Source organism: Alnus glutinosa, chromosome 5 (assembly GCF_958979055.1).
Source record: "Alnus glutinosa chromosome 5, dhAlnGlut1.1, whole genome shotgun sequence".
Lineage (NCBI taxonomy): Eukaryota > Viridiplantae > Streptophyta > Magnoliopsida > Fagales > Betulaceae > Alnus > Alnus glutinosa.
The window spans coordinates 17,873,332-18,161,689 of NC_084890.1; the positions used below are offsets into that span (position 1 = coordinate 17,873,332).

The window sequence follows — 288,358 nt, forward strand, 5'->3', positions numbered from 1 at the left end:
ATGTTATCTAATCTAGTATATATTAACTAAGTTATTATAATGTATTTATTCAATATATTAATACTTATGATAATGAATTAATGGTTAATGATTAAGTTGTATTATATTCACATTTTTTATATTATGCAAATCACAATGTCACTGTTGCACTTGAATACATTCATATATACATTAAGAAACTAAATATGGTATTAGTATGAATTTGTATACATTATACTATCACTTATTAATTAAGAGGGTTTCAACAATAACGGGCGAGCTTGTACATTGCTGAGCTCGAGTTCGGGTTGAGCTTAACCGAGTAGGACCTCGAGCCCGGTGGGCTCGCTTACAGCCCTAACAATACCTGTTTGTGGTACTGGCTAGTGGCTTCCCGAATATCTTTGCGTGCTTGGCATAATCTGGATCTTTCTTCACCTCCATGAGGACCTTGGTTATCGAGGCATTGAGGAGTGAAGTTGTGATCTCTAAACCTTTTAGATGGTTTAAAGTCAGTAGGATTTTCTTCCCAGTTGATCTTCTTCTTCTTCTTTTTGGGCATCTCAGAAGTTGATGCCCGAGATGGATTAGGACCAAGGATAGCTCAAAGTGTCTCCTCTTTGTTTATGAGCTCTTCAGCTTTGTCCATAAAACTCCTGAAGGGATCTTGGTAGTCTCCGAGCCAGTTCTACAATTAAGGGCCCTTCTGCCCTAATTCTGCGGTATAGGGCCACAAAGATGAATTCTTCCTAGGAACTCTCTACAGCTAGCTTCTCTTGATTGAATCTCATGATGTAGCTTTTCAATGACTCATCAGGGCCTTGAGTCAAGGACATCAAATATCCTGTGGGCTTTTTCTGTATCCTTCTCGCCATGAACTGCGTTAGGAAGGTCTTTCCGAGAACGTCAAAGTCGTTGATGGACTTTAGAGGAAGCTTCTTGAACCAATCCCTAGAATTGCCCAGCAGAGTGAGTGGGAAGGCTCGGCATGCTCTCTCCTCCAGTGTACCATGGAGATCTAGATAGGATCGGTAGTTCTCCAAATGCTTGATCGGATCTTCAACTTCGGTGAAAGTTGCAATGTTCGGGGACCTTGAACTTTTTCGGGAGATGAAACCAGCCACTTGGTCGGTAAACGGTGAGGCTGTTTTTTGCAAGAGGTTATCCACCAGGGAAGTCTTGCCTTTGTCATGTTGATGAATCCCCTCGGACATGAGATCATACCTCTGTTGCAGCTTGCCAACCATATCTCTTAGCTTTTCTTTCTTTCCCTTTCGGTGACAAACTTTCTCAGGATCATGATCTCGGTGAAGATCCTGGTCATTTGCCTCCAATTGACTATGATCAGGACCTTCTCAGTCTTCATTTTCTTCCTGGTGTCTGTCACTACAGCTACTATGCCCTTCCTTTTCTCCTTCGGGAATGCCATCGCGGACAATCATAGTTGTATGAGATTGTTCCGAGATGTGGAGTATTAAACCAGCGTTTTGTTGAGCTAGGGACTCCAGACTTATTGACATCTAAATGATTCGATCATTTTGAAGAGATATGGTTGCTTGGGGTCATTTGAAGTTCTTGCATCGTCTTGGACGTTTCTGGTTATCCTAGCATCTTCTGATCGTGTAGTCACCATTGCTATTTTTGAGCAAGAAACGATATGTCGCTTCCCACAGACGATGCCAAACTATTGGTATAGTTTTCAGTATGATGATGTGTCGTCTTGAAATGCGCTATCTCCGCCACCTACAAGATAAAAAGATTAAACACAGGAGCTTGTGGGGTGTGTGGACGGGTTCTCACTTCGATGCCTAAGTCAGATTATTGTAGACAAATTTTAGGGAATATGAGAGCACATGAATTCAGAGAGATTAGAGAGTTGTGATACCTGGGGTAGTGGTCTATTTATAGGCATGTAGTTCTGGTACATTGGTATGCTCTGATTAGAGTTCAATTAGGATTCTACTCCCATATTGTGTGGGATTAGATCTTATCCCTTGGGGAGTCTTGCTCAGGTAGGACTAGTCTTCAAGTGAATTCAAACAGGTCTCTTATCCCATATCGTGTGGGATAAGAAGTGTTAGTTTTTTATTGGCTGCATTCTGTTGACAAAATCACTTGTATGTAATGTTACTGTTTAACAGGGATGCCGTACATTTCAGAATCTTCAAAGTATTTAGAGTTTATTTCTTTAATACGAAAAAAGCCTTATTATGACAAGTTGCAGTTCACAAGCTTCAAAAGGGCTATTTTCGAAGTTTCAGGAAGATTCTGTGCAAATTCCAACTCAGAGAAGTCGGATTCCAAGTTTCCGTCCGGACACCCATCAGTGTTAAGAAGCCAAACAAATCAAGGTTGCATCCGTCTGGACGTCATGGCAACACGTCCGGACGCACTTCAGGGTTTGAAAAGAATTAGGTTTTCCTTCACAAACACGTATATGGGAAGACAATTGCATCCGTCCAGATGAGGTCCTTAATAAGGCAAGACGTGGAGAACAATAGCAACCGTCTGGATGTCAAGGCAACACTGTCCGGACACTGTCCTTATTATGGAAGTTACGTGCAGCAGAGTTGCAACCGTCTGGATGCTAGGGCAACACCGTCTGGACGCAGCCTTAATATGGAGAGCGTGAAGTGTGTTATGGAAAGGTGGTTGCACAGTGTCTGTCCAGACGACCTCAGTTTATGTCCGGACGCGGCCTAGAGAAATCCGATTCAAAGTTGATTTAGGTTTTCTTTAGCCTATAAATAGAGACCTCTAGGCATGTATTATTTACAGAATTCGGTATTGAATTCTTTATAGCTTAGAGAGGGTGTTTGAGGAGATATTGTAAAAATCCGCTAGCTCTTGTTGTTGTGCTAGTGTTTGAAGTCTATCTTAGGGAGGATCCCTAAGGTAAATGAATCCATATAAGACCTCTTCAAGTAGGTGACTTGGTTGAGAGGTGTTCACACTGGGTTATGTGTTAGAGTGCAAGATATGATCGTTGCATCGGGTATGTGAGTGTTACTGTGTTTGTATTATCTTTGTCTTTTGATAGTGGATTTCCTGGGTTTGGCTGCTCTGGAGTTGTTTTTCTCTTAATTGAGTTTCCACTTCGTTAACAAAATATGTATATTTTTTAATTCTCACTTTTGATATTTTGTTATACGTTGCAAACACACACGGTTAAATTAGAAGTAAATTTAATTTTCAAGAGGTTATCCTGGTATTTTTTGGATCTTATTCCATATCATGTGGGATAAGATATTATCCCAGAAAGTCCGGGATAGAGACCTTTTACGCTTTTCTAGGGATCAGATTTTACCATAATTCTCTGTGATAATTTCGGGATAAGGTTCCAGCATATTCCATCCATATCACCTTGTGATAGTCCTGAGAAATCCATTCTCGACACCATCTGGACATGGAGATTCCGTGTGTATTCTTCTTGTGTTCTCGGGACAGTGAAATCCCGAGATGTATCAACTGTATCTATCCCCGGTTCCGCAACCGGCGCGTATTCTCAAGATTCTTTAAGGAGTATCCGAGGTAATTATGACCAATCGGATCCCCATTGGCCTTTCTTCGGGTCGGATGGACCGACTAGGCCCATTGGCTCGATCATGGGCTCGTTTGGACTCTAAGAATAATAATTTTCCCAACATGGTTATTCATTTTCAAGTTCGAGCCTTCAGTCTCTTGGGAACTTAACCTAGTCCATGTAGAGAGGAGCATGAAGTATGAGCCCTGAGTTTATTTCTTAAGGGTGAGAACACAAAATAACCATGTTTGATGGACTTCTTAGTCATGAGAAAAAAAAAAAAAAAGCTAAAGAAAGTCCTTTATTCTTGCACTGTGGTCTCAAAGAGTTGAACCTAAGGTTCATCTCACGAAAGCTACGTAGCGAGATTCTATTAAATAAGTGATGTGACAAAGTTGTGAGTTTTTTTTCGGGATGATTGCACCGTTGGTCCCTGTGGTATGTCATAATTATTTTCACTCCCTATGGTTTAAAAAGTTTATGGGAGGTTCTTGTGGTAAGTAATAATTACGTTTTACTCCCTGAGTCGATTTTCCGTCCACTAGTTTGACGGAATCTGTTAACCATACACGTCAAACCTAGTAAAAAATTGACACTTGTCCATCTGAATAAAAAAAATAAAAAATTTATTAAAAAATAAATAAATAAACTTATTTTTTTAAAAAGAAAAAGAAAAGGAAAAAAAAAAAAATGGGGAGGGGTGGCTGCGCGCCACCCCCGGCGGCCTTTGGGGGTGGCGCGCGACTGGGGGTGGCCGCGCGCCACCCCTGTCGGCCTCTAGAGGTGGCACGCGACCACCCCCAACCACCCCGGCCCACACCTCCCCATTTGTTTTTTTAAAAAAATATGTTTATTTATTTATTTTTTTATAAATTATTTATTTTTTTATTCAGATGGACAATTGTCAATTTTTTACTGGGTCTGACGTGTATGGTTAACAGATTCTGTCAAACTGGTTGACGGAAAATCGACTTGAAGGAGTAAAACGTAATTATTACTTACCATAAGGACCTCTCATGAACTTTTAAACCATAGGGAGTAAAAAATAATTATGGCATACTACAAAGACCAATGATGCAATTATTTTTTTTTCTCCATGCATTGAGTTTTGTATCGAAAAGCATGTACAAAAGCAATATTAACTAATATTTTATTTTAAAAAATGTGACAATATATTGAATATAATAATTAAAAAATAACTCTCTCTTTATTTCAAGAGCCAAAAGGTACACAGAAATGATGTTCTCCGGCCAACAAAGGGATGCCATGCTGCATCCCATCCTACCAAAAAAACAAAAGGGTTAAGTACTTTTTTGTCCCCTGTAGTTTAATATTTTTATGTTTTACCCCCTCAGTTTTCATTTTCTTCATAGGTGGTACATGTGATATGGAAAAAGACGGAGATAGTATCTCCGTTCATTTTTCGTCCAAAACTAATGGATTTTCACGTTAGCGACATGTGACACCATTAAAATTGCGACACGTAGCTGCCATATATATTTTTTAATTTTTATTTATTTATTTTGAGGCTTTTTTTTTTTTTTTTTTTTTTTTTTTTTTTTTTACTTTTTAAAAAAGTAGGGGTGACTCAGTCACCCCTTTGGGCCACATGGGGTGGCCCAACTACCTCCATGGCCCTTGGGGGTGGTTCGGCTACCCGCAATAGCCAAAATGGGGGTGGCCGAAACCAACCCCATTTGGCTTGAGCCACCCCCATTTGACTTGGGGCAAACCACCCCCCAAGGGCCAAAACAATTTTTTATTTTTTCACTTCGGTCATTGGGGGTGGCCGAATAAATGGGGTGGTTCGGCCACCCCCATTTTGGCCCTTGGGACCACCCCTAATTTTTTTTTTTTTTTAAAGGCTCAAGATAAAAAAAAATATAGCAATTACGTGTCACAATTTTAATGGTGAGACGTGTCGCTGACGTGGAAATCCGCCAGTTTTGGATGGAAGTACAATTTTTGTCTTTTTTTATAGCACATGTACTACTTATGAAAAAAGAAAAACTGAGGGAATAAAAAATAAAGATTTTAAACCATAAGGAGTGTAAGGTATTTAACAAAAAAAAAAAAAAAAAAAAAAGAAAAAAAAAAAAAGAAAAAGAAAAAGAAAAAAGAAAAGAATAGGAAGAAGGGGTTGATCCCTGAAGTTTCAGTTATTCTTAATCATTGACACGGCAAGACCTGATTGGCTAAAGTCAGCCCAAGTCTCACGTATTCTCATTCTAATTTCCCCATCATCACCTTCTTTTGAAGAAACAGACAAAAAGTGAAACTTGACAGAAGCTTTTGTGTCTTTCTCCAGAGGAATCCCAAAGGGCAAAGAAGCTTCAACTCCCAGGAAACCCTGTCTGGCTCTCTGTCTTTCCAAGTGATTTCAATTCAGCTTCACTCTCAGCGACCTCGATTTGGACTCCGTGATGGAGGACGACTGCTGCGCCACGCAACTCATCGACGGCAACGGCGACTTCAACGTGCAAGGCCTGGAGAATTTCACGAAGAAGGTGAAGCTTGCCGAGTGCGGCCTCTCCTATGCCGTCGTCGCCATCATGGGCCCTCAAAGTAGCGGTACGTCTGTATTTCACTGCAGCTTTCTGGAACTTCGATATTCGCGCTTCTGCATTCTTTTTTCATTATTCAATGATATCCAATTCGCCGTTAAAGTTGGTTTTTTTTTTTTTTTTTTTTTTTTTTTTTTTTTTTTCTGGAGTTTATTTTGTTGTTTCTGTTCTTGTTTAGTAGAGTCTGAGCTTGTTGAATTACAAACTTGAGCTTAATGGGTTGCTCTCGCGTATTGTGTTTATGGGAGTATTGGTGATGTTATTTGCAATACTAATTTGAACCAGCTGTTTGCTTGGAGGGTATAGAGCCAATGCGTGGACGTTCTTGGCATATTTGGGATCTTTCCTGTTCCCATTGAACACTTTTCATGTATTAAGTTCCTCTTTTTTTCTTTTTTCTTTTCTCTCTTCTTCTTTTTCTTCTTCTTCTTTTTTTTTTTGATAAGAATAAAAGTTTTATTAAAAAAAAAGTGGAAGGCACTCCTAAGTACACATGAACTACCAAAGCAGCCTACGACAAGAAAAAAACCCAACAACCCTCAAAAACCCAAACCCTCAAACCCAAAACCATCAGAAGATCTCAACCCTACAACATGTGTGCCTTGCCTTTCCTACGTTGGGAGAACGTGCTAGAATCACCGAAGTTGATGGAGCTCACCAGATTCAACACTCCTCTCCTACCTTTGGTCTTTTGACGCGCTGCCTTAACTCCCTGATGGAAGTCCTCTTTAATGGCTTCCAAAATTGCCAATGACGGATCCATATCCTCATCACTATCCAACTCCCAATCCAAAGCCAATTCTGAAGGTAAAACACCCAAAGGGTAAGGAGAGTCTCCAACCTCTTCATCCCATACCTTGTCGCCCTATTCCCATGCAACCACCTCCCCAGACGGACTAAAACTTACTGGCCAAATTTGGGATTGGGTCAAACCATTCACCCTTAACTCCTCTCCCTTAATGGCTGTCAGAGAACTCGGAGTCGACACACCTTCCTTAACAACCGGAGTCGACGCAGACATGATCGACACTTTATGTGTGACAATCAGGCTTGGGTTGAGAAATCCCCGCCGAAGAAAACCCCTCACCGGAGAGGGAGACTTACCCTTATCCTGCACTGGAAGCACAATAGCTACCTTCTCGGCTGGATCACTCGGAATTAGAGATAGAAACCCCGGCCCTTGAGCTGGCCTCAAAGCTTCCATAGAATCAACAAAAAGAATCTTGTCTATATGCATTTCTCTGGCTTCTTTAGCCTTCTGGAAGTATTTCAGGAACGGCTTAGAGTTCGACAACACAAGAGAAGAGGAACATAACCTCTTTCCCAACTCAACCGCCCCTAAAAAAGATTGAGAGGAGGTGATGCAAGACTGAGATGAAGAAGATACTTGCAGAAGCAGCACGTCGGAGGACTGAAAATCTGAGCAAGCAATAGCTGAAGAATAGGCACCCGAAGAAAAAGATCCAACAACATTACTTATCGGTGTCGCCGCAGAAGAAAGTATCTTTGGAGACCCCGGGGGTGGAAGAAAACCTAGAATCAAAAGGATTTACCATCGAAGATGTCGACCCCAACTACAGAATAGCAGTCTCCCAACGCAGTCGCCCAAAGAAGACCCCTCAAAAAAACCCTAAGAATCCAAAATCGAGCATCCAACTGCTATTGGAGGCAAAGTAGAGGCAGAGGCAGGGTACCTAGAAAGTGCCGCACCAGGACCAGAGATCGCTGGCAACAACATACATGGAAGCGTCAAGGCTTGCACGGAATAGGAGGCGCACATAGAAGAAGAGTGCTCATCTTCTACCCCCCCCCCCCCCCCCCCCCCCCCCTTTTGCAAGTCCCTCGGAAATAGAGAGTGAAAAATAATATGGACTTCTAAATTTAACAGTGTGTGTGAACAGTGTGCAACAAAATATTAAATGCGGAATTTAAAGGAGACAAATATTTTGTTGACGAAGTGGAAACTCAATTAAGAGAAAATTCACTCCGGGGCAGCCAAACCCAGGATATCCACTATTCAGAAGACAAAGCTAGATACAAAGCAGTAACACTCGCATACCCCTGATGTAGTGGTCGTGCCTTGCTCTCTAACGTGTAACCCAACATGAACGCTTTCCAACCAGGTCTCCTACCTGAAGGGGTCTTCAATGGAATCCTTTACCTTAGGGCTAACCCCTAAGATAGACTTCACAGCTGATCAAATCACACACTTGGCAAGGCTTTAGAGGAAATATCACGTCTCTAAGCTGTAGAGAATTCACCACCGAATTCTATGTTGAAAGCATGCCCCAAGCCTCTTATTTATAGGCTTTGGAAACCCAAAATTGAGTTAAAAACGGATTTTGGGGCACGCACGTCCGGACAGGAGCTAGGGCCGTCCAGACGGGTCAAGTTTTTCTTGTCCGGAAAGTAATTCTGGAATTTTCTGAAGGGCCGTCCGGACGGGCAAATCTTTCCATCCGGACGGGTTCCGTCTGGATGCTTATAGTGGCCGTCCGGACGGTCAGTTGACAGCATTTTTTGTCAGCTTTCCAACGACGCCGATTTTGTCCCAATCCGATATTTGAGTAAGAAGTTATGATCAAAATACCGGAGGGCGTCCGGACGGCTTGACCGAGCGTCCGGACGGTCAACTGCAACCGCCTTTCCAAAATAGCACTGAAAGCTTCCATAACAAGGCCGCGTCCGGACGGTGTTGCCCTAGCGTCCGGACGGTTACACTTCGGCTGCACGAAATTACCATAATAAGGCTTGGAGCGTCCGGACCTTGAAGGCTAACGTTCGGACGGTTGAACTGGTGCACGCAATTTCCATATATGAAGCTTGATCGTCCGGGCGGTTGAACTTGGTATGCACGTTCTTGCCTTATAGATGACATCGTCCGGACGGGATCACACATCGTCCGGACGGTAGCAGTCGTCTTCCCATAACTGTGTCTTGAGGCAGAAACCCTAATACTTGTCAAACACTGAATGGCGTCCGGACGGTATAACCACGTCGTCTGGACGGATGCACTGAAACATTGAGATTTTCTCGAACTCTGAAGAGCGTCCGGACGATTTGCCATTACGTCCAGACGGATGCAATCTTGAACTGTTCGAAGCTTCTAGACACTGATGGGCGTCCGGACGAAAAGTTCTCGTCGTTCGGACGGATGTTGCTGACTGATGAGCATCCGGACGGAATTCCACGTCTTCCGGATGGCTGCCAGGGAACCGAAATAAATCCTTGAAAACTTCACAGAATCTTCTCGAAGAACATAGCTGAAGAGTAGACTCTGGATAAAGCAGCATCCCTGTGAAAGCAGCAACATTACATAAAAGTGATTTTGTCCAACAGAATGCAGCCAACACAAAAACTAACAGAGAGTTTAGCGGCCAACGACGTGGAGCTGGTGCCTTTGGAAGGAAATGACAACTCTTTAGCACCTGAAGACCTCTTAGAACTAGTCGGAGCAGACAACCTGCCACCGATATCGACCTTTGTCGTCACCTTTGGCCGTTGAAGACCCGAATAAGACCCAAAACCCGCTTTAGGATCCACAGGGCGTCCATGACCTGTAACCATAGCCCTCTTCTTAGCTTTGTGCTTCGCCAAAACCCGACCCAAGTGGAACCTTTTAAAACTGAAAATGGGTTTAAAACCCAGCCCAAAAGCACACGGATGGCCCAACAACAACTTGACCCAACACCTTCACTCGAATGTTCCACGTCTACAAATTCAAACAAGGCCAAGTGAGAACACGTGTTGAACCTGGAGTGTCTTGGATAGAGAGCATACGTTTTAAGTTCTTGACTTAGTCAATTATACTATGAGTAGTTACACTTCTGTGTATTTGCTATTTTTGGGAGATTTTGACGGAAATCACAAACTGTTGAATCTCTTGCAATTAGTTAGATGCCAATAGCATAGACCTCCCCCCAGCGCACAAAAAAGAGAAAAAAAAACAACCTTTATACTCTTTAGACCATCTGAGAGTTAATGCTGTAAAATGACATCATCAAATCAAAATCAATAAACCCATCAAACCCTCCTGTGGTAGCCTTTTCAGGCAATGGTGCTTGCTGTCGAAAAAGGCAGAAGGGATGAACATAATTATATCACTGTATGAGGATCAAATTTCCAGTGGAAGTTGGATTGATCTAGTTTGTAGAATTGGTTCAGAGGGGAAAGTCTTTGCTAGGCTCTGGTCCCATCTAATCACCAATCAATGCAATGAGGTTTTTGAAAAGTTTTGAAGAGGGATTGAGCTAACATAATTACAGTGATGAAGGACACATTGTTTGGCAGATTGATTCTAAATTAAACTAAAGGGTTGCCCATGTCAATTAGAAATGGAAACGGGGAGTTGAAGAATTAATACTTCTGCTTCTCTTTGAATTGGAGCTTTGGTTTTGAAAGCAATCAATGACTTCAATTGTCACAATGATGTGGGGGAGTATAAATTTAGATGATCTTTTGAGAGTGGTGCCAATGTAAAGATATAAATGGTTCATGTATTGGGGTGGAAATTTTATTAAGTTTTAGAGGGTGAAGAAACTGTAGAGGGAGATAAATGAGATATGAATGTTATTATAATATATAAAAATGTTTTTTATTTTTATTTTTATCCAAGGTTGGCTAGTTAGAAGAGGATGTATTTGTCCAAGGGTGGCTAGGTTACCTTTATTAAGAGTACCCTCGCCAATTTGCCTACGTACTTCATGTCTCTTTTCCCTCTCTCAACGAGTGTTGCTAAACCTATTGAAAAGCTGCAGCGTGATTTTTTGTGGGGTGGGCTAGGTGAAGAGTTCAAATATCTCTTGGTAAGTTGGTCAAATGTTTGCTCATCGATTTATGAGGGAGGGTTGGGTATTAGGAATTTGATGGTGTTCAATCGTACCCTCTCAGGTAAATGGTTGTGGCGCTAAGGGCTTGAGAGAGAGAGGCTTGGTGGAGAGTTGCGGTGGATTCTGAATATGGTAGTTCATGGGACAGGATGTCTTCTCTTGAGCCTGTTGGAGTGTTTGGGATGAGGTTATGAAAGAATATCAGGAAAGGATGGGAGAAATTTTGTGTCTTGCCGAATTTGAGGTGAGAGACAGATTTAGGATTATCTTTTGGCATGATCAGTGGTGTGGCGATGTGTCTCTAAAAGTAACATTTCCAACTTTATTTGGTATCATTCATGCAAAGGATGCCTTTGTTGCGACTAATTTGGAGTTTTTGGTGGTTCCAACTAGTGGAATGTGACCTTTGTTAGAGCGGCACATGATTGAGAGGTAGATGTCTTTGCTTCATTTCTCTAGTGTTGCCCTTAGCTAGAGTAAGAAGAGGAAGTGAAGATCAGCTGTGGTGTGTCCCCTCCAAAAGAGGATTGTTTAAGATCAAGTCCTTCTATAAAAAAAGATGAAAGCGTTCAATTCAGCTCGTTCCTCCCCCGGGCGCCATTGGTGGGGGCGCCATTACGGAGCAACCGAGGGAGAGGATAAGTCCAATGCGTATGAAGGGAAATGAGGGGAGATAGTTTTGCGATGGAACTGTCTTTGCCTTGGACTAAAGGTTGCCGCTTCCCTTGGAAGAGTGTTTGGCGGACTGAGGTTCCTTTGAGGGCGGCCTTTTTCGTGTAGTTGGCGGCTTTAGGTAAGATTTTTACCTTAGATAATCTCAGGAAGCGGCACGTTATCATGATGGACAAATGTTTCATGTGCAAAGGAAATGGGGAGTTCATGGATCACCTTCTTCTTGCGGTCCTAGTCGGGAGAAAGGCAAGAGGGCTTGTGCGGTTGTAATGAGCCTAGGTCTTTGCGGGCGTTGGGCTTTTGTAGTGGGGTTTTTGGGGGTTTTTCTATCTTCTGGTTTTGAGGGTGTTTTTTTTTTTGGTTTTTTGTTTTGTTTTGTTTTGTTTTTTTTTTTTTGTTTTCTTTCAGATTTGGTATCCTTTTTGTATACAGTCCCTGTATGCTTAGGGGCGCATAGCGCTTTTTAATGCTATTTATTTATTACCTATAAAAAAATATATCAATCACCTTCTTTTTCATTGTGACGTGACTTATGCCATTTGAAGTGCGTTTTTAAGTTGTTTTGGGTTGTTCTAGGTTATGCTTAGACGCGTAGTCGATTTGTATGCCTGTTGGTGGACCTCTAGCATTTTGCGGAGTGCTGCAGTGTGGAAGGTGGTGCCTACGCGCCTTTTTAGTGTATTTGGAGGTAAAAGAATAACATAAGCTTTAAGGACTGAGAGAGGACGTTAGAGGAGATTTTATCTTTATTCATCAAAACTTTGTTTATGTGGACAGTATAGAGATTTAGATTGTTTGTAATTCTGCATACTAAACATGTATGGCAGTAGTGATATTCATAGAAGACACATCTAGATAATCACTAGATGTGTTTTACATGAAACAAACTATCTATCTAATCGGAACGTCTAACTCTAGAGTCCTAGTAGATTACATTCACAACTAGTCTAGAGTTAATCTAAATAGAAGTCTAACTAGAAGAGTCTTTGTTTAACTCTAAAGCTTTATCAGAATCCTTATTCAAGTCTATAGCATTATCTTTAGCCGAATAGGATTCTGATCCAATACGCCCCCTCAAACTCGACGTGGGAGGATGCACATTGAGGTTGGACCGTAGAATCCCGAACCGGACAGCAGGAAGAGGCTTGGTGAGGACATTAGCCAGTTGATCTTTCCCAGAGATGAAGCAAACATCAAGAAGTTTCTTAGCAACCATATCTCTAACAAAATGATAATCAATCTCTATATGCTTTGTGCGTGCATGATAGACAGGATTAGACGTGAGATATGTGGCGCCAATGTTGTCACAATGTAAAACTGGTCGATGTGGAGAAGTAACACCAAGTTCAGTGAGTAAAGATTGAATCCATGCTAATTCGGCTGCTGCATTGGCCACTGCTTTGTACTCGAATTCAGTACTTGAGCGAGAAACGGTTGGTTGCTTCTTTGAGCTCCATGACAGAATATTCTTACCAAGTAAAACACAATAACTGGAGGTGGATCTTCTATCATCCGGACAACTTGCCCAATCTGAATCTAAGTAAGCTGTGAGTTGCTTGGAAGAATTCTTGTAGATGCAGAAATAATAGGAGATTGTAGACTTTAAGTAGCGCAAGATGTGCTTCACTGCCGACCAATGTGATTCCCTAGGATCTTGCATAAATTGAGAGACCTTATTGACGGCATATGCTATATCAAGTCGAGTAAGAGATAGATATTGAAGGGATCCCACTGTGCTTCGGTATAAGGTTGGATCTGTGATAGTTGAACCTTCAAATCTACTAAGTATGGTGGAGGCGGACAAAGGAGTAGAAATCGGCTTTGCAAGCAACATATTGGTCTTAGTGAGGAGATCATTGATGTTGTTGCCACGATTGTTCCTCGGATAGGAGGGGCTCTGTCGTTGAGCTGTCCTCACACTCATCATCAAATGGGAACCGTTGAACGAAAACATCGCCACATAGTTGAAACTGGTTTCTCTCTTCTTGCTACTGCCAGTGTTCCATTTACCTTTTGGGACACAGCCTTTGAAACAGCCACATATCTCATATTCCTTCCAAAGTAACAAAGAAAAAGTCCCCATATGAGTGTCTTTTTCACCTCACTCCAGATTACAAATACTTAAAAATATTTGGTTGTGAATGCTTGCCTTTCCTCCGCCCATATCAATCTTCCAAACTCTCCTTCCGATCCTCTTCCTGCGTGTTAATTGGCTATAGGTAGCAAAAATCACCTTGGTTGCAAATGTCTTCATATCCCATCCGGTAGAGTGTACATTGCAAGACATGTTGTCTTCAATGAAAACAGTTTTCCATTCTCAACTTCATCACCAAACAGAGTCTCTTCTTCTCCTCAAACACCTTCGTCTTTATCGATTCCTTGTGTTCCATCCTTACCCTCTCAATATTCTGCATCTTGTCCAAATACACCAAGTTTTACATCTCCAAATTCATCAACTTCTACATCTCCATCAGCAACTACCACTACTCCTCCTAATCTTCAACCCCTTGCTTCTTTTGACCCTTCCTCAAATTCTGAGTTAGCTTCTTTACCTGAACCACTGTCCGTCCTTCCAACTCGAGTCCATGGCATGACCACACGGTCTCAGAATCAGATTTACAAACCTTACACATTTACTGATGGACGAGTGAAGTATCCACCTCCTCAAGCTCTCATTGCTTCCATAGCTGCACATGAAGATGAACCCACTTGTTTTTCTCAAGCCAGCAAACATCCGGAATGGCGTACAGCAATGAACACTGAATTTGATGCTCTTCTCAAAAATGGAACATGGTCTCTTGTTCCCTTCTCCCCATCCATGAACATAGTTGGATCAAAATGGGTCTTCAAAATTAAAAGGAAGGCAAATGGGGACATCGAACGGTACAAGGCTCGTCTAGTAGCCAAAGGGTTTCACCAACAACCTGGGATTGACTATGCTGAAACATATAGCCCAGTTGTTAAACCGATCACCATTCGCACTGTGCTTTCCATAGCTGTTTCTGCAGGTTGGGAGATTCGGCAAGTTGATGTCAGTAATGCGTTCCTCCATGGTCTTCTTCAAGAGACGGTGTATATGGCTCAACCTCCTGGATTTCAGCATCCTCAATATCCAACAGCTGTGTGCAAACTTCGCAAAGCTATATATGGCTTAAAACAGGCCCCACGCGCATGGTTTTCTCGACTAAGTGCTCAGTTGATTGATCTGAAATTCACTAGTTCCAAATCGGATTCCTCCTTGTTCATTTACAAAGCTCACGGCATCACTATCTTTGTGCTTATATATGTTGATGACATTATAATTACAGGTTCACATTCAATGGCAATCACTCAGCTCATCAATGATCTTCACTCATCTTTTGCCTTGACTATCTATCTAATCTGAATGTCTAACTCTAGAGTCCTAGTAGATTACATTCACAACTAGTCTAGAGTTAATCTAAATAGAAGTCTAACTAGAAGAGTCTTTGTTTAACTCTAAAGCTTTATCAGAATCCTTATTCAAGTCTATAGCATTATCTTTAGCCGAATAGGATTCTGATCCAATAGACAGTTGCTTATGTGGTTCCTCTAACGATTAGTTATAATGATTTCATTGTTCTTTTTACTACTCCTAGTTAGGTTGTTCCTTCTGTATATTTCCTATGTACTTTGGGGCACCTTACACTTTTATTTATTTTTTGATAAGTGTAATATTACTAAAAGCGCAAGTGCAACCAAATACACAGGGAGTATACAAGAGAAGCGACGAAGAAGAAGAGGAAAAAAGAACAAGGAAATCATTAAAGCTAATTTCTAAGGGAGCTAAAAACACAGCTGTCCAAGAAGAAAGGGAATAAAAGAAGAAAGTTTTGAGCTCCTCTATCGTCGTTTCTTGGTCCTCGAAAGTTTTATAACCTCGTTCCCTCCATAAGCACCACAAAAAGCAAAAAGGAACCATCTTTCACACAACAGCACTCCGAGAGCGGTTGCCCGTCTACCAGCAAGCGAATAAATCAACCACCGGAAGAGGCATAACCCAAGACAAAACGAAGCGGCTGAAGATAGCATTTCCACTGGAAGAACATTTATTGATTACTTTTTTTTTTTAAAAAAATAGATGCTTTTTCTTTTTAGTTTTAATTCAATGCTATCAATAATCCAATGACATCAATGGTGATGGTGTGATTGTCAATTGAAGTGGAGGAAGGTGGAGGTGAGAGTAATTGAGGCTGAAGGTGCCAGTAACAAAGGGAAGTAGAAGATTAAGTGGATAGATGAGGAGAGGCTGGGCCTGATTTTTCCATTTCTCCTTTTTTATGATGTAAAATCTATCAGCAAAGAAAAGGGTGAAAACCAATTATTCGTCTATGTATCACTAGAGGGCGAAAGAATAAAGTGGCATCAGCTCATGTTATTGGGTGAATTATTTGGATTGGACCAGTTTGATGCCCAAAATGGAAAGGACATTCTTGTTTACCTTAGGGGTGGCAATATAATGGTGATTATGCATTTTAAATGGGTACTCCTGTAGTGTGGTTACTGCTTTTCAATGCTTTGTTTTGAGAAATACATGAATTAAGAATTAGCAAGTTGGGTTTCATCACTCTTGTTATCCCTTTCTCTCCCCCCTTCCCCCTTTCTTAGTGCGTCTCTCGAGTGTGATTTAATCTTATGAACTGAGCTAATGTTCTTTTTTCTTTTTCCTTTTTTCCCAACGCGCTCTGCTGAGCAGGGAAGAGCACCTTATTGAATCATCTTTTCCATACAAATTTCAGGGAGATGGACACATACAAGGGAAGGTTGGTTTTTTAATTGCTTCATATATGGTTAACCAGAAGACACTTTCTGTTGCTTCTCATGGCTTTTTGAATTCACCTCCATATGAGAAACAAGTAATATAGTTTTGTGTTATTGTAGGAGTCAAACAACCAAAGGCATTTGGATAGCTAAGTGTGTTGGCATTGAGCCTTGCACAATTGCCATGGATTTGGAGGGTACTGATGGGAGGGAAAGGGGCGAGGTAATGAGATTTTTATTAGAATTTCTGATTTTATTTAAGAAGAGACTATAGGAGAAATGAAGCATAGTTATTACCAAAAGGGAGGGCTGTTAACCTTTCATATACTTTATGTGGCAAAAGTTATGGTGTTTTGTGATAAGAGTGGTATAGTAGATGCCAGAATTTAATCCAATATGGCTCTACTCATTTTGAATGCAAGGAAAATAACCAATTGTCGGCACATTCACATGCTCATGCACACATATCCACAATTAAAAACCTGTACTTGACCCAATCTTCATATATTTTCGTATACTCTAATAAGTTTGTTGCTTTATTTTCAACTGTAAGTGGTACATTTGTGGCATGATGTGATACACCCCAATTGATATGAGACTCATGAGAAAATATAATGGTGGAATTTTATTATTTTTGGAAGTCTAGTGGTGTTAGAAATTAGAATTTGGGTCCTGATAAATGAACTTTTTGGTTTGGATGAGTCTTGAAGTATTTTTTTTCGTGCTTTTAGGGATTTAGTAGGTCTACTAGGCCTATATGTAGGCCTTTATGGGGGTGCAATGAGATTTACATCACCTCAATGTAAAACTCAAAAGCAAATTAGATGTGTCCTGAGCTGTGCTTCCCGTCTTCCCTTTTTCTTTGTTCCTTCTTTTTGAATTATTTTTTCACTTATCACTTTTCTTATTCATCTTCCCTGCTCTAAGTTTTGTGTACCTTGATCACAAATTTGTGATTCTTTTGCGCAATTTTCTTCTGTTAGCTCTTCTTTTTCACTTGTTAATGTTCGTTGAGAACCAAAATTTGAATATTATCAAGGAAATCTTTGTTTTCCTCTCCCCTCTTTATTTTATGTATTGTGCAGAAAAAATTATGGGGGAAGTTGAAGTGTAAAAGAATTGTAGAGTTAAAAATAACCATGTCATTCGAGAGTAATCATCAACAAAAATTACAAAATATAGAAATCCATTCAAAGTAGAAATGCGTGAAGGACCCCATATTTCTGTATGGACCACATCAAAAGACTTAGATTGACGACTATGACTACTTCTCGGGAAGGAACTACGATGATGTTTCCCTAACTGACATGCTTCACACTCTAAACTAGACACTTGGCTTAAAGTAGGAATTGCTGACTTGAGTTTGGCCTAGAACGGGTGACCCAAACGAAAATGCCATTGGAGAGGAGAAACTGTAACACTCAAGATCGATGAAATGAGAGAAAAGAAGCCATCAAGATTCAGACAATAAAGACCGTCCTTCTCATGCCCCAAACCAATAATCTTCAAGGTCATGAGATCCTGAAAGAGAAATGAATTTCACATTGTAAGGCCTTAGTTGATTGGCTATCATAAAGCAAATTAAAAGGAAAATCTGGAACATAGAGACTAGATGCTAAGGATAAAGAATTGGTAGGATGAAGAACACCTTTCCCAACAACAGGTCAAGAAGAACCATCAGCTAAACAATGTGGTGTTGAGCAGGAATCAAATCAGAAAAAAGAGATAATATACCAGATATATGTTTGTTAGCACAAGAGTCAATGACCCAAGACGGGGATGAATTGGCCACACATGCAACATTACTTGAATCAGCTAATGTAGCAGTGGAAGAAGGAAGTGTAGTATGCAGGCGCTAAACAAGTTTGCTAAGCTGAGTGGTGAGTGCATCACGGGAATCAAAACCATGAGATATATGTCTAGAAGAAGTAGAAGTAGATAGGAGGGAGCTGTGGGATGAGTTAGTTGGGTTGATGAGCTGGTGGGAGATGCCTTGGTGTATTGGGGGAGATTTTAATGTGGTTTGATTTCCAAGCGAGAGATCAGGTGTTTCTGGTTATTCTGTAGCAATGGAGGAGTTTTCATAATTCATATTCATGCAGAACCTGGAGGATCTTCCGCTTGAAGGTGGTCAGTTTACTTGGTTGAATAATCAAGAAAATCAAACATGGTCTAGAATTGATAGATTCTTAATTTCTCCGGAATGGGAAGAACATTTTCCAGAAGTGACACAGAGGAGATTGCCAAGACTTATGTCAGAGCAATTTCCTTTGCTGTTGGATTGTGGGGTGCCTAGAGGAGGGAGCAGGTATTTTAAATTTGAAAACATGTGGTTGGATGTCCTATGAGTTTTAGGGATTACCAAGTTACGTTTTGGCTAATAAGTTGAAAGCTTTGCAGGCAAATTTGAAGAAATGGAATGATGAAGTGTTCGGTGATGTAAGGAAGAAAAAGAATGAATTATTGGAGGGTATTCGAGAGCTGGATATAATAGAAGAGTGTTGTTGCTTAGTGAAGGAGGAAAGGGAAAGAGAAAGAAATATGTAGAGGGAGTTGGAGAAAACTCTCCTTTTTGAGGAAATGAACTAGAGACAGAAATCACGAGCTTTGTGTTTGAAGGAGGGGGTGCAAAAACACAATTTTTATTTATTTATTTATTTATTATTATTATTATTATTATTATTATTATTATTATTATTATTATTTTATTTCTTTATTTTTTCCACAGGTTGGCCAATTAACATCGCAAATTCAATCATGTGGACTCTTTGAATACAAATTGTGCATTGTCCAAGAATCCTATGGAGATAAAGGAGTAGCATATAGTACATTTTTACAATAATCTGTATTTTGAGTAGTGTTCTTGGAGGCCAATGGTGGATGGTCTATCTTTCCTATCCATTGATGCGGATGAGAGTACTTGGTTAGAAAGAGAGTTTGAGGAGAACGAGGTGTGAGATGTGGTAAGGGATTTGAATGGAGATAAGGCGCCGGGTCTGGACGGCTTAACAGTGGCTTTCTTTCAGAAGTGTTGGGGAATATTGAAAAAGGATCTTATTGCTGTGTTTGCAGAATTCCATAATAGAGGACAGTTTGAGAAGAGTCTTAATGCTACTTTTGTTTCTTTGACTCCAAAGAAGACGTGTTGTGGATGTGAAGGATTTTCGCCCTATTAGTTTGGTGGGTGGGTGGGTGGGTGGGTGGGTGGGGGGGGGAGGGGGTGGGTAATATTATTTCCAAGATTCTCATGAACAGGTTAAAGTCAGTTTTGGGCAAGATTTTTTTTTTTTTTTTGATAAGTAATAAAAATATATTAAAAAAAAGTATAAGGCGCCCCTAAGTACACATGTAGTATACACTGGAACAACTAAACCAGCCCAAAAAAAGGAAAGAAAACCAGCTAGACCCTAAAACCCAAGACCCACATGAGGCACTCAACACTACATCATGTGAGCCTTCCCTTTCCAACACAAAGAGGGTGCGCTTGCATCGCTGTAGTGAATGGAGTTTTTCAAGTTCAACAGTTCTCTCATACCTTTGGTCTTTTAGCGCGCAACCATAGTTTTTTGATGAAACTCCTCATCAATGCAATCCAGGATAGCCAAGGACGGATCCTCGCCCTCATCACCATCCAACGCCCAATCCAAGGGCATGTCGAGATGTAAAACACCCAAAGGGTAAGGGGATTCTCCATCCTCCCCATACCAAAACTCGTCGCCCTGATCCCACGCTATGCTCTCCCCATCCGGGCCAAAGCCTACCGGCCACTTTTGAGAATGGATCAAACCATTAAACCCGTAATCCTCATCCTTTTCAACGTTAGGAGAGCCGCAACCACCCAAAAGGGAAGGAGTTCCTTCTACCCCAACTTCCTTAGCAACAAGAGTCGATGACGATGCGACCGACACTTTAGGGGAGAGAATGGGTTGCACTGACCGATTGAGAAACCCCCTATGAAGGAGTCCCCTCGCCGGAGAAGATTGCTTAACAACAGTGTTCATGGAAACTGCCTTACTGGGATCCTCCACCTTAGAGCACTGCAAAGATTTGGTCTCACCGGCTGGCTTTATTACCGCCCCTACGAACCATTAACACCATCTCAACCTCACGGTCCAGAGACTTCAACACCTCTTCAGCCGTATCCACCAGCCAAACAGAGCATTGAACACCCAAAAGAACATACCCAACAAAATCTTTCCTCCTTTCCTCTATCTACCTTATCTTCTTGCACTGAAAAGAAGAATTTTTTCACTTCCACGGAGAGATGCCGCTCCATATCAGCACTGCATGGTAACTCCGCGTGCAACCCCGCTCCACTACCAGCTTGAGGCCAGCACCAATCTAGCTTAGAATTGAAGAGCCAAAACTAAACCAGAAACACAACCAAACAACATAGAGCTATGCGAAAACCCAGCGCTGTCCGAGCTTTAAAGTAGCGAGAGAGAACGGAACCCTAGTGGTATGTGCCTTCACGCGCCACTACTGGGGTGAGAGATGAGAATGAAAAAAGGAGAGGGTTTTTTTTTTTTTTTTTTTTTTTTTTAAATCAGCCAAAATCCAAATAGACAAAATGCAGACGGATAGTGGCAATCCTCCAAGTGTAGAGGGTGAACAAAGGAAGAGTAGTTCATGTACATAATTCCGTGCTTTTGCTAAATATCAACATTACAAAAGAATTTCAACGAATTTTATTCTCTCTTTCTCTCCCTGTCACGCTCTGTCCCTCTTTCTTTCTTGGAGAACCCTGGCCCAAGTTACATAACGGTGGCATTAAAATGGGAGCTTGCCAAATTATTCCTAGGATTAATGAGTTCATGTTTTATTGATAGCTTGGTCTAGGGTAGATGTTGAACCTATTTGACATAGATTGTTGTTTTTCTTCCATGGTGAAAGTTAGTTTTAGGAACCTTGAGGCATGCTGACAAATACTTGCATTAGTGGATTTGGAAGATATTGATCATAATTCCTTCTCTGATTTTGAGAAAACCCAACATTTGAGCTTTTGCTTCCTCAACTGATGATTGCTTTTTATTTCTTTGGTCATTATATCCTACATGGACCATTTGAAACTAAATCCCTACCATTATCTATTTGAAGCTTTCTCAACTGGAAATCTTTACATCTTCGGCATTGTATGGATGCTACGGTCCTAGGCTTAACACTTTCCTTTTTTTGCATTGACTGAATATGGATTGTCACGCGATATACTTCTTTTCATTAATTTAATTAACACTTGAGTCTAACTTATAAAAAAATAAAATAAAATAACACTATAGTCCCTTTGCACTTCAATTTTATTAAGAGAGCCCTTTTTATACGAATGGGCTGTAAAAATGATGTTTTACAGCTTCCAATAAGGAGTTGACACATCATCTAAGAACATTAAATACAATAGACATGAAAGCACCGAAACTTCTTTTTTTTTTTTTGATAAGTAAGAAAAGTTTTATTAGAAAAAGAGTAAGACGTCCCTAAGTACACAGGGAGATTACATAGGAACAACCAAAGCCAACCCACAAAAAGCACCCAACAAAACCCTAAAGCCCAAAAGGAGCACCTGAGAATAGCCCACAAAGGAGCCCAATAAACCCACAATGAGGAAAGCCCTAAAACCCGAAAACCTGAAAACCTCAAGGGCACAAAACCCTACTACATGATTGCCTTGCCTTTCCCGCGCCTTGAGGGAGCGCTAGCATCGCTGTAATTAATGGAACTTTTCAAATTCAAAAGCTCCCTCTTTCCTTTGGTCTTTTGACGTGCTATCATCTTGTCCCGATAGAAGTCATCTTCCATGGCATCAAGGATTGCCAAAGACTCCTCGTCATGAACCCCGTCCAACATCCAGTCTAAGGGCAACCCATCCCAAAAATCATCGTCCTTCTCCCAAACAACTAACTCTCCATTAAGATCAAACCCGACAGGCCATTCCTGAGATTGAGAAAAACCATTTCCCTTTACGAATGAAGGAATGATGCAACATCCCGGGGGGGAGTGAAGCCCTATCATCCCAACATCCTTGGCCTCCCGAGACGCGGTGAGGGCTATCGCAGCCGGGTGAGGGTTGAGGAACCCCTTTCGAAGGAAACCCTTCTTCACAGAACCCGTAGAATTCTTCACCGGAGGCACTGCATCTACTTCCTTTTTAGTAGAACAGATAGGCGTCTTCGAAGCATCCAGGGAATCTGCTAACGGCCCTTCATTCCACTTCATTGAGTGACCTTCCTTGAGATCCCTAGCCTTTCGATAATATCTCTAGAAAGGTTTAGTAGACTGTATCGTAGGGAGAGAAGACGAATCTTCTCACCCAACTTAGCCGCCCCTGAGAGTGAAGAAAAAGGGAAGAAAGGTTGAGTCAACCCAGCACCAACACCAACTGAGTTGCTAGACAGAAGGACAGAAGCATCGGGACTAGGCAGCGTGACGGATTCAGTCGTTGGAACGAGAGGCAGATGGCTCGACACACTCCCAGAAGATGACACCCTAGAGCCACCCGAGATTCTGTCAACGCAGTCTCCGATGAAATCTTCGTCGTACCCATACCCACATCTCCAGTTGGAGCAAGATTCCGACAGCTAGGCCCACCCTCAGAAGAAGACAACCCCAGAGTCAACCTAGAGTCTGTCGGCGATGTCGTCTTCGGCCAAAGAGAGAACCCCAGAACGACCGTCGACACCGGACCCGCATCCTCAGAAATTTCTGTCTGAAACGATGCTTTGGTTTTGATTTTCGGCAAGAAGCAACCCAATCGAAATCTTTTCCGTTTGAGGCCTGATCTTGACCCGGACCAGCAAATCGGCCCAGAAGATTCCCAAGAACCCGGCCCAAAGCCAATTTGAAGCTGAGGAGCATCCTAGTCCACGTACTCAAATTTGAATTCAAACGAGATGGACCTCATGCAGAGTAAACAGTATGCATCTTCTTCTTACCCAGCGGACGACGAGGTAAACCTTTGTCCAGCGGATCAAACGAAGAGCTCCCTGACCATACTGTAGGCTTGGACTTCTTCGACGACCCGTGCGGTTGCTCCTCCAGGTCAAAGCAATTCACTGCCAATCTCCCGTCTTCAACCACCCTACACCATGATACCAGAAATAGGTCCAACCCATGCAGTTCTTCATCCGAACCCCGCAACCCAACATGCGTGCCGTGAGAGACAACTTTCCCCCGAACCACTGCCGCATATGATGGAGAAGACCCGCCCAGCCGACCGGAAGAGACACCCCTTATTTGAGTCCCCTTCAAAGAAGACGCCTCAGAACCCATCAACCGATCCCTAGGACCGAGGAAATTGATCTTCCACAGTTCCCTTGCAACTCGAGTCCAGCCCCAACTTTCACGGCCTTTAGGGAGCCAAATAGCCCCTTTTCGACCACCCTCAGCAAAGACTTCCACCTCTAGTAATCGGCCGGACTTGTTCTCACCCCCTCGAACCATCAATAGTTTCACATCCTCCTGGAAGTTCTTGACAAATTCCTTCGTTGAAACCTTCAAGGCCTCCTCTACAGAAGCCAAAAGCCAAGCTGAACCTTGAAGACAAAAATATGAACCCGTAGAACCCCTTTGTCCTCTCCTCCAAGCGCAGTTCCGGCACTTCAGCCTTTGCTGAAAAGGAAAAACTTTTGGCTTCCACAGAGAAGCACCGCTCCATCTGATGCAAATCTGAAGAGCTAGAAGAGGAGACACCCTGGAACCATACCCACAAAACAAACCCTCGGTACAACCAACCAGAACCCAGCACCAAGCGAACTCGGAGAAGAACAAACAGAGACAACCTGATTGACGCACCTAGAAGAAACGAACCAAACGAGACTAGCGGGATGTGCCTACACGCGCCATCGCTAGCAGGGGAAGGAAGGAGCAGGAGAGAGATTTTGTAGTTGAGGGGGAAAAGTATAGTTTTTAACCAGTAAAACTTCTTCACCGCACCGAAACTTCTTAAAAAATAAAAAGCACTTTCTGGGACGAAGTGGTACCAATCTTGAACTCATGGCTACCCCAATACTATAAGGATTCGTCCCCAGAGGCTAAACCAGTTCTCCAGCTTCAAAGAACCAGATCCGTTTCTTTGACAACATCTTTTCATCCTCATCCTCCTGGTGAATTGACCAAGAAGGCAACCCAAGCCTTGCCATAAGCAAACTTTCAAACCCCACCAAAGCCCAAAAAAACAAACGCCATATCTCGCTCCCATAAAAAACCACCAAAAATCACGGTTGAAGAAGAAGAAAAGCTAAACCCAATTCGACGTTATCATCATCTTCAATTCGGAAGCTTTTTTCAAGCTCTATGTTGGATGACGAAGGATATGCTATGGGGAAGAATGATTCTGTGTTGCAGACTCGGGTGGTGGGTGGTGGCAGAGGATCAGATGGTGGAGATGGAGGTAATAATGGTGGGTCTAGGTCTTTTGAAGGTAATAATCATGGGAGTGATAACACCGATGCAGTGATGCTTTTTACCAGAAGATGATTGAAGGGGAGCGGAGCTAGAAGCGGAATTGAAGGGGAGCTAAAGATCGAAGAAGAGGAGAGAGAGAGAGAGAGAGAGAGAGAGAGAGAGAGAGAGAGAGATAGACAGACAGAGAGAGGGGCAAGATAGGTGTTTAATTTGTTTCAAAGGTTGGGTGTTTTGATGTTTATTGTATTTTTTTGGTTTTTGATGACTTGTCCACTTCTAATTGGTTGCTGTAAAATGAGGAATTTACCGCCCATCCTTATAGAAGGTATTCTCTTTTATTAATGGTATATGTTTCTGAATATTTTTGAAATTTTGAGGCCCACTCAAATTTCTCAATTCCTTTAATTGGTATCTGTGTGTGAGCAACAGGATACCTCAATGGGAATTTCTTCCGTTCTGGTGGTGTTTTTTTTTTAAATATTTTTTTGTTTGTTTTCTCTCACTTCCAGGATGATATTGCATTTGAGAAACAAAGTGCTCTATTTGCCTTGGCAGTTTCTGATATTGTGCTGATAAACATGTAAGTTTTTATGATTTAAGCATTTTTTTTAATATTTAATCAAACCCATGAGTCTTTAAAAAGGACTGCTTTTCGTGAAAACAGAGGCTGTTCAAAACAATGAGCCTTTGGTTTGGAATCTCTTATACAGATACATGGAACATAAATATGCTTATTTAGGATTTTATGTACACTTGTAATGAGGAATCGTGTTAGATTCCAACTGGAGATTGAATATCTTTACAGGTGGTGCCATGATATTGGTAGGGAGCATGCTGCCAACAAACCTCTTCTAAAAACAGTTTTTCAGGTACTGTATAGCCATGTTCTTTCCAGTCAACATTTCTTGGTTGGTGTATGACCTTCTGGTTACTGTACTATATGTAGGTCATGATGTGTTTGTTCACTCCCCATAAATCAACCCTGCTGTTTGTTATACGTGATAAAACAAAGGTCTGCACTAAGTAAACTTATTCTCTACATGTTTACAATTACTTTGGGTCTTTTATTCGAATGCACTATTTTTTTCATATTAATCTTTGTAGTCTTTATGGCTTTCCATGTAGACCCCACTTGAACATTTGGAGCTTGTTTTAAGGGAAGATATTCAGAAGGTTGTCTTTTATTTTTACAGTCAGATTTTTGCCCCGTTCTCTTTATTACTTTTTTTAGTATTTCTCAGAGGTTGTATATTCTGCAGATATGGGATGCAGTGCCTAAGCCCCAGGCCCATAAGAATACTCCTCTTAGTGAATTTTTTAATGTAGTATACTCTCTCTCTAATTGGTCAGTTGTTCACATTGTTTTGTTGGTAATTAATTTTATGTGTTGATTTACTTTCTTTGACATGAAGGTTGAGATCACTGCTTTTTCCAGTTATGAGGAGAAGGAGGAGAAGTTCAAAGAGGAGGTAATCTGTTTAATATAAGAAGAATCTAAAGAAGTTTGTTTTCATACTGTCCAGATTCATTTATAGATGTACACACACATGTATAATTTTCTCTATTCTTCTTCACTTGAAGGCCTCCTCTGCTGTTTTTCCAATTGTTTCTGGAAATTTTTTATTCTTTATCGTGTAAACCACGTTGTGCCTTGATTGTCTGAGCTACTTGTATGCTTCTCTTGTAGTACAGTGATGATTGTTTGGATTGTTTAATGAATTATCTTATTTCTGGAAGTTTAAATTCTTGCAATAAATGGAACTTAACTCCTTAACATCTAGGCCTCATTTGATCAGTCCTTAGAAAATTTCCATTCTTCTTGATTTTAGAGTGGAATATATAGGCTTACAGCTATATGTTCTGTCTTATACAGGTTGCTCAACTAAGGCAGCGATTTTTCCATTCTATTTCTCCTGGAGGGCTTGCTGGTGATAGGCGCGGTGTTGTCCCTGCTTCTGGATTTTCGTTCAGTGCGCAGCAGATATGGAAAGTTATAAAAGAGAACAAGGATCTGGATCTTCCTGCTCACAAGGTCTTATATTTTATTCTGACTCCCTCTTTGTTTTTTTTTTTTTTTGGAAGTGATTGTGTCTTCACATGCATTGATCTGTTTGTTTATCAGATAATGGTTGCCACTGTCCGGTGTGAAGAGATTGCCAATGAGAAGTTAAGTCGCTTGACCTCTGATAAGGTACACCTTTGTTCATCCTATTTTCCCGGAGTTGCTTCTAGATTAATTTGGAATTTTCTTTTTCCATATTAGTCATTATTGAATTTAATTCAGGCTTGGTTGGCACTGGAGGAAGCTGTTCAAGCAGCTCCAGTATCCGGTTTTGGGAAACAGCTCAGCTCAATTTTAGAAAAATATTTTTCAGAGTTAGTTCCATTCTGCTTATGTCTTTTATATATTCAAATCTTTAAATATGCCAATTTTCCTGGGAAATATTTTGTCCAACTCTGCATGATATCATGGAAGGTTTGTTCTCTTTTATTAAATGTTTTGAACAAGGTAAGTACTCCTCATCTCTCCTGTCTACTACCTGTGTACATGGGTTGCGCATCTCTGCTCTTTCTAATGAAATTGACTTACTTATAAAAAAAAGGTAAGTTCTCCCCATAGTCTTTGTTTCCACTGTATTTTAGTTAGTTTTGTTCCTGTAAGCTCATTGCACCCCTACATTTGGCAAATGGGAAGGTAATGTTACTTTAATTCATGGCTTCAGATAGTTATCCTATTCTATCTGAGCTCAAACACTGGTACCACTTACCATATAGGGGATTCTACAGTATCAGTTGGAAACTGTGAACTACATGCTCTGATTATCTAGTTCTCTATCCACCTCTTGCTTTATTATATGAATCTGAATGCATCCCTCTTCTGCCCATTGACCATCATTAATTTACCCCAATAAGATTCAGCCAGGCGCTCCTCAATCTGGGGTGGTTGTTCTATATATAGATCTAACTGTTGATTGTATAGTCTTGGACTATGTTCCTTTTTAGAATTGATTTGTGAGTTCTAACCTTGCTTGTGGACTCAATTCCTCTCCCCTCCCCCCCCCCCCCCCCCCCCCCCCACCCAACGACCCAAACAGATATGACATGGAGACAGCATACTTTGATGAAGGTGTACGAAATGCAAAACGACGGCAACTGAAGTCAAAAGCATTGGATGTAAGACCTCACTCTTTCTCAATTGTTATCTTAGTTTCAATTGTTACACACAGATTCATTTAATTTATTGCGTATTTTTTCTGGATAAATAATTTTATGACTTGTAATGGACTTTGCTGTATTAGATCTCTTGTAATGGGTTTTGGGCTGTGCTCGGCGATTCGAGTGTTGGTGCTCAATCTGGTTCTCGTTTCAAGCTTTTGGTGAGGTTCCCTGTGGTTGAGTTTTGGTGGTCCTGGGCTGTTGGTGCGTGGTACGGTTCTGGTAGTCTTCTCTGCTGTTCTGTTCAGACGGTGAATCAGTGGAAACGCTCACGTGATTTTGGTTCGGTGGGGTGAATTTCTGGTAGCGTGGATTTCTCATGAATTTCTGGAGTGGTCTTCTCTCGCGGTTCTGGAGTGGCAGACTGGTGTGGTCGTTGACGTCAATGACAATGACCTAGGAGTTGCTGCATTCTTGACAATTGTTGGTGCAAATTGCGTGATTGTGATATGCAGTGGTTCTTTTCGTTCTTCTTTGCGTAGATCTTGGTGGAAATTGCATTTTGTTTACTGCTACGGATGTCGCTTCTGGCGCTTTTGTTTCTGGTTCCTGTGCTTTGGTTTTAGAATCGGAATTTCTTTTGTTGCAGTGTGAGTGTTCTTCTCTCTGGTGGCTGTTGGCGGTGATCTAGTGTTATTCTGGTGTGGCGTGGTGCAGTGTGTTTTGTTGTGGCTATGTGTGTGTGGTGCTTTCTCCAGGAATTGTTTTTTTTTTTTCAAAAAAAAAAAGAAAAAAAAAAGAAAAAGAAAAAGAAAAGGTTTTGAAGGAGTATTTTGGGTGAATCATAGAATGGGTTTCCGGTGGGTGCTCTTCTCCTCTGTGTGGTCGGTTGCTTCTGATGCAGTCCCTTGCTGTGGTGTCATTCCACAGTGAGCGTGGAATCCTTGGTGGTGCGTTGGCGTGGACAAGTTCAGAATGAGTCCCTTTGGTGTGGTCGATTTTGTGTGAGCGGCCGATTCTGGGTAGTAGCCGATTCCTATCGATGATTCTGGGTATGATCCGGTTCTGATCGGTGATTCTACGTTTTCAGGTTCTGGGTAGTAGCTGATTCCAATTGGTGATTCTAGGTATGATCCGGTTCTTATCAGTGATTCCAGGTTTTCAGGGGGAGTAGTTCCCATTCAAGGTTTTCAGGGGGAGTGTTCCTGTTCAAGGTTTTCGTTGCTCTTGGTTGTTTAGGAGGAGTAGTCCCATTTAGAGAAAGAAAAAGAATCAAACTCAAGATTTCAGAATCTTCCATCTTGAGTTTGAGGGGAGATGTTAGAATATATGAAAAAATTATATTTGGTTGATATTGTAATATTCTCTATTTACGGTGAATTGTAATCAAATCATAGGGATTTGATTATCATATTAGTATTTACTCTAAACCCTATAAATAGGGATCTTTGTATTGTTAACGGGGAAGTTAATAAGCACAATGTAACTCTTTGGGCTTTACCCTGTGGATGTAGGTTATAGACCGAATTACGTAAATTATCCGTCTCTTTTCTCTCTTTTGCTTCCACTAATATTCAATTTATTATTTAGTCCAATTGGACAGTGTGGGATAGTCCGTTGAAGATCTCTTATTTGGATTTATTTAGTATTGCTCAGAGAAAAGATGCATGGGTGGTGGATTACATGCAAGTTCGAGAAGGGATTATCGGTGGAATGTAAGTTTTACTTGACCAGTTCAGAATTGGGAGGTGGAGGTGGTCGTATCTTTATTTGAGAGGTTGTATTCTTTCAAATTGAGACAACGAGAGGAGGATGTAGAGTTTGAAGTGAAGTCGTTTTATCAAGCGTTAACTAGCCAAAATTGATCATCTTTTCCTTGGAAGAGTATATGGAGAATAAAGGATCCTTTGCGGGTGGTGTTTTTTGTGTGGACAACAACATTAGGGAAAATATTGATGCTTGATAATTTGAGAAAGAAGAATGTTGTGGTGGTTAAGTGGTGTTGCATGTGCAAGAAGAGTGGGGAATTCATTGGTCATTTACTGATTCATTGTGAAGAGCAAGGAAATTATGGAGCTCCATCAGTGGGTTATGCCTAGAAGGGTGATTGACTTGTTGCTCAGTTGGAGAGGACTTGTTGGGTGTGGTACAACTATGGAAGTATGGAGGTTGGCTCCATTGTGTTTACTGGAGTGTCTTTGGCGAGAAAGGAATGCTTGGAGCTTTGAAGATGTAGAGACCTCAGTGATAGAGTTGTGGAAGATAATGTTCAACACTTTCTATACTTGGATATATATGCACATCATAGTTTGATTGTTTCTAGTTTTGTAGATTTTTTGAATTTGTCTTCTTCTTTTTCTTTAGATTAGGGGTTCTCTTGTATATTCCATGTGTACTAGAGTTGCGTCTCTTTGCGCTTTATTTATGATAATGAAATTACATATCAATTTTTTTTTAATCATTTTCTATCAGTTAAGCTCTTGGGATAATTGGTAATTTAATATAGTATCAAAACAAAGGTTCCAAGTTTGGACCTCAACTTTATATTGTAGATCCCATTTAAATATTTCACGTGTTGGGTTATACCTAACAAGGGAAAAGTCCTGGTCCACATGTAAGGGTGTGTTTAAGAATATTAACTAAATGATTAAATTCATCATTTTCTATCAGTTTAAGCTTTTGAAATAATTGGTGATTTAACAATCATAATATCTCACTTGTGTATATGAAGAATGATTGCCAATTTCTCAAATTCCAAAGCAACAAATAGACATATCCTTTGATGGACTATGGGATACCATTTTTTTTGCATTTCAAGAGGTTTATGGTTGTTGGGCTTTTATCAAATCAAGGTCTTGTTATATTGCCCATTTTGGTCTTAGAAATAATACTGTTCATATTCTGATATGGAATATAAGACTTTTTGTGCTTAAAGTTGAGTTATAGAGAAGTAGACCTATTGTTAGTTTGCAATTCTATGGTTATGTTTTATTCTTAATTGATTCTTGCTGCCTTATGACTTGTCCAGTTTGTTCACCCTGCTTTCACCACCTTGTTGGGACATCTGCGTTCTAAAGCTCTCGAGAGTTTTAAGAGTAGATTGGAGCAGTCACTGAACAAAGGAGAAGGGTTTGCTGCATCTGTTCGTACTTGTACTCATTCTTGTTTGCTCGAGTTTGACCAAGGATGTGCAGGTAGTAAAAAATGAAAATTTAATCAGTACAACATACACATACTTATGCAGAAATTATGTTTGTGTCAATGCTTATTCTAGATGGAATTAGGGTTGTACTCTCCCTGTTCTGGAACATTCTCTAGTTGCTTCGTACTATGTATTTGTGACATACTTTAAATTTGATGTGCAACATGTCAACATTAGAGAATTTTGAATAAGCACTGTGAAAGGTTGAATTGACAACTATGCTGTCTCTGTATATTTCTTTTTCTTAGCTACTATTGCTGTCTATGTAGTTTGTAGAAATTGGGTCTTATTTTGTGCAAAGGTATAGATGTATGATTTGGAATTTGCCTAAGTCTTTGTTTTTTACATTATTGTACAATTGGATGATACTAGCCTTTGTTAATGTCCCTTTGACTCATTTTTTTGGATTTTATTGATCTTTTGAACGTTAGATTGTAATGACCGAGGGAATCTTTGATATGCTTCCTTAAGTGTTCTCAACTTTTTTTTAATGCTTGAAGCACATGATTTTCTTTTTGATTTATATTTTCTTATACTCATCTTGTGATGGTTACTGTTGTTTGATATAGATTTTGGGTTTCTGCCTTTCTGGTGCATCTTTTTACATGATTATTTAGTGTTGCTGAAAGTTTTTGTTGAAACGCAGAGGAAGAGGAATAATTCTTATTGCATTATCACCTCATGCGATTACGTCGTTTAAATAGAGAAACCATAGAGAAACCCTACGAACTAATATGGAAAGAAAATAGACAATACATCAGAATAAATTAGAGAATAAAATCAGGACCCAATATGGAAAGGTCCGTTATTTTCAACACTCCCCCTCAAGCTGAGGCATAGATGTCTCGCATGCCTAGCTTGGATAAGGCTGAATGAAGAGTACCACTAGAAACACCCTTTGTCAACATATCCGCCAATTGTTTTCCAGTCTTCACATATGGTGTGCAGATGATACCTTCTCTGAGTTTTTGTTTAATGAAGTGTTGATTAATCTCAACATATTTGGTTCGGTCATGTTGGACTAGATTATGAGCAATACTGATGGCTGTCTTGTTGTCACAATACAGTCGCATTGAGTCCTTGGAGTCAAACCCAATCTCTGTCAAGAGTATTTTCAACCATAATATTTCACACACTCCTTGGGCCATAGCTCTAAAGTCCGCCTTTGCACTAAATCTGGCAACCCCAGATTGTTTCTTGCTCCACTATGTAACCAAATTACCTCCCATAAATGTACAATAACTTGATGTAGACCTTCGATTTGTAATCGAGCCAGCCCAATCTGCATCTATATAGACTTATATTTTCAAGTGATTATGTGGAGAAAAGAACAGTCCCTTACCCTATGAGGATTTTAAGTAGTGAACAATGCGATAAATAGCTTCCATGTGAGACTCTCTCGAGAATGCATGAATTGACTCGCCACACTAACAGCATATGCATTGTCTGAACGGGTATGGGATAGATAAATCAATCTCCCAACCAATTGCTGATATTTGCCCTTATCCACAAAGGGGCTATCGGCACATTCTCCCAGTTTAACATTTACCTCTACTGGATTGTGAGTAGCTTTACACTTGAGCATTCATGTTTCCTTAAGAAGATCGAGTATGTATTTTCGTTGAGAGATAAATATACCATGCTTTGACCTTGCTACCTCAATGCCCAGAAAGTACTTTAGAGTCCCCATGTCTTTTACTTCAAACTCATTTGCAAAGCGATGCTTTAAGTTTTGCATCTCCCCATCATCATTACCTGTCAAGACAATATCATCAACATACACAGTTAAAGCTGTTACCTTTCCTTGAGAGGAATGCTTGATGAAAAGTGTATGGTCAGCCTGACTCTGCTTGTAACCAAATCCCTGCGTAGCCTGGGAAAACCGCTCAAACCATACTCTTGGAGATTGTTTCAGACCATATAAAGCCTTCTTTAGTTTGCACATTTTTCTTGCTGAGGACGAATCTTCCAATCCTGAGGGAATTTCCATGTAAACTTCTTCTTCTAGGTCTCCATGCCGAAATGCATTTTTCACATCAAATTGATGTAAAGGCCAATCCAAGTTTGTAGCGATAGATAATAGAACCCTAATTGAGTTCATCTTTGCTACACGTGCAAATGTTTCCTTCTAATCAATCCCATAGGTCTGGGTAAAGCCTTTTGCAACAAGTTTGGGTTTGTAGCGTTCCACAAAACCATCGGCCTTATGCTTGATAGTGAACACCCACTTGTAGCCAACAACCTTCTTTCCATTAGGTAATTTGACCAAATCCCAAGTTTGGTTCTTGTGAAGAGCTTCCATCTCTTCATGCATCGCTGTCTTCCATTTTGGATCACTAAGTGCCTTTTGTAGATTTCTAGGAACAAACATAGAAGACAATTTGGATACAAAGGAACGATATGTGAAGAGAGATGTTGATAAGAAACAAAATCAGAAATTGGATGGTGTGTACATGACCAAACTCCTTTGCGTTGTGCAATGGGCAGACTTATATCATTGAAAACAGGTATTACAGAATTCATATCAAAAGTAGACGGAGTAGTACCTGAGCCCGAATCAGATGTTTGGCATGTAGCATCAGGAATGGTCTTAGCTTTCTGGCGTCTGGACTAAACTCTTAACTCTTCCACAGGTGGTGCAGATGGCTTATCAATAGGTTTAGATGGAGACTCATTAGTAACCTGTTGTTCTTGCTCCAGCTTTGACATAGGAGTAGGGATAGGTAACGGAGTCAAAAAATCCTCTTCATCAATCTGACTCTCCCCCGGAAGAGGAGTAGGGGCGGACGAGAAGTAGGATTGTTGCTTAAAGAAAGTGACATCCTTAGAGACAAAGTATTTTCTGGATGGAAGGTGATAACATTTGTACCCCTTTTGAGTGGGAGAGTAGCCAACAAAGACACATTTGAGTGATCGGGGGTCTAACTTACTCCTAGTAGGACCATGAATATGGACAAAGTAAATACAACCAAAAACTTTTGGATAAACACCTTTTGCAGTAGAGAGAGGTGGGGACAGTACCTCAAGGGGTGGAAATCTAGTACCCGAGAAGGCATCCTATTGATGAGATATGTAATAGTAAGTAAGGTGTCCCCCCAATAAGATTTGGAACATGCATGTCAAACATAAGGGAATGAGTTACTGCTAACAACTGCCGATTTTTCCGTTTAGCCACACCATTTTGCTGCGGAGTATCAACACACGTGGTTTGGTGGATAATGCCTTGTTCACGAAAATAGGCCTCGAGATTACCAGACATATATTTGCCCCCATTGTCAGAGTGAACAATTTTAATCGTGGCATTGAACTGAGTTTGAACTATCTTATAAAACATCTGAAACACAGAAAACACAGCACTTTTGTCCTTTAACAAGTAGACTCATGTGGTCCGGGAAAAATCAATAAAAGACACAAACTACCGATAACCAGATAAAGAAACCATGTGTGAAGGACCTCACATATCAGTATGAACAAGAACAAAATGTGCATCACTTTTATTGATACTAGGAGAAAAAGATACATGATGGTGTTTTGAAAGTTCACAAGTTTCACATTGAAACTTAGAAACATTATTATGCAAAAATAACATAGGAAACATGCGTTGCAAAATTAAAAACGAAGGATGCCCTAAACATTGATGCCAGAGCCAGATTTTAGCTACCGAGTCATTCGCCCGAGTTGTATGATAAGCCTATATGAGCCGACCATGTGTGTCGAGCTGAGAGTCCAGATAGTACAGGCCATCCTTCAAGCTACCACTACCAATCATCTTCCTCGTGGCTAGGTCTTGAAAAAAGCAATAGTAAGAATAAAAGATTACACGACAATTCAGCTCAATGGTAATACGTGCAATGGATAAAAGATTATCGGCAAGGTTAGGGACATGAAGAACAAAGGCCAAGGTCATAGAAGGGGTCATAGAAACAGATCCTTTACCCGATACTGGGGACAGAGAATCGTCAACTATTCTAACTTTGTCTCTGTCTGAACAAGGATTATATGATGAAGATACAGGAGACATACCAGTCATATGGTCAGAGGCACTGGAGTCAATGACCAACGGATCATTAGGTGGAGTAGTAGATGCATTTAGAGCAATGGCCAAATTACCTATAAGAGCGAAGGATGATGCTGCAGTTGTAGGTGTGTCCAATCGAGACATAAGTCGACGAAGTCCTTCTACCTCGTCTTTACTCAGTACCCCTATATCTGTAGTAGAGGAAGAACTATCAAGTGTGGGAGTGGCCATCTCACCTGCGGAAGTATGATGGGCTGGAGGTTTGAATCTTCCACCTATGCGACCCCCACAACCTTGGGTAGGACAGCCTTGAAGCTTTCTACAAGTCTCCCGAGTATGTCTTGACCTATTATAGTGGTCACAAAATAATTTATCTTTGTCATCCGAAGTCACATCTGCTGTTTTGTCCCTATCTAGAAATTTGGAACTGTTGCTCTAAGTGCGTTGAGATGCCCCCACTGGAGCGGATTAGGACTGTGAACTGGAATGAAGCATAGTGCTACGATGACTCTCCTCATTTTGAATGTAAGAAAACACCTATTGTAGTGATGGAAGAGGCTCCTTCCCAAAAATCTGAACCCGCGCTCGATCATACTCGGAATTCAATCCACCCAAGAACTCATAGATGCGTTCTTCTTCAATCATCTTCTTAATTTGAGCGGCATCAACAGCGCGCATAGGCTATAAATTCTGATAATGATCAACTCCTGCCACAAACTACAGAGTTTATGAAAATGAGCGGCTACTAGAGAATCACCTTGCGTGAGGCCATGGATCCGGCACTTCAAGTCATACTTCAGTGCAGCATTCCCCACTTTGGAATATGTCTGAACAATAGCATCCCAAACTTCTTTGGCCATATGGAGGAATAAGTACCCTGATTGATTTCTGGTTGCATTGAATGTAGTAACCATGACATAACTGTGGAATTTTCTGCTTCCCACTTATCATAAGCGGGATTATTGGGTTGTGGTTCTTGAATTCTGCCATTCAAGTATCCCATCTTCCCTTTGCTCTTAATAGATAAAAGAGTTGATTGTGACCGAGCAAGATAATTGAGCCCATCTAATTTGACAGTTGGGATTTGAAGAGTTGGATTTTCACCAAGGGAGGTCACCACCTGACTCTCTAACCTTTTCGTCTGATTTGTCTCCAACATTTTTGAATAAGACATCCTACCAACTATAGTGCTCCAACACAAACGGTGGACTCAAAAAAATTACAAGGAAAAAGAGAACTAGAAATTGAACCATAAAAATAGATTATTCATTCTGCAATCAAGTTTTTTTTTTTTTTTTTTTGCCTAAACTACAGGTCGTTTAGCAGGGTGAACGACAAACTTGGAACCCTTTTTGAACGACATGTCGTTTAGTCAAGCTGAGGCAGAATCATCTGGCCATCGCTGGAGCTCCACGCCCCGCTGCTCACGTCTGCCAATAGGCCTCAAAAACTCCAAGGTGAACCAGAACTTGCCGAACAGAACAAGGAAGGCGACCTTGTTTACAATCGATGCATCAAACACACTGAGTAGTGTTCGGGATGGATTGGTGTTCACCAAAAAACGCCGCCGTTCGTCGGAGGGACGGCCCAAAGAACGCTGTTAATACCTTCTGTGGGTTATGCGACCTAGATTATGGTGAGCCATATCTAGTTGCACAATCCCAAAGGGTAGGCGCAGCTTGACCGTGGTCTGGTAGAGAAGTATAGGAAACGAATGGAGAACCCAAGCACCCAGAAACTAACGAAACCCTAGGTTGGCTCTGATACCGTGTTGAAACATAGAGGAAGAAGAATAATTCTTATTGCATTATCACCTCATGCGATTACATCGTTTAAATAGAGAAACCATGGAGAAACCCTACGAACTAATATGGAAAGAAAATAGACAGTACAATCAAAATAAATCAGAGAATAAAATCAGGACCCAATATGGAAAGGTTCGTTATTTTCAACAGTTTTGGTATCTACTTTTCTTACATGTTTGCATGGTGTTGTGTAAAAGTTAAACCCTTGTTTAAAGGATGTTATGGGTCTTCTTGAACCTACCTCTTTTACTTGCCTTGAAAGAACATTATTTCCTCTGATTTAAGATTTTAACTGGATATCTTATATGTTTTCTATCAATTCCAGCTTTTTAATTGTTTGGCATGATTGATATTCAAATCCTTTGTGTATGTTAATCCATCGTACAGTCAATGCCTCCTATAGGTGACTTGCTATGTTCCACTTTCAGATGCTGCCATAAGACAGGCTAATTGGGATAATTCAAAAGTCTATGACAAACTTCACAGTGATATTGATGGGCATGCATCATCTGTTCGTAGTGCAGAGTTGTCGAAAATGATAGCCATTTATGAGGTATTGTTCTTGATTAATGCAATGAGTGAATACTGCTTTCTAGACCAGGTTGTTCTTCAAATCATGTCCATAATGATATTTTGAGCCAAATCACTAACACTCTATTTGGAACCAATTCACGATTGAATTGAATTTAATTCATTCTGATGAAAAATTGTCTATTGCTTCTCCGACAATGGCGTTAGTCTAGTCTTTCTTTTTTGGTATTCTGCGATGGGTGTATGGAGTTGGTTCTCTGTGGAAGCTAAGTATTTTGAGTTTTGGGTGGATAGAGTTTGAGTTGGTTGTGGGCTACCATGGAAGAGTTTCTTCTAGCAGTGCCCTTGATGGAGTTTCTAAAATCCTCCAGGGTGGGTTCTAAAGACTTTATCGTCCGAAGGTGTGTGAACAAGTTCGGACGATATTTGGCTGTCATGGAATACGGAGGTGGCGGTCAGAGGGGCTTTGTGGTTATTCTGGAAGGTAGAGGTGGTAGGGGATGGGTTGGTTTTGTGCTTGAGTTGCAGAAGGTTCTAGAAACCTTTCAGACTTCCATCGGTGATGGTCAAAACACTCTTCATTCTGGGGAACCCCTTGGTGGGTACTCTTTGTCTGTCCACAAGGTGAACCCTTTAGTGCCTTCGGTGTTGGTGGTGTGTGCGCCGACAGGGGAAGCTGTCAAGATGTCTTATGGTGTTGAGGTATTGGTTGGACCGAGGCAGTATACGGTGGGTTCCAATGCTCTTAGGAAGGGTTATACCTGTTGCTTTAGTGTCGCAGGCTCAAAAGGCCAACGACTGTGGTGTGCTTGGAGATGCGAGAAATCCCTAGTTTCACACTGGTACATTATGTGTTGCAGATAGTGGGAGTGAATCGAGGGGGGACAAGGACGTCAGTGGGGCTGTTCGTACTTTGAGAAAACAGCTGGAGTTTTTGAAGGGGGAAGGTGACATGGTAATTGAGGAGTTGGACGTGGCCAGTAGATAATTGGGCTGGTAAAAATTATTAGTTCGAAACAGGATGTGTTTCCAGCATTGGAGCCCAATCACAACGAGGGTCCAACCTTCTCAAACACCCTTTGGTGAAACACTAGGCACAAAACCATTATGGTTGGTCCAATTTAATTTGCCAGAAAAAAAAATAATGAGTAAAACGTGCATTTTGGCCCAGTTTTAAACCCGCGCTTAAGTGGATGGTGAAGGCAGGGGCTGGCCCTACTTCTTCTTCGGGCATGGGTTGGGGTGTGGGTGCAGGCCCTGAGTGTGCGTGCGTGAGATCCGCCAATCTTGTTGGATCTCTGACAGCCTCACCATCAAATTCTGATGATCATGGTGCTTATGTGGGAGATGTTCGGAAAGGAAATCAGAGCATCATTTGGGGGGAAAGAAAATCCTGACGATTGCCCTTTGTCTACCAGTGGCTTATTCGAACACCCAATCGAAGCCGATCTCTCTCGAACCTTCGGATATTGCTGGTAAGAGGCTGCGATGGTCCTTATCAGTCTTGGCCCTTCCCGATGTGGGTGTTTGTGGTGAAGTTTCTATTCCTGGAGGGATGCCTCGATTATTCTGGCATGTTGGTTCCAGCTACGACACTGTAGCCGACACTAAGCCCTCTAGAAATGGTGGTTTTGGCTGCTTTAGTGCCAGTTAAGTTCTCTGTACCTAATCTGGTCCCCATAGGTGAGGTGATGATGAAGCTCTTAATTCTTCAGATTGGGCAATTATTGTAAAAGTGGGGAAGCGGGTTTTCTTACCGGATTTCTTTCATTCTAAAATGTGACCCGCCTTTTCTGGATATGGATGATATGGATTTGTACAGTGGGAAGATCCCATTTTTTGTAAGCCTTTGTGCTCTTGCCCCCTGTTGTAAAGGAGAAACCTTATAGGCGGGTCCATATCATCCATATCCAGAAAAGGCGGGTCACATTTCAAGAATATTGAACCACGGCCCACATGACTCCCAACCACATCAAAGGATATAATTCCTTTCCCCTTATCAACAGGGGAAAGAACCCATTTTTTGAAAGCCTTTGTGATCTTGCCCCTTGTTGCCTCCAGTTCCAAATTTGTCAATAGATAAGAGAGAAGAAAGAATTGAAAAGATTGTCTTGTTATTTCGATTCCTTATGAAGCCTAAATTGCTATCTTGGAATGTGAGAGAGTTGAATGAGGGGGATAAGTGCCTTAGTGTTAGGAATTTGCTCAAAGAGTGGAAGAAATATGTTATTTGTGTTTGGGAAACTAAACTGGAGCATTTGTCTAGTAGCATTATGCGTAGTTTATTGGGATGCCAAAACATGGATTGGTGTTGTTTAGATTCTAAAGGGGATTTTGGTGGGATTTTGCTTATGGTATAAGAGGGTGGTGAAAAAAAATCAAAGTGTGTAGGGGGAGTTTATTGTTACTTGTTCTTTGAGAAATCTTGAAGATCACTTTTCTTTAGCTTTTGCGGGTATCTATTGCCTTAACTCCGATTGTATTAGAAAGTATTTATGGGATGAATTGGCTGGTTTGCTTTGTTTGTGGAGATTTTAATGTCACTCGTTTTCCTAGTGAGAGGTCGGGTGAAGCCCTTTTTTATCTAGCTATGGTGGAGTTCTCAGATGTTATTTTTGATCTATCCCTGTTGTAAGCTGTACTTTACGTGATCGAACAACCGGGATCCTCCCTCTTGGTTTAGAATTGACAAATTTCTCATCTCTCCTGAATGGGAAGCCCAATTTGCTGAATTGTCTCAGAAGAGGTTAGCAAGATTTTGCTCGGACCATTTCCCTATTTTTCTGGATTGCGGAGGCTTTCACAGAGGTAGAAGGTATTTCAAATTCAAGAATATTTGGTTAAAACCAAAGGGCTTTATAGTTAGGATGAAAGAAGGGTAATTCTAGAAGTCCCTCCAAAATGCGGTGGCTTTTAAAATCACCGTTTGATCAGAGTTCAATAATGATCAATCACATGCCCAATGATAATTTTAAAAGTCACATTATTATTGGAGGCAACAAGAGTCACACAAGTGGGACTTCTAGCATTACTCAGTAAAACAATCGTAGACATCTTACTACTTTCAACCTTCCCCAAGTTTTGTTTTGGCTCGCAAATTTAAGGCATTGAAAGCTGATTTAAACTCTGGAATGAGGTGTTTGGTAATGTAGAGAGATAGGAAAAGTTTTTTTTGGATGAATTGCGAGTTCTTGATGGTTGAGAAGAAGAGAGAGCTTTGTGTGTTGAGGAGAAGTTGAGGAAGGATAAAGCTGTCAGGTTACTCTTTTGGAGGAGGTGAGTTAGAGACAGAAATTGAGGGCATCGTGATGAAGAGAGGGTGAAAAGTGCATATAATTCTTTCATCAACTGGCCATTTGGTTGAGGTTGAGGCCATTTGGTTGCACAGAGCGTTTGGGGTGCAAGAGTCTTTAAGGTGGTGAAAGCTATGAACAATGATAAGGTGCCAAACCCTAATGGTTTTTCTATGTCGTTCCTCCAAGCTTGTTGGGATGTTTCTTAGAGAAGATATAATGAATGTTCTCCATGATTTTCACGCCATAGGCAAATTTGAAGAAGTCTTAATGCCACTTTTGTTACTCTTATTCTAAAGAAATCAGCAACTATTGATTTTAAGGACTTCCGACTTATTAGCCTAGTGGGTGGAGTTTACAAAATTGTTTCTAAAGTTCTAGCAAACTGGTTGCGAGTTCTTGATGATTTTAAGGACTTCCGACTTTTTGTGTTCTTGTTTTAAGTTGTTTTTGCCTTTAATTGAAGATTGTCACTTTTTCATTATTGAATGAAATGTCTGACTCATTAAAGTAGAAATTATTGAATGAAGAATATGAAGCGACTAATATATGATGTCTTATAAATGCTTTTATATTTGTCATGATGGAAGAAAAGATGGCATAGGATGACAAGGAAAATCAAGGGTTGCAAAATTAGAGTTAGTGTTTGTAACAAATTGGGTGCTGGTGAGATTGGTTGGACAAATTAAGGGTTTATAGATCTAGTTATCTTTGCTGGAACCAAAGAGCATACAATAAAAAAGCAAAGAATCACTACTAGCATCGCACTAAGCATATCCCAAGAGTTTTTCATTTAACCCAAAGCCTTCATGCACTACATGTGCTTGCATGCAGTATAGTTGGAATTAACGTCTGGTTGCCCTTTTGTGATGAGGTCTGTGAGTCGATGGTCTGTTGAGTCTAAGGACTTCGACTTGTCGGTGGTGGGAGGTTTTACTGGGATTCGGATACGAGAGAAATGCAAAGGAGTGACGAGGTCTATCCTTCTTCGTAGAGATGAGGCAGTCTGGCTGATTAAGTCGTTTGATGAGTTAGTTTCGGTTCAAGATTCTAGAGTCTTTTGGAATCAATCCGTTGCTGGCTTCCCACGTATTCTTGGACAACAATGCTCTAATAGGCATGGTTTTTTCCTGCTTATTGAAGAATATGAGGGCAGGAAGAAAAATGGTTCCATTTTAGTGCCGAAAGGGAGATACGGTGAGGGTTGGGAGCGGTTTGAGGTGGAGCTCCGCCTAGCCATCAGTCATCTTCAAGCGGATCAGTCCAGGGTCACAAAGCAGACTAGTGCACCGAAAGTTCCACTAGCTGGGACTAAAGCGGAGACAAGGAGGAGTTTTGCAGAGGTGTTAACTTCGGCTCTGCCAGTGAATGAAGAGCCGTTTGGTCCTTCCAGCCAGCCTTTAGCAAGAATTCCAAGGTGGTTGGAAGGTTCTAATGAAACAGGGAAGAAGGAACTTTATCAGGTGCAGGATCCGGTTAAGGATTTTCGTGCTCATGCAAAGGCTCCGGTGTTTCCGGCCCCTACTTCGTCGATGTCTCCTTCAACGGCGGCTCACGATAGCCTGACCAAAGAATTTTTTTCGGCGAAGGGCTTGAAGAAGAAACCAACTCCGGTGTCTTGCGCATCGGGAAAGTCGCAGGTCTCATTCCCAAGGAGAGAAGCTGTTGGGTCTGCCAACACGTCTTCCGCTGCATCACGCAAGGTCTTCTCTGGTGATAGGCTAGGTGTCCGTAGGCTAAGGGAGTCGTTGGCAGCTCTGCACGAGGAGATTGGTCTTTGTCTAACGGATCTTCTCTTGCTGGAGGAAGGACACCTGGATTTCAGTCAGAAGCAGTTTGCTTCTCACGCTGGTCCTAAGACCAAGCAGGCCTTTATGGGTTCTAAGGATACCCGGCCCATCTCCAAATCCTCTAAAGTGGCCCATACTTCTAAAGGTAAAGCCCCACTGGGTTTTCCCATCAAAAAGCCCAAGTTTATTGTTAAAGCTAAAGCTGGATCATGCCTAAGACCCATTCCGACCCCTTTGTTTTCTATGCATGCTGGAGCGTCAACTTCCGCAGCACATCAGGTACGTAAAGACAAGGATTCCGGCGTCTCTGCTCGTGGGTCTGGTTCAGATCATTCCAGTCGTGTTTTTCAACGTGTTTATCAACGCCGGAAGTCTGGAATTTTTAAGGCTGTTTGGACAAGAAAACAGGGACAAGTCCCTGTGGCGGGTCAGAGCGTGAGGTCTGAGAAACCAGAAAATTCCCTTCGGCTGAGTATGCCTGAGGTCGTGATGTGTGGTGAAGAAGGAGAAGATGCAGCAGTGGCTCTTCAGGTGGACGGTGGCTCTTTGAAGGGTTACAAAAATACTGAAGTAGGGGAGCAGGTTTCGGGAGTCTTGCCGGAGCTCCTGGTTACAGACTGTACTTGTAATGAGATGGTTGCTCCTGCTGTGGGTACAAGCTCAGTGACAAAGATGATGGACATTAACAATTTGCAGATGGTGATATGTGAACCTGTTTTAGTGGGAAATCAAGGGGAGAGCTGCCTTTGGGAAGATTCTGGTGTAACAGATGAGGGAGAAGCTCTTCTGGACAGTGGTACACAGGAGGTTAGAAGCGATCTCCTGTTAGAACTAGAAGAAAAAAATTCTAACGAGGAGGGGGCGAGTGGTGCACCGCTGGAAATCACACCTTTGGCAGCAAAAGGGGGAGAAAAGCACAGGATATCACCTAGATGGGTGGTGGAAAAAGTTATGAGATGTTATCAAGCTATCGGATTATCTTGCGAAGGATTTGAGGACAGAATGTTAGCTATGTTTGAGGAGATAGAAGCTGCTGGAGGAAGATCCTCGGCCAGTCCTAAGACTTTGTGTCCGTTGAACCAAGGGGCAAAAGGGAAGAGAGAACTAAACAGGTTGGCTTGGTCCTTGAATTATGAGAAGAAAGGGGTTCTATCGGCTAGAGGTCGCACTAAAGGTAGGGGTTCTTTATGCAGTTATGATGCCTAAATTACTTTCGTGGAATGTTAGAGGGCTTAATGAGATGAAAAAAAGAGTAGAAATTAGAGGGCTTCTAAGAGAATGGAGGGCGGATATTGTTTGTTTGGTGGAGACTAAGATGGCAATAATCTCAAGGGAGGTGGTGCGGAGTTTATGGGGGTGTAATTAGGTTGATTGGTGTTATTTGGGAGCCAATGGAGCATCGGGTGGGATCTTACTTATGTGGGATAGGAGAGTGGTGGAGAAATTGGAGGAATGTATAGGTAGATATACGGTTGCTTGTTCTTTCCGCAACATTGGTGATAATGTTTCTTGGGCTTTTGGGGGGGTTTATGGCCCAAATGATGACAGGGATAGGAGGGATTTATGGGTTGAGTTAGCTGGATTGATGAGTTGTTGGGAGTTGCCGTGGTGTATTGGGGGAGATTTTAATGTTGTTCGCTTTCCGAGTGAGAGGTCGGGCATTGCCAGTTTCTCAGTTGCTATGGAAGAATTTTCAGACTTCATCTTCATGCAGAACTTGGTGGATCTACCTCTTCAAGATGGCCAATTTACATGGTCAAATAACCACACATGGTCTAGAATTGATAGATTCTTAATTTCTGTGGAGTGGGAGGAACACTATCCCGAAGTAATCCAAAGGAGGCTTCCAAGACTTCTGTCCGATCACTTCCCTTTGTTTTTGGATTGTGGGGCACCAAGAGGAGGAAAAAGGTATTTTAAATTTGAGAACATGTGGCTGAATTATGAGGGTTTTGTTGAGCAAATCAAAAAGTGGTGGTTGTCTTATGAGTGTTCGGGTTCTCCAAGTCACATTTTGGCGTTTAAACTGAAGGCATTGAAGACAGACTTGAAGAAATGGAATGCTGAAGTGTTTGGTGATGTAGGGAAGAAGAAGAAAGAATTATTGGAGGGCATTTGTGAGCTGGATTCAGTTGATGAAGGCCGAGGTCTAGAGGAGGAAGAGAAGGTTCGCAAGATAGATATGTCTAGAGAGCTGGAGAAAACTCTTCTTTTTGAGGAAATAATATGGAGACAGAAATCCAAAGCTTTGTGGTTGAAGGAGGGGGACAAGAACACAAAATTTTTTCACAGGATGGCCAACTCGCGTCGCAAATTTAATCAAGTGGACTCTATAAGTATAGATGGTGAAATCTCCAAAAATCCAAGGGAGATTCAGGAGCATATAGTTCAATTTTACAAAAACTTGTATGTTGAGAATTGTTCTTGGCGGCCAAGGGTAGAGGGTCTTTCTTTTCTTTCAATTGATGAAGATGAGAGTAGCTGGCTAGAGAGAGGGTTTGAGGAGAAGGAGGTGTGGGATGTCATCAGAGATTTCAATGGAGATAAGGCTCCAGGCCCCGACGGTTTCTCTATGGCTTTTTTTTTCAGTAAGTGTTGGGATATCTTAAAGCATGACATTATGGCTGTTTTTGCTGATTTTCACTCTCGAGGCAAGTTTGAAAAGAGTTTCAATGCTACTTTTGTCTCTCTGATTCCAAAGAAGAATGATGCTGTGGATGTGAGTGACTTTCGGCCTATCAGTCTTATTGGGGGAATTTACAAGATTATTTCCAAAGTCCTTGCGAACAGGTTTAAATCAGTTTTGGGTAAGATTATTTCAAACACCCAAAATGCGTTCATTGGTGGTCGACAAATCTTGGATTCAGTGCTTATTGCTAATGAATGTGTGGATAGTCAAATCCGTTCAGGGGATTCTGGGTTGTTGTGTAAGTTGGATTTGGAAAAGGCCTATGATCATGTGAATTGGGACTTCTTACTTTACTTATTACAACGTTGTGGCTTTGGGGAGAAATGGATAGCTTGGATTCGTTTTTGTATCTCTACGGTGAGATTCTCCATCCTTGTCAATGGAACTCCGGCGGGTTTCTTTACTAGCTCTCGCGGGTTGCGACAAGGTGATCCTCTGTCGCCTTTATTATTTGTGGTGGTTATGGAGGCTTTGAGCCGGATGCTGGCTGCTGCGGTGGAGCAGGGTTCGATGACAGGCTTTACTTTGGGACATAGAGAGTCAGAGGCAATAGTAGTGAATCATTTATTGTTTGCTGATGATACGTTGATTTTTTGTGGAGCGCAAGAAGAACAAATTCGACATCTGAGGTGCATTTTTCTTTGTTTCAGTTTCGGGATTAAGGATCAATTTAGGAAAATCAGAAATTGTTCCTATTGGTGAGGTGGAGGATGTTGAAGGGTTGGCCCAACTTATGGGTTGTCGGGTTGGATCTTTGCCTATGATGTATTTGGGTATGCCTTTGGGTGCTTCTTACAAGTCCGTTCTTACTTGGAAAGGGGTGGTTGAGAAAATGGAAAGGAAGCTGGCTGGTTGGAAGCGTATGTATTTGTCAAAGGGCGGACGGTTGACTCTTATTAAGAGCACGCTGTCCAATCTCCCCACGTATCTCTTGTCACTGTTCCCTATTCCTTTGAGGGTGGCTAATCGTTTTGAAAAAATCCAGAGGGATTTCCTATGGGGTGGCATAGGGGATGAGGCCAAATTTCATTTAGTGAAATGGAACAGGATTTTTACTCCGTTGCATTCAGGTGGGTTGGGAGTTCACAACCTCACCCAGTTTAACCAAGCTCTTTTGGGTAAATGGTTGTGGAGATATGGTAAGGAGAGAGAGGCTTTATGGCGTTTGGTGATTGACGCCAAATTTGGGAGCCTAAAGGGTGGGTGGTGCTCTATTGAGGTGTCGGGTTCCTATGGAGTAGGGGTTTGGAAATATATCAGGAAAGGGTGGCAGAAGTTTTGCAATTATGTTCGGTTTGTGGTAGGGGATGGGTCATATATCAGTTTCTGGCATGATCGGTGGTGTGGGGAGAGATCTTTGAAGCTTTGTTTTCCAGTTCTGTATAGTCTTGTGAGGAACAAAGCGGCAATGGTGGTAGATAATATGGCTGTTCATAATGGCAATATTCATTGGAATGTTCTCTTTACGCGGCAATTCCAGGACTGGGAGTTGGAGATGGTGCTCTCTTTCTTCGAGCGGTTGTACTCCACTCCGATTCGACAAGGAGAGGGTGACAAGTTAGTTTGGAACCTCTCTACAAGGAGCTATTTCGAAGTAAGGTCATATTATGAAGCACTTAGTAGGAAAGAAGGTCCATCATTCCCGTGGAAGAATATTTGGTGTGCTAAGGCTCCGACAAGGGTGGCGTTCTTTGTATGGTCTGCAGCTTTAGGTAAAATTTTGACTCATGACAATCTGCGAAAGAGGAATATTGTGGTTATTGAGTGGTGTTGTATGTGTAAAAAGAAGGGGGAGTCTATTGATCATCTGTTACTTCATTGCGACACCGCCGTGAGCTTTGGAGTTTTATGTTTTCTTTATTTGGAATTGAATGGGTCATGCCACAATCGGTGCTGGGTTTGTTGACTACTTGGGGTGCTTCTCGAGGGCATGGCCTAGCAAAGAATGTTTGGCGTTTAGTTCCTCTGTGTTTTGTGGAGCATTTGGAGGGAGCGGAATGCGAGGCTTTTTGAAGATGTCGAGACTGTAATGGTAGTATTAAGGAAGCGTCTTCTTAACACGCTATATCTATGGATAGCACCCCATCTTTGCCACCTAGGTGTTTCTACTTTTGTGGACTTTCTTAATTTATTAGTTGTTCCTCCCGTTTAGGGGCTCTCTTGTATACTTCTTGTGTATTAGGGTTGCGCCCCTCTGCGCTTTTTATTGAATTTTAAATTACTTATCAAAAAAAAAAAAAAAAGAGGTAGGCTGATTCTAGAATTTTGTTCTTATAGCTAATGAATGCCTTGGAGCCAAGTGTGCATTGCAAATTGGATATTGAAAAGGCTTATGATCATGTTAATTGGGATTTTTTGTTGTATATGTTGAGGTGTAGTTTTGGGGAGAAATGACGTAATTGATTGCACATTGTATTTCTTTAGGGAGTTTTTTCTGTATTGGTGAATGGTACTTACTTTGAAGGAAATTTTTATTAGTTCTCTTGGCCTGAGACAGGGAGACCCTTTGTCTCCTTCTCTCTTTGTCATTGTTATAGAGGCATTGAGTAAAATGATTTATACTACAGTGAAGTTTTTAATTAGACTTTTCAGTGGGATCTAGGAATGTTGGAGCCTTGTTTGGCTGGTTTGAAGAGGAAGTACTTGTCTAAGGGCAAGAAGATTACCTTAATTAAGAGCACCTTATATAATTTACCCTCTTATTTCATGTCTCTTTTCCCCTCCGTACGGGTGTTGCCAATCGCATAGAGAAGTTACAATGGGATTTCTTGTGGAGTGGTATAGGTGAAGAGTTCAAATTTCACCTAGTAGACTGGTCCAAGGTTTGTTCTCTAATCTCTGAGGGGGTGTGGGTTGGGGGTTGGGAGTCCGAAAGTTACTTCTGTTCGATCGACCTCTCTTAGGGATGTGGTTATGGTGCTACATGCATGAGATAGAGAGGTTGTGGAGGGTGGTAGTGGATTCTAAGTATGCAGCTCGTGGGTTGGGTGGTGTTCTAATGATGTCCATGGGTTGTATGGGGTACGCCAATGGAAAAGTATCATGGGTGGGGTTTTCTAGTCATACTAGATTGAGGTGGGGAATGGCTTCAATATTAGATTTTGGCACGGTGTTATGTGAGGATCAATCCCTTAAGGTAACTTCCCCAAAGTAATGAAACCCGATAACAATGATGGTTAGAAACCCCAAGATCGTGTAGACAAGATTTGTTGAGCCTTGACCCGTCACCTAACTAGATGAGAAACCAAGACTACGAAGGATTGAAACGCCACACCAAGAAACTTAAGAATCTCTCAAGAATCAAGGTGATAAGTTTGGTTGTGTTACGAGCCTGTGTTTGGGATTGGGTTTGTGATCGGGTAAGGGGCTTGGCGATGGGCAGAGCCGCAGGGTCGGTTTTCCTAGGTCTACCTATGGTGGAATTGTGGAATGGATATGGGGTATTCGAGGTACCCCTACCTCCTACAAGTGAGAAGTTGTTTGTTGGTAAATTTCTGCATGCTTTATTCCTTCCTCAATAACCCCTATAAATAGGGTACAAAGAATTATAGAAAGAGTACAGAAATAACCTATTTTAGGGAAAGTATAATTCCCTTATTTGATATCCTAAAATTCTGATGCAAATCTACTACTAAATGGGAAATATAATCCCTTATTCTTAGGCTGCTAATGGGGGATTACCACCCCTTATTTCTAGGAACTTCCTAACCTGAAATTGTGCTCCCCAAGGACACGATTTCCCCCCTTACATTCCATACATGTCTCAGCCGCCACCAGGATTTACTGCTAGGGTTTTATTTCGTCTAGTATAGGTGCGTAACAGGTTGTTTGAACGCCACAAGATTAACTTGATAAGTTCAAAGAGTTCTTTTAAGAACGAAGAGGAACATAAGACCTCACAATAATAATAAGTTTTAGAAAACAATATCTACCTACAAAATTCGTAATGCCCATCTATATTCTTGGAACAACCCCCCAAGAATAGGAAAATTCATAACTACAGCTTTAAAAGCAACACAAACATTAACATAAACAAGTCCCCACATTTTTTAGGTCTCTTGGACTTTTAGAGGCAGCCAAAAATAACTAAATGACTAAATTCAATGTATTTAACATAACCAGCCAAGACAAAGTTCATTCCCCTATTTAATATCCTTGAAACTCAACAAGTTCACACCCTTTAATGGTCAAACCATGCTGGTCACGTTTTTGCATGCTAATTAGCCTCTTCAATTGCTTTGATGACATGGACTAAGGCTTGATTATTATTTGAGCCCATCTTGGTCTTTTTAGAATCAGCCCAATTCTCTTGGATTAGCTCATTTAGTGCTTCCTTGGAACGTTTGGCTCTAAGTCTTGTAATTGGGCCACTAGGAAGTGACAAAGAGTCTTGTGCAACTTCAGCTCCATTCCCACGTGTATGATCAGCATGTCCAGCTCCTTGGTTTGCATCATAGACTATCACTTTGTTTGGGATCAAGCTAATAGAAAAACCAAAATGTTGGAGAAACCTATCTCACTTCCAATCCAATCTATCATGCGCGTACAAAGCACATTGAGATAGACTATCACTTTGTTCGGAATCAAGTTGCAGATAAGTATCTCGAGCTTCGATTTATTTTTGGGAAAGATCAGCTTGCGGATGTACTAACAAAGCCTCTTCCCTCAAGCAGATTTCTTCAGCTTAGTTTCAACCTCAACTTCAAGTTGCCTACGTCGAGTTTGAGGGGGCGTATTAAACTAGATATATCTTTACCTTCTGATAAAGATAAATCTGTCCAGAATTAAAGGATTTGTTTTATCTTATTATGTTGGCTAGATTATCTCGGCAATCACCTAGTACAAGTTGTATAGCTTTAGGTTTATTCTTCTCTACTAGTGATAAGCTTGAGTCTTGTATAGTCCTACTAAAGGACTAACTCTATTGTTATTATAAATATAACATCACTGCCATACGGTTTAGGTAGGCAGATTATCAAAATAACTCTAAATCCTATAGTTATTGCCAGCTTGAACAGTGTGATTTCCAAGCAATGCCCGCGCCTCCTTCCTTCGAAAACCTTCAACACCTTTCAATGTTTGCATCCCTGAATTGCCCGTAATACGCCTGCTCTTTTTTTTTTTTTTTCTAAGTAATTTCAAATTCATCAATAAAGCGCAGAGGGACGCAACCCTAATACACGGGAAGTATACAAGAGCGCCCCTAAAAGGGAGGAACAGGTAATAAATTTAGAAAGTCTACAAAAGTAAAAACACCTAGGTGGCAAAGACTGGACGCTAACCAAAGAAATAATGTCTTAAGCACACGCTTCCTTAACACTACCATTACAGTCTCTACATCTTCAAAAAGCCTTGCATTCTGCTCCCGCCAAACGCTCCACAAAACACAGTGAGGAACTAACCGCCAAGCTTTTTTAGCTAGGTCATGCCCAAAAGACGCACCCCAAGTAGTCAACAAATCCAGCACCGTTTGTGGCATGACCCACTCAACTCCAAATAAAGAAAACATAAAGCTCCAAAGCTCACGGGCGGTGTCGCAATGAAGTAACAGATGATCAATAGCCTCCCCCTTCTTTTTACCCATTCAACACCACTCAATAACCACAATATTCCTCTTTCGCAGATTGTTATGGGTCAGTATTTTTCCTAAAGCTACAGACCATACAAAGAACGCCACCCTTGTCGGAGCCTTAGCACACCATATATTCTTCCACGGAAATGAAGGGCCTTCTTTCCTACTAAGCACTTCATAATAGGACCTTACTTCAAATAAGCCCCTTGTAGAGGGATTCCAAACTAACCTGTCACCCTCTCCTTGTCGAATCGAAGTGGAGTACAACCGCTCGAAGAAGGAAAGCACCATCTCCATCTCCCAGTCCTGGAGTTGCCGCGTAAAGAGAACATTCCAATGAATATTTCCATTATGAGCTGCCAAGTTATCCACCACCATTGCAGCTTTGTTCCTCACAATACTATACAGAACTGGATAACAGTGCTTCAAAGAAAGTTGGTGCATCTGGAGGGAACGGAATGATCGCTGCTTTGAAGATTGTGAGACGGGTTTGTCTAATCTGAAGAGAAAGATGTTGCAAGTGTTGTATATGTGGAGGGATAGAATTAAGACTATACATGATTGTTCCTATTTTGATTTCTTAGACAGTTGTTCTCTTTCCCCTGTTCCTTAGGGGTTCCTTGTATACATCCTGTGTACTTTGGGTTGCGCCCCTTTGCGCCTTTTCAATAAATTTTACTTATCAAAAAAAAAAACAGTGCTTCAAAGATCTCTATTTCCTGAATATATCCCTTCCCTAAAAGAACATCCACATATGAATGCTGTCCTTGCTCCACCGATCGCGGCATTGCCGGATTAGCACCAAACGCCTCGCCATTCCTACTCCTGACAGCACCTTTCTGCTCAAAATACTTTACCACCTTCCTCATCGGTGAAACACAATTGCCCCACCCACTACTGTCTCGGCCCTCCGAGATGATGATGAAGCTACGCTGCCCTTCTGCTCCATTCTGAAAGCTCCAAGAACCTTCCATGATTATTCGCTCATCTCTGCGCAACGAACGCTATGCAACCGACTCAGAGAGTCCTATAGAACTCTCTCTCCTTTAATCAACTCCTCCACCGTAGTCAACAACCATACCATGCTTGGCTTGCCCAGGATCACCACTCAATAATATCCCAATACTTTGCTTTTACATAAAAATATCCCAAATAACCCATCGCTAGTCAACAAGAAGACAAACTACCAACTCAGGGATGATATCATTGGGACATGCCCTCACATGCTGGCTGCCATCGGACACAAACTTACCTTTTAAGCCGATGCACACATTAATATCATAGCTTAAATGCACATAAGGTAGCTATTGCAGCCCATTCATAGTTTCCAATAGTTGCTAAAATGCTGATTCTTTTTCTGTTTTGTTTTTGCAGAAACAACTTAACCTGGCACTGACGGAGCCAGTAGAATCCTTGCTTGAAGCTGGTCAGAAAGACACCTGGGCTTCAATAAGAAAACTTCTTAAACATGAGACTGAGGTTGCTGTAGCAAAGCTTTCAACTACCATTGCTGGTTTTGAGTTGGACCAAGCAACAGTTGACAAAATGGTGCAAAATTTGAGGGACTATACAAGAAACTTTGTGAAGAAAAAGGCAAGAGAAGAAGCTGGAAAAGTTTTGATCCGTATGAAGGATAGGTAGGGACTAGCAAACTAAGTAGTGGGAAGTTTTTTCTTTTTTTTTTTTTAAAAAAGAAAAAAATATCTTTAGCATTTTTAGTGGCTTATTTCTTTGCTTAACAAATTTTTTATTTTTTATTTTTTAAAATCTTAGCATTTTTAGTGGCTTATTTCTTTGCTTAACATTTTTTTAAAATAAAAAATAATTTTTTTTTTTTAGCATTTTTAGTGGCTTATTTATTTGCTTAACAAATTTCAGGTTCTCGTCCGTATTCAATCATGACAATGACTCAATTCCCAGGGTTTGGACTGGGAAGGAAGATATTAGAGCTATTACAAAGGATGCACGCTCTGCGGTAATCTGCAAAGGACTTTTATTGATGGAGTTTAAGATGAATTACGAGTTTATGCTTAAATGGATTCATCTATGGTCTTACTGTTGCAGTCTCTAAAGCTTTTATCTGTTATGGCTGCCATACGCTTGAATGAGAAGCCTGATAAGATTGAAGATACACTTTTTACCTCTCTCATGGATGGTGCTGTTGCTCTGCCATCTTCTCAAGATAGGAGCATCAGAGCTCCTACAGACCCTCTTGCCTCAAGCACATGGGAGGAGGTACTATTTAGTGGGTACTGGTAGGGTCATAGCAGAATGTTCTTATCACCAAACAGATTTCTTATTGAGGAGCAACTATAATATAGGTTTCCCCAAAGGATACGTTAATTACACCAGTGCAGTGCAAGTCTTTGTGGAGACAGTTCAGAGCAGAGACGGAGTATACAATCACTCAAGCTATTTCAGCGCAGGTGGATTCCTATGCATTCTATTCCTATTCCTCTTCTATAGTTTATTGTTTATTGCTTTTTTTTTCTTTGGTAATTTGATGGTATCTGAAATTATTAGCTGGTGGTGTTGCATAAGAAATGGATAACTTTCTTTATTAATTTGGGAAGTTCCCGTCTCTATCATGAATTGACCCTTAATTTTATGTGCTGATTCAGACTTGGAAGCTTTAAATTTTAATGTACGCAAAGTAAGGTTTTGTAGCATATAAAGTTGTTTCATGACGTACTTTAATTTGTTTATGTAATATTGAGTTTCTGCCACAAGTTTGAGCTGTGGTTTCTTTTTTTTGGTAAGTGCAGATTTTATAAATAACAGCGTAAGGTGACCCTAGTACACACAGAGTATACGAGAAACAAACACCTCAACACCGACCCGCCCCAGACAACATCCCATAAAACAAACCAACCCCTAAACTCTTAAAGCTCTCATCCCACAAGCATATCCTTCCGAAAATGCTCCTCATCAAGGGCTGAGAGGAAAGCCACAGTCTTATCCTCTTTCCTCTTGGACCCGAATCCCGCCATGAAGCATAACAGAGACCACTCCAAAGGAGAGAAAGATTGGATACCACCCGTAGACTCAACCACCGAAGGAGACATGGGACGACGCAAATTCACCGCAATCTGCCAGGACAGGAGAGGATGAGCTCGACTTGAGAAACCCCCGCCTGAGAAAGCCCACATCATCGTGTTCTCCTTGACCCACAACCAACTTCTGCTTCCTCATGTCCTTGCATTTGCGCCAGTAATTAGAGTCTTAGGCGTGGAGTATGTCAATGGACAGCACAGCTGTCCATAATTGTTTATTATTTCTTTCCTTATTCTTTCCTTATTTCTCCATCTCTTATTTTGTATAGTTGGCATATATATATTTGACCGATTATGGTTTGTATGTATAGGACTAGAATCATGCGGGACTTTATTTTTTCCATGTATAGCATTCATCCACAGTCTTTATAATAGACAGAACTCAAGGCTAAATTCAGCCATTCACACAATATTTTGTCATGGTATCAGAGCCCAATTACTAAAATTTTTTCGCTTCCTGATTTTTTTTCGGTTCTCGGCTTCTCGGTGGTTTCTCGGTTTCTCGGTAGTTTCTTGGTTTCTTGGTGGCTTCTCAGTTTCTCGGTGGTTCTCTGCCTCAGTCTCTCGAAACCGTTTTCTGAAGCTTGGGTTGGTGGTTTCGGCAGTCTCTGTGTGATTCTCGGTGGTTTTCTCGGCACTTCTCTGGGCAACAGTGTGGGTTGTCCCTCTCAGTGGAGTTCTCGGCAGAATCTCTCTTCTTGGCAGAGTCTCTTTTTTTTTCTTCCCTATGGATTCAGCTCCTGTGTGTGTTAAGTTTACTGGCACCAATTATGCTACCTGGGCATTTCAGTTTGAGTTCTTTCTCAAGGGCAAGGCGCTTTGGGGTCATATTGATGGCACGGATGTTGACTCATCGTCAACTTCTGAAAAATCCAAGGCTGACGGGTCTTCTCCGTCCTGGGCTGTGCTTGATGCCCGTATCATGTCCTGGCTTCTTGGTTCAGTGGAGCCTCATATTGTCACTCACTTGCGGCCTCATCGCTCTGCTCATGCCATGTGGGCTTATTTGAAGCAGGTTTATCATCAAGTTAATGATGCTCGTCGTTTTCAGTTGGAACATGAAATTGCCATGTTTCAGCATAATAGCCTTTCCATCCAAGATTATTACTCGGGGTTTTTGACTCTTTGGCACGAATATGCGGCCTTGGTTACTGCGGACGTTCCTACTGCCGCTCTTTCTGCTATTCAAACTCTTCACGCCACTACAAAGCGTGATTAGTTTCTTATGAAACTTCGCCCAGAATATGAACCTGTTCGCTCCTCTTTACTGAATCGCTCTCCGGTTCCCTCTCTTGATGTTTGTTTTGGTGAGTTACTTCGTGGAGAACAACGTCTTAGTACTCAAGTTATTTTGGAGCAATCTCATGGCAGTTCTGGGGCTGCCACTGTGGCCTTTTCTGCCCAAGGCCGTGGACCGCCTATGCATTCTCGTCCGTTGCAGTGTTTTTGCTGCAAGCAGTCTGGACATATTGCTGTTAATTGTCCTAAGAAATTCTGCTCTTATTGCAAGAAGAAGGGTCACATTATCAAGGAATGTCGTATTCGTCCCTCGAATCGTCCAGCCCAGGCATTTCAGACTTCAGTTCTTGCCACGCCTACTGCTGCCCCTGCTGCACCTCCTGCACCGGATTTTTGCACTCCAGAAATGGTACAACAGATTCTGATCTCTGCCTTATCTGCAATGGGGTTTCAAGGTAAACATTCCCCTAAACTCTGGTATGTGGACTCGGCCGCTTCTAATCACATGACTCCTACTCACACCGCTTTGCGCCGTGTTCGGCCCTATGCTGGTAACTCTGTTATTCAGACTGCCAATGGCAGTTCTCTGCCAATAGCTGCTGCCGGAGATGCCTCTTCTACACTCACTGATGTGTTTCTTGCTCCTCAGCTTTCCACAAATCTTATTTCGGTTGGCCAATTAGTTGAAAACAATTGTGATGTTAAATTTTCTGGTGATGGTTGTGTTGTGCAGGACCAGGTAACGGGGGAGCAGATCGCGAAGGGACCTAAAGTGGGGCGTTTGTTTCCACTATTTTTACCTTTTCCAGTTTCGTCTCCAGTTTCTTCTATTAAGTCTTTTGCTTGTAATAATGTTTCCGATCTTAGTATGGTGTGGCATCTTGGGCCATCCCAATACTCAGATTTTATCTCATGTATTGAATTCTGGTTTGCTTGGTAATAAAAACAGTTCTTCTTTCTCTCTTGAGTGTGCTTCTTGCAAACTTGGTAAAAGCAAAATTCTTCCCTTTCCTTTGCATGCTAGTCGGGCATCTCACTGCTTTGAACTTATCCATAGTGATGTTTGGGGTCCTTCTCCAGTGAGTTCACATGAAAAATTTAAATACTATGTGACGTTCATTGATGATCATAGCAGATTTACTTGGGTCTATTTTCTTCGCTCTAAATCCGAGGTCTTTCGTATTTTTACTGAATTCTTTGCATATGTTGCCAATCAATTTTCTTCTTCTATTAAAACATTACGCACCGATTCTGGTGGTGAATATTTGTCTACCGAGTTTCAGGCTTTCTTGGCGTCTAAGGGTATTCTTCATCAACGTTCATGTCCCTCTACTCCTCAACAAAATGGAGTAGCCGAACGTAAAAATCGTCATCTTCTTGATGTGGTACGTACTCTCTTGTTAGAATCTTCTGTTCCGTCCATGTTTTGGGTCGAGGCTATGAAAACTGCTACTCACTTGATTAACCGTTTACCTTCTCAAGTTTTACATATGGAGTCTCCCTATTTCTGCTTATTTGCTAAGCAACCTAGTTATGATAACCTTCGTACTTTTGGTTGTGTCTGCTTTGTTCATTTATCTCCTCATGAGCGACATAAATTGTCTGCTCAATCTGTCCGTTGTGCTTTCTTGGGATATAATGTGTGTCAAAAGGGATTTGTTTGCTATGATCCTATCTTACGTCGTACTCGTATTTCTAGGAATGTTATTTTCTTTGAAAACCAACATTTCTTTCCTGTGTCCTCTCTGTCCTCGTCCTCTACTGTGGTTCTTCCCTCCTTTGAGGAGTGGCTCTCAGATCTTCCTCCTATCAGTTCCCGATTTAAACCAGGTATTGTGTATACAAGACGCTCCCGCCCACAGCCTCTTCCGGTCGCTCACCCGGTATCTGATCCTACCGCGCTCCAGATTCAGTCCGTGGCAACATCTCCTGAGCCTTTGGTTCGTCGCTCTTCTCGAGTGTCTGTACCTCCGGATAGGTATGGTTTTTCTTCTTCCAGTGCTGACAGTTCTATTTCAGCCCTTACTGCTACATTGGCTACTTTTGATATTCCCAACTGTTACTCACATGCTGCCCAGCATGATTTTTGGCGACAGGCTATGCAGGAAGAGATTGCTGCTCTAGAATTGAGCCCTGTCCTCCTACTGTTGTGCCCCTGGGATGCAAATGGGTTTACTCGGTCAAAGTTCGATCTGATGGAAGTTTGGACCGTTACAAGGCTCGGCTTGTTGCTCTTGGAAATAATCAGGAGTATGGTGTCAATTATGAAGAGACTTTTGCTCCGGTGGCTAAAATGACAACTGTTCGTACGGTTCTTGCCCTTGCTGCTTCTAATGATTGGCCCCTACATCAAATGGATGTTAAGAATGCTTTTCTCCATGGGGATCTGAAAGAATGTATTTACATGAAGCCACCTCCAGGCTTGTTTTCATCGCCGACTTCACATGTGTGTAAGCTTCGTCGCTCCCTTTATGGTCTCAAACAGGCTCCGAGGGCCTGGTTTGATAAATTTCGCACCACTTTATTGCAATTTTCATTCAAGCAGAGCAAGTATGACACCTCTTTGTTTCTTCGGAAATCGGACATGGGTATTGTTCTTCTCTTGGTCTATGTTGATGATATTGTGATCACTGGTTCCGATTCTATTTTACTTGACCAGCTCAAAACTCATCTCTCGGGGTCCTTTCATATGAAAGATCTTGGGTCTCTCACATATTTTCTTGGTCTTGAGGTGCATCGTGGTCCCTCCGGCATTTCCCTCAATCAACATAAGTATGCTAGTGACTTGGTGGCTACAGCTGGTCTTCAAGAGGCTTCTTCTGTTGATACTCCCATGGAATTAAATGTCAAGCTTCGCAAAGAGGAGGGTGACTTACTTGCTGATCCCAGCCTATACCGGCAGTTGGTGGGAAGCCTCGTTTATCTCACCATTACTAGACCGGACATTTCCTTTGCTGTTCAGCAAGTCAGCCAGTTTCTTCAGGCTCCTCGTCATCTACATTTGACTGCTGTCCGAAGAATTATACGCTATGTTCGCGGTACTTCTGCCCGTGGCTTATTCTTTCCTGCCAGCAATTCTACCCGTCTTGCCGCTTATGGTGATGCTGATTGGGCTGGTTGTGCGGATACTCGTCGTTCTATCACTGGTTGGTGTGTGTTCTTAGGTGATGCCTTGATCTCCTGGAAAAGTAAAAAGCAAGACAGAGTCTTTAAGTCATCTACGGGATCTGAGTACCATGCTATGTCTCTTGCTTGCTCAGAAATTATTTGGCTTCGTGGTTTGCTTGCTGAATTAGATTTTATTGAGACCGAGCCTACACCTCTACATGCCGATAATACCAGTGCGATTCAGATCACGGCCAATCCTGTCTATCATGAGCGCACCAAGCATATTGAAGTGGACTGTCACTCTATCCGGGAAGCTTTTGAAGCTAGGATTATCACTCTTCCACATATTTCCACTGATCTCCAAATTGCGGATATTTTCACCAAGGCGCTCACCCGTCATCGACATTGCTTCCTAAGTGGCAAATTGATGCTTGTTGATCACCCTGCATCAATTTGAGGGGGGCTGTCAATGGACAGCACAGCTGTCCATAATTGTTTATTATTTCTTTCCTTATTCTTTCCTTATTTCTCCACCTCTTATTTTGTATAGTTGGCATATATATATTTGACCGATTATGGTTTGTACGTATAGGACTAGAATCATGCGGGACTTTATTTTTTCCATGTATAGCATTCATGCACAGTCTTTATAATAGACAAAACTCAAGGCTAAATTCAGCCATTCACACAATATTTTGTCAGAGTATTCCAAGGATAATATTGGAGGAACCCTACCTCCCAGCGAACCCACCTCAGGCAGGAGTGGTTTCTATGAAACAAACCCAAGCTATTTTGGATATTTGAACTATGGGATTTTGAGCTGAGGAGCTGCACAGCTGTAAAATTAATTGGGACCTAGTAGGAATGATACCATATACAGCTGAAGTGATCAGACCTGATTTACTGGCCATAATGCTTGTCTAATCCACCACAAAGTGTACGAACAGCAATAGTTAACCCCAAGAAACTCAAACTAGAACAGTGCAAACGGCAAATCACCACAACAACTAGGTGAAAGACCCACGAACTGTGCTGAAATAGGCCAGTTAACCACACCACCGAGCGAAAAAAAAACCCACTGATAATGCTGAAATAAGCCAAAAATACAAGAAACTGCCCAATCTGAAGCAAAAACAACCCAAAAATTGTGAAAATCAACAAAACTGTCTGAAATACATCTGTATTGACCAAAAAATACTCAAAAAAGATATGAACTGACTTAAATAGACAGAAAACTGACTTGAACCGGCTGAAACTTCCCGAAACATGACTTCTACCAGCTGAAACATGTTGGAGATCACCGAAACCAGCTGAAAACGAGTTGTCGCTGGCCAAAATGTGTCAGAGATCACTGAAACCGACCGAAATGAGTTGCTGCAAGCCGAAATGTTCTAGAGATCACCGAAACCGGCCAATGTTCTAGAGATCACCAAAACCGGCCGAAAAAAGTTGCTGGCAGCCCACTGGTCCGACAGAAGATGGGTTGACTCAACTGGTGTCGGGTCAATCCGATAACCCGCTTTGATGATGGGCTGGGCTGATCCGAATGAATAAGAAGCAGGCCTGGGATGAATAGTGTGTACTGGACTTGGCCCAAATCATGACCAAAGCTAAAGGGACTTTGGACTAGACACTAGGCTAAATGGCACCAAATCAAAATCTGGCCCAACTCACCCAAATGTTGGGAATATTGCATAAACGGCAGATGCGCAGCAGAAAAAAAGATCTCAAACCGAGATCAAACTTTACGAAGAACATATGAAGAACTATACTACTTTAATACGAACGTGAAGAATAGGATTACTTGTTATATGGTCACTCCTTAGCTATAGGGCACAAACTTTTTCTTCTTGCTCCTCTGAAAATCGTGATCTATCTCATGGATCTAGAGACCTTTAGATCTTCTCACCAATTACTAAATATAACCAAGAGTTTGTGCTCTCAACTTGCTCCTCACAATACTTTTTCTAATTCTTGAGAATACTTTAAGAATATATATATATATATATAAGTATAGTATATTTTCGAAAAAGCGCAAAAGGCGCAGCCCAAAGTACACAGGATGTATACATGATTCCCTTAATCCAAAGAGAAAGAACACCAATCTAAAAAAAGCAGAAAAAGAACAATTAGACATAGAATGTAGCGTCACTCTCCATGTAAACAAGGTTCGTACCACCAACTTCTTCAAATTAAGCGGACTAGTCTCACAATCTTCAAAACTGCGTGCATTCTGTCAAACTCAGAGTTCAGAGAGGAAGAGAGAACACGAATGAAGAAGATGATTCTATTATGAGAAGTAAAGTTAATTACAAAGAAAGAAAAGATTACATATATATAGACTGAGAACTACAGTTAACTAAAGCTAACTAAAGTTGAGTTAATACAACAGAAAAAGAACTAATATAACAGAGTAAACGTCTAACTATATACAAAGAAAAACTATTCTTTTTATCTCTAATACTCCCCCTCAAGATGGATGGCAAAGATCACGAACAGACATCGTGGACAACAAAGTAGTAAAAACATTACAACCAAGGGGTTTAGTTAGAAGGTCGGCAAGCTGGTGTTGAGAAGACACATGAAAAGGTTTGATGAGGCCGAGTTGTATCTTTTCCCGAATGAGATGGCAGTCAATTTCTCTGTGTTTAGTTCGCTCATGATAGATCGGATTCTCGGCTATGTGAATGGTTGCTTGACTATCAAAGTACAAAGAAGCTGCTTGTGGATGGGGAATAAGAAAATCCTGAAGTAAAGAGAAAAGCCATAAAATTTCACAGCAAACCGAGGCCATGGACCTATACTCGGCCTCTGCAGAAGATCTGTAGACAGTCTGCTATTTCTTGGATTTCCAAGAAATAAGTGAATCACCAATGAACACACAATAACCAGTGATCGATCTCCTTGTATCCACACAACCGGCCCAATCAGAATCACAAAAGGCTTTGAGGTGTAATTCTGATTTGGCAGGGAAAAAGAGACCTTGAGCAGGAGCAAATTTGATGTATCTCAGAACCCTATGAGCAGCATCAAGATGAGGTTGGCGTGGTTTATCCATAAATTGACTGAGAGTTTGCATAGAATATGCAAGGTCGGGTCGAGTGATTGTCAAATAAAGTAAACGACCAACCAGTCTTCGGTAAGATGTAGGATCCGAGAGTAAATCACCAACATCCCTAGACAATTTTAAGTTTTGCTCCATGGGAAACTGAACAGGTTTTGAAGCTAATAAACCGGAATCTGCCAAAATCTCCTGAGCATACTTTCGTTGACATACAGAAATTCCACAAGATGATCTAGCAATCTCCAAGCCAAGAAAAAACTTCAAAGGACCCAAGTCTTTGAGCTTAAAAAGCTCATTCAGCAGTGAAATAAAAGAACTAACAGCATGAGAGTCATTACTTGCTATGGCAACATCATCAACATAAACAAGTAAAGCAAGAAATGAAGAACCTTGAAGTCGAGTGAAAAGAGAATAATCAGCTTTGGACTGTACAAATCCAAGATCAATAAGGGTGGATGAAAACTTGGAGAACCATTGTCTCGAGGCTTGCTTCAAGCCATATAGAGACTTAGTGAGCCGACACACTTTGGACTCCCCCTTAGTGCCAAAACCCGGAGGCATCTTCATATAAACTTCTTCATGCAAATCTCCATGCAGAAATGCATTATTAACATCCAATTGATGAATAACCCAGTTCTTGGCAGCAGCAAGAGCTAAAAGACACCTAACAGTGGTCATTTTAGCTACCGGAGAAAAGGTATCATGGTAATCTAAACCCTCACACTGAGTATATCCTTTGCTACTAACCGAGCTTTATACCTCTCTATGCTACCATCTGCCTTATGTTTTATCTTGTAAACCCACTTGCAACCGATTGAGTGTTTATTAAGTGGAAGATCACAAACAACCCATGTATGATTTGCCTCTAGAGCTGAAATCTCAGCAGACATAGCATCACGCCAGTGACTAAACTTAACAGCCTCGTGATAAAATGTAGGTTCAGATTGAGCAGAAATAGAAAAACAAAAGTGTTTATAAGCAGGAGAAAGTTTATCATATGAAAGATAACTAGATAAGGAGTAAGGGATACCTGAATTTGATGCTGTGGAGGAAGGCAGAGATGGGAAAGAAGAAGCCAGTTGACAATGATATTGCTGCAGATACCTAGGTTGAGTCTTAATTCGAGTAGATCGACGAAGAGGAGATGAAGGCATAATAGGTGATGAAGAAGAAACAAGAGATGTAGAATGTTGTAGAGCAGAATGTTGTGGTGTAGAATGTTGTAGAGCAGAATGTTGTGGTGTAGAATGTTGTATAGTAGAGTGTTGTGGTGTAGAAGGATGAGATGTGGAAGGCGTAAGCGAGGAAGGAACCGAATGTGTGGTAGAAATAGGTAAAGAAACCGGAAAGTCAAGTATAGGTATAGGCAAAGAAATTGTGGAATGCTGTGAAGGCTGAGTGGTAAAACAACCATCAGATGAAGAATGTATGAGATTTAAAGCAAAGAGAAAAAGGTGTCCATGAAAAACAGCATCCGAGAAACGACAATGGATTTTGTATGTAAATTGAAAAACTTGTAACCTTTGATGCCAAATGGGTAACCAATGAATACACAGGGAATGGCTCGAGAATCAATCTTTGTTCTATTTCGAGACAAAGTAAAAATATAAGCAAGGCAACCAAATATTATGAGATGGGAATAAGATGGAGAAGTGGAAAAAAGTAATTCACGAGGTGACTTATTTGATAGAAGGGGGGTAGGTATACGGTTTATAAGATATCCAGCGGACAAAATGCATTCTCCCCAAAAAGAAATAGGAACCTGAGATTGAAACTTTAATGCTCTAGCAACATTAAGTAAATGTTGGTGTTTTCTCTCCACAACAGCATTTTGCTGTGGAGTTTCAACACAAGACAATTGGTGAATGGTTCCATTAGAAGAAAAACAATCATGCATCTTGAATTCAAAACCATTATCAGAACGCAAACACTTAATTTTGAGATTGAATTGTGTTTGTACAAGGCTAAAAAAAGATTTAATAAGAGAACGAGTTTGAGACTTGCTTTTCATGAGATGCACCAAGTAAACCGGGTATAATCATCCACAATAGAGAGAGAAAATTGAGCCATTTATTGATGGAGTAGCCATTGGCCCCCAAATGTCACAATGGACAATTTCAAAAGGCATACAAGTATGAGTAGTGTGTACAGGAAAAGGAATTCTATGTTGCTTAGCCAAAGGGCAAACAGAACAAATGTCTTTATTAATACAGGAAATTTCAGGGAAACTATGATGTAAAGACTGCATTCGTGATGCAGAAGGGTGACCTAATATCATGAGAAGAGGTCTTTATTGTGCTATTACAACTAGAAATTGAAAGAGCTAAAGGAGGTGAAACCTTCGGTTGCTGCATAAGATAGAATAGACCACCTTCTTCCTTACCCACTCCAATCGTCCTCCAAGGACACAAATTCTGTATGAAACAAAATCCAGCAAGAAAGATGAGACAAGCTTTCAAGAACTTAATGATTTTACTTGCTGAAATGAGATTAAACGAAAAAGAAGGTGCACAAAGAACTTCAGTCAATATAAGATTGTCTGAAATAAACACTGTCCCAATGTGTGTAACAGGGACGATAGATCCATTTGGTAATTTGACAAAAGAAGATACAACTGCGGTAATTGTAGTAAACAATGAAGGGAAATTGATCATGTGATCAGTTACCCCTGTGTCAATAATCCAGGGAGTGGATTTGGAATGAAAAGATGGAGTAAAATTCTGCTGTTGAAGAAGGGACAGAAGCTGCTGGCACTGATCAGGCGTGATGGTGAGCTGAGGTACAGCTTGTTGAGGTGGATTCTGCTGAGGAACAGAGTTCAAATCAACCTCTTGCACATGATTTGCAGAATGAATAGGAGCAGAATTCCGAAGATTCTTCGTGAACTTGAACCCCGGTGGAAAACCGTGTAGGCGATAACATTTGTCGGCAATGTGACCTAGCACGCCACAATGAGCACAAATGGGCTTATCCTTGCGATAAGGCTGTTTGGTGAAACGAGCCGGTGGTCCAGTAGATTTCGTCATAAGAGCAGTGGACTCCTGATTGAGGATGTGAGACTTGACCGAAATCTCTTGTTGCTTCTCTTCTTGAATAACTAAAGAGAAGACTTTGTTAACTGATGGTAAAGGCTCCAAAAGTAAAATCTGACCACAGATGGCAGCAAAGGATTCGTTGAGCCCCATCAGGTATTGATAAACATATTCCTGATGATAGTGAGCAGCGACCACTTGCATTCCACCACAAGAACAGGGAGGAATAGGCCTATAATTGCTAAGCTCATCCCACAGAGACTTAAGCAATGTGAAGTAAGAACTCACAGAAGAGTTTCCTTGTGAAAGAACAGAAATTGATTTCTGTAATTGAAAAACCCTAGGACCATTTTTCTGAGAAAAACGTTCCTTGAGATCAAGCCACATACCGTGACAAGAGTCGATATAGATGATACTGGCCGCAATCTCCTTCGAGACCGAATTGAGGATCCAAGACAGAATCATATTGTTGCAGCGCACCCAAGCGTGATGTTCGGCACTAGCATCAATCGAAGGTTGAGGAAGACTTCCATCAACAAAAGTCAATTTGTTCTTGGCCGTAAGAGCCATTATCATAGAGCGGCTCCAAGTATTGTAGTTTTCGCCGGTGAGCGATTGAGTAACAAGAATCGCTCCTGGACTTTCATTTTGAGGTAAGTAAAAAGGACTCAATGGATTAGTGAAAACAGATGGTAAAATGGTGAATTGAAGAGGAGGATTATCAGTAGGAGGAATCTGGGAGGAAGAGGAAGAATCATCATGCACCATTGTTGTATGCTCTGATACCATGTCAAACTCAGAGTTCAGAGAGGAAGAGAGAACACGAATGAAGAAGATGATTCTATTATGAGAAGTAAAGTTAATTACAAAGAAAGAAAAGATTACATATATATAGACTGAGAACTGCAGTTAACTAAAGCTAACTAAAGTCGAGTTAATACAACAGAAAAATAACTAATATAACAGAGTAACCGTCTAACTATATACAAAGAAAAACTATTCTTTTTATCTCTAATACATTCCATTCCTTCCATAGACACCACATCAAACACAAGGAAGCCATTCTCCAAATCGGCACAAACAGCTGATTGCCCCCTCTAACTCCCCAATATCTCTATCACTGATCGAGGCATAACCCACACAACACCAAACAGTTGCAATAATGTGCTCCACAACTTTGTAGCAACCATACAGTGCAGGAACAAATGATCAATAGATTCTCCACAAGTCTTACACATATAGCACCACTCCATCACAATAATATTTCTGTTGCGTAAATTATTCAAAGTCAAAATTTTTCCTAAAGTAGCCGTCCACACAAACAAAGCTACTCTGGGAGGAACCTTAACTTTTCAAATACTCTTCCAAGGAAAAGAAAAATGTATAGGAAAAGATAATACATTATAATAAGACTTCACTTTAAATGATTTTCTTCTCGAAGGAATCCAACAAATTTTATCATCTCCTTTGTACCTTACTTTAACAAAATACAACAATTCAAAAAATCTAGAGACCACTTCCACCTCCCAATCATGTACAAGTCAAGTAAACAAAATATTCCATAGAATGGTACCATTTTGTCTCTGCATATGCTCCTCCACCCATGCATCCTTACCACATGCAATAGTAAACAGCTCTGGAAAAAGAATTTTCAAAAGTAAATTCCCACACCACACATCATGCCAAAACAAGACTTTAGAACCATCTCCGACATCATATCACACATGAGTTGCAAAAGCATCCCAACCCCTCCTAATACATTTCCACACTCCCACTCCAAATGGTCCCCCAACCTCCTTAGAACACCAACCACCCCTCATACTACCATATTTAATATCCACCACCTTTCTCCAAAGAGCATCCCTTTCCATAGCAAACTGCCTTAGCCACTTACCCAGCAAAGCTCTATTAAACTGAATCATGTTTCTCACCCCTAACCCCCTCGAAATCTTCGGTAAACAAGTTGTAGACTAATTAACCAGGTGGAATTTAAACTCATTTCCAATACCGTCGCAAAGGAAATTCTCTAAAGTTTTTTGAAACGATTAGTCACTCCCATTGGAATAGGGAAGAAGGACAAAAAATATGTTGGCAAATTTTAAAGAGTACTATTGATCAATGTTAACCTCCCACCCTTTGATAAATACCTCCTCTTCCACCCCGCCAAGCTATTTTCCATCTTCTCAATAATGCTAGTCCAAATATTAGCTTCCTTATACTTGGCACCTAAAGGAAGAACCAAATACTTTATAGGAAGCGAAGCCACACTGCACCCAAGAATGCTAGCCAACTCCGTCACATCTCCTATAGTACCTACAGGAACAATCTCAAACTTAGACAAGTTGATTTTCAAGCCCAAAACCGCTTCAAAACATAGCAGTAAGCATCTCAAATTTCGAAATTGTTCAACATTAGGCTCACAAAAGAAAGATCAAGGTATCATCTACAAAGAACAAATGGGACACAATCATAGTCTCCTGATATCTCGAGCCCACGGAGAACCCAGAGAGTCACCCACTTTCCATCGTCGCAAACATCCAACTTAAAGCCTCTATAACCAACACAAACAGTAAAAGAGACAAAGGATCCCCTTGTCGTAAACCACATGAACTACTAAAAAGCCTCGAAGGTGACCAATTAATGATGATAGGAAAATGGACAGTTGAGATACAATGAGTAATCCAACATCACCATCTCTTCCCAAAACCACATCTCTCCAACAAATAAAGCAAAAACTCCCAATTTACATGGTCATAGGCTCTCTCCAAATCTAATTTACAAATAACACCTGGCTCCAGAGCAAAGCCAGCTATCCAAGCATTCATTAGCCACCAATACAGAATCCAGGATTTGTCTCCCCTTGATAAGTGCAGTTTGAGAATGTAAAACAATCTTCCCCAACACTGACTTCAGTTTGCAAGAACCTTCGAAATGATTTTGTAGATTCCACCTATTAAACTTATAGGTCAAAAATCCTTGATTTCCATTGCTCCGACTTTCTTTGGAATAAGCGGGACAAAAGTAGCGTTTAGACTCTTCATGAATTTTTCATTGTTGTGAAATTCCTTGAGAACCACGATTATATCAAACCTTTAAAACCTCCCAACACTTTTGGAAAAATGCCATGGTAAAGCCATTAGGACTTGGGGCCTTATCGCCTTTGAAATTCCACACTACTTCCCAAACTTCACATTCCTCGAACTCTCTTTCCATCCATATTCTTTCCCCATCATCAATGAAAAAAAAAAAGAAAAAAGAAAGATAAATCATCCGCCCTTGGTCTCCATCAATATTGCTCAAAATACAACTTTTTATAGAAATTCACAATGTGATCCTGAATAACTTTTGACTCATCAGTTAGATGGTCATCCACTACTAGTCATTCGATCGAATTATGTCTCCTGTGCAAATTTGCCAAACGATGGAAGAACTTCGTATTATTATCACCCTCTTTTAACCACAAGATTTTTGTCTCCAACTAACTTCTTCAAGATAAATACTCCGCTCTAAACTTCTAGAATATTCTTCTTTATTAATATTTTCATCTTCAAATAACGGTCTCTCCCCTTCTATGGATTGGGTATCCGAACCCTGAAAATGGAGCTGGACGGATGGACTGATGTCGTAATTATAGCGAAGGACATCCTCGTGCCACGCGACGAGGATGGCCTCTTCCCGATCCTCAAGCGAATGGAGTGAAACGGCTCCAGCAGGGACCTACCTGCCCACTGTCCTGGACTAAGCACCGGTTGCGATTTCAGATCTGCTTTCAAGGGCCATTTCGCAAGGAGAGAAACTTGAAGAAAGAAGAAGACTGAAAGCAAAGGGAGAAGAATGAAAAAAGAAGGGGTAAAGGAGTAATTTATACAAGGGCAACGGTGAGCAGATTGGAGGCCGCACATGCCGGAAGCCGAAACAATGACTGTCGAATCCCCAGCCCGAAAACCGAAGCGACGGGTCTTGAAACGTCACTCAGCACGTGTGATGGGAAGGTGATACGGCTCATATTTATGGGCACCATACCGAAGTTCGGCGTGCCTCATTATTGTGGCGTCTCGAACCTTGGATTGTGGGATTCGAGGTGTCCTTCGTCATTACTGACTTTGATAAAGCGCGAAACGACAAGTTTAAAATTTGGATTTCTCGATGTTTGGCCCTTACCCCGGATCGATGGGTCAGATTTGAAATCCCAAAGACTGGTCTTGGGAAGCCCATTCTCAAAATTATATCTCGACAAATCATGATCGGAATATTTATGATCCAGGGAGTCCCCGGGTCCTAATTTTTAACTCTGCCCAGAAGTTAATAATATAAAAATCTTTTTACCCACAGAACGTGATCCCCGGAACAACTTGATACAGTAATCTCGAAACTCCCGACCTCATAACCTTGGACTAGAGTCATGAACAGTGTCTGGGGGCCGAGGTTTGTCGAGTTATTGCTGGCGCGTCTAATTATAGATCCAAAGACAGTGTGAATAAGCCCTTCTGTCCAACTCGAGGGGTTTGTTTGGGAGACTAATTGCACAATGTAAAGACAGAAGATTGCAACAGTAAATATTTTATTAAACGGTAATATAAACGACAAGAAATTCAATGGCTACAACCAGGACTCGAAAACAACCTAATACATGACTAGAGTCTAGAAGCAAAAAACTTGGAAAGTTGTCGGGTTGGCATAATAGGCAGGAGGAACTCTGGAAGTTGGGGACTCTAAGGCCTAGCATACCCAAGGAAGCCTGTTGGCACATTCCCACTCGGAAAAGTAGGGCACAGCAACTCTAGCTTCATCGGAATGTAGCCCCGGGAGGCCTGCATCCGCCGTAGAACTGATTCCTATGCCTTCCACCGATAGGTTCCACACCACCGAAGCCCCACCAGGAACCTCCCCGCCGAGTAGACATGGTGCCAGCCAGAGTTGAATGGCGCTGCCTGACGCCGTAAAGGCTCTGCATCGCTTCCAAGAACCAAAAGGAATCGGAGAACGTAAAGCCAGAGATTATATGTCTTGATGCCTTTAAAGCCGAAGATTACACATCCCAATCTTTCCTCCAGAACGGAGTGACAGAAGATAGGCGCTCCGAGGCCAGGAACATGGGAACTCGCTCCCCAATGACTCAAAGTATGAGGATCATCAATGCTAGGAACCGCATCCGAAAAGAGAATCCCATGAGTGGCAGCGAAAGATGCAGGATTTACGCCAGCATTGTAAGTCATGAAACTTTGGCATTTTCTCAATCCCTAAGCGAAGGTTTGCTCAAGGAACGCTTCAGGAATGGTTAAGAGATTACAAAGGAGAAGGGGTATTGTAGGAGGCTAGCATTAAATGTGCTCACACATTGCGAAGCAATAAATGCATCGGGCGCCGTGAACACCCGAAGATCAAGGAGACCAACATAAGTGAATCGGCCAGTACTTGTCACGTCATCTGAAAAGGCACCCCTCATTAAATTGACGCTCCGGATTTTGTGGCCCGAGATTTGAAACAACTCCTACTTTGAACGCCATAAAGAAGACTATGGATAATGAGAGAGAATTTGGACCCCCTAAGTTGTGAACTCTGCATTTAATTCTCTTCATCTTGAGTCTAAGATAAGATAATTGGAGGGTAGCTGTTGGGGAATAATCATCCCCAAAGCCCAAGTGGGCCCATGAGCGAGTTGGGCTTAACCAGGCCCACTGGTTATACGGCTTACCCGACTAAATACTACCCGGTGTACCGGGCCACACTCGGACAGCGAACCGACCCTTCGGACGGAGAGACGCATCCAGGTGCCTAAGCTAATCTCAACCTCTAGGATTAGTGAAGCTGTACCGAGGACATATCGATATAGAAGAAGGTAAGATACACTTACCACCGATAGGAATGAGGAGCCCAAGACAAAGGACTTCCCACATTTATTGAAGTATCTAGCATTTATTAGTATCTTCAGCATTTATTGACTGGTATACTCAGAATGTGAAATTGGGTTAAATACCTGACAAGCCGTCGAGGTCAGGCGGCTTGCCTGCACCGAAAACATCATACCGGGTGTCTCAACAATCAATCAAGTTACTGTTTACATCATTGCCCATGCTGAATGCATTAATACGATGATTTGAGCATATCTTTACACACAAGTGAAGAAAGAGTAGAACTATAAATAAGAGAAAAAACAGGTATACCTAACTCTAATCACATTTACTCACTCTCATCAATACCCTCACTAACTTAACCATTGAAGGAGGCTTCGCTGGCCAACCCCCAGCGCGTCTTTGTTGTTTTTCAAGTTCCTGTTCAGTGGACCAACCTGGAGTTAACATATCACCAAACCAAAAATTATACCAACAAGCTTACTCCTTCAAATGACGCAATCCACAATTCTCTCCCTCTCCCAACAAAGCCACTTCGTTGTTGTTTGGACCTTGTATTGGGCCTGCAATAAGCACAACCTCATCCCTCACTAGGCCCAATTTGATCAGACCCAGCCACCTCGCAGCTACCTCTCTAATCGATATCAGCATTTTCTTCAAATTTTCCAGCAATAAGTTGCCTTCCACAAAACCGCTTTGCGTGAAATCCGCGCCAACATTTGTAGAAAATAAAGAACGAAAAGAGAAAGAAATTCTTATTGCTTGTAATAGTTTCATACGATTGCATAGGTTTAAATAGAAGAAATAGACTAATATGGAAAGAAATAAAGACAATATTACAATCAAAATAAATAAAGAAGAATCATAGTATGTCAGTAGTTTCCATCTTCAACAACATTAACCAGGTGATCTCCATCCACCAATTTTGTCTCCTTTTCCGCTCTTGCCAAAATCGACAGTGCTTGATCTCTGGGTGCTCCCGAATTGCCCCTGCTCAACGTACCTTTTTCCTGATCATGACCCTGCCTTATTAGCACTGCCGCAAACGTTCAGCCTCCATGGTTTGCCGGCTTCATCACCATCGTCTGGGCAGTTTGTATCTTCCCACCTTTATTCTCCCCATCATCTGTCTTAGTAAAAAATTTCTCTAACTTCCTCAATTGCGCAAGACAATTAGCCCATCCACTACCTTCTCTTCCCTTCGATATAATCACAAAGGTTCGACGACCACCATTACCAAATTCCAACAACACCAAAAATCTTCCATGGGTGTTACCTCGTCATTGCAGAATATGCACCGTAGAACCCACTCGAATTGTCCCGCAAAAATCACGCATCTCCCCACCTTGCCTCAATTCCTCCATCGACCTCCTAAACCATCCTACGCTCAACTTCCTCAAGAACACTGCTCTAAAAATACCTCTACTATGCTATTCTATGCCATCCCCTATACAAAACTCATAACGAAGCTCAAAAGATGTAGCTTCTACGTAGAAAAATCCCACATGACCCATCAGAATTTTGATAATAGACCTACACGACACTCCTCACGAGCCGCCCCTATCCTCATGTGCTACTCACGAGAAAGGGTATTGAGTAAACAAAAGTCTTCTTATCAAACAATATAGATTCATCTCTATCAGAATGAGCTAACAAATGAAAGCCAAAGTTGCCAAAACTTATGGTAATGCTCAAATATGAGCTAAAAGTGTATGCAAAAGAAATACTTCAAGAATATTAAGCTCTTTGCATACTAAGAGAAAAGCAGTTCTAACCCACATGGGACTATGAGAAGCAGTTCTAATCCATGTGGAACTAGAAGCAAAGTCCTAACACCACTAGGACTTGGGGGCATGTGGTTAGGGGAAAATTGTACCCTACCCACACCCCCATTGTAAATCACGACCAGGACTCTTCTTGGGCTTTGGTTTTATCATCTAGCCCAGACTCTTCTTTATGCATCTCTATGGATTAATTCTCTCTAGCCGAAATAAAAGCATGTACCTAGTTAACTTTCATTAGCTTGTTGAGGGATCCAAAGGGAAAAATAAAATTAGCTTAATTGGCCTGTGACCCAATTTTCTCTGTAATTGTCACCAGACTCCTATTTAATTACATTTAATTACACAACAGAAATGTAATGCACTCTAGTATTTATTTTTTTATTAATACAATTAATCCCTTAGACATTCTTAGTAGTGACATTTGATTCCTCCATGAAATTTTTCGTAGTTTTATTAAAGCCCATGACACTGTCACTTTAGTTCTCTATCTCTTTATCTTTGAGTAATTGATTTTATTTATTATTTTCGTACTTGTGAAAACCTTTTCACAATGTAAATCAGTATTTTGGTATCCCTTACCAAAATGTTTTGGCTAAGTATTGAGAATAATTCAATCCATAAAATCTATCTTAAGGCAAAATTTCTTATCCTTTGAATAAAAGACGTGCATTCCTTCTTGAGAAAATATGTCCTCACAATGCTACAAGTGATCACTCAACACACCTAGAATTTTGACCGCAGTAAAGGTCTCACTTCTAATGCATCAAAGTGACCTCCATTTTACATATGAGTTCCCGATCCTCTCAAAATTTAGAATCAATATCAAAAAAACTCTCGGGAGTTACAGTTATTCATATTGACAATATTTTTAAGGAAAAACAACTCCCATGGTCTGTTCAATGCATTATACCTATACATCAACCCAAAGTGTCCAACTTCACTTGACCAAAATAAATCACCATGATTGATGTGTAACAGTCTTTACAAATAGAATGTTCAATTCCATTATTGATTGCGAACAAGAAAAGATTTAAGACTGCAAGGTTTATGGCCTAAGACCATGTGTGATAACCCTGTTACTCACACCATAAATCATATTTAACGTAATCAAAGGACCATTCACATGCATAATATAAATAACATAATAAGCATGTGAAAGGATGATATACGATATGCTCAATCAAATAGATCAATGAATAATAGCTTTATTCATTACAAACTAGAATGTCATTTATAAAACATTGGGATTTAGGATAGGAATAGGAATATCCATGTCCTGAATAAGGAATAGCGTATACTTGTCACCAAACACGGGTCTTCTTCCAAAAGTCATTGGGATTTCGCCGACAATGCCCAAATCTCGTCGATGGCCACCACTACAGTAACAGCAAAAGCAACAAAGGCGAACAACACCATGAACCAACCACCTTGTCACCGAGATGAATCGCGACTAGCACATATAACACCAGCCACCACTCTTCTGTCTAGAGTGATAACACCTACGACTATGGGGCTGGCAACGATGAAGATGAAATCACACTTATGATGGCATCGACTCCATTTGCCCCCAACCATGGGCATTAAGCCCAAAATAAAAATCAGAGTTTGGTCTTCTTTACACAATCACAAAACTAGAGACGGCCAACCAGACAGAAAGAGGGAAGGAAAAAGGAAGACAGAAGAAAGGGAGAGACGGAATGAGGAAAACCAAGAGGGATTGTTTACCATGTAAATTAGTTTGCATGAGAAAATATGGAGAAAAAGAGAAGGTTCATTCTCTGATACGTAGCCTACCTCACACATTTTATATATATGTTGAAAAATATGCCAAACTAACAAAATACCCATGTACGCCAAACGGACCAAAATACCCATATAAAAAAATCCCAACAAACTCTTCTAACAAAACTAAAAGTTTTATTGGGAGTTGATGGTATGTAGTTCTTGCTCATATGATGTGAAAATACCCCTCATTTAATTTTCTTCATGTGATTCCTACTTTTTTCCCCCTTTGTCTGCAGTTGCTCATGATATTAAAGAATCACTAATGTATTCTTATCACATTATCTCAGCAACGATCCAGCACACTAATGAATGATACTTTTTTTTTCCAGGCGGCTCATAGGCAAAGTAACAATTGGTTACCTCCTCCATGGGCAATACTGGCGATGGTTGTCCTTGGTTTTAATGAATTTATGCTCCTTTTAAGGTAATTTTAGCTAGGCATGGTCTTAACTCATATAATTAATTATGCGTTTGATGTTCTTACCATCTTGGTTTTTCACACTTATTGTGTTCATTGACACTTGTTCTCAAATGAAACAGGAATCCTCTTTACCTCATGGTTTTATTTATTGTCTTTTTACTATCGAAAGCCTTATGGGTACAGATGGATATGGTCGGAGCGTTTCAAAATGGCACTGTGAGTATAAAAGGAAAATTACTCTTTATATATCACTTTTCTCTTTATTTAAACGTAAATTACACTTTGGTTGTAACAAAATAACACTGGACTTGTTAGTTCATGTTTACAAAATAGAACTTTTGCCCAAAAACTTTATTATGAGCAAATGCAATTTGTTTTCTATTTCTTTTTAAATGGTACCATTTCCAATATCAACACAGTACAAGTATTAAGCTATTGTGTCTGTGAGAATCACCCTGGTAATTTTTCCCTTTGTTTTAAAAATCCAATTTTGTACCATGTAGTTGGCATGGGGTAGTATGTAGTATTTTGAGATAAAATCAACAATAGATAGAAATGTAAGCCTCTTTGAGTGCACTTTAGGTAAGAGGCTTTGCTTAAATTGAGCACGTCCTTTGTTCTGATTAAATGGTAAATTTTTTATTTTTCTTTGCTCTGTTAGCAGCTGGCTGGTCTACTTTCCATTTCATCGAGGTTTCTTCCCACTGTCATGAACCTTCTAAGACGACTTGCTGAAGAAGCTCAAGGGATTCCAACACCTGAGGCACCAAGACCATCCTATTCTGGTGCTTCTCAGAATTTCAGGAATAAAATTCCTCAGCCAAATCCCTGAGTCATCTGTATCATCTAATATTTCATCTTCTGATGGTGGTGTGGAATACTCGAGCCCTAACTTGATGCACAGGCGAACTACAAACATTCAGGAAGCAGAACTTTCTTCACGAAAACACATTCGTATATGTATGTTGTATATCTGAATAGGACATCTTCCTTTTTATTTAATTTATTTTGTCCTTTTCTTTGTTGAAAAAAAAAAAAAAGTAAGACCGGGGGGGGGGGAGGTAGAGGGAAAGTGTCTGTGTATATATATAAAATGTGCTATTTGAGACTGAAAATAAATGGTATTCCTTTTTCTCTTTTTTTTTTTTTTTTTTTTTTTGGAGACTGAAAATATGTACTGAAAATAAATATCCAGTACTGAAAATTAGTACCGGATAAATGGCAATTAATCTAGTACTTATTAGCGTGATTTTTTTTTTTTTTTTTTGACATGTTCACACAAGACGGGGGATTCGAACTAGTGACCTCTTCTTTATGAGGCGTGGTCTCTAGTCGATTGAACTATCTATTGGGGATACTTATTAGCGTGAATTGGAAGGATGAACAGGAGCAATTTGTGGCCCGTTTTCCCCATTTGGTTGGAAGGAAGCACAAATTATCCGGTTCACAACAACTGAAATAACCTCGTTTCTAATCATGGTGACTTTTTTATTTTATTTTTTCCTAATTGAATAAGGAAAATAGACCAAATGGTTACAAAGGAGAATCTTTTTTACTTCTGATAAAAAAGGAAAAAGTGGGTGATCCTATTAATGAAAAAAGGGTGGGCTTCCAATAGTAGACTCAAACCAAACTAAAACAGTGATGAAATAAATAAGAAAGGTAGAAAATTGATCAAACAAATGATTCGATCTTTTTAATGGGCTGCACAAGGCAATTAGAAAAGCTAAAGGAGAACGTATTAGGACGAGCCAATTTGAACCCTCACTTGGAAACCGCAACATTCACCAAAAGATGGTTAAATCAATAAAAGCGCTGTTAGAGTTCGAAATTAAGACTTCAGGAAAGAGAGGTACTAACACAAATCTAAATATAGTAGTCTCCCTCCCTAAGAGGAAACAATAACCCAAGTAACATAACAAAACACAAGCAAATAAACAACAATAAAAGCTCGAAAAAGAGCAACTCCAGTGACTAGCGGCAGAGAGGACCAGAGACCTAGTGCAGACGCGTGAGTGCCACAGACCGACTCGTGGGAGCCACGCTCTAGCAAGTGGACGTTGGAAGAAGACACGGCCGTTGGCATTGGGTAGCTGAAACGCCAATGAGTGCAGTGAAGAGACGCATAGAAGGCAGGGATTATTGAAGGAACGTAGATCTAACTTTTAAAAAACTAGATCTAAGAACTTTGACAAAACCGGCCACCAACGTAGGGAGGACGGCAATGAGCATGAACGGCGCGGTAGAAAAGCCAAAACACTAAGGTTGCAATTCCGAGCGGGATAAGTTGTACAAGACGACAGATAAATCCTCATCAAAAGTGAGGAGGACTAGAGAAACCTCTATTTAAACAGAAACAAAAGCGATAAAAAACATAAAGGAAAGAAAAGGAGTCATTCCCTCCTCCCTGAGCCAGCTGAAGCAAGATGAGGCACAAGAAAAAATGAGAGCTTTTTGTTTCGCCGACTCTCACAGAGAGCTTTCAGCCCAAATGAATAAGGCAGTGCTCATAATCATGATGACTTAAAGCAGCCGGTAGACAATATAACAACAAAACCTAAAAATAAATAAATAAAATAAATAAATAATAATAAAAAAAAAACAACAAAACCAGCGACTTCACAAGGCTGGGGTACTTGCGAAGTGAAACCACCTTTTTTTTTTCTTCGATTTTATATAACAAGAAAATCAAAAAGTTGGTTGTATGTGTATGAGTTTTCTTAAAACAGTCTGTCATTGGGTTTCTACTTCCTGAAAAGAAGATCAAGATCACTCAGACAAGAAAGAGTACAAGGGAGAATGCTTTAAGGGAGTTTCTCCTTTTTGTAACCGACGAAGAATATACAAGTAAAGGGAGTTTCTACATCTCAGCTGTGAATGCAATTGAATAAAGCGAGGTCGTTTCATAATAATATATCCACAACAACAATCATGCCAAATAAGAAATCTCTCTCCACCGGCTTCTCTGCTCCAACAACTGCCTCTCACCCCAAGCCATTGCTAAAAGCAGTTGCTTGTATTCTTTTTAGTTTCGCTAGTTAATATGACGCTTCTTTTAAAGAGAACTTACCCAACTCTGCGAAACAAACTTAGAGTTCTGTCAATATCATATAACTTTCTCTTAGGCAAAATTGGAAATAACATCCAGGGACGTGAAACAGATATCACAGAGGCATGCAGGATGGTGCACTACCAATCAGCATATAGTATTCACAGAGGATTTCTTACAGGAGCTTCCGTGCAAGTATTTTCTTACATAAGCCTGCCTAAACAACTCCCTGTTGGGGGAGGCTTTTATTATTATTATTATTAGCAATCTGGATTTAGCATACAATGTGCCCGAGCAAATCCTGCTCACATCTGTACTTTGTTGTAAAGACACGCTCAAATCTTGTAATTGTGCAAGGGGACATATATTAGGTTTAACTTCAATAAATTTATGTCCAAAAGGAGTTGTATATCGCTAAGATTTTACCCAGACATACCCCCTACTGAATTCTGTTTTCCATCTCCTACTACTCCAATCGGCCGTGTATCAAGGCAAACACAATTTCAACATTGAAATTTACATTTCAGACATCAGCAAGCAAGCATTCTGTGATTCGAGCAAGCTCTCCAGTACTAACAAAGAAAGCTTAATAACCCCACAGCATTTTTTACAAACACGCTTAACAATGAAAAAGGACAACAATAAAGTTGTGATGGATAGGGTACACTAAAAAAATCACAGCTTAAGATAGAACCAAATGACATACTTTCAGCCTCAACACCTGCTTGAGATAAGGACATCGCAGTTGTCACTCTTGCAGACAAAAATAAACAGCTCAGATGAATGACCCAGGTCACAGCAAAATTTACTCAACTCTCATGACCATCTCTTTTTTGATAAGTATCTCTCATGACCATCTCTTTGCGCGTAGTTTTGAGATTGTCAGATCTGCACCTCCAAATCCATCCATTATAGCTTTTGCTGAAGGGAACTCAGCTCTTGTAGTCAAACTATAAGAAAAACAATTAAAAGAATAAGTAACAGAGCAGCAGAAGTTGTAACATTTTCAGAGCATTGGAACTACATTGATTGGAGTGGCAAGTACTGCAGCAGTGGGAATGGCAGCAAGGTTTGACAAAAATGTTATTTCATGTTTCAAAACCCTATCGGACTCTTTCCTAGTGGTTGACATGGCACTAACAGACATCACTTTATTGGATGGAAAACACACGGAATAACCTGTTTCAAATCTAAGACAAAGCTAACCAATTAAATCAACTTTTAAGAACTCAGGGAGTGATTGTTGTTAGGGGTTTATGCCCTACAAGCCAAATCCTTCTGCATGACATTTTAGTTTCTTAAATAAAGTTGATTATTTGCTGAATTATTTCAAGAACATTGGGTATATTATTGAATACATGTGCATATCATTTTGTATATACATGTAGTCCTTGAATTATATTGAATATGTTTTAAAGTGTATTAATGAGATTATCACATAGAAGATCTTCATAACCCATGTAACTTATAAACTATTGTTCATAGTCAGTAATAGAATTGGGCATTCCATTTATTTTTATAAGTAAGAAAAATTTATAGAAAAAAAGTGTAAGGCGCCCCTAAGAACACAAATAGTATATACAGGAGAACCAAAGTTAACCCACGAAAACCAAACATAAACCATAGAAACTAAACCCTAGAAACCGAAAGAACACCCAAAAATCAATCCATAAAAGAACCCAACCAAAAGCACCCACAAAAGAAACCAAACACAACCACCTAGAAACCAAAAGAACACCCTGAGATATAACCCACAAAATCCACCAAGGCATACAACCCTACAACATGTGGGCCTTGCCTTTCCTACACCTAGAAGAAGCTTTAACGTCGCCATAATTGACGGAACTTTGCAGATTCCTAAGCTCCCTCTTTCTTTTGGATTTCTGGCACTTGATCATCTCGCCCAAGATAGCTCTGAACTTCGACCCTCATCCATCACCCACTCCACGGGCAGCCTCTCCAAAAACGCCTTCTCCCAAACATCTATCTCCCTATTGCGGTCACAATCGACAGTCAAAGCCTGGGTCTGAGAGAAGCCATTTCCGACCTCCCGAGACAAAGCACTCTGACGAGAGTTGAGAAATACCTTCTTAAGAAAGTCTTTCTTCACTGGAGGCTCTGCAACCTTCTTCAATGGAAGCTCTACAGCTGTCTTCGAGGCTTCTAGGGAATCTGAGAGAAACCCATCGTTCCACTTCACAGAATGGCCTTCCTTAAGCTCCCTAACCCTCCGGTAATAATGCCAAAAGGGTTTGGAATTAAGCAGCAAGGGATCTTCTCCCCCAACTCGAAAGCCCCTAAAAGGGGAGGAGGAGCGAAAGCGAGCTCTGTACCACACAAGCTACCGGAAAAACCAGAGCTCACAAACAGACTAGCCGGAGCTGGAGGAGCAACCAGTGACATTGTAGGCGGCAACTCTGGATCCGGCAAGGGGGGAGAGATGAAAGTGGGAGTCGGCTTGACTCAAGGAAAGGCTGATGCAGAGACTTCAAAAGGCAAGACGACCCACCCCCAGAATAAGTCTCCGGCAACAACTCCGGCTAGATGCTCGATTGACTATCGACTGAAGTAAAAGCTGAGGCCGTCTTCAAATGGCTAAACGACCCACCCCCATGAGGAGGCAGACCCAAAAACACCCCAGAAGAAGTCATTGGCATCCTCTCCAGCAGGATTCTCACTGGACGGGAGACTTTGGCCTTCAGCATGAGATGGCCCAAATGAAGACCTGAGCGTTTCCAGCGCAGCCCAGACCCAGCAAACCGACCAAGAAGATTCCTTAAAGCCCAGCCCATGACCAAGTTGAAACCAAAGACCAACTTACTCCACATGCGCAAGTTCGAAATTTTGAATTTCAAATTCGGACATGTGAGAGGCTTCTTACCCAACGGACTATGAGGCTGATCTTTGTCCAGCAAATCAAGTGGAGGAGACTCCAAAGAGGAGCAATCCACCGCCAATCTCTGATCTTCCTCTACAAACCTCACCACCGGAATGAGGTCAAGAGCATACGCTCTACCAACGAATCCCTCAAACTGGAACGACGACCCCCATGAAAGGCATCTCCTTCACGGCAGTGACCAAACCCGACCTCAACACCTCCGCAAAAGAAGGCCCCGTCCACTTTGGAGCCAAACCCAAAATCGACCCTTCTACCTTCCCATCCAGACAAGGAATTCTACAACCTTTCTCAGCTCGTCGGAGAATTTGTGCCATCCCCACCCTCCACGGCCCTTAGGGACTAAAATGAACCCTTTTTGACCACCCATCCCGAAAGTTGCCACCTCTAAGAAGCAGCCAGCTTTGTTCCCACCCCTCCGCGTAATCAAGACTTTCGACCCTTCCCAGAAAGTCTTGACAAAATCTTGCTCTTCCGGTACACCCAATAGCACTTCCAAAGTCGACACAAGCCACTCGGAGCACTAGATACTCATGAAGACCTCGTCGAAAAAAAGTTCTCTTCTCCACCACCCTCAGCATCAACACCCCATCCACAACCGAGAAGGCAAAAGCCTTCGACTCCACTAAAAATCTCTTATCCATCTCACGACAGACCCGAGACCCAGACGGCCAAGCCAAAGGATTCACATCGCCTGAAGAAAAATCCACCCAACTAGAGAAACACCGGCTTACGCCCTTACGTGAAGCACAACCCAAGGAACCGGTGAAACGAATCTCGAACCCTGAAACAACAAGCGAGAGGCTATAAGAGAACGAAGAGGCCGACAGGAGACGAACCCCTAACTTGACGAGCTATCACGCGCCGACGCTAGGGCAGAGAGAGAGAGAGAGAGAGAGTGTCTTAGCATCAACCATCTGAAGGGAATTTGGGCATTCCATTGATAAGACTATAACACATCAATCATAATAATCTATCTTGATCATGTGAAGTGGAAACTTCTGATTAATGTGTTGGTGCAGTTACAATGCACTAAATGGACCGTGTGTGTTGTTATTCTATTATAACTACTATCAATATGAATAACTTGAATTCACGATTACTTATAGTATTGACTCTCAATCCTAAGAGGAATTGTGAACTCAAATATGAAGTGAAGGTTACTTTGATACATTAAGGAGTGAGATCTTTCACGGTCAAAATCTCAATGTGGGTGATCACATGTAGTATAGTGAGAATACTACTCCTCAAGAAGGAATATTCTTAGTCTCTGGCTGGAGCATTTTAGTAAAAGTTACTAAAATCAAATGTACTAAGTGAAATGTGATTTCATAAGTACAAGAATAATCAAGAGATTAAATTGGGTACTCAAAGATTAAGAGATAGTGAATTAAATTGACAGTTTATTTATAACTTTAATTCAACTTTGGATTATTTTATGGAGGGGTCAAATGTAATTATAAGAAGTCATTGGGAGTATTAAATATTCAAAATAAATACTAGAGTGTAATTACAATTATTTAGTGAAATTAATTGTAAAATTGCCTCTGGAAAGGATTAGGAGACAAAATGGAGAGTGGGGCTTCTGTGAAATGTGTGGTGGCTGAGAAGTGTGCTCACTTTGATTGTTCTTCGAAGCTGCTTGAGCATTTTCATGAAGGACTCCTGCTGCAAGATAAGACCAGAGACGGTGAGGGGGAATTAGAGAGCTATGAGCCGTTAGTTATTGCTCCACTGGCAGTGGAAGATGCAGACAGGCAGAGAGTATCACCTAGATGGGTGGTGGAAAGAATTAAGAGGTTTTATCCAATCATTGGGCTTTCTTGTGGTCACTTTGAGGACAGATTGTTGGCTTTGTTTGAGGAAATTGAAGTGGCTAGAGACCTCTCTTTGGCAGATTCCAAGACTAAGATTACGCCTGCTCCAGGGGTGAAAGGGAAGAGGGAATTAAATAGGCTGACTTGGTCTGTTAATTATGAGAAGAAAGGGGTTCAGTCTGATAGAGGTAGGCATAAGGGTAGGGGCACATCTCGATATTATGACGCCTAAAATTTTGTCGTGGAATGTTAGAGGGCTTAATGCGATCGAGAAAAGATTGGAGATTAGAGGGCTTCTAAAAGTTTGGAAGGCGGATATTGTATGCTTGGTGGAGACGAAGATGGCAGTCATTTCTAGAGAGGTGGTGCAAAGTCTATGGGGCTGCATTCACGTTGATTGGTGTTTTTTGGGTGCCAACGGAGCGTCGGGTGGGATTTTGCTAATGTGGGATAGAAGGGTGGTGGAGAAAGTGGAGGAGTGTATAGGTAGATACTCTATTACTTGTTCTTTGCGCAACACTGGTGATAACGTTATTTGGGCGTTTGGGGGTGTTTATGGTCCGAATGATGACAGGGAGAGGAGGGTGTTGTGGGATGAGTTAGCTGGATTGATGAGTTGGTGGGAGATGCCTTGGTGTATTGGGGGGGATTTTAATGTGGTTCGCTTTCCTAGTGAGAGATCTAGTGGTGCTGGCTTCTTTGCAGCTATGGAAGAGTTCTCAGACTTCATTTTCTTGCATAATCTGGTGGACTTACCCCTTGATGATGGCCAGTTTACTTGGTCTAATGGTCAGGAAGATCTTATTTGGTCTCGAATAGATAGATTCTTAATTTCTTCGGAGTGGGAGGAACGCTTTCCTGATGTGTCTCAGAGGAGATTGACAAGGCTTTTCTCCGATCATTTTCCCTTGTTATTGGATTGTGCGAGTAATAGAGGAGGAAAAAAGGTATTTTAAGTTTGAAAACATGTGGCTGAAATACGAGGGTTTTGTTGAGCAGGTTCAAAAGTGGTGGATGTCTTATGATTTTTCTGGTTTGCCAAGCTTCGTTTTGGCCAATAAATTGAAGGCTTTGAAAGCTGATTTGAGGAAATGGAATGAAGAAGTGTTTGGTGATTTAGGGAAGAAGAAGAAAGAATTATTGGAGGGTATTCGAGAGCTGGATTTAATCGAAGAATGCCGATGTCTTGAGGAGGATGAAAAAATTCGTAGGGTGGATATGGCGAGAGAGATGGAGAAGACCCTTCTTTTTGAGGAAATGAGCTGGAGGCAAAAGTCTAGAGCTTTGTGGTTAAAGGAGGGGGATAAGAATACAAAATTTTTTCACAGGGTGGCCAACTCACATCGCAAATTCAATCAAGTGGATTCTTTGAATATTAACGGTATAATTTCAAGAAATCCTGCGGAGATTAAGGAGCATTTAGTTAACTTTTACAACAAGTTGTATTCAGAGAACTCTTCCTGGCGGCCTAGGGTGGAGGGCCTATCTTTTTTATCCATTGATGAGGAGGAGAGCACCTGGCTCGAAAGAGCTTTTGAGGAGAAGGAGGTGTGGGATGTTATCAAGGAATTGAATGGAGATAAGGCGCCGGGCCCTGTCGGATTCACTGCGGCTTTCTTCCAAAAGTGTTGGGGTTTTTTAAAAACTGACATTATGGATGTTTTTGCAGAATTTCATGCTCGAGGCAAGCTTGAAAAGAGTCTGAATGCTACTTTTGTCACTTTGATTCCCAAGAAGACTGGTGCCATGGATGTGAGAGATTTTCGACCTATTAGCTTGGTTGGGGGGATTTACAAGATTGTTTCAAAGGTTCTTGCAAACAGATTTAAGTCCGTTGTGGGCAAGATTATCTCCAACACTCAGAATACGTTTATTGGTGGTCGACAAATATTAGACTCTGTGCTTATTGCAAATGAATGTGTGGATAGTCATATTCGATCGGGGGAACCTGGACTTCTGTGTAAGCTGGATTTGGAGAAGGCTTATGATCATGTGAACTGAGACTTCTTGCTTTATTTGTTGCAGAGATGTGGTTTGGGGGAAAAATGGAGGAAGTGGATGCGTTTTTGTATTTCTACGGTGAGATTTTCTATTCTTGTAAATGGAACCCCAGCCGGTTTTTTTAGTAGCTCTCGTGGGTTGCGACAAGGAGATCCTCTTTCTCCTCTATTGTTTGTGGTGGTTATGGAGGCTTTGAGTCGGATGTTGACTGCCGCTTTGGATCAGGGTAATTTGACTGGGTTCTCAGTGGGCTCCAGGGACTCCGAGGCCGTAGTTGTGAATCACCTGCTGTTTGCGGATGACACTTTGATCTTTTGTGGCGCTCAAGAAGAACAGATTCGACATCTGAGATGTATTTTCTTATGCTTTGAGGCAGTTTCTGACTTGAGAATTAATTTAGGAAAATCAGAAATTGTTCCTATTGGTGGAGTAGAGGATGTCGAAAGGATGGCTAATCTTCTTGGATATCGGGTTGCTTCTCTGCCTATGACTTATTTGGGTTTGCCGTTGGGTGCTTCTTACAAGTCCACCTCTATTTGGAATGGTGTTATTGAAAAAATGGAAAGGAGGTTGGCGGGTTGGAAGCGGATGTACTTGTCGAAGGGTGCTCGGTTGACTCTTATTAATAGTACGCTCTCCAACATCCCCATATATTATCTATCATTGTTTCCTATTCCTGTGAGGGTGGCTAATCGTCTTGATAAAATTCGAAAGGATTTTCTTTGGGGTGGCATTGGTGACGAGACCAAATTTCATCTAGTTAATTGGAACAAGATTTGCACACCTTTGCATACAGGTGGGTTGGGAGTTCACAATTTTATCCAGTTCAATCGAGCTCTCTTGGGTAAGTGGTTGTGGAGATATGGTAGGGAGAGAGAGGCTTTATGGCGTTTGGTGATTGATGCCAAGTTTGAGAGTTTAAAGGGGGGGTGGTGTTCGAAAGAGGCTTCGGGTTCATTTGGAGTAGGTGTATGGAAGCATATTAGGAGGGGGTGGGAGGAATTTCGTAATTTTGTTCGGTTTGAACTGGGGAATGGATCAAATATTAGATTTTGGCAAGATTGGTGGTGTGGGGATAGATCCTTGAAGCAATGCTTTCCAGCTCTTTTTAGTATAGCAAGGTATAAAGACGCGACGGTAGAAGATAATTTGGTGGTTCATAATGGTGCTATTCAGTGGAATGTTCTATTCACGCGACAAATTCAGGATTGGGAGTTGGATATGGTCCTTTCTTTCTTCGATCGTCTATACTCCAGTTTGGCTCGACATGGGGAGGGTGACAGGTTAGTGTGGAATCCCTCTAAAAAAGGTTTATTTGAGGTGAGATCCTTCTATAAAGAGCTTATTAGGAAAGATGGCCCTTTTGTCCCGTGTTTCCCTTGGAAGAATATTTGGTGTGTTAAGGCTCCAACTAGGGTGGCCTTCTTCGTTTGGTCAGCTGCTTTGGGCAAAATATTGACGCATGATAACTTACGTAAGAGGAAAGTGATAGTAATTGAGTGGTGTTGTTTATGTAAGAAGAGTGGGGAGTCTATTGATCACTTGTTGCTTCACTGCGAGGTCGCTCAGGCTCTTTGGAGCTATGTCCTTACTTTATTTGGGGTTGAGTGGGTTATGCCAGGTACGGTGTTGGAGTTGCTGAATAGTTGGGGAGCGGCGCTTGGGGGTGGTCATGCTATAGAGGCTTGGCGGTTAGCTCCTTTATGCTTGCTGTGGTGTATTTGGAGGGAGCAGAATGCTAGGCTGTTTGAAGATGTAGAGACATCCATGGTGGAGCTACGGAAGCGGTTGCTCAATACTTTATATTTTTGGATAGCGCCCCATCATTGTTTGAGCTCTTTTACTTATGTTGAATTTTTAAATTTATTCTCTGTTCGTCCCTGTTAGGGGTTCTCTTGTATACTTCCCGTGTATAAGGGTTGCGCCCCTTTGCGCTTTTTTATATTATTGCAATTACTTATCAAAAAAATAGTAACTTAAGACAAGTCATGAGATGACAAGTGTCCTATGCCTATTGGAGCTAGTTCTATTTTCCCTCTAGGTCCCTCCTCAAGCTAATTATTACCCTATAGGATTTAGAGTATTTGTTAATCTGCCTACCTAAACCATAGGGCAGTGTGCTTGTATATATAGAACAGAATCTGAGTATATCAGATCTAGATAATCACTAAGGTGATTTACATCAATAGGAATTGTAGCAGCATACATCTATCCTTATCCCATGTTTATAGAAACCTAGTTTGTTACAACACAACTAGTCTATCATTTATCTAAAGCAGAAGTTTCTTGATCTAACTCTAGCACTCTATCTTTATCATTAGTTGATAAGTCGTGTGATCCAATACGCATCTTCAAACTCGACGTGGGTAACTGAACATTGAGGTTGGATTTGAGTATGATGAAGCGTGCAACAGCCAGTGGCTTTGTGAGAATATCAGCCAGCTGGTCTTTTTGAAATGAAACGTACATCAAGAGTCTTTGCGGCAACCATGTCTCGTACAAAATAATAATCGATTTCTATATACTTTGTGCGAGCATGATAGAGTGGATTTGACGTGAGATATGTGACTCCAATGTTGTCACAATGCAAGATGGGTGGTCGCAGAGATGTTACACGAAGTTCACCGAGTAGAGTTTGAATCCATACTAGCTTGGCTGATGCATTTGCAATGGCTTTGTACTCGGATTCAGTGCTTGATCAAGATACCGTTGGTTGTTTCTTGAGCTCCAAGAGATTATGTTTTTACCAAGAAGAACACAATTGCCGGAAGTAGAACACTTGTTATCCAGACAGCTAGCCCAATCTGAATCCGAGAAGGCAGTGAGCTACTTGGAAGAGTTCTTGTAGATGCAGAATGTATTAGTAATTGTGGACTTCAAGTAGCGGAAGATGCACTTTACTGTAGACCAGTGAAAGTCCTGGGGGTCTTGCATGAATTGTGAGACCTTGTTGACCACAAATGCAATATCAGGGCGAGTACGGGATAAATATTGAAGAGATCCCACTGTGCTGCGATACAGAATCGTGTCTATAATGGTAGAACCTTCAAAACGACTAAGAGTGGTGAAAGCCGATGATCTAACTCTAGCACTCTAGATTTATCATTAGTTGATAAGTCGTGTGATCCAATACCCCATAATGGGCTTCAACTAATTACACAACAAATATCCCCTAGGCGGCCGTGTATATTGAGTGGAGGTTAGGGTTTTTCCAAATCCTGCTTCAACAAGGAGACATAAGCCTCTTTAAAGGGAGCTTGTGTAAGTATTAGAGACCACACTGTTGGTCTCTTATTCAGAGTTGAAGAAAAGGTTTAGAGGCCTCAAAAACCCTAAAAACGAGTATTCTTTGAGTTTGGCGACGAGAATTCAAATCAACCCTTGATTTGGTGGTAGCTGACTTTGTGCTTTGTGAGTACTCTTGTAAAGTTTTGTTTTACATAATATGACACTATGTTTTCATGATACTGTTCTTCTTTGGATGTTTTCCGCTGTAACTTTATTTTATATTCCTAACAATCGCAAAAGGTACGTTTACTCAGATTTATTATACATTTACCCTAATCTATTTACCATAGTTGTGTGATGATTACCTTTATTATTGTATTCGCTCCACATACCCTAATTGCCTTATAAATAGGATATTTTGTATTATAAAGAAATCAAGTCAATAACAGCAAAATATAGCCCTATCGGGCTCTTCCCTAGTGGTGAACGTAGGCCTGTAAGGTCGAACCACCCATAAATCTTTGTCTCTTCCTTCTGCTACTTTCTCATAATTTATATTTCCTAACAATTTTCTAGATTCAGCACATTAATACATCAAATGGTACACTTTATGGACCAACACTGACGCTAGTAAATGAAAATGGAATTGAAGCAACAATAGATCATTCAGTTATTCAAGTGGTTTGTTTGTTTTCTCTTTTGCTTTTTTTCATGTTCTGTTTCTGTTTACAAAATCGAGGGTACAAATAAATAGATGAGACATTCTCGTTCAGTTCGGTAATAATTAATGAATTGAGTTGGACTCAGGAACAGATGAAAAGCTTTTTGCAGCAGACAACTGCTTGACAATATCAAGGCTACAGATCTCCAACATGAACACACTACAGATAATGCGTCATTAAAAAAATAAAAAATAAAAATCTAGAACTCAAAAAGGGAGCTGTCCAGGAGAAGCTCATTGTCCTTGGATCTTCAAAGCATGTAAAATTCATTAACTCCTATATTGATCCATTCTTGATTTCCATTAGCACTATCCTTGCTGCTACTAACTCATGATGTAACTCTGAAAGACTAGAAATGGGCTCAAATTCTTTTCATGTGTACTAGATTCCAAATATATCAAATTTCCAATTGAGAGCTTATGAGTGAAAAATGAGTCATTAGACTAATTGATATTGGGAGCACCATCCTCAGCAAAATAACATTTAAGAGAACATAAAAATGTCCATAGAGGTAAGTGGTAACTCTAAGATTTAGAAACAAGCCTTTACCTGCTCCGTAGAACAATGCATGGCATGCCTATTTGCTCAGCTCCAGAGACTCCAGACTGGCTTCCTGCAATAAGGACACAACTTTGGAAAGGTACCCCTGCAAATTCTGCCCCAGCACGCAATGCAGCTACAGTCTTGCCTAAGCTGGATAATTCTCCACATATCAGATGAAAACTGTGTATGACTCAAATAACTATTATGCAGATGCACTCAAGAATAATATGCGTAAAAATATGGCAGTAATTATGGGAACCGTGCACCAAACTGTTGTACAGTCTGGGTTTCAATTTTTAAGTGATAAATGGTTGGTCTGACTATAATTTCTAAAGAAAAAAGAGAAGAACTCTATATAGAATTATAGCTATATGTATCTGTGTTTTTTTATGAGCACTTTTAACGAAGGTAACCCTTCCATCCTAATACATCATCTTTCATCGAGCCAAACGGTGCTCTACCTTCTCAATAATACCATCTCAAATAGATTTTGCCTTAAATGAAGATCCCAGTGGAAGACATAAGTACTTCATAGGCAAAGAAGGGACCTTGCCACCTAGAATACTAGCCAGACCTTCAACATTATTGACATTGCCAATGGAGACCAACTCTGATTTAATCTTCAAACTTGAGACCGTTTCAAAGCATAAGAACAAACAACGCAAGTCACAAAGGTGATATGGGTTTTCCCCGTAGAATATCGAAGTGTCGCTCGCAAACAAAATGTGGGAAATGTTAATGGCACCGACATTCCTAGACTCTGTTGAAAATAACGGATCTTTCCATATAGGGTCCTGATTTTATTCTTTGATTTATTCTGATTGTATTGGCTAGTTTCTTTCCATATTAGTTCGTAGGGTTTCTCTATGGTTTCTCTATTTAAAACTTGTAATCGCATGAGGTGTATATACAATAAAAATTATTCTTCTTCCTCTATGTTTCAACATGGTATCAGAACCAACCTAGGGTTTCGTTCGTTTCTGGGTGCTTGGGTTCTCCATTCGTTTCCTATACACCTCTACCGGACCATGGTCTTGCCGCGCCTACCGTTTGGCATTATGCAACTAGATGTAGCTCACCATAATCTAGGTTGCATAACTCACAGAAGGTATTATCGGCGTTCTTTGGGTTGTCCATCCGACGAACGGTGGCGGTTTTTGGTGAACACCGATCCATCCTGAACACTACTCAGTGTGTTTGATGGATCGATCGTAAACAAGGTGGCCTTCCTTGTTTTGTTCGGCAAGTTCTGGTTCACTCTGGAGTTTTTGAGGCCTACCAGCAGACGTGAGCGGCAGCGCAAGGAGCTCCCACAACGGCAAGACGATTCTGTCTCGGCTTGACTAAACGACACGTCGTTTGTAACAAAACGACATGTCATTCAGAAAGGGTTCCAGGTTTGTCATTCACTCTGCTAAACGACCTGTAGTTTAAGCAAAAACAAAAAAACTGATTGCAAAATGAAGAATCTATTTTTATGGTTCAATTTCTAGTTCTCTTTTCCTTGTAATTTTTTTTTGAGACTGGGTGTGTTGGAGCACTATAGTTGGTAGATGTCTGACTCAAAAATGTCGAAGACAAATCAGACGAAAGGGGTAGAGCGTCAGGTGGTGACCTCCCTTGGTGAAAATCCAACTCTTCAAATCCCAACGGTCAAATTGAATGGGCTCAATTATCTTGCTTGGTCACAATCAGCTCTTTTATCTGCTAAGAGCAAAGGGAAGATGGGATACTTAAATGGCAGAATTCAAGAACCACAGCTCAATGATCCCGATTATGATAAGTGGGAAGCAGAAAATTCCACAATTAGGTCATGGTTACTACATTCAATGCAACCAAAAATCAGTCAGTGGTACTTATTCCTCCATACAGCCAAAGAAGTTTGGGATGCTACTACTTAGACATATTCCAAAGTGGGGAATGCCGCACTGAAGTATGACTTGAAACGCCGAATCCATGGCCTCACGCAATGTGATTCCCTAGTTGCCACTTATTTTCATAAACTCCGTAATCTGTGGCAGGAGTTAGATCATCATTAGAATTTACAGCCTATGTGCGCTATTGATGCTGCTCAAATTAAGAAGATGATTGAAGAAGAACGCATCTATGAGTTCTTGGGTGGATTGAATTCCGAGTATGATCCTGTACGGATTCAGATTTTTGGGAAGGAGACTCTTCCATCACTACAAGAGGTGTTTTGTTACATTCAAAATGAGCAGAGTTGTCGTAGCACTATGCTTCATTCCAATTCACAGTCTCAATCCACTCTTGTGGGGGCATCTCAACACACCTCGAGCAACAGTTCCAGATTTCGAGATGGGACTTCGGATGACAAAGATAAATTTTGCAACGCATGTTTCCTGCGTTATTTTTGCGTAAAAATGTTTCTAAGTTTTAATGTGAAACATGTGAACTTTCGTGTTTCTTTTTCTCCTAGTATCAATAAAAGTGATGCACCGTTTGTTCTTGTTTATACTGATGTGTGGGGTCCTTCATGAGTGGTTTCTTTATCTGGTTATCGGTGGTTTGTGTCTTTTATTGATGATTTTTCCCAAACCACATGGGTCTACTTGTTAAAGGAAAAAAGTGATGTGTTTTCTGTGTTTCAGATGTTTTATAAGATGGTTCAGACTCAGTTCAATACCACGATTAAAATTGTTCACTCTGACAATGGGGGCAAATATATGTTTGGTAATCTCGAGGCCTACTTTCGCGAACAATTATCCACCAAACCACGTGAGTTGATACTCTGCAGGAAAATAGTGTGGCTGAACAGAAAAATCGGCACTTGTTAGAGGTAACCCGTTCCCTTATGTTTGACACCGTGTTTCCAAATCTTATTGGGGGGACGCCTTACTCACTACTACATATCTCATCAATAGGATGCATTCTCGGGTACTAGATTTCAAAACACCCCTCAAGGTGTTGTCCCCACCTCTCTCTACTGCAAAAGGTGTTTCTCCAAAAGTTTTTGGTTGCGTTTGCTTTGTCCATATTCATGGTCCTACTAGGAGAGTGAAGCTGATCATACACTTTTCATCAAGCATTCCTTTCAAGGAAAGGTAACAGCTTTAATTGTGTATGTTGATGATATTATCTTGACAGGCAATGATGATGGGGAGATGCAGAACTTAAAACATTGCCTTGCAAATGAGTTTGATTGGGGACTCTGGAGTACTTTCTAGGCATTGAGGTAGCAAGGTCAAAGCATGGTATACTTATCTCCCAACGAAAATACATACTCGATCTTCTTAAGAAAACAGGAATGCTTGGGTGTAAAGCTACTGACAATCCAGTAGAGGTAAATGTTAAACTGAGAGAATGTGGCGAAAACCCCTTGGTGGATAAAGGCAAATATCAGCGATTGGTTGGGCGATTGATTTATCTATCACATACCCGTCTAGACATTACATATGCTGTTAGTGTGGTGAGTCAATTCATGCATTCTCCGAGAGAGCCTCACATAGAAGCTGTTTATCGCATTCTTCGCTACTTAAAATCCTCACCGAGTAAGGGACTGTTGTTTTCTCCACATGATCACTTGAAAATAGAAGCCTATACAGATGCAGATTCGGGTGACTCGATTACAGATCGAAGGTCTACATCAGGTTATTGCACACTTGTGGGAGGTAATTTGGTTAAATGGCGGAGTAAGAAATAGTCCATGGTTGCCAGATCAAGTGCAAAGGCAGAATTTAGAGCTATGACTCAAGGAGTGTGTGAAACATTATGGTTGAAAATACTATTGACAGAGCTTGGGTTTGACTCCAAGCACTCAATACGACTATTGTGACAACAAGGCAGCCATCAATATTGCTCATAATCCAATCCAACATAACCGAATCAAACATGTTGAGATTGATCGTGTTACGGACCTATGTTAGGAGGCCCAAACGAGTACAGCAACATGATGAAACCCTAACTGTTGCACACTCTAAACCTAATCCAAGTGGCGGCTGAGGTATTTTAGGAAAGAAGTAAGGCACAAGTCTGTGCGTGGGGAGCAAGACTTGTGGGAGGGAAAGTCCTATAAATAAGGAATTATGTATTCCAATAATTAAGGGATTGATAGCAGGATTTTTAGGGAGAGAAATAAGGGAAGGATTCCTAAAAATAAGGCATTAGCCAAAACAGTATTGATATTGTATTCTATAAGTAGTGATTCTGAATAAGAAGAAGACATACTGAAATTTATCAAAAAATCACAACTCTTGTAGTTGAAATTGGGAGGCAGAGGTACCTCGAATACCTCATATCCATTCACCATCTTTCACCTTCCACCATAGGGAAACTCAGGAAATCAAATCCTGCAGCTTTACCCATCCACAAACCCATCACACGATCCCAAACCCAGGCCTATAACAACTTGGTATCAGAGCTAAGTTCCGAAGAGATGGAGCAAAGGATTGAGCGAGTGGAGAAGGAGATAGGAGCCATGGACGTTCGGATGCAGAAGGAGATGGAGATGATGCTCGGTACTCAGAAACATATGGAGGAGATGTTGAGTGCATTGCTCTCCAAAAGTCAGAGTCCTCGAGAGGAAGAGCAGACCAATGCGGCGAGTTCATCCAGGGGCCGAGCGGGCAAGGATTCCAATCGGGCTGAATCTGGAAGTTCCTTCCCGAAGGTTGCAAAGCTGAATTTCCCCAAATATGACGGCACCGAAGACCCAACCAGTTGGGTGTGCCGCGCAGAACAGTTTTTTGAATTTCAAAATACTGCTGAAGAAGACAGGGTAAGTCTGGCGGCTTACCACCTTGAGGGCGAAGCGCAACTCTGGTACCAGCTCTTCAAGGAAACAGAGGAAGCGGCCTCATGGGAAAGTTTGAAGGACGGCCTGCATGTGAGGTACGGACCGACCCAGTTCGAAGATTTCTTTGGGGATCTTACAAAACTACGCCAAACCGGGACGGTGCGAGAATATCAAGGGCAGTACGAACGCTTGTTGAGCAGGGCGGGTCGACTTTCGGTCGCACAACAAGTAGGGGGATTTATAAGCGGCCTCAAGGAGAGCATTAGGCCGGAGGTCCAAGCTTCCCGACCAACCAGCCTGACCGCGGCAGTTGGGCTTGCCAGGCTGTATGAAGGACGGCTGATGTCTCAACGAAGGAGTCCCCAACTCTTCGAACCACGGAGGAGTGCTGGTCAGCCGAGTGTACCACCCTTACACAGCAGCCCAAGTAGCGAAAACCTTCTTTGAGGTAATTTTCCACTTACATGGCATTCCCTCTTCAATTGTTTGTGATCGAGACCCGGTATTCACCGGAATTTTTTGGAAGGAACTCTTTCGCCTCCATGGGACCAAACTCAATTTCAGTTCCGCTTATCACCCCCAAACGGATGGTCAAACGGAGGTTGTGAACCGCACCATTGAAATGTACTTACGGTGCTTCACCAGTTCTTCACCTAAACTATGGGCCAAGTGGCTGCCGTGGGTGGAATTTTGCTACAACACCAGCTTCCAGTCAGCTACTAAGCGGACTCCCTTCGAGATCGTTTACGGTCGACCACCGCCATCCTTGCTACCTTATGTTCCGGGAACAACCAAGTCCGCCGCTGTTGAGGACACCCTGAAGACCCGAGATGAAGTTCTTAAGGAGGTACGTCAACACTTGCTTGCAGCCCAGAATCGAATGAAGCAAGTCTATGATAAAGATCATACGGAACGCATTTTTTCGGAGGGAGAATGGGTTTACTTGAGGCTCCAAGGGTACCGGCAGCATTCTGTACAGAAGAGGCAGCACCAGAAACTAGCTCCTAAGTTCTATGGACCCTACAGAATCATCAAGAAAATAGGCCCTGTGGCGTACCAACTAGCCTTGCCTCCAAAGGCTAAAATTCATAACGTTTTTCATGTATCGGTCCTAAAAAAATGGGTGGGTGTTGGCGTACCAGTTCAGGAGGATCTTCCCATTCTTTCTCAAGATAGCAGGCTGACCCCTCAAGCCATTCTCGATCAACGAGTTCAGCAGGGCAGTACTGAAGTGTTAGTGCATTGGAAGGAGTTATCACCTGCAGATGCCACATGGGAGCCTCTCACCGACTTCCAGCTGCGTTTTCCCACCTTTACCCTTGAGGACAAGGGTCATTCTAAGGGCGGAGGAGTGTTACGGACCTATGTTAGGAGGCCCAAACGAGTACAGCAACATGATGAAACCCTAACTGTTGCACACTCTAAACCTAATCCAAGTGGCGGCTGAGGTATTTTAGGAAAGAAGTAAGGCACAAGTCTGTGCGTGGGGAGCAAGACTTGTGGGAGGGAAAGTCCTATAAATAAGGAATTATGTATTCCAATAATTAAGGGATTGATAGCAGGATTTTTAGGGAGAGAAATAAGGGAAGGATTCCTAAAAATAAGGCATTAGCCAAAACAGTATTGATATTGTATTCTATAAGTAGTGATTCTGAATAAGAAGAAGACATGCTGAAATTTATCAAAAAATCACAACTCTTGTAGTTGAAATTGGGAGGCAGAGGTACCTCGAATACCTCATATCCATTCACCATCTTTCACTTTCCACCATAGGGAAACTCAGGAAATCAAATCCTGCAGCTTTACCCATCCACAAACCCATCACACGATCCCAAACCCAGGCCTATAACAAATCGCCACTTCATTAGAGCACTAGTAGCAGATGCCCTATAATTTTCTATTCCCTAAAATTGGGAAAATTTGAAAAAAGTTCCAAAAAAACAAGCCACAGCAGTTGCTCTATTTTAGGGCTCCATGCTTGGGTAGCTACAGTGCTACCCAATACATTGGGTAGCACTGTAGCTACCCAATAGATTATTTTAATAAAATAAAAAATCTCTCTCTCCTCTCTCCTCTCTTGTTGCCCACTCTCTGCTTCTTCTTTCTTTTGCAACTCAACGCCAGCAACACCCGATGCCTTCAATGAATTCGCCACTCATTCTAGTAAAATGAAGAAAGACAAGAAATAACCATACAATTTGAATCCAATTTTCTTTTCTCAACAACCAAACAATCACTATAAGAACAAAATAGACCTAAACAGATTAAAATTAAACACACAGATTTCATTCACAAAGCAAAGCGAATCAGTCTCTCCTCCGAGTCCAATCCTCCAGCCGCCACAGAGCGCCGTGAAACGTCGTTGTCGTCGTCAATCTCCGAGTCGTCCTCGTCCGGGAACACCACCAAACTCCACAACTCAAAAACCCCCAAAATACCACTCGAAATCAACAAATAAAGAACAAGAAAGCAACAAAACCAAGAAATCAATGGAGACGAGAGAGATTCAGAGACAGAGATGAGAGAGAGAGAAGACTCAGATGAGAAAGAGAGAGACGGAGAAGACGTAGATGAGAGAGAGAGAAAGAGAGACGAAAGAGAAGAAAGAATGCGGAAAAGAGAGATCAGGTTGAGAGAGAGAGAGAGAGAGAGAGAGGGAGAGAGAAGAGCTAGAAGATGCAGTGCGGCAGAGACAAATGAAGAGAAAGAAGAAAGAAGAAAGGAGAAAGACGGAGAAGAGAGAGAGGACAAACCGTTTTTTGGAATTAAAAAAAAATATTAAAAGTCAAAAAATATTATTTTAATGATATAAGGAAGATTAAGGGAATCTGTTGTGGGGTGTTTTTGTATAGGGAAAAAAAAAGTGGTTTGGTTCCCGAAATTTTTCCTAAATTAGGGAAAATGGTTGGGTGTCTGATGCTAGTGCTCTTAAAGAAAAACTCAGAGAAGGTATCATCTGCACACCATATGTGAAGACTAGAGAACAATTGGTGCATATGTTGACAAAGGGTGTTTCTAGTGGTACTCTTCATTCAGCCTTATCCAAGCAGGGCATGCGAGACATCTATGCCTCAGCTTGAGGGGGAGTATTGAAAATAACAAATCTTTCCATATTGGATCCTGATTTTATTCTCTGATTTATTCTGATTGTATTGGCTATTTTCTTTCCATATTAGTTCGTAGGGTTTCTCTATGGTTTCTCTCTTTAAAACGATATAATCGCGTGAAGTGTATATGCATTAAGAATTATTCTTCTTCCCCTAAGTTTCAACAGACTCCACCAAGAAGCCTGATACAAGACCCTCGTTCATTGTAGCAGAAATCATTTTACTTAGCGCTTCCATAACAATTACAAACACTAGGGGAGACAAAAGGTCTCGCTGTCCCAAGGAACCGGAACTACTAAAAACACTAGTCAAAGTGTTGTTCACCAATACAGAAAAGCAGGCCAAAGAAATACAATTTGCTAACCAATTACACCATTTCTCCCTAAAACCACATCTCCTCAGTATGTATAGCAAAAAACTCCCAATTGACATGATCATAAGCCTTTTCAATATCCAACTTGCAAAGCATACCTGGCACCATGGATCTAATCCTACTATCCAACATGTAGCTTTCAAACATTCCTCTAGTGTGAAAATCATGGAAAACATTTTTTTTTGATAAGTAATTTAAATTTCAATAAAAAGCGCAGAGGGGCGCAACCCTAATACACGGGAAGTATACAAGAGAGCCCCTAAACAGGAGGAACAACTAATAAATTAAGAAAGTCTACAAAAGTAGAAACACCTAGGTGGCAAAGGTGGGGAGCTATCCATAGATATAGCATGTTAAGAAGACGCTTCCTTAAAACTCCCATTACAGTCTCGACATCTTCAAAAAGCCTCGCATTCCGCTCCCTCCAAATGCTCCACAAAACACAGTGAGGAACTAAACGCCAAACATTTTTTGCTAGGCCATGCCCTTGAAAAGCACCCCAAGTAGTCAACAAACCCATCACCGATTGTGGCATGACCCATTCAACTCCAAATAAAGAAAACATAAAACTCCAAAGCTCACGGGCGGTGTCGCAATGAAGTAACAGATGATCAATAGACTCCCCCTTCTTTTTACACATACAACACCACTCAATAACCACAATATTCCTCTTTCGTAGATTGTCATGAGTCAAAATTTTTCCTAAAGCTGCAGTCCATACAAAGAACGCCACCCTTGTCGGAGCCTTAGCACACCGGACCTTCTTTCCGACTAAGTGCTTCATAATATGACCTCACTTCAAAATAGCTCCTTGTAGAGAGGTTCCAAACTAACTTGTCACCCTCTCCTTGTCGAATCGGAGTGGAGTACAACCGCTCGAAGAAAGAGAGCACCATCTCCAACTCCCAGTCTTGTAATTGCCGCGTAAAGAGAACATTCCAATGAATATTGCCATTATGAACAGCCATATTATCTACCACCATAGCCGCTTTGTTCCTCACAAGACTATACAGAACTGGAAAACAAAGCTTCAAAGAAATCTCCCCACACCACCGATCATGCCAAAAACTGATATATGATCCATCCCCTACCACAAACCAAACATAATTGCAAAACTTCTCCTACCCTTTCCTAATATATTTCCAAACCCCTACTCCATAGGAACCCGACACCTCAATAGAGCACCACCCACCCTTTAGGCTCCCAAATTTGGCGTCAATCACCAACCGCCATAGAGCCTCTCTCTCCCTACCATATCTCCACAACCATTTACCTAAAAGAGCTTGGTTAAACAAGGAAAGGTTGTGAACTCCCAACCCACCTGAATGCAACGGAGTACAAATCCTGTTCCATTTCACTAAATGAAATTTGGCCTCATCCCCTATGCCACCCCATAGGAAATCCCTCTGGATTTTTTCAAGACGATTAGCCACCCTCAAAGGAATAGGGAACAGCGACAAGAGATACGTGGGGATATTGGACAGCGTGCTCTTAATAAGAGTCAACCGACCGCCCTTTAACAAATACATACGCTTCCAACCAGCCAGTTTCCTTACCATTTTCTCAATCACCCCTTTCCAAGTAAGAACGGACTTGTAAGAGGCACCCAAAGGCATACCCAAATATGTCATAGGCAGCGATCCAACCCTACAACCCATAAGTTGGGCCAACCCTTCAACATCCTCCACCTCACCAATAGGAACAATTTCTGACTTTCCTAAATTAATCCTTAATCCCGAAACTGCCTCAAAACAAAGAAAAATGCACCTCAGATGTCGAATTTGTTCTTCTTGCGCTCCACAAAAAATCAACGTATCATCAGCAAACAATAAATGATTCACTACTATTGCCTCTGTCTCACTATGTCCCACAATAAAGCCTGTCATCGAACCCTGCTCCATCGCAGCAGCCAGCATCCGACTCAAAGCCTCCATAACCACCACAAATAATAAAGGCGACAGAGGATCACCTTGTCGCAACCCGCGAGAGCTAGTAAAGAAACCCGTCGGAGTTCCATTGACAAGGATGGAGAATCTCACCGTAGAGATACAAAAACGAATCCAACAATCTTGGAAGAATGCCATATCACATAGCACATCCTTAGAAATGGACCAACAATGAGAAAGAAACAAAAATCCTGATTTTTCCAAAGGTGCCAGCTCATAAAGAGTGCAGAAAGGCTACTACTAATGGTTTTCTAAGCACCATAGTTGAAGTCTAACATGTTAGGATTGATGTTAGGGTTATGCCCTAAAAGTCAATTTGAATTCTATTTTATTTAAATAAAAGTTGTTTTGTCTTTTAGATTCAAGATGATTAGGCATATATTATTCATGAGATGAATTAAGTCCTCAAGTTATATTGTATATGATTTAGCTGTATTATGTGTAACTAATGCACAAAAGATCTAAATCACAAGTTCCTTATAACTTGTAAATTTGAGTTCATAATCTGTGATAAAATTGGACACTTTATCTACGAAGTCTATAACATATTAAGTCATGATAATGGAAGTGGAGACTTCTCATTAATATGTTGATGCATTTGGAATGAATGCATTGAACTGGACCACCATGAAGAAGTGTTCTCTTAATCATGAGAGAATTGTGGGCTCAAATATGATATGTTGGTCACTTTAATTTACCAACAAGTGAGATTGTGTTTGGTTAATACCTTGATACTTTGGGTGATTGCATTGAGTACGTGGGAACATTTGCATAGTTCCATCAATTATGGTGATGCGAACTATCCCTCTAGGCGTAGGAAAGGCAAGGCACACATGTTGTAGGTTTGTTGTGCCTTGACGGGTAGTGGGTTTTCTTGTTCTTAGTTGGGTTCTTTTGTAGCTTGTTTTTGGTTCTTTTGTGTTCTGGAGCCTTGGTGTTGTGGGTTTTTGCGGGTTAGCGTCGGTTGTTCCTGTGTATACTTCCTGTGTACTTAGGGGCGCCTTACGCTTTCTTTAATAAAGTTCTTCTTACTTACAAAAAAAAATTTATTTCCAAGATCGCATCAATAGTCTTATTATTTTTTTTAAAAAAAAAATATAGGTAATAAAAGAAATCGCTTTAAAAAAGCGTGAAGGCACCCCTAATATCCGTAGTCTAATTAAGAGACATAGTTATCCCTTTGAGATAAATTTAATGGAATTACTTATCTAAGTTTAAGCCTAGTATTTTAGTAACTGGTTACTAAAATTAACACTCTAAAGAGTATGATTTTTTAGTTAAAGTATTATGGATAATCATGTGAATTAAAATCAAGGGCTAAAGGATTAAAGATGTAGATTATAAGGTGACAATAAATTAAAATACCTTATTCTTCTATAGATATCTTGTGGGGGGGTTATTTGCAAGTATTGGCAGAAAATGAAGTTCTTTTGTAAATAAATAAAATCTAGAGTGCAATTATAATTTTATAGTGGTTTAAATTGTAATTATAATTGCAAATATTGGTAGAAACTTGAAGCCTATTGGAGAGTGAAAAAGAAAAGAGAGCCCACACTCTCTTGGCCGTGCATCACATATTGGGCATAAGGAAGAAGGCAGGAGGTTTTAAGAACAATCTTCATCAAAATTTTCATTCTTGTTTCAAGTTTCACAAAGAAAAGGTTAGTCTTTTATGATACTTCATGAATTCTTTGATTTATGATAAAGAAGAGTTAAGATTCACGGGAAATTCCACAAAAACGTTTTTGGTTTGTGAAAACCTGGTCCCAACATAACAATTATGTGAGCGGTAAGCAGAATGCAAAATCCAACTCCTCAGAGAATATTGAAATACAACTTCCAAGTCTTATGTAACCAAAATCAAAGATAAAAGTTGGGTCCTAATTTTCTTTTGGTGTTCTTTCTTTCCTAACTCTATACATTATGCAACAATAAAAACTAGCAGACAAGAACAGCCTGGGGCAAACATTAAGAAACAAAAAATAAATGAATAAAGAAATAACAGAAAATGACTAACCTTTCAGATGAGCTAGTATCAATCTCAACACTCAACTTCAGCATGGAAGCAACCTCCTCTGCTATTTTTTGTTTCTCAGCTGAAGCTGGCTCAGAAAGCAACAAAAATGCCCTTTACCACCCCCACCTTCCGCACTTGAAGTATATCATTGAACAAACGCATGACAACCAACTCAGAATTAAGAACTTACCTGCCTTTATTGCTTCCTTGGCAAGTTGCTCATCTAATCCCAAAGATAATCCTTTCTGAGTGACAAGTTGGCCATAGGAACTCTGTTTGACTTCCTCATTCCCAATGATATTTACTTTTGAAATTCTTTCATGGCCAAGCTTTTCAATAATCGATCTAACAAACAGATAAAAGAAAATATTAGCTTGCTCCTATTCTGTCCCTAGAAGCAGAAAACCTGCTGAAACTCAAAAGTAGCAATGCACAAAGATCAAGAATATTGAAGACCAAGAGTTCATTCAAAACAGAAGGAATTCCTGTGCACTTCTCTATGTTACAAATATCTTCTCTTTTTTGTTTCATTTCTTTTCTTTTCTTTTCCTTTTTTAGTGAATAATGGTGAGCAACATGGAACAGATATTCACTACATCAATTAAACTCGCAATAAAGATTAAGGGGAATGTGACTATCAGACTACCCAGCTTCAACCAACATCAGTCAAGCCTGAGTTAAATTGAGCTTCTTATGAGCTGATCCTAAGCCTAGAGCCAAGCCCATTCTCTAAATGATACCGTAACTCTAACCAATTCACCTTTTCCAAAACAAAGGAAAGATGCTAGGAAAGTTAAAAATAAAAAAAATTGGTTATTGCTAATGGCTATTATTTGATGTGCATAGGGTCCAATAATGAAATCAACAACAATCGTTACATTGACAACATGAAAAAGCATGCATTGAATACTTTGACCATAGACATGACATAAAGATTATGTTACATAGGTGGTTTGAATTTGGCCAGATATTATCATATCCAATCCCAATTACACTAGGGTTAAGTAGATATAAATACTTTATTTAGTTTGTGAGAGAGACAGAACATATAGAGTGAGGCTTTGATTACATTGAAAACTAGGGTTTGCAAGCTTCTTACCAGCATTATACTCCATCTTTTGTTAACAGAATTTTCTTCCTTATTATCTCTACCTGGGGACATAAGCCTTTCTGCCACGCTACGTAAATATTGTCTCCTGTTTGCAATTGATTTATTTTGAGCTTAGGTTTGCTTCGATTAAGATATTGTGTGGCACCTACTATTCCGTCTGCAAAGTATGAGGTAGAGAAATTCGATGGAAAAAATGATTTCAATCTTTGTTATTACAAGATATGTGCAATAAGACAAGGTTACTATTAGATTACACCATAATACTAGAATAATATTAGAATATCCTAGGCATGATGCACTAGAAAAAGTAAACATTTCGCTCTCTGACCTAGGAGCGGCGCGTGAGAGCGCGTTACGTTGGGGGCTTGCTTAGGTTCGTCTTTCAGATTTCCGGTTGCTGTGCGGGATTATTTCTTGAGCGTTAGGTGCTCGTGGGTCGCGATAGTAGTTCACGAAGGGGCGTCTACAGGTGGGTTGGCTCCTGTCCGTCGAATATGTGATCGTCCTCTGAGTCAGCCGCTTGGGTTCCGGCTGTTTGCTGAGATGGAGATTAGTTTTACCGTGGAGTCGAAGACATTTGTCTTCTCGATTCTGGATGGGGCGTCGAAGATGAGAGTGGGGGAGAAGAGAAAAAGTTTCTCCGGCGTAATTTTCATCAGTCCTTCGTGCTCTGAGTGGTTGGCTTCGACGTTGGAGTCACTTGTGGGTGTTCCGGAAGATCAAGCTTTCATCAAATCTTTCAGGGAAGGTTCGAGAGTTCTGATCGCTCGGAGAGGGTGTAACCAAGCCAGCCGTTTCTTAGAAGCAGCTTCTTTCGGGATGGGTGGTCGGAAAGGGTTTATCCTGATTCCTGAGGGACATAGAGGGTGGGGATGGATCAAATTCTCCGAAGAGCTGAGGAAGTCCGCCGCTCTTTTCTCTGCTTCTGTGGGCGGGGAGAATGGGACCTTGCATGAACTGGCGGAGAATAAGGGGAAGGGAGTTGAGGTTTGGCCGGGTTTGGTTCCCTTTTCGAAGGGGCCCTCCTTTGTGGAGGTGTTGAAGGCAGGCTCGGTCGGTGTCGTGAAGAAGGGGCCTATCATGGGGGGTAATTCTTCCGGGAGTAAGGTCGCGCCAGTGGTTCACTGTGAGCCTGATCTTCTTCCGGCGGCGAGGGTGCTAGATGCAGATCTGAGGACGGCGGTGGACTGTTCTACTTTGGAGCCGTTCGATCCTTTGGGTAAGGACCAGCATCGCCGTCCACTGGGTAAGTCTATTCGTCCACGTGCGAGTTTGAAATTTGAAATCTCTAAGTTGCGCACGTGGAGTAAGCGGGTCATAGGGTCCAACATGGCTTTGGGCCGGGCTGTTAACAAGCTTCTGGGTCGTCTTGCAAGGAATGGACTGTGTCGGAATGGTTTGCGCTTGGGATGCCTCATGCCGAAACCTAGTTCTTCACGGTCGTCGTTGCCGGAGACGACTTCGGTGGATTCTTCTGGGCTGTGCAATGGCGTTTCGTCGGAGATGGTGGCTCCCAGTGGGGACCTTTTGAGCGGAGACTGTTCTGAGCCGGCCACTGCGTTCGTCTTTCCACTGCCGAGTGCGGATTTGCCGTCGCCGGCGACCGCTGTTCCTCCGGCGTCGTCTGGGTCTTTGAGTGGTGAAAAATCCTCTGGTTTTCATCCCCTCTCAGGAGCCAATGAGCTGGGGAAGAAGCTTTGATCTCCCTCTTCACCCTTCTTGCTAAGCTGTCCTTTTAAGTATTACTACAGGAGGGCTAGGGAGATCAGGGCAGGGCAGAAAGTGGTATGGAATGATGGGTTGTTAGATGATTCTTTGGTAGCCTCAAAGCATTCCGCAGATCCTATTCCTTTTAAGGAAACGGGTGGAGAGTCTCGTGCGAAAAAGAAGAACCAGACCACAGCTAATCAGGGGCTTTTTAAGAAGGGTTTCCTCAATTTACCCCCGATTGCTTCTGTCCCTCATGTTTTGCCGTGTGAGGTGAAGGACGTTGGGGCGGTTGGTCTCTCCTCTCCTTTGAGTGGATGCATCGTTCCATGTTCCATTGAAGGAAATGGTATTTCTCAATCTCAGAGGTGGCCCATCGAGTCTGATCATAACGGGGAGATTGTAGTTTGGGAGGAGGAGGAAGAAGATTATTGGGATGGCTTGCCTTTGGATTGGGCACTAGAAGGGGCTTTTGGGGAGGAGGCCTTGGCAATTAGGGATTCCATGGAAGAAGAGTTTCAGCGGGAGAAAATGATTGCGCGCCAAAAGACTAAAGGAAAAAGGGAACTTCTTAATTTGCAGAGTTCCATCAACTATGGTGACGCGAACTATCCCTCTAGGCGTAGGATAGCCGGTCGGAGGATTTGTCAGGGTTCGAACATGGGTTCGGAGTTGGTTTCGGTCCCGGATCCCGTTCTTGTCACCGATTCTTCTCATTTTCCTCTCCCAGTTTCTTCTTTGGCTTCCTCAGAGGCTGGTCGGAAGCATTCTGTTTTTGAGGACTTAGGGAGTGGGTCGGAGAATTCTGCCGTGGGTCCTCAAGTTTCCATTGAGATGGGCTCGTCGGAAGGGAGGAAGCCAAAGCCGGTGGTGGGTCAAGGAAAACAACTCCAGCCTTTATCTCCTATGGAGTTGTCTATGGCATGCTCTTTGTTTTTCGGGGAAAAAGATGAAAAATCTATGGCTGTACTCTCTGCCCTTGACGAGGAACATACGCGATGGGATATGATTGAAGATTGTGAGCTTTAGGGGCTTAGGGGTTTAGGGGATTAGGGTTGGGTGGTTTCGTGGACTGTTTTTAATGGGGGCTGTTTCTATTTTGGGTTTTGGGGCTCTCGAGGGTTTTGGGTGGTGTTGGGTTATGGGGTTTTTGAGGGTCTTGTTGGGTTCTGCTTTATGGGCTAGCTGGGCTCTTCCTTTGTATACTCCCTGTGTACTAAGGGGCGCCTTACGCTTTTTTTAATGAAATTTCTACTTACTTATCAAAAAAAAAAAAAAAAAAAATGATACAATAATATTCTAGGCAGGGTTTTCTACAATTTTCAACTACTACAAACACTATAGCAACCTTCTGCAAGCTTCCTTTCTTTTCTTTTTCTCTTTCACCATCCCTATAGTTACATAAATATATATTTCAACTCGGTATTAGAGTAGTCAATCAAAGCCTAGTAGACATAGAAACAGTTGGGTAGCATTAACTGTAGCATTTGAGAATACCAGATGTAATTTGACATTGGCATTTGTGTTCTGACATCATCACAAGATGATCGTTAGTCGACGAAACTGGGATGGTACGACTTGCCTTCTTACCCTGAGAACAAGGGTAGTTTTTGTTGAATTGTTGGAAGCCCATTGATGAGACTTTTATATTTTTTGAAGAATTTGCCATAAAAATTGGCTTTATTCTGCAATTCGGGTCTTGTTTTGACCCTATTACAGCCAAAGAGGAGGCTATGTGAGTTTTGTACATGGGCTGTTTTGTTTTGCACAATAATCATCCATTATTGGGCAGTCGGCTGATTGGATTTGTGTTTGGCAGTGTCAGCTGACTGGATTTGTGTTTGACCAGTTTTTGCTTTTTTTAGTCTCATGTGATTTGGTACTGTGGGTGTGTTGTAATGTCATGGTGATCAGTTCTTTGGGATTTTGGTTTGAATTTCAGCTGTTTCTTTTGTTAGGAAAGCTTAGTCGCATGTGATTTGGTACTGTGGGTGTGTTGTAATGTGCTGGTGATCAGTTTTTTGGGATTTTGGTTTGAATTTCAGCTGTTTCTTTTGTTAGGAAAGCTTCTTTAGCCAAATAAGCATGTCAGCAATGAGTACTTGGTTTACTGCAATGAAGAAAGTGTGAGTCATAGTGGACCATTAGGGTGATATTGAAATGTTTTGTTAATGACCATACAAAATTTTCAAACTGACAGTGAATGAGTTCTGGATTCAGGATGCATATATCACGTCTCAAATAGAGATTGGTTCATCAGGTACTCAGTACGTGGTGGTCGTGTCTTAATAGGAATAGCAGTGCCTACAAGAGTTTTAGAATTAGTTCAGTGCGAATCGAGATGCATGGTAGTAGTGTTAGGATCTCGACTAATGTTATTATGTTAAACATTTTCCAGGCTTAATGAGATTTCTTTGAATACTCTTTGACTAAGAGAGGTACAGGTACATGTTGAAGGTGTGAATCAAGATACATGGTAGTAGTGATAGGATCTTGACTAATGTTCAACATGTTCCACGCTTAACAGTATTTCTTTGGATATTCTTTGACTACAAGAGGTACAGGTATTCTGTTCAAGGTGGAGTCTTGAAGGTTAAAAATGTTGTGATGGTTGTGATAAAGTATTAAAAAGTTGAGAACCTTTATTTGCTACAAAGTGCAGTAACAATTACTGCATCTTTTGTCATATCTTCTACATACTAGCTCTGACATATACAGTTGAGTCGTTTGAATCAAGAAGTGATGTTGGAATTAAGCAAAAGGATGCAGTCAAAACATAGGCAAGTTTTAGTTTTGTGAACATAAGTGTTTAGAAAGTAATGCAAAGTCAAGTTCAGTATTTTCGTTCCAAGAACCAAAGAAAACTCAAACTATATTCATTCTGATTTATGAACTCCTTTTCATGTTCCCTCTAAAGTTGGTACGTGTATTTGTTGACCTTCATTGATGATTTTCAAGGAATGTTTGGCATTTTATGGGTCCCCTGTGATTGCCTCTTCTTCCATTGTAAGTGCTCCCTTTGGGTTCTCAGACTTGGATTCATAGGGATTCTCTGAGGGGTTTTCTCCGACTCCTGAGTTCTCTGAAGTTGGGTCAAATTTCAGGGTCTCTTCTTTGGGGGTGACTACGTTGGGAGAAAGGCTTCGCTTTTCTCTTCCGGTTATGTCGGAGAATGGGGCTCCCATCTACCCGTCCGAATCCAAATCGGTTTTGAGATATCATCGGAGATTGAAGGCAAAAAATGCTAAGATGGATACCTTTCTGTTTCATGAGGCTCATATAGCTCTCATTGCTCCGGTGACGCCGTTTTTGGGTGCTTCTTCTCAAGCCTTAGGAGGGATCGTAGTCTAGTCTTTGCCGAAGCTAGGTGGGGGAGCGGGTAAGTCTCCTCCGCTAGCTTTCTTCAGCGAAGCTTCCTTCTCCCGAGTGTTCCCTCCCCTTTGAGTGGTTGTGCTTCTCCAATCGCTGAAAATGAGGTGAACTTCAGGTCAAATGGCTTGATCCAATCTCAGCAGTGGCCGGTAGGTTTTGGCCCGTCTGGGGAGATTGTTGTATGGGATCAGGGGGATGAGGTTTGGGTTGGGGAGGGAGGAGACTCACCTTACTCCTTGGGTGTCTGTCATCCCAACATGTCCATGGATTGGGTGTCGGATGGGGTTGGAGATGAAGATCCATCCTTTGCGATTTTGGATGCCATTGAAGAGGATTTCCATCGAGTTAAAAAGGGTTCTCTTAAGATCAAAGGGAAGAGAGAGGTGTTGAATTTGAGAAGCTCCATTGACTACGGCGATGCAAGCGTGCCCTCTAGGCAAAGGAAAGGAAAGGCTCAGATGCTGGAGCGTTGAGTGTTCTTTGTGGGTTTTGGCTTTTAGGGCTTTGGTTTGTGGGCTTTTTTTTTTGGGTTTGAGGGCTTTTGGTTGTTGAAGGTTTGTTGGGTTTCTTTCTTTTTGTAGGCTGTTTCGTTTTTCGCTTTCTAGTTAGGTGCTTCCTCTTGTATACTTTCGGTGTACTTAGAGGCGCCTTACACTTTTAGTAAGACCAGTTTATTACTTATCAAAAAAAAAAAAATTCAAAGCATAAAAAATTTTAATAAGTGGAAGGCCTTGATTAAGAAGCAAACAGGAAAGAAAATCAAGTGCCCCAAAAAGGTCCTATCATTTTGTAAATGTAAATGTAATGATTTCTATAGAAATTAGGGGATTATGAGTTACTGCACAGTCTAAAAAACATCAGAACAAATTGGGATTGCAGAATGCAGGAACATGACACTTTTTGAGAGACTAAGTGTTTGTTGTCAAATACTCCACTATTTAGGGATTTCTGAACAAGAGTAGTTAATATGGCCATCAACCACAATTAAGTGTAAGACTCCCAAAGTGGTTTAATTAGATAACCCAATTGATTATTCTCATCTAAAAATATTTAGTTGCATTGTATGCATGTGTAGATGATGGTAAAATTGACCCAAGAGCTAAAAAGTTCATTTTTGTTTGTTATGTATTTTAGGGCAAAGGATACAGGTTGTGGTATTATGATCCTAAATCACCTATATTTATTATCATTAAGGATGTTACATTTGATGAGTATGTTGAAGATATGCAGCTGATCTGATTCTAATATGATTTCTTAGATTTGATTTCCATATAGTTCCAATTTATTGTATTTTCCATATTATACTGTATTTGCTTCTCTTTGTTGATGCATGTAATTGTATCAGTAAGATCATCAAGGGAAAATAAAAGCATTTCTTCCCCTACTTCTCCATTTTTTCTTCTCTTTCAATTCCAATTTTCCTTCTCCATTTTCCTCTCTTTCTATTCCAACTTGGTACCAGAGCAATAAAATCCTAGCCCCTATCCAGAAAAACATAGAGGAATGCTAGGTTGTACATTTGTTGACGTCAGCCGTATGGATGATGATGTCAGAATAGGGCCAAATCCTTGAGCCGCTTTGTGAAGTGCGATAGAGGCTCCTGCATAGTCATTTGAGTGTTTCTTCCCTAGGGCATTCCGTCAAGTGTAACAGGCAAAGTGGTAGAGGAGACCCACGTTCTGTCAAATGCGGCTGGCAAGCGGTGGAGGAGATCCATGGATGAGACATGAGATTTGGGTTGTTTTGGTTGAATCAATTGATCAAGATAGTGTTTTCTTGGTTATTTGACTAGTTCTGGTGTTTTATATGGGTGGTTTCTGAAGGAAAAATAAAAAAATAAAAAAATTCAGTGATGGCAATGCATTCTCGGGTGGCTGTAGGTGGTTGGTTCTGGTCTAGGAGAAAAACAACAGGTCGTTTAGGGTTGAATGGAAACAAGAAGTCATATCGCATTATTCAAGAAAACGTGTCATTCACTATTGAGAAAATGAAAAAAACGACAGGTATGGTCCCTAAACTACAAGTTGTTTAGCAATAGCAAAGAAAAAAAAATAGAGATGTTGCTTTGCATTTGATTTTTTTACTTGAATTCTAGTTTCTTGTTTTATTGCTCTTTAATCTGTTTTGAGCCCGAGTGTTGTGTATTGGAGCTATTTCGTTGAATGTCTGAACTCAAGATGTCGCCAACAAGTCAGACCTCAAAACTCACAAAATGGGGATAGAAAGTCATGTTGGCACCCATAGTGAAAATCCAACTCTCTATACACAAGGCTCAAGATGTCAGGAGACTTGTTGGAGATTTTGTTGCCATCCTACAATAGGTCAAGGGGGTCGTTCAAGAGGTGGAACTATCGTACAATAAGCCAATCATACTTCTATCGTAGAGAAGATTTTTTCCACACCAGATTCTATTTCTACTTCTGCTGATACTAGTGTTTTCAGCAAGGAAGAGGTAGACACGCTTTGTCGGCTTATGTCTTGACCGGAAGCATTTGTTGGTGTTTTTAGCAAGGAAGAGGTAGACACACTTCGTCGGCCTATGTCTCGACTGGAAGCATTTTGTTGGCGTTTTTAGTAGGGAAGAGATAGACATACTTCGTTGGATTATTTCTCGACTGGAAACATTTGCTACTGCATCCTCCTTCTTTGCCCTTACATGTAATTTGGTTATGGCTTTGAATGCATCTGCTACTCCACTAATGATTCTTGGATCATTTACTCAGAGGCCTCCTAACATATGATTGGAATATCTTGCTTGTGTTCTTCTTATCATAGAATAGCCAATGGTTCTTTATAAGGAATTAATAAGTTAACGGAGCATCTTGTGAACAATCGAGTTTGCTCGAAAAGTAAATGACATATTCAAATAAAATTAAATGCACAGAGCTTGACCATTCAATATTCAGCTCGATTACCGCCCTAGAAGCGATGCAGAAAGAGATGAGTGCTCTACACAAGAATATCACATGGGAGATAGTCGAGTTGCTATTGGGAAAAATAAATAAATAAAAATAAAAAATAAAGGAAAAGAGAAAGAAAGAAGGTGATTGGATGCAAATGGGTGTTTACAAGGAAGCATAAGGCTGATGGGTAAGGGGAAAGATATAAAGTGCGATTTGTGGCAAAAAGCTTTACTCAAACTTATGGGATACACTATGAGGAGACATTTCTCCAGTAGCAAAGATGTATTTTATCTAAGTTCTACTTTCTTTGGCAGCGAACTTAAATGGGCTAGTTCAGCAACTTGATGTGAAGAAAGCATTCCTTCATAGAGATCTAGAGGAAGAAGTATACAACGAACTTCCTCCAACCCTCAATTTTCTTCAGCTAAGGGTAAAGTGTGAAAATTGAAGAAAGCCCTATATGGACTAAAACAATCTTTGAGGGCATGGTTTGAGAGATTTGGCCATAAACAAAGTTAGGCGGATCACACATTGCTCATGAAACATTCGTCACAGGGACAGGTAACTGCTTTAATTGTTTATGTAGAAGATATCATGTTAACTGAAATGATAATGAGGAAATACAAAGGTTGAAGAAATAGATGGCAGTAAATTTGAGATAAAAGACTTAGGCCATTTAAAATAATTTTTTGGGTATTGAAGTAGCAAGATCGAGACATGGTAACTTTCTCTCCCAGCGGAAAAATGTTTTCGATTTGCTCAAAGAAACAAGGATGCTCGTTTGTAAGGTTGTTGACAATCCAGTAGAGTAGAATAAAAAGTTAAAAGAATGTGGTCAGAGTCCTCTAGTAGATAAAGGCAGGTACCAATGATTGGTTGGCTGGCAGGTTAATATATTTGTCACTCTTCCAGACATTACTTATGCAGTTAGTGTAGTGAGTCAATTTATGCATTCACTCCGAGAGTCTCATATGGAAGCAATTGACAGAATACTCCAATATTTGAAATCTTCACCAGAGAAAGTAGTGTTGTTTGCCCAACATGATCATGTGAATGAAGAAGCTTATACAAATGCAAATTGTGTTGGGCAAGTCACAGATAGAAGATCTACTTCGGGATATTGCACTCTTATGGGAGGAAATCTAGTTATCTAGTGTAGTAAGAAACAATCAGTGGTTGTCAAATCTAATGGAAAAGTTGAATTCTAAGACATGGCCCATAGGAGGATATGTGAGATATTACGGCTAAAGATTCTGCTGAAAGAACTTGTATATGATTGTAAGGAGCCTATGAGATTATATTGCAGCAACAAGGCCACGATAATATTGCTCATAATCCAATTCAACAAAATCAAACTAAACACATTGAAATTGATATACATCTTACCAAGGAAAAGTTGTGTGCAGGCTTGATTTGTACACCTTATGTGAAGACAGGAGCTACTTGCGTATATTTTGACGAATTGAGTGTCCAATAGTGTTCTTCATTCAGCCTTGTGCAAGTTGGGCATGTGGGTTGTATTGAATTGAATATGTGACTAATCTGATTCTTATATGATTTCCCAAATTTGATTTCCATATATTTCCCATTTATTGTATTTCTCATATTAGATTGTATTGCTCGTCTAACTCTTTATAAACACATTTAATTGTATCAGTAAGATCATCAAGGGAAAATAAGATTGTTTCTTCCCCTACTTCCTTGTCTATTTTTTCTTCTCTTTCAATTTCAACTTTCCTTCTCCATTTCTCTCTCTTTCAATTCCAACTAAGAATACTATTTGTTAATCTTGCCTCTGAACTAAAATCTTGGCTGCAAGGTATGCATTCACTATAATATGAGTTCTCTTTTCAGAGTTGCAGTGCTACATCCCTAGAGGAAATAATTGACATGCTAATGCGTTCATTGCACATCCCGGAGGAGTTGAAACTGTCTAAGAAGTTTTTAAGAATATTCACAGTAGGAATACTCATATCTTAGTCATTATTTCAGTACGATCTTCCCTTAATTTTTTGATGCAGAATAAATTCGGTAACTAATAGAGCATACCCGGCAATTTTATCCCCGCTTTTACTGTATGCTGTTAGTATGGCTACAGGTATTCCTTCCTGATACGCGTCATCTATAAAACTGCAATTAGAGACAGCACATAAAGGTTTAAATATTTCATTGACAAAAATGAAATAAGATTACATGAGCAAGAAAAAATAAATTGGTGATAACTGAAAATGAAAACAAGAATTGCTATCAATTCGTTAACTGTCCACTCACTAATTGCCCTGGAATAGCCTTTTTTCCTTTCCTTTCTTTTCTTTTCTTTTATTTTTTCCAGTTCAGCAGACTGACCTAGCAACTCAAATTGGGTATACTGCATCAAACATTGATTATGATAACAAATTTTCTGTTGACAGTTTGCAGTCAAGTTGTACTCCATATCTGTCAAAACTGAAGACAGATATCTAATTATGCTGCTTAACTTGTGTATTTAAATGATACACCAGAGCAAGTAATGAATGCAACATGTGGAACTGGTACCCTCTCACCAAATTTAGTTAGCAAGTTCAATTAATTTCCTTTTATTGAAAGACTACATTGTGGTCAAAGAACACTTCCCTAACCAGGATAAATAACTTTATGCTAAAAATATAGTCAATGGTCCTTAGACCTGTAAAAGTTCATGGGTCTTACTCACTTTCAAAATATGCCTTAAAAGAGGAGGGGTGTCCATGGCTTATAAAGTTTCCAGGTCAAGGAAATCTAAGCGATGTGGGACACTTTAACACGCCCCCTCACACGTGGCAATTAATTGCCAAACACGTGTTCAACAATGGGAAAGAAAGGCCCATCATCACAAAAAATCTGCTTTGATACCATGTAAAAGTTCATGGGCCTTACTCACTCTCAAAAGACGCCTTGAGAAATGAGGGGTGTCTATGACTTATAAGTTCTCAAATCAAGGAAATCTTAGCGATGTGGGACACTTTAACAATGTTGAAGATGGAAACTACCGACATACTATGATTCTCCCTTATTTATTTTGATTGTAATATTGTCTTTATTTCTTTCCATATTAGTTTGTAGGTTTCTTCTATTTAAACCTATACAATTGTATGAAATGAACACAAGCACTAGGAATTTCTTTCTCTCTTGTTCGTTCTTTATTTTCTACTCAGTATCAAAGCCGAATTAGGGTTCCTTCGTTTTTTGGGTTCTTCGTTTGTTTTCTCTGCCCGCGGTCGTGCAACGTCTTTGTGATTGTGCAACTAGATGTGGCTCATCATAATCTAGGACGCACCATCCCCAAAAGGTACCATCAGCGTTCTCTGAGCTATTCCTCCGACGAACGGTGGCGATTTGGTGAGCACTCGATCCATCACCAACACTAATCACTGTGCTTGATGGATCGATTGTGAACAAGGTGATCTTCCCTGGCATGCTTGGGGCGGTTTTTGATTCGAATCTGGAGGTTTTTGAGGCTTACCGGAATACGTGAGCGGCGGCCCGTGGACCTCTGGCGACGGCAAGACGGTTCTGTTCTGCATGACTAAACGACACGTCGTTTAGTGACTGTTGAAAACAACATGTCGTTCAAAAGGGGTTTATAGGTCTATTGTTCAACCCTATTGCCAACAACTTGCAGTTTAGAACTAAAGCAAACCACAGGTATGAACTAAACGACCTGCAGGTTAGTAAAAAAAAAAAAAAGTCAGATGCTGATTTCAGAATAATCAGTACTTTTTATGGTTCAATTTTAGTATTCTCTTTTACTTGTAATATTTTTTGAGCCCACCGGTTATGTTGGAGCAATTTATTTGGTTGGACGTCTGATTTAAAAATGTCGGAGACAAATCAGACAAAAGGGGTAGAGAATCAGGTGACCTCCCATGGTGAAAATCCAACTCTACAAATCATAACTGTCAAATTGGATGGGCTCAATTATCTTACTTGGTTACAATCTGCTCTTTTGTCTATTAAGAGCAGAGGGAAGATGGAAGACCTGAATGACAGAATTCAAGAACCAAAGCCCAATGATCCTACTTATGATAAATGGGAAACAAAAAAATTCTACCGTTATGTCATGGTTGCTGCATTCAATGCAACCGAAAATCAGTAAGGGGTACTTATTTCTTTGTACGGCAAAAGAGGTTTGGAATGCTGCTGCTCAAACATATTCCAAAGTGGGGAACGCTGCATTGAAATATGACTTGAAGTGACGGATTCATGGACCCAAGGTATTGGCTAGTAGCCATTTATTTTCATAAGATCCATAGTTTGTGGTAGGAATTAGATCATTATCAGAATTTGCAACCTGTATCTGCGGCTGATGCCGTTAAAATTAAGAAGATGATTGGAGAGGAACGCGCTTATGAGTTCTTGGGTGGATTGAATTCCGAGTATGATCCTGTGCGGGTTCAGATTTTTAGAAAGGAACCTCTTCCATCACTACAAGAGGGTTTTTCATACATTCAAAATGAGGAGAATCATCGTAGCACCATGATTCATTCCAGTTCACAGACCCAATCTGCTCTTGTGGGTACATCTCAACGCACTTTGAGAGATAATTGCGGAGTTTGAGATAGTGGCAGAATAGCTTCGACCTCAGATGACAAAGACAAATTATTCTGTGACCACTGCAATAGGTCGCGACATACTCGAGAGACTTGCTGGAGACTTCATGGCCGTCCTACCCGAGGTCGTGGGGTCGCACAGGTGAAGTAATCAGGCCTCAAGCCCATCATACTTCCATAGTTGAGATGGCTATTCCCACACTTGATACTCATCCCTCTCCTACTAATATGAGGGGACTAAGTAAAGACAAGGTAGAAGCACTCCGTCGACTTATGTCTCGATTGGACACACTTACTACTGCCTCCTCCGCTCTTTACAAGTAATTGAGCCACTACTCTGAATGCATCTGCTACTCCCTCTGATGATCTGTGGGTCATTGACTTTGGTGCCTCTGATCATATGATTGGTATGTCTCCTTCATTTTCGTCATATAATCCTTGTTCAGGTGGAGATAAAGTTAGAATAGCTGATGGTTCTCTGTCACATGTGTTGGGTAAAGGATTTGTTTCTGTCACCCCCTCTATGACCTTGGCCTCTGTCCTTCATGTCCCTAATCTTGCTGCTAATCTATTATCCATTGCACGTATCATATATATATATATATAAAGGCTGAGTTTTGCCTAAGTGAGAGCCTAAACTCTGCCACGTGGCATGAACCGATGATTGTAAAAAACTGAACCGGTGTTTAATGTGCTGTGTTTTGATAAAAAATAAAAATAAAAGCTGTCAAACCCAAACGTTTTCTTCTCTCCCTTCTCTCTCCAAACCCAAACGTTTTCTTCCCCACCGTCCCTCCCTTCTCTCTCTTAACTTTCACGGACGTTCTGTCTCCCTCTCCGCTCTTTCTTCTTTCTTCTTTCCCTTCTTTCTCTTCTCTTTCTTCTTCTCCGCTATTCTCTTTTCATTCTTCCTCCGTTTTCGTTTTCTCTCTCTAACACACATTCTCTCTCTGTTTTTGGTATTTGTATTTCTCAGTTTTTTCTTTTTGGCTTTGCTGCAGAATTGAAAGTGGGTCATTTTTCACGTTGATTTGGGGGCTTTCGGTACACATATTCTTCTCTTCTCTCTCCGATTACGGTTTTTTTTCCCTTTTCTCTCACTCTCAGTCGAACATCAGGGAAGATTTCTGTCGTCACTTTTGCTTTGGTTGTTTTCTTGCAATTCTACTTGAACGATGTATGTTTGATGAAATAACTAAATATATTTTAGGAGAAATTACTTCAATCTTAATATGGGTCATTTATTCTCTTTCAATTTTCAGTTTTTTTTTTTTTCCCAACCCATTTTCAACTTGAACTCTTTGTGTGTGATGCAAGGTTTTTATCAATCATGAATCCAGGAAGACTTTTTTGTGGCCTTCGACTTTATCTTTCTAAATGTGATTTAAATGCAGGGGGTGCAAGATGCAAAGAAGGCAAAGCTATATTCAAGGATTGGAAAGGAAGTCGTTTCTGCGTAAGTTACTCCATTTTTAGTTTACTTTTTCTTGAATTCACAGTCTGAAAGTAAATTAAGAAAAGGTCTAGAACATTGCTCCTTCCAATTACCTACTAGCAGAAGTTTCTTTACAGTGGGTTCTGCTTGGTAGCATTCTCTGTTTTTGAGGGATATTAGCGTGAAACTGCCATGAAGTTTTTTTGCTACCCTATTTTTGTTTAGGTTTTTTCATGACCGTTGTCTTTACTTTGATGTACAGAGAAAGCCAAAGAACTTTATGTGCCAAAGGAAATTCTTGACCGCAATATTAAGAAAGGTTCTAAGAAGGGATAAGATGCGTACATTGAGAAAATCTACGAGGTTGGTATATACATTATCTATCATTTTTATCTCAGGGATGCTATAATGTTCAAATTGTTTAGAGTTAGTTAGTCAAGGATTGACACGTCAATTATTTACTTCATATTGATACATTTGGATGACTTTATTTGGGTCTTGAAAAAGGCTTCTTTATTATTTCCAGGTTTTTCTTGATTTTTCTATTTTCTAAAAAAAATTCTTGATATATTTGTTTGTTTTCTGTTTTCCTTGCATGAATTCTGAATCAGAGCGACAACAAAATTTGGATAGTGAATATGATAGCAGTATGTTCAACTTGGCACAGTTATGTATGATTGAGGGATAATTATATACTTTTAACATGAGTGCCATTTATATATATAAGTAAAAACAAATCAATTAGTCTATTAAATTTTTGGTCAAGAACTAAGTGTCGTAACCCTCACGTGTTTGCTATTAGTTAGTTTCTGGCTTTATTGATGCGGATTTGTGTGTTAAAAAATTGATGATGACGGGATTCAGGGCTTTGAAAATGAAGTGGCAAGGGCTTTTATTATTGCTTCGGCTTTATTCCACTGGTATACATGGATTGTATTTACTCTTGACAAAATTGCGGTTAGGATTTTGATTGTTCCTAATTTGCTCTTCTTTATAGTGTTTGTTATGAAAAAACTTCTTCATAAAAAATGTGATATGGGCCAGTGAATGATTTGTTGGATAGTTGCGTTTGAGGGTTGCTGATTTTCTGAGTTTGCCGGGGATAAATTTACTAAAAATATTTCTGCAGCGTCTACATTTTTTTGGTTAGTTCTTACAAAAATAATAGTAATAATAATAATAATTGACATGAGACACCATAGAGTTCTATAAAAAATAAAAAATAAAAACACGAATGGTGATTTGTAGTAGATCAAGAGAACCAAGTAAATCTAAGATAACTGTCATTTGTTTGAAACCACTTTATGTTGTTTGATTTCAAATATGTCAAAAATTAAGGAAAGGAATGTGTATAATGTGCTGTGAGAACTTTTTAGTTTCTACATTATGAATTGGCGTTGTTTAAGTATTGATGTGAGAGATATGCTTCGTATTGCCCAAGTGGTTTAAAATTGTGTCTACTGCTTCAGATTGTAGTTTCTTTTCCTACAAAGAATATTTTCTCAGGTTAATGATTGTGTATTGCTGGGTTTGTTGTGAGATATTAATTTTGTTTGTAAATTTTGATCTTTTTCATTTGGTTTCTTTGTATGATTTTTAATACGTTTGGGCATTCTATCTGTTTGATGAAATATGAATAAAATATGGCTTCCAAGTCTAGGGGAGATCTCCTATAATGGCTATAAGTTCAATGAGTTTGTTTTTAAAAGACATTAGCTATTTAGCTTATATAAGCCAATATGACTTGCATATTTCTGAAATGACTGTGAGAAAAACACTTCACTTCTCAGCATGGTGTCAGGGCATTGGAGGAAGAGCAGGTAGGCTTTGTTTTGCATCTTATGGCCACAATCACGCTCTTATGAAATTAGGTTGATCTTATATGAATTTTTTCACTCACCATGCAAAAACCGTGGTTTCATGCAATAGAATGAGTTCACTGCAACAATTTGTTTCATACCCATTTAATGCATAGCAATGCTAGAAATCATAATGTTAGGGCTCTTACTGATGTATTTTTGGCAATTCTGCTTCTTCATGGGTATAGCTCCAGCATTTTGCTGATAAATTGTTCATTTAATTGCAATTCATTGATGTTGGAACCATAAAAAAAATACCTTGACATATTAAATTACTTCACATATTTATGATTAATGTTGCTAAACGTTAAATTTGTGCATTTAGTGTAGATAGCCTTGAAGTTCAAGAGTTGTTTATATCCCAATTTATTAACCATTCATATTTTTTTTTAATCAGTCTATTGTATTTGTATACATATATGCTTTTGTTCGTAATTTTCTTTGGCTCAAACCTCTACTTTGAACTGCCCCAATTTGGTGGAATTTTTTTTTTTTTTTTTTGATAAGTAATTTAAATATCAATAAAAAGCGCAGAGGGGCGCAACCCTAATACACGGGAAGTATACAAGAGAGCCCCTAAACAGGAGGAACAACTAATAAATTAAGAAAGTCTACAAAAGTAGAAACACCTAGGTGGCAAAGGTGGGGAGCTATCCATAGATATAGCGTGTTAAGAAGACGCTTCCTTAAAACTACCATTACAGTCTCAACATCTTCAAAAATCCTCGCATTCCGCTCCCTCCAAATGCTCCACAAAACACAGTGAGGAACTAAACGCCAAACATTTTTTGCTAGGCCATGCCCTTGAAAAGCACCCCAAGTAGTCAACAAACCCATCACCGATTGTGGCATGACCCATTCAACTCCAAATAAAGAAAACATAAAACTCCAAAGCTCACGGGCGGTGTCGCAATGAAGTAACAGATGATCAATAGACTCCCCCTTCTTTTTACACATACAACACCACTCAATAACCACAATATTCCTCTTTCGTAGATTGTCATGAGTCAAAATTTTTCCTAAAGCTGCAGTCCATACAAAGAACGCCACCCTTGTCGGAGCCTTAGCACACCATATCTTCTTCCACGGGAATGATGGACCTTCTTTCCGACTAAGTGCTTCATAATATGAAGTTTTGGCATCTCTCTCTTCTTCCTCTCTCTCTCTCCTCTCTGACCTAGTGACGGCACGTGAGAGCGCATCCAGTTATGGGTTCGATTTCTGTTCCGTGCTCTCACATTCTCTATCTCTTAGCCTCCTGCTTGGTCCTCTAGCTTTGTATTTCGGTCATCTGTTTCGTTGGGTGGTTCTTTTTTCGGTGATGTAGTTTTTTTGGGTTAGTCGTCATAGTCCCGGGGGTGTTGTAGATGGATAAGATTTTCTTAGTGGTGTCGAAGTCTTTCACCTTCTCGGTTATGGGTGGGGCGTCGACGTTGAGGGTGGAGGAGAAGAGGAAAAATTTCCTGGGTTTGGTCTTTTTGAATGCTCAGAGCTCCGAGTGGCTTGCATCGACATTGGAAGTGTTGTTGGGTCTCCCGGCAAAGCAAGATTTTGTTAAGTCATTCAGAGAAGGTTCGAAGGTCCTAATTGCTCGGAGAGGTGAGAATAAAGCTAGGCGCTATTTAGAGGCGACAACGTTCGGGTTGGGTGGTCAGAAAGGGTCCATTGTTATCCACGAGGGTCGTGGAGGGTGGGGATGGCTTAAATTCTCCAACGAGCTGAGAAAGGTTGTAGATTTTTTCTCAGTCTCGATGGGTAGCGGGTTCAGCTCCTCATATTCATCGGAGAAAAAGGCTGTAAAGGTTGTTCGGCCGACTCTGGGCTTGGCTCCAAAGTGGACGAGGCCTTCTTTTGCGGAGGTTTTGAGGTCGGATTTGACCACTGTTGCGAAGACGATGACCATAGTGGGTGATGGTCGGTCCTGGTTAAGGGTTTCGTTGGCGACACCATGCGAGCTTGATCTTCTTCCGGCGGTGTGGCATGCAGAGGCAGTTCCGAGATCAGCGGTGGATTGCTTTTCATTGGAGTCTCACCCGCTTGATCTGTTGGATAAAGACCAAATTGTACGTCCGCAGGGTAAATACTCTTGTTTTTTGAATTTTGAAAATTCGAGATTGCGGACGTGGCGTAAGTTGGGTCCTGGTTTTTATTTGGCATTGGGCCGGGCTGTGAGGAGAGTTTTGATCCTTTTCACGTGGCCCGACTCAAGCGGAAACCTGAAGTTTCCTGTCCGCCGCCATCCTCGCCGGAGACGACAACGAAGGTGTCCTCTGGGTTGGTTCTGAATCGGCTTCCTCCTGGGGGTTTGGAGGTTACAGCGTTGGGAGCTAAAGAGGGCGCGAGTCCAGCTTCATCGGCTTTTGTTGGGGTTTCCTCTAGGCCGGAGCCCTCATCGGCGGCAGATTCAGGGACAGTTCAGGAACGGAGTCTTCTTCCAGGGGTGAGTCGAGCAAGTCCCAGGTGTTTCCGGCGGTTTCTAGCCGAACTCCAGCCTCTAATCTATTCGGTTTCCCCCCTTCTCTTGCACCGGATCTGGGTTTTCCAGCGGATCCTGCTTCTTTTTCTTTTAAGTTCTCTCCATTGGGGAAGCTTCAGATTTTGCCCCTCCGTCTCTCGCTAGAGCAGCTATTTTAGGTGAGAAGCTGCGTTCTCCCCTCCCTGTGGTGGCTTCTAAGCCTTTTCAGTGTTACTACAGGAGGGCAAAAAAATTGAGGAAAGGACATTCTATGAAGTGGAATGATGGGCTACTTTCTGACTCTCTGGAAGCCGTGAAGATGTCAATTGGCTACGTTGATAAGAGGGTACAAGTGCAGAGCCCAATTGGCTACGTTGATAAGAGGGTTACAGGTGCAAAGCCGCCAGCTGAGAAGGTGGCTAAGCCTCCTGCAATGAAGAAGTCAGTGACGCCAGTAAATCAGGGCCTTTTTAGGAAGGGGTTTCTCAACCTTCCCCCGATTTCAGTCCCTCTCATGGCGCTTCAGGAGGTCAACAATGGCGGGGTGGTAGGTCCTTCTTCCCCTTCGAGTGGTTGTTTTGATGGTTTCTCCCAATCTCGGAATTGGCCAGTTGGTTTTGATCATAACGGGGAGATTGTGGTGTGGGAGGGGGATGAAGATGATTATTGGGATGGTTTGCCCTTAGATTGGGCAATGGATGGGGATTTTGGCGAGGAGGCTTTGGCTATTCAGGATGCCATGGAAGAGGAGTTCTAGTTTTTTGCGCGCCAGAAGTCTAAAGGGAAAAGGGAGCTTCTAAATTTGCATAGTTCCATCAACTATGGTGACACGAACTACCCCTCTAGGCGTAGGAAAGGCAAGGCACACATGTAGGTTTGTTGTGCCTTGACGGGTAGTGGGTAGTCTTGTTCTTAGTTGGGTTCTTTTGTAGCTTGTTTTGGTTCTTTTGTGTTCTGGGGCCTTGGTGTTGTGGTTTTTTTGGGTTAGCTTTGGTTGTTCCTGTGTATACTTCCTGTGTACTTAGGGGCATCTTACGCTTTCTTTAATAAAGTTCTTCTTACTTATCAAAAAAAAAAAAAAAAGTTTTGGCATCTCTCTCACGCCCACTCATATTTTCTAATGTAATTTTACTTGTGACAAAATAAACTGTTGAATTTGAAATTTGGTGCTTTAGAAGTTGGTGATTGTGTTTATGCAAGCATATTGCACTTGAAGCTTTCAGATTTGTCAGCATATGATGTTAAGATAATTCATTCATTAATCAAAATCCTTAGGTTGTACATTGCTACTTTTGGTTTCACTTACTTTTGGTTGAACAGATGGAGGGTAGTCTTGCAAAGAGCTCTACTCAAAAAGTTTGAAGCTATCAATTATGGATTTAGTTTCTTCTTCTACTTCCATAAGTGAAGAAAGTGATTCACATTGTATGGCTGTAATTTATCTCTTTTAATATGAATCTGGCGGAGCTGCATGCTTGACTTGCTATCTTTCTTTCCTATTTTTTTTTTTTAAAAAAAAAAAAATTTTATTTTTTACTATTCTTTCTCAAGACGTGTTTTTCAATTTTTTTTGGAAATTAAATTATAATAAAAAACAAACCGCACATAGTGCGGGTTATAGTTGAGTTGAATTGTCGAGTAATTTTTTACTCTTACTATTACTTCTTTCAGGACCTAGTCACGGGGAAGATGATTGGCAGTGGCAGCTTGAAGGATGGCCAGTACTATCTGGACTCTCAGCCCAACACACAAGGTCAGCTCATACAAGCTTATCATACGGTTCGGGCGGATGACTCCGCAGATAAAATCTGGCTCTGGCATCAACGCTTAGGGCACCCTTTATTTTTAATTTTGCAACGCAAGTTTCCTGCGTAATTTTTGCATAATAATGTTTCTAAGTTTCAATGTGAAACTTGTGAACTTTCAAAACACCATCATATAGCTTTTTTCTCCTAGTATCAATAAAAGTGAAGCCCATTTTGTTCTCGTTCATTCTGATGTGTGGGGCCCTTCCTGAGTGGTCTCTTTATCTGGTTATCGGTGGTTTGTCTTTTATTGATGATTTTTCTCGGACCACATGGGTTTACTTGTTAAAGGACAAAAGTGATGTGTTTTCTGTGTTTCAGATATTTTACGAAATGGTTCAGACTCAGTTTTAATACAAAGATTAAAATTATTCATTCTGACAATGGAGGTGAATATATGTCTGGTAATCTCGAGACGTATTTTCAAGAGCAAGGTTAATACACCAAACAACGTGTCGATACTCTACAGCAAAATGGTGTTGTCGAACGGAAAGATCGGCATCTTTTAGAGGTAACTCGTTCCCTTATACTTGACACGCATATTCCCAAATCTTAATGGGGGGACGACTTACTCATTACTACATATCTCATCAATAGGATGTATTCTCGAGTATTAAATTTCAAAACACCCCTCGAGGTGTTGTCACCACCTTTCTCTACTTCAAACAGTGTTTCTCCGAAAGTTTTTGGGTTGTGTTTGCTTTGTCAATGTTCATGGTCCTACTAAGAGTAAGTTAGACCCTCGAGCCCTCAAATGTGTCTTTGTGGGCTATTCTCCTAATCAGATGGGGAACAAATGTTATCGCCCCCCATCGAGAAAACACTTTGTCTCTATGGATGTCCCTTTCTTTAAACCATAATCATACTTCTCTTCATCACAAACTCCTCTTCAGGAGGAGAGTAAAATTGAAGAGGATTTTTTGACTCCATTACCTGTCCCTACTCCCCTGCTGGAGCCGAAGCGACAACAGCTTACTAATGAGTCTCCTACTGAACCTACTGATAAGCCACTTGTGCCGCCTATGGAAAAGTTGAGAGTTTACTCTAGACGCAAGAAAAACAAGACTATTCCTGATGCTACATGCCAAACATGTCAAACATTTGATCCTGGCTCAAGTAATACTACTTTCACTTCTGATATGAATTATGTAATACCTGTTGTCAATGATACGAGTCTGTCCATTACATAGATCAAAGGTGTTAGGTCATGTACACACCATCCAGTTTCTACTTTTGTTTCTTATCAACACATTTCCTCATCATATCATTCCTTTGTTTCCAAATTGTCTTCTGTGTCTATCCCTAGAAATATACAGGAGGCACTTAGTGATCCAAAATAGAAGACAGCGATGCAAGAAGAGATGGAAGCTCTTCACATAAACAAGACGTTGGATTTGGTTAAATTGCGTAATGAAAAGAAGGTTGTTGGCTGCAAATGGGTGTTCACTATCAAGCATAAAGCCGATGGTTATGTGGAACGATACAAAGCCAGACTTGTTGCAAAAGGCTTTACTCAAACCTATGGGATTGATTATGAGGAAACATTTGCTCCAGTAGCAAAGATGAACTCAATTAGGGTTCTACTATCTATAGCTACAAACTTGGATTGGCCTCTACATCAATTTGATGTGAAAAATGCATTTTTTCATGGAGATCTAGAAGAAGAAGTATACTTGAAAATTCCCCCAGAATTGGAAGATTCATCCTCAATGGGAAAATATACTGTCAAATAACAAGTTTATCCTGGTAGCACACATGGAAAAAGTTCTAATTTTTATCTATGGAGATAAGTGCAATTGGCTATTCTTCAAGAGAGAAGATCTGATACAGTGTTTGCGAATAGAACTGATATGGACATGGGCATATTGTTTAAGCCCTCAACTAAAGTTTAAATTGTCTTGCTCAAAAACACAGAAAATGTCATACTTCTCTAGAAACACTCTTGGAGTTCCTCCATACCATTAGTTGCTAGATCAAGGCCAAAAAGTCCCAACAGGTGGGTAATTTACCAATTTGATTAAGTATAAAATTTAACAAAGAAATGTGATATGAACTTGACAACATAGTGTATCAAATAAAACTGAGGATTTTCTTTTAATAATGAAAGATTATATCATAAATATACATGTGAAATTTCTTTTATCATTTTCCGTGTTCATAAACAATATAAAATAAGCTTTATATTATCTAAATCAAGGGAGTTCTACCAAAATCGTTCTATTTTACTATTTTATTTTATTTTATTTTTATAAGTAATCTTTTCTTCCCAAAGGGAGGAGGAATGAGAGATTCAAACTAGTGATCTCTCTTCATGAGGCATGGTCTATAGCCAATTAAACTACCCCTTGAAGACATTTTATAGACTATATTATAGGCATCTGAAAATGGAAGTCATCTGAAATGAAACTAATAATAAAATTTAGAAACAAAATTGAAGACTATATTTTTTTGATAGGTAAGTGCACTTTATAAAAAAGCGTGAGGCGCTCCTAAGTGCTCGAACTAGTGATCTCCCTTCATGAGACATGGTCCATAGTCAATTAAGCCACCCCTTAGGGACATTTTACAGACTATATTATAGGTATTCGAAAATGGAATTTATCTGATGCTCCGTTTGTTTCGACGTAAAATGTTTTGTCATAAAATATTTTTAACGAAATCATAAAAAAATGATTTCCCTGAAAATATTTTTAGGCGTTTGGCTCGTAAAAAAAATCACCAACAGCAAAAAGCCACCAGTAACAAAATTTTAGCGATGGTGGCCGAAATCCAGCAGCACTAGCCAGATTTCGTCACCGGCCAGCCGGATTCAGGCCAAATTTGCCGGTATCTGGCTATTGTTGCCGGATTCTGGCGACTGGATCTCAAAATCCAGAGACTTTCGACAGCATATTCGGGCTATCAACAAACTTCAATGCTCGGTAGTAGCGGATTCCCACAAGCGTACGTGCAAAAATGAAGAGTTTAAATTCTGAAAACGATTTACAATTTTTAAAATCGTAAATCGTTTTCCAAAAATTAAAGAGGCTTTTTTCGGTCAAACCAAAAATGATTTCCATTGACCATCATTTTCGATTGTTCCAAACACCAGAAAATATTTTACGCCCAAACAAACGAAGCATGAAATGAAACTAATAATTAAATTTAGAAACAAAATTGAGGACTATGTTTTTTTGATAGGTAATAAAGCACACTTTATAAAAAAGCGTGAGGCGCCACTAAGTGCACCGGAAGTATACACAAGGACAAAATTGAGGACTATAGTTAATTTATCAATGTTAGTGATATTAGCTTTTCATACAACCTGCCAACCTAGAGAAGAAGACCTGCATGCTTCATGTGGAGCTAATAACTTTTTTTTTATAAGTAACCGAAATATCATTAAAAGCGAAAAGCGCTACTCAAGTATACAAGGAGTATACAAAATAAAACACTTCAGTAAAGGGGAGAAAACAACAAGAAATTTATGAAAACTAAGCTCCCAAGGAGCTACAAAAGCAGTTGTCCAAGTAAATAGAGTAAAAAAGAAGAAAGACTCAAGCTCTGCTGATGATCTCTCACAGTCCTTAAGACTTCTATCATTTCTTTCCCTTTAAAGACACCACTAGAGACCGGAAAGCACCATCTTCCACAGAACAGCACTTCGAGTTTTCCACCAACAAGAAAATAAGTCAGCAACACTATTAGGCATCACACAAGATAGCCCAAAATGACTGAAAAAGGCATTTTATAAGACGCAAACGACCTCACAATGGAGGAGAAGATGATCCACGAGCTCGCCGTCCCTTTTGCACATACAACACTTATCAATTATAAGAACATGCCACTTTTTGAGATTGTCCATAGTAAGGATCTTCCCTAAAACCACCGACCAATCAAAGAAGGCCACCCCCAAGGGAACCTTTCTCTTCCAAATACTTTTCCAAGAGAAAGGAGAGACATTGTTACCAACAAGGACATTATAGTAGGAGCTAACGTCGAACAACCCTTTTTTGGAGGGGGACCACCAAAGATTGTCTACACTATTCTGTCTCACTCTGACCGAGTGCAACAAATTGAAGAACGAGGCAAAAAATCCACCTCTCAATCATGTGCCGCTTTAGTAAAGCTTACATTCCATTGAAGTGAGTCACCAGAATACTCCAAGAGAGCCGCTACTAAAGCATCCTGAACACAGACAATACCATATAAGTCTAGAAAAGCTTCTATAGAGGCCTTGTCCCCACACCACTGGTCATGCCAAAATCTAACATTGACGCCATCTCCCACATCAAAGGGTATGACTAGAATAAATCTCCCAACCCCTTCTAATATTCTTCCAAATCCCTACCCATACGAACCAACTAGCTCGTTAGAACACCATCCATCCCATAAGCTGCCAAATTTGGCGTCCACCACGCCTCTCTCTCAAGCCCATAGCGCCAAAGCCATATCCCAGAAGGGCACGGTTGAATTTCAATAAATTTTGAATGTTCGACCCTCCCTCAGAGATTAGAGAGCAAACCTTAGACTAGCTGAGTAAGTGAAATTTGAACTCTTCACCAATACCACCCCATAAGAAATCACGTTAAAGCTCCTCTATGTGATTTGCAACTTGCAGGGAGAGGGAAGAGGGACAAGAAATAAGTAGACAAATTGGAGATTGTGCTCTTTATAAGAATAACCTTACCACCCTTAGACAAGTACATACTCCACTTAGCCAAACAACGTTCTATTTTTTCAATAACTCTGTCACAAACAGAGTTGGCCTTAAAGGAGGCCCCCAACGGAAGACCAAGATATTTCAAAGACAAGGAAGAACCCTGCAACCCAAAATGTCAATCAATCCATCCACATTCTCAACAATACCCACAAGGTTCATTTTTTACTTGGCCAAGCTGAACTTCAGTCCAGAGGCAGCTTCAAAGCATAAAAATAAAGCTTGAAGGTCGCAAAGGTGGTCAAGCTTAGCCCCACAAAAAACCAAAGTATTATCCGCAAACAATAGGTGTGAAATGTTAACCACACCTAAGCGTATAAAGCATTTTTTTTTTTATAAGTAAGTGCAAATTTATTAAAAAACAGCTTAAGGCGCCCTTCGAACACACGGAGTATACAAGAAGCAAAAATCTCACCACCGACCCTACAAAAACAGCCCACAAAACAACTCAATCGTAAGCTCCTAAAGCTCACACCCCTCAATCTTATCCCACCTCCCATGTTCCTCATCAAGGGCAGATAGGAAAGCCACAGATTTATCCTCTTCCCCCTTGTCCTTAGACCCTATCGAAGACCAAAACAAGGACCACTCCATAGGAGAAATAGCCTGGGAACCACCCCTAGAGTTGAGAGGACTAGCTCTACTAGAACAACCCCCTCCAGAGAAACCACGATCTGTCGGAGGAAGAGAGGACGAGCTCGAGCTCAAGCTTGATTTAAGAAACCCCCGCCTAAGAAAGCCCACATCTTCGAGTTCCCCTTGACCCACCGCCGACTTCAGCTTCCTCCCTTTATGCTTGTATTGAATCAATGGCTTCGATGTGGGCTCTTTCAAGGGAGAGAAAGGAAAAACCCTCCCTACCGGCGAGCCCACCTCATAACCCGCACCCGGCGCAGCCGCCTCAGAAGAAACCAGATGAAAATCCCCCACCGAAGCCAGCCCAATCTCTGCCAACGGACCAGCACAGTCTTCAGTCTAAACTGGACAGAGCAAAAGTCTTCTCCGTGAGCAACTTCTGGGTGAAATTGGGAGGGAGACGCACTTTGCTCTTTGCTAACCCGCATTGCTTAGTCTTCTTAGTGAAGGCAAACATCTCAACCTCCTGGAACCAGTCCGCATGCGAGCATAGGAGGACCAAACCCCAAAGGGTCTAAACTTCCCCAAACATCTAAATAACCAGCCCAAACCCAAAAAGCCCAATTTCGGTTTCATCCCAAAAGAAATCCTACCCAAATGCGTTGGACGCCTGCACCTCGATTTATAAGAGTGGAGACATATCTACACCGTTTGTGAAGTTTCGTATAAAGCATTCTACTCAACTAGGTGGAAAGCCTGAGAGAAAAGCTTGAAAGAAAACCCCCATTCACATAGCTAGAAAGCATTCTACTCAACTAAATAGGAATAATCATATGTTGAGGGGTGTTGAGCTACTGATGCACAAGTTGTTGTTTCAAGGCATTTTTCCTTCAGATCTTTGTTTGAGTTCTATATTGCATGGACAAAATATGGACATATATATGAAGAATCAATTGATCCAACTAATAAGTCAAATGTATCATAAATCAACTGTATCAATCTATTCCAAAGTTCCAATTTGGTAACTAATAAAGGCCTTTAATCTTGGACAAGTGGCTAATTGATGGAGAACAGAAGCAAGTCATCAGGTGCATATATGTAGGAAAGAAAGAAAAGGATGAGACAACTCACTCTTCAACTCCAGGCCGTAAAGGTAAACTTTTTGACATCACAAATTCATCGAATGCACTTTTCTGCCAAAAATATCCAATTGTTATGTAGCTTATTTCAAAAAATAATGAGCATCTTCATTCTCATTCGGGGAAGTTAAGCATGAATGATCCAACAAGAATTTGGAAGGTCAACCAAGTTAGCTGAAACTGAAAATGGTTTGATGACACGCTTAAACAATCTAAACAAGAATTTTAATGTGAAGGCAAAGAGCAGTTTTCCAAACAATAATTTTAATGTAAAGGCAGAGAGAAGGTTTGGATTGAGAATGACCCAACATTGAAGATATATTCAGAAGAAATCAACAGCATGCAGATCACAAGGAATAAAATAATTGGCAGGTCAAGTTCTATTATTTTCTTTTTGTTGTTGTTGTTTTTTCATTTTATTTTTGTGAATTCTCTTCTCTCTCTACCCAAGCATCAGATATGCTTTTTTATGGTATTCTTCTATTTATAAAAATCTAAGAAATGAACTTTAAAGAATTATAGGAGAAGTTTGGCAGAATTTACTTGATAACTAAAGTCAAATATAAGCTAAATAACTCAGATATGAGCTAGTAGTAAGCAAAAGTGGAATCAATAATTACTTTTGAGGATATCACAAAATTTAATTCAAAGGTGTAAGCTTTCAGTGGAAATTTGAGAGGCCTCAATTTCTAATTTGATACTAAAGCATTTTGAAGTTCTTAAGCATCTAATATTTCATCCAGCATTATTTAGAAAAACAATTTTTACAGCATTTTAATGACCACTCAAATTTAAGATATTCAAGGTGCTTGTAGAGTATAAAATATATAATTCAGAGCATCTACCCTAACTTAAGATGGTTATTGTCTAGTTGAAACAAAAAAGGAGAGCTCAAAAGCTCAGCTGAAGGAAGTCCTATAACCCACCCTACTTATAAATCCTCTAAGCAACTACGTCTAGATTGATCTATATAATCAAATTAATGATGTCTAAGATTTCTCCACATCAATCCTGTAATCTCTGTTTTCTAATGCAACTCTAAAAACGATGAAATCTATTAAATGATCACCATTCTAGGATTGGAACTTGAAGTCACAAGCCAACCAGTAAAGGTAAAACTTAACTAAATCTAGGTAATATGACTATTTTATTTATGGCATCTAAGAAAACCTTTTCTCGCAGCACACTTTTTATGAATGATCCCTTCTCATTTGTCGGCAATGAAGTAGGCCAAGCAATCTGCAAAAAGGCAAGAGGAAATAGAGAAGACTGATTAAATGATGAAATGCAGGCATGTGTAGAGAGCTACCAATAAGCTTTTCATTTTTCAAAAGTCACAAAATTAAATAAAATAAAATAAATAAATAAATAAAGAACAGAACTCACCTGGTTAAAGTAAAGATTTAGCATCCTTTCCTCATCACCAGAACACTTCCTGGAACATAATCACATAATATTTTACAACAAACTTAGATATCAACTAATGAAGAGATCTCCCAATCCTTAAACAAATTTTAAAAGAAATTTCATGTGGCCATCAAAAACTAATGTGAAGATGCAAAACTTGACTCACACTCTGAGGAAAGGTTATTTCACCCAATAAATTGGCATGTTGTATAGGCCCAGTGACATTGGTGAAGAATATATGGACGTACATACACCAAAATCAAAGATTTAAACTGAGACCCAGAGATGCAAACTAGCATTAAAACACTGCAAGTCAATTCCTTGTACAAGACTCAACTAGTAAAATTTCCTGTTCCAAAATTATTATAGTCCATATAATGATTATATCCAATAAGAACAACCCATTTTACAGAAACACATAGTGAAATGAAATTCATACCTCACAAGGTCCAAATAGACAGGTTCTCTCCAGTTTGCACAGTCAAGCCCAAGCTTTTGAAATGCTGACACCGTCAAAATGAAAAGAAGGAAAGGAAAATGAAGATTAAAGTCACAAAACATATATTTTCAACTAGCTATGAAATGTGGTTACTAGAATATCCAATTAGAACATTTTCTGCAGTACTATATAATTACTGCATTTACCGCACCTACGTTGAAGGCTTGGCGGTTACCCACACGATAAGCATCCATAAGAACCCTGATAGGAAGAAAATAGATTTACATTAAAGTTCCAAATAAAACCAATATCTATAATTCGCATTTTAACATAAATAAATAATTTATTTATTTTTATAAGTAATCGAAATATCATTAAAAGCATAAGGCGCTTTCATGTACACAGGAAGTATACAAGAGAAGCCACCTAGCTAGAATGAGCAAAAAGAACAAGGAATTCATGAAAACTAATCACTAAAGGAGAAAGATAAGCAGTTGTCTAAAGGTACAAAGTGTTTAAGAAAAAAGATTTCAACAACTCCAAAGACCTCTCGCGGTCCTCAAAACACCTAACATTCTTCTCCCACCATAGACACCACAAAAGGCAAAAAAGCATCATCTTCCAAACAACGGCACTCCGAGTGTTGCCGGTAGTCCACCAACAAGCAAACAAATCAACAACTCGTCTCGGCATAACCCAAGACAACCCGAAACATTTGAAGAAGACATTCCAAATGGCACAGGCAACCACACAATGAAGAAGAAAGTGATTCGCAGACTCTCCATTGTTTTTGTACATAACACACCAGTTCATCATGATGACGTGCCGCTTTCAGAGATTGTCAATGGTAAGGACCCTACACAAACAGCCCACAAAACAACACAACCCTAAGCTCCTAAAGCTCACACCTCTCAATCTTATCCCACCTCCTATGTTCCTCATCAAGGGCAGATAGGAAAGCCACAGTTTTATCCTCTTCCCCCTTGTCCCCGAACCCTATCGAAGACCAAAACAAGGACCATTCCATAGGAGAAATAGCCTGGGAACCACCCGTAGAGGTGAGAGAACTAGCTCTACTAGAACAACCCCCTCCAGAGAAACCACGATCTACCGGAGAAAGAGAGGACGAGCTCGATTTAAGAAACTCCCGCCTGAGAAAGCCTACATCTTTGAGTTCCCCTTGACCCACCGCCGACTTCGGCTTCCTCCCTTTACGCTTGTATTGAATCAATGGCTTCGAAGTGGGCTCTTTCAAGGGAGAGAAAGGAAGAACCCTCCCTTCCTAAGTGTAGATCTTTCCAGCTCACACTCAATTTATTTTCTTTTCTTTTCTTTCTATAGATAAACAAGCACCTTTTATAAATAAAAAAATAAAAAATAAATAATAATAATAATAATAAATAAAAAGAAGCTTGAGACGCCCCAAGTGCACCGAAAGTATACAAGGACACCACTAACAAATTAAATAAATAAATAAAACAAGAAAACAAATACAAAAACAAAGTAAAGAAAAGCAAACCCCAAGCCCCACCAAAGGAACCCTACACCCTCTTGCCTTTGCCACAGCTAGAACCCTCGTAATTGATAGAACTCTTCAAGTTCTTCAGTTCCCTTTTTCCTTTCAATTTAGAAGTACGGGCCGGTTTCGAAGAATCTCCCACCTCGGAGGGAGAAGAAACTACCCCCAGCTTAAACGAGGGAGGGGGATCACGAGACACACTCGTCAAGACCTGGGAAAAAGACCAGAAACCCTATGAAAAGAAAGAGGACAGTGGCTTCATCGACACCACCCTTGTGGACCACCACTGGGGGAGAATCACTCGAGACCCAATCTAAGGACGTGGCAGGGGAAAAATGTCCTTCCTCCTCCCAAAAATTGCCTTCCTCTCCATTCCACCACATCTCCACCAAAGGCAGACCCAATGTATTGATAGCCAAAGCCGAAGATGAACCAACTGAAACAGCAGAATACGACTCCAGCGAAGAACACCCATCGCTGACTGAACCCAAGAGCACAGGAGGAACCTGAGTAAAGGCCTCCAACGAAGAACTCATCCCCGACATGGCCTCGGTGAATGCTTTCGACCATCAACAACATGCTCAAACACATCACCTCCTACCAACGGCAGAACGCTAGCTGAAAAGCTAAAACCATCTCCCGCCAAAAGGCCTAAATCCTTCGTAATCTTAAGCTTGCGCAGGTAGAAAAACAAAGGCTTAGACAAGAGAATAGGGGACACAGAGACACTCGCACTCAATTTTTGCCTTCTTCAAATTCTAATCAGCGTCTAAGACCCTTTCTTCTTCAAGGACATCAAAAACATGTAACTCTTCTAGTAGGAGCTTCTTCTTTCGTGCTATATTGCTAAAAACCTACTCATTCCATCTCTTTAAATCAGCATTTAAGCCTTGAGCTTGCTAGCTAAAATGAAGCTTGGAGATCCTTCAAAAAGATAAAGAGTCCCACTACTGCTTCACCCTATCCACAAAACCCTCTGACTTTAGCCACATATTTTCAAATTTGAAGGGCCTACCACCCCCATTAAAATCACCACAATCAACGAGGATCAGGAAGTGATCTGAACAAAGTCTAGGAAGCCTCTTCTGAGATACGCTAGAAAACTTGGCTTCCCACTCCAGAGAGACTAAGAATCTGTCAATTTTGGACCATGAGAGAGGTCTCAACCAAGTGAAAGAACCGCCCACAAGAGGAAGGTCCACCAATCCCTGCTCAAAAATGAAATCAAAAAACTCCATCATAGCTCGGCTTAAAAAAGTTTCACTCGATCTCTCACTAGGGAATCTGGAAACGTTGAATTCAAACCCAATGCACCAAGGAAAATTCCACCAACTGAATAAGCCAGCCAACTCATCCCAAAAGAGCCTTCTATCCCTATCGACATTAGGGCCATAGACGCCCGCAAAAGCCCAAATGAAATGATCCTCAACATTTCTAAAAGTAACAGCTACAGAGAAAACCCCCACACACTCATCAATCTTCTCCACCACCCTCCTATCCCACATAATCAAAACACCACCTGAAGCCCCTCTGGAATCCAAACAACACCAATCCACATTATGGCAACCCCACAAACTGCGCACAACACTACGAGACACAACTTCAAGCTTGGTTTCTTGGAAACAAACAATGTCAACCTTCCACTCTCTGAGCAAGTTCCTCACCCTCAAATATTTGTCCCCATCATTCAACCCTCTCACATTCCAAGACAACGTTTTAGGCTTCATAAAAGAAACCGATAGCCCTCTTTCCTTCCTTTACCAAGATTAGAACACTCCCCTTTTGAATCATAATTAATGGAACACTCTAATCCTCTCAACTCCCTACTACCTTTATTACTTTCTTTTTTAGGGTAGAGGCTAATCCCTGCTTCCTACAATATTCTTCAACTTCAAAAGTTATTAGCATAGCCAGCAACTATCCCTCAAAGCCCCCACACACTCATCAATGTTCTCCACTGATAAGCATTGAATGTTGCACATTCAAGCTCCTTAACTTATATATGTTAATTCTTTAGCATTGTTATTTGTTTGATTTTATGTTGTTTTATTTTTTTCGGATTTTAAATAAACATGCAATTAATTCCATTGATTTTGGGCTTAAATCATACTTTGAGAAGACCTAGAAGATGTGGTTAAGTTTAATCAAATCAAGGGAAGGATTAAATCAGAATTTCTCCAATAAGAGTCAAAATCAGATTTGATTCAAATTTGGATTCTGCACGTCTCAGCATTTTGATCATAACTTTCTGCTCAGGTCTCGACTTGCAATGAAATTGGTGACATTGGAAAGATAATACAAAATTCAACAAATATATCTGAAATAGGTTTTTCCTATTTCGGATGTTTACTATGCCAAAATCGTCCAGCAATAAAAAATCACAAATCTAGACAAATTTGAAATCATTTTCCTACTTGGATTGAACTTTCAATCTCCTACTTGAACTAAGGGACTAAGTTCTGATTTTTCTAGAATTTCTAGGGCTTCTAGGCCTCTCCTAGTCTCTAAAAATAAATCCCAAAGCTTCAAGAGAATGTGTGCTTAGCTTTAGACAGATAATTCTTTTTTGAGGCTGGACAAGTTGAAGAGGAGAAGAACATGACAGGAGGCCATCCCAGCACCACGATGAGCGGCAAAATTCGTAATAGGGTGTTAATGTAGCCATTTCTAAGTAACAATGATTTAATTGTATTTTAATTTGGAATTTTCTATATGCATGATGGTTATATAATTGGGAGAATTGATCTTAATGTTCATATTCAATCATTATAAATTTCTTATCTTGTCTTAGAAAGTTTTTTATATTGATTAAACTCAATCCTTCATATTTTCTGTGATTATGTGAATGATTGTTATACAACAATTCTAATTGATATATGATCAAGAGGATTAGATAGGCCATGTCTAGGGAAGACGAATTGTACTACACCCTAGTTTACTCTAATTTTGGTAGACAGTTCGTACCAATCCACATTATGGCAACCCCACAAACTGCACACAACACTACGAAACACTACTTCAAGCTTGGTTTCTTCGAAACAAACAATGTCAACCTTCCACTCTCTGAGTAAGTTCCTTACCCTCAAACATTTGTCCCCATCATTCAATCCTCGCACATTCCAAGACAACATTTTAGGCTTCATAAAAGAAACTAATAGCCCTTTTTCCTTCCTTTACCATGACTAGAACACTCCCCTTTTGAATCATAATTAATGGAACACTCCAAATCCTCTCAACTCCCTACTACCTTTATTCCTATTTTTTGGGGGGTAGAAGCTAATCCCTGCTTCCTATGATATTCTTTAGCTTTAATAGCTCTTAGCATAGCGAAACTGCCTTCAAAGCCTTCGCAAGAAACCCCCACAAGCCAATAGAATCCCATAGCATTTTGCACCACCCAATCGAAACATTCAAATCCTGGGCCAACCAAATCCCCCAACACGGTAAGCGGATAAGAGCTTAGAGGGGACAAAGCTTCCACCCCTTTTAAGAACTCCACATCCACATTTCCCCCATCACACCTCAACTCCATTCCAGCCAAGGCCTTTACAGCATAGCCAGCATCCCAGAAACACCCCGAACACCCGAGGAAGAGCAAGGGGCGGCAGGCAAACCCCCACCTAGCGTTGGGTTGAAAGGGCACAGAGTGTCAAGGGGCTTGCAAACAGCCCTTGACTCAAGTTGTCTCACCGGACCTTGTCTCACGGGAGCTGCATGGAACACACTGGAAACATCTGCAGCAGGAGATGGAAGAAGAAAGCTCCATCCCCCACCCATCACAGGGACGTTGTCGCTCAAAGATAGCCAACTAATAAATAAATAACATACAAGTAGAATTATCTAGGTTATTGAAGACTAAAAATGTAGGAACGGAAGGAAGAGTTCAGGTCTCTACTAATCTTTCCACTTCACCACTTTTGAACACGTCTGGTGGAACATGATCACAGAATCAGGATTTTCTAAAATGACGATACTTGTCATTTCAACTATATACTTTAATGGGAATGTAATATAGATAACACAATCAGGAAAAAATGAAAAAACATTACAAAAATTCAGATATACCGTGAAGAACATAGAGATTACTTTATTAGTAAGCAAAAGACAAGAGTAATGAAAAGTTTTACAAATAAGATGACCCATCTAATCAAATGCATGCACGTAACACGAAACCTGGAAACATCATATGAGCACTAGAAAAAATGATAAATCAAAACGAATCAATAAAAGTCATCGCATACTAACATCAGAACAAAGTCAAAAATCATATATTCCCCCAGCATTCCTTTATTCTTTGGCTGGTGTTCAGAGATGCCCTCACTACCAAAGAAAGAATGTGCTTATGGGGATTTGCAGGTTCAAGCCTTTGCTTGTTTTGTCACAGTCGGCAAAAGAACAGAGATCATCTGTTCTTTAGCTGCAGTTTCAGTAGGCGCATATGGAGGAGTATTTTGAATGATTGTTTGACCCTCCTGTGGAATGGGAGCTAGTTGAGAGTTGGTGTGCAGCCAATATGCAGGGTCGTAGCCTTAAAACCAACTTATGCAGGCTTTGTTTGGGAGCAACAGTGTACCATCTTTGGAGGCATCGAAATGATTTGCTTCATGGTAACACTCCTAGATCAGAGGAAGGTTTAGTGGCCTAGATCAGATGGGAAGTGAGGTCGAAAATGTTGGCTAAGTACTCTGTTAAGAAGTTTGCTAATAGTATCACCCTTGTTCATAGATGAATTTGAAGCCTTTGCTGCGGTTGTAGTTTCGGTTTATTGTTTTTTTCTTGCTTTGGGCTGTAGCAGGAGTGCTGTTAGTTGTTTTGTTTGGAGTTTTAGTTCTCCTGTTTTTCTGCAGGTGTATTGTGCTCTGTTGAGCACTTTGTTCCAGTTTTCACTGGAGGGATTGTTCTTCTTGTGTTTGGTTTTATAAAAGATTTAATTCATCCAAAAAAAAAAAGTCAAAAATCATAATTTAAATAAATAAAGGACACCCATTTACTCAAATCCTTTGGGCGAAGACCCATTTAACCCACTGCATAATTGCAAAGAAATACTAGTTTAGAATCAAATATAACAAGAAGTAAAGGGAGCATCAAATACACAGGAAGATAGCATCAGATAAAACATGAAATACAATACGAATTGTACATCAAATTAAAGTAAATACACTACAGATAATATGCGTACCCTTCAACTTCAAGAAGAACAGCAAGTTTCTGAGATGCGTTCTGGTTGTCGGAGCTGGAAGGTGAGCTGAAAGCAATGAACCGATTGAAGTGCAAACATTTTCCGGGAGAAGTGGTGGAGTTTCTCGGGAAAATGGAGGAAAATGGAAGAACCAAATAAGGGTTTCTGGGCGTGTAAAAAGTGTCGTTCGAGTTATTGCGAGCGGTGCTTGAAGGGCGCAAGGTGTTAAGAATTGAACAAGAAGCAGTTTCCATAGCAGTTGGTTCAGTTTTTTGAGCGACTGCTGAGCACTTATACGCCGTACCGCTTATGTAATGGTTTTGCAGCTTTTAAATGACGCTTATAGTTTCCAAGTATCTTGCCAATACCACTAATATGAATTCTTGGAAAAACAATAAATAAATAAATAAATATATATATATCTATTGCTTCTCATAATAATCAGCCAGAGGCAAAGATTATTAATCGGGCCAGATCTCCCACTGAGATCTACCAGATCCAAAGAATTAGTCCGAAGGAAATGGGAAAAGTCCGTCAAAAGGTTCTTGACCTTCCTGGCGATATCCAAAATCTTATTTTCCATAATCCTTTATATACTGAATATTTTAATAGATGAATTCAGAGAATGATGATAATTGTCTTTATGGTTTGATCATTGGTGAAAGCTCTTTGGAGCTAAAACCGGTATTCTACCACCCCCTCTTTATAACAAATTTTTAGAATATTCAAAGCATCATCCATCTCCTTCTCCTTTCAATAAATTTCCCCCTGAACTTTATTTCTTCCTTCATTTCAGTATTTCTTGGATCATGTCTTGGGATTATAATTTCTTTTCCCCAGAAGATAATGTGTATACTCCCCAGTCTCCTGATGATAATATTAAATATATTGTTCGCACTATCTCCGTCAAATGGTGGGATCGATATATTTATGATGATATTATTACAAACGTTACCAAATTATGTACAAACCAGTTTCTAGCCTCAAATCAGTTTCTTTTAAAAAAAAGCATTAATCAAGCAAAAATAGCTTCATCCAATTTCAAGCAAGAACTCAGAAAGCATTTGTTGGAAAAGCTATCACAATTATCAGATGATGAAGAAGAAGATGAATCAGTACTACAAGGGTATTCTCAGGATCCTTATGCAAATCTAGAATGATGAAGCATGAATGAAAGTAGAGAATAAAAAGAATAATGAAGAATCACTGATCTCTGAAGTAGGTATGACAGACTTTATGAAGAAGCATTATGGTATGAAGACTTTGTAAAAATGCATTATGACAGACTTAATAATGACATGAAGACTTTTGAAGAAGCATTTATGAAGACTTTATCAATTATCAGCTTTACTGTATCAGCCGACGCAAAAGACAAAATAAAGACTTTGTGATATGAATCATTATCAGCTTTCCTGTATCCGCCGACGCAAGAGACAAATAATCAATGCTGCTCAGAAGACAAAATAATCAATGCTGCTTAGAAGACCCAAGAATTATTGCTGCCTTTACTGTTCAGAAGACATGCGGAATATTGAATTATTGATACTTTTACTGTTTAAAAAGATATGCGGAATATTGAATTATTAATACTTTTACTGTTTAAAAGATATGCGGAATATTTACTACTGTTCATATTTGTAGTTTTCCTTTTCTTTTAGCCTATAAAAGGCTTTGTATGATATGTTAGAAGGCAGAGGCCATTTGAGAGGTGATTTGAGAGAAAAACTTGAGTGCCTATCGTCCTTAGCCTTTCTATCTTGTATCCAGTTTTTTCTTTTCTTTTCTTTGTTTTCCTTTCTTTACTTGTATCTTGTATCTTCCAGCCTCTGCATCAAAGGCTTTTGAATCTTGTATCTACTTTGAATCAATATATCAAGTAAGAATGTTTATTACTCCGTCTTTATTTTCACTTAATGATTCTCCTTTATATTATGTTTTTGAATTATTTTATTAAATCATTATCTTAAATCATCTTTCATTATCTTCATTATTTCTCTGCATACTCATTACTATCACCTGGGTCAGTTTATGGTATCAGAGCCAAGGGTGAGTAGAGAGAGGGTTCAGAGCATGCGATAATACTTCGAGTTCTAGGTGGTCAGTCCGAACTGCTAGCGTTGGTTTAGCGTGAGTCCGTTGGTTAGCCCGGTTGCCATGAGAGCGTTTAGGGTGGTCCCGGCAGTGGTCCAGTTAGAGTTTGAAACTGATTGTTGAAAAACTTAGAGTCTTAAAGCAAATTATGGATTCGTTCTTTAGGAGCTCTTCCTCTAGATCTCATATACCTTCTTCTTTTGATAGTAGTGATAATGTCGTAAATAATGAAGAAATTTGTATTATGGATCATAATTAAATCTTCAAGAATGGAAGTTACCTTCTGTCCCTACAAAAAATATTTATAAACAATCAACTTTTCCAAATCTATCCTTTTTATCAGATTATACAATCAAAACTGTGGAACGAACAGTTTCTTTGAATAAGGAATATGAAACTATTAAATTATTTTCAAAAGATATTATTGAAAAGCATAAGAAATTTTTTTTTTTTATATACATATAGGATTAGTCCAAGTAGCTGTTTTTTTTTTTTTTTTTTTGAACAAAAATTCTCATACTCTTCATTGATCACCAAAGGAAAATACTTGACCCTCATCAAGGATCTAGGGAGAAATAGCTTCCCTAAGAACAATACTGGAGATACTAGTAGGAGTATCCTCCAGCAAACATAAATCACGCATAATACTAGCAGCCTCTTTAGCAAGACAATGTGCTGCATAATTGGACTCACGAAAAACAAAATTGAAACTACATGTATGTAAACTTTGCCGCTCAACCTGAATACTTTCGAGAATATGGCCAGCACGCGACAAATAAGGAGGATCTGAATTTAACTCTTCAATAACATTGGCTGCATCTCCTTCAAAAATAGCCTCTAAAAAACCAGCTTCTTTAGCAAATTGAACAGCCTCCAACGCAGCTAAAGATTCAACAGTCTTTGCATCTGCCTGTAAAATTTTTGTAAGACTCCGGGTTCCCAAGCAATTTCCCAAGTAGTCCCTGGCAATGATACCCAGACCAATCCATCCCTTTGTTTTATTAATAGCCGCGTCCCAGTTAATTTTTATGAAGCCATACGGGGGAGGACTCCATGTTGCTGTGTCTCTTCTTACACCAGGATTCATTTCAGATTGCACCAATGGCTTGTCCTTTACCAAGCTCTCCTTGTATTCCCGAATGAAGTTAATAGCAGTTGAGAAGACATCATCTGGGTGGGAAAAGGCTCCTTCAAAAACTAGATTATTTCTTCTGAACCAGATTCCACGGGCCACAACTACCAACAGCTCCAGAATTTCCTTGCTGTAACGTTGAATTCCATCTTCAAACTCCTCCTTGAAAGACACCCCTGAGACATAGCACTTCTGGAAAGGAGACATTTTGCTTCCCCAAACATCCTGGGCAGCTGGGCAGGTCCAGAGGGCATGAATTAAAGTCTCATCGTCTACTTCGCAGCATGGGCATTTTGCTTCTTCTATAATTTTTCGCCTGTATAGATTCATTCGAGTGGGCAAAATATTTTGGCAAGCTCTCCAAACAAACATTTTCACAGCCTGAGGCAGCTCCATTGCCCATAAAGTCTTCCACACATCCTGCCCTGTATTCCCGTTGGAACATTGAGTTGCTCTTCTTTCCTGTTCTTCTTTGCCCAGATGGTATGCACTCCGCACTGTAAAAACCCCGTTTGCAGTTCCACGCCAAATCAATCTATCTTCGGGGAGCAGAGGACTGAGTGGAATGTTAGCAATAACTTTTGCTTCTTCTTCAGAAAAGACTTCTTTAAGTAAGTCTTCGTTCCAGTTCTTGGAGGAATGATTAATTAAGGAGGTCACCATAGACTGACTATCAATGATTCGGGGAGGAGATTGGACCTTGTAAGTATATGGAGTTGGGAGCCACCGGTCCCCCCACACTTTAATATTACATCCATTTCCCACACGCCAAACTAGACCTTGAGACAACAATTCTCTTGAATTCCATATGCTTCTCCAAACAAAGGAAGGCCGAGAGCCTAGGGGAGCCTCCAAAAAACCGCTTCGAGGATGGTACTTTGCTCGGATGATTTGTGCTGAAAGAGAAAAAGGGTTTTGGATTAACCTCCACCCTTGCTTTGCTAGAAGTGCTTGGTTGAACAGCACCAAATCGCGAAATCCAAGACCTCCCACCGCTTTGGAGCGTCCCATTCTTTCCCAAGACATCCAATGAATTTTAGACCTATGCGCCATATGATTCCACCAAAAATTCTGCATCAAACTGTTAATCTCCTTACATAAAGTAATAGGAAGTTGAAAAACACACATGCTATATGTAGGAATCGCCTGAATCACAGCTTTTAACAACACTTCTTTGCCAGCTTGGGACAAGAATTTAACTTTCCAATTATTAGCTGTTAAACCATTTAACTAGGCAAGGATTGAATAATAGTGTATTATTATGTTTAAGAGATGGTAGACATTTAAGATTTAAAGACTCATTATTAGGATCAATAGAATCATCTTTATATGAAGGCCCTGTATATTTTAATTGTTACCCGAATTTTTCATTATCTTTATTCGACCCTACTCTTTTACATGCTTTAGAATTGAATGTTAAAACTGATGGTTATAGTATGATGAAAAATGCTTTACCCTTGAATATTGTATATAGAATTTATTATAAGCTTATGAAAACAACTTTAGAACTTCAAGCATTATTAGAAAATTCAAAAGGTCAAACTTTATTATTACAATGTAATACACAAAATTCTACAACTTGTATACCAAAACAAATTAGTTGGGATGATATAGTCTTACCGAATAAGTGGACTTTAGAAAATTTAGTTCCATTACCAAAAATAGAGAATAATGTTACAGATTTGGATTATATTACTCAAACAAAAGATGGTATTATAGAATTAAATTTCCAGCTTTATAGAAAATCATACTCAAAAGCTTCTGGCTCAAGAGTCCCAACTTCGTATAATGAAATAATAGATAAACCTGTTTCCCTTCTAGGTATAATTTAAGTCAATTAAAAACAAATCTACAAGGTATTAACAAAGGAAAATTTGTAGATACTCCTTTTTGTTCTGTAGCCTCAGCAGCCAGTATTAGTGAAATGAATAATCCTCTTAGAAATTATAATGAAATGAATAATCCAAACTCTCCAACTCAATCTCAAATGGAAGATCCACAAATTATGATGATAACTAGAAATTATGAAGATATTTGTGTTTTTTAATGAAAGCTCGAGTTAGAGATTATCCAATAGTATCTGAATATGAAAAAGGTGATTGGAATTATCCCCTAAAAATTTGGCAAAAGTTTGAAGAACTTATTCTAGGATGATACTATTAGAGTTATCCGGATTAAGGAACTCAATCCGTTGAGGAATTTTCTGATGAATTTCTGCTGGAGATTCTTCATACTCATTCACCTTAGCCTTTCCTTTCTCCCTTGGAGTAAGGTGCTTAGGATTTTGAATTCTTCTATGTGTCATTATTCTTGATATAAAGAACTTATAAATCTGCAAGGTTAAATACTTGCCATTGAAAGTGTTAGTTATAAAATTCAGACTTTCTAAAAATTTGTAGAATAACTTTATTCCAATAAATGAGACTATTATTCGAATATATTTTGAGAAGATTAAAACATCATTTGAAGAGAAACTGGTAAAAGAAATAGAATTAAAATAATTTGATTCATGATTTTCTCCATCTTTTATTTGTTTGGAAATAATATTAATTTCTTGGAATATGGAAATATTTTTTAACATGTTAATATCTTTAGCTATAGGAGGTAAAATAAATTTGAATAAAATTTTCTTTCCCATAATTTCAGTGCTAATTCCTTCTTCTGTTTTTATAAAAGGGTCAAGTAATGCTAAAAATAGAGTTCCTAATATTATCTTAGAGGTAATATTTTTTACTAAAATAAATGTAGTCTTAAAACATATTCCATTATTACAAACATGGGCATTAGATATTTTATACTCTATATTTAATCTTGCTCCACTAGCCTGATGCAATTTTTTAGTTGTCTTTTCATAATATTTTGTGGATATAATTCATTCTCGGATACAATTCATATCTGCTCCTGAATCTATTAAAGCAACAGTTGTTATTTGGAATTCATCATTAATTATTAATGTTACTTCAACACACCATTTTTGAAAAATTATCTTATCTATAAGATTAATGAATAAATTATTATCTTCAGAATTTTGTTTAGCTTTATTATTATCTTGAATTTCTTCGATTTTAATTTCACTATCATTCTGCAAGGTTTTATCTGTTTGTCGTGTTTCTGTTTTTAGTGTTATAATTTCTTGTACTAATTGTTCATTAGAAATATTAAAATTAAGTTTTAATTCTTTTATTTCTTGTTTTATATTACTTATTTCTAATTGTAAATCTTGTATTATAATATGACGTTTTTCTTTTTTAAATCTATTAGAAATATCAGTAAAATTATAATTTATGCCATTAGTAATAATTTTCTCCTTTTGACTAATTTGTGATAAACATTTTATTTTTATTTCTAGATCTTCAATTTGATCTATTAGTTCTAATATTATTCTTTCTTCTCTTGTTAAAGTATTTATTTCTTTTCTACAGGTACACATATTCTTATCTTTGCAGAAACAAAATCTTATTTCATTTTCTTCACTTGAATCAAAATATTCATCTTGGGATGTAGTATTGTTATCATCAATTTGTAATAATTCTTCAGATTCTGTATCAAATTCAGGTAATATATTTAAGAGTTTAGATTTTAATTTATCATCAATATTAAGTTCTTTAATTTTATCTTTTACTTTGCAATTATTTTTATAATGACCAGTTTGACCACATTTATAACATACAGGTTGTTTTTTATTATGCTTAAATTTATTTGGTTGAAAACTTTTAGAGTTTTTTTATTCATAATATTTCTTATAGAGTTTATATGATTTCATTTTCTTATTACTATATTTTTTATGCTTATGTTTAGTGGATGTTTATTGAGTTAAAACAAACATCAATAGATAAGATTTTGATGGAAAAAATTCTTAATTATATCTACGATATTATTTTGTTAAAGCAATCTATTTTTTTTTCATTGATTAATGAATAATATCCTATAATTATTATTAAGACTTTTGTAATTTTTTCTTATCAAAAAATATAATATCCTATAATTATTCAAAAAAAATTAGATAAACGAAAAAAAACAAATATCACTCTTGGATTTTGATTTGGAAGTCAATTTGGTTTTTACATTTTAATTTGAAAAGTTATCTCCTGATATGGGATTTATGTCCAACTAAATTATTTGTTCAAATTTTATCTTAAATTTAATACATTTAATCTTCTTCTTTTTTAGTTTGAACTCCATTAGTGTTTCGAAAAGATGAAATAGATCATTCTATTACTTTTCCTCCCAATTTATTAACTTTCGTCCATCCAATTCGATACACACCGTTTTGTGAAGTGACAAATCAAAATACACGTCGACATTTGCCCTCCAATCCAATCCTACGTGTCACCCTTGACACGTAAGTCCAAATGTGATGCCCCATATAAAAATTAATATTTTTATAAAAGATTAATCCATTCATACAACCATCAAAGAGATTTTTCATAATAGAATGCTTTTAAAATTCAATTATTTTTCCTACCACAAACGATCTCCATTATTCTTGCAACGTTCGATGCACCTTTAACAAACATTTGTCGTTCCTTCGCGAACGATCAAGAGAAACTCTAGCTAGCATAGACAGTCATCCTTATCCCTTTTGCGAACGATCGTAGTTCCCACTGAGAACGATCGTGGTCCCCCACCAGGAACGTTTGCGGTCCCCACCGCAAATGATCGTTAACGTATTGTACGATATGCTGGAAGGTACATCACATGCCTTCAACGTGTGCGCAAATCGTACCACAAACGATCATTTAACCCGAAGTTTTACACAAACATTCGTTACTTACCTCACTCCTCTCAACACCATTTTTACTGCATACACATATTCTATCATACTTCTTGATTAAAAGAAAGTTCCAAAGTGAAAAGATGAGTTCTGTTGATAATCCACCTTCATTTAAGGTAACCCTTGTTGCCTAACCATTTTTTCACAATTATTAATGTTCTATCCTTATTGGTTCATTATTTGTTTTACAATTTCAATTTCATGCAAGCTTTATTGATTTATTTCACTTTTTGAAAGAAAATGAACTTTTCAAAATATAAGCTTTGAACCACTCTTGATTTTCATAAATGGTCACAGTAATATGTTTTATAATGTCCTTATTACGCTATTCGAAGCTTTGTTTAAGAGCTAGCACGTTAAGTTTCGATTATCTTTAGATTTGAATGCAGTCTGGTAATGTCGAACGTTATCCAAGCCTTGCACAAACGTTCATTATTTGTTATACGAACGATTGTCCTTGTTGCCAAATGATTGAGGCATGCCAAAAATGCTGAATAGGGTTTGGTCATAGATTAAGGAGTGTTATTAATCTTAGGTGATGTTTCGCAGTAGCATGAGCCCAGGATGTCCCAGTTCATGATTGAGCAGACGAGGTAAGTAAATACTTATAAAACTGAATTCATAATAGATGTGATATTTCAGCTGACTGAGCATGATTTACATTTCTTAAATATGTTATAAGCCTATTAAATTTCCATAAGTATTTTATAACTGTTCTAAGATGAGTATTACTATTTTAATAATAAATGAGCCATATTATTGTATTGTAAGACATGGTACACCAGTACGTGAGGTAGAACAGCCATGGGCTTACTTTTATACGTTTGTTCGTTATGGTCAAATGTTTGTAATGTGTTATGATGAGCCTTGGATCTAATGGTTGTTTTGTGACCGGCGCACCATGCTTGAATGGGGGTCATGATTATGGCTTTACTAGAAGCGTGGGCTACCTAAGGTTGGACTTGGTTAGGCTGCTAGCATGTGATAGTATGCGTACATATCCAAGGTACCAGTGTTGTATTACAGGTCCCTAGGGAGAGAATCAACCTTATCAGGAAGAGGTTAATATCTTGGGTAGACCATATAAGATGAACTATGACATATATGTATACAAAATATATATATATATATATATATATATATATATATATATATATATATATATATATATATATATAAGTATAAACAAATACGTTAGCATGATTTTCTCCTGCATTAGAATTATGCCTCCGCAAAGAAACCATGACTTGTAATGAGAGCATAGTAACGGAGCCAATACTTGTCATTTTGGCAAAATACTCATGTTTATACTTCTACAATTAAAAGTTGATTTCAAGGCTTGTTTCATAGCCAGTCTTGTAATGATTTATTTACTAAGCCATAATCTTTCCCAGTGCTCTCCTTTGTCTTGAACCCCTCTGTATGTCGATAATTATCAGGTTGTCCTTATTTAGAGTCGAAAAGTTTACAAGGATGAAGACGTCAAGTAAACGGTATTGGGACCGGTGTCCAAAACTCCTTGCTCTTCCTCTTGAGGTGTCTTAGGACACTACTCCTTAGTAAGAGGAACTCCATGTCTAAAGGGAAGTAACCCTTTCTTGGAGTCTAGCATGCTAAACCTTGTTAAGACCTTATCTATGTATACAATTTGAGATAAGCCTATCATTCTATTACGGCGATCTCGCAGAAGCTTGATCCCTAGAATATAGGTTGCTTCTCCCAAGTCTTTCATATCAAATTGATTAGACAACCAGATTCTTACTGTTGATAATGTCCCTACATTGTTTCCAATGAGCAGGATGTCATCAACATACAACACTAAAAACATTATTGTTTTGTCTTGACACTTTTTGTACACACATTGTTCATCTAGGTTTTGTTCAAAACCAAACTGTTTGATTGTCTCATCAAACTAGATGTTCCATGATCGCGATGTTTGCTTAAGTCCATAAATGGACCTTTGCAACTTACACATCATATCCTCTTGGTTATTAGCTATGAACCCCTTTGGTTGCATCATATAGATGTCCTCGTCAAGATGCCCGTTTATGAAAAATAAAGAGACTTCTAATTTATACAAGTGTGTGTGAACAGTGTGCAACAAAATATTAAATGCAGAAATTAAATGAGAGAAGTATTTTGTTGACGAAGTGGAAACTCAATTAAGGAAAAACCACTCCGGGGCAGCCAAACCCAGGATATCCACTATTTAGAAGACAAAGCTAGTTACAAAGTAGTAGCACTCACATACCCCTGATGCAGTGGTCGTACCTTGAACTCTAATGTGTAACCCAATACGAACGCCTCCCAATCAGGTCTCCTACCTGAAGGGATATTCAATGGAATCCTTTACCTTAGGGCCAACCCCTAAGATAGACTTCAGTTTAAGCGCAGCAACAGCACACACAACAACGGCTTCAGAGAGATCAACTTAGCTCAATAGACTCACAATATAGTTCTCTAAGCACTAGTGGAATTCAATACCGAATTCTTGTTGTTCTCAAGCCTAGGGGCATCTATTTATAGGCTAACAGTTCAAATGAGCGTCTGGCTTGATAAAACTGGGCGTCGTCCAGACGGTGGACATAGGCCGTCCGGACGAACAACTGTGCGACCGAAATTTCGAAAATTTCGCTGAAGATCTTTCTTGTTTGAGAGCTGCGTTTGGACGATCGCACGTCCGCTGCAAGTAATTTCCATATAAAGGCTTCGCGCGTCCGAACCAGGAGGATGGTCGTTCGGACGGTTGATGAGATGCAAGCAATTTCCATATCTGATGCTCGCGCATCCAGACCATGCTGACTAACGTCCAGACGTCTGGATTTGAATTGCGATACTTGCCTTATGGATGAGCGCGTCTGGACGGGATTCCACGTCGTCCAGACGGTTTCAGCAATCTTCCTATATCTGTGTTTGGAAAGAAATCCTGAAGCTTGATCGAACACTGAGAGTCGTCCAGACGGGCTGCTGAATCCTCCAAACGGATGCAAGCTGGAGCAGTTCGAAGCTTCTTAACACAAAGGAAGGTCCGGACGGGGAATCCATGTCGTCCGGACGAATGATGCTTTAGTCTGATGTGCGTCCGGACGGTATGACACGTCGTCCAGACGGCTGGTAAGGAACAGAATTTTCTGACTTGCAAACTGTGCAGAATCGTCTGGAAACACTTCTGAATAGTAGAATCCCTGTTAAAAAGCATATTTACAAAGAAGTGATTTTGTCCAACAGAATGCGGCCAATTACAAACCAACAGTTTAAAAAGGCAGTCTTGACGTCCATCTGCCAAATTTCATAGTCAATGAGCGGCAATTGCCAAGAGTATTTGGCTAGATTTAAGCATGGCAATAGGTGAAAAGGTTTTCTCATAATCGATCCCTTCTTTTCAAGTGAAACCTTTAGCTACCAATCTTGCTTTGAAGATTTCAACCTTCCCATCCACCCCTCTCTTTCTCTTGTAAACCCATTTACAACAAATAGTTTAATGCCGTTAGCGCCTTTACAAGAGACCAGACATTGTTTGAATACATAGATTCCAACTCACTTTTCATAGCTTTGACTCAATGGTCTACATCCACATCATCAACCGCTTCGTTGTATGTAATTGGATCAGATTCAAATTTATCTTAAATAGCTATGTTAGCTACTCCTATGAATCTGTCAGGTACCCTAACAATCCTCTCACTATGACACGATATGATGTTACTTGGTGTCTCATCAATAGTAATCTATGGTGTGTCAGATACAATCCCCCCCATCTTTATGAAAATGTAGTTTTTCCTGCATCTACCATCTCATCTAGAACCACCTCACTCTTTCGTCTATTATTGTTTACATACTCATCCTCAAGAAATCTCACATTTGTGATAACAAATACCTTCATTTCTTTTGGACTATAAAACAAATAACCCCTTGTCCCTTTCGTATATCCAACAAACAAACATACTTTTGTCTTTGATTCCAACTTATCAGTCTTTCCTTTCAGCATATGTGATGGGCAGCCCTAAATGTGGATGTATCTCATACTGGGCTTTCGCCCTATCCACAGTTCAACAAGTATTTTGGAAACAGTTTTAGATGGAACTAAATTTAAAAAGTGTGTTGCTGTTTCTAAAGCATATCCTTAAACAGACATAGGTAGAGTAGCATAACTCATCATTGCTCTTACCATTTCTAAAAGAGTTCTATTCCTTTTCTCTGCTACACCATTTTGCTAGAGAGTCCTAGGTGTAGTTAACTAGGATAAAATCCTTGCTTCTGACAAATGGTCTATGAAGTCCCCGAGGATGTATCCACCACCTCGATCAGATTGAAGGGCGCTTCAATATGTTTACACAATTGTTTCTCGGCTTCAACCCGAAACTCTTTTAACCTTTCAAAAGCTTTAGACTTCCGACGCATTCGGTAAACATAACCATACCTTGAATAGTCATCAATAAACATGATGAAATATTCATAACCACTTCGTGTTGTGACACTCATAGGATCACATACATTAGTGTTCACTAACTCAAGCAAATCTTTGGCTCTATACCCTTTTGCTGAAAATGATTCTGTTGCTTATTTTACCCTGCAAACATGATTCGCAGACTCGGTAATCTTGGAAATCCATTGGGTTCAAAAACCCATCATTAACCAGTCTTTGAATCCTCTTTCAGTTAATGTGACCAAGACGTAGATGCCGAAGGTATGCTTCATTTGTAGAAGGAATCTTTCTTTTCAATGATAAAGCATGATGAGTTGGTTCTAACACAGAATTGTTAACAACATATGAATCAAGAGTAATAATATACAAACAATCTACAATGATACCAGAATAGATTAATAAATTACCCTTCCTTATTATCATTGTATCCCTCAACATAGAGGTATAACCACACTTACCCAAAAAAGTCACAGAAATCAAATTTCTGCGTACGCTGGATACATATAGACAATTTGTTAAGATTAAAACTCTTGATTCAAAATAAATTTCAACAATTCCAATGGAGTGGAGCGAAACCATCAACCCATCTCCAAGCGTTAAGTGCATCTCTGCTTCATTCAACTGTTTGGTTACCTGGAACCCTTACAACGAATTGCAGACACGATTAGTTGATCCTGAATCCACACACCAGGAATTAGTGGGATTGCAACTAAACATGTTTCAACTAACAAGGAAGATGTCTCACCTTGACCTATGGATGCAAGAAACTTAGTGCAGTTCCTCTTCCAGTGCCCTGGCTGATCACAGTACTAACAATTACTACCCCGCATGCCCTTTGTCCACTTTTCAGCTTTGTTAAACTTCTTGACAAACACTTTGCCAACTTGTTTAACTTGCTTCTTCTTCTTCTTACCTTTCGATTTAGAAGATAAAGCTTGTGCCATGTTTACAGACACCTTAGTCTTCAAGATGCTTTCCGCTGCGATTAACTCATTCATAAGTTCAAACAATGTGAAATCTTGTTTGTTCATTGTCACATTCTATAACACCCCATATTTTAAGATATTGAATATAATATTTAAAAATATGATTTCAGGCCTAATAATAGAAATGAAATAAATATGAATATTTATTGAATAAATATTTATCAATTTAGATATAAATATTTAAGAGATTAAGCATTTATTAGAGGTATATTTATAGGTCTAAGTTATTAAGTGGTTTAATAAACCTAAAATAAAAAAGAAAGCACGACATAATAAGTAGATTGATCGACTTAAAAATCGATTGATTGACCGCCTGTTCAAGTAGATCGATCGACTTAAAAATAGATCGATCTACCTATTGTTCAAATAGATGGATCGACTTACAAAAATAGATCTATCGACTTTCTGCATCAGATAGCAGATTCACGCAACGAACAGCTGTCCTCAGATTTTTATCAATTAATCATTACATTTGATGATTTACTGCATATCTCGACATCTTCCCAGCCTTTGGAACAATTTTGATCCAATTAATCATAATCTTTGATTTTGCTATATAAGGAAGGCCCCTCTACGTTCAATTCACACATCTTCTTCTCAAGAAACTCTCTCTCGGTCCTTCTTCATTTTCTGCAGCTTCTCTCTTCTCTCTGTTTCTCTGTAATTTCAAGGGGAAAAAGCTCTGCAGTAGAAATCTCATAATCCTTCATTTCTTTTGTTCATTTGACTGGTCCAGTTGAGAGAAATGGCTCTCTCTCTTCCTCTGTTTTGTCACGAAAAAATAGAGCATGAAGCTTTCAGTTTTTTTCTCTCCATCCAGCAACACTTTTCTGAGTTGCATCAAGGGACATTAGGAGCTCTCTTTCCTTTCCTTTGGTAAGATAATTCTCATCTCATCTCCCTATCTATCTCTCGGTTATTCCAGGAAAGAGGAAGGATTCTTCCTTCTTTCTTATATATATATAACTCTCACTATCTCTCGGGTTAGCACAAGAAAACAGGGAAGAAGGATCCTCTTCATCACAGTAGCTCTCACTCTCACTCACTGTCTCTCTTTCCCTCTCTCTTGGGTGCAACTCAAAAAGAACAAGAAAGAAGAAGGTAGATAGTAAAAAGGGAAATAAAAGAAAGAAGAAAAGAAGAAAAAGATAAAAAGAAAATATTATTTAAGTTTTTAAGTAAGCTTTGTTTTTAATGCTTGTGATGTTATAAAGTTATCTAACATTTTAAGCTGTGGTTTTAAACATGGTTTTCAGATTGGAGTAATTTAAATATAAAACACGCCGTTGTGATGCCCGTTTAAAAATGATGTTTTTACAAAAAAAGGCTATTGCATTGCCCAAATGTTTTAAAAGTAATATTAGGCATTATTAATACTTATACCATTATTCTGCTCAATTTTATATTATTTTATAACTGTGACAAATTAGTTATATTTATTGTTATGTTTATAAAGAGTATTAGGTTATGATGATTTAAAAGGGAAAATGACCATTTTAAATGTAAAATGGTGTTTTGGTCATTTAATAATAAATGCAGTTATAATGCCCATATAAAGTATGTGACATTATAATTAATCTATTTTATATTCCGTGGTAATTTCAAAGCAACATTAGAAATTAGGCTAAATGATTTATAAGTCATAAGTGAAAAGAAATGGTAAATAGGTACTTAGTATTTTATGCAGTCGTCTTTTTGTGGGTCAATCTTTTTAGTAGGAAAGAACTTTGAGTATTCCACTCACTGAGCATGATACTGAGTTCTTTAATATGATAATATATAGGTTTATTTGATGGTATGGAATTGTTTAGGCATAAGTGTAGGTAAGTGTTTCCTAGAATATTTACTAAGAATGCGGTTGTTCGATTAAGTGGTGATGTTAGTTAGTTTGTTTATGTTGTGATGTTAGTTTGCTTGGTTATACGGTGATATTAAGGATGTTGTGACATTAAATGGTACGTGATATAACTGACATTTCATATTATACTGTCATAAGATATGAAGTTATTAATAAGAAGGAAATGATGGTTAACGTCCACGGTATCAAAAGGAGGGTTAAAGTCCACGGTATCAAAAGGAGGGTTAAAGTCAATGGTATCAATAAATGAAGTGTTAAAAATACTATACATATGAATTCATCATATATCATGTTATAGTATTGTGTATTGTTAAATGTATCAATATGTCATTATATTATGGGATGCAATTGATTCACTGTTTTGATAGTATGGGATTGTCGTGTTAACCACAATCACATGCAAGTTTATGCAGGTCAGGACGAAGGACGGAGTCACTAGAATTTTTATGTTTAAGGATGAGACCTTTTATTATTATTAAGTTTCGCATGTGGCACATATAGTATATTTGATTGTATTGATTGTATTAGAACTAATGGTTTGTATTTTAATATAATGAGGTAATTCAGTCAGCTCTGACGTGTTATATTTCCTAAGTTTTTAAAGGAAAAATATATTTCATTGTCAATTATTTAACTCTTATTACGTCATAATGACGCGTAAAAATCGAAATTTTCACTTACACCTTTTTGTAAAAAGCGGGTCGTTACACATTCAATTTGAACTGATTATAGGAGTCATGTGAAGTCTCATTTTTTTTAATATACAAAACAGAATCATCACAGTAGCATGACGATTAGTCATTAAGCTAACATCAACCTAGTGCATCTCATAACATATGCATAATGTATTAGGGATAAACCTGTAGTAGCAGAACTAAATTCATTAACTCAAAAGTGTAAATACAACATCAGAGCCATACATTTGTCTATTTGTTTAAAGTTTAAGTCTAATATTATTTACATTAAGAATGGCTATACAAAATAAGTGTTACAGGCGACACAAGCCATATACAAAATGTCTATACAAAATATGGACTATCCATAGTCCGACCCACATACGACTAATGCGATGAGCTTCAGTCGTAGTATCCCAAATATAACGCCACTGGTTCCTCGTCGACGTAAGTGGTACCTGCAGCCACAACATCGGCATCTACACGGTCGTGGTAATAACCACATCGCATAGGTGGAAGTATCATGTCCACAAACTCAATATAAAACTCATTAAGTTTTCATAATGAGCTAACCCTTTTCTTTTCTACCTTGAGTTTACTATAATAGCTACTATTAATGGGAATCATTCTTTAAAAGTTTGGTAATTAATATGGTAAACACAAGCACTTTTTGTTGGAACTAGTGTCCAAAACTCCAATTGCATCAAGTTGCTTTTCTATAAATCGTATAATATTGAACATTGCACACACACACACACACACACACACACACACACACACACACACACATATATATATATATATATATATATATATATATATATATATATTATTGCTTTACATGTACAAATATGTTTGAGTATTTCATATGGTATACATGTAATCACCCTAAATTACATTGTATTTGACTAAGGTGTGAGTAAAAAGATAATCACACAGAAGATCATAGTCATAGGTTCTTGTAATTTATAAAAGATAGTTTGTAGTCGTAAATAGGACTATGAAATCCATCTAGACTATAACATGTCAACCTTAACAATCTATCTTGATTAGGAGAAGTAGGGATTCAGGTTGATATGTTGGTGTAAGTGCAAGGTAGTGCCATGCATCGAACAGTGACTACCAGAGTCATCATTCTTTCAACGCTGTGATTAAGAATGATGTACCTGCACAACAACTTATAACAGTTACTCTAAATCCCGAGAAGATTATGAACTCAAATGTGAAGTGTAGGTCACTTTGATGTACAAGAATGCAATCGAATCACTGGTCAAAACTTTTGTGCGTTGGGTGATCACATGTAACATTGTGGGAACACCTTATTCAAGAAGGAATCCAAATCCTTTGTCAGAAAGAACAAAGCGATAAGGAATATTTTCCTTGATGTAGATTTGATGAGGTTGATTATCCAAAAGCTCAACTCTGAGTGTTTTGGTGGAATTTACTGAAACTTACAAAAAGGATATATCATGTAATTAAATCAGGAGCATCAAGGAAAAGAGATAATGAACTAAGAAACAGAGTATTAACTTTGGTTCCACTACGGAATGATTCCATGGAGGGGTAATATGTAATAAATAAGTATGTTGCGAGGATTTATTCATTAATTTGAAAATACATATTAGAGTGCAGTCACATTTGTTTAGTGCAATCAATTGTGATTAAATAGAGTCAAGTGAAATACTCATAAACCTATTTAAAGCTAATTGTATTTTTTTTTCCTTTAGGTTCCTTTTTAAGCTAATGTAAATTGACAAGATATTATTAGTCTCAGTTATATATTTATTTATGTTAGATTGTTTTATTTAATTAAACATGGGCTAGAGGAATGAGATTCCTAAGTCGCTCATTACTTAGAGATGATTAAGCTTAGTAATTAATTTCTAAAGGCTTAAGCAATTGAATTGCTATGGGCTTAAAAATTAATTTCTATAGGCTTAAGCAGCTAAGAGCTGTGTGCTATTGGAATTAATTCCAAGGCTTAAGTAGAGATAAAGAAGCATTAGGTCTTAGGGATAAAACGCAAGCCCATGCTGAAAAATAAGAGCTAGGATTAAAATCCTAGTCTTAGATAGTAGGGATTGGAATTGTAGTTCTCATATGACTCCAATCTTATCTATGCTACAATTCTTTCTTATCTCCTAACTCTATCATAAGAGTAAATCCAAGTTTATAAATAGAGGGTTATAGTGAAGTATTATTTACTAATTCAGTGCTTCAAGTTGTGAGTCTACACCCACGGTCATATTCAGTCATTGAAAAGAATATCTGAAGGTTGAGTCAAAAACACGAAGAACAAGTTCTTCATCATTCAACATGAAGTCTCATATAACCAAGGAGTGGCGGTTTATTATTAAACATGTTCAAGTAAGTACTCTAAACATGTTTGTTTAAATTATCTAGCATTGTTTATCTTGAAGAAAATTTCTGGGATCGGTATTTCCCTCCGTCCAATTTGATTAATGCATGATCCCTAACAAGTCATAGTCAACTTCGAGAAAACCTAGTTTAGATTTTATACATGTTTTGTGTTTATCGGTTTTATTGATATATTGCTTGTGTTGAATTGATTCAACTGCTCCGAGGATTTTTGATTGATCGTTCTCGATCTTAAAACATGTTTTTGAACATGTAAGGATCTGATTTGAAATGTTTCAACTTAATAGGAGCAACTTTGGTATGTGTTTATTACTTATTCTGTACCAAACTGTGTTGTTATAATTTTACAACAATAGCTGCTGTAATTACAATTTTTTTAGGATGCTTTAGACAAGACCTAAAATTGTTTTGTGATTGTTTACTGCATGTAAAAATCGTGATTGACGCAATGATTTGAACGGATTCAAGTTTCGATAAGAATCGAAAGAGATATGATATGTTCTTCATTCGTCAACAGATTTGGAACTTTCTGAATTCAGCAGCAGCTGCTGTAATTTTTTATTTTTGAGGATGTTTTAAACAAGTTCTAAAATTATTTTGGGATTTTTTTCTGTATGAAAAAATTGTGATTGATGCAATGGTTGAAACGGATTCAAGTTTCAATGAGAATCAAAAGAGATATGATCCATTCTTCGTTCGTCAATGAATCTGAAATTTTTTGAATTTCAGCAGGAACTATTTGGTTCCAAATTTTTAAGCATGAATGGTGATTGCTTAAAAATTAAAGTAACAATTGATTTCACATGTAAAATGGTTGGTTAACATATTTCAAAAGTCGAAACGGTTGTAATGTCCCAAATATTAAATAACATTTTAAGAGTAAAATCTGGAGGATAATCGATTAGAATTAATTAGATGTCTAGAAAATGCTAGAGGACGCATAAAAGACACTTAGAATTTCTAGAATTTGAGTTTTTGATCTGGCGTCCAGACGCATGCTTGGTCCGTCTGGACGGCTGCCTCACGAATCTTGCGACATCAAATGTGTGTGCGTCTGGACGTTCACTCATCCCGTCCGGATGACCCTGGACTAAAATTCGAGACAAAATCTCTTTTGGTTTATTTTCTCCGGATTTCTTCCCTTCTTCCACGATTTTTTATCTAGTTTTTCACTCAAAATCGTCAATCGACAAAAATCCATCAGTCCAAACTCAAACCCGACTTCGGAAGAGTGATCTAGGGGGAGTAATAGTTTTGTCCTACTGAGACATTTAGAGGGAGTAATAGTTTTGCGGTTTTTCTTCTTATATATTTTATCCTTTGTCATTTTGTGACAAAAAGGGGGAGTATTTTTTGATTTGGACCAAGAATGTATTTTTAAATCGGTCAAGTGTTTTTGTCCCAGAATGGCCAAATGGAGAGTTTGTTGGTTTGTAATTGGCTGCATTATGTTGAACAAAATCACTTTCATGTAATGATGCTTTTATACAAGGGTTCAGTCATTTTCAGAAGTCTTCTTATTTAGTGTTATGGTTCTAGAAGATTTTGCACAGATTCCAAGTTGGAAAAATCGGATCCCTTGCATTTGTCTGGACGACGTGATATTCCGTTCGGACACTCAACCATCCAAGCATCATCCGTCCGGTCGACAAGAACTTTCTGTTTGGACCCTCCTCTGTGTTGAGAACCTTCGAATTGTTCCAGCTTGCATCCGTTCGGACTTCTCAGCAACACGTCCGGAAGATCTCAGTGTTCGACAGGTTGAAAGATTTCTTTCCAAAACACAGATATGGGAAGACAGCTGCAACCGTCCGGACAATGTGTGTTCCTGTCCGCACGCTATCCTTCATAAGGCAAGTCGTGCATACAAAATTCAACCGTCCAGACGTCAGTCTTCATAGTCCGGACGCTCAAGCTTCATATATGGAAATTGCATGCATCAGTTCAACCATCTGGACATTAGCCTTCAGGGTCCAGACGCTTAAAGCCTTGATATGGAAATTACGTGCAGCTAAAGTGCAACCGTTCGGACGCTAGGGCAATACCGTCCGGATGTGGCTCTATTCAAGAAAGAATTTCATGCGAATTTGGAAAGCCGATTGCATAGTTGTCTGTTCGGACGTCCTTAGCTACCGTCAGGACACCGCCTTGGTAATTCAAGTCAGAAGCGAATTTGGATTCCTGTAGCCTATAAATAAAGGCCCCTAGGCATGTTGTTTGTAAGAATTCGGTAGTGAATTCCGTAAAAGCTTAGAGAGTTTATTGTAAGAATTATTGTGCTGTAGCGTTCTCTCTTAAGCCGTTGCCAAGTGTTGTTGCTATGCTGAACTGAAGTCTATCTTAGGGGTTGGTCATAAGGTAAATGATTCCATTGAAAACTCCTTCAAGTAGGTGACTTGGTTGGGAAGCGTTCTTGTTGGGTTACACGTCAGAGTGCTAGATACGATTGCTGCAACGGGTAAATGAGTGTTACTGTCTATGTACTAGCTTTGTCTTCTGAATAGTGGATATCCTAGGTTTGGCTGCCCCGGAGTGGTTTTTTTCTTAATTGAGTTTCCACTTCGTCAACAAAATATCTGTCTATTTATTTTTCTACATTGTGATATTTTGTTGCATACTATTGCACACACTTGTTAAAATTAGAAGTTCTCTAATTTTCAGGTAGGAAAAGCATTTTGTTGTCCTGTTATACATATTGTAACTACTTGATCATGTTATCTCTAAGAATTTGGTTGAACTTTAATTCTGATTTTTATTTCATTGGTAAACTTAACATGATGAACACATGATCACTTGACTAGTGAATTAAGAAGTTTTGTTATTTTCTTTAGCAGCATGAGATATTACTTGTTTCAATTTGATTCTCACAAGCTCACTAGCATGTAGTCTGTGGGGTATGAAATCTGAAATCAAGTATGTCTGTTGTAAATATCTTGGATACAGTTGGCAACTTATTGGAGAAATGGCCTTAGCAATAAAAAAAAATAAAAATTAAATATTATAAAAAAAAAATAATTGAATTTTTCACTGAGTAATTGAGCCTCTTGCCTCATTAAGCATTGATTGTTCACGACAAAAAGGTGTGAAATTTGGATTGCTTGATAAAATGGGTAATTTTAATTTCTTACCCTTTTTTACTTGAGTTAGTAAGTCTTTAGGGTGTTTTACACCTAGTGCCTTAAACCCATCTAGTTTGGGTGTCATTTACCTAACACAACCTGAATATATAAAAAAATAATAAAAAAAATAGCATTAAAAGATTAAGAGCAATATCAAATTGTAGCAATTCTCATAATTATACAACCAACATACATAAACTAAAATTCTCCGAATTAAAATACAATCAAACCATTGTGCTTGGATAGGGCTACATCAATTCCTTATAAAGGTTTTTAGCCACTCATGACGCTGTTGCAATGGCCTCCTGCCATGATTACTTCTCTTCAACTCTTCAAGCATTCAACAAGTTTTTCCCTGGATTTGCTCTAGGTAGTAGTATCTTTCTTCAATGTTTAGAAGCTTATTTATAGAGATTAGGAGAGGCCAAAAAGCCCTAGGAATCCAAGAAAAATCGGAACTTAGTCTCTTAGTCCAAGTAAGAGATTGAAAATTCAATCTAAGTAGGAAAAATGATTCCAAATTCGTCTAGATTTGCGATCTTTTATTACGGGGTGATTTTGGCATAGTAAACGTCTGAATTAGAAAAAACCTATTTCTAACATATGTGTTGCATTTTGTATTGGATTTCCAACACTATTAATTTCATTATAATCTGATACTTTAGCAGAAAGTTATGATCAAAATATTGAGACGTGTGCAGAATCCAAATTTGAATCCAATCCGATTTTGACTCCAATTGGAGAAATTCCGATTTAATCTTTTCATTAATTTGATTAAACTTAACCACATTATATAGGTTTTCTATTATGATTGGTTAAGCTTAACCATATCTTCTATGTCTTCTCAAAGTGTGTTTTAAGCCTAAAATCAATGGAATTAATTGTATGTTTATCTAAAATCTGAAAACAATAAAACAACACAATCTAATTTTTCTAAAGTTATTTCAGGTTATGAGAATTTCCTAAAGGAGTTGTGATTTTTCACAAGACTTAAAACATGAGGATTCCAACTTAGTTGGAATCAGATGTTTTAAGATTCATACTTTAAGAAAGTTATGAACAAGGATTTGATTTATGTAACCTAATTTGATTAGGGTTACCATTTTGGATGAAAGGTTTAGGATTAACAATATTTTTCTTAATGGGAGTGGGAGATAAAACTCCAAGAACCTAAGAGATGACAAAGTTCCTTATGGAAGAAGGGTTCCTAATTTGATTAGGTCAACCATGTCGTATAAAATAGGGCTTCTATTTTGAAAAATAATTAGATTAAAGGTTCTATTAAATTAGAATGTCTATTTTCTAATACGATAAGGAACCTAATGTAGTTAAGATCGCTTATAAGATTGGAAAAGTAATCCAATTAGGAAAATCAAGTTACAAATGTAATATGATTATAATTATTTTAAAGAAAGCCCATAAGTTTAAAATATCAAGTGGGAGAAAGAATCAATACTGTTGATTCTTACAGTCTCCATCATAGGTCTATATGTAATGATGAAGTAAGGGCACCTCGCATTGGCCATGGGCTCTGCTCCCTTCGGATGGTGTCTTTACTTTACCGATTACAATGTTAGATTTCCTTTAGGGATAGAGGAGATGTGGTTATGTATTAAGAACGACCACACTTCCGTAGAGTTACTTGACAATCACATCAAATCTACTTGATGATATACACTTGACTAATTTAGGATATTAATCTTCCTTTGGAGTTATGTTATCTTAAAGTTAGAGACTAAAGGTGAGCGACAAGATGTCAAATCTATGGATGTTGATAATGAGTAAGTTGTCTTGCTTAATCAGGTACTTAGAGACATCTCGCCTTAGCCGTGGGCCTTGCTCCATTTGGAGGATATTCTTTTAATTACAAGATTAGGTTGTAGTGGTTGTAGTTGCACTTTGAATATTATATGTTTTGCATTGGGTTTTAATATTATATTTAGGGGTAATTACATTTTCCCCCCATGAACTACCAACTTTTGTGATAATCCCCCACGAACTACCAATTCGACCAAAATAGACCATCTAACAACTAAACTTACAAGTTTTCTGATAAGTGCTGAATGTTACACATTTAAACCTCTTAATTTATATATGTTAAGCTCTTAGTTTTATTATAATTTGACGTTTTGTATTTTTTTGTGTTTTCTTGTATTTTACAGGTTTTGAAAGAAAATCCATCAAATTTCAAGGTTATAACGAAGTCGGCAAACTCACTTTTGAAAAGATTCAACCCCAAATCAATTTTGAATTTAAGGAAAGAGAAGTCGGCAAAAATTCGTTATTTTTTGAAAGAATCCAAAATGAGTATGTCTCTATAATTTAATCATAACTTTTAGATTAAGTATCATATTGTGACAAAATTTATGGCGTTGGAAAGATAATAAAAAATGGAACAAATATGTCAGAAATAGGTTTTTCCTATTTCGGATGTTTACTATGCCAAAATCGCTCTGCAATAAAGAACCGCAAATCTGTACGAATTTTGGAATCATTTTCCTACTTGGATAGAAATTTCAGCAAAGGAAAAGACTTGTAATTATTCTATTTGGAATAGAAGATCTATTTATAATTGTTCTAGGATTTCTAGAGCTTCTAGAGCTTCTCTAATTCCTATAAATAGGCCTCTAACCTTTGAAGAAAAATACACACAAGCTTTGAAGAAGAATCAAATGCTACATCAAGAAGGAGGTTCTTTCTAATTTTTATTTTCTATCTTCCTTTATTTATTTTCTGTATGTATATAATTTTAGTTTATATTAGTTGTAACTAATACTTAGTTAGGGCTTGATTGAAGGCCTAATCATGTCTCGTTAAGGTTTTCAATTGACGCATTTGCTACTATTTATATATTGATGCTTAACTTGATTATTTCCTATTTTCTTGAATTCCTCTCATGTTTATGCTTGATCATCATATACATGTGGTATGGATTTGTTATTTATGTCAATTTGGATGATCGAGTCCTGACATAATAAAGTAACAAAAGAACTCCATCACAGGTCCTTAGATTAATCAACATAAAGACAACTGGAATAGATACCATGTTCCAATCTGAGTGTGTTTGCCGGTTCCCATAGATTTATGATTTCTTGAAGAACAACTTAGTAGATACTATGCTAAATCCTTCAAGGAAGAAAAGAGTTAGAGTAGATACCATGCCTAACTCGTTACTCAGGGAAATCAATAGCTTTAGGAGAAGATATCATTCTCTTGTGGCTGATAAGCATTAAGTATCAAGTTATGATGGTAGAATTGGCATTGTGAATCTTAATTGAGTATGATTAACGGTGGATATCGAAGCCCTACCTTATCTCCTATTATATTTCTTCAATATTTTTGTCTCTTCTTTTATTAGATCTTATTAATATTTTTATTTCTTTGCACTCATCTTAATTATTTAAGGATTCTTTTAAGCATAATTTACCAATTCTCGTGGGAATGATCTCATATTTACCTACTATGCTATCATTTTGATCTTGTGCACTTACGAGTAAAACGTACAAGTATTTGCCTATTTATTTAGGTTGATATTTGCATAAGTTTTTAGCACTGTTGCTGGGGATTGAATTAAATTGTGTTTTTAAAGTTTTCCTTTTATTTTTGTTATTTCTGTTTATGATAATCTAAAAAAAAAAAAAAAAAAAAAAAGAAGAAGATTTTTTTCCTTTAATTTTAATTTTTAATTTTTGTGTTTCTTTTTGTTATTTTATTCATGTTGAGAGATATTCCTACACCCCATGGACCATGTTCATATTGCTTTAATCCTTATCATCATGTTAGAGATTGCCCTAAAATGAGACAATTTTCTAACTATCATTATGAGCATATGAACACACCGTTCTCTTGACCGAGTAATGACTGCTACTCTGATTCCTATAACCCGGCATGGAGCCAATAGTCTAATTTCTCGAGGCAGGGACTCAAAGAAAAAGGCGTCTATGAAGTGAATGGCAATAATGGAGTTCAAACTCAGATGGCTACCATGGATATGCTAGTGAAAGTCATGACCACTCATAACATCTCTCCCATTCAACAGATTGCTCAAGTTGAGGTATGTGCCATATGTTCTCATTCTTACCACACCACTGAGGCTTGTCCCATGTCTTCATTTACAGATCAAGAGCAACTGAACTATATGGGCCAGAATAACTATCCTCCAAAGAACAATCCATACTCCAACACTTACAATGCAGGGTGGTAAAACCACCCCAATTTTTCATGGAGTAACGATCAGAATGTGCAAAATCCACAAGGGCAGCAAAGAAATTTCCAGCAGCGAAATAACTATCAAGCTCCACCACAAGTTATCCAACCAAATCCAGAGCCAAAGAAGAATGACCTCGAAGATGCTCTACTCAAATTTTTGACTGAGCAACAACAGACCAATGCTCAGATCAGTCAAGCTATCCAAAGATTGGAAACACAAGTGGGGCAGTTGGCCAAAGAGTTAAGTGAGAGAAAAATGGGCGAATTCCCAATGGAAGCTAACTGTAAACAAATTTTCAACCACCTCAAAAGAGAAAGAGAAGAAGAGCTTCAAAGTTAGTTGGTGGCTAATCCTAATGAATATTACGTGGAGGATTGGAGTTCTTCCTATCATGAGCAAGCTATCACCACGGTGAGAAGTGAAGAAGTGGTCGAAAATCAGGAGGAAGAAAGGAAGGAGGAGCGAATTGAGGTCACACATGATCTACATCGGGCAAGAGGCAAGGCAGTGAGCACTGAGGCTTCTTCAGCATCAACTCCTATTCCCGAATTACCAAGAGGTCATAAGAATAGTCTGTTAGGGCTATTAGACGAGCAAACTGAGGTCATCAAAGTAGAAAAAATCTCTAAGTATTCTCTTTATAGTATTCCTGTTCATGATTCTCTTTCGGATAAGAAACTGTTTGAGAATTCTCAAAGTGATTTACCTCAATTTGTGAAAATTAGGAACTACCTTTCTGTAGGTAGAATTCACTCTCTATGGTCCAAGAGAAGAAAAGATTGGTGCTTCAAATTTAAACTCAAAAGGTACTACCAACAACGCTCGAGCAGGCCAGGAGCTCAAGCACATCTGCCCAGCAAAAAAATCAGTGAACGCCATATCTCGTTCTCTCTCTACTCTCAAACAGCATAAAAATCCCCTAAACTCACACACACAGAGAACCAAAAAAAAAACAACAAACAGAGAGACTGGATTGCAAGAATGGTGTCTAGGGTTTTGATTTGCTTTGCGGTGTTCGTTGTGTGTCTCTTTGTGTCGTCTCTAACAAGGATCGGTGCTGAGGATTCGGAATCGAAGGAGTTCATGCTCACCTTGGACCACTCGAACTTATCCGAAACTGTCAGCAAGCACGACTTCATCGTCATCGAGTTCTACACCCCATGGTATTATAACCACCCGATCCTTATGCTTCTATCAACAAATCTGACTCTTAGTTTTCTGTTTCAGGAATTTGGATCTAGATTGAAGGTAGAGGGATTGAGTGTGTGGACTATGAGTCATTGTTGGTGGCTCAAAATATAGGGCTTGATCTTTTCTGGGCTTTGTGAAACCTGCTTTGAAAGTGTATGGCATTGATTGTGAGCTTGATCTGGTAATTTTCGCTACTTTTTTGTCTCCATTTCTGTTTTTACATTGGTAGCTAAACACACTTCTCTTCATATTTTTTTTTACTCTTTTTGCTTCCATAGCCATATTTTCTTCAAATATGTTTGCGCTACAAAACAGAGGCAAAGCATAAAAGGAGGTACATCTTTTTCCAATCTAAAGTTCATTTTCTATGCCTACTCGTATGCTAACATTTTTCTTTCAGAAGTGTCTTGTATTTGATTGTTGTAGTTTTTGGGTTGTTGTTGGATCTTGATTCTTCATAAAGACGTTATAGTGTAGAAGTTAAATTGAGCTTCGGATTCGCACCTGTTATATGCAGAATTTTGATGGTAGCATCTTGTAGGGAAAAATTAGTCATATTTTTGTGAAGTGTTTAACATACAATCATTGAAATTTACTACGTATGAACGTTTCAAGTTTTTAAGATTGGGGGGGGGGGGGGGGAATTAATTCTATTTTGGATGAACTTGCTATGCTTGGTTTGCTTATGATGTTGAATTATGTTTCTGTTACTACATTTCTAGCTAAATTTATTGGGTTTGAGCAACTTTTGACGAGAATTTCATTTGTTCTATTTGTAGTGAATTTAAATCGGGATCGGTTCCAATTACGTTTTGCTAGTTGAGCATAATTGCATCTTTTTCTTCACCTAGTCATTTGAATTTGTCAATTTTCATGACACTAATCTAATAATAGTTGCTTAAGGATGTCCTAATTTTTTTTAAAATATTTGATATTTTTAGGAACATGTTTTCAGAGGAAATGGTTTTTAGGATTTTATCCATGCGTAAAACAAGTTAAGAATCCTTTCTGCTTGAGCCTTCTCCTTTCTCAATTCATGGAGATGTGCTCCAATGTTATTGGATTACATTTTTCTTTCTAACCCATTAAGTTCTTATAAAGAATTTTGGAGTTTGTGGGAAAAAGGTCAGCTTTTTGGGGTGTTACCTAGATCTTGAATTTTTGTAGCTAAGGGTTGATTGCATAGTTTGGATATATACTTGTTAGATGAAGAATTATGGGTTTGTTGGGGACTTGGGGATGTCATTGTTGGATCCAAAATTGAAATGATTAAGGTGGATTGATAGAATTTTCTCTAAATTAATCTACATAATTCTTGACCCTAATGAACTTGCTGAAAATATTGTATCTTTGTAGCTGAATTCTCGTTTTGTGTTGTCCTAATGGCTGAATTCTCAAATATGCAGGATATCTATTGCTTTATATGTCTATCTCAGTTTTAAAATGCTTAAATTTTTGCTACTTATAGCGCTCTGGAATTGATCTTTTAGATTCTATTTATTATCATTGTGGAACACTAAGGTCCCAAAATTAACTATCATAATTAGTTTTTCATCTTTGTTGTTATTGTTCTGCTGCTGCTGCTACTCTACTTTCGTAATCTTGGTTTCTTTGTCAATATATATTTATGCCATCTGTTGTTTATTATTCTCAGGAAGTATTCAAGAGGGCCATACTACAGCCTGAGCCACCAGAAAGTTTTGCACTACAAACAGTTCAGGAATTTGTTTATTATTCTAAGGAGTTAGTTGCTACATATTACAATTTGGAGTTGAGAGAACTATTTTATTTTATTTTATTTTTGGTTTTTGTGAACAAAATGTATCTTAGACAATTGAGATTAATTGAGTCAAGTTGAGTTGAGTTCAGTTTTTTTATCTAGAAATGTTCTTTTAGATCTTTCTATTCCTATTAAGTAATTGTTGCTTGCAACTTTCCTTTGAGTGTCTGATTCTGGAATGGAAATCTCCATGTAACTGTCAATCAATACATAATGCATGTAGTCTTTAAATAACTGGTACCACTTCTTTTATCATCCAACACCATGGCAAGTAGATAACGCTATTGTTTCTTAGACAACACTAGCATTATTATGTAAGGCAGAACACAGATTTCGGGACACATGAGGCTTTTTTGTCTGTACCATAAATGGGAAGGTGTTTTGGAATTTTATTGAATTGGTTTTGGTGAAGCGTGCATCGCTCATATATATATATATATATATATATTTAAAAGAAGAATTTAAATGTAAAAGTTTAATTACGTAAACTTAAACCTTTTAAGATTAAAATAAGAAGAAATTGATTTGAATTGTAGGAAGAATTGTTGGCGTTTACTTATTAAAAAAAAAAAAAAAATGTTGGCGTAAATTCTAATTCTTTGGGGTAATTACCTTTTCCCCCATGAACTACCACCCTCTTCCAACATGCCCTCATGAATTGACACCAAAGATGAGGGTAAAATAGGAAGAAAAAATTGTAAAACGGCATGTGACGGTCACTTTAGGCGTTGACTGTCGGATTTAGCCCCTCTAATTGACGGAAGGAGGGAAAACCTCTATAACTTTGGTAGTTGGATGCTCTATTTTGGTCTAGTTGTTAGTTCATGGGGGGAAAAGGTAATTACCCGTTATATTTATTTTCTAAATTGATGTATGTTCTGATATTGTTCTTTATTTTACAACATTTGATTCTTATGTAATGCTTGCTGGTCCTGTTATTATAATTTTTGAATCCACCTTTAAAGATAGGAAACAAGATTATAATAAATCTATGAGACTAGAAGCGCACAATCTTGTGCAAATCTCATCATGTCTATCCTTGATTAAAGTGATTGATTGTGAAGTAAATAATTACAATCAGTGGTTGCATATTAATGACGTAGTAAAAGATTTGATCTTAATGTCATTAGCACCTGAACATTTTGTAAAGTTGCAAAACTTTATGGTTGCTTTAGATATGTTGGATTATCCGGAAGTAAGTTTTGGGGAATAATATCTTATTTCGGAACAGGACACAGATACTGAGTTGGCTGAAGTTGTTTCAATACACAATGAGATTGTCAAATTGAAACAACTGGGTTTATAAGATGCTGAGGTTAATGATCAATCATGGATTGATGAAATCCTCAAATCCATGATGTACTCTTTTAAGGAATTCAGATGTAAGTATAAAGGTAAAGATGTTTGCTCTTCGTCTGAATTGGTGAGTATAGCAGCAGATAGCATGATGAAACCTAAGTCTGGTATGATGGTTAGTCAAACTTCTTTCTCAGAACCGAAAGGTAAGGAAGAGAAGAAGGAGACCAAGGAAAATGGCAAAGCAATTGTCATAGGTGTCAATAAAGCTAGGAGCAAGTCCAAAGGAATATGCTTTTATTGCGAGGATGGACAATGGATGAAAAATTGTCCTAAGTATCTAGCCCTTAAACATTCAGGTAAATGTTTTCTTTTGGTTTAAGATACATGTTTAGTAAGAATCCATCGGAATTCCTGGTGTGTGAATTTGGTACTAACACATGTTTGCAATTAGATTGCATGAGTTCCAGGAAAAATAGAAGACCAAGAAGAAAAGACAAACCTTGAAAGTTTGGAGTTTGAATGAAAATTGCAAAGTTGTCATATTTAAATCATTACTATTTTCAAACTATGTTACAGAAAAATAATTTTCTGAAGTTTTTATGGATATTTATGAAATATGCCAATGCAATAAAGGATTGATGGTCAATTCAGTTTTTATTGTTGATAGTCTGATTATCTATGATTTGTATGAATGATATTTAATTTTAGAATCACATATTACTTTGATGTTTATTTTTAAGCTAACAAATCATAAGTATTGCCAAGGTTGTGTCATATTTGTTCATTCATCAAGGATCCAAAGACTAGTTCAGGATGGACTCTTGAGGCCCATTGGATTTTGATAAGATCCTAGTCTAAGAATTCTTCTTGGAGGAATTATCTGAACAAAATGTTCTTTCTTTGAAAAGAAATCTTAGAATAGGTATGTGTTTTGGTTAGAGTATTTTGATTTGTTATAAGAAAATAAGTTTATGTATGAAATTCTCTTAGTTTCAAGATGCATAAAGGACTTTTGATCAAAGTATCTCTTAGGATAACTCATCAAAATATGAATTGTATCCCATTTGATTACCTTTTGGTTCACACCAAAGATAATTTGGGATATAAGGAATAAATGTTTTTGTAATAAAAAGAGATACGCTACCTAATTTCTTTAAAGAAACAAAGGTTATGGAAGCTATGTAGTGCTATTTGTTAAGAAGATATTGGTCCACACCAAGTTCCTAAAAAATTAAGACTATATGAGTAAATCCGAGGAAAGAGTATGGAGATTCTAAAAGATTGCAAAGATATTAAAATAGATAATTTAATAGTTATCTAAAGACATTACGAATGTTTCAGATACTCTATATATTTTACTATTTACATATTCGAAGTACTGAACATACTATAGTGGGAGTTGAGATTCACTAGATTAATCATATTTTGAAGAATACAATGTATGGTTATTAGATGTGGAATAATAGATCAAGACTATGTAAAATCTGGTTAGTGTTCTGCTGTGGTATTTTTTAAGCAAAAATATATCAATAATAAATTAAACCACTTACAATAGAATGAATCCTTGTAGAATAAAGCTATAGAGATGGTGTCGAACCTCAAGGACTGCAGGGGTATTGTTATCAAGTTTATAAAGATTAAAAATAACTAAAGAAAAGATTTGTTGATTTTGTTTGACTAAAGTGCATAAAATAAACATAAAAGATAATTGAAATATAAGAGATTGAGAGTAGAGTATTGACTTCACCGCTATCCGCACATCAATGGTTAATCATGTTTAATCAAAGAAATTCATTATATGCATGTTATAAATAAACAAGAAATTACCTTATTAAAGAATAAGTATAATCCATCTTCGGTTGGCACGGATCGTCCACCTAACCACTAAGATGCGGCGGTATGACCTATCTTCCCTAGGTATGGATTAGCTATGTCTTTAATATGATACATATAATCAATGGAATAATATAACTCATCTTCACTTGGCACAGACCGTCTACCTAAATTACACTAAACTAGGGTGTAATACGATCTGTCTTCTCTAGACATGGCCTATCTAATCCTCTTGATCATATGTCAATTAAACCCGTTGTATAATCATCATTCTTATAATCACAGAAAAATAAGAATGATTTGAGGTCAATAAAGGTAAAAAGCTTTCTAAGCCAATAGAAGAATTTTACCAATATTGATTATGAATTGAAGAACAATTGTATTAAAAGATTAAGAGCAAAAACAAATTGTAGCAATTCTCATAATTAGACAACCAACATGCATAAACTGAAATTCTCTAAATTAAAATACAATCAAATCATTGTGCTTGAATAGGGATACAAAGGGTTTTAGCCGCTCATGATGCTGCTGCAATGGCCTCCTGCCATTATTACTTCTCTTCAACTCTTCAAGCCTTCAAGAAGTATTTATCTGAATTTGCTCTAGGTAACAGTGTGTCTTTCTTCAATGTTTAGAGGCCTATTTATAGGGATTAGGAGAGGCCCAGAAGCCCTAGGAATACTAAAATTCGGAGGTCAATCTCCTTGTCTGAGTAGGAGACTGAAAATCCAATCAAAGAAGGAAAAAGATTCTAAATTCGTCAACATTTGCGGTCCTTTATTCCGGGGTGATTTTGGCATAGTAAACATCTGAATTAGGAAAAACTTCTTTCATACATATTTGTTTCTTTTTTTATTATATTTCCAATTCCACTAATTTCACTACAATCCAATACTTGAGAAGAAAGTCATGATTAAAATACAGAGACATGTACATTCTGGAATCTTTCCAAAAATAATAGATTTTGCGGATTTTTCTTTTCTGCAGCAAACAAATCCAAAATTGAATTGGATTTGGATATTTTCGAGATTGAGTTTGTAGATTTCAATGTTCTTGCAGACTTAGTTCTAAGCTTGGAATTTGATGGACTTTGAGTGATTTTCTTCCAAAACCTGCAAAATACAAAAACAACACAAAATATCAAATTATAACAAAACTAAGAGATTAACATATGTGAATTAAGGGACTTGAATGTGCAACATTCAACACTTATCATGTTCCAACCATGTCTGACTACTTGTAGAGGCGCCTAACGGTATTAAAACTCAGATGTTGTAATTGAGTTTACAAGTAAAGGTTGAATAGAAAGGAAGGATAAAACCTTTGAAGCAATGGTGGTAAAGAATGTTTCTCAGAAAGAAATGGATCTACTATGAGAAAATTCTTGACCTATAACCATGCTTGACTACTATTCAAGATTAAGGAAGTCAGACAAATATTTTAGCAAGGATTTAGAAGCATGTAATATGCTAGATGCAAAAGTACTTTGTTGAACCTATGTCTGCATCCAAGTATTGGAATATCAAGTTTTGATTTAAGAAGTCGATCGTTAGATCAAAGACTTTGGGTATAGCCATGAGTACGTAAGATATGAAGTAAAATGGTAATACATAGAATTGGTAAGACCCTAATCATTAATGATGATGTAGAAATACTATCAACAGTCAAAATCCACACATAGGATGTATGGATTATTGACAAGTCTCATAGAGGTTTGCCTAAAGAGTAAAGGTGGTTACTTTTGTAGGTAAGACAGTTAGTTAGAGAGATATAACAACAAGAGGGTTGTTAACTCCAAACTGGACCAAGAATGTTTTTGTGACTCTCGGAAACGCAAAAGTTATCTCAAGTGAGAAGATGTCTCTTAGGGAGAATCTCTCAAGGAGGTAAAGACATGGCATGATTCTATTGTGTCTAAGTTCTGTTATATCTTGTTCACAAGTTACTTGCTTTAGTGAAACATTAGATGTTTCATTTAGTGAATAAAGATTACAGATAAGTGTCTCATTGGAATTAAGGACAAGTGGGAGAATGTTGGAACTGGTGTCCAAAACTCCAATTGCATTAAGTTGATTTTCTATAAATTGAATAATATTGAACATTGGACATATATATATATATATATATATATATATATATATATATATATATATATATATATATATATATATATATCATAGCTTTACATGTACATATATGTTTGAGTACTTCATATGATATACATGCAAGTGTTGTGAAATTTTAATGTACTCGCAAGCGCACAAACTGTACCGAAGTATAGTTTAGCAAGCACGAGGTCGAACCCACAAGAACTTGTATAATCGTAGGAAAACTAATCAAATCTAAACTAAATAAATCCTAATCTAGTTCAAGAAAAATATGGTTGTTCAGAAATAAAAATAAATAAATAAATAAATTAAAACATGCAATTAATCAAAACAAAATAAATAATAAAAGCAATAAGCTATCAAGATAAAAAGAACTAAGGTTGTGGAATCTACCTCATTAATTCATGACAACATATATTCTTGATCATTGATTTTACCCATACTCTACATGATAATCTAGAAATCAATCTTGTTACCATGGAAATTATCATCGTTAAAATCCTTAAAAAAAATCTAAAGCATGTTCTTCTTCGCTTTTAAAAGAAATTAAAACCAAATGATCTATTGTATCCGTAAAAAACAAATCACAATAGATATTCAATTTTAAAATCGACAATATAAACCAAGCATTCAATCAATAAAAATAATCTTAAATCATGAGAAAAACCTGATTAAACTAATATCCAAAATTCATCATATATTAATTGATATGAAGCAAGAACAATTTTAATCATTAAATTAAACATTATTCTGGGCAAAATCCAATCTAAAAAATAACCATTGAAATTCATTAACGAGGCTTCATCCTCAACCTTAGTTGAGAATTTAGCCTCTCATAGTATTAAAATACATGACAAAATATAAATGAAAATACATGGAAAAGAGATAACTTGAATATTAGGGACAAATCCCAAGCTTTTCTCCTTTGCTGTCTAGCACTTCACTTTCAGTATGAGAGAAAACTAAAAAATCTTCCCCCCTATGTGTCCAGTTCGAGAGAGAAAGAGAGGGTCTAAAAAACTTAAGAAAAATGAACAACGAAAAAAAATCTCCCTCTCTCTGCTGTTCGAAGGTGCTTAAATAAGCAAAAATAAGAATTCTTTTTCATTTTCACACTACCACTTTTCTCTTTTTCTCTATCCTACAGTGCAGCGCCCATCTTTTCTTTTCTTCGTTTCTTATCTTTTGCAGGTGCCACCAATATATATGTAACAAAAGTCGTTGTCTTTTCTTCTTTTTCTTTTTCTTTTGCCTTTTCTCACTTTTCTTTCCTTCTTTTATTTGGTTCCACGCATGTCCTCTCCAGCAGCCTGGCTTTCTTCAGTTTTTTTCTTCTTCTTCTTTCATTTCTTTTTGGTCTTCTATAAAATAGCTTCTTCCTTTTTATTTTTCTTTTCTTTTGGAGTTCCTACAAAAGTACAATTCATTGCATTGATATCAATTTAAGCTCAAATTTAATAATTAAACATTAATCCACAATTAAATATAAAATGCAAGAATTAGTACACAACAAGGTATGATAATGTTTACTCTAATAGCATAAAGTTAATATCAGTAAGCATCCTAAGTTACATTGTATTTTACTAAGGTCTGAGTAATGAGATTATCACATAAAAGATAATAGTCATAGGTCCTTGTAATTTATAAAAGATAGTTCGTACTCGTAAATAGAACTAGGAAATCTATTTAGACTATAACATGCTAACCTTAATGATTTACCTTGATTAGGAGAAGCAGGTAGGGCTTTGGGTTGATATGTTGATGTAAGTGTAAGGTAGTACCATGCAACGAATGGTGACTACTTGAGTCATCATTCTTTCAACACTGTGATTAATAATGATGTACGTTTACGACAACTTATAACAGTTACTATAAATCCTTAGAAGATTGTGAACTTAGATGTGAAGTGTAGGTCACTTTGATGTACACCTTCTTCAAGAAGGAATCCAAATCTTTTGTCAGAAAGAACAAAGCGATAAGGAATATTCCCCTTGATGTAGATTATCCTAATGCTCGGGCCTGAGTGTTTCGGTGGAATTTACTAAAACTTAATTTGTGCAATGTGAGATGAAAAAGTCACAAGGTACAAAAATGATATATCATGTAATTAAACCAGGAGTATCAAGGAAAAGAGATAGTAAACTAAGTAACAATGTATTGACTTTGGCTCCACTACAAAATGATTCCATGGAGGGGTAATATGTAATAAATAAGTATGTTGTGGGGATTGATTCATTAATTTGAAAATACATATTAGAGTACAGTCACATTTGTTTAGTTGAATCAATTGTAATTAAATAGGGTCAAGTAAAATACTCACAGACCTATTTAAAGCCAATTGTATTTTTTCCTTTAGATCCCTGTTTGAGCTGATGTAAATTGACCAGATACTATTAAACTCGGTCATATATTTATTTATGTTAGATTGTTTTATTTAACAAAATATGGGCCAAAGTGGCTCATTACTTAGAAATGATTGGGCTTAGTAATTAATTTCTAAGAGCTTAAGCAATTTAATTGCTATGGGCTTATGAATTAATTTCTATAGGCTTAAACAGTTAAGAGTTATGGGCTTTTGGAATTAATTCCAAAGGCTTAAGTAGAGATAAAGGAGCATTGGGCCTTAGGAATAAAACCCAAATCCATATTAGATTATATTATGTTATATTACGTGTACGTATGTACCTTGTCCCTAATGGGTTATTGATGCGTATCTCTGTGATTACTAGTTTAGTAATCACAGAGATACGCATCGGCAAGGTACATACGTACACATAATATAACATAATCATCTAACAGCCCCATTCAAACTCATGGTGGAGTGCGAGAGACCATCTTGGGGTTGGATACAAGATTATGGAACTATCCTGGAGGATGAGACTTTGTGAAGAAGTCCGCGAGTTGATCATGAGACGTAACAGAATGAAGTTGTAGAGAGCCCTGAAGGAGATGATGATGGACAAGGTGACAATCAATCTCAATATGTTTGGTCTGTTCATGAAAAACATCATTATGGGCAATTTGAATAGCACTTCTATTGTCACAATAGACAAGAGTACCTGAGGAGACAGAGACACCCATATCTTGTAGAAGCCATCACAACCAAAGGAGCTCCGAGGTGGTGTCAGCTAAAGCATGATATTCTGCCTCGATGCTAGATCAAGCAACAACAGACTGTTTCTTACCGCACCAAAAAATAAGAGAGGTGCCAAGTAGAAAACAATAACCAGTGGTGGAGAGACGGTCTGTAGGATGACCGGCCCAATCCACATTAGTATAAGAATGTAACTGAAGAGGGGACTGAGAGGAGAAGTGGAGCACATGAAATAATGTCCCTTTGAGGTAGCGAAGGATGCGAAGGACGGCAAAAAAGTGAGTAGAGTGGGGAGCAGCCATGAACTGACTCACCTGATAGACAACATATGAGATATCAGGCCTAGTAATAGTAAGATAGACAAGGCTGCCAACCAAATGCCGATAGAGAGTGAAATCACGAAGAGGCTCGCCATCATGTAGATTAAGACGAACATTGAGCTCAGTCTGCGTGTCGACAGTCTTACAGTCTGTGAGATTGGCCCGTGAAAGCAGATCAGAGATGTAGCGCCCCTGATTTTAAGTAATAAAATAAAATGTCTTAAATTAGAATTTAAGACTAAATAAAATAGACAAGTCTAGAATTGGCATTCGATCCACAAGACTCGACGCTCGAACAGCTTAATATTGTAGGAAACAGTATTCACGTCCAGCTGTTAATAAAATACGGGCTTTAAACACGATATTTTAATCCCCGATAAATAATAAGGAATACAAGAATATTTATGAAAATAAATATTCCTTAGTCTTATTATTTTTAAACCGTAATTTCATAAATAAAGAATAACATTATTAGACTCTAATAATATTACAGGATTAATAAATAGACAAACTGAATTATTCAATGTGCTAATTGATATAATAATATTGATGAGTAATATTATTGTGTATTATATATGTATTTGATATATATTTTTATGGTGTTATAATATTATTGAGGTAATAATATTATCAATGAAACGAACTAGACTCAAAACGGACTTAGATTAAAATGGTAAAGATCAGATGTAAATATCTACAAATATCTACGGTAAAAATGTAAATAGTAAGTTTTGAATAAATATCTACAGATTAACCTAGGTTATATTAACTAAGATAGAACTTAATCGTAGCTTAGTTAAAATATCTGCTGATATTTTATAAAGTCATCATTTCATTTGACGACTCAACATCATGACTTATCCCGTCATGATTACTCAGAGACTCATCCCATGAGTCACCTACTTCTGCCCCTGCCTCCCAACTTATTTGACAAAGGCTTTCCTACTCTATTTTCACACGCCTCTCTCTCTTCATTCTTCCTTTTCTTATTTCTTTTCTTTCTTCTTTCTTCTCCTTCTATGTTCTTCGTTTCTATTCTTCTGGTTTGAGCGAGTCAGAGAGAGATGAGATATAGAGATCGAGAGTTTGTGAGAGAGAGAGAGAGAGAGAAGATGAGACGGAGAGGGAGAGCTGGAGTTGGAGGCTGAGAGAGAGACCGATCAGAGATGAGGGAGACCCGGTGGACCCGTGAGCCGAACCCGACGAACCCAGGAGACCCAGTGAACGTCAGAGGTCCAATCTTCCGGTGATTTTTGGTGGATCGCCTTGCAAATCCGCAACCCATCAAACCCGTACAACCCTTGACCTGTGACCCGTTGAACTCTAGAGGAAGATCCGGTCCTCCATGTGCGTTATCCGACAGCCTGAGATGTGATTTCCAGTGGATTTGCTAAGAAAATCTTTAGGGTGATTTCTTGTAATCCATTTGATTTATTTTGGGTAATGATTTATGGTTTGATATTTTTAGGTGTTTTCTGGATTGTTGGCCGATTGGGTATTTTTATGGGTTCACTATTGTTGGCTGATTTGGAGAAATTATTGTGGTTGTTGATCTCCCTATTTTGGATTCTTGATGGCTGAGTTTCTGTGTGGTTTGATCTTGGCCGGTTGACTGTGTAGCCGTATAGGTTGAGTGTATTTTGATGATTTTGGTCTTTGTGGTGTTCAGTTGCGGTGATTTCCTGTGTGTGTGTCTCGGTTGAGTCGTGTGTGTGTCAGCTGATTGTGGGTTGAAGTTTGATAGGATAATTTGATGGGTATTCTGATTTTGTAGATGATGTCTTGATAGGCTGTGCTTGTGATGTGTCGGTTTTTAGTGAAGTATATGTGGGGAGATATTATTGTTGAATTCATGTTGGTTAATTAAAGCTATAAATTGATTTTGGTTTGTGATGATTTTAGAAGCCTTCATTTTCTGTTAGGTTATTGAACCAAGGATTGAGTAGGAGATTTGGAGTTATTGTGGATTTGGATTCCCTGTGTTAACTGATTGGTTTATGGGTATTTTGAGAAGTTGATATTTTGTTGATGATTTTGAGTTTAGGTTCTTGATCAATGTTGACCGGATGGGTGTATGTAGGTTTAGATTGTGTGTGTGTTATGAGACATGCTTTGGGTGTTCTAGGAATTATAGATGATGTTTTACTGTTTGGTTAAACCAATATTGGACATGTTTCCTGTTTCGGTTGAAGCTAAGTGTAATAGGGATTATGTTTGGTTGTTGATAATTAATATGTGATATTTTACTCGGGTGCTTGTAATTTCTAGAATTGGATATATGCAAGTGTTATTGGTGTTTTGGTTCACTTGTCAAATGTAATTTATGTGGTGTTTTTATCCTAAAGATGTTAATGATTAGATAATGGTGTTTTTAAAATGAATTCTTTTTAATAGGCAGTGTTTGAATATTATGTACATGAGTTTTATAATCTAAGGAAAATATATGAGTATTGTTGTTGAGTTGTTATATGGTTTAATATGAAAACATGTTCATATGTTGAGTTCTTTTTAATTATAAGTATGTTCATAGAGTAATGATGGAACTCCCTTTGATTAAAATCATAACTATAGTATTGAGTTATTTAAAACTCATGTTGATAAAAATGTCAACGATTTTCTAAATAAAAAGATGATTGTTCCTATGTATATATGTGTGTGTGTGTGTGTGTGTTTAGGCATGAATTTCTAAAAGAAATGTTATTGACCTTCTATGCACACACACACACACACACATATATATATACAGATGATGAACTGAGACTACACAAAAGGGCTGTAAGTATAAATTATTTACTGAGGGTAGTACTGGATTTCAATAGTGTTATGTTTATGTTTTATTTAATTGAATGCGTGTGAATGATTATTGCATACTGTGAATAATCAACCTATAAATATTGGGAGTAACGTCTCCCAAAGGTTCAGGATGAGAATAGTGCCTGAACCGAAAATCATAATAATCATATTGATTGGAACGGCTCTCAAAGTGCTAGAAGGGTGATGTGGAACATACTCTGCTAGTGCAAAAACAAATTAATAAAAAGTAATGTAGGGGGAACAGCCCCGAGGTAAATCGTATTGGCGAGTAACGGCTCTAAACGAGTGGAGTGCAATCATTGTATTGAACTATTTAACACTTTGCATAGAAAACTGTCATCTCATCATTATGTTATCTCTGTCCTTAAATAATGTATAAATCATGATATTGTTGAATGACAGTTAGCTCACTTGTGGAACTATGGGATTGTGGTAATAACCATCGTCTCATAAATGTTTGCGCAGGTTCTAAAGATTATGGATTAGATTAACTACTAGCTTAAGAGATTTAAAGATATTGTAGTTAGATTTTAGTGCTTTGTACTTAACAATGTTTGTACTATTTTGTATGTAACATGTTTAAGAATTTACTTGTATTCAGTAAGTTTCCATGTATGCTTTCGTGTCATATGTGACATATGTTTCTTTGTAATTAGTGTAGAAGATTTTTATTCTATGTCTAGAGGAATTTCAGTTAAAGCTCTAAATGTATTGTAAGGGAATTGTCCCTGATGTTTGAAAAGAAAAAAAAAAAAGAAAAAAAAGAAAAAAGATACTCGTATTTTTTCGCTGCGAGATTTATCGTCTCTGAAGTAGTAATGACACGTAATTATCCAGATATAATTACTTACGCCATTTTGTAAAAAGCGGATCATTACAAGAGATATACTTGGCCTGTGTCAAATAGAAACTATCAGAAGAAGAAGAATAAATCTCAAGACCAAGAAAATAGCCGAGAGTGCCAAGATCCTTCATCTCAAAATGCTGACTGAGAAACTGCTTGAGCTCCAGAATACCAATGGAATCATCTCCAGTGACAATCATGTCATCAACATATAACAAAAGAAGAATGATGCCTCGATTCATGCAACGAATAAACAAGGCAGAGTCGTAGGAGCTGATGGAGTAGCCAAGACTAAAGACAATGGCACTAAATTTAGCAAACCATGCCCAAGGAGCTTGCTTTAGGACATAGAGAGCTCGGCAGAGGTGACATACCTTGTAAGAAAGGCCAGGAGGTGGCTACATATAGACTTCTTCACTTAGATCAAGGGAGGCAATTTTGACATCCATTTGAGAAAGTGACCAATGTCGAGAGGCTGTAACTACCAATAGAGCACGCACAGAACATATGTGAGCAACAAGAGCAAAGGTCTCCTCATAATCCACACCATACTCCACAGTAAAACCTTTGGCCACAAGTCGAGCCTTGTATCTGTCAACAGTACCATCAGAACAAGTCTTAATTTTGTAGGTCCACCTACACCCAACAACAAACTTCCTTGGAGGCAAGTCAACTAGATCCCATGTATGATTCTTATGTAAAGCATCAAGTTCCTTTTTCATCGCGTCCTGCCAAAGTGGGTTAGTGGAAGCCTCACGATAGGAGTGAAGTTCATGTAAAGCAGCTAAGGCATGAAAACAATGAAAGTCCTAGAGATGAGATGGAAGAGACTTTACCCAAGTGGATCGGCGAAGATCAAGTGGGGAAGTATGAGCGGGAGCCTTGGATTGAACAGAATCTGGGGACTCGAGCTGAGCGGCGTCGTGAGCATTTGATGGGAGCAGTTCGAGCGAGGAAGACTTTGAAAAAATATCACCAGTGGTGGAAGGAGAGAGAGGCGTCTCTAAAAGTGTGGTAAAAGGTGGAAAAGAGGACATGCAAAATTTTCCTACTTCGTGAAATAACTTATGCTCCCAGAAGACCACATGACGGTAGATGCAAAGACAGTGTGATACAGGATCATAACACCGATAACCCTTTTGTTCCACCCCATACCCAAGGAAGCAACACAACCGACAACGAGGCTCAAGTTTGGTGGGTTCATGAGGTTGGAGTAAAACGAAGCAGGCAGAGCCAAAGACACGAAGTTGATGGTAAGTGGGAGAAGTGCCAAACAATCGCTCGTGGGGGGTGCAATTTTCAAGAATAGGTGTAAGCAACCTGTTGATAGTGTAGACAGCCGTGAGAGCGACTTCACCCCAAAAAGGAGTAGGAACCAAAGAGGAAAGGAGAAGAGCACGGATAGTGTCTAGAAGGTGCCTAAGTTTATGTTCAGCTTTCCCGTTTTGCTGAGAGGTGCCTGAACAAGACAAGTGAGGAGCAGTGCCATAGTGTTTTAAGATGTTTTGAAAAACATGTTGAGTATATTCTAAGGCATTATCAGAACGAAATGCTTTAATGCATTTTGAAAACTGGGTCTCAACTATTTTCGCAAAATTACGATAAATACCTAATAATTCAGAACATAATATAATCCAACACTCATAATATAGCTAATTATAAATTTTCTAAGATGAGTAAACATGTATTTTCAATATGCAAGAAAATTAAATTGGCCATACATTGTTCAATTAATGTAGAAAACATAAATGACAGAACATAAAATATGATAATATATTTTAAAGAGAAAATATTAAAATTATAAAATATGATAATGTTGATTTATTCATTTATTTCATTAGTTGCATTTTTTTTAATATTTTAATCAATTTTTTTTTTCAACTTTATCTTTTAATCTTGTCCCAAGTGAACCAAAATCGTAACTCTACCACTGATGATGATTACCTAGGAATATGAATAAGTATTACCAAAATACAATAAGTTATAATGGAATAATCATTTATATTCATTCGTTTGGTGTCAACACAAGAATAACCAAATTTCTTAACTAAAATAAAATCAAAATTTCAACTAAATTTATTAAAATACCCTTAATAAAAATGATATCCCAAAAATTGTTATTTTCTTATGGGCGCAAAAAAAATAAAATAAAATAAAATCAGTCGTATTTGTCGTCTCCCCCATGAGTGGCCAACAAATCCCCTTGGGGGTAACCAGTGAAGACAGAGGGCTGCCGGAAACAACACTATGACATCTATTTCAAGTGTAATAAACACCACTATGACACGTGGCATGAACCCATATTTTTTAAACATTGAACCGATCATTTAAGTAAAACTGAACCGGTTCATGTATTTCAAGTAAATAAATGGTGTTTAATATGTCTAATTAACTCTCTTATGTTGAATAGAAAATGAATAGAAACGTCAAATTTTGTGTTATTAAATTCTCTCTGATTTCTACCTCTCTCTCTCTCTCTCTCTCTCTCTCTCTCTCTTCCTTTAAGTAAAAAACCGGTTCTTTAAGTAAAATTGAATTGATCCATGTATTTCAAGTGTAATAAACGGTGTATTTAATATCCTTAATTAACTCTCTTAGGTTGAATAAAAAAGAAAAAAAAAAGAAACGCCAAATTTTGTTTTCATTAAATTCTTTATGATTTCTACCTCTCCTTACTTTTAAGAAGTATCAAAACATTAGGGTACACTCCATATTACTCTTTGCTAGAGCCTTGAAGTCAACGAGTCTCCTCTTGAAAGAAAAGAATTGAGCAAAACCTATGGTCCGTCCTCCTATGATAAACACAAGCAACAACATTCAAGTAAATTGTTTTGTTTTGTGAACTACTTTGCTTTTCTTTTCTTCTTTCTTTTGTGGTCTTGAGGTAGTTGAATTCGAGGTTGATTCGGTCTAGGGGTTTCGATTTAATAACAATGTTAGTATTTTGGCCTCATTCTGTGTTAGGACAAAATCACTTATATGTAAGGATGCTGCAAACAGGGATTCCACTGTTCAGAGTGAAGTCAGAAGAATTTCAAAGTTCCCTGTCAGCCGTCCGGACGATGTGTCATCCCGTTCGGACACCCATCTGTCTAATGCTTCATCCGTCCGGACGCCAGACAGTCCAGCATCATCCGTCCGGACGACGTGCTTCTTCCGTCAGGACATTTCACTGTATCGAGAAGCTTCTGTGTCAGCTTGCTCCGTCCGGACGTTTCAGCAGCACGTCCGGACGCCTATCAGTTCTCGAACTGTTCACTGATTCTTTCCAAGTTCCAAGAAAGGGAAGATCAATCAACCGTCCGGACGATGTGGTATACAGTCCGGACGTGTATCTCCGTAAGGCAAGAATCGCAGTTCAAAATGAACCGTCCGGACATCCGACAGCTGTGGTCCGGACGCTGGTGCATCGTATATGGTAACTGACGATTCAACTTCAACCATCCGGACGTCTCCCCCTTATGGTCCGAACGCACACGCATCAGATATGGAAATTGCGTGCTGAAGTTTAGCCGTCTGGATGCTCTGCCCTCTTGGTCTGGGCGCGCGAAGCCTGTTATGGAAATTACTTGCAGCGGACGTACGTTCGTCCGGACGATGTTCTTATACAGGAAAGATTTCTCTGCGAAAATTTCAGAAAATCCTGTCGCACAGTTGTCCGTCCGGACGGTCATGGTCCACCGTCTGGACGGCTCACAGGCTTATTTTGCCTGACGCTCATTCTGACCCCCAGACTATAAATAGGGGTCCTTGGGCACTTAGAGCTGCAAGAATTCGAAGTGAATTCCTCTAGAGCTCAGAGAAGTTAGAAATTCCTCTGAAGCCATTCAACAGAATTCGGTGGTGAATTTTCTACTGCTCAGAGACGTGATATTTCCTCTGAAGCCTTTGCTAAGTGTGCTGTTGCTGTGCTAAAACCGAAGTCTATCTTAGGGGTCGGCCCTAAGGTAAAGGATTCCATTGAAGACCCCTTCAGGTAGGTGAACCTGGTTGGGAAGCATTCGTGTTGGGTTACACGTCAGAGATCAAGGTACGACCACTGCATCGGTACATGTGAATGTTACTGTCTTGTATCTAGCTTTGTCTTCTGAATAGTGGAATTCCTGGGTTTGGCTGCCCCGGAGTGGTTTTTCTCTTAACTGAGTTTCCACTTCGTCAACAAAAATCTCTGTGTCATTTACTTTCCGCTGTGCTTTAATTTTTGTTGACACTTATGCACACACTTTACTTTTAGAAGTCATTTCAATTTTTCAATTGGTATCAGAGCAAGTACACTCTGTTTAGGATTTATTTCCTAAGTGTGATCCTCATCTTCTGTGACTTCTATTTTTTATTACACCTTTTATCATGAATTCTTCTCAGTTTTCTAATGAAGATTATGATATTATGCTCTTTAAAGTTTTTAATAAATTGAAAAATGCTGAACATTCTAAAATTTCGCATAAAGAGCTTAAAAAGGTGAAGCAAGAAAAAGAGTCATTGATTGTACAATTGTCTGAATCACATGCTTTGATTGACTCTTTGAGATCTGAAAATACCATGCTGTTTAATCTTATTGATACACTTGAGAATAAATTAAAGGAATCTGAACATCTCTTGAAAAAATTCTCTAGTGATAATTTGAAAAGCATGCTTTGTATTCACTTAGATGTTTCTAACAAGCTTGATTTAACTGTTGATGATGTAAGTGCTTCTACTTCACATGCTTCTGATTCTGAGTTAAATATTATGCCTGTGATAGAAGATATAGCTTGTTTAAATAATTCTTGCTTAACTAATCATGTGATGCTAGAGTCCAAAGACACAGGTACACAAGCTCATGGTAAGTTTGTCCCTACTTGTCATAATTATAGGAAGATTGGTCATATTAGGCCAAATTGTTGTTTGTTGAAATCCCACAGGCCTTGGATCAAGCAGGATGCTATGAGGAAATGTAAAGTTGAAGATTCTTCCTCATCAAAATATGTTCCTCCGCATAGGAGACATATAGAAGGTAAGGGCACTGTTATGTGTAAGAATGCTAACCATAATTTTGCAGAGAATGTCAAGAAGCATTCAAACAAAAGAAGCTTGCCCACCTGTCATCACTGCGGCATCACCGGTCACATCCGACCCAAATGTCCACAACTCCAGAAGTTGAAGGTTCAGAGGAAGCTGCCAATAAGAGCTACACCTCCGATGGCTCTTCAGGCTCTACGGCATCAGCAGAAGTTTGTTCCTGCAAATCAAGGTGCTACAAGAGAAAGCCGCATAAGCCCAATGGCAGCCATGCCCATGAAGGATTGCTGAACCTAATACAAGGTATGCTACGGAGAATGGACAACATGGGCAAAACCTCCAAGCTACTGCCTCGGGTTAAGCAGGTATGGGTCAGGAAGGATGTGACCATTCACCCTTTGAGGGGGAGTGGACTTACCTAGTAAAGGTGAAGTCTCTCATGCCTAGGATTGTGGTTCCTTAATCCTAGTGCATGTCAGGTATGTTTGCATTGCATTGCATTGTCTATCTTGTCATATTTTATTCATGCCTTGCATTCTGTTTGAGGAACTGTTTATTTTATCCCCATATTTTCTCTTGTTATCTTGAGAAGCTTCTGCAAATATTTTTGGGGATGACAGTTAAAGCACGTCGGGCGGCTGCTTCTCTGTCTTGGTATTTCTAAACCTCTCTCCATGTGGATAGGTTTAGTTTTACCTTACATGCTGGGATTAGATGTCATTTCCTTTTCTGAGCATGTGTTTGTTGTTTTTCTGTTTATCAATTTTCAACCAAAAAAAAAAATTGGGGAGAATTTGCAGGATTTTCTTTCTCTTGGCTTATTAGGTACTGTATGTATCCTTACCTGATATCTCTCCTCTGTGAGCATTAATTTACTATGCTTAGATATATTCGAGAGTTTCGACTATATTAGCCAAGTGTTTTTCCTGTTTATGCAAAAGTAGGATAGCTTCTTTCCTCATGCGATGGAAAAAGTGCACTATCCCGGGCTCCCCTAAGGTTCTTCTTTCCTTCTCTGACTCGTTGCTTTTGGAGATTTTGGATATGAGTAGAATTCCTTGATTAGATGGCCAAATTGACCACAGGCTAGTTGAACCTAGCATCTATAAATTCTGGCACTCCCGTCAGTTTGCAGCACCATAAGATTCGAGCAGTAATTCATAAAAAGTTATGTGCTTTAAATTTGTTTAATCACTGCTCATGTGCTTAAATTTACCTTGCCCTCTATGAGCAAGTAAAAATTTATCTTGTCCTACATGGTACAAGTAAAACAGAATATGTGCTGTTTCTTTGGGGGAGTGTATCAGATGAGGGTGGCTAGGCCCTAGTAAGTTATAAGGTTTGACTTTTGGCTTATCTGTCTCTGATTTTCTCTCGTGTCTAGAAAATCTAGTTGCTCTTTGTCATGTCTTGGAAAGTCATACCTTGTGGGAAAAGAGTCTCCACACACACACGCATTGCTTGAGTTGAGTTGCCTATTTGAATTTTCTGTGATCAGGAAAAATTATGTGTGCTAATTGAAATCTCAACTTCCTTTTATATCTTTGTGTATTTCTAAGATGCTCTCTGATTGTGTTATCAGTTGATTATGCATGCGTATTCTGACACTGACTTGAGAAAATTTGATCTCTGTAAATTCTTCTCAGCTTTTCTGGTGTTTCAGTGTGGAGCGTCCGGACGGTCTACATTGACGTCCGGACGGACTGATGGTCCGGAGGGTTCTCCCTTGGAGTCCGAACGGAGATGGAGCCCACATGTCCGGACGCGCGCTGTCATCATCGTCCGAACGGTATCTTTATATCGTTCGGACGCGCGCGACCTTTCTACTCCTTTCCGAGGCAGCGAGCGTCCGGACGTCATCAATCCACCGTCCGGACGGGGACCCCACAGCGGCTATAAAATGCCCAGATCGCTGATTTCTCTTCATACCCCACAAAATCAGAATTTTTGGCTGTTTGTGAGTAAGGTTGGCTTTAAGTTTTTGGCTTTTTGCATATATCTCTCATATTTCAGGTATTTTTCTAGTCTTTCTCTCTTCAGTTTTCTTTAAAGCTGTTAGAATGTTATTTATTTTTGGAATATAAGATGCATATATCTGCCATGCTGAAATTTCTTGGACTTAGTTGATATTATTTTTGAAGTCCTTTTACTACCGTTATTCTGCCAAATATGTGTTATCCTAACAAGAATATTTTTTTCTTGCAATATTTTTCTTTGGAAATTCTTGTTGGATCTTGTGCAGAATCATGTCTGCCGGCAGTCCACCTCGCAGGGTCTGTCAGAGGCTTGTGGAAGATAGGGCTGCAATCTAGGCCAAAATTATGGACCGCTCCGTCATTGCTGAGCAGAACGTGCTTCGGGCTGATATCATGGTGCCACCACTGGACAACATACTTGACATCATTCAGACGTACAACTGGGGATATCTCCACAGCTGTGCTTGTGTGGTGTACACCAGATTGGTCAACCTGTTCTACGCCAACCTGGAGGTGGTGCAGGATGATGATCATGGAGTAGTACTTCAGTCCTCAATTGCAGGCCATCGCATCACTGTTGATCCTCAGGTCATCAGTCACATCATCCGAGTCCCAGTACTCGAGATTTCAGCCAGCCCCTACAATGAGGTGGTGCTTCCTCCATCCCTGGATGATCTCAGGGAATTCTTCCGTGCCGTTCCCCAAGGCGAGGAGCGCTCTACTGCCATTAGGATTGGTGCCATGTCATCCTCCCACCCGCATGTTGGCCAAGATCGTTCAGCAAAATATTTGGCCGGTTGCCCGGCGCAGTGATCTGATCCTGAAACGGGCCCAGTTTGTCTATGCTATCCACCTTCGCTTGCCTTTCTGCCTATGCAAGCACATTTTGGGGGTTATATTAGAAGCCCGTGATGAGAGCACTGCTGGTCTCCCTTTTGGCTGCCTCCTTACTCAGATTATTCTTCAGTCGGGCATCAATGTCAATGGCGAACCGAAGATGAAAATCTAGCAGCCCATCAGCAAGCAGACTTTGGTGAAGTCTAATGCGCAGCTGCGGAGAGATGACTCCGATAATGAGGAGCCTCCACCTGCTGCTATGCCAGTCAGCTTTCCAGATATGGCTTCATCCTCACATACTGTACCGCCATCTGAGCCAAAGGTCAATTATGCTCAGATTATGGAGGCTCTTGCTGCACTTCAGGGAGGGATGAGCAGTTTGCAGGTGTCTATGTCCTCCATGCAGCAGTCTATGAGTTCCATGCAGCTTGCTGTGCACTCCATCGACAGGCGCGTGGAGCAAAACCAGCTGGACCTTTAGGAGTGCCTGAAGTATCATCACCCTAGCAGCAGTGATGATGAGGATGGTGCAGATGGGATTTTACCCATGACTGAGGATGTTTGATTCCCTCTTATGTTTTTTGTAGTTTTGTTATTTTTTAGACAATTTTTGTTTGTGGTTAAAACTTTTTGGATATATATTACTCTGTTTCCCGGGTCCTTCTGAGACCGTTAGGGGGAGTAATTTTTATGACAGTTAGTTTTTATTACTCTGTTTACCCTTTGTCCCTTTGTGACAAAAAGGGGGAGTAATTTTTATTTTGGACCGAGAATGTATTTCCAAACCGGTCAAGTGATTTTTGTCCCAGAATGGCCAAAGGGGGAGTTTGTTAGTATTTTGGCCTCATTCTGTGTTTGGACAAAATCACTTATATGTAAGGATGCTGCAAACAGGGATTCCACTGTTCAAAGTGAAGTCAGAAGAATTTCAAAGTTCCCTGTCAGCCTTCCGGACGATGTGTCATCCCTTCCGGACGCCCATCTGTCTACTGCTTCATCCGTCCGGACGATGTGCCATCCCGTCCGGATGCCAGACAGTCCAGCATCATCCGTCCGGACGACGTGCTTCTTCCGTCCGGACACTTCACTGTATCGAGAAGCTTCTGTGCCAGCTTGCTCCGTCCGGACGTTTTTGCAGCACGTCCAGACGCCTATCAGTTCTCGAACGGTTCACTGATTCTTTCCAAGTTCCAAGAAAGGGAAGATCAATCAACCGTTCGGACGATGTGGTATACCGTCCGGACGCGTATCTCCGTAAGGCAAGAATCGTAGTTCAAAATGAACCGTCCGGACATCTGACAGCTGTGGTCCGGACGCTGGTGCATCGTATATGGTAACTGACGATTCGACTTCAACCGTCCGGATGTCTCCCCCTTATGGTCCGGACGCACACGCATCAGATATGGAAATTGCGTGCTGAAGTTTAGCCGTCCGGACGCTCCTGCCTCTTGGTCCGGACGCTCGAAGCCTGTTATGGAAATTACTTGTAGCGGACGTGCGTCCGTCCGGACGATCGAGCCATCCTGTCCGGACGATGTTCTTATACAGGAAAGATTTCTCCGCGAAAATTTCGGAAAATCCTGTTGCACAGTTGTCCGTCCGGACGGTCATGGTCCACCATCTGGACAGCTCACAGGCTTATTTTGCCTGACGCTCATTCTGACCCCCAGACTATAAGTAGGGGTCCTTGGGCACTTAGAGCTGCAAGAATTCGAAGCGAATTCCTCTAGAGCTCAAAGAAGTTAGAAATTCCTCTGAAGTCATTCAACAGAATTCGGTGGTGAATTCTCTACTGCTCAGAGACGTGATATTTCCTCTGAAGCCTTTGCTAAGTGTGCTGTTGCTGTGCTAAAACCGAAGTCTATCTTAGGGGTCGGCCCTAAGGTAAAGGATTCCATTGAAGATCCCTTCAGGTAGGTGAACCTAGTTGGGAAACATTCGTGAACACGTCAGAGATTAAGGTACAACCACTGCATCGGTACATGTGAGTGTTACTGTCTTGTATCTAGCTTTGTCTTCTGAATAGTGGAATTCCTGGGTTTGGCTGCCCCGGAGTGGTTTTTCTCTTAACTGAGTTTCCACTTCGTCAACAAAAATCTCTGTGTCATTTACTTTCCGCTGTGCTTTAATTTTTGTTGATACTTATGCACACACTTTACTTTTAGAAGTCATTTCAATTTTTCAAACAATAATGGTTTTACATTTTAATTCATTCGAATGTTTTATAGGATTTTTTTTTTTTTTTTCATTTGTGTGATTTACTCGGATTTTTAGGCATTTTTTAGAAGTTTGATTTTTTTTCCCCCCTTCTTTTGAAACTAAAATAAAGCATAAATTTATTTGATTATCTTTAAGTTTGTTTTTAAAGAAAGTTTCTTTGTAAGATACTCCAATATAAATTTACGTTTGGGTAGAGATCTGAATCTGTTTATGTTTTGTTTGGAAAAAATTTTGGTTGAGTTGTTCTTCATTTGAATGTTTTATGGGATTTTTTTTTTCATCGTTTGTATGATTTAATCGGATTTTCAATCATTTTTTGAAGTGATTTTTCTGCTTCTAAAAGCAAAAGAAGGCTAAAATTGAATTGATTGTTAGGCCGAAAAAGAATTTGAGAGAATTTATTTGAGAGAATCTTTTCATTGAACTAGATGTGAGATGATTTATTTGATTGTTGTAGAAAATGCAATTTTTTGTTTTTTGAAAACACCAAATATTTGATAATTAAGCATTAAACCTAATGTGAGAGACTTTATTTGATTGCATTAAATGTGGAGTGAAAGATTTTGTTTTATTTTCTATTAAAAAATAATATTTTGTTTCTTTTTCTGTGTTTTTTTTTTTTTTTCGGATGTTCAGAAATATATGTATTTTATTTGTATTGAAATATAATAAGTATCACACTAACAATGTTAGAGATTTTTGCTAATTTTCTATTAATGCTTTGATAATCAAAATCCAAGTTTTCTTTGTGCTATTTTTTTTCCTTAATACTTTTTTTCATTTTAAACTTCTCCTTCGGGAACAAAAATTTTAACATGGTTTAGTGTATATGGATTAAACTAAAATCAATGGTCTTATGTTTTAGTTCAGTTGATTTTTATTTTTTTTTTCATCAACATGTTTTAGTATATATGGATTAAACTAAAATCAATGGTCTTATGTTTTAGTTCATTTGATTTTTATTTTTATTTTTTCGTTTGTGTGATTTATTCGGATTTTGAGACTATTTTTGGAATATTTTTTTTTCGACTTTTGAAAGCGAAAGAGGCAAAAATTTATTTAATTTTTGTGCATAAAAGGACAGAAACTCTTTCAAAACACCAAAGAGATAATTTAGCATTGAACTAAATATGAGATGATTTATATGATTGTTTGAAATGTTGAGTGGAAGATTTTGTATCCGTTAAAAAAAGAAAAAGGTTTTGTTCACTTTGCTTTGAATATTTTTCCTAATATTTAGAATAATATGCATTTTGGTTAATATTAAAAAACAACATCAAAATGTCTAAACGCTCTGTTCTCTCTCTTACTACCCTGCTCTCTTCCTCACTATCTAGCCAACTCAGGGAGGAGGGAAGGGACTCATCTCTTCCCTCCTTTCCTCTCTATCTTTCTTTCCTGTCTTTTTATTGCTTTGTAGCTGTTTGATTTATGGTTTTTCTAGCTCTTTTCACCTTTATAGAGGTTTTATCCGTCGTCTTGTACAACTTATCCCACCCTGAATTACAACTTCAATGTTTTGGCTTTTCCTCCGCGCTGTTGTGCCTATTCGCCGCTGTTCTCCCCGCGTTGGTGGCCCTTTTTGTTGTGGTTCTTAGATTTCTTTTTTTACAAGTTAGATTTACGTTCCTACGATGGATACTGTCTCCCACGCACCTCACCATTGTGCTCACCGGAGCCCCAGCTACCTGACGCTGTTGGTTTTGCCTCCATCCGCCATCCACGCTCCGGTACGTGGCTCCCATGCGCTGGTACGTGGATCTCTTCCTCTGGCTCGTGGATCTCACACGCCGGAGTGTTTCACCCATCCAGCCTCTGTTGTTGTGATTTTTTGGCTTCTTTTGCTGTTTGTTTGGTTTTTTTTTTTTTTTATCTTACTTGGGTTATTGTCTCCTTTTAGGGGAGACTCTTGTATTTGAATTTGTGTTGGTGCTTTTCTTTTCGGTAGTTTCAGTTTCAAACTTTTACAGCACTTTTACCACTTTAGCCTCCTTTGTTGATATCAAGTGGGGGTATAGATAAGCTTGTCTTATTCTATACCTCTTTTGTTTATGTAACCGCTTTGTGCGGCTCCTTGAAAGGACTGAGTCATTTATTTGTCCCATTATGACTACTTTTTGTATATATTTCAGCATTGTTTTGGCTTATTCTCGGTCTATTGTTGGGAAGCTCACCCCTTTTTCTTTTATAAGATTAGCTACTTCTTCTTTTGGGATCATGAGTGGTAAAGATCCTCCCACATAACATTTTCTTTCAATCAATTAAAAAAAAAAAAAAAAAAAAAAAAAAAAAAAAAAAAAAAAAAAGGGAAGAAGAAGAAGAAGAAGAGAGAATAATATGCATTTTATAAGTCTCACACCAACAATATCAAATATTTCTGCTAATTTTCTATGAATGCTTTGATAATCAGAATTCCGGTTTTCCTTTTACTATTTTTTTTATACTTATTTTCATTTTTCAAAATACTCCTACGGGAACAAAAAGATTTCAAAAATGTTTTAATTTTTATTGTTCAATTTTTGAAGTGTTTCTTGTGCTTTAAAAGAAGGCAACAAATGATTTGTATGTTGTAAAAAGCAAAGAATAGAAATGCTTTCAAAACATTAAACAGATAATTAAGCATTAAACTTCATGCGAGAAGATTTATTTGGTTGCAACAAAATATTAAGTGAAATATTTTGTTTTATTTTGTATTCATAAAACAAAGAATATATATTGGAATGTTCAGAATTATGAGTTTTATTTGTATTCAAATATAATAATGTCAAGCCAACCATATTAGAAATTTTTGCTAATTTTCTATTAATGCTTTAATAATCAGAATCTAAGTTTACTTCTTACTGTTCTTTTTCTTTATACTTATTTTCATTTTAAACTACATGTATGGAAACAAATTTTTAAACATGTTTTAATTTGATTTAAAATGTTCGGTAATGTACTGGTGTATAACCTTTAATATGATAGATTATTTTACACGCTTTTTTTAACCTATAATGAAAAGTACGATAAAAATACATTTAAATTTTAAAATTAAATTATAATGAAAAATTCCACGCATAGTACGGGTAATGTGCTAGTTCATACTATAATTCACAAGCCAAAGGGCCTTGAATTGGCCCACGAGCCATCTTCACCATCGGCAAACATGGAGGGATAAATAATGCCCAGGGTAAAAGTTACTACACTACAACCAGTTCCTCGTTACAACATTGCGTAGAGTAAAAGATATCCAAAGTTGTATAATAAAAATTGATATATTTGCTTCTTTTTTTCTACGTCGGTACATTAGCTTTAACAAATAGAAACTGTACAATTTCTATACACAGACGAAAATGGTAAATGTCATCATGCTTAAGCAACTCCCTTTTTCACAAGCATATCATACACTTCATCAACTTTACTCGGTTCTAACTTGAACAGGCTATGGGCATCGGACTTCTTGGTGACATTGCCCTTCAAAATTTCTACTGATATGACCTCCAGCATGTTGAGATAATGTGAAGGTAGTATTCTGATCTCACCACAAAGCTGTTTCTCCTGCATGTAACGTTATGACAAGACCATAATCAAAATCACGAGCTTGGAGGATACAAACTTCAGGCACAAAATTAAGCACAATTTGCGACATAATTTTTTCTTTTATGCTTTTGTCCTTCCAACATGGATCCACTAGTTTGGGCAGTCATTACAATCTGAGGATTGGTAGAATTGTAGAAAGAACGACTATCAGATAATTAATTTAGCATAGAATTGAGGACAACATTCTTACAGTTTCAGAGAGTAAATCGACCCCAACAAATCCAGTGATGTCCCACTCGTCTACACAGCTTGAAATAGCTTGCAATGCTGAAGATGAATCCCTGGTACTGGGTTGTAGACCTGTGGAGCCCTTGACAAATCCCTGAGGGCTGGCATCAAATTCTCCTTTGAGATGATTTTGCCTTTGCAAGACTTTACCATTCGGACACTGAGAACTTTCTTTAACTCCATGTTCACTTTCTTCAGCTTCCTTCTTCCTCTTCTGTTCAAGAAATCTATTTGCCTCAGTAGCTGTACAGCAGCCAGCAGCTCGAGCTTCCTGCATAATTATTTATATGTGAATATACAAGACATTAGCATAGCTATATAGCCAATAACTAGCTGGTCAGTCTTCTTCAGCCATAGGTAACCATGAACATTAGAACTTGGCAAAAAGTGACAGGAGAATGTGTGCTGCAAACCTAATGAATTTGAAAAAATAGCTTCTTATATGCTCTTGGCTAAATTCAAGTGATAAAGGGTGGGGAAAAGGTAATCCTAGGTTCCAATTTTCCCAACAAACACAGGGAAAAGAAAATCTTGAACCGAATGAAGTGAATAATGTATACAGAAAATCAAGTGTGAGGGATGCATCAACCTGAAGATCTTGTATTCTTTTGACTATACGTTGTTCCTCAATAATATTCTTAAGTAACTCATCGTGCTCTTCTTTCAAGTGGAACCGCATTAAGACCCTGTAACGCTGACATATCTCCCTCTCTTCAGGTGAGAGGCTCTTCTCAAAAGGGTCAGGGTAAAGTAAATTTCTTTCCAATATGAAATCCTTCCTGCGTTTTCTCTCATCAAGCCTGTCAAGAAGTCCCCAATATGTTTGAATAAGTTGAAGGAAAACAAAAATTCTCGTTGTTGCAAAATGTATTTTGATACATGATAATCTCTTCTTTTTTGGGAGCAAGTAAAAATAACTAATTTAGAGGATCATGTATCAAAATAAATACTCATTCGCAACAATGATTGTCTAAATTATATACAGTAGTACAAAATATGCAACAACTCTACAGTCCAATGGGAAAATGTGCTATGCCAGGTGTTCCAAGTAAGCAATAACATATTTTAGTATTTCATTAAAAACATAGAATCTAAATGCTATTGCAATAATAGAGGATATTGATAGATGTTAACACATAAAGGTGGAATAATTGACTTAGCCTGTATTGGGAACCAAAGTTCTCAGGTTGAACATTCCCGAGTTGCCAGTGCATGTGATTTGCTGATGATAATATGCAATATAATAGGAAAAAAAAATAGAAATATACATATATGTGATGGCATAACAAGTTTTGTCTTCTAGACAATAAACATGATGCAGCAAACAACAATATGTGTTAAAATAAACGAGAATAACTTCTATAGGTTTATGGCACAAACCAGGCCTTTGTGCCCTCTAATAAAAAATCGACACGTTAGTTTGTCACACCAAATGAAATTAGGACGAAAACACATGATTTTTTCCTATTTTCCTCATCAATCGAGGAAACCCCTTTCCCAGTCGGCTTCTTTAGCAACTTTGGAAAAGACCTCCAGTTGTTTACGAACTTTTCACAATAAGCTTTGGTCGAGTTGATCTTATCAACCTTCATGGATTCTGTCTTAGGAATCTTCAAGATGATCGCTTTTTTTTTTTTGTAATCCCAGATAATGTAAAGCTGTGGTGGAATCCTTCCTAAAAAGGTTTTTTCAGGGTTAAAATCTTTATGTAGCTCTTTGGCTTATTCGAAAGGTAGCAGCTTCTCCAGGAAGAGTGTTTGGCAGACTCAAGCTCCTTCGAGGGTAGCCTATTTTACTTGGTCGGCAACTCTAAGGAAGATCCTCACTTCGGACAATTTTAAGAGGCGGCATGTCATCATGATAGACAGATATTGCATGTACAAGAGGAATGAGGAATCAGGGGACAACCTCCTTCATTATGACGTGGCTTCTGCTATTTAGAGTGTTATTTTCAATCACTTTAGGATGTCCTGTGTTATGCCTAGACATGTCATTGATTTGTATGATTGTTGGTGGTCCTCTAGTAAGCCAAGGAGTGCTGCGGTGTGAAAAATGGTGCCTCTTTTGATGTTTATGGTAGGAAATGAATGATATAAATTTTGAGGATAGGGAGAGGTCTATGGAGAATATTATTTCTTTGTTCTTTGAAACTTTGTATCTTCAGACGGTGGCGTATGTCTCCTTTATCAATTAGTTTTAGTGATTTTCTTTTTCGCTTTACTCTTTCTAGTTAGGCTGTTCCTTTTATATACTTCCAATATACTTAGGAGCGCATCAAGCTTTCAATGAGATTGGTATTATTACTTATTAAAAAATAAAAAAGAGAAAGATGTTGTAAAGCTACCACCTTTTTTTTATTTATTATTATTTTTATTTTTTTTTACGAGAAACCCTCTCTAAGGCAAAGCCACTTCGTGTACCCACCACTGTCAGGTAAATCTCGGACCCATGTAAAGCACCCCCTCCACACAGATCGGGTAATACTCCGGCTTCACCGGCGGGCTGGCCCCAAAGAATTGTTTGCACCCATGAGGATTCAAACCTTAGACCTCATGGGACTACCACAAAGACCAAGTCCCTTACCACTTGAGCCAAAGAATTGTTCTCGACTCATCTTTTGACCATCTTGTCCCACATCTCCATCAAATCAAAAACCATTGCCCTTATCTTCTCCACCCGATGTTTCTTGAGATTCTGCAAATGTTTTCTTGGTTGAGTAGAGTCAAGAACACCCACTTTCATGGGAAAGCTTTTGAGCTGCATCAAAGCATCCAGGCACTGTGAAACCGAGGGGCCGCTAGGCAATACCCAGTCGATTGATGAGGAAAATTGGCAAAAAAATCATGTGTTTTCGTCTTAATCTCATTTGGTGTAATAAAATAATGTGTTCATTTTTTATTAGAGGGCACAAAGACCTTGGTTTGTGCCATAACCTTATAGATGTTATTCCCAAAATAAACACTCATTCTCGATTACAAGAGCATAGTACATATGTGAAAAAATGGACTAGTTGATAAATGAAAGATTGATAACATAAATGAAAATGTTTTAGAAATGAGCTCTATGTTTCACAGCCCTTCTTCAAATATGTAATGAACCAAGCCTGAACATGTAACTGACATTGGTACCAGGCTCGAGCTCCTCTCCTACTCCATTTAAAATTAAGGGAATCAATCTACATTTAATAATTCGCTGAATATGACTCATCAGCAACCCTATCCACAAGTTAGATGAATCTCAATTAATAGGCATCTAGTCCACGAAAAAAAGAAACAACATACTACTGTGGTTCTGCAACTTTTCATGCATCAGGAGCAAAACCACAATCCCTTTATGAGCTACATTATAGAGATTTCTTCAGAACTTAATGGCAAAACCATTTTCTTTTATCCTTTTACTACATGTATATCGATAATATAGACCATTAATCGGCCTTGTCTATGCAATAGTTTCTTTCACAAAACCTGCACACCAAAGGAAATACATGGTTACCTCTTTGAGTAGATACGCAGCACTTTCAACTTCAATTCATGCTCAGCATCAAAGTCAGTATCCTTGAATTCCATATCTGCCAGTAACAGTTCTGCATCATTATCATATTCAATCTCAAACTCCTGCCTCTTGAAATTATAACCACTCAACTCTGTCATAGAAGGTCCCTCATCCCCTGGAACCCTAGGCTTTTTCTCTCCAATGCTCCTGTCCGACTGAAGTTCTGAAATTTATTAAGAAAGAGAATGAATCAAACATACTTGTGAAATGAAATATTTATATTTTCTTCACAACTCATAGTAATCATAACTTTTCTCAATAAGTATACAATCTTTACACATCAATCCAAAAATATTAGTTTTTTTTTTTTTGGTTTTTTGTTTTTTGTTTTTTTTCCTTTTTGAACACAATGTAATCCAACAAAACATTAATTCAGAATGAAAACTCTAATAATTTTTTGCTGTGTACATGAGGAAAGATGTTCTGCAGCAGGTAATTATGTAGTATGCACTTACTTTTGGGGAAACTCTTGAATAATGTCTCCAGCAACCAAATTAGTTGTACATATCAAGATTTTATACGAACAACAGTTCAAATGAAAGGTACCCAAGAAATTATCTATTACAAGAATTGCCATACAACCAATGATTGGAAGTTATAGTAACATGCAGAAAGCCTGCCTTGCACACTAGTGCCATCCTTGATCTGGGCTTTGTTGGAGGCCTTCTTTACCGCATCTGAGAATGTGTCACCACTGCTTGAACCCAAACCTGTGCCTACATCTGATGCCAGTAGTAAAAGGTGTGTATGATGTTTCAGTAATAAATCCAAGCACATAAAAGGAACAATCAATAATTTTCTAAATTGTCACATTCTAGATCAATTAATTGCATATGCAATTATTTCTAAATGACTTCATCTTTCACTGTTTGGTCGGCCTTGCCTCCACCAGCATCAACAAATCTGAACCTATCTCCTTCCAGATTCATAAATCAAAGAAGACTACCAATCTATCATCTGCAATCACATAAAACACATACGTGCCCACCATTTTCCTTCAATAAGACCTCAATTAAGCAGTACATCCACACAGTGCAGTAAACCAATAACTCTTGTCCAGAAGGGGAGAGAGAGAGTGTGTGTCATGGTGTGTACTGGAACAGTCATTGAGCAGACTAATGCCATGGCGTCGAAGAGATCTGAACGTATCTTTTTTTCTAAACTTAGAATGACCACAGTTCACAGCTTTTCTGATATTCCATCGTATAAAGTTTTAGCAATAAGGGCAAGTTCCTTACTTTTTCAATTGAGAATATTAAATAACCAGACAGCTAATTTACACAATTGTGTATGAGTTAGATAAGTAGAGTCAGATTTTTGGGACTGCCAAACAGGTACAAAGAAAAATGCTGATAAGCAGCAACTCTCAAGATATTGACTGCTCTACCTGGTGTAAAGCTAGATGAGGAATGACAAGGCTGACCTTTTTTCAATTCGTCATATCTGATGAAAAACATCAAAATAATTAGCAAATGAGGATCACAAAGCTGAATTCAAAATAGCTACAGAGTGTTGAAGATGGCAAGACCTGACTCTTGCTGAGAATGGAGATTCTTCTTTCAGAGTAAGCTCCCCAATCTTAGGAATTTCTGTGGCAAAGAAAAGATAAATACAGCAGCCTTAACACACATACTAATACTTGTATGTTTTAAAGTTCCAGAGACAATAGGAGTTATAAGCAATGAGTGAATACACAAAATATAAACAAATGCACCATTCCTGAGAATCAAGAAGAGTGAATTGATAACTTCTTAAGCCTCTCTTCAAAAAGCTCTCGCCTCTTTCACCCCAGTGGTGGCATGTGTAGGCATGTCCCGCTAGGGTTTCGTTCTCTCTCGCCGTTTCAAAGCTCAGCCGGTATTGGGCTTTGGGATTCCAGTGGTTTGGAATGGCTTTTGGTTGTCTTGTGCTAGCTCGCGAATTTCTCCAGTGGTGGGTCTTCGCCAAAGTTAGAAGCCGTCACTGTTTCGGTTGTTCTAGGTTCTAGATTGGAGTGGTTCTGGGCTCTTGGCTGAAGTCAATTCCCAGCTTTCCTGTCGGCATCAATGTGTGGTTCCTTTTGAAGGTGGTCAAGTTTGGCAAGAGCTCCGGTTTGAGGAAAGAAGAAAGGGGTCATTTTTTTGGGTCCTCGGTGCATCGCATGGCTTGTGGCGACGGTGGAAGAGGCGCTACGAAACTCTAGGATCAAGGAGTTCATGAAATCTACTTGGGAGGCTTCAAAGGTGCTCAGCGTTCGGAGGGGCGGTAACAGGATTGGACGTTTCTTGAAGGTGGCGGAGCAAGTAGTGGGAGGACGAAGAAGGTTTATCCTGTTGCCTGAAGGTTGTGAAGGGCGGGGATGGAGCCATGTATAGGGTGAGTTGAGTAAAATCATAAGTTTTTTTTTTATTATTCTGTGAGTTACTCTCCGATTGGGAAGATTGCTGGAAAGAACCATAGGCCTGGATTGGGTCAAATTCGAACCTCCGTTTGTGGAGGAGGGCGTTTGGAGGTTGAGGGACCTGTTGTGGACCAGAGCCGTTCTGATTCAAGCCTGTGTGATGATGATACTCCCCTGCTTGATGTTGTAAATCTCAGTAAGGGTTTGAATTGTGGGAAGGAGAAACTGTGTAGCCTTCTAGGAATGGAGAGGATTCTTCAAGAAGGCGTTCAGGGAGCTAGACCGGGCTTTGCGTCTTGTTGGGCTGGGGAAGATTGGGCCAATGATAAGGCCCACTGGGATTAAAGAGTTGGGACTTCGGGCATTTAGGCTCCTATCCAAGACTAAGCCCAATCTGAAGTTTAAGCCCAAGCTTAAGCCACCAACATCGATCAAGTCCAGCATCGGCCCATTTACTGGGATCGGAGCAATGCTGTTCTTATTCAATCCCGGAGGTCTCAACGGTGGCTTTGCCGAAAGGTACTCTTACAGTAGGTCTAGTCACTGGGACGTCGAAGCCTTTGTCGAAGGTCTTGACGGAGGCTCCACCAATGGGTGGTCTGTTGTTGTAGCTTCGCCGTTGACGGTCATCCAGGTAATGTCGGTCGTCCAGGTTTTGACGAAGGTTTCTCCAATGCGTGGACTAGTCCCGAAGATCTCAGCAGGGATTGCTGTTGGGTATGGCCCGATGAGTTCTAGTGGCGCAGCTTCAACGTTGACAGTTGTCCAGGTAGCGCCGAAGATATCGGCTTTTTCTTCTGCAGTGGGTCGGCACAATGATGGAAGGAATTATAAACCGGCAAAGAGCCTTCTTCAGTGTGGTTTTCTCAACTCTCTGCCTACATCTGCTGCTAAGGACATAAGCAGCACTTCAGACAACCACCATAGTCCCAGCGTAGAGAGCTCCGGGGTATCACAGGTCGGAGGCTTCGTCGGGGCTATGGTCGAAGGGCTTCAGATTTGAAGTCCCTGTATGTGCTGAATTCTAAACCCATGCAGCGTTATAGTTGTAAGTTGAGGGGTAGCAGATTCTTGAAAATGGACAATAGCTTGATTGCAGATACAGTATCGTCGTTCAATGCCCTACCTGTCTCTTCTGGTGAGGTCAATGCCCCACTTGTCGTCGTTCACTATCCATCTTCAGAGGTGGATAGTGAAGAGGGAGGACTACGAATGCTGGGATGGGTATGGGGATGACGGAGATTTCTCCCCTGCCACACGTTTGGACTGGGGTTGGATGAATTCGATTAGGGAGCCGTGTGAAGACGATGCTAAGGGTAGAAGAGAGCTTCCAAATTTAGAATGCTCCATCAACTACGATGCTAAGGTTGCATCCACTAGGCAAGGGAGAGGCAAGTCTCACATTTTCTAGCGTTCAGTGCTTTGGGGCATTTTGAGCTTTGTTTTGTGGGTTTTGGGCTTGAGGACTTATAGGGTTTCGGGTTTGAGGACTTGGGTTTTCTGCTTGTTTGGAGCTTCTAATATTTACTGCCTGTGTACTTATGGACGCCTTTCACTTTTCAATAAACTATTATTTATCAAAAAAATAAAAAAACTTCTCAAGTAATGCTTTTGAATTAACATTTACATGGAGCAACATAAAATATGTGACAATATAGGCAAAAACACATATCCCACTTAAGCATGCTCATCAACAAAACATCAGCGAACTACAAATTTACTCAGCATGGTTCAGCCTTATCCATAAGGCATTTAGTCTCCTTCTGATATACCAATCCAAACTAGTCAAATCTCATAATAAAAAATCACTAAAACAAGGGCTACAGGCCAGCAATTGACAATAGAATAGGCAAACTAACCTTTCTTGACTTCACCAGGCCCTTCGACCATAGCAAGGAGCTCCTCCCTGCTCTTTCCCATAACATGCGACATGTCCTAGGTAAATAAATTACAACTTTAATTTACCCACCATATACCTACATGTATGTAATATACGTATGTATGCACGTCAAAAATTACCGGCAAAGGAAAGCATGGAGAGCTTATGTATACAGCATTATAGTGGTCAATACATTGTGCTTTGCTTTTTGTTCCAACATGTTCAGCAACTTCGGTCCAGTTACCAAATCCATACATTTCAATGCCCTAAAAAAAACATTCGTCACCCAAACATCAAGGGCAATAACATGTTGATTCATGAAAGATTATTAAGCAGCATTAACCAAAATAATTAAATAAAGAAATTTCATGAAAAGTGAGCTTTTTAAGCAAATAAATCACCTCCAGAAGTAATGTCTCTTCATCTGCATTCCAGTCTGGACACATAAGTGGGAAAGAGAGATTGTCCTGTCAGGACAAATGTTTTGTTTTTTTTTCAATTCCAATCAACATTTCCACGCATAGGAACTGAGGCAATATGGTAAAAGAGGAAAACTAATTCAGATTTCCAATTTCTGAACCAAAATGTAAACCAAGTCCATTGTCTATCTCTTAATCATTCAATTTGTCTAAATTAGCTCCTACTCCTACTAAGAAAGTTTTGTTGACTAGGAAACTTACTTAATTCCTGACCAGATTTTATTCTTGATTTTATTGTCATTATTCTCAGATTTTATTGTCATTATTGCCTGCAGTAGGAGTAAGGGGAGTGGAACTCATTGCTGTAATCTGCATTAACCATATTAGTATAATAATTTGTATTAGGTTTTCTATTTAAGCATGTAGATATCGTATGGTTGTATACCGCAGAATATAAGCTTTCTTCTCCCAGCTTTATTTTTCCCTTCTTTCTGCTTTCTTCAACTTAGTATCAGAGCCATCTAGGCAGCTCACCCACGGTTTTTAAAGACTGTTAGAGGCTGCCGGTGGTGATAGGAGAGCACAAACATGATCGAAGACTCTTGCGTCATCCAGATGCTGACACGAAGGTAGTACCGATAAGATTTGAAGTGGGAAAACAAATGCATTCAGAGGATAAAGAGTTAGAAAGGTAAAGGCCCTCCTCTATTCCTTCTTAAGGTCTATTAGAGTTTCCTTGTTCTAGGAACTACTAGAGTTGTGGTCAGGGTCTCATGAGCGTCATCTCTATGTACCCTGAAGGTGGTCGAAGCACGGTGGTTTCTAGTTTCCCTCATCTCATCTAAGAAAACGACAACTGAAAGATTGGAAGCTTTGATTTGTAATTGGTGTTGTTTTGTGTTTTTTTTTTTTTTTTTTTTGGATGCTAATGCATCAGGCAGTGTTCTCTGGGTCATTTCAGCGTACTTCTGATGTTTTTCGGTGACAGCGATGCTTTTCAGGTGACTGACCACGGCAATGTTATACCAGGCTAAAACAACAAGTCGATTTTGTCTGGGGTGTAAACTACAAGTCATTGAGGGAGGACCAAGCTGCAGGTTGTTTGGTGCAAAGTAAACTACACGTCGTTTGGCGCAATGACTTACAATAGAAAACCAGCCTCAGCGACAAGTCGTTGAGTGAGGTAAAAGGAAAAAACAAAAATGGCGAATATATTTCTTATTGCTTCATTTTGGTAGATAAGCAAGCGCATTTTATAAAAAAGCGTAAGGCGCATTTTATATTTCTTATTGCTTCATTTTAAAGTACACTAGAAGTACACACAAGGACACCAAAAAAAAAAACAAAGAAACAAAAGACTATAAACCCAAAACCCACAAAACAGCCCAAAGAAACGAAATCCCACGACATTACTTCCTTGTGTCTTTACGACAACTGGACCCCTCATAATTAATTGAACACTTTAAGTTATTCAGTTCCTTCTGGCCTTTTTAGCTTGGAAGCGAAACCCACTTTAGAAGGAAGGGGGGAGGGGCCCGAGACATCCCTTCCAAAACCTGGGTGAAAGACCAAGCACCCGACAGAAACATAGCAGCTGTTGCATCGTCCCCCTTCTTCTCAACTTGGGGAAAGACTTCATCACCCTCCCACAGGTAATCTTCTCATCCAAGTCAATCCCAAAATTTCAATCAATATGACTCGCAGACGCCGTAGCTTCTTGATGAACGGCCTTCAATGCAGACGCCATAGAAGCAAGAGTTGGGGCATTGTCTACTAACAACGCTGAAATAGAGGCTGAAGACTGAGAATCTGGTGAGAGGCGTCTTGCTTAGTCATTCATATTTGAGCCAGCTTACGTATTCAAGTGGTTGGATGTCTGATCTAGAAATGTCAGAAAAAAATCAGACCTTAAAAAATCCAAAAAAGGGTATAAGGAGTCTGGTGACCTCTCTAAGTTAAAATACAACCCTTCATATCACAACAATGAAATTGGATGGCCTCAACTAACTTGCTTGGTCACAGTCAGCACTTTTATACAATATAAGGGAAAAATGGGATATTTGAATAGGTTGATCCCAGAACCAGCCCTTGATGATCCCACCTATGATAAGTGGGAAACTGAGAATTCAACAATAATGTCATGGTTGTTACATTCTATGCACCCAAATATTAGTCAAGGTTATTTATTTCTCCGCACTGCAAAGGAAATCTCGGACGCAGCCGCTCAGACCTATTCAAAGATGAGGGGTGGTGCTCAGAGTTATAAACTGAAGTGTCAGATCCATGGGACAAACCAGGGGGAACTGTCTGTTGCTCCTATTTTCATAATCTTCGGGGTTTGTGGCAAGAGCTAGACCATTATCAAAACTTTTGGGCAAAGTGCGAAGCATAATTCTGTAGAAGTTCAGAGGATGATAGAGACTCACGTATTTATGAGTTCCTTGCCGGCCTAAATTCCAAGTATGAGCCGGTTCAGGTTCAGAGTTTAGGAAAGGATCCACTTCCTTCCCTTCATCAGGTGTTTGCATATGTTCAGAATGAGGAAAGTCACTAAGTTACACTACACCACAGGAACACTCTGCTCTAGCCACTATCTCCGAACGCAATAGCAAAGGGATTCTAGGAGTCGTAATGGTGGTAAGCAGGGACAAAACTAAGAAATTAGATATGGGGGGACAAAATTAAAAAATATAATATAAAAATTAAGGGGGTAAAAATTTTATTATAAAATAATTATAAGAGCATGTTGAAAACATCATGTCCATCCTACTAGAATATAGAGGGTCATTCAAGAGGTGCACCATAGCCTCATGCAAATCACCCTTCTACAATATAGGTGACCGCTTCCACAACTACTTCGAGCTCTACTTCTCATACCAGCACACTTAGCAAGAAAGAACTAGAGACTCTTCATCTGCTAAAGTCTCGACTCGCCCACCACTGCGTCCTCTGCTTTGGCCCGTACAGGTAATTCCCTTACTCTACCACCATCCTCCACTAAATCTAACGACCCTTGGATCATTGATTCAGGGGCCTCTGATAACATGACCGGTTTATCCTTCATGTTCTCTTCTTATAATTTATGCTAAGGTAGCGACAAAGTAAAAATGGTTGATGGTTCCCTATCACCCATATCTGGTGAAGGTTCCATTCCTGTAATGCCCTCTATGTCACTTTCTTTTGTCCTGCATGTCCTTGATTTTGCCATTAACTTTATATCCATAGCTCGCATGACACATGATTTGAATAGCAGAGTCACCTTTTATTCTCATTATTGCTTTTTTCAGGACCTAATTATGAGGAGGATGATTGGTAGTGGTAGTGATGTAGGGAGGTTAATCAGAGAAATAAAGAATTCCAGAAGAAGAAGAAACAGAAATAGAGGAAGAAGAAACAGAAATCAAGAAAGAAAGAGAGAAGAAAGCCGAAGGAGAGGGAGAAAATAGAGAGAAAACATAGCAGCGCATACTCAATTAATCAATTTTTTTATTCATGATAAATTGTCTATTACAATAGAATATTATGCTTAAATAGGCTCATAGACTAAACCCTAACCCTAATGTGACTCACTTTGGGCCAAGGGCCAAGCCCATTATTAAATAACAAAAACTTAAGCTAATGAGACTCACTTTTGCGCTAAGCCCATTATTGAATTACAAATAACTCTAAACTTTGGGTCAAGCCCCATAATTTAATTCAAATAAAACTCATAATTTAAATAAAACTAAAGACCTAATTATTCTTGTCTCATCCTGCATCATTCTCCCCTTCTTCGAAAAAAACTCGTCCTTTGGACCAAGCCCAATTCCTCAAGTCTTGAAAAGAATGTGAATGGGTTCCTACTGACTTGGGCTTCAACGTAGACCAGATGAACTGTTGCTGGTATGGGCCTTTTCTTCTTGTCACATGTCCTTTTTGGAAGACACAAAGGAATGCCTTCAAACCAATTGAATGACTCTTACCAACCAAAGAGTCATTTATTGCATTTATTTTCCTCTTCTTCCTCTTTCTGAACCAAACATAAGAAACGACCAATCCTCTCCCATTTTGTTCAGCCAGACTCGCACAACAGATTTGCTTCGTAAGGGCCAGATGATGATCTGATGGAATGGCATGGGAGGCGGGGAGCTGTGGCCATGTGCGAGATGGAGGTCGCTGGACGGAACAACGACCGTGATTGGCGGTGTGACGGCGTGCAACTGTCTAGCGGTGTTGGAGGCGCGGGATACGATGCTGAGTGCGGTGGTTTCTAGATCTGCAGTTTAGGTGGGCTGCTCGTGGAAGCACTCTAGAGGGTGTCGATGGTGGCTGAAAGAAGCAGTGGAACGGTGGTTTGTTCCCTTGTGTGATGGTGGTTTCTTTTAGTGGATTGTGCAGCTTGAGTACCGAAGGTGGTTGGAATGTGGGCATTGACGGTGGTTGTGAGTTGTGCAGTGTGGGCATCAACGGTTTTTCAGAATTTTCTTATGGGGATGTACGACAGGGGAGATGGGCTGATTTTGTAGACGTCACGGCTTGTTTGGGATTTACTGGTGGGGTGTCTTTTGTGGGTTGTTGTTCGGGTAGGTTTGCTAAGAGCGATGGTGATGCGGCTAGGGACTTTGATAAACTTACCTTTGGTAGCGTCCCGTTGAGGAATGCTACCATCTGGGCGTTTGTTTCCTCCATCATCTGCATCAGGCTGGAAATTTGTTGCTGCAGTCTTTCAAATTGTGACTCCACCATGGAAGTGTTTGGATCGTGATTGTTGTAGGAAACACTCAAAACCAGGCTCTGATACCAATTTGATGTAGGGAGGTTAATCGGAGAAATAAAGTAAGAATTCCAGAAGAAAAAGAAACAGAAATAGAGGAAGAAGAAACAGAAATAAAAAAAGAAAGAGAGAAGAAAGCCGAAGGAGAGGGAGAAAATAGAGAGAAAACATAGCGGCGCACGCTCAGTTAATCAATATTTTTTATTCATCACAAACTGTCTATTACAATAGAATATTATGCTTAAATAGGCTCATAGACTAAACCCTAACCCTAACCCTAATGCGACTCACTTTGGGCCAAGGGCCAAGCCCATTATTAAATAACAAAAACTTAAGCTAATGTGACTCACTTTTGGGCTAAGCCCATTATAGAATTACAAATAACTCTAAACTTTGGGTCAAGCCCCATAATTTAATTCAAGTAAAACTCATAATTTAAATAAAACTAAAGACCTAATTATTCTTGTCTCATCCTGCATCAGGTAGCCTGATGGATGGTCTCTACTACTTGAATTCTTAGCCCTGAACTCATGGTTTGCTCAAACATGCTTATCACATTGTACGATCTAATGACTTGGCTGCAAGGATATGGCTATAGCATCAATGACTAAGGCATTTGTCTGTTATGTTGTTACAATGCATATTTCCTTCTTTCTTTCTGCATAATAATATTTATAAGTTTCAATGTGACACTTATGAACTTGACAAACACCATCGGGTGTCTTTCCCTTTAAGTCTTAATAAAAGTTCTAAAACTTCGTTATTATTCATACTGATGTTTGAGGCCCTTCTCGAGTAGTTTCTATAACTGGTTATCGTTGGTTTGTTTCATTTATTAAATGATTTTTCTTGGACCACATGGGTCTATCTATGGAAAACTAAAAGTGAGGTGTACTCAATTTTTCAGATGTTTCACAAAATCGTTCAGACAGAATTTAACACCTTCAAGATTGTTCGGTCTGATAATGGGGGTGAGTACCTTTTCAATGATCTTCGCACTTATTTTAATGAACATGACATTATTCATCAAACCACCTGTGCCAATACTTCACAACAAAACAAACTTGTTGAGCAAAAAAATGCATCTTTTGGAGGTAACCCAAGCCTTACAGTTGTCTATGCATGTTCCCAAATCTTATTGGGGTGATGTTTTGCTCACCACTGCCTATCTCATCAATCGAATGCCATCTCGTGTCTTAAATTTCAAGACACCTATTGAGATGTTGTCACCAGCCTTCTCTTCTTCCATTTTTGCTATCCCTCAAGTGTTTACTTGTGCTTTCTTTGTTCACCTTCATGGTTCAACTCAGGATAAATTAGATCCTCAAGCGCTCAAATGCATTTTTCTAGGGTACTCACCTACCCAAAAAGGGTACAAGTATTATTACACTCCGTCAAAAAAACGTTGTGTCAATGGATGTCACTTTGTTTGAATCACAACCTTATTTTTCCTCTCCCCAGACTTCTCTTTAGGGGGAGAATAGTAGTGAAGAGAAGTTTGTAAGCCCTTTGCCTATAACTACTACTCTGCAAGAACATGATAATCAGTCGCCATCTGTTGAAGAGCCACTTGCTGATGCGTCATCTAATATGCTAATGAGCTGTGTGAGCCGCCAATGGAGGAGTTGAGAGTTTACTCCAAACTGAAAAAGAGTAAGACCACTTCCTCACAACCATGCCAAGCACCAAACCCTGACTCAGGTACCCTCATCTCTACACCTAGCTTAAACTCTTCACTCCCTGCTATTAATGACATTGACTATCCTATTGCTCAACACAAAGGGGTCAAATCTTGTACTTAGAATCCTATATCAAACTTTGTGTCCTACAAGTATCTTTCACCTTCATATCGTTCATTTGAATCAAAATTGTCTTCCGTGTCTATTGCTCAAAATTTACCAAAGACAATTAGTGATTCAAAGTGGAACAAAGCAATGCAGAAAGAGATGAGAGTCCTTCACAAAAATAACACATGGGAGTTAGTCAAGTTGTCTAGTAAAAAAAAGGCAGTTGGATGTAAATGGGTGTTCATAGTGAAGCATAAGGCCGATGGGTCATAGGAAAGATATAGGCCAGTTGCAAAAGGCTTTACTCAAACTTATGGGATAGACTACAAGGAAATGTTTTCCCCAATACTAAAAGATGAATTTTATTCAAGTCACACTTTCTTTAGCAGAGAACTTAGATTGGCTACTTAATAGCTTAGTGTGAAGAATGTATTCATTCATGGAGATCTAGAGGAAGAAGTATACATGAAACCTCCTCCTTATTATGACCCAGAAAAAGCGTAGACAAGTCTGCGCTATCACTCCAAAGGACTAGTCAATTTGGAACTTCCTTAAAATTACTTATAAAGCCTAGTCTCACCTAGTTTAAAAGGAGTGAAGAGTTTACAATTTAATGTGGAACTTAGAGCACTCCCATCAGGTTCCTTAAAGTGGTTCCCTTCCCTATGTTTAGGGAAAATATCACAAAAAACACCAAAATCGCACCTCCAGCAGCTACCCTAATTTTGGGTTTTTTGGTTGGGAAGCAACAGTGTTCCCAACCCATTGGGAAGCACTGTTGCTTCCCAACCCATTATTTTAATAAAATAAAAAAAACCGGCTCTCTCCTCTCTGTCCTCTCTCCTTCCCCCTTCCCGTGTCCGAAGATGACCGAGAAACAACTTCTTGCTGATTTTCCTTCACTTTCTCACCAAACAAACAAATAACCACCTTAATCACCACACAAAATCCACAAAATCCAACTACGAGAACAATCAGAAACCAAAAAAAAAAAAAAACCCCAAATCCATGTCTCCCAAACAAAGCAATCAGATTATTCATTGGAGAAAATCGGAAAATCGGCTCTCCATCAGAAAATCGGCTCTCCGTTAACCCACCGGAATTCGGCCCCTGTTTCGTGTCTCTTCCATCAACCCACTGGAAATCCGGCCCTTGTTTCGCCGGCGTCGACCCAACAGAGATCCACCGGAGACAACGCCGTATTGTGGTTCTGCACCCCCGAATCGTGATCGGTCTCCGACACCATCGACGACGAATCCACATCCATTGCTTCAATCCATGATTCGAGCCCTACCTTAGAGATCGGACCTAAAATTTTCGCAAAATCGCATCCCTAGAATTTCTGGAAGAGATTTATGAGTTGGTTTTGAGAGAGAGGACGGAGAAGATGAGAGATGAAGGTGATGGGTTTTGAGAGAGAGAGAGAGGACAGAGAAGATGAGAGGAAGTTTCTGGAGAAGACGAGAGAGAGGAGGAGAGAAAAAAAGAAAAAAGAAATAAAATAAGAAAGAGAAAAAATAATAAAATAAGATAAGGAAATAGTATTTAATTGATATGGGAAAAATTTAGGGAATCTATTGTGGGGTGTTTTTTTATAGGGAAGTAAAAAGTAGTTTTATTCCATAAATATAGGGAAAATGGTAGGGAAACTGATGGGAGTGCTCTTAGCACCAATGAACCCCTTTATAATCAACTCACTCTATCTGGTTTATACATCTTCCCAATGTAGGACTGGAATGTTACAATCTCCCCCTTTAAAATTCTGACGTCCTCATTAGGGTCATATCATACAGTGCTTCAATACCACATAGCATTACTAGAGTGCTCTGATACCATTTATAACTACATAAGAAAAGCGCTAACCACATCTGCGCTATCACTTCAAAAGGACTAGTCAATTTAGAGCTTTTCTAAAATCACTTATAAAGCTCAATCTTACCTACTAAGGAACAAATATGGGACTTAACACTCATAAGGTCCTTTATAATCCACCCACTCTATGTGGGTTATACATCTTCCCAATGTGGGATTGAGATGTTACAATCTCCCCCCTTAAATTCATATCGTCTTCGTTAGAGGCACGTCATGCAGTGTTCCAATACTACATGGCATTACTAAGCTGCTCTAATATCATTTGTAACGACCTAAGGAAAGCGCTAGCCACATCTACGTAATAACTTCAAAAGGACTAGTCAATTTGGAGCTTTCCTAAAATCACTTGTAGAGCCCAATCTCACCTACTAAGGAACGAATGTGGGACTTAACACTCATAAGCTCATTTATAATCCACCCACTCTATGTTGTTATACATCTTCCTAATGTGGAATTGGGGCATTACACTTTTAGTCTTCAATTCTCCTCAGCTAAGGGTAAAGTGTGTAACTTGAAGAAGGCCCCTATATGGACTAAAACAATCTCCTCGTGCTTGGTTTGAGAGATTTTCCCAAGCTATGCAGAGATTCAGCTATAAACAAAGTAAGGCAGATCATACACTGTTCATCAAACATTTGTTATAAAGATAGGTAATTGCTTTAATTGTTTATGTGATTGGAAATGATGATGAAGAAATACAACGGTTGAAAAAATATCTGGCCAGTGAACTTGAGATAAAAGACTTAGGCAATTTGAAATATTTTGTGGGTATGGAAGTGGCAAGATAGAGACATGTTATCTTCCTCTCCAAGTGGAAATATGTTCTTGATCTACTCGAGGAGACATGAATGCGCAATTGTAAAGTTGTTGACAATCCAGTAGAGCAGAATAAAAAGTCAAGAGAAAGGGATGAGTCCTCTGGTGGATAAAGGCAGATACCAACGATTGGTTGGCAAATTAATTTATCTGTTGCACACCCATCCAAACATTGCCGTTGCAATTAGGGTGGTTAACTAGTCCATGCACCCACCACGAGACTCTCGTATGGAGGCAGTTTACCGAATTCTCCACTATCTAAAATCTTCACCAGAAAAAGGTTTGTTGTTTACTTGATATAATACTTAAAATTAAAAGCCTCTACAGATGCAAATTGGGCTGGATCAGTTATAGATCTGAGATCTATTTCAGGAGATTGTACACTAGTAGGAGGTAATCTAGTTACTTGGCGTAGCAAAAAACAATCGGTAGTTGCTAACTCAAGTGCATAAGTTGAATTTTGAGCCATGGCACATGGGTATGTGAGTTATTATGGTTAAAAATATCGATGAAGGAACTTGGGTGATTCGAACGACCCCATGAGATTGTATTGTGACAATAAAGCTGCAATCAACATTGTCCATGACCAATGAACCTTACTTATTTCCTTATCATATTTTATTCTTGATTCTAATGTCATTATTCTCTCTTTTTTCTTCATTATTGTTGTAATATGCATTAACTATATTGCCATGGCCCAACCCTCGTCGGAGCTTGGTGGGAGAACGGTCAGTAAGTCTCCTTCGGCGTGGCTTCCTTCTCCCGAGCGGTGTGGCCTTCCTTCAACTAGAGTGGTGGGTCTCGTCTCTCTTCAGGCCAGTCTATGGGTGTGAAGATGATGGGCGTTGGTGCCCCACCGAGGCTTGTGGTCTCTCGAGTGGTTAGGTTCCCTTCTCTGTTGTCGTCTTCCTTAGAGGTGGATGAATCTTTGAAGGGAGATGTTTTTGAAGGGGTTGGTGGTTCTCCCAGGGCTACGATAGATGTTAGGTTTTGTTTCCATACTCTGGGAGTGCCCCACAAGGGGAATGTGAAAGGGCTTTTTGGAATTATTGGCTCAAGTTGATGAAGAGCTACATCAAAAGGTTTCAGTCTCCACTCCTAAGTTTGATGGGAGTAGAGATGAGAAAAACTTAGAGTGCTCGATTCATTATGATGCTAGGGGTTTTGGTTCTAGCCAGGAAAAAGGCAAGAGGACCCTTACTGTGATGTAATGGTCTCTGGGTTTTGTGGGCTGATTCATGTTGGGGTGTTTGGGTTTCCTTCTTTTTTGGGTTTTACAGGTGTTTTTTCTTTTTTCTTTCTTATTTATTTTTCTTGTTTTGATGACATTTTTGTATACTTCTTATATGCTTAGGGGCGCCTTTATACTTTTTATCAAAAAAACAAAACCTAACAAAAAAATAATAATTTGTATTAGGTTTTCTATTTAAGCATGTAGATGTTGTATGGTTATATGTCTTCAGAATACAAGCTTTCTTCTCATTGCTCTATTTTTCCCTTCTATTTTCTTCAACTTTTTCATGAATGAAGAACAAAGACTTATACACTATTATTTATGGATCAAAGAGACAAGATGATATTATACTAAAGACAAGGAATATTAAGTCCCCAAGAGGGAAAAATCCTTTTCAATGCTATTGCTCCATCAGGAAAAAAATTCATTGATAAGTCAAAAGATGCCATTTATTTTCTTGAAACCCTGACAAATGAACCTTTAGGCCTCACTTGATGCTATGATTAACTTCCAACAATGGGATTCTTTCTAGTAGCATCGCATTTTAATGATGACACAGGAATTCATGATAATTAGATTAATGATAGGCCTGTCCAACTAATATCCGACTTTTTGAAACTTATATCATAGGTGTCTGATACGTTCAGAATTTTAGGGCTTACGTGGCAGCACACGTGACAATCCTAAAGCTCAAGTCGGCAGAGAATAAAGAGTATAATCTCTATATATTATTTCCATAAGTGTTTTAGCTAATAAGAAATATATTTTTCATTAGTTATTTCCTTCTTAGTTTAATTTCCTGCATTGTGTTATGACGGCTAGACCTAATGGTTATGTCTTATGACCTAGCCGTCATCTATTTAAGTGTAATCCTACTCAATGAATAAACAGGCTGAATATTATGAAAACCTAGACCTTTTTGGTTGTTTTGGAGATCAAGGCTCTCTCGAAGTAGCCATTGGAGATCATGGCTCTCTCGAAGTAGCCCATATCTTTTTCTTTTGTTCTTTTTATTATTTGATTGCATCAAGCGGTATCAGAGCGAAGGTTGATTGTTTTCTACAACAATCTCCGATCCACATCATCACCATGTCTTTTTGGAATGAAGAGGAACGAGCGAGACTAAACAAGATGCGGTTAGAATTTCTCGCGTACAAAGAAGAAGCAAGCAAACGGATGGAGGAGATCAGAAAAAGAATTGAAAGCTTTTCTCCACCATGCACCGCTCCGGCGAGCCAAGCCCCACCCATAACACCCACCTCACCGGCTGCCATAGTCACAAAAAAGAGAAAGAAAAGAGCAGTTGAAGCAACAAAAATCCATCCACACCAGCGTCCCACCAAACCACCGCGGTCCGGCTGCAAATTAGCCCACCTCGGCCGTAAATTTAGAAGGCACCGGACCCAACCTTCCAAACGCGCCGTCATCAATTCACGCCGTGCCTCCATGCCTTTAGGAGTCATTCGTGTTAATTGTGGTGCGAGAGAGATAAAGAAGAGAGCTTTTGTTTGGGTTTGGTTCTACAAGAAAGAGACACGAACCAAAAACAAGAAAGCCAAGTTCATGTTCACTATAAAAGACGTTGGAATACAAGGGCTTGTGGTCCCAAATGTCCCCCTAGACGAGACTGAAATTTTGAGAAGGGAAGCAACAAGGAATGGCCCATCTCAAGCTCCCGGGTTTTTAGATGATTATGCTTTTCTGATTTTGGGTTTGCTGGATCTTTTTGAGTTTGGTGGTGGAATTAAGTGGCTACTTTGGGCAGAAACTGAACAAGGAGATGGCACATACCAAACTGCCATATCTGGAAATCGTGGCCCATATGCTATAGAGATATATCAAAAAGAATCTTCCGGCTCTGCGCAAAGGCTTGTGTTCAGGAAATTTGACCCGGTAGAAGCTACATGGGAGGATCAAGACATGGTCCAAGTTCAAGTTCTTGATTTCTTCCTTGGGGACAAGGAAGATGTTAGGGGAGAGGGATGATACGTTCAGAATTTTAGGGCTTACGTGGCAGCACACGTGTCAATCTTAAAGCTCAAATCGGCAGAGAATAAAGAGTATAATCTCCATATATTATTTCCATAAGTGTTTTAGCTAATAAGGAATGTATTTTCCATTAATTATTTCCTTCTTAGTTTAATTTCCTGCATTGTGTTATGACAGCTAGACCTAATGGTTATGTCTTATGACCTAGCCGTCATCTATTTAAGTGTAATCCTACTCAATGAATAAACAGGCTGAATATTATGAAAACCTAGACCTTAATTAAGAGTTGTTTTCCCCTACTTGTTGCATAACCAAACAAAAACAAGAGTTCTCTAGAGAACTTTTACTCCACTCCTGTCCTAGTGACGGCGCGTGAGAGCGCGTCCAGCTAGGGTTTCGACTTCTCATCCGTCCTCTCACATTCTCTATCTCTTTCAGTCTCCTGTCTGGTCCTTTAGCTTTGATTTTCGGTCTTCTGTTTCGTCTGGGTGGTTCTTTGTTCGGGGATGTAGTTTTTTTGGGTTTGGTCGTCATAGTCCCGGGGGTGACGTTGATGGATAAGGTTTTCTTAGTGGAGTCGAAGGCTTTCACCTTCTCGGTTCTGGGTGGGGCGTTGACGTTGAGGGTGGAGGAGAAGAGGAAAAATTTTCTAGGTGTGGTCTTGTTGAATGTTCAGAGCGCCGAATGGCTTGCGTCGACGTTGGAAGTGTTGATGGGTCTCTCGACAGAGGAAGTCTTTGTGAAGTCTTTTAGAGAAGGTTCGAAGGTTCTAATTGCTCGGAGAGGTGGGAATGAAGCTGGGCGCTATCTAGAGGCGACTATGTTCGGATTGGGCGGTCGGAAAGGATCCATTGTTATCCCCGAGGGCCGTGGTGGGTGGGGATGGCTTAAATTCTCAGACGAGCTGAGAAAGGTTGTCGATTTTGTCTCAGGTTCGGTGAGTGGCAGGCTCGGCTCCTCATCTACACCGGAGAAGAAGGTTGGGGAGGAAGTTCGGATGACTCTGGGCCTGGCTCCAAAGTGGACGGGGCCTTCTTTTGCGGAGGTTGTGAGGGTGGATTCGACCGATGTTGCGAAGAAGATGCCCATAGTGGGTGATGGTCGGTCCGGGCTAAGGGCTTCGCGGGCGACACCTTGCGAGCTCGATCTTCTTCCGGCGGTGCGGCATGCAGAGGATATTCCGAGATCGGCGGTGGATTGCTTTTCCTTGGAGGCTCACCGGCTTGATATGTTGGGCAAAGACCAGATTGTATGTCCGCAGGGTAAGGACTCTCATTTGAAATTTGAAATCTCGAGATTGCGGACGTGGCGTAAGTCGGGTTCTGGTTTTTATTTGGCTTTGGGCCGGGCCGTGGGGAGAGTTCTGAGCCGATTTACCGGGTCGGGGCTGTTTCGAAAACCTTTAGGTTTTCGTGTGACCCGAATCAAGCGGAAACCTAAAGTTTCCTGTCCGCCGCCAACCTCGCCGGAGACGACAACGGAGATGTCCTCTGGGTTGGTTCTGAATCGGATTCTTCCTGGGGGTTTGGAGGTGTCAGCGTTGGGAGATAAAGTGGGCGTGAGTCCAGCTTCTTCAGCTGATGTCGGGATCTATCCTAGGCCGGAGTCCTCGTCGACGACAGTTACAGGGACAGATACAGGAACGAAGTCTTTTTCCGGGGGTGAGTCGAGCAGGTCCCAGGTGCTTTCGGCGGTTTCTTGCTCGAGTGTGAATCCAGCCTTTAATAGGTTCGGTTTCCCCCCTTTTCCGGCACCGGATCTGGGTTTTCCGGGGGGTTCAGCTTCTACTTCTTTTAAGTTTACTCCTTTGGGGAAGCTTCAGTTTCCTAATCCCCTCTCTGCCGCTCCGTCGCTCGCTGGTGCAGCTCTTTTAGGAGAGAAGCTGCGCTCTCCCCTCCCTGTGGTGGCTTCTAAGCCCTTCCAGTGTTACTACAGAAGGGCAAAAAAATTGAGGGAAAGGCATTCTGTGAAGTGGAATGATGAGCTACTTTCTGACTCTTTGCAAGCTGTGAAGATGTCAGTTGGCTTCGTTGTTAAGAGGGTTTCAGGTGGAGTGCCGCCAGCTGAGAAGGCGGCAAAACCTCCTGCAATAAAGAAGGCAATGACGCCAGTGAATCAGGGCCTTTTTAGGAAGGGGTTTCTCAATATTCCCCCGATTTCAGTCCCTACCGTGGCGCTTCAGGAGGTCAACAATGACGGGGTGGTAGGTCCTTCTTCCCCTTCGAGCGGTTGCTTGAATGGTTTCTCCCAAACTCGGAATTGGCCAGTTGGCTTTGATCATAACGGGGAGATTGTGGTGTGGGAGGAGGATGAAGATGATTATTGGGATGGTTTGCCATTAGATTGGGCGATGGATGGGGATTTTGGGGAGGAGGCTTTGGCTATTCAGGATGCCATGGAGGAGGAGTTCCAGTTTTTTGCGCGTCAAAACTCTAAAGGGAAAAGGGAGCTTCTAAATTTGCATAGTTCCATTAACTATGGTGACGCGAATTACCCCTCTAGGCGTAGGAAAGGCAAGGCACATATGTTGTAGGTCTGTTGTGCTTTGACGGGTAGTGGGTTTTATTGTTCTTAGTTGGGTTCTTTTGTATTTTGTTTGGTTCTTTTGTGTTCTGGGGCATTGGTGTTGTGGGTTTTTTTGGATTAGCTTTGGTTGTTCCTGTGTATACTTCTTGTGTATCTAGGGGCGCCTTACGCTTTTTTTATAAAAGTTCTTCTTACTTATCAAAAAAAACCTAGACCTTTTTGGTTGTTTTGGAGATCAAGGCTCTCTCGAAATAGCCATTGGAGATCACGGCTCTCTCGAAGTAGCCCATATCTTTTTCTTTTATTCTTTTTATTATTTGATTGCATCAGTGTCAGACAGTTATTGAAATTCAAAATGATAATAAGAACAAAGCTTTGAACGTGAAATCCTACAAGCATTCCAAAAGTAATACGTATTGGCCTAAGTATTAGTAAGAGGAGAACAAAAAATATTAATATAGATATGGTAAAAGGCATGACACAAATATGGGTATTTTCACTACACCTTTGAAATGCCAAGGCAGCAATGAAATGAATTAACTATGAAGAAAAGTACTAACCATAACCCTGTAAGGATGATTGCTCTTGTGCGGTGTAACCTCAGCTCCGAAAGAAAAGCACTCTACACAAAGATCAAAATCTGGGCACATTACACACTTGATGCGAATCCTCCCTGAGATATCTTTATTGCAATAATTACAGTGGTACAAAGCCACTTTCCCTTCAAACATTCCTTGAGAAACCGCATTGTAAGAGATTAAGTTAGTAGTCAATCAAGGCCTAAAACTACAAAGTGAAGATGCATCAGAATTCTTGCAGACCATGTGATATTCTGAAATATAGGGTGAGATTTTAGATCCATGTAAATCAAAAAAAGATATAGAGGTTCTGAAATTAACACTAGCACATTAAAGATCCATAACCTCACTATCACGTCAGCGAAAATATACCCAGATCCGAAATCACGCTAACAATGCTAGTGACAGAAGTTTCTTTGAATGATATTATTCTTATTCATCAAAAAAAAAAAATGCTAGTGACAGAAGTACCTGTAGGTGTAGTCCCTATAATTTCCACACCGGAAGCTGTCCTCTTTCTCTTGGACCTAATGAAAATGAAAACAAATTCAAGTGAGACCGCAATGAAGAAAAAAGCAACATACATAACTAAAGGCAAATATAATTATTTTGTATATTGGGAAAGAAAAAAAAAAAAAAAAAAGGACCTAAATGAAAATCTAGGAATAAACATGAAATTAACTCTATCATTAGCTCCAATTTTCTGTTCAACATCACTACAAATTTATACAAATATTAAACTCTTTCATCAAATAGTTAGAATTATTTTGGTTTCGAACCAATAAAGAATTCACTCACTTTTCTTATGGGTTTTATTGGAAAACAAATGAGTTTAATGAGCTTAAATTTGCAGGAAAATGAAAAAGAAAAAAAAAAATATATATATATATATATATATATATATATATATATATATATATATATATATATATATATATATATATATATATATATACGTACCTTTGGTTTGGATCGTCTTCCACAGTATGCGACAGCGCTCGAGACCGACCCATCGCTCCGATTCACCTATCTTGAAAGAGAAGAAAAATTCTCACAGTTAACCTAAAATTAAATTGGGGAAATTACATGCATCCCCCAGAGTTTGTAATTGTTGAAACGGCCCAAACTTGAAGACATTTCCGTGGTGTTTCGACCTCGTCCAGACGGAGGCCCTGCCGAGCCAAGAGTCTGAGGACATAAAGCCGCAACAAAACACCTCGTGAACCAAAAACCCCCATAAACCAATTTCTAGGGCCCTTCAAATGGGCGTTATCAGCTTCCATTATGTCGGGCCATTCCTTGCACATCATGTATAAACATGAAGCAACTCTTTAGATGGAAGGAACTTAGAAATCACCTTTGTTCTTTGTAAGGGTGCCGAGCCTAGAGGGGCTACCTCCTATATCTTCTCTGAGCTCGCGGGAGTGGGAGTGGGAGTGGGAGTGGGAGTGGAGTTCGCCGGTGGTGGCGCGTGCCCCAAGAGTAGGCATAGATAAAGGGCCTTTTTTTTTTTCTTTTTTCTTTTTTTTTTCTTTTTTTTCTTTTTTTTTTAATTGATAAAGGTGTGCGAATAGAATAAGAAAAAAAAAAACACAACCTGCTTTAAAAAAAATGGCACTTCAACCCTTAATTGGGGTTCAAATTCAAAGTTTGTGAAAATACACTTTCTGCCTTAATTGAAACAAAAGTTGTCATGTCTCTGAAAAAAAATCTATAAATGAAAAAAAAAAAAAAAAAAAAAAAATTCAATCACGGCAAAGAAGGAACAGTAATAATTTAATAATTTTTCACATAGGCTGGCACACAATATAATAAGTCCTACTTTTTATTATCTAATAACATCACACCGGATGGATTTGGAGTTAGATTTTTTAATTAGCACTGGTATGTTATTGGTGATTCAGTAAGAGGGGTAGTATTGGATTTTCTCTACAATGGCCATTTTGATCCGGCTATCAATGCAACCTTTAAAGCTTTGATCCCAAAGGTATCTCCGGTCACACACGTGCATGATTTCCGACCTATAAGCCTATGCAATGTGGTTTATAAGTTGATATTCAAGGTTTTGGCCGATCGGTTAAAAGTGGTGCCGCCCAAGGTCATTTCCAAATATTAAAGCGCTTTTGTGCTAGAAAGACTCATAACCGATAATATCTTGGTCGCGTATGAAGCTCTTCACACTATGGCAACCCGTATGAAAGGCAGAAATGGCTATATGACAATCAACATTGATATGAGTAAAGCATATGACCGAGTAGAATTGAGCTCTTTGGAAGGAATGATGAACCGTTTGGGATTTGCATATAGGTGGGTCACTATGGTGATGAGATGTGTCACAACTGTCTCCTATTCTATTTTGGTGAATGGTGTGCCCATTGAAACTTTCAAGCCTACAAGAAGAATTCAGCAAGGGGACCCTCTATCCCCTTACCTATTTCTCTTATGTGTTGAATGTCTCAGCTCTATGCTAGTAAATGCAGAACAAGATAGGAAGATACCGGGGATCCCTATTGCAGCCAATGGATTTAGGTTGAGTCATTTGTTTTTTTTAGATGACAACCTGCTTTTTTGTAGGGCAAAATTTCCAGAGTGGGGTCAAATGCTCAATCTGGTGAAGCGATATGAGTTGGCCTCAGGCCAACAATGCAACACTACCAAGACTCCATTTTCTTTAGGAAGAATACGGGTAAGGATTTTCGTGAACTTATAGGAAGTGCAATGGGGGAGGCGGATACCCAGGGATATGAAAGATATCTAGGCTTACCGGCTATGGTTGGAAGAGCCAAGTTTGCTACTTTTGCAGGAATTCTGGGGAGGGTGCAAGCTCGATTGGAAGGGTGGAAGGGAAGGATGCTTTCACAGGAAGGAAGGGAGATATTACTCAAAGCTAGGGAAACGAGCTGAGCTACTCGTGAGCTTACTCGAGATCGGCTCGAATAAACTCGACTCGTGCTCGAATCGATTATTAAATGAGCTACTCGTGAACACGAAATTAGACTCGATTATTAAGCGATGCAAACTCGTATAAACTAGGCTCGACTCGATTAAAGCTCGTAAGCTCGCTCGTATAAGGATCGACTCGTTTATTAAGGCTCGGCTCGTGTGTGTGTGTGTATATATATATATATATATATATATATATATATATATATATATATATATATATATATAATATTTGTTAATATATAACTTATTTTTGTAATATACTATATTAATAAACAATATACTATATGTAAATATAAATTAAATAACAAATAATAATAGTCATTGGTCAGTATATATTAATTGGTTATATGTATATAAAATAGTAAAAGTGGATAATATCAATACTTAATTGTTGTTTTTAACGAAATATTTAAGTATTTCATGTAAACATGATATATAAAATAAAATGCTATAAAATAATAAGCAGCGGAATTATAAATACCTCCACCCATATTTTGTTCAAGCTTGATGAAGAACGAAGAAATTTTCTGCAATACTAAGTATTCTGAAAAGACAAAATTTAGAGAGTTCTTCTGGCCTGTGCCTATAAGTGTGTCAATAGATGGATACACATGGCTCTTTATATAGGTAGGCTAGGGACCCTCGTTATTAATTAGATAGCTGATTATTCTCCTCCCATCAAGAAGAATAAATCAGAAAATTAATATAAAAAACCGTTTTAAACCGTTATGATTTCATACAACTTAATGTGGAATAAATCATATTTAATCTTTATATTAAATAATTACCGTTATGATAATTATTTAAATTCCAAACGTTACAATAAATTAAATAATTACCGTTATGATAATTATTTAAATTCCAACCGTTACAACGAATTAAATGTGTCTGAGGGACACATATGTAATTTCTTACATTCTCCCACTTGGCCCTTATGACACATATAATTCCCTAGATGTCCGGTTCTTCAATATGATTATCACTTTATTTATTCCAACCATTCATGAAATCCTCCCACTCACATAAGGAATACTACATATGAATCATGGCGGTAAAACTTTATATAATAAGTCGTCCCTTCCATGTATTACATATAAAATATTCCTTAAATGAGTATTATATGGGCAATCAAACTTTATGAATAAACTTCCTATAAGTTATTCGGGTCCAACTTTAATTTTATCCCCATGGATAATGTAACAAATGTGCACAAACTTTATTAATAATAACTTGATGTCTATAGACAAATTAGAAAGAACTAAGTACAAAATGAATCAATGAGTCCCATATGCTCCACATGACTTTTAAACAGCTTTACCGGTAAACCTTTAGTCATAGGATCCGCAATCATCAATTCAGTACTGATATGCTCAATGAGCACTTCATTTCTTTTGATGTTCTCTCTCACACGAAGATACTTGATGTCGATATGCTTACTTCTGCTTCCACTTTTATTATTCTTAGAAAAGAATATGGCAGCACGATTATCGCAGAAGATCTTGATTGGTCTCGCTATAGAATCGACAATTTTGAGACCACCAACAAAATTTCTTAACCATAGCGCCTGTGTAGTGGCTTCATAGCACGCAATAAATTCTGCTTTCATTGTAGATGTAGTAACTATAGTTTGCTTGTTACTTCTCCAGGAGATAGCCCCTTCAGCCAAGAGAAAGATATACCCTGAAGTAGATTTTCTACTATCTACACATCCAACAAAATCTGAATCTGAATACCCAACCACCTCCAAATGGTTAGTGTGTCTGAATGTCAAACCGTAGTCCTTTGTTCCTTGCAAATACTGCATGACTTTCTTTGCAGCTTTCCAATGTTCCATTCCTGGGTTGCTTTGATATCGACCCAACATTCCAACTGCCATCGCAATGTCAGGTCTAGTGCAAACTTGTGCATACAATAGACTGCCAATTGCAGATGCATATGGAATGTTCTTCATCTGCTCCTGTTCCAATGCATTTCGGGACATCGATCATTACTGAATTTGTCTCCTTTAATGATAGGTGCTACAGAAGCCGAACAGTTCTTCATTCTGAATCTTTCCAAAACTTTTTCAATGTAGGCCTTTTGAGACAGTTTTAATATTTTCTGTTTTCTGTCTCTGTGAATCTCTATGCCAATGACATAAGAGGCTTCACCCAAATCCTTCATTTCAAAATTTTGAGAAAGAAACTGTTTGGTTTCATGCAGCAAACCTAAATCATTACTTGCAAGTAAAATATCATCTACATATAGGACTAAAAATATGACTTTACTCCCACTGACCTTAAGGTATATACATTGATCAACAAAGTTCTCAATAAAACCAAATGAGGTAATAACTTTGTGAAATTTAATATACCATTGACGGGAGGCTTGTTTTAGTCCATAAATAGATTTATTTAGTTTGCAAGCTTTTTGAGTGTTATCATCAAAACTTTCAGGTTGTTTCATGTAAACCTCTTCTTCAAGATCCCCTTTCAAAAAAGCTGTTTTCACATCCATTTGATGTAGCTCTAGATCAAAATGAGCTACTAATGCCATGATTATCCTAAATGAATCCTTCTTGGATACTGGAGAGAAGGTTTCATGATAATCAATACCTTCCTTTTGTGTGAAACCCTTGGCCACAAGTCTAGCTTTATATTGTTCAACATTACCAGAAGCATCCCTTTTGGTTTTGTAAACCCATTTGCAGCCTATGGCTACAGCTTTCTCTAGTAAGTCAACAAGATCCCAGACTTGATTTTTAGCCATGGATTCCATTTCTTCCTTCATGGCATTTAACCATAATGTGGAGTGTTCCCCACTCATGGCTTGTGAAAATGAATTTGGATCATCCTTAGGCCCAACATTAAAATTAGACTCTTGGAGGTATACAATATAATCACTAGAGATTGCTGGTCTAATTATTCTAGAAGATCTTCTTAATCCTACTTCCTCCTCATTTTGAGGGGTTTGAGTAGGTTCAATATGAACTTGTTCCTCATGAGTTGACTGTTCTGAAATTGATTGTGGTTCAAGGCAATCTGTTTGGATTTCCTTAAACATAATCAAACGTCCTTTAGATAAAGGAGCATCAGTCAACTCTTGTGCTTCCTCTAATTTAATCCTTTGAGGATAAGCACTCCCACTATGTTCAAGATCTTCTAAGAATTTTGCATTCATAGACTCAACAATTCTAGTATTATTAGAAGGACAATAGAACCTAAATCCTTTGGAGTTGACTGCATAGCCGATAAAATGACCGCTGGTTGTCCTTGGGTCTAACTTCTTATATTTGGATTGTAAATCCTCACTTCAGCAGGACAACCCCATATGTGTAAGTGATTTAAACTTGGTTTCCATCCATTCCATAATTCAAAAGGTGTCTTAGGGACAGCCTTGGATGGTACCCGGTTTAATACATACACAGCAGTTTTTAAGGCTTCACTCCATAGAAATAAAGGTAACTCAGAATTACTGAGCATGCTCCTTACCATGTCCATAAGTGTGCGATTTCTTCTTTCTGCAACACCGTTTTGTTGTGGTGTGCCAGGCATTGTGTATTGAGCAACAATGCCTTCTTCTTCAAGAAATTGCGCAAATGGACCTATCATTTGTCCATTTTTTGTGTACCTTCCATAGTACTCTCCGCCTCTATCAGATCTTACAATTTTGATTTTCTTTTTCTTTTGTTTCTCTACTTCTGCCTTATAGGTCTTGAAAGCAATGAGTGCTTCAGCCTTATCATTTAGAAAGTAGAGATACATATACCGTGTATGGTCATCAATAAAAGATATAAAATATCTTTGACCATTTAGGCAGGGAGTAGAAAAATGTCCACAGATATCTGTATGTATGATTTCAAGAATCTCAGAACTCCTTCTGGCACCTTTAGTGGTCTTGTTGGTTTGCTTTCCCTTTATGCAATCCACACAAGTACCAAAATCAGAAAAATCAAGAGTTTTTAAGACTCCATCATTTACTGATCTTTTCATTCTCTCTATGGAGATATGTCCCAATCTCCTGTGCCATAACAAAGCGGAATTTTCATTCACAAGGCTCCTCTTTATGCCAACACTAGAATGCAATGATAAATGATTGTTTTCAAAGTCGGGATCTAGATCAATTTTAAATAAACCATCAATTTTGGTTCCACCACCAACAAAATTTTCACCTTTAAAAATACTAAAGGTAGAGTTTATAAACCAAAAACTAAAACCAATAACATCCAGTTTAGAAACCGAAATTAAGTTTCTAGAGAAACATGGAATAAAAAATACATATTCCAAATCTAAAATATAACCAGTTTTTAAAATTAATCTAAATGTCCCGACCGCTTCCACATGAGAAAATAACTTATTTCCGGAATAGACTCGTTGCTCATTGCTTGCCGGTTTCCTTGTGTTGAGAAAACCCTGCATTGTATTAAAAATATGGATTGTAGAACCAGAATCAATTCACCATGTATTACAAGGAGCCTCAACAAAAAAAGATTCATGACATACTAGAGATATGATATTACCTTTCTTTTCAAGCCATCTTTTGTACTTTTGGCAATCCTTCTTCATATGCCCCCCTTTCTTGCAGAAGAAAAAAGTATCCTTATTGTCATTTTTCTTGATTGACAACTTGTTATCTTTCTTGAGATGAGGGGTACTTTTGCCTCTTTTACTCTTTCCCTTATCATGAGAAGCCACAAAGTGAACACTCTGTGGTTTCTCCTGCTTTAGCCTTTCCTCCTCCTGAACACACATGGTCAGAAGTTCATTCACTGACCATTTATCCTTATGTGTGTTATAGGATATCTTAAAAGGAGAGTACTCAGTCGGGAGTGAGTTCAAGATGAAATGAACTAAGAAGGAATCAGAAATATCAACCTCTAGGGACTTCAGTTGAGCTGCCATGTCCCTCATTTCCATAATGTGCTCTCGCACACTTCTGGATCTGTCAAAGGTTTTGCTTGAGAGTTTCTTCATTAGGGTGCTTGCCAATGCCTTATCGGAACTTACAAATTGTTCCTCAACAGCCCGCATGAACTCTGTTGCCTTTTTGCATTCAGGGATAGAACCCCTAATGCCCTTAGTTACGTGAGACTTCATAAACATGAGACTTAGGCGATTAGATCGCTCCCACCTCTCATGCTTCGTAACTTCTAACGGCGTACTAATATTCGTGAGGGCAGGTGGTTCGTCCTCACGGAGCGCCAAATCAAGTTCTAAGCACCCCAAATAGAAAAGTAAATTTTCTTTCCACTCAGAAAAATTGTTCCCATTAAGCATTGGAACAGTACTTTCTAGAATAGCAGTAGTAGAAATAGCTGCAATAATTAAGGAAAAAATTTTAATGCTATGAAACTTTATTTTAAATTAACCAATGCTAATTTAATAGTAAATAGTAAATTTCAACCTACCTGTGGGCAAAGGTTGCATCACGCATGAAATTTACCCTTTATTAATAAGACTAATAAATTTAAATATTAATAAATAAAATTCTCCGTACCTGTGGGCCTAAGAGAAATTTTATTTTTTTAACATTAAATTTATTATCTTATTCTAATTAAGTCATAAAAATAAAAACTTCCCTGTGGGGATTAGCAATTAAATTTATGAATTAATTACATAATCGATGTTAATTTTTCTATATGAAGTTCATGTGTATAACCTTGATGTAATTATTATTCTAAAATTGGGATGCTGTGGCTCTCCCAAAAATATTATAATAATTACTACTTCATTAACATCTATTAACTGTATAGATGCTCACAAAAGTCCCAAGAATATAACCAATACCTAAATGGGGTAAACAGTAATTTTCCAAGGTGCAACCAGGTGAGTTCCCAGTAAAGTGAGGGGGGTCACAACGGACACACTTAAATCCCAAGACTTTCTTTAGCCAGAACTTTTCTAGACATTGCATTCTTGGATATTACTGTAAACACTCCAGCATGTATGGTTTTATTCTTAGGTCTAGGCATCAAACCAATTATAATTAAAAATTAATTCTATTCCTAAGTTCAAGTATTAAATAAGCAATAATTTTAATACTGGAATAATGGAAATATAAAAATAAATAAAATTGCAATATAAAGACATAATAAAACTTATGACCCAATGGTCTTAGTAGTCTTAAACCCTTTAGAGAGCCCAAGATCTAAACCACACACCATATAAGCACAATTTTTATTTTTATTTTTTATTTTTTAAATTCTGGATGGGCGGGCTATTAGAAATGGGCTGGGTTTTTTTTTTTTTTTTTTTTTAAAAAAAAAACTACATTTTGGGCTAACCCATTCGGGTCAAACCATATCCAAACCACATTAAAAATACCAGCCCGACCCGGATTCACTAAATGGATCAAAACCCTACCCGGATTCCTAAACCCATTAACCCGAAAAAAATTAACCCCTGCGACATCACACTCCTTCTTCTTCCTTCTTCCTTCTGTTTTCCTTTTCTTTTTCCTCTTGCACCGGCCGCCCTTCCCCTCCACTATGCCACCTCATGCAGCGGCCATGGAGGGCCTCTGCTCAGCAGACACGGCGACCCACGCCGCCGTTTGTCCAGGATCCAGGCAGCCAGTACCGGCGTCGGGAAGAAAACCGCTGGATGCGGCCTCTCCTCAAACAGAAATAGCACCGGCCTACTTTATGCGGCGAAAACCCGCTCAACTTAAAGCGGTTTTCGCCAATGCTGGAAGAGAGGAGACTTCGACCGGAGTTCGTTCAAGGTGGGTTTCACGGCAAAAGTTTGTGAGTGAAGAAGCAAAATTTTTCTTTACTGCTACTTTACAAATAGGCTTATGAAACATGTTTTACTGCTATTTATCTTAAACATGCTCTACTGTGTAATTATCCAGACAAATCGGTGTGGGTTTTGTTCATGTAAGAGCTTGAATTTATCTTTTACTTCCAAAATTATTCAGAATATATAGTGTGTAATTATTCAAATAATTTCACGACAAAACAGGTTTCTGTGCATAAATAGTTTTACATACTTTACAGATTTCATGCTTTACAAAAACATTTTAGGCACATATGTAAAACAGTAAATGGACATAACAATAAACAGAGATAATTTTATGCACAGAAAATTTACATAATCTAAAACTAGAAGCTGAACAAATTGGCATAGAGGCTGGCTCTGATACCACATGTATACATGATATATAAAATAAAATGCTATAAAATAATAAGCAGCGGAATTATAAATACCTCCACCCATATTTTGTTCAAGCTTGATGAAGAACGAAGAAATTTTCTGCAATACTAAGTATTCTGAAAAGACAAAATTTAGAGAGTTCTTCTGGCCTGTGCCTATAAGTGTGTCAATAGATGGATACACAGAGCTCTTTATATAGGTAGGCTAGGGACCCTCGTTATTAATTAGATGGCTGATTATTCTCCTCCCATCAAGAAGAATAAATCAGAAAATTAATATAAAAAACCATTTTAAACCGTTATGATTTCATACAACTTAATGTGGAATAAATCATATTTAATCTTTATATTAAATAATTACCGTTATGATAATTATTTAAATTCCAAACGTTACAATAAATTAAATAATTACTGTTATGATAATTATTTAAATTCCAACCGTTACAACGAATTAAATGTGTCTGAGGGACACATATGTAATTTCTTACATTTCACAGATCAAATATCACAATTATAAAGCTCTTACATCACAAAGTATAAAGGTCTGCGAAATTAGAGCCACATGCTATGATGTTACAAAGTCATAGATACAAACAAAATTCTTACAATAAAGTTCTATTTATGACTTTCATCTTCTGCTAACCCATGTACACAAATAATTAAAGAGCATATCTGCTCTGAGCAGACTAGATTTAAGACAAGGGTAGTCAAATATCATAGAAAAATTTATTTAAACCGGCCATGACAGATAAACCATCACATAGAACTATCCAGACCGTGAAGGATAACCCCTCACACTTGACTAACCTCCATCCCACAGATCATCCATAGGGGCAGATCTATAGAGAAGAAAACTCTTATTCAAAGCTAAAACACAACTAACAAACAGCAACAACGGCAATGAAGGAGATGAACAACACAACACTGAGATAGATGGACGAATGCATAGATAATCTTATCTATAGCTAAGAATTATATAGTTAAGAATTATTAATATATAGTTAAAAATTATGAAAATTATGACTTATAATGATTATACTTATCATAGATAATTTCATAAGTCGAGTGATATGATATGATTTATAACTCATAGTCATAAATATATATATAATTATAAATTAGGCTATAAGTATAAATTATAGTAACATAATGTCATATAAATATACAAATACAATGATCAAGTATTTAGATACTTTATACTTAGATACACTAATTAAGTATGATTTAAGATTTTAAGTATTTAATAATTATTAATAATACTTAGTTATAATGATTAGGTATATAGATTACATACGTAAGTATGAATTCACATTAATCATATGATATAACAACATTTTTTTTAAGAGGATATAACAACACTTTTGAAATTTAATCATATTATTCATATATAATGACAATGCAATTCATATAATTCCAAATTAAATTATTAGGATTAGAATTACAAATGTGTTAATTATAATCACAATTTAGGTATTATTATTATAACTTATATCATATAATCTAACTTTCTATTATACAACCATTAAATATGATCTAAGTATTATCATTAAACTTGAAAAAAAAATAGTATGATCATTAGATATGTAAGACCATATGATAATATAATAATTATTATTGTTAATGTTTTAACATAACATTTATATTGACTATTTTTACTTAATATTTTTTTTATAATTAAATACTGAATCATTATATACTTATATCGCATTATTTAAGATCAAATATCAAATGACAATAGTTGTGTATTCGAGAGCATATAATACAATCACTATATCTATATTAACTTATTAAGCATATAAGTATTAAGATTAGGTATTTAGATTATGTTTCTCAAAAAAAGAAAAAAAAATAAGCATTTAGATTATGAATTGTTGTATCATAATTCATAAAGCATTAAGATTAAATATTAAATTGGAACCTTATAATTATAAAAGATCTTGAAAGATGCAAATATGGGAATGGACTTGACCAAATCCATATAATAAACTAAGATTTCATTTTTCTCATAGTTGCATAATTTCACTAACTTTTTAATTTTTAAAATTTCAAGGCAAAACCAAAAGGAAAAGAAATTTTCCTTTAATGAAACAATTTAAAATTTCGAAAAACTATTCTTATTTTCTATATATAAAAAAACATAAATTAAAAACCTAAACTTAAATTCCTATTCTTTAATTGCATTAATCGAATTAAACGAATTTCCCAATAATTGCATTAATATAAACAAAAAGAAATTTGATGCAGTACTAATTTCAAATTTAATTGCATTAAACATATTTAAACACAAATTTAATTGTATTAAGCTCATTCCCATGTAAATTCTGAGCGTCATATTTTTATTGATTACATTAATTAAGAAGATCAAATAAAAATTGAAGGTATTATTGATTTTAAATATTATTTGATGTTAAATTAGAACGTTAGAATTATAAAAGATTTTATAAAAGCAAATATAAAAATGAGATTGACCAAATTCACCTAACAAAATAAGCTTTCATTCTTTCAAATATAAATTTTCATTTAAAGATTTTATACAAGTTAATTAATATTTATATTAACTATTATTATAATTTTCTATCATTAGATACTTAGCAATAATTATATTACATGATCTAAGATCTAATATAATCTGAATTATTAATATTAAGTATCTAATTATATACATAAAAATATAATATGTTATATATAATAATTATTTTTGTAATACAAATTATTAAAAAAAAAGTTGCATTTTCTTAGTCAAAAAAACATTTTAAAACCTCTAAATTACTGCATTTTTTTTAGACAAAAAAACATTTTTAAACCTCCAAAATACTGCATTAAAAACGGATTAGAATGAATTGTGTTTAATATTTGTGGACCTTTCCATTTTTCAATGCTCAACTCGGTATTTCAGTGAAAAATGCTGCCTTTGAATGAGTTTTTTTTTTTTTTTTTTTTTTTTTTTTTTTTTTTTTGTAACAAAAACAATTAATGACTGCTGAAGCTTGGATTAGTGGATTACAATGAATAGTATTTATTAGCATTTAAAGATTTGTGGAGCTTTGGTTTTTTTTTTTTTTTTTTGGAGAAACAGCTATTCTAGTATATAGGAATATAGCAATTTTATAGCTTAAAACTTTAAACATGAATGACACTTATGACAGCCAATTAGCCCAGGCGTGTGTGTAGAGATTTTTTTCAAATTTTTTTCACATTGCTATGAATGACAGGCGACAGTCTAACATTCACACATACCGAGTAGGAGAGCATAAAAAAAGGCTCCTCAAAATTTAATCTGGGCTGTTCGATTATTTTACTACAATCATAGCCGTTCATTTTTACTTATTGGAATACAGCTGTAATCCATTTCATTCAATTGAAATTATACTGTGTTTTAAATTTACATGAGCGCATTATTATTGATATTATCCGATGACTTATATTAAATCGTGAATCAGTCATTAAAAATTAACGATCAAGATCACATGCAACACTGATTTTAGCTACATGACACGCAGATTTATATAAAATCTCTGACACATGGATTGATGCATTGAAAACCAAAGAATGGGTAAATATTTAGCTCGCCTAATTTCCTTACGCAGTTTTTTAACCCATCTTCTTCTCTTTCATTTTCTTCTGCAGTTGAAGAATGCTTCAACCAAAAAAAAAAAAACATATTTACCCATTCTACAAGTATGATACACTTAACAATAATCTTATCATCTTATAATTTTCGATCATTGGAATGGATCTTGTGACTGAATTTTCTCACATGCACATGGATCAGCGACCTACGAAGAGGGCGGGTCTGGGTGGGACGTTCTTCCTCAGGTCTCAAAGGCGAAAAGCCCAAAGAGATATTCTTTCCCTACCATCCTATAGATCTCTCTGAGGTTTTTTGTATTTGTTTAAATTTGATTTGTAAGTTCAGTTTATTATAAAAGTATAAATTTATTTTGTAATTGTTTTGGAGGAATGATTGATAGTAATTTTTGTTTCCTTTTTATTTTTATACTTCATTAAAAAAAAAAAAATTAAAGAATTCTACTCGAGCCGAGCTTGAGCCGAGGGCTCGAGCTCGGCCAAAATGATCGAGCTCGAGCTCGATCTCGCACAGAGATCCCACTTGTTCGAGCCGAGCTCGAACACAAAAACTAAGCTCGTCATGAGCTCGAGCTCGAGCTTAACAGAAATTTAAACGAGCCGATCCCGAACAAGCACTACTCGCTCAGGATCGTCTCGTTTACACCCCTACTCAAAGCAGTGATCCAATCCATTCCAGCTTACAGTATGTCAGTTTTCTCCCTTCCCAAAACTCTCTACAAAAAACTTAACTCCATGTGTAGCAAGTTCTGGTGGGGGATGCAATGATCAACCCAACGGGCGGTAGGAATGAGTTGGGACACGCTGGGCAGATCCAAGTCGGTGGGGGAATGGGGTTTCGAGACCTTGAACTCTTCAACATGGCTCTCTTGGCAAAGCAGAGATGGAGGATTATACAGCAGCCCGAATCTATGTTGGCAACGATTATAAAAGAAAATACTTTTGGGAGGCCACTTTTCTGACTGCATCTTTAGAAAACAATCCATCATATGCATGGAGAAGTATCATGAAGGCTAGGGGAGTATTGGAGATGGGTTTGGCCTGGCGGGTGGGAAATGGTGAGAGCATCCGGGTGTGGGGTGATCAATGGATTCTGGGCACTTCTACTCGCAAGGTGCAAACTCCTATTTTGGCTGGGGATCCCAACATGAAGGTAAGTGAGTTAATTGACCCTCATACGGGCTAGTGGAAGGTGGGAAAGATCCAAGATATGTTTATCAGTGAAGATGTAGAGGCGATCTGCAGTCTGGCACTCAGTCCTTTTCGGAATCCTGATAAGCTAGTATGGTAGGGTACTTCCGATGGTTGTTTTTCAATTAGGAGTGCCTACCACCAGAAGATGGCTGTTCGTGCACGGGACCACGGGGAAAGCTCAAACGCTACGAGGGTCAATGAGGCTTGATCATATATGGAAGCTCTGTGCTCCAGGTGTGGTTCGAAATTTTGTTTGGAAGCTTTGCTCTAATATTCTATCCACCAAGGATCACCTGTATAGTTGACACATAGTGCAGGACCCGATTTGCCCGATGTACTTTAATGCGGTTGAAACATTATGGCACATGGCCTGTACGTGCCCTGCCTCAGTGGCAGTTTGGCAGAAGTGCTCCCGGCGAATGCATAAACTTTCCCTTCGAGAAGATGATGGCTTAGGTTGGTTTTCCCAGATTGGGAGCAGCTAACAAGGGATGAGTTGATTGAAGCAGTGACCATTGCACGGCTATTGTGGCTACGCCGCAATGCTTGTGTTTTTGGAAGGGAGGTCTCCTCTCCCAATCAACTAGTGCAATCTACGCAAGCTATGATGTCTAGTTTCAAGTCGGTTAACACGGGAGATCCCCAGTCTCTTCAGAAAACTGGTGAGGATAACAGGTGGAAGGCTCCGGTGTAGGGCTGTCTCAAGATGAACTAGGATGCAGCATTGGGTTCCACTACGCCAAGGATGGGAGTGGGGGCAATGCTGAGAGATGAGCAAAGGAGAGTCCGGGCTGCTATGGCAAAGGTCCTTCCCACTAGGGCTGATCAAATACCCTCATCCCCCGCCCCAACCCGCATCCCCGCCCCTAAAATCTCGGGTTTTAGGTGATTTTTTGCAAGTGCGGGTCAAAAATTGATATACCCGTGCGGGGCGGGGCGGGTTGCGGGTTGGGGTTTTAAAAAACCCCGGGTACCTGCCCCGCCCCGCACAGTTAAAAAAAAAAAAAAACCCTACTAACCCTAGTAGTGCCGCGCCTTCCCCCCTTTCCCATTTTTTTTCCTTTCTTTTCTTCCTAATCCCTAGCGCCACACCCCTTCCCTTCTTCTTCTTCTTCACGATTTCCGTCGTGCTACGTCTGCTCCAATGGAATTATGGAAGTCGATAGGCCTCACCGAGTCACCGGTTCTGTGGGAACGTCATGAACGGTGGGAACGTCAAGGTTGGCGAGGAGACCGGGGACGGTGGGAAGATCGTCGACGCTCGCTTCAAGAGGCCTCGCCGAGTCGCCGATCTTGAGGTCAGTGGCCTCTCATCCCTTTTTTGTGATTTGTTTGAGTTTGGTTGTTGTGATTTGTTTGTGATTTTCTTGTTTGGTTCATGAGAAAATCTAGCTTTGGTTTGGTTTCTCGTTTTTCTAAATCTAGGTATTAAACCCACATAACCCGCACCCCCTGCCCCGCATCACCCCGCACCGCACGGGTTTTCCCCATTTTGTGCGGTTTGCGGGTGCGATTTTCGCAACCCGCAGGGGTGTGGGGCGGTGCCAAAAAAGGGGCATCCCCCCCCCTCCCCATGCTCAGCCCTACTTCCCACTGCCACTGACCCTACAGTGGCTGAGGCTTTGGCTTTGTGGAGGGTGATTACCTTTTGTCGGGATTCGGGCTATACACGAGTGGTGTTTGAGGGGGATGCTTGCAGGTTGTGCAGTCTTTGAACCATGAATAGCCTTGGGGTAGATATGCCCAATTGTTGGATGATGTTCGCGCCGTATTACAAGGTTCTCCCTTTTATGTAGTCCAGTTTGTACTTAGGGATGCGAATAAGGTAGCCCATGCTTTGGCTAAATTGGCAATATCGCAGTCTGTTGATTATATGTGGCTTGATAAATGTCCTTCATCGATCCACCATCTTGTATCTGCCGATCAGGGCTTTTCTACATGATTAATGAAATCTCTTATAAAAAAAAAAAAATTAAAAAAAAAAAAAACTCCATGAATATATATCTTGTCAGACTGACACGATCATCATCAATCCTTATTTCAAAGACGAAGTCAAGAAGCAGAGGTGCGTAAAAAGAACACATCTGTTCAGACATGTTTGGAAAATTTTCCCAAAATTCTTTTGGCTTCTCAAATGCTAACTTGCTTATCTAAATACTCATTTCTCATCGGTGAAGGTTCTCTCTTATAAAATTCAAGAAATATTTCAAATTTTGGGGCAGCTCCTTTGTCCATGTAATATCCTCCCATCAAAAATAAAATTAAAACCCATTGGGTGCTCCAACTTCCACTTTCATCACTTTTTCTATAAAATCTCGATTAAAGTTCATGAGGTATGGCTAAAAAACTTAGGAAAAAATGTAAAATCAATCCTTGAGCTTTATTGGTTTCCAATGAGTTCTATAAAACTAAAAAAGTGACTTAAAACTTCATGTTGTAAGAATACATGACAAATAACTATTAATGTTTTTTTTTTCCCTCTCTCTTTGCCAAATAATTGCTTATGTTAACTTGCCTTTTAAAATCCTAACGAAAACCGTTAGTACGCTATATCATCTCAATCAGAATTTGGCACATGTCTCCTATAATAATATATATATATATAGTGTGTGTGTGTGTGTGTGTGTGTTAATAGAGTCGTTTACACCCTCGGCCCACAATGCAAGAAACCCTGAAAGACAGGAAAAGAGGGTCGGAGTGGTACGTCATTGGGGGGTTGGCAGTACCACCTCTGATGCTAAAATTAGAATAATGTGAATAATGAACTTAAGAGAGTGAGGGAAAGAGACGTTTGAGAATATATGAGAGTGTACTTGTGACTAGTCCCTCACTAACCTTATATAGGATGAGTCAAATTTTGGTTGTGCGTATGAGCAAGGCATGTACGGCTAGTCGGCTCAATCATGGATTTGGCCTTTGATTGTGCTGGGAGACTTTTCTTTTGGAATTTTCGGTTGACTCTTACCTTTTTTGGAGACCAATAGATCCTTTCTGAAAAATAAAATTGACTTCTAATTTACCAAGTGTGTGACAGTGTGCAACAAAATATTTAAATTGCGGAATTTAAAAGAGACAAATATTTTCTTGATGAAGTGGAAACTCAGTTAAGAGAAAAACCACTCTGGGATAACCAAACCCAAGATTTTCACTATTCAGAAGACAAGGCTAGTACATAGAAAGTAACACTCACATACCCGATGCAGCGATCGTTCCTATTACTCTGACACAAAACCCATCGTGAACGCTTCTCAACCAAGTCTCCTACTTGAAGGGGTCTTCAATGGAATCATTTACCTTAGGGCTCCTCCCTAAGATAAACTTCACATGAACAGTTGAGCACACACTAGCAATGGCTAGAGAACTAGCGAATCTTCAAATCTCTCTAAACACCCTCTATAAGCACTATGGAATTCTATACTGAATTCTTACAAAATACAAACCTCGACCCATCTATTTATAGGCTTACAGAAAACCTAATTTTGATCAAATTCGGACTCTGGCAAGTAGCATCCAGATGGTCACCATTGAATAGCGTAATTCTTCCCAAAACAGTACCTCGTCCGGATGGCTTGACCGAGCATCCAGACGATCAACATTGTCACTCCTTTCTGCATCCGAAAAGGAGACCTAGAATATTTTGGAACACTGGGTAGTGTCCGGACGTGTTGCCACGTCGTCCGGACGTCTGGCAGAACCTTCCCAATTAGTGTCTTCTGAAATCCAAATCCGTGTAGAACTCGGAGTAGCTTGACCTAGCGTCCGGACGGCGTAGCTGGGTCGTTCGGACAGATGCAGCGGCTGAAACTTCTAGACACTGAGGGGCGTCCAGACGCCTTCAAAGGCCCGTCCGGAAGGTTACACAGGAACCAGCTGTTTTTTACTTGGAAATAGCATGGAATCTTCATGGACATCTTCTAGAAGCTTGTGAACAGACACATGGCATGAATTGAGACACTGTCCATATTACTTGAAGATTTTGAATTGAACCAATATTCCTGTTAAAAAGCAACCTTTACATAAAGTGTTTTTGTCAACCAGAATGTTGCCAATATAAAATACTAACACTTTCCTTTGGTAAGCTTTCTTCCCTTATGTGACTTTCCTTTGAGGAACTTTTTCCTTCTTTAGGAGCATAGACTTTGTGTGCCTTTAACACAGGGATTCATTGCCTTGTAAAGGGTTCTTGGCCTTGGAAGCCAGAGGTACGTGGGCTTTCCTAAGAACTATGTGGGCCTTCCTGAGGACTGAGCCCCATTCCAGTAGTCTCCCATTTCCTTATGCCTACTTGTGTAGGTGACTTGTCACCAGTTCAATTGTTTGAAAACATGCTTTAACAGCTTCATTGAAAATCAATTAGAAAAAATAAAATTACAAAAGACGTTTTATTTTTTCCACATATTTGTTTCATATATAGGAACTTCATAAAATTAAAATTGGAAAATAAAGTCTTTCGTAGATGGAAGAAAAAAAAAAGTAGTACTTGGGAATTAAAATACTATCCATTTATTTTTTAAAACAGATATAGCTAGGCTAATTCATAGTTAAATTGAAATTGTGATAAATCTAAGGTATGTTATTTAAAAATATCATTTTAGTAAGTAGGCTTCCCAACCTCAAAATATGTTAGGTCAAGACATGTCCAATACTTCTTTTTGGTTCTAGAATCCCTTACGCAAGCCAGATCATTGAACTTGCAATTGTACTTCTTATTTCAACAAACATGTGCCTCCCCCCTTCCCTTTGTATGCATAGAAAAAAAAATGAAAATTAAGCAATTGCTTGAATGACCAATTCCTTTCTCGAGTTGTTGAATTTGATAAAGTCAATAATTCCACTTTGAAAATTGAATTTGACTTCTAAAAGTAAAGTGTGTGCATAAGTGTCAACAAAAATTAAGGCACAGCGGAAAGTAAATGACACAAGGATTTTTGTTGACGAAGTGGAAACTCAGTTAAGAGAAAAACCACTCCGGGGCAGCCAAACCCAGGAATTCCACTATTCAAAAGACAAAGCTAGATACAAGATAGTAACACTCACATGTACCGATGCAGTGGTCGTACCTTGATCTCTGACGTGTAACCCAACGCGAATGCTTCCCAACCAGGTTCACCTACCTGAAGGGGTCTTCAATGGAATCCTTTACCTTAGGGCTGACCCCTAAGATAGACTTCGGTTCTAGCACAGCAACATCACACTTAGTAAAGGCTTCAGAGGAAATATCATGTCTCTGAGCAGTAGAGAATTCACCACCGAATTCTGTTGAATGGCTTCAGAGGAATTTCTAACTTCTCTAAGCTCTAGAGGAATTCACTTCGAATTCTTGCAGCTCTAAGTGCCCAAGGACCCCTATTTATAGTCTGGGGGTCAGAATGAGCATCAGGCAAAATAAGCCTGTGAGCCGTCCGGACGGTGGACCACGACTGTCTGGACGGACAACTGTGCGACAGGATTTTCTGAAATTTTTGCGGAGAAATCTTTCCTGTATAAGAACATTGTCCGGACAGGATGGCTCAATCATCCGGATGGACGCACGTCCGCTGCAAGTAATTTTCATAACAGGCTTCGCGCGTCCAGACCAAGAGGCAGGAGTGTCCGGACGGCTAAACTTCAGCACTCAATTTCCATAACTGATGCGTGTGCGTTCGGACCATAAGGGGGAGACGTCCGGACGGCTAAACTTCAGCACGTAATTTCCATATCTGATGTGTGTGCGTCTGGACCATAAGGGGGAGACGTCCGGACGGTTGAAGTCGAATCGTCAGTTACCATATACGATGCACCAGCGTCCGGACCACAGCTGTCAGATGTCCGGATGGTTCATTTTGAACTGCGATTCTTGCCTTACGGAGATACGCGTCCAGACGGTATACCACATCGTTCGGACGGTTGATTGATCTTCCCTTTCTTGGAACTTGGAAAGAATCAGTGAACCGTTTGAGAACTGATAGGCGTCCGGACGTGCTGCTGAAACCTCCGGACGGAGCAAGCTGGCACAGAAGCTTCTCGATACAGTGAAGTGTCCGGACGGATGATGCTGGACTGACTGTGTCCGGACGGGATGGCACATCGTCCAGACGGAAGAAGCAGGAACAGTAGGCGTCCGGACGGGATGGCACGATCGTCTGGACGGCTGACAGGGAACTTGAATTTCTTCTGAATTCATTATGAATAGTGGAATCCCTGTTTACAGCATCTCGACTGCACATAATTACCATAATAAGGCTTGGAGCGTCTGGACCCTAAAGACTGATGTTCGGACGGTTGAGCTGGTGCACATCTTGCCTTATAGAGAACATCGTCCGGACGGGATCACACATCGTCCAGACGGTAGCAGCTGTCTTCCCATAACCGTGTCTTGAGGTAGAAACCCTAATGCTTGTCAAACCCTGAATGGCGTCCGAATGGTATAACCACGTCATCCGGACAGATGCACTGGAACACTGGGATCTTCTCGAGCTCTGATGAGCTTCTAGACACTGATGGATGTCCGGACGGAAACGATCTTGTCGTCCGGATGGATGTTGCTAATTGATGAGTGTCCGAACGGAATACCACGTCATTCGGATGGCTAGCAGGGAACCGAAATAAACTTGCTTCCAAACTTCACAGAATCTTCTTGAAGGACATGGCTGAAGAGTAGACTCTGGATAAGGCAGCTTCCCTGATGAAAACAGCAACATTACATAGAAGTGATTTTGTCAACAGAATGCAGCCAACACAAAAACTAACAAACTCCCCCTTTGGCCATTCTGGGACAAAAACACTTGACCATTTAAAAATACAATCCTGGTCCAAATCAACAATTACTCCCCCTTTTTGTCACAAAGGGACAAAGGGTAAAACAGAGTAATGATAAAAACCACACAACAATTACTCCCCCTCAATGTCTTAGAAGTACAAGGGTAAACAGAGTAATAATATCCTACAGACAAAAACTTTCTAAAATCTAAAGCAATAGGAAAATATAGAAAAGTCTGCAAGTGGCCCAAAAGAGAGGAACAGAAGTCCTCCAAGTATCAAATTCCAAGACCTTTGGAAATCGAACATCCGACTACAACAATAGTCAGTTTTCCAAAGGATGTATCTGTCAATCACTGTGCTGGGAGCCGCTGGATGTCGTATTCCTGAAAAACCAATCAGAAATATCTCTAAAAATACCATTAGATCCTGTTAGTTCCAAACATAATGTGGTATTTAACACGGCTGTCAAATGGATGCCAAAGAGAAATATAAGCAATGCAGCTACTCATAAGGCATAAATATATCATGACCAGCCCAACACACAGACAGAAAAGGATTTTCATGCACAATATCTCAAGAAAATATCCCAACAAATATTCCAATATTCTAAAAGTACAAAGACTTAAAAGAATAACGAAAGACACAAACAAGATCATGGGATGAGAAGAGATGTGCAACAAATGCCAAAATCTCGGGAGAAATCCACGAGAAAAACACACAAGATGCCATGATAAATCAATAAAAATGCAAAGATGTGTGTATGGCAGAGAAAGAGAAGCAAGTCTTAAACCTATAGAGATCCTGACCGGATGAGCAATCGCTAGGTCAGCATATGGTAAGACTGCTCTCGTTTCGGACGTAAGAATAAGTCCGTCCACACACAACACACTGAAAATTTTGAAACTTGAGGAAAATTTGTAGACAAATAATTTTTTCAAAGTCAGTTTCAGAACACGCATGTATAATCAACTGATAACACAATCAGAGAGCATCTCAAAACTAAGCAGAGATAAAAAAGAGAGTTGAGATTTCAATAAGCACAAATAACTTTTCCTGATCACAGAAAATTCAAATAGGCAACTCAACTCAAGCAATGCGTGTGTGTGTGGAGACTCTTTTCCCACAAGGTATGACTTTCCAAGACATGACAAAGAGCAACTAGATTTTCTAGGCATGAGAGAAAATCAGAGACAGATAAGCCAAAAGTCAAACCTCATAACTTACTAGGGCCTAGCCACCCTAATTTGATACACTCCCCCAAAGAACCAGCACATATTCTGTTTTACTTGTACCATGTAGGACAAGATAAATTTTTACTTGCTCATAAAGGGCAAGGTAAATTTAAGCACATAAGCAGTGATTAAACAAATTTAAAGCACATAACTTTTTATGAATTACTGCTCGAATCTTATGGTACTGCAAACTGACGGGAGTGCCAGAATTTATAGATGCTAGGTTCAACTAGCCTGTGGTCAATTTGGCCATCTAATCAAGGACTTCTACTTATATCCAAAATCTCCAAAAGCAACGAGTCAGAGAAGGAAAGAAGTACCTTAGGGGAGCCCGGGATAGTGCACTTTTTCCATCGCATGGGGAAAGAAGCTATCCTACTTTTGCATAAACAGGAAAAACATTTGGCTAATATAGTCAAAACTCTCGAATATATCTAAGCATAGTAAATTAATGCTCACAGAGGATAGATATCAGGTAAGGATACATACAGTACCTAATAAGCCAAGAGAAAGAAAATCCTGCAAATTCTCCCCAATTTTTTTTTTTTTTTTTGTTGAAAACCGATAAACAGAAAAACAACAAACACATGCTCAGAAAAGGAAATGACATCTAATCCCAGCATGTAAGGTAAAACCAAACCTATCCACATGGAGAGAGGTTTAGAAATACCAAGACAGAGAAGCAGCCGCCCGACGTGCTTTAACTGTCATCCCCAAAAATATCTGCAGAAGCTTCTCAAGATAACAAGAGAAAATATGGGGATAAAATAAACAGTTCCTCAAACAGAATGCAAGGCATGGATAAAATATGACAAGATAGACAATGCAGTGCAAACATACCTGACATGCACTAGGATTAAGGAACCACAATCCTAGGCATGAGAGACTTCACCTTTACTAGGTAAGTCCACTCCCCCTCAAGGGGTGAATGGTCACATCCTTCCTGACCCATACCTGCTTAACCCGAGGCGGTAGCTTGGAGGTTTTGCCCATGTTGTCCATTCTTCGTAGCATACCTTGTATTAGGTTCAGCAATCCTTCATGGGCATGGCTGCCATTGGGCTTATGCAGCTTTCTCTTGTAGCGCCTTGATTTGCCACTCTGATTAGCAGGAACAAACTTCTGCTGATGCCGTAGAGCCTGAAGAGCCATCGGAGGTGTAGCTCTTATTGGCAGCTTCCTCTAAACCTTGAACTTCTGGAGTTGTGGACATTTAGGTCGGATGTGACCGGTGATGCCGCAGTGATGATAGGTGGGCAAGCTTCTTTTGTTTGAATGCTTCTTGACATTCTCTGCAAAATTATGGTTAGCATTCTTACACATAATAGTGCCCTTACCTTCTATATGTCTCCTATGCGGAGGAACATATTTTGATGAGGAAGAATCTTCAACTTTACATTTCCTCATAGCATCCTGCTTGATCCAAGGCCTGTGGGATTTCAACAAACAACAATTTGGCCTAATATGACCAATCTTCCCACAATTATGACAAGTAGGGACAAACTTACCATAAGCTTGTGTACCTGTGTCTTTGGATTTTGGCATCACACAATCATTCAAGCAAGAATTATCCAAACAAGCAATGTCTACTATCACAGGCTCAATAATAAAGGAATCTTATTCAGAATCAGAAACATGTGAAGTAGAAGCACTCAAATCATCAACAACTAAATCAGGCTTGTTGGAAATATCTAAATGAATACACATCATGCTTTTCAAATTATCACTAGAGAAAACAGAATCTTTTAATTTAATCTCTAGTGAATCAATAATGTTAAACAACATGGTATTCTCAGATCTCAAAGAGTCAATTAAGGCATGTGATTCAGACAATTGAACAATCAAAGACTCTTTTTCTTGCTTCACCTTTTTAAGCTCTTTATGTGAAATTTTAGAATGATGATCATTCTTCAATTTATTAAAAACCTTCAAGAGCTTAATATCAGAATCCTCATTTGATAAATGAGAAGAATTCATGATAAAAGGTGTAATAAAAAAAAATAGAAGTCACAAAGAGATGAGGATCACACTCAGGAATTAAATCCTAAACAGAGTGTGCCGGCTCTGATACCAATTGAAAATTGAATTTGACTTCTAAAAGTAAAGTGTGTGCATAAGTGTCAACAAAAATTAAGGCACAGCGGAAAGTAAATGACACAAGGATTTTTGTTGATGAAGTGGAAACTCAATTAAGAGAAAAAACCACTCCGGGGCAGCCAAACCCAGGAATTCCACTATTCAGAAGACAAAGCTAGATACAAGACAGTAACACTCACATGTACCGATGCAGTGGTCGTACCTTGATCTCTGACGTGTAACCCAACACGAATGCTCCCCAACCAGGTTCACCTACCTGAAGGGGTCTTCAATGGAATCCTTTACCATATGGCCGACCCCTAAGATAGACTTTGGTTTTAGCACAACAACAGCACACTTAGCAAAGACTTCAGAGGAAATATCACGTCTCTGAGCAGTAGAGAATTCACCACCGAATTCTGTTGAATGGCTTCAGAGGAATTTCTAACTTCTCTGAGCTCTAGAGGAATTCACTTCGAATTCTTGCAGCTCTAAGTGCCCAAGGACCCCTATTTATAGTCTGGGGGTCAGAATGAGCGTCAGGCAAAATAAGCCTGTGAGCCGTCCGGACGGTGGACCATGACCGTCCGGACTGACAACTGTGCGACAGGATTTTCCAAAATTTTCACGGAGAAATCTTTCCTGTATAAGAAGATCGTCCGAACGGACGCACGTCCGCTGCAAGTAATTTCCATAACAGGCTTCACGCGTCCGGACCAAGAGGCAGGAGCGTTCGGACGGCTAAACTTCAGCACGCAATTTCCATAATTGATGCGTGTGCGTCCGGACCATAAGAAGGAGACGTCCGGATGGCTAAACTTCAGCACGCAATTTCCATATCTGATGCGTGTGCGTCCGGACCATAAGGGGGAGACGTCCGGACGGTTGAAGTCGAATCGTCAGTTACCATAAACGATGCACCAGCGTCCGGACCATAGCTGTCAGATGTCCGGACGGTTCATTTTGAACTATGATTCTTGCCTTACGGAGATACGCGTCCAGACGGTATACCACATCGTCCGGACAGTTGATTGGTTGATTGATCTTCCCTTTCTTGGAACTTGGAAAGAATCAGTTAACCGTTCGAGAACTGATAGGCGTCCGGACGTGCTGCTGAAACGTCCGGACGGAGCAAGCTAGCACAGAAGCTTCTCGATATAGTGAAGTGTTCGGATGGAAGAAGCACGTCGTCGGGATGGATGATGCTGGACTGACTGTGTCTGGACGGGATGGCACATCGTCCGGACGGAAGAAGCAGGAACAGTAGGTGTCCGGACGGGATGGCACGATCGTCCGGACGGCTGACAGGGAACTTGAATTTCTTCTGACTTCATTCTGAATAGTGGAATCCCTGTTTACAGCATCTCGACTGCACGTAATTACCATAATAAGGCTTGGAGCGTCTGGACCCTAAAGACTGATGTCTGGACGGTTGAACTGGTGCACATCTTGCCTTATAGAGAACATCGTCCGGACGGGATCACACATCGTCTAGACGGTAGCAGCCGTCTTCCCATAATCGTGTCTTGAGGCAGAAACCCTAATGCTTGTCAAACCATGAATGGCGTCCGAATGGTATAACCACGTCATCCGGACAGATGCATTGGAACACTGGGATCTTCTCGAACTCTGATGAGCTTCTAGACACTGATGGATGTCCAGACGGAAAAGATCTTGTCATCCGGATGGATGTTGCTGATTGATGAGTGTCCGAACGGAATACCACGTCGTTCGGATGGCTAGCAGGGAACCGAAATAAACTTGCTTCCAAACTTCACAAAATCTTCTTGAAGGACATGGCTGAAGAGTAGACTCTGGATAGGCAGCTTCCCTGATGAAAACAGCAACATTACATAGAAGTGATTTTGTCAACAGAATGCAGCCAACACAAAAACTAACACACTTAATACCCCTAAAACGTTGTTAAAATCTCACCACATTTTGCGGCATTCATAAAGTTTCCTAACTTCCTACAAGCTAGTACACAGACATTTTCGTGAACTCCTGAATCTTTTATATATATATATATATATATATATATATATATATATATATATATATATATATATATATATATATGTATGTATTTTATAAACAAAGACAAGTATTCTCTAGTGATGCCAATTATCTTGCATTTTCTTCTTCTCTCAGTGATTTTTGCATCAGAAGCTCAACAAGAGCCATCCATTATAAAGCCAAGCTCTTCGTTGACACCTCCTACGTACCAACTCTTCATGGCCATCACATTCCGGTTTATATGCCTTTCGATTCTACAAACAATGTGTTGGGGCAATTTCTAGGGTGAACTGAGTGTACTCTTTTTGTGTTAAAAAGATAGTCTCTATCATACTTGGGTATGTGATGTATTTATAGCCCTGACTTTACTTAGCAATGAGCCATCCCTTGGGATCCACGCCCAGGGATGACTCATAGTTTTCCAGCCTTCCTTTCCTGCTAAGAAAGGCATCTTAGTGTCTTGTCATTGTACTGCACCTGCAGGTGATATTTTCAGCATGCTACATAAGGCGAGATATTCTTGGCGCTTTGCACGAGACATAACAGCACCAATATCCTTTCTACACCGTCACTAGCACTTTGCACAAAGCATTGCAATATGCTTTTTAAGTTCCCGAGACACGCTTGTTTCGAGCCTTGTTGACTTGGCACCTATCTCCCAGGACAGGACTGCCCGAGAGCACCGCTGTCTTGGCTTTACAACCGCCAACTCTTCTTGGGCTGATTTTGACCTGAAGGCCCATGGCCCTCTAGCTAGATGGGCCAGTCTGGTTGAGATTATTCCCAACAGTTGCCCCCCAATTCCCTTATCCGAGGCTTACTCTGACAATGTGAATTTTATGTTCGGAAAACTTAAGCCTTGGCTTCTTCTCAAATTGCAGGATGTCCTTGTGGTTCCTAAAACTTGAAAACCACAAACCCGGGGGTCAGCTCCAACCCCCCATTCCTTCTTATTCTCTCTGCAGGGTTGTCTCCCGGGGTTGGACAACCCGAAAGACTAGCTTCTTGCTCCCGATGTAGAACTAACCGGGAAACTTGTCTTGTTTTCTCTATAGGGGTTTCTCCCTGGCTCCCAGCGATGACTGATTTGGGAGACTAGCTTCTTGCTCCTGGTATACAACTAACTGGGAGACCTTACCTTGTTTTTTCTATAGGGTTTTCTTCTTGGCTCCCGACGATGACTGATTCGGGAGACTAGCTTTTTGCTCCTGGTGTAGAAATAACCGGGAGACTTTACCTTGTTTTTTTTGCAGGGTTTTCTCCCTGGCTCCCAACGAGGACCGATCTAGAAGACTAGCTTCTTGCTCCTGGTGTTGAACTAACCGGGAGACTTTGCCTTGTTTTTTCTGCAGGGTTTTCACCTTGGCTCCAGGCGAGGACTAGTCCGGGAGACTAGCTTCTTGCTCCTGGTGTAGAACTAACCGGGAGACTTTACCTTGTTTTTTTGCAGGGTTTTCTCCCTGGCTCTCAGCAATGACTAATCCAGGAGACTAGCTTCTTGCTCCTGGTGTAGAACTAATCGGGAGACTTTGCCTTGTTTTTTCTGTAGGGTTTTCTCCTTGGCTCCCGATGAGGACTGATTTGGGAGACTAGCTTCTTGCTCCTGGTGTAAAACTAACTGGGAAACTTTACCTTGTTTTTTCTGCAGCTCTCCCTGGCTCTTGGCGAGGACTGATCTAGGAGACTAGCTTCTTGCTCCCATTGTAGAACTAACCGGGAGACTTTGCCTCTTTTTTTTTTTTTTTTTTTTTTTTTTTTTTTTTTTTTTTTACCATGGTTGTCTCCCTGGATTTGTCTTAGGGTTGTCTCCCTGTAAGGTTTTTTTATAAGGGTTGTCTCCCCGTAAGTTTTATTTTTTTCAAGGTTGTCTCCTTGGCTCCCAGCGAGGACTGATCCGGGAGACTCGTCTTCTTACTCCCAGTGTAAAACTAACCGTGAAACTTTTCTTCTTGCTCCCAGTGTAAGATTAACCGGGAGACTTTTCTTCTTGCTCCCCCGGTGTGCAACTAACCAGGAGACTTGTCTTATTGCTCCCAATGTGAGACTAACTGGGAGACTTTTCTTCTTCCTCCGGGTGTAAGATTAATTGGGAGACTTTTCTTCTTGCTCATGGTGTGAGACTAACCGGGAGACCTGTCTTGTTGCTTCCGATGTGAGACTAATAGGGAGACTTTTCCTTCCTATAAAAGAAATGACATCAACGGGTTCCTGGTCCCTAGACCGGGAATGCTCTGATGCTTAAGTCAGCTTGGGTGAACTGAGTATACTATTTTTGTGTTAAAATGAGAGTCTCTATCATACCTGGGGTATGGGATATATTTATAGCCCTGACGTTACTTAACAATGAGTCATCCCTTGGGATCCACACCCGGGGATGACTCATCGTTTCCAGCCTTCCTTTCCTGCTAAGGAAGGCATCTTAGTGTCCTGTCATTGTACTGCACCTGTCAGTGATATTTTCGGTGCTCTGCACGAGGTTAGATATTCTTGGCACTCTTCATGAGACATTACAGCGCCTACATCATTAATGCACGGTCACTCGCACTCTACACAAAGCATTGTAATATGGTTTTTGAGTTCCTGGGACGCGCTTGTCCGGAGCCCTAATGACTCGGCACCTATCTCCCGGGACAAGATTGCCCGGTAGCACCGCTGTCTTGGCTTTAAAACTGCTAACTCTTCTTGGGCTGATTATGATCCAAAGGCCCATGGCCCTCTGAATGGGCTGGTCTGGTTGGGATTATTCTCAATACAATGCAACGGGTATGCTCTAGGCATTTTTCTTGATGGCCTTCCACAGAAGACAGTGATTTGGACTGCCAACTGAGATGAACCTTTAGTTTTCTTTGATGTTAAATTAAATTTCATAGGTGATGGACGACTGGTTTTGCAATTGACACAAGGCACAGTACTGACATGCCTTGCCAGTTTCCCAAAAGTTGCAAGCTCAACATCGATGCTTAAGTTGAGTAACTTTATTCTCTATAATTCTGCTAATCAGGAAGTATGGCAAAGTTTCGATTACCCAACTGACGCCTTTTTACCAACTCAAAATCTTTCCCACGAACAAGTGTTGTATAACATTATTTCATCCTCTAACTAGTCAACAGACATATTTTGTCTCTTAATGCAAGAAGATGGATGGCTCTTGAATCAAGGGTAAAAATAAATAATGACTTCTAAATTACCAAGTGTGTGTTCATGTGCAACAAAATATCTTACATGCGGAAAATAAAAGAGGCAAGACATTTGTTGACAAAGTGAAAACTCTGTGAAGAGGAAAATACTCTGGGACAACCAAACCCAGGATATCCACTACACCGAAGGCAAAGCTAGTTACAAGACACTCAAACTCACATACCTCTGATGCAGTAGTCATACCTTTAACTCTGACACGAAGCCCATCGTGAACGCTTCCCAACCAAGTCTCCTACTTGAAGGGGTCTTCAATGGAATCCTTTACCTTAGGGCCGACCTCTAAGATAGACTTTACATGAAACAAAGAGCACACATTAGCAACAGCTAGAGAGCCAGCGGATCTTCAGTTCTCTCTAAACACCCTTTCTAAGCATTATGGAATTCTATACAGAATTCTTACAAATTACAAGCCTAGAGCCATCTATTTATAGGCTTCAAAAAACCTAATTCTAGACACATTTGGACTCTGGCTGTGGAGCGTCCAGACGGTAACTTACCCTCGTTCGGACGATCTTCTACGACCGCCTTTCCAGAATAGCACGATTCTTCCCATAATAGGACCACTTCTGGACGGCTTGGCCGAGCGTCCGGAAGGTCTTAACTGTCACTAATTTTCGCGTCCGTAAAGGAAACCCAGAATATTCTGGAACGATAGGTAGCGTTTGGACGTCTTGTAGAAACTTCCCAAATAGTGTCGACTGAAATCCAACTCCGTATAGAACTTGGAGTAGCTTGACCTAGCATCCGGACGGTGTTGCTCTGACGTCCCGATGTGTTCAATGCTGAAACTTCTAGACACTGCAGGGAGTCCAGACGCCTTCAAAGGCTTGTCTGGATGGTTGCACAGGAGCCGGTTAATCTGGCTTAGAAATAGCATGGAATCTTCATGGACATCTTCTAGAAACTTGTGACCAGTCACATGGCTTGAAACGAACACTGTCCATATAACTTGAAGACTCTGAATAAAACCTATAAACCTGTTTAAAATGCAACCATTACATAAAGTGTTTTTGTCAAATAGAATGTTGCCAACATAAAATGCTAACAAACTCTCTTTTTGGCCATTCTGGGACAAAAAACACTTGACCGGTTTGGAAATACATTCTCGGTCCAAAAACAAAAAATACTCCCCCTTTTTGTCTCAAAAGGACAAAGGGTAAACATAGTATTCAGAGAAAAACCATAACAAAACATTTCTAAAGAAACAAACAAAGGAAGATAACAAAGATAGGGCTTCAACAAGAATTCAGCACACACATGTATCTAAACCCGAGAAAACTGTTAGATAGCTTGTCAAAAATACGCAAACATATAAAGAAAAGTCAAGTACTTAACGAGCATAAATTTCTTTGCAGATAGAAATTTTTCAATAGTTAACTTAACTCATGCAATGTGTGTGTGTGTGTGTGTGTGTGAAGACTTTCTCAATAAGGTATGATCTTCGCTGATATGATTTAAAGCAACTGAATTTTCTAAATAAGAGAGAAATTCGTAGTTAGGGCTGGCAAAACGGGTCACCCGACACGACCCGTTTACGACCCACGACCCGTTTAGCCTAGACCCAGACACGACACGAACATGATTATTTCACGGGTCACCCGACACGACCCGTGAACCCGTTTAACATAATGGGTCGAATCGGGTCGACCCGACACGACCCGTTTAGCTTAAATTTTTATTTATTTATTTATTTATTATTATTATTATTTTGGGGGGGGTTTTTGCAGGAACAAAAATAGAAAGCATTTTCTAGTGCTCTTCTACAGAAACATACTTGCTGCAGAAAGTCAAAAATAGTGAAGATGAATTTGCATTATTCTTTTCCTTGGTTATCTTCAGACTTTAAGAAAGTCAAAAATAGGCAACTGCATAAGGGGTTTATAGTTTATACAGAGAGGAGTCAGTTGAAAGACAACCTAAAGGAATTTGAAAGACCTTATGGACTAATTTTGCTATTTAATTTCATAAGGATGACTAGAAGTTGAATATCAAAGGACTACTAGTGTCTCCCGAAATCCCAATAATAGCACAATCAGCTTAACACTGAGGTAATTTTGAAACACAGCACGTCAGTTTTCTCTACCACCAGATCACTGGAAACATGCATGTAGAACAGGCTGGCGCCCTTTTTATTAGATCTTCAAGGATGATGACAAGAGATATATTTCAAATGTAACATGACATGAAAGTAAACTTACCTATAGGATAAAACAAGCATGATTACAATTCCATGGCAAGTCCTCCCTTAATCAAACTGAGTTAAATTTGCAGGTGTTAGCAGTTAAATACCTAAGAAAATTGAAGCCAAGAGGTAAAAATCATAACTTCCTAAAAGGAGTCAGTAATGTACAATGGCATAAATATACGGTCCTATCACAATTTAACTATAACAACTTATGATAATTAATCACAGTACAGTAGTTTGTAAATGCAGATGCATTCAAGTAGACTTGAGCTTCACCTGTAAGCATAAAATAAACAAATAAAACTTACACGGCAAAGTTCAACTTCTCATCATCTGTATAAGGTTAATTCATCTTGTACATACAAACTGAAGCAGCTATCTCCACATTTGGGTAAGGGGACCATCATCTCCACATTCTATGAATCTGACTGCTCAAATGGGACACGCACAAACAACTGGCCATGCAGGTTCACGACAGCAAAAGTTTGATGCGGATCAATTCTGGATGGCAAGCTAACAAGCTAAAGAGAAAACTACTACTGTCAGGTATAGTTCAATAAAGAGCCTCAAGCCTACATAACAAAGGTTTTAGATTGGAGTTCAATTAGTATATGAAGATAAAGACACCAAATTGTCACTGATAATAGTCCAGGGTAACTATATTGCCAAGGCCTGGTACTTTAATCTTGAAGGATTTTTTTTTCTTAACTAACCACAATTATCAAGAAAGCCAAAGTTCTTTAAATTCATCTGTGTAAAAATTCTATCCAGTTTGAAATGGGAAAAAAAGAAAGAAAGAAAGAAAGAAAAAAGATGGTATAATTTTGAAAGGTAGAAAACAGGGGATCAGGTAGTTGTTAATGTCATAAATTATTCAAGAATCTTTTAGGGCCAAGAGAAATTGTTCACTTTACTTGCCAAGCGACCAGGACCTGCTGCAAAACAGCGCTGGACCCCACCTACTCTTAACGCACATATGACATCAAGTTCTCATCCACTTTGTAATGATCAAGTCAAGAATAAGAGTCCAAGGACCCATATCCTTTTGCCAAGGGTTTGATGGGGAGGAGAGGGAAGACACCAACTGTTGTCATTTACCAATAAACGCACATTCAACAATTAATGGAACCATAGGTAGTTACATAACGAAACACATTAATATTATCACAAAGGCACATAGTAAAACACATTATAATATAAAATACTAAAACACATTCAAATAACATAACATAAATGTTTAGTGAAAAGAAAATAACACATTACAATCAACTCCATCAGGTTGTCACTACAGGGGCTTCAGCTTTGATAGCCAAAGACCAAAGTCTCCTTCGTAGAATCCAATGTCCAGAATGTTCAAAAATAACAAGAAAATCTCAAAATCATGCAGAATCCAATAAATATCTTAATACCTTCTTAGGTGTTTCTTCAAGCTCCTCATCATGCAGAATCCAATAACAACAAATGATATTGAATGCCTACCAATCACCGGATGGTATATCAAACGAAGGACAATCATATGCTAAAGATCGTCTCATGAAGACACCAAAAAAAAGAAAAACTAAATTGACAATGATAAGAATGACAATCAAATATAAACTATACAAAGTAAAAAACAAAGAAAAAATCCTTCAAAACAAAAACAATATACACTGAAACATAATTCATGCGAAGTCACCTACTCAAACACCTTAAAAAAATTCACTATGAAAAATCCCAAGTAGCTTCACTTGTCCATACAGTTCAAGAATATGAAACCCAATAAATACATTCTTAAGAATAATAAGAAGAAGAAAAATCAGTAGCAGAAAAAGTTTATTAAAAGAGGACCTGATGGAGAGGACTGAGGAAGGAGAGGACAAGCATGGGAGGGGCGATCTTGACGGCCAGGGCCTTGTCGAGGAACTTCCACGTGATGGGCACGTGATTTCTGAAGCAGATGTGTGAGACCAGGAGATGTGTGAGACCAAATATTGTACCAAAACAAGGAGCTATAAGACAATCACAGAAGCACACGGTTAAGTTGATAATTTCTTCTCAAAGAAACCAAAAACAACCAAAAGGAAAATAATTAACAAGACACAAAATTTGGCTTTCTTTTCCCTTCCTTCATCTTTTTAGCAACCAAACATTGACAGAGACAAAAAACCCACAAAAAATAAGTGCCTAGTAGACTAGCACCAAATCATCTCTAAACTCCTACTCCTAATCTCCTAGTAGACTAGCACCAAATCACTTAATATGTTTAATTGTCTAATCAAATAACAAAAAAAAAAAAAAACACTACATCATCATTACAAATTTACAAATACAAAAAACTGCATTATAATTGTCCACTCTTGAGTCTTGATTTCTTGAATGGCCTACATATGCCGATTATGCCCATTGTCCATCAGATTGTGTCCAATGCAAGTTAGTTTGAGATGCCCATCTTTGTCATTCAGCTCCAATACCTAAAGGAAAAAAAAAATAGAATAATTACATTAGGAGGTGAAAATGTTTAAAATGTCAACTAACATCATTTACTTTCTACAATTCAATATCGATCTAACAGATTGTACCATTCTGCCTCACATGCTAAAACACAAACAATAACATAAGAACAAACGAAAGAATAGGGAATCTCACAGGAACTGCTACTATCTAATGTCAAAACATCATCTTCTTCGTTATCCACCTTCATTGAAGTTTGTTCTATATCAAAAGATAAAAGAAATTAATTTCATTAAAATAAGATGAAAAAATACAAGTAAATGAAGAAATTAAAAATGCAAATAACTTTATTACCTTGCTCTCCATATAACCAATCTCTAGTGCAAACCAATGCCTCAACAATATCAGGCTTGAGTGAACTCCTATACTGATCAATCACAAGTCCACCAATACTAAAAGTGGATTCTGAAGCAACAGTAGAAATATGAATACTCAAAATATCACGAGCCATGGCAGCTACTTCAGGATAACGAAATTCATTTCCTTTCCAAAATGAAAGGATGTCAAATGTCGAGTTCTTCTCCAAATACTTGGGTTCATTCAAATAAAGTTCCAATTGAGTCTTTTGTGCATCAGGATCGACTCCATCAAATGCTAGAAAATCCTACATAAAAAAGAGATAAAATAAACATAAAATTAGACTAATTAGTAAGTGATTATGATTTTATGAATATATATATATATATATATATATATATATATATATATATATATATATATATATATATTAAGTTACTACATACTAACAAGCTAAGAATTTAAGAAACTTGTGATATTATTTACCTTCTCCCAATCTAAACCTTCTTGGGGCTGAACAACTGTGGAGTTTGAAGTTGTAGGAGCACTATACTCCATAAAAAAGTTTGGTTACCATTTTTGTTACATTCTCATACTCTTGAGAATCAGCTCCATAAATCTTCGTATAGTAATACTTTACAAGGCGCAGCTTGTAACAAGGATCTAAGACAACTGCAATGGCCAACACTAAACTGAATTCTGACCAATATTTCTCAAATTTAGAGATCATTTAACTTGCCATTAATCTTTTATATCCATCTTCACTCACAAGCTCTTGCTTCAAATTCACATAAATCAATGCTACCACGGAAAAGTATAGATTGGCTGTGGGATATTTGGTACCAAAAAAAGCACATGTAGCATGATAAAAGCATCCCAAGAAACTACTTATATCAATCACATTTTCCCACTCAAGTGCATTAGGACAAAACGTATAGTTTTTATCAGTCATCTCCAAATAAGCAAAAGCACGCCTATAATGAATTGCACTCTCAAGCATAAGATATGTCGAATTCCATTTAGTTGGCACATCTTGTTTTAATCCCTTGTTACTATCCAATGACATTTGATTGACAGCTTGAAGAAAACTTTGTTTTCTCATTTGTGATCCTCTAAAATATTCAACACTATCTCGAATCTTTTGGATAATATCAGTGATCTCTTTCAATCCATCTTGCACAATCAAATTAAGAATATGGACACAACAACGCATATGAAACAAATCACCATCACAAGGAAGGGCTTTCTTCATGTTTAACTTTGGTTTGAGATTCACAACACACAAATCATTCGCAGAAGCATTATCTAAGGTTATAGAGAAAACCTTTTTATCAATCCCCCATTCTTCTAGCAAAAAACATATATTTTCAGCCAAAGATACACATTATGTGGTGGGGGCATGAATGAAAAGCTTAACACCCAAATGCCCAATTCTTGTCAATGAAATGAGCAGTGAGGCAAATATACCCATCAGTTTTCAAAGAAGTCCACAAATCTGATGTCAAACTAATCCTCCCAGGACAAACATTTAACAAATACTTAACCTTTTGTTTCTCCAATATATGCATCTTAATCAAATCAGCCTTAGCAGTATTTCTACTAACTAATGGTACATCACTACGCAAGTATTTATGCACTTCTCTTACACCATCATATTCAACATATGAAAAAGACAAGTCATGCTTAATAATTGTACCAACCAGCAATTCTCTATATCTTTTAGGACAAAATTTTGAGGCACTTACTGACAAAGTTCCTTGATCTCTAGATAGGAGCATTTGTTGAATATCTTGATCAGTTTTCCCCCCACAAACCTTCATATGCTTCTGTAGATTTCCAATTCAATGTGAACTATTAGCTATATACTTGTGATCACAAAACTTGCATTTTGCCCATATCCTTTTGTCATTAGTGGTAACGCGCCAAGCGGCTACGTGGATTTTAAATTTATAAGTTTACCACTCGCAATAGTACGTGTCGATTGTACTATAGTAAAGGTGATCGAACCACAGAGATTATTGGTTGTTTGCGTAACGGGATATCTAAAGAGAGTATTTAACTTAACTTAAAAATAAAAACAAAAGCAAGAGTTGTAGAATTGAAGCTACAACAAGTAAGGCAAAGGAAAATGGAAATTGAAAACAAACTAAGAGAAAACTTAGGGTGTTGATCTTATCCAATCCTTAACCAATGAAATGCTTAAAGTCTATATGGATCTTCCTAACATGCTTGATATGAGCACGTAATGGGCGTCAACCATTACGATGACCTCGACGTGAAAACACTTTCGTTAAGACGTAGTTATAAAGCTAGGTAGTTTCACATTAATCTACTCCACGTAAAGATTAGTCTATAATTGAAAAACATTTACACTACGAAAGGTGTGGAGTGATTAATGCTCCCTAGCTTACTACTCTAAAACACATCCTAATAAGTATACAAGATATACGAAAACCCTAACTAGGCCACAATGATAAGATATCTAGTTTCACACCGGTCTATTCCATGTAAAGATTAAACTACAATGGAAAGACATTCTATACTACCAAAGGTATGAAATGATCGGTGTTCCCTAGCATACCCTATAAAGTGACTCTAATAGGTAGTCATACATCAAGTCATATAGAACCATTGCAAAAGACATCATTCTTATTTCTAAGAATGTTGGTTTTACTCAAGAAATCTAAGAAAACTCTTAGGCAAGTTTAACTCTTTTTCATGAATAAATAGATTGGAATCTTGATACCAAAACCTTTTAGCATGGGTTTTGATATCCTCTAGCCCTTAACAATCATCAAACATCTAGAGAAAATCCTAAGAACATCAAGAACACTACATAGGTTTTTGGATTGGATTTTGATCAAACCTTAAGAACTAATTTAGCTAGACATGAATTGAATCTAATCTAAGCATGAATTTAAAGGAAAGCAGTAAAGAAACAAGAAAGAAATGAATCAAAAACAACTATGTTGAAATTATGAAATTCGGATTACAAAAAGGGAGAAAAACCTAAGCTAGAACATGAAGAACAAAGAGGAAAAAGAAGAAGAAATTGCTCTCTGGAATTAAGCCCAGAAAACGTGCATCAAAGTAAACTAAAACATGAGAAATTAAAGTGATACACCTGAGAAAATCCGAACAAACCCTAAAAGATGCATCCTTTAACCTAAAACCCTAATCTCGTATATATAGAGATTTAATTTACAAGGGACTCATCAAGGATCAATTCTAGCCGCACAAACAGAGCTGGCCGCTGTCCATTTCTGTCCATTAAACCCAACTTTTGATTTGGATCGCACAAAGATTTGGAAATATCTTGACCTTCTGGAAGATGCGAAGTCGATCGATCAAAAATTTTGTGCTCTGAGAATCGATCAATCGAATCTGGACCGATCGAAGTTGAGTCGATAGAAAGTCAATCGATCGAATTATTAGCTGTACAAATAATCGATCGATCGAAATGCCTTGGACGATTTTTTCATCTTTTTAGAATCAGCCTCGAACTCTAAAAATTGACTAAAATACCCTTGACGTATTTTCAGGTCTAATTCAAGTGTTTTGAATTAGATTTCAACTAAGACCTGAAAATAAGATAAAATACAAAACTACACAAAATATTATATTTACAATACAAACTAGGTCTAACAAATGCAATTTAAGGGATCTTGAATCGAATAATTCAAGACTTATCAATTAGGATCCGTAGAAGGGAGTTCATCAAAATGGGTCCAAACTGTTGAGGTCTTTGATGTGAACCCCGTCAAGAATAACGAGACCCAACAACGAAAGGGAACCCAAGACCGTTCTAAGGACAGATTCGAATGGAAAAACCTCGACCCGTTGTTTATGACAAACAAGAACCTCGGTATAAGGAAGACGCCACAAACGGTGGTGGAAATTCCGTTTGATAAGTCGAGATGAACGCCACGGGAAATCCCGATAAGTTCGAGTAGTTCTTCAAAGAACCAAAGAGAATAAAACCTCGCATGTTTTATGAATCATCAATGCCTCCTCGATTACATGGTAGGTACACCTATTTATACAAGAAAATTACTTGCGGAGAAAGTAGTTCTAATCCTAATAAGTAAACAAATCAATTCCTAGCAAGGAAAGAAAATAAAGTCCAAATCAATTCCTAGCAAGGAAAGAAAATAAATAAAGATCTTAGGTAGGTAAAGAAAATAAGTCTTGCAATCCGATCCTTCTAAATTAACCAACAATCTCAGCAGTTCTTAGCCTTGACCGGATTCTTCTAGAACTTGAATCAAGGTGACAATTCTTTGTTGCCCACGTGGATCATGCTCAATGGGCCTCCCCGAATTTGCTTGAGCCCATAACTCTTGGATGAGTCCGTTGAGCACATCCTTGAACTTCTTTGCTCGTGCTCTCGTAACCGGCCCAATTGGTACTTTAACGAGATCCTTCAAAGCGGTGCCTTGATCTCCATCATTCCCCTCCTCTTGAAAAGGATTTGCCCTCAAATCATCACCTACATCAAAAGGACTCAAATCAGTAACATTAAAAGTGGTACTGACATTGTACTCACCAGGTAAATCTAGCTTGTAAGCGTTGTCATTGATACGCTCGAGGACTTGAAAAGGGCCATCTCCTCTTGGGAGCAATTTGGAACGCCTTTTCACCGGGAATCTTTCTTTTCTCATATGCAGCCAAACCCAATCTCCGGGTTCAAAAACCAGGTTGCGACGTCCCTTGTTGGCTTGTGTGGCATATTGTTCCGTTCTTCGCTCAATGTTGAGTCTTGCTTTCTCTTGTTCTTCTCCCCACCGAAATCCAACGTTCTTCTTGATCACTTCGGTAAGCGGTGCGGCTAAGCTACTGAAGTCCTTCACGAACCGCCAGTAGAAACTAGTAAGTCCATGAAAACTACGAACATTACCTACACTTGTGGGGCTCGACCAATCTTGGATTGCACGTACCTTTTCCTCATCAACCTATATACCTTGTGCACTAACAACAAATCCCAAAAATACAAGCTTATCGGTGTAAAAAGTGCACTTCTTTAAATTAGCAAACAACTTTTCTTTCCTTAGCACATTTAAAACGGATTTCAAATGTACTACATGATCGTCTATGTTTTTGCTATAAATGAGTATATCATCAAAATAGACAACAACAAATCTGCCTATAAATGCACGCAAAACATGGTTCATAAGTCTCATAAAGGTGCTCGGAGCATTAGTCAAACCAAAAGGCATAACTAACCATTCATACAAACCATATTTTGTTTTAAAGGCAGTTTTCCATTCATCTCCTTCTTTTATCCTAATTTGATGATAACCACTTTTTAAATCAATCTTAGAAAATATGCAAGAACCATGCAGCTCATCTAACATATCATCTAAGCGTGGGATAGGATGACGATACTTTACCGTTATGTTGTTGATGGCTCGGCAATCAACGCACATTCTCCACATCCCATCCTTCTTAGGTACAAGTAAGACCGGAACCGCACATGGGCTCATGCTCTCCCTCACGTGCCCTTTCTCCAACAATTCACTTACTTGCCGTTGAAGCTCCTTTGTCTCCTCGGGATTGCTCCTATAAGCTGGTCGGTTTGGGATGGTTGCACCGGGAACTAAATCAATTTGATGTTCAATCCCTCGGATTGGAGGTAACCCTGTGGTGTTTCCTCGGGGAAGACATCCTCGTACTCCTGCAAAAGAGAAACAATAGAACTAGGCAAAGCAAGGTCAAGTTTGTTATTGTTTAAAAGTGCCTCTTTGTACAAAAGTACAATCATCGGCTGTTTTGAAAACATTGCCCGCTTGATCTCACTCACTTTTGCATAAAAATTCTTTTGTTTTCTCTCTGATTTTCTCTCAAGGGCCGAACTTTGATTTTCTTTCTCTCTCTCATTTTTCTCGGCCTCTCTCTGTTTTTCACTCTTTTTCTTTTGCTCACTCTCTTTCTTTTGATCACTCTCCTTTTGTAATCTCACTTGACCCTCGTATACTTGCTGCGGTGTCAATGGTACAAGAGTGATTGATCGTTGATTAAGTACAAAAGAGTACTTGTTCGTAAAGCCATCATGCTTCACTTGCCTATCGAATTGCCATGGACGCCTTAGCAATAAGTGTCCCGCCTGCATCGGTACTACATCACACAACACTTCATCTTCATATTTACCGATTCGAAATGCAACTAACACTTGCTTGTTCACCCTTATCTCACCACTATCATTTAGCCATTGCAACTTGTACGGTCTAGGGTGCTTTATCATGGGCAATCCCAATTTCTCCACCATAATTGTGCTTGCAACATTAGTACAACTACCACCATCAATAATCACACTACATACCTTGTCTTTAACGTAGCACCTTGTGTGAAAGATGTTCTCCCGCTGTACTTCATCAACTCCTTTTGCTTGCAAGCTCAATGCTCTTCTCGCCACCAATGTCAATGCGTCAGGGGCTAAATACTCCTCATCGAAAACATCCTCCAATGGCGGCATGTTGTCGGTGTCGGAATCTTCATTATCGGTCACAATTTCTCCATTGGCTTGCAACACCATGGCTTGCTTGTTTGGACATTGACTTGCTATGTGGCCCCTGCCTTGACATCTAAAACACTTAATATCACGATTCCTAGAGGTTGAGGCTTCGGTTTTACCTTGAGGAACATGGCTGGTGGTCGCAGACTTGGACTCGGGTTTGGGCGTTTGTGACTTGTCCAGCGGCTTGGCATGACTCGATTTCCAAGAGGTAGAACTAGAGTTATGGCCTGCACGTGTCCCACTCCCTCTCTTGAGTTGTTGTTCCACTTTGATAGCCATATGCACCATATCTTCCAATTCCACATAATGCTGCATCTCTACCTTATCATGGATCTCTCGGTTTAAGCCAAGTAAAAATCTAGCCATTGTAGCCTCCCGATCCTCCTTTACATTAGCACGGATCATAGCAATCTCCATCTCCTTGTTACTGTCCTCTACGCTTCGACTCCCTTGTCTAAGACCTTGTAGCCTTTTGTACAACTCTCGGTAGTAGTAACTTGGAACGAACCGCTTTCTCATCACTACTTTCATCTCATCCCATGTGTCTATTGGGCGTTCTCTATTCCGCCTTCTGTTTATCACAAGTTGATCCCACCAAGTAATAGCATATTCAGAAAATTCAATCATAGCTAATTTTACCTTCTTTGTCTCGGAGTAGTTGTGACAATCAAACACGAACTCCATCTTCTTCTCCCATTCAAGATATGCCTCAGGATCAGATCTACCTTGAAAGGACGGAATCTTCATCTTAATACCACCCAAGTTGTTATCTTCACGATTCCTAGCTTCTCTAAATCTTCCTCCAAGTCTCCTATTGTTAACAATGGAACCCCGATCTTCTTCTTCATCAACACCAGACCCATAACGCTCTTCATCCTCCTCCCTCGGTGGAACTCTTTCCCTTCTACGAAAATTACGACCGTTTTGTGGTTGCTCCTCACGTCTATTCTCCATTTGATCTATCCGTTCGTGAACCTGCTCCATCTCCATCTTCATCACTCGCCTCATCTCACTCATCATGGCCTCTATAAACATTTTCGGATCGGCCAATTTTGTATCACCTTCGACAATGCTCTTACCACTATCGTGAGACATGATTGCTGCAAAACAAAGGTTAGAAAGAAAAAAAGATCCTCACGAATCACTCCCTTACGTGTTTACACTCAAGAAGGTGGATCACTCTCCACTCGTGTTTCACTCAAAATAATATGGCTTTTACCCTCTGATGTTCTCACCACTCTTGCCTTTTTCCACTCGATAATTCTCTCTTAGTTCTTTTGAAACTAAACAAACAACTCAAAATTTCTAGCAACAATTCACCCAGAACTACTCAAGGAATTTCAGATTTGAACACAAGGAATATGGAAATTTTCAGATTAGAAATAGAAGGAATATGACAGTTTGGAATTTTGGAAGCACAGAATAATGATTTTTTTTTTTTTTTTGGACTTTTTTTTATTTATTTTTTATTTATTTATTTTGATTTTTTATTTTTCTAGTCACAAGCAGCAATAATAATTGTAATTGCCAAAAACGATTGATTAGATTTCAACAAGCACATGAAACTATACAAAGGACAATTGAAAGCGACATGTAATTCAAAGATGGAAGTTGCAGATATGGAAAGAAAATCCAAATCTTGAAATTATTGATCTGAAAATTAAAGCAAAGATTCGCGTAATCAATTAAGAATGGAATTCAAATCTGAAAAATTAAAGCAAAGATTCGCGAAAATCACAAATCTGAATTTTGACACGATTTTTTTTTTTTTTTTGATGATTAGCAATTGGCTTTTAAGAATAATGAAATAAAATTTCAAAATAGTGATGTGAAGGGATATGCAAACCTGAACTAGAAACTGAGCTCTGATACCAAATGATGTGAACCCTGTCAAGAATAACGAGACCCAACAACGAAAGGGAACCCAAGACCGTTCTAAGGACAGATTCGAATGGAAAAACCTCGACCCGTTGTTTATGACAAACAAGAACCTCGGTATAAGGAAGACGCCACAAACGGTGGTGGAAATTCCGTTTGATAAGTCGAGATGAACGCCATGGGAAATCCCGATAAGTTCGAGTAGTTCTTCAAAGAACCAAAGAGAATAAAACCTCACAAGTTTTATGAATCATCAATGTCTCCTCGATTACATGGTAGGTACACCTATTTATACAAGAAAATTGCTTGCGGAGAAAGTAGTTCTAATCCTAATAAGTAAACAAATCAATTCCTAGCAAGGAAAGAAAATAAAGTCCAAATCAATTCCTAGCAAGGAAAGAAAATAAATAAAGATCTTAGGTAGGTAAAGAAAATAAGTCTTGCAATCCAATCCTTCTAAATTAACGAACAATCTCAGCAGTTCTTAGCCTTGACCGGATTCTTCTAGAACTTGAATCAAGGTGACGATTCTTTGTTGCCCACGTGAATCATGCTCAATGGGCCTCCCCGAATTTGCTTGAGCCCATAACTCTTGGATGAGTCCGTTGAGCACATCCTTGAACTTCTTTGCTCGTGCTCTCGTAACCGGCCCAATTGGTACTTGAACGAGATCCTTCAAAGCGGTGCCTTGATCTCCATCAGTCTTCCTAAGCTTTTTCTGGACCTTTTTTGTCGTCATCAAATTCGAATGAACAGAAGAATCCTCCATTGTATCTGTCTCAACCACATCGTCATCGAATACAACCGAATCTTCGTTAATCACCTACACACATAATCGTTAGTAAGTTAGAATGAAGAAAAAATAATAATATGATGAGTTTCAATTTTCTTTAATACTCAACTAAAAAGCTAGAAGAGAGAGAGAGAGAGAGAGAGAGAGAGAAAGTAGGTAAGACTTCTACATCAAAGTATGTGCTATAATGTCCAAACTAAGTTGTTAAGCATCTAATTAATTTTAGATTACAAGTTCTAGAGCAAATCAAACACCCCCACCCCCCAAAAAAAGAAAGAAAAAAAAATATTTTAAAAGAAACTGTTGCAATTAAAGAGTTTAAGCAATTAAGTTACATCCTATAAAATGGACTTCAAACATTTATAATATGTGAATATATGATTTGGTTGACCAAACTATAAGACACCTAATAATAACTAATAAGGCTACTAGTATTGGGCTTATCAACTTTATCCCTTTCTCTCTGCCTTTTTTTTTTGGGTGGAATCTTTTTGTAATTTTCAAGGTGAATCAAAAATGTTAATGTCTATTTATGTTTATGTTTCAAGTATATATAGGTTTTACAGTATTAGGAATTTTCAACAACTTTCCTCTTTTAAGTGAGGAAAGAAAAGCACAATCACGATGACAAAGTTAAAAAAAAGGCTCACTTATGTCAACTTCTTTATTGTGATATTCACTTTCTTGAAAAGGTTCACTTTTTACATAGACAGTGAACCAAATACATCATCAATTCCAGAAGATTGTCAATGGCTGCTGGTTAAGGTTAGGTTTGTGAGTCATTGGGTATGACCATAATGCATCAACTTCAATCAAACAAGTAGACCAAAGACATTGTAGACTGTAAAGTGTACACAGTAAACAACAACAAAAAGGACAACAATACAATGAACAAAATGCTTCTTCCCATTAATTTGTACATCCCAATCTTCATAAAATGGGTTTCATCTAAGCAATTTCTTTTCTTTTCTTTTTCTTCTTTGTTTATGCATTTACAGACACATTAAAGTATACTAGAAGGCAGTGTTAACTTTCCATTTGTTCACAAAAATATCTTCACAAAAAAATTCTGAACAGATTTTGAACAAGTAGGCAAGCATCACAATTCACAGATTATTGGATTATGATTTTATACCCACAATAATCATGGCTATAAGAAATTGAAAATGGAAATCAACTAACATACCGGCAGACCCGGTGGTACTGGATGCGACATCGGCTGGAGAGAGTGGCAGAGAGACGGGGAGAGCAGACTGCACTCACTGCAGAGACTTGAGAGAGAGAGCGTCGAGCGCGGCGACTCGGCGAGGCTGAAGGAGAAGAGAAGGGCGGCTGCGCAGAGCTGAAGAAGATGAGAAGGACAGCAACGTGGCTACTCGGTGAGGCAGAAGGAGAAGAGAGGGTGGCGGCGCGGCGAGCTGAAGGAAAAATCCAAAAAGAAAAGGCTAGGGTTTTCACTTTTCACCGTTTTCTACTTTTCTTTCACTTTTCTCACTTTTTCTGGTTTTGTTTGTTTTTCACTGTTTTGAATTTTGATTCTTTGAGTTTTCAACTTTTCTGTTTTCACTATGTTTATTGTTTCACTTTTCAGATGATAATTCGGTAATTCCCCCCCAAATTCAGAAATTCCCAGTCGGCCATTCCGCGTCTGCCATTCTCCCTTTTTTTCTTTTCTTTTTCTTTTTTTCCCTATAAAAAAAAAAAAACTAATCATGTCTGGCGGGTCACCCGCGAACCGACCCGCCAGACCAATATAAACCGATCATAAACAGGTCGACCTGTTTATGACCCAAACCCGCTAATTTTGTGTCGTGTTCGTGCCGGGTTGTCAGGTCGTGTCAAAATTGCCAGCCCTATTCATAGTTAGATCAGTCAAAAGTCAAACATTATCTTACTAGGGCCTAATCACCCTCATCTGATACTCTCCCCCTAAGAAGCAACACTATTTTTCTTTTTACTTGCACCATGAAGGACAAGATATAAAGCTGAGTCAGGACATAAGCAGTGAATTTATTCATGAAAAATAAATATTTGACTTCTAAATACCAAGTGTGTGTTCGTGTGCAACAAAATATCTTAAATACGGAAAATAAAAGGGACAAGATATTTGTTGATGAAGTGGAAACTCTGTAAAGAGAAAAATCACTCTGGGGCAGCCAAACCCAATAAATCCACTATCCAAAGACAAAGCAAGTTACAAAGCATTCGTACTCACAAATCCTATTGCAGTAGTCATACCTTTAACTATAACACGAACCCCATCGTGAATGCTTCCCAACCATGTCTCCTACTTGAAGGGGTCTTTGATGAATTCCTTTACCTTAGGGCTGACCCCTAAGATAGACTTCACTCGAACAAAGGTAGCACACACCAGCAACGGCTAATGTGCTAGCGAATCTTCAATTCTCCATAAACACCCTCTCTAAGCACTATGAAATTCTATATTGAATTCTTACAAATAACAAGCCTAGAGCCCTCTTTATATAGGCTTTACAAATCCTGTTTCAACTCAAATTCAGACTTTGACAAGTTGGCATCCAGACAAAAGTTAGCCTCGTTCGGACGGTCTTCTGTGATCGCCTTTCCAGAATAGTGCGATTCTTCCCATAACAGGTCCACGTCCAGACGGCTTGGCCGAGCGTCCAGACGGTCTTCATTGTCACTCCTTTCCACGTCCGTAAAGGAAACCAAAAATATTCTGGAACGCTGGGTAACGTCCGGACGTGTTGCCACGTTGTTCGGACGTCTTGTAGAAACTTCCCAAATAAGTGTCAACTGAAATCCAACTCCGTGTAGAAATTGGAGAAGCTTGACTTAGAGTCCGGAAGGTGTTGCCCTAACGTCTGGACGTCTTCAACGCTGAAGCTTCTAGACACTGCAGGGTGTCTGGACGCCTTCAAAGGCCTATTCGGACAGTTGCACAGGAACCGGCTAGCTAACTTGGAATTTGCATGGAATCTAGAAACTTGTGACAAGGCACATGGCTTGAAATAAAAACTGTCAATAGAACTTGAAGATTTTGAATAAGACCGATAATCCTGTTTAAATAGCAACCATTACATAAAGAATTTTTGTCATCCAGAATGTAGCCAACATAAAATACTAAAAAACTCCCCCTTTGGCCTTTTTGGGACAAAAAAAATACTTGACCGGTTTGGAAATACATTCCCTGTTCAAAACAAAAAATACTCCCCTTTTTGTCATAAAAGGACAAAGGGTAAAAAAAGTATAATAGAAAAACCATAACCAAACATTTACCAAAGATCAAAAAACAAAGGAAGATAACAAGGTTAGGTTTCCAACAAGAAATCAGCACACACATGTATCTAAACCTGTGAAAACAGTCAGATGGCTGGTCAAAAATAAGCAAGCATATTGAAAAGAGTTAAGTAATCAAAGAGCATAAATTCCTTGTAGGTAGAGATATTTCAATAGTCAACTTAACTCATGCAATGCGTGTGTGTGTGTGAAGACTTTCTCAATAAGGATCTTTGCTGATATGATTTATAGTAGCTAAAATTTCTAAAGAGATAATTTTCACAGTTGGATCAGTCAAAAGTCAATCTTTATCATACTAGGGCTTAGTCACCCTCATCTGATACTCTCTCCCTAAGAAGCAGCACAATTTTGAATTTTACTTGCACCATAAAGGACAAGATATAAAGCTATATCAGCTCAGAAGTAGTGAATTTATTCATGTAACAATAAGCTCAGAAGTATAACTGCTTGTTTCTTTGTGGTGCTGCAACTTAGAGAAAAAGCCAGAATTTTTAGGGCTAGGTTTAACTAGTGAATTGGTCAATTTGATAATCCTAGCACATAACTAATCTCTCAAAAGACTTTTCAGAAGCAGAAAATCAGAGATAAAATGTACTTTAGGGGAGCCTTGGATAGTGCACAATTTCATCGCATGAGAAAAGCAACTATCTAGTGAAGATGCCGCAGGAGAACTCAACACATATCAGACTTTAGAATCTTAACCATATTAATGCATATTCTATCAAAGCACGGAGAACTATCAAAACAGATAAATATACAAGAGATAGCTGAAAACTTGTAGAAGATACCTTGCAATCCCCCCCCCCCTTTTTTAAACAAAAAAATAAAATAAAATCATGCAACCCACAGAAAAAGACTAGAAGAACAAAAGAGTCTAATCCGAGCATGAAGCAGGGACATGCCTAGGACATGTCACAAACACCAATGGCTTTTCTAAGAGATTCAAACTTGCTTCCATCGAGAGGTTTGGTGAGGATGTCAGCCAATTGATTTTTTGTGTGAATAAAAATAAGAGCTACTTCCCTGGACTCCACAAGGTCACGGATGAAATGATGTCGAATGTCGATGTGCTTGGTCCGAGAGTGCTGAACTGGATTCTTGGAAATATTTATAGCACTGGTATTTTCACAGTGGATGACCATAGTGTCTAAAGTGAAGCCATAATCACAGAGCAATTTCTTCATCCACAGTAATTGGGTACAACAACTTCCAGCAGCAATATACTCAGCCTCAGCAGTTGAAAGAGAAATTGAGGATTGTTTCGGACTCATCCAAGCTACTAGATTAGTACCAACATAAAAATATCCTCCAGAGATGCTTTTCCTATCATCAGCATTTCCAGCCCAATCTTCATCAGAGTATCGTACAAGCACAAGATTTGTTTCTCTATAAAAACAAATACCATAATTAATAGTGGCATTTACATACTTGATGGTGCTTTTGACAGCGGTGAGATGAGATTCCTTAGGATTAGCTTGGAATCGAGAATAAACTTTGACACCGAAGGCAATATCCGGTCGGCTAGAGAAGACTTCCGATTATACTTCTGTAAAGAGTAGGATCTACTTGCTTGCTTGTCAGATCATCACTAATCTTGACACTTGTGCTCATGGGAGTACGTGCATGGCTTTCCCATTCAGACCAAACCATTTCACCAGATCTTTTGCATATTTAGCTTGAGAAATAAAGATCCCTTCAAAGGTTTGTTTGACTTGCATCCCAGAAATTAGGTCAACTCACCTATCATACTCATCTCAAATTCTTGTTTCATTTCTTCAGCAAACTCATGAGCTTGAGAATCTAAGGTTGCTCCGAAGATGATATCATCCACATTGATTTGAGCAATGAGTTTGTGATTCCCTTGATTTCTGATGAAAAGAGTTCGATCTGCCTATCCTCTTGTGAACCTTTTTTCCAGAAGATGAGTGGTTAATCTCTCATACCACGCCCGTGGAGCTTGCTTGAGACCATACAAGGCTTTCTTCTGCTTGTAGACATGTTGAGGATAGTGAGGATCAAGAAATCCTTTCGGTTGCTCCACATATACTTCTTCCTGAAGAATGCCATTCAAAAAGGCACTCTTAACATCCATCTGGTAAAGCTTGAAGCCTAGATGACAAGATATAGAGAGCAGAATTATGATGGATTCAAGGCGAGCAACTGGGGCAAAGGTTTTGTCAAAATCTACCCCTTCAATCTAAGTATACCCTTGAGCAACAAGCCATGATTTATTTCGGATCACCGTGCCATGTTCGTATGATTTGTTCTTGAAAATCCACTTTGTGCCAATGATATTGTGATCAGACGGTCTGGGAACCAGAGTCTAGACATCATTACGAGTGAATTGATGCAACTCATCATGCATAGCAGTAACCCGGCTGTCATCTTGCAAAGCTTCATCCACTTTCTTTGGTTTGAATTGAGCTAGATAGCAATTGTAAGTCACTTAATCAGCAACCTCATTAGAGGGGTTGATTATTCTGCTTCTCAACCGTTTACCTTCATTGAGATTTCCAAGAAGCTGCTTTGAAGGATGATTGAGCTTGACCTAAGAGGCAGGCTCTTTCGGAGGATTTATCGTCTTTGGATGTTGATTTGATGTAGGATCAGTTTTCTCAGTAGGCATAGCATTAGTTGAGTTAGGAGGAACATCTGCTGCTCTAGGAGAGACATGAGGAATAGATATATGATCAACTGCTGAAGAGGAAGGCTTGCTCACATCATCTGTGGGAAAAGGTAGTGCCTCTAGGGTAGACTGAGGAATCTCCCCCTTGCTATGTGCCCCAATATCATCATCAATGACCACATTAATGGACTCCATCACTGTTTCTGTTTTGGTGTTATAGACCCTGTAGGCACGACTGTTGGTGGAGTATCCCAAAAATATGCCTTCATCACTTTTGGGATTAAACTTTCCTAGATTTTCCCTATCTCGTAGAATATAGAATTTACTACCAAAAATTCGAAAGTATTTAACAGTGGGTTTCTTACCTCGCCAAATCTCCTAGGGAGTCTTGCTAGTCTCTGGCCTCAGATAGACTCTATTGATGATATGACATGCAGTGTAGACAGCTTCTTCTCAAAAATGTTGAGCAAGATTTTTGGAATGAATCATCACTCAAGCCATCTCCTGTAAAACTCTGTTTTTTTTTTTTTTTTTTTTTTTTTTTTTTTTTTTTTCCGCTCCACAACCCCATTTTGTTGAGGAGTAATTGGAGAGGAAAACTCCTGCTGAATGCCATAAGAGCGACATTATTCTTCAAACCGAGCATTCTCGAACTCTCTGCCATGATCACTGCGGATCCTCATGATGGGACAATTTTGCTCTATCTGGATTTTTTTGAACAAATGCTGAGTGGCTTCAAAAGCATTAGACTTTTCCCGAAGAAGAAGAGCCCAAGTGTACTGGGAATAGTCATCTACAATAACCAGAATATATTTCCTCCAACAGATACTAGAGGTTCGGGTGGGACCCATGAGATCCATATGCAGCAATTCTAAATTACGGGAAGTAAGAATACTTGACATTTTCTTATGAGCAGCACGAGTCTCTTTTCCTAGCTGGCATGAACCGCAAACTCCTTTTCCAATGTCTTTCATTTTAGGAAGATCTTTGATAACTTCCTTGCTTGCAATTTTGAGCATGTTAGTGAAGTTTAGATGACCCAAACGTTGATGCCACAACTCACTGTTATCAATGGTAGCTTTATTGTAGATGATCTGAGAATCTGAGGAGAGGCCTGGGAGGCCATAACAGTTGTCACTAATCCTTTCTCCTCCTATTAGCCACTTTTCATTGTTGTCAAAGACATATAAGTCTTCTATTATGATTGGCTAAGCTTAGCCATATCTTATAGGTCTTCTCAAAGTGTGCTTTAAGCCCAAAATCAATGGAATTAATTGCATGTTTATTTAAAACCTGAAAACAATAAAACAACACAAAATCAAACAAATAACAATGTTAAGGAATTAACATATATAAGTTAAGGAGCTTGAATGTGCAACATTCAACGCTTATCAGAGAGCTTATAGGATTAAAGAAAAAGTACACTTCTCCTTACAATCTTTTCAGATGGCATTGTTTATCATAGTTTTGAGTACGGGAGAATCGATGGGTCTATTGGTCATTAAGGACACTTATATATGGCTTTACGAGTGGGAAACGTGGACCCACTATTTTGTGGATTAGCAGTAGTAGTAGTCTTAGCACCTGGGAATTCCATGATAGACGGGACCACTTGAAAGAAATCTAACTTGTACAGTTCTTTTGTTATGTATATTGTACATTTTTATTAATTTGTATACTTTATTGTCCCATGTATAGGAGGACTCTAACAACTATAGTTGTTTCTTTTGTTTATACCTCCATTAAAGGAAATGTAATGAACTATGAATTCCTAGTATTTATGCTATGAAATATATTCTCAGTTGCCTTTTTTTTTTTTTTTTTTTTCACCTTCTCTTGGCTTTCATTGTGCTTGTTTTAATTATCATAAATAACAGAATATAATACGAATTCTTTAAGTTTGTGTTTCCCCTATTCACCATAAAACGGGGGCATGACAGCATAGTATCAGAGCAAAGTCAACTGTAAGCTTGACTTGCTAAAGAACCCAGGGAACAACATGGAAACCTAGGTTTAGGTTAGGTTGCACCACTACGCTCACGATTAAATTTTTTGCAAATAATTAAATAGGAAACTCTAATTTATGACGCATTATAGAGTTATGGCATAAGGAGGAGAATGATCATCACATGGCTTAGGGACTGAGACTGCCCAAGGGCAAAAGGAGGCGCTGCGTCACTGCAGACATGGAATAGCCGTAGACCACCCACTCAAACCAAGTATATGCCCTCACACCAAGTGAAGTGGAGACAGAAAACAAAGTAATTACTGGTATTCTATCTCTCTTTACTGGCAAGGCTATCGTTTTATTCGACTTCGATGCTACTCATTCTTTTATATCAGCTAGAAGATTTTATGTTAGTGTAGAACCAATGAAAGTAGGAGTACTAGTAGCTACCCTAGTGGGAAAATCTGTGATATACAGAAAAATAGTTTTGGGTTGTCCAATATACATTGAGGGGAGAACCCTCATGACTAATTTGATAGTATTCGATATGTAATGGTTCAATATTATCCTCGGGATGGATTGGTTATCAAACAATCATGCCATCATTTAGTGTCACAACAAAGAAATAATTTTCAGACTACCAGTGGACATCGAATTCAAATTTGTTGGAATTAAGGTGAGCGCTACCTTGCAATTAATTTCAGCAACGCAGGCCAAACAATTGTTATTAAATGGATGTCAAGTCTACCTAGCATGCCTAAAGGAATCACCTCATGAAGTAAGGAAGATGGAAGAGATACCCGTGGTGCAAGAATTTCTTGATGTTTTTCCAGAAGACCTTCTGGGACTTACTCCAGACAGGGAGATAGAATTTTGCATTGATTTGACTCCAAGAACAGCTCCAATATCCAAAGCACCCTACAGGATGACACTAGCAAATTAAAAGAATTGAAGACCCAGCTACAAGAGTTGTTGAATAAAAGATTTATTCGCCTTAGCGTATCGTTATGGTGAGCGCCTATACTCTTTGTGACAAAGGATGGTACTTTTTGGATGTGTATTGATTATCGAGAACTCAACAAAATCACCATCAAGAATAAATGTATGCTACCACGCATAGATGATTTGTTCGACCAGCTGCAAGGTGCAAAAGTTTTCTCAAAGATCGACCTTCGATCGGGGTATCATCAACTAAAGATAAGGAGGGAAGACATACCTAAGACAGCTTTTCACACACGTTATGGCCACTACGAATCCTTAGTGATGCCATTTGGGTTACTTGAAAGGGGGGGAAAATTAGGGTAAATGACCAATCCCCCCCCCCCCCCCCCCCCTAAAGCGTTTAGTTCAGCATTTTTTTTTAAAAAATAAATAAATAATACATACCATATAAGCAGGGTTGTGAGAAAGTTGTGTATAAGTAGTACACGAATCATTTCTCATTTCGTATTCCACCTTTTATCTTCTCTTTTGTTTCTCATTTCTTCTTGAAATGTAACTCAACACCATATCAACCTTTTTTTTTTGGACTATAGCCAACAACCTACTAGAATTAGGAGACATTATGGGTTCCCACGTTTTCTTCCATCTTCTATTTTAATTGACTGGATTTCTGACGCAATCTGCTGGCCGAAGAATTAGGAGACAAAGTTGTTTAAGATTTCGACTTATCTTGGACGTGTACGCCCATCCACGTAATCTACTTGTGATTCTTATAGAATTTTTTTCGAAAGAAAACACTCCACTTCGTTTTAGTCTTCAGCCCTCATGGCTCCTTCCACCTTTTGTTGGCTTCTTTCTTTCCTCATGCCATACACAACAAGCAGTAAGTCTTTGAATTCAATTTCAAGCCATCAACTTATAAGACAATTTGTCTTATTAGTTGACAACCCTTCTTCTTCTTCTTCTTCTTCTTTCTTTTTTCTATTCTTTTTTTCCTTTTCAATTCTACCAATTCTACAAAATGGATAATTACTTGCATTAGCATATCATTTAAGCTTAAGATTAATAATTAAATAATATTCCACAATTAAGTCTAAAATGCAAGAACTATAATAGAATAAGGTATGCTAATTCTCACTTTAATAGGAAAAATATGCATTTTTAAGCTATTATCATATGTCGCCCCATAATGGCATTGAAAACTGACTGTGACAGTTAAAGTAGACATGTATAGCTTCAGAATTGCGCTGCTGAAGACTATATGTTGTCAAAAGAGTGTGGACCTTAATCTTCCAGAGGAAGAAGCTACTCTTGAAGAATGGGCATACCAATGCTTTGTGAGTGGTGAGCTTGGTAAACTAGTGAATAATGAAGAGGATGACAAGAGACAGTTAGAGATAATGGCTAGAGTAGGACTTTGGTGCTATCTAGATGAGGCCTCGCCCTTCAATGAAGAACGTTTTACTTATGTTGGAAGGCAATGTTGATATTACCATCCCTCCTAGTCTCACTTATTTTCGAAGTACCTTCCTCTGAAATAAGTGTTTGATATTTGAGAAATGCTAGAGGTACCAAATCTTTAACCAAGAGATGGGTACCAAGATGGTGTGAAACTTATTCATTGGTACCCGTAGCATTTATTTTTATTAATTGTTTTGATCATCTTCAATGAATAAGCTCCACATCATCTTGATATCCATCTCTTGGTAAAAAATTTGGTACTCCTAGCATTTCACTTGATATTTCAAATCCGATGACATGCTTTCTTCATGTCTTCCAAAATGTGTTTGTATGTGGATCTCAAGTCTTGTCTAGTGACATGTCTTAATTAAAAGTTTTATTTATTTATTTTTTAAAAAGTTTTGAGTGTGCGTACCTTGTATCAATGATGCATTCGTGTAGTATTTTGAGTGTACGTATCTCGTATCAATTTTGAGTGTACGTATCTTATCAAGTTCTCTATTTCACCAAAAAAGAATAATAAATAATTCAATTCTTGTAATTGGTATGATTATGACCATGTTAATTAAGGTTACATTTGGTACATAGAATGACTATTCTATTATAAAAAATGAATAACTTTTATTAATAATAAAAGAAGGTGGAATATAATAGCCTTGGTGTTAGAGTATATGATAATGATCTAACACTTGGAATGGTCATTTTCATTGCCCATGAAAGAATGACTATTCTAAAACTATTTCATTCTACATTATTCTATTTTCAATAAAAACTAATTCAATTTTCTAATGGAATAACCATTTCGTGTATCAAACATATCCTAAGTTTCTTCATCGCTGTACTCTCACAATATTTGGGCATCGGACTATCTCTACTTCCAATACTAAATACGTGTTTTGTTACTTAAAATGTATTTGTATTGTCTGCTTTCCGTTAGACCACTTGCAGCAGCTTCCTTAAAACTCATTCTCTTCACTAAAGGTATAAAAAACTCGTAAAAAAAAAAACCTCTTGAAACATATTTCCTTGGTGTTCCCTAAATTAAGAGAACACTAAGGGAACCAAAAGTTGTATCATAAATCTAGGAAAGCAAAAGTAGTTCCCTTAACAGTATTTTAATATAAAAAAGTTCTCTTTCTTCTAATAATTTATTTGAAACAAAATTTAATGGTTTCTCTTTCATTTTTCTTTCTCCTAACATTTAATTTAAAGAATATTTAAATGATATAGGGAAAGGATAAGAGAAACTATTTTAGAGTTCATTTGAATATGGGAGTAAAAAGTAGTTTGGTTTCCTATGTTTAAAGAAAATCTAAGGGAAGCTACTACTAATACTCTGAGAGACTACTCTTAATTATATAAGAACCGATGTTTACTATCTAGATAGAAATACTGCATAAAAAAAAATGGAAAATTAGGAAAAAAAAACTATCGGAATTTGTTAATTTAGTGGACAAAATTTGACTATAGGGAGCAAATTGTTTTTTTTTTTTTTTTTTTTTTTTTTTTTTTTTTTTTTTTTTTTTTTTTTTTTTTTTTTTTTTTCGACATATGTCATAGATCTTTGAATTCATTTTGATACCACATAAAGCTAATTGCAAATCGGGTAAACTATAATGAGTGATTTTACAATTTTTTTTCTTAAAAATTAGGGTTAAATACCTTTTTGCCTCATCGGTTTTTACAATTTTATTTTTTCCAGCATTGGTTTCACTTTCGATCACATGTGGTACCTCGCTTATGGGCATATACCCAAATAGTATTTCCGTCCATCTCCCATCAAGGAAACTAATAGATTTCCACATCAAACCAATCAAATTTTGATACATGTCATATACCTCATTAAAAAAGTTTTAAAATAAAATAAAACTTAAATTAGGAAGGGCAGAGGCCTTTGGTATCTCCTCACAATCACTAGCCAATATGCTTTTCTCTCATGTCTTTCTTCAAATTTAAAAATCAAGAAAAATAATTAAAAATGCTAAAAAGAAAAAGAAAAAAAGGGGTGACTCGAGCTGGAGTGGTTGAACCACTCCAAAGGGCCTTAGGGTGGCGCAACGACCCCCGTAAGGCTTGGCAGTAGTTTCGGCCACCCCTTATGGCTAGTATGGGGGTGGTTTTGCTACTCCCAATGAGCCAAACCCCTACATTTTTTTTTTGCCCCTTGGGGGTGGCGCGGCTACCCTCGTTTGGCCTCAGGGTGGTTTAGGTCACCCCTTACGGCCACCCCCATGGGGCCAAACCCTTACATTTTTTTTTAATTTTTTTTTTGGCACCTAGGGGTGACGTGGCCACCCCTGTTGGCCTGGGGGTGGTTTTAGCCACCCAATACGGCCAGTTTAGGGGTTGCCAAACCACCCCTATAAGCCTTAGGGTGGTTTGACCACCTCCAAGGGGCCAAACCCCTACATTTTTTTTTTTTTGTCTCTTGGGGGTGGTTCGACCACCCCCCATAGGTTAGGGGGTGATTTCAGCCACTCCCAGTTTGCTATTTGGGAGTTGCCAGTCACACATATTGGCTAAAATGCCACCCCCATTGGCCCAAAGGCCTTCAATTTTTTATTTTAAAAATTTGTTGTTGTTGTTGTTTTTTTTTTTTTTTTTTTTTTTAAATTTTTATAGTTAATTTTTGAAGTTTTTTTTTTTTTTTTTTTTTTTCATGAAGTATGTTGGGAATAATCCCACTCGGCTCGGTCCATTTCGGGAATTCAAGCCTATGAGTCCACATTGGCTCGCTGGCAATCGCGAGCCTGTGACCCATCAGATACGAACCCGTGAGTATAAACCCGAGGAGCCTTGGGAAGGTATTGTCTCAGGGACCGATACAACAAACTAGGGATTCGCTACACACGATCTTGTATCTCTTGGAATCACACATAGTTCTTGGAAATCCAGGACTAAAACTAATCCTAAATTTGTTGTCGGGAATCTCGTTTTGAGATATGTAAGGAAAGAATCTCGATTTGGGAGGTAAAGGATTCCAAGTCAAGGGTAGACCCTGGCGACGCTCCTAGGTCATAAAAAGAGCACAAAACCCAAATGCAGTTAAGTCCTCATCATTCGGCCTATAAATAGGCTCATATCCCAAGTATGAAAGAGAGAGGGAATTATTGTGCTTGAGCATACTTTTTCTAAAATACTAACTTATGCATCGAAATGAAATATGCCGGCCACTTTGGCATGTTCTCATGACACTGTCTATTTTGCAGCGATCGTGAGACGTGAAGAGCTTCATAGAGTGTGCTGTCAACACCATACAAAAACTGTTTTAACAAGGTATAAAAAGAGAAAAAAGAGAAAAAAGCACCGTTTCGGCCGAGACAAAGAAGTCATTAATGTCTTCCTCCTACTCGTCGTCTAGGTCTTTAGCGACTCATAGATGGGCAGCTCCGCCTCCGTCTGCAAACGACTCGACCTCCTTGGGATACCACCGCAAAGATGTTGTAATGCCCGAGAAAGACACCTCACTTAAGTTATCAAATTATGTGCATAAATATAAGATTTAAGAAATGCTCTTAGTCTAATAGAATTATGCAGCTATGCATGTAGAAAGTTGGATCAGTAAAGCGAAGTCGATCGAGCGACTTTCTGGTCAATCGAGCGATTATGGGTCGATGTCGATCGATCGACTTAGTTTCGATCGAGCGATTTTATCCAGTGCGACGCAGCTTACGGGTGAACAGCAGAAAAGTGATTTTTACCTTTGATTTTAAACCCATTGCTCATGGACGGTTCCAGATGATTGAAACTTATTTAGTTAGCCTAAGTTAGCTTAGTTTGGTTGAAATTGAACTAGATATGGTGGTACAATCTAATCATGACTCAAGATATGGAAGAAAATCTAATCTTGGATATTAGATGATCTTGCATGGATATTTCTCTCTCTTGCTGCCAAAGATCCGACCCTTGGAAGGATTTGTGCTGGATTGATCTCAGCCCTTCGTGACTATTATATATAGCTTGCATGGGATACTAAAAATCAGCCTAAACTCTCCCCATGCCACTCACGTAAGCTCCCCTCCCCTTCACTGTTTTGGTATTGAATCTCCCATGGAAAAATCTCTCTCATTCTTCTGTGGAAGCCAGCACCTAGTTATAGAAATAAAGCCCTGAATCCCCTCTTGTTTCTCAAGAAAACACCAATAACCAACATCAGAAACCTCTCTCAAATTCTAGCTCAAAAGCCAGCAGCTCCCAACTCATTTCAAGCACCTTGCTTTGAAGTTGGACCTCCTTCTTTCATCCAATCTGTTGGGTGCGAATCTTGGTAAGTAAATCTCCCTTTCTACTCTCTAAAATTCAGTATGTGTTCCTAAGAATCATGGGTAATTTCTCCTCTTGAAAGAATTACACTCATGAAGCTTTAAACAAGCAAGATAATAGCTTTGCTTTAATACTTTTGTGGAAGTGAGTTGTTGAAGTATGGGTGTACTGATTTATGAAAAGGAAGGTGTGTGTATATATATGTGTGTGTGTGTGTGTGTTGGAATTCCCTGCATGAATCAGAATATTAAAGTATGAACTAGTAGGTAAGTGTAAATGGTATATGGCTAATGCTTGTGTGTGTGGAAAGTATTATTTTAACTACATCAAGGTATGAGAGAGAGTTGTATATATATATATATATCAACATACTAGTGGAGTTAATGGCTAGTAAAAAGGGATGTTCTAGTTTCATTATTCAATAACCTAAGATGGCATTCAATACCTTGATTAAGAGAACCAAAAACGGAAGTATTAGGACAACGGTTAAAATGGTACTTTAAGGATAAATATAGTAAACATATTTGTAGCATCATTTCACTAATCTAGTATTACTATATGATTGGAAATATGCAGTTAAAGAGAAAGACTTTTGGAGCAGAAACTAGTAAGTATCTCTATACTTACTGAGGACGAAGCTGGTTGATTTTCCTATAATATTATGTTTACTGTTTTATTTACTTGTTTGTGCATGTGATTTTGCATATTTCATTATTTCTAATAACTTGTCTAATAACAAGCTGTTGGATCAAGATCCACGGTGGGTATGCGAGGCTTCACATGAGTTCCAAGGTTCTCAGTGAATGAGGAGATACCTGAAAAGATTAATAAATACAAAACTGGTGTACCAAGGTCACCAGGGAAACCAAGGTTTCCAGGAGCCAAGGCTCCCAAAGATTATAATTAAAAGTTAAGTGAGGAAACCAAGGTTTCAAATAACACGCTAACCGTGCCAAGGCCAACAGAGTAGTGGAAAAAGGGAAATGCCCAAAACTCTATATTTAAGACTGTCATTGCTTTATGATTACATTTATGTTCACTTTATGTCTGTGACTCGCGATCATGGATTATATTTTGTATATACATGTGATTATTTGGCCATTGCATTATGTTGCATTTACTAAATAAATCAGCTCTCATATTATTATTGGAAACAGTGGACTTACTTTAGTCTTTATGTTGTTTTCTTCTCCTTGTATGGTACTTGTAATGGTTCAGGCTATGAAGAAGAAGAGGATTATCAGGACTATCCCGACACGTAGATGGTCCCTGGTTCAGTTTTGTAAGGCTGGAAAGCCTAAGTTTTGGGACTACCCTGTTAAAGTCCATTAGCCTATCTTAAAACAATATTTATAATTCCTCAGTTATATATATATATATACTTTGGCTTGTATAATTATTTAGCCCTGAGTGGCATGACTAGTATTGCTGTCTGTATAATTATGCTGACTGACTTATTTTATATATATTTGAGGTATTCTCAGTAGTAGCTCTGAAGTGTCAACCTATTTCCAATTTATATTATATTTATTCCGTTGCCAATAATTACCTTTGATAAGTTAGTAATGTCTTGTGGAAATTCGAAAATTTTCACCTACGCTTTTTGCAAAAGCGGGGCGTTACATTTTGGTATCAGAGCAGTTTGCTCTGAGGACCTTAGGTTTGACCTTAGTATAGGACCTAGGCGCACAGAGCTATAGGGACACAAAAGTATTTTTGCTTGTATATATATATATGTATATGCTAGATGTTAATTTGAATATCATGAGTTAGAATAAGAATAAAATAGATAGATGTTCATGCGCACTTAGAATCTTGTGATTTACAATCATTGTTTATTCGAGTAATTTTGAGTGTTACAATTATTTATAGCATGATTTAGTTATGAAATTTCTTATCAGTAACTGATTGTTAAATAGTTAGGTTGCTAGTTTATTGTTTGGTTTTAAACATTTTATATTCGTTTAAAGAACGTCTGTGTCCGAAAAATGTGGAATAACTGTTCCTTTAAAACACAGAATCATGCCTCCTAGACGCCGTCCCCTCTATGACTCTAATCGTGTTCCCCGTCCTGAAGGAAATGGTGAGGAGGATCTGCCACCCCCTCCTCCACCGCCACCATTCAATGATGGCGTACACCCAGCTTTAGTGCAACTTATAGCTGACACCACTAGGCAACTGGCTGAAGTAATATCACGAATTCCACGACCCAATGAACGAGCCGAACCCGTGGGTTGCTCATTACACGATTTTGCTAGCTATCACTTCCGAACTTTTGAAGGAACAGAAGGGCCGAATGTCGCAGAGGCTTGGCTCACAGATATAGATGTACTGTACACCACCCTCGGTTGTACAGATGAGCAGAAGGTTCAGTACATTGTACTGCAGTTGACAGGCGAAGCTAAGAGATGGTGGACTGCAAGGAAGGTGCTGCTTGGGGAAAGGACAGTAATTACTTGGGAGATGTTCAAGGAGGAGTACAATCGACGGTTTTTCCCTTGATCTCAGAGGCAACTACGAGCAATAGAATTCCAGAATTTAGTCCAAGGTGACATGACTGTAGAGCAATATTCCGCTCAATTCATGGAGTTAGCTCGGTTCGCAGCCAATCTTATCCCTGACGAGGAAACGAAAGCAGAACGATTCGAGAATGGCCTTAACCCCCGCATCAGAGAAAGGGTGATTTGTCTGGAAATAAAGGAATACGCCAGATTGGTAGAAGTGGCGTCCCTAGCTGAAAGAGGAATACGGGAATCAGCCGCAGCATATGAATTGAAGAAACGTTCGAAACAACCGATGACGCGCCCCATCAAAAGGCAAGCTGTTGGAAGTGGCTTTAAGCCTACCCTGGGAAAGAATCTTTCGAACCAGAAGGCCGTCTGCAGCAAATGCGCAAGGACGCACCTAGGGGATTGTAAGCAAGGAGCATCCACATGTTTTAGATGCGGTAAGCCTGGGCATTTTCTGAAGGATTGCCCTATGAATGCTGCAGGAGGAGCGAGATTTCAAGGAAGCGGAACTCAGGCACGCGTGTATTCTCTTATGCCTGGAGGAGAAGAAGGAGTCGAAGGTGATGAAGAGGATACAGATGTGGTGACAGGTACCATCCCTCTTTTTGGTAAAATAGCAAGTACCCTTTTTGATTCAGGTGCAATGCATTCCTTCATATCATCTACATACGTTAAATTATGTAGCATGACTCCTCGACCCTTGAACCAAAGCATAACTGTATCCACACCTACTGGGAATATAGTTACTTGTAGGAAATCCATTGAAGATTGCCCTATCGTCATAGGAGATAGAGTCCTACCGGCAAACCTAGCTGTATTTCAGATGTTAGGTTTTGACGTAATTTTAGGAATGGACTGGTTGTCGAAGCACTATGCCAATATCGACTGTAGGAAGAAAGAAGTTGTCTTTCGCTCTCCAAGCAAAGAGGAATTCAAATTCTGTGGATCTCGAGCACGAGCCACTCCACCCCTTCTTTCTGCAATTCAGGCAAGGCGAAGCATTAGCTGTGGTGCACAAGCATTTTTGGCCTATGTCAAGGCTGAGTCGGAAGGAGAACATAAGCTGGAAGATATACCTGTAGTGCGCAAATATCCAGACGTTTTCGCCGAGATCTCGACCGGATTGCCACCTGATCGAGAAATCGAGTTCTCTATCGATCTGATGCCAGGGACTCAACCCATTCATAAAGCACCATACCGTATGGCGCCCTCAGAGTTGAAGGAGCTGAAGAAGCAACTCGAAGACTTAGTAGACCGGGGTTTCATCCGCCCCAGCGTCTCACCATGGGGAGCACCCGTTCTGTTTGTAAGGAAGAAGGATGGATCCCTGCTTATGTGCATTGATTATCGCGAACTCAACCGAATGACAATCAAGAACAAGTATCCGTTACCAAGGATTGACGATCTCTTTGACCAATTGAAGGAAGCTACGGTATACTCCAAGATCGACCTTCGATCGGGGTATCATCAGCTTAAGGTAAAGGAAGCAGACATTCCAAAGACGGCGATACGTACGCGTTACGGACATTACGAGTTCCTAGTCATGCCATTTGGAGTGACTAATGCACCTTCTGTATTCATGGACTTAATGAATCGAGTGTTTCACAAGTACCTTGACCGGTTTGTGGTGGTGTTCATAGATGACATCTTAGTTTATTCTGCCACTAGCCAAGATCACGAAGAGCACTTGAGAACAGTGCTGAGCATCTTGAGAGAGAAGAAGCTTTTTGCTAAGCTTAAGAAGTGCGAGTTTTGGCTGAAGTAAGTCTCGTTCCTAGGTCATGTAATTTCGGAAGAAGGAGTAGCAGTTGACCCGAGAAAGATTGAAGCGGTGACCAATTGGGAGCGACCATCAAATATAAATGAGATACGAAGTTTTCTAGGGTTTGCGGGATACTACCGAAGATTTGTTGAAGGTTTTTCTAAGCTTTCAAGGCCTTTGACTGCGTTGACGAAGAAGGATGCTCATTTCATCTAGAGCGATGAATGTGAAGAATGCTTTCAAGAGCTGAAGCAAAGGCTAGTATCTGCACCTGTCCTAACCCTTCCCAAGGAGTCGGAGAAATTCGTTATCTTCAGCGATGCATCTCTTCAAGGCCTAGGTTGCGTGCTCATGCAGCAAGGCAAGGTGATCGCCTATGCGTCAAGACAACTGAAGGACCACGAGAGAAATTATCCTGTACATGATTTAGAACTTGCAGCCATCGTTTATGCGTTAAAGATTTGGAGACATTACCTACTTCAAGAAACGGTAGAGATCTACACTGACCACAAGAGTCTCAGATACATTTTCACGCAAAAGGAATTGAATATGAGGCAGCGAAGATGGCTTGAGTTAATCAAAGATTACGATTGCAATATCATGTACCATCCCGGGAAAGCAAACGTTGTAGCAGATGCGTTAAGCAGGAAGTCGTGCGGTAGAATCTTATGTTCTATCGTCACCCCAGATCAACTGGCTCAACGTTTAGAAGTGATTCAACTGAACGTTACAGAGGAGCAAGCGGTCTTAGCAACTTTGGTTATTCATCCTCTGACTTTTGAAAGAATCAAAGTGGCTCAGGAGAATGATCTTGAAGTGCGAGGTTTGGTGAAGAAGGCTAATCATAGCAAGGCTTCTGGATTTTATCTCACGGATGACGGTTTGTTGAGAATGGGTGACACTAGGGTTGTCATACCTAACGACGTGGAACTGAGAAGAGATATCTTAGATGAAGCCCACAAAACGCGATATACAATTCATCCAGGGAGTACCAAGATGTATCAAGATTTGAAGAAGAAGTTCTGGTGGCAGGGTATGAAGCGAGATATTGCTGAATACGTGGCCCAATGTCATGTATGCCAACAAGTGAAAGCTGAACATCAAAGACCTGCAGGACCTCTTCAACCCTTAAGCATTCCGGAATGGAAGTGGGATCAGATTGCCATGGATTTTGTTGTAGGCTTACCGAAGGCACCCGGTGGCCAAGATTCCATATGGGTTGTAATCGATAGGCTTACCAAAAGTGCTCATTTCATTCCATTTCATATCACCAACCCGGTGCCCAAGTTAGCTGAAATGTACATTAGAGACATCGTCAGATTACATGGGGTGCCTGTCTCTATTGTATCCGACAGAGATTCCCGATTTACTTCCAGGTTTTGGAAATGCTTGCAAGACGCATTGGGAACTAAACTCAACATTAGCACTGCTTATCATCCTCAGACTGACGGACAATCGGAGAGAACTATTCAGATTTTGGAAGATATGTTGAGATTGTGTGTGCTGGATTTTAAAGGTAAGTGGATCAAATATTTGCCTTTAGTCGAATTTGCCTACAACAATAGTTTTTAGGCAACTATCGGAATGGCACCATATGAAGCACTTTATGGGCGAAAATGTAGATCCCCATTATATTGGGATGAAGTGGGTGAAAAATATCTCATCGGGCCGGAAATGATGCAAGACATGAAGGACAAGATCTCTGTTATTCGAAGAAAGATGCTGACAGCCCAGAGCCGGCAAAAGAGCTATGCAGACAAGCACCGCCGTCAATTGGAATTCAGTGTGGGTGACCTTGTCTACCTAAAGGTCTCGCCGATGAAAGGAGTAATGAGGTTTGGCAAGAAGGGAAAGTTGAGCCCGAGATTTGTAGGACCCTTTGAAGTTAAAGAGGTGATCGACCCCGTAGCATACAAAGTCGAACTACCGCCAGCTTTGTCTGGAATCCACGACGTCTTTCATGTTTCAACCTTGAGAAGACATGTTCATGATCCGCGCCATATCATAGACATCGAACCTTTACAAGTGCGAGACAATCTCAATTACGAAGAACTGCCAATTCAGATTCTTGATCGCAAAGAGCAACGACTAAGGACCAAAACTATTCCCTTAGTTAAAGTTCTATGGCGAAACCACGAAGTTGAGGAAGCATCATGGGAACTTGAACATGAAATGAGGAACAAATATCCACATTTGTTTTGAGGTTTGAAAACTCTTTGCGGTATTTGATTGAAATACTTGCTATGTTTTTAAATGTCATACACTTGTGTTATATATTTGTCTTGACTTTCAGGCATGGATCCAGAAGGGAATCCTATGCCACCTGGTTTTCCATTAGTGCCTCCTGATGTTCTAGAGGATCTACCGGCACCTGCTGATATTCCTTTGGAGCAGCCAGCGGCCGCAGGATTATTTGCTTTAGGACCTATTCCTTTGGGTGTGTTCGACCCTGTAGGAGAGTTCATGTTGCTGCAGCAGACTTACTTTAATAATCAGGCTCTTAACGAGATAATACTTGATAGGATGGCTCAGATACATCATGAGATGGGATGGGATATTCCGATGGAGAATGTTGCCCTTGAAGAAGAACACCAGCTGGAGGAGGAGGAAGTTCCTTTTGATCAGGCAGAGGAGATTCCTGCGGCACCACCCATGGACATCTTCACTGACGATGAAGATGACTAGGTAACAAGAAAGAAATTATTATTTCTTGACTGTTATTAGACTTTATTTTTGTCTTTTATGATTGTAAATTTCGAGGACGAAATTTTTGTAAGAAGGGTGGGATGTAATGCCCGAGAAAGACACCTCACTTAAGTTATCAAATTATGTGCATAAATATAAGATTTAAGAAATGCTCTTAGTCTAATAGAATTATGCAGCTATGCATGTAGAAAGTTGGATCAGTAAAGCGAAGTCGATCGAGCGACTTTCAAGTCGATCGAGCGATTATGGGTCGATGTCGATCGATCGACTTAGTTTCGATCGAGCGATTTTATCCAGTGCGACGCAGCTTACGGGTGAACAGCAGAAAAGTGATTTTTACCTTTGATTTTAAACCCATTGCTCATGGACGGTTCCAGATGATTGAAACTTATTTAGTTAGCCTAAGTTAGCTTAGTTTGGTTGAAATTGAACTAGATATGGTGTTACAATCTAATCATGACTCAAGATATGGAAGAAAATCTAATCTTGGATATTAGATGATCTTGCATGGATATTTCTCTCTCTTGCTGCCAAAGATCCGACCCTTGGAAGGATTTGTGCTGGATTGATCTCAGCCCTTCGTGACTATTATATATAGCTTGCATGGGATACTAAAAATCAGCCTAAACTCTCCCCATGCCACTCACGTAAGCTCCCCTCCCCTTCACTGTTTTGGTATTGAATCTCCCATGGAAAAATCTCTCTCATTCTTCTGTGGAAGCCAGCACCTAGTGATAGAAATAAAGCCCTGAATCCCCTCTTGTTTCTCAAGAAAACACCAATAACCAACATCAGAAACCTCTCTCAAATTCTAGCTCAAAAGCCAGCAGCTCCCAACTCATTTCAAGCACCTTGCTTTGAAGTTGGACCTCCTTCTTTCATCCAATCTGTTGGGTGCGAATCTTGGTAAGTAAATCTCCCTTTCTACTCTCTAAAATTCAGTATGTGTTCCTAAGAATCATGGGTAATTTCTCCTCTTGAAAGAATTACACTCATGAAGCTTTAAACAAGCAAGATAATAGCTTTGTTTTAATACTTTTGTGGATATATATGTGTGTGTGTGTGTGTGTGTGTGTTGGAATTCCCTGCATGAATCAGAATATTAAAGTATGAACTAGTAGGTAAGTGTAAATGGTATATGGCTAATGCTTGTGTGTGTGGAAAGTATTATTTTAACTACATCAAGGTATGAGAGAGAGTTGTATATATATATATATATCAACATACTAGTGGAGTTAATGGCTAGTAAAAAGGGATGTTCTAGTTTCATTATTCAATAACCTAAGATGGCATTCAATACCTTGATTAAGAGAACCAAAAACGGAAGTATTAGGACAACGGTTAAAATGGTACTTTAAGGATAAATATAGTAAACATATTTGTAGCATCATTTCACTAATCTAGTATTACTATATGATTGGAAATATGCAGTTAAAGAGAAAGACTTTTGGAGCAGAAACTAGTAAGTATCTCTATACTTACTGAGGACGAAGCTGGTTGATTTTCCTATAATATTATGTTTACTGTTTTATTTACTTGTTTGTGCATGTGATTTTGCATATTTCATTATTTCTAATAACTTGTCTAATAACAAGCTGTTGGATCAAGATCCACGGTGGGTATGCGAGGCTTCACATGAGTTCCAAGGTTCTCAGTGAATGAGGAGATACCTGAAAAGATTAATAAATACAAAACTGGTGTACCAAGGTCACCAGGGAAACCAAGGTTTCCAGGAGCCAAGGCTCCCAAAGATTATAATTAAAAGTTAAGTGAGGAAACCAAGGTTTCAAATAACACGCTAACCGTGCCAAGGCCAACAGAGTAGTGGAAAAAGGGAAATGCCCAAAACTCTATATTTAAGACTGTCATTGCTTTATGATTACATTTATGTTCACTTTATGTCTGTGACTCGCGATCATGGATTATATTTTGTATATACATGTGATTATTTGGCCATTGCATTATGTTGCATTTACTAAATAAATCAGCTCTCATATTATTATTGGAAACAGTGGACTTACTTTAGTCTTTATGTTGTTTTCTTCTCCTTGTATGGTACTTGTAATGGTTCAGGCTATGAAGAAGAAGAGGATTATCAGGACTATCCCGACACGTAGATGGTCCCTGGTTCAGTTTTGTAAGGCTGGAAAGCCTAAGTTTTGGGACTACCCTGTTATAGTCCATTAGCCTATCTTAAAACAATATTTATAATTCCCCAGTTATATATATATATACTTTGGCTTGTATAATTATTTAGCCCTGAGTGGCATGACTAGTATTGCTGTCTGTATAATTATGCTGACTGACTTATTTTATATATATTTGAGGTATTCTCAGTAGTAGCTCTGAAGTGTCAACCTATTTCCAATTTATATTATATTTATTCCGTTGCCAATAATTACCTCTGATAAGTTAGTAATGTCTTGTGGAAATTCGAAAATTTTCACCTACGCTTTTTGCAAAAGCGGGGCGTTACAGATGTTGACCCCGCTCCAACTCCACGGCCCATTTTTCAGTGTCTCGGATTCGGCTGCATCATATTCCTCGTTTTCCTTCAGTTCCGACCCGCTACCCATTTCCGGCACCCCTCCGATCCTTTGAGAAACTAGACCCCGTTTGATAATCACAATGCTCCTCCTCCTTCCACTACTGTAGGTCACTTTTTGAGTTTTGATTAACTTCTCATTACGGTCAAGTTTTTGTTTCTATTTTTCTTGTTTAGTCAAGCCTAATAATACTGTCGCTGAATGAAATTATGATAGTCTGGGGCTTCTAGTTATGGGAATTCCAGTTTCATCACAAACAATGACGGAGATGACGGAATGGTACACGTTGTGTCATGGATGGATTGTCTAGATCTTCGCTTGCTTGCTGTTCTTTCTAACTCAACTCTATCAAGCTCGAGGTTGGTCTGAACTGATGAAATCTAGTTGCTATTACTGTATGTGCTGAGTGTTACAGATTTTACAAGTTCTTATCATTGATTTCTTGTAAGATCTGATTATAGATGAATTTCCTATATGAATCCTTTCAAGTATGGCCTTTTAAAAATATTACAGATTTAAGCAAATTGTAGGTGTGGACGTCATTTATGGTTAATGACAAAAGATTTTGTGCAATGAAAGTTGACCCATTTTTGATTGAGACAACTTGTCAAGAATGGTTTTGTAAATCTATCTATCATATAATACGAATTATTCTAAGAACACTCTGAAGTTTCTTCTATTTGAATTTTTTTCACTCAATGGAAAAACAATTCCATTGAATCCTTGTTAGTTAATGGTATAGTGTCATCAGATTAGTTCAAGATTAGAGAGACCACATAGTGCAGTTCTATAATAGTTTGTTTGCCGTACAGTTCAATTGCCGGCCTAAATTGGATGGCCTTTCTTTTGACTACATTAATGAGGTAGAGGCAATTTGGTTGGAGAGAGCGTTTGAGGAGGAAGAGTTATTGGTGACGGTGAAAGCTATGAACAGTGATAATGTAGCACTTCTATCCCACATTGGGAAGAAAAAGAGTTGCCCACATAGAGTGAGTGGTTTATAAAGATAGTCATGAGTGCAGTTCCACATTACCTAGTTACTAAGTGAAACTGGGCTTTATAAGGGATTCTAAGAAAGCTCCAAATTGACTAATCCTTCTAGGGTGATAGCGTAGATGTGGCTAGGTGCTTTTCTCTGGATCGTTATAAATGGTATTAAAATCACCTGGTAACGCAGACCATGTGGTACTGGAGCACTGCATTACGTGACCCTGACGACGTCAGGGGTTTAAATGATAGAGTTTGTAACACCCCAATCCTACATTGAGAAGATGAGGAGTTGCTCAAATAGAGTGTTGTAATCATGAGTGTTAAATTCCACATTGCCTAGTTACTAGGTGAAACTAGGCTTTATAAAAGATTCTAAGAAAGCTCCAAATTGATTAGTCCTTTTAGGGTGATAGCACAGATGTGGTTAGTATTTTTCTCTGGATCGTTACAGATAAGCCATTGGGCCCTGATGGTTTCACTATGGCATTCTTCCAAGCTTGTTGGGATGTAATATTTTTTTATAAGTAATAAACTGGTCTTATTAAAAGCGTAAGGTGCCTCTAAGTACACCGAAAGTATACAAGAGAAAGCACCTAGCTAGAAAGCGAAAAAGAAAGCCCAAAAAAAGAAGAAAGAAATCCACCAAACAAACCCGCAGGGACTAAGCCCTAAAGCATAAAACCCACAAAGAGCATTCAAAGCAACAAAAGAAAAGCCCAAACAAACCTACAATGACCTACTCTAAAGCCTGAAACCCACAAGGAGCATTCAACGCTACAGAACCTGAGCCTTTCCTTTCCTACTCCTAGAGGGCAGGCTCGCATTGCCGTAGTTGATGGAGCTCCTTAGATTCTACAACTCTCTCCTCCCTTTAATCTTAAGATGCGTAACCTTATGAACCCGATGGAAATCCTCTTCAATGACATCCAACAACGCGAAGGATGTATCTTCATCCTCAACACCATCCGACACCCAATCCAAGGGCATGTCAGGAGGAAAATCACCCAAGGGGTAAGGAGAGTCCTTCCTCCCCAACCCAACCTTCAGCCCCTTGATCCTACATAACAATCTCCCTAGACGTGCCAAAACCTAGTGGCCACTATTGAGATTGAATCAAGCCATTCGATCTGAAGATCACACCCTTATCAGCGATCGAAGAAGTGCAACCACTCAAGGGGGAGGGAACACTTGGGAGGAGGAATCCTCGCCGAAGAAAGCTAGACGGAGGAGAATTACCCACTCCCCCACCTGGCTTCAACGAGGACCGTACCACTGTCCCGCCCAAAGCCTGAGAAGAAGCACCCAAACACGGCGTCGTCGGAGCACTGATAGCTGTCACTGCCTCATCAAACAGAGAAACATCCATCTGAGTAGTTTTTTTCGATCTCCGGTGATATCTCATGACCGATTTGGACTCGGACGGGTAGATGGGAGCCCCACTCTCCAACATCACCAAAAGAGTAAAGCGAATCCTTTCTCCCAACGCAGCCGCCCCCAAAGAAGAGAACTCAAACCCCTTAGAATCCAAAATTGAACCCCCAAAGGGAGCACTCACATCTGCTGGAGGCGGGGCAGCCACCTCTAGCTGAAGCCTATCTCGCCGAACCAAAGCAAGAGTTTGAGCAGAAAACACCATAGTGTCCACCGGAGAGGCGAGCACGACTTCCTTTTGAGAATCTGGCGGAGGAGAAACCCCCACCCTGAAATTTGACCAAACTTCAGAGAACTTGGATGTCGAAGAAAACCCCTCAGAAAGACCCTTTGAATCCAAGTCTGCGTACCCAAAAGGACCACTTACTATGGAAATCGCAGTGGACCCAGAAAATGCTGAACAAGGGGAAGAGATCACAGGCAATGCCACACCAGCAAGCGCAGAGGCATACACCGGATCAGAAGAAACTGGCACAGAGAGATTTGCAAATCCCTCAGAACCAGGTTGATCAACGGCTAACAAACAAGAACTGGTGCCTTCGGGAAGAAAGGAGAACTCAACACTGGTCGGAATAGACAACGCAGAACGGAAACCTAGCACTGGTTGGAGTAGACAACCCGCCACCCAAGTCGATCGTCTTCGTCGCCAGAGGCTTGTTGGGATGTAATTAAAGTAGATGTAATGAATGTTTTCTCAAAGTTTCATGCCAGAGGCTAGCTTGAAAGAAGTCTTAATGTTGCTTTCATTGCTCTTGTTTTGAATAAATTAGGGGTTGTTGATATTAAGCACTTTTGTCCTATCTTTCTTGTGGGTGGAGTCTACAAAATTGTTGCAAAGGTTCTAGCAAACAGGAAAAAAATGGTTGTGGAGAAGATCATATCCAAGCCCCAAAATGCTTTTCATTAGAGGTAGGCAAATTTTAGATTCCATTCTCATAGCTAACGAATGCCTTGATAGTAGACTCAGATCCAGGGAGCAAGGTGTGGTTTGTAAACTGGATATTGAACAGGCGTAAAATCATATCAATTGGGAGTTTTTGCTGTAAATGCTGAGGAGGTGCATGTTTGAGGAGAAATGACACAATTGGATAGCATATTGTATTTCTTCGATGCACTTTTCTGTTTTGGTAAATGGCACTCCGATAGGATTTTTTAGTAGTTCTCGTGGATTGAGACAAGAGATTCTTTGTCTCCCTTGTTGTTTGTAATTGTTATGGAGGCTTTGAGTAAAATGATTGGTGTTATAATGAACGGGGGCTTTCTCTCAAGCTTTTCTGTGGGAATTAGGAATGCGGGTGCACTTAATATCTCTCAACTATTGTTTGTGGATGAACTTTAATATATTATTGGGCTAACCTTGCTCAGCTTTGCTACTTGTGTTGTTTGTTTTTGTGCTTTGAAGTTGTCTCAGGTTTTAGAATTAATCTGGCCAAATCAGAATTGGTCCTTGTTGATGAACTAGCTAGCATTTTGGACTTTTCTTTGCCTATGCAGTATCTAGGTATTTTGTTGGGAGCTTCTTTTAAGGTCAAGTTTATTTGGGGTGGCATTATTGAAAAAATGGAGTGTCGGTTGGCTGGTTGGAACATGATGTACTTGTCTATCGGCGGAAGGATTACTTTTATAAAGAGCACCATATCTAATATGTCTACTTATTTCATGTCTCCTTTCCCCCTCCTACGGGTGTTGCCAATAGCATAAAGAAAATACAACGAGACTTCTTATGGGGTGGTATAGGTGAAGAGTTCAAATTTCACCTGGTTAGCTGGACCAAGGTTTGCTCTCCAACCTAGCGGGGGTGAGAGTCCGAAATCTTCTTTAGTTCAATCGAGCTCTCTTGGGGAAATGGTTATGGTGCTATATGCACGAGAGAGGTTTTGTGGAGGGTGGTAGTGAATTCTTTTTTTTTGATAAATAATTGCAATTCAATTCATTGAAAGCGCAGAGGGGCGCAACCCTTATACACGGGTGGTAGTGAATTCTAAATATGACAACTCGTGGGGTGGGTAGTGCTTTAAAGAGGTTTTCGGGTCATATAGGGTGGGCCTTTGGAAAATTATCGGGAGGGGTTGAGGGAGTTTCACGTCATACTAGATTTGAGGTAGGTGATGGTTTTAAGATAGATTTTTGCATGACGTGTGGTGTGGGAATCTGTTGATCACCTGTTACTCCTTTTTGAGGTTGCTAGTGCCTTATGTGATTCCCTTTTTCAGTTTTTTTGGTTTAGCCTGGGTCATGTCTAGTTGAGTAGTAGATCTATTTGTCTTTTTCTAAAAGTCAGTTTGGTAGTTCTCATAGTG

The 288,358-nt window shown here is 39.1% G+C and overlaps 3 protein-coding genes and 1 pseudogene across 15 annotated transcripts; 1 reads left to right on the plus strand and 3 right to left on the minus strand.

Annotated features, from left to right (window-relative positions):
- Positions 1–5,727: 5,727 nt before the first annotated feature.
- Positions 5,728–75,386, plus strand: LOC133867984 (protein ROOT HAIR DEFECTIVE 3 homolog 2). Its single transcript, XM_062304771.1, is given in 23 exon segments — positions 5,728–6,073; positions 16,282–16,348; positions 16,467–16,569; positions 25,253–25,323; positions 25,549–25,612; positions 25,690–25,755; positions 25,869–25,916; positions 26,003–26,065; positions 26,156–26,212; positions 26,617–26,775; positions 26,866–26,934; positions 27,028–27,119; positions 27,839–27,917; positions 30,928–31,093; positions 37,353–37,477; positions 52,174–52,436; positions 52,678–52,774; positions 52,864–53,034; positions 53,121–53,225; positions 74,046–74,140; positions 74,257–74,353; positions 74,802–74,962; positions 74,964–75,386. Coding segments are annotated over 23 exon segments (2,517 nt in total). The 5' UTR covers positions 5,728–5,925; the 3' UTR covers positions 75,115–75,386.
- A 2,301-nt stretch (positions 75,387–77,687) lies between these two features.
- LOC133867589 (CBBY-like protein) lies at positions 77,688–137,094 on the minus strand. Of its 3 annotated transcripts, none has more exons than XM_062304334.1 (11): positions 136,763–137,090; positions 130,276–130,325; positions 130,065–130,128; positions 129,605–129,653; positions 129,389–129,457; positions 128,211–128,272; positions 111,732–111,812; positions 100,780–100,934; positions 100,590–100,668; positions 88,400–88,543; positions 77,688–78,136 (listed from the first exon to the last, which is right to left on the minus strand). In XM_062304334.1, exons 1-11 carry the CDS (start codon positions 137,014–137,016, stop codon positions 78,034–78,036), a joined length of 1,110 nt encoding a protein of 369 aa, XP_062160318.1. In that variant the 5' UTR covers positions 137,017–137,090; the 3' UTR covers positions 77,688–78,033. The 3 variants fall into 3 exon arrangements, with proteins under 3 accessions (XP_062160318.1, XP_062160316.1, XP_062160319.1); XM_062304332.1 differs by having other exon boundaries at positions 100,590–100,674; positions 136,763–137,088; XM_062304335.1 differs by lacking the exon at positions 88,400–88,543 and having other exon boundaries at positions 100,590–100,674; positions 136,763–137,094.
- A 53,779-nt stretch (positions 137,095–190,873) lies between these two features.
- LOC133867912 (transcriptional adapter ADA2-like) lies at positions 190,874–218,236 on the minus strand. 11 transcript variants are annotated; one of them, XM_062304684.1, is made up of 15 exons: positions 218,080–218,236; positions 216,672–216,704; positions 216,275–216,340; positions 215,786–215,841; positions 215,297–215,469; positions 199,742–199,807; positions 199,481–199,606; positions 199,321–199,396; positions 196,610–196,670; positions 196,469–196,524; positions 195,702–195,803; positions 195,022–195,244; positions 192,119–192,329; positions 191,492–191,800; positions 190,874–191,259 (listed from the first exon to the last, which is right to left on the minus strand). In XM_062304684.1, the coding sequence occupies exons 3-15, from the start codon at positions 216,325–216,327 to the stop codon at positions 191,074–191,076; spliced, it is 1,698 nt and encodes a 565-aa protein (XP_062160668.1). In that variant the 5' UTR covers positions 216,328–216,340; positions 216,672–216,704; positions 218,080–218,236; the 3' UTR covers positions 190,874–191,073. The 11 variants fall into 11 exon arrangements, with proteins under 11 accessions (XP_062160668.1, XP_062160667.1, XP_062160669.1 ...); XM_062304683.1 differs by having other exon boundaries at positions 216,275–216,344; XM_062304685.1 differs by lacking the exon at positions 218,080–218,236 and having other exon boundaries at positions 196,505–196,524; positions 216,275–216,344; positions 216,672–216,832.
- A 33,585-nt stretch (positions 218,237–251,821) lies between these two features.
- On the minus strand, positions 251,822–256,828 carry LOC133869031 (uncharacterized; annotated as a pseudogene).
- Between the last annotated feature and the right edge of the window lie 31,530 nt (positions 256,829–288,358).

Excerpts from the sequence above, each read along its gene's own strand:
- LOC133867589 (XM_062304332.1), bottom strand. The coding sequence starts at position 137,016 with ATGGAAACTGCTTCTTGTTCAATTCTTAACACCTTGCGCCCTTCAAGC. Across the intron at positions 130,129-130,275 it reads CCGCCAAGCCTTCAACGTAG|CATTTCAAAAGCTTGGGCTT; the intron begins GTGCGGTAAATG and ends TGACGGTGTCAG. Across the intron at positions 100,675-100,779 it reads CAAGGAAGCAATAAAGGCAG|CTTCAGCTGAGAAACAAAAA; the intron begins GTAAGTTCTTAA and ends TTTCTGAGCCAG.
- LOC133867912 (XM_062304684.1), bottom strand. The coding sequence starts at position 216,327 with ATGGGTCGGTCTCGAGCGCTGTCGCATACTGTGGAAGACGATCCAAAC. Across the intron at positions 196,525-196,609 it reads CCATTCTCAGCAAGAGTCAG|ATATGACGAATTGAAAAAAG; the intron begins GTCTTGCCATCT and ends GTTTTTCATCAG. Across the intron at positions 191,260-191,491 it reads TCGATTTACTCTCTGAAACT|GAGAAACAGCTTTGTGGTGA; the intron begins GTAAGAATGTTG and ends CGTTACATGCAG.